Below are 243,793 nucleotides of genomic sequence, written 5' to 3' on the forward strand. Positions count from 1 at the left end.
ATTTCCTCATCCCTTCAATCGGAGAAAAAAAGGAATTGCTGCGATGGGAACGTGACTTTTGCAGGGACTGAATTACATTAGTCAGGAGCTTGTCCATCAGGAGTGTGTAAGAGTCTTTGGGGACTGGGACATTGTTTATTTTATGCTTTTGAATCGCTACAGAAGTGTTTTAGACAAGCTTTGGCCTTAAACTCAGCTTTTCAGTGACTTGACCGGGGCAGAGGTGATTGTAATCATCTTCTTAGAACACAAGTGGATTTCCTAGAAAAACAGCAGCAGAGAACACCATGACCAGATTTGCCTCATGCTCTTGGGACCATCTATTCACCTCCCAAGTCATTTAAGAAACCAAAATCCACATCCAGAAAGTGAAGAGGGACAGAAGGGTAAAATTAACAGCACCTCAAAGTGCTGGTGTCTGGTTGGATCACTTAAAAAAAAAAAGAAAATGGAGCTTACAAAGTTATAGTTACATATTATGGGATATAGAGGGTCTGTAGAGCATGTTAGTGTCCTTATTAATTCATGTTACATTTGACAAACTTCAGTGAGGTTTTGAAGAGCCAATCTACCTGTTAAAGGATTTCCTTAAAGTGAGCCTCATCCCTTTAAAAGGGGCCTGCAAGGGGGGTGGGTGTTGTATGCACATTGGAATTTCTTGGAGAGTTATAGCAAGGTCTAGTGCCTGGACCTAATCCCTGGAGAGGCTATTGATCAGGGGTGTAGCTTAAGCATCAGGATTTTTCAAATCTCTGTTGCTTTTAATGTGCAGACAGGATAGGGAAGCAATGCCTTCAAGTCATACTGCTGACACTTATACCTTTGTTTCACTGTAGAAAAAAAAAGTTTAAATGTCCATTTGGCAGAAGGTACCTAACTGAATTTACAAGATGTGAAAATATTCAAGTTAGAACAAAAGAAATAAAAAAAGATGGAGCTCCTATTTTTGTTCAAAGATTCACAGCTGTGTTGAGACCATCAGATGATGACAGCTAGGCCATTGGCTACCAGTATGAATGCCAAAGTCAACTGCAGAATGTATACCAAGCACTGAGCACATGTAAACTCGGCGCCTGTGCTTTTCTCTCATTAGTGGAGTTGAAATGAATTAAATTTCAAAAAATAAGATTACATATAGTTGTCACTAGCACAGATTGAGAATTTACTAAGTGCTTGGTACTATTCCAAATGCTTTACATGTGATAATTTAGGTAATCCTCAACATAATCTCATTTCACAAATGAGGAAGAGGAGGCACAGAGAGGGTCAGAATATTGTCCAAGATCAAACTAAGAACTGAGATTTGAACCCAGATTCCTTTTAACCCCCACACTGCACCTTACCTTTACAGCAGATTCTATGAATGAGAAGGGGGAGGGAGAAGGTAATTTGATGCCTGTTTCTTGAGACTTAAGCAGGCACCCTGTGGGCACAGCTGGAGACCCAGGGATGAGCCAGACCTCTGATTCCAGGAGCTAACAGGATTGTAAGAAGGAATAAGGCAAAGCCACAAAGAACACCACCAAGAATTAGAATAGGGCAAGTGCTGTGGCTCAGTGGTCTGAATCCTTCCTAGCATGTGAGGCCCTGGCTTTAAGCACGTACACAACAACAACAACAACAGAAAAAAAAAAAAAAAAAAAACCAGAAAGATGCTGTAAGAGAAGCACAGATGGATGGGAATAAGGGCTCCAAGGACAGGTGGAGAGAGCCTGAGGCCTTGTTTTATGGGGCAGTTGAATCACTGGGTGGGGCCCTCTCACCTCACTACTGTACATCCAGGTGTTCTTTCTTTCTCTCTCTCTCTCTCTCTCTCTCTCTCACACACACACACACACACACACACACACACACACACACACACTGAGCTAAGCTCTGGAGGGGTTCCCTGTTGGGAAAGGAATTTTCCTTTCCTTTTGCAGTTTTGTCATGTTAATACCTGCCCCTCTCCCAACCCCATCTGTACCCCTTCTCCCTTTAAGAATTCCAGTCAAATATGGAAAAAAGCCTCTCCTTTGCTGTTTTTGGCAAGTTGAGACATGCTATCACTTTGAAGAACTCTGATAAGGAAGAATAAAAGGAAAATAGTATGTTTAAATAATATTATGCAAGTATAGCGACAGTCAAATTTCCAAGTGATACTGTGATACCATGAGAGTCCTGCTTCCCCACATGTTGAAGTTTGAACATTAGAGAAGCACGCAGAGGCAAGCATATGAAGCAGGGTTTATTTAGAAAGGGGTAACATAGACTTCTCCCTCGAGGGAGAAGAGGGCCATAGCTGGTATCCTGGTATCCCAAGAGGCGAGGTGTTCTGCCCTTTTTGTATGTCCCAAGATTCCTGTGTTCTCCTACCTTTCCCCCTTATCTCTCTCCTTCCTGTGCAGGTGACTAGGCCCAGGAATGCTCAGTGGGGTGGCCAAAAGGTGGGAAACAGGTGGGCTGAAGGGGGAAGGGCAGGATGGAGCAGCCCAGGACACATTAATTAACAACCTTACAGCTCCCTGTAGGGAGGGACAATTCCTGGGACAGGTTACCTTGGCAACAGGTTGGAGCAGGGGCAGGTTCTGGATAAGATCCCTCAGGGGACAGTCTCCAACTTCCCAGACTCACTCAAAATTGTCCTCCTAGATCCGACCTGATTCTATTTACCTATCTACACTGACACCTGTCTAATTCTGGCTTCACAAGTCCCAATTTTCTTGTCCCACATCCTAATAGAAGGAACTATATGGACCAAAAAAATCTCTTTATTCTTAGATAATAACCCACTCTAGACCAAAAGGTTAGCATATTCTTGTATGTGCCATCTCTAGCTTCTCTCCCTTATGGCTCCCTTATCTGACTTGTAATAGCAATTGGCTTTTAACTCACATCCTTCTGTCCTTCTACCTACCTACCCACCCATTCATCCAACATAAATTTATTTGCAACAGTCACTGTGCTAAAAATTATATGATCAATATCTTTCTGTGCCCATTACCACCAGGAACAAGTCTGGTTCTGTTATGCTCGAATTCGGGACCCCAAAAGACCACCAGAGACCAAGATCGATGTAAACAGCAAAGAGGTGTTTATTGTGAGCTAGCTCGGTCCTCCGCATGTACACACAGCAAATGGTGACACTGAGAGGCCCAGAGCCCAGGGTTTGCAGCAGTTTTATACATTCTTTGGAGAAGGCAGGGACCCCCACATACATCATAGCATCTCTTAGCAAATCATCACACACCACGGGACAATCAAATAACAACTCTAAAACATGATTAGCACATTCACTGGCGGGAACAAGTTGGGTAGGGGTGATTGGTTACTACAAGAGGGGGATTCGTTTGAACTGATTGGTTTGAGCCAAGAAGGGTGTTCCTGCTGAACTACATGGTTTCCCAACACATTATCGACCACCATAAACCACTGGGAGGGTCATCTGGCATCCCAGGTATTTCCCTGTCTCATGCTGATTGGTGGCTGCTAGGGGGTTGCTATGGGTCTCCACCTAGCCTGACTGAGTCAGGGACACCTGGCGCAGCAGATCTCTCCTGTTATTTGTAGATAAACAACTTAGCAGAGTGGGAATGTGCCTAGGAGTGCTCTGTGGGTCTTTCCAAGGACAAAGGTGATGTCCCTTCCTTGGACAGGCTTTGCTCTGAGGTAGAGGCTGGTTTTTCAGTTCCACCTCAAGTATTAGCATCAGTGATTCTCAATTCTTCACTCCCTTTACTGCCAATGACCTTACAGTGCCTAACAGTAGAATAGAACAATTGACTGAACTTGGACATGTGATTTGCTTTGATTAAGGAAGTGTTGGCATATGTGACATAATGAAGGCTTTCATTGTTCTAGATGTTTGGCTTGTGTCCTTGTCCTTCATGAGACAAACATACCCTGGGTAGCTACTGCTCTCACAATGAAGAAATATGAAAGTATATGTGACTCTACAATCCAGAGGCAAGTTCTGCTGATTCAAGTCAAGCTCAGGAAAAGTATAGCCAATCTGCCATCATTTTTGTAGTAAACCATTGAAAATTGGGGTTTGCTTGTTCTAGAGAATTATTGTTAATAACTGACTAACATTTCCAGGACTAGACCAACCAAGCAAAAGAGCCCCTCCATATATCCCCACACCATTTTTTTTAACTACTAAAATCCTAAACTTTTTTTTCCTTTAATTTTTTTTGTTGGTCATTCAAAACATTACATAGTTCTTGATATATCATATTTCACACTTTGATTCAAGTGGGTTATGAACTCCCATTTTTACCCCGTATACAGATTGCAGAGTCACATCAGTTACACTTCCACTGATTTACATAATGACATACTCATGTCTGTTGTATTCTGCTGCCTTTCCTATCCTCTACTATCCCCCCTCCCCTCCCCTCCCCTCTTCTCTCTCTACCCCCTCTACTGTAATTCATTCCTCCCCCTTGTATTATTTTTCCCTTTCCCCTCACTTCCTCTTGTATGTAATTTTGTATAACCCTGAGGGTCTCCTTCCATTTCCATGCAATTTCCCTTCTCTCTCGCTTTCCCTCCCACCTCTCACCCCTGTTTAATGTTAATCTTCTTCTCATGCTCTTCCTCCCAACTCTGTTCTTAGTTACTCTCCTTATATCAAAGAAAACATTTGGCATTTGTTTTTTAGGGATTGGCTAGATTCACTTAGCATAATCTGTTCTAATGCCATGCATTTCCCTGCAAATTCTATGGTTTTGTCATTTTTTAATGCAGAGTAATATTCCATTGTGTATAAATGCCACATTTTTTTTATCCATTCGTCTATTGAAGGGCATCTAGGTTGGTTCCACAGCCTTGCTATTGTGAATTGTGCTGCTATGAACATCGATGTAGCAGTGTCCCTGTAGCATGCTCTTTTTAGGTCTTTAGGGAATAGACCGAGAAGGGGAATAGCTGGGTCAAATGGTGGTTCCATTCCCAGCTTTCCAGGAAATCTCCATACTGCTTTCCAAATTGGCTGCACCAATTTGCAGTCCCACCAACAATGAGCAAGTGTACCCTTTTCCCCCACATCCTCGCCAGCACTTGTTGTTGTTTGACTTCATAGTGGCTGCCAATCTTACTGGAGTGAGATGGTATCTTAGGGTGGTTTTGATTTGCATTTCTCTGACTGCTAGAGATGGTGAGCATTTTTTCATGTACTTATTGATTGATTGTATGTCCTCCTCTGAGAAGTGTCTGTTCAGGTCCTTGGCCCATTTGTTGATTGGGTGATTTGTTATCTTATTGTCTAATTTTTTGAGTTCTTTGTATACTCTGGATATTAGGGCTGTATCTGAAGTGTGAGGAGTAAAGATTTGTTCCCAGGATGTAGGCTCCCTATTTACCTCTCTTATTGTTTCTTTTGCTGAGAAAAAACTTTTTAGTTTGAGTAAGTCCCATTTGTTGATTCTAGTTATTAACTCTTGTGCTATGGGTGTCCTATTGAGGAATTTGGAGCCCGACCCCACAGTATGTAGATCGTAGCCAACTTTTTCTTCTATCAGATGCCGTGTCTCTGATTTGATATCAAGCTCCTTGATCCATTTTGAGTTAACTTTTGTGCATGGTGAGAGAAAGGGATTCAGTTTCATTTTGTTGCATATGGATTTCCAGTTTTCCCAGCACCATTTGTTGAAGATGCTATCCTTCCTCCATTGCATGCTTTTAGCCCCTTTGTCAAAAATAAGATAGTTGTAGTTTTGTGGATTGGTTTCTGTGTCCTCTATTCTGTACCATTGGTCCACCCGCCTGTTTTGGTACCAGTACCTGCTCTGCTGAAAGTCACAGGAGCAAGGAGTATCAAGAGGGAGGAAGTGCTACTCTGAAAAGAATCCATAAATTGCACATTCTACTTTAATTTCAGTCTTTTAGCTACTTGGAAGTTGTTTGCTCATTGATTGTGAGATCTAGATATAATTATTGAGTTTTTTTTTTTTTAAAGAACTTCTGACCTTTTTTTTAATATTTATTTATTTTTTCTTAGTTCTCGGTGGACACAACATCTTTGTTGGTATGTGGTGCTGAGGATCGAACCCGGGCCGCACGCATGCCAGGCGAGCGTGCTACCGCTTGAGCCACATCCCCAGCCCTAATTATTGAGTTTTAATTTCTTTCTTTCTTTTTTTTTTTTTTTTTTTTTTTTTTTTTTGGTGCTGGGGATTGAACCCAGGACCTTGTCCATGCGAGGCAAGCACTGTACCAACTCTACCTACTGAGCCATATCCCCAGCCCTATCATTGAGTTTTGAACTTTCCTTTTGCAATATTAAAATGACTAATTTACCTGCAGGTCCTACTTGGCTACCTTCCCTCATGCACCACGCCAGTGCTTGAGACTAGACACAATTCAGATTGGATTATTCAGTCTTTGCCTTTCTTAAAATATGGATGTTAATTTTTTTTTATTGATCAAAACATTACAGAGCTCATGATATATCATCTTTCATACATTAGACTCAATTGGGATTTGAACTCCCATTTTTACCCCAAATACAGATTGCAGAATCACAACTGTTACATACTCACATTATTACATAATGGCATATTAGTGACTGTTGTATTCTGCTACCTTTCCTATCTGGATGTTAATTTAAAAGGGTAGAAAGTGAATCCATTGGAAGCCATTATTACATTGGCACTAATTAGTGCCCTGAAGGGTAGGCTGCTACTGTCGCACTTTCTGGATTTGGAGCTCAGTGTGGAGCAGTACAGTAGTTGAAAAGAGGCCCTTGGGAAGAGAGGAGAGTCAATAAGTAGATACTGGATTCCCAAGCCTGGGGGATGGATTGGTGGGAGGCCACCAAAATAGATCAACATGCTAAAAACAAACAACTGATTTCATTAGTTTCACTAGAATTGGCTCTGAATGTGGCATTGAATGTGGTTTAGATTGTGTTATCAGTTGGCCGAAGATTAAACACGAAGTTATAGAGAATTTGTTATCACAGCACCATTTGTGGTGATATAATTTGAATTCTTTCACTGCCCTTGTACTTGGAAGTCTAGTGCTAGACATTTTCTGTGGCAGACACTGTTGGCTGCTTGCCCAGGAGCGCAGGCATCCACTTTCATCCTAACGAATAGAACCCTGATTTTTGCTCAGGTATCAGATAATTATGTATTTCAAGAAAGTTCAGGACACCACCCTGCTGCTTCCCAGTATGAATATTGAGAAGTCAAAGGCAATCAGAACAATTCTTCTTGCTGGTGATTGGTTTGGGAAAGAACTTGTGACACACAATTCCGGTCAATGGGACATGAAAGGAAATCTTCTGGAAAAGGGTTTTCTTTACTCAGAGACAGAAGGAGAAACTGGCCTTCCCACCTTTGTTGATGAAATTGTGGATGTAGGAGCTGCTATGTCCATATTGCAGCCATGAGGGAACAAGTATACAGACCAATGACAACATGCTGAGGATTGAAGAATAGGCAGAATCTAGATTCTGGATGATCTCGTTAAACTGTTGAATGAACTAACTCTAGAACTTCCTTGCTCTGAACTCATTCCATGAGGTGATAAATGATCTTCCTGTTGAAGTCCCTGCCACTCAAGGCACAGTATGCTTTTCTGTAGCATCGCCTGCCTGGGAACTTGTTAGAAACTCAGGATCTCAGCCTGTCCTAGACCTATTGAATCAGAATCTGCATTTTGGCAAATGCTCCAGGTGGTTCATAGCCACTTTAAAGTCTGGATCATTCTGTTTTAAGCTGTTTCTAGTTAGGTCTTCTGGTGTTGGCAACTAGAAAGCAAACTGATACCTTCTCTTACAAACTGATGGCAAAGATCTTGTTTTCATATTACCACCAAGAACAGGATGCAAGGAGAAGACAATAGTGTTTCTACTTATGCAATTCTTTTGGACCTATGAGAATAGTTCCCTGGCTCTTTGTACTGCTTTATTTCCAAATCAAGAGGAAATAACCTATAATCACACAGTGAGTGCACTTTTTTTGGCTTTAGTAGTGAAAACAGTTATTAACAGTTCTTAAGCGCATTAAAACTGCAAGCTGTATGTGATTTCTCTTGAGTGGACATTTCCAGGTAAACAAAAAATAGAAAATGAGGAACCAATAAAGGTGGGAGGCTCTAAAGTGTTTACTTGGTTTAAATCAGTAAGACATCTCAGATTTCCTTATAAATCTAGTTACTCAAGAGTAATTGTGGTGCTCATCCAGATTGCAAAGATGTTAATGACACAAAATGAAAATAATACTGTGTTGTCATAAGAACACGATTCTCTCACAGGATTGTTATTCCTGAAAAGACAACTCGAGTTTCTTGAGGTTGCCCAAATGAGGCGATTTCATAAGCAATTCTGTGTTTATACTGAGTTTAAGCAACTGTTGTAAGAGGTCACTAAGTATGATTACTTAATGATCTATCAGTAGACTCTTAACCAAACCCAATTTCAACAAACAAAAAAATCTGAAGCTTGCTTCCCCCTGCCCCAAAGGAAGCGTCACTGTTGTGTTTTGATTCTCTTTTGACAAAAGCTATTGAGAAATCTTTTAGGTTGTGCTTATGATAAAAAACAGTCATTACTGATTATTTCAAGCCTAGTGCAGTGGCTTGTTACACCTGTAATCCTAGCTATTCGGGAGGTTGAGGAAGAAGCATTGCAAGTTTGAGAACAGCCTCAGCAAGTTAGCAAGACCCTGTCTCAAAATTTAAAAAAATATAAAGGGCTGGGGATGTGGCTCAGTGGTAAAGCACTTTCCTAGCATAAATGAGGCCCTGGGTTCAATTCTTAACACCAAAAAAATGTATTTCATCACCAGTCTGCACTTCTGAAATCTCAATCATTATATTTGAAAAATAAACAGGTGAAGAAAAATTATGCTAGGGGATTAAATGTTAAGCCAATGTATTTTTAAAAAATTTTTAATTCTTTTTAGATATATATGACAGTAGAGTATATTTTGACATATTATGCATATATGGAGTATAACTTATTCTAATTAGGATCCCATTCTTGGGTTGAACATAATGTGGAGTCACAGTGGTGGTGTATTCATATACGAACTACGAAAATTATGTTCAATTCATTCTACTGTCTTTCCTATTCCCTTCCCCCCTTTTATTCCCCTTTGTCTAATCCAATGAATTTCTATTCTTCCCTACACCCCCATCCCATTATTGTATGTTAGCATCCACATATCAGAGAGACCATTTAGCCTTTGGTTTTTTTGTGGTTTATTTAAAATATTTTTTTAGTTGTTGATAGACCTTTATTTTATTTATTTATATGTGGTGCTGAGAATCAAACCCAGTGACTCTCACATGCCAGGCAAGTGCGCTACCACTGAGCCACAGCCCAGCCCCTGCAGCCTTTGGTTTTTGGGGATTGGCTTACTTCACATAGCATGATAGTCTCTAGTTCCATCCATTTACCGGCAAATGCCATAATTTCATTCTTTATGACTGAATAATATTCCATTGTGTATATATGCCACATTTTCTTTATTCATTAATCTGCTGAAGGGCACCTAGTTTGGGTCCATAGTTTAACTATTGTGAATTGAGCTGATATAAACATTATGTAGCCATGTCACTATAGTATGCTGATTTTTAAGCCCTTTGAGTATATACCAAGGAGTGGGATAGCTGGGTCAAATGGTGATTCCATTCCAAGTTTTCAGAGGAATCGCCATACTGCCTTCCAGACTGGTTGTAACAATTTGCAGTCCCACCAGCAATGTATGAGTGTACCTTTTCCCCCATATCCTCGCCATCACTTATTATTACTTGTATTCTTGATAATTGCCATTCTGACTGGAGTGAGATGAAATCTCAGTGTAGTTTTTTTGTTTGTTTATTTTGGTACTGGCAATTGAACTCAGGGGTACTTGACCACTGAGCCATATCCCCAGCCCTATTTTTTATTTTATTTAGAGGCAAGGTCTCACTGAGTTTCTTAGTGCCTCACTTTTGCTGAGGCTGGCTATGAACTCACAATCCTCCTGCCTTAGCCTCCTGAGCCGCTGGGATTGCAGGTGTGTGCCACTGCACCCAGCATCAGTGTAGTTTTAATTTGAATTTCTCTAATCACTAGAGATGTTAAACATTTTTTCATATATTTGTTGACCATTTGTATTTCTTCTTTTGTGAAGTGTCTGTTCAGTTCCTTTGCCCATTTATTGATTGGGTTATTTGGGGGTTTTTGGTGTTTTCTGAGTTCTTTATATATCCTGGAGATTATTCTATCTGAGGTGCATGCAGGTGGCAAAGATTTTCTCCCATTCTGTAGGATCTCTCTTCACATTCTTTATTGTTTCCTTTGATGTGAAAAAGCTTTTTAGTTTGATACCGTCCCATTTATTGATTATTGATTTTACTTCTTTGCTCTACGAGTCTTGTTGAGGAAGTCAGTTCCTAAGCTGACAGGATAGAGAGTTGGGCCTACATTTTCTTCTAGTAGGCACAGGGTCTCTAGTCTAATGCCTAGGTTCTTGATCCACTTTGAGTTGAGTTTGTGCAGGGTGAGAGATAAGGGTTCAATTTCATTCTGCTACATATGGATTTTCAGTTTTCCCAGCACACTTGTTGAAAAGGCTATATTTTCTCCAATGTATGTTTATGGTAACTTTGTCTAGTATGAGATAACTGTATTTATGTGGTTGTGTCTCTGTCTTCTGTTACATTGGTCATCATATCTGTTTGTTTTGATGCCAATACCATGCTGTTTTTGTTACTATAGCTCTATAGTATAATTTAACTTTTCTCGCTAAGGATTGCTTTAAGCCAATGTATTATTTAGGGATAATCCTATTTAAAATTTTAACTAAATAAATTCACACTAAAATGTCTTTTTTTAAAATTTAAGGCCTTTGGTTCTCAACTTTCACTGGCATTTTACCCTATGAAATCATTATTTTTATACTACAGAATGATAGGAAGAAAATGTGGAGATACGCTATTCTACAGTCTTCATTTACATAAATTGTACAAAGTAATGGGTTTCATTGCAACATGTATATATATATGAATAAATAATGCCTTTGTCATGGTCACCTTCCCTTCTTCCCTCTCTTGTCCTTCTTTCCCTCTTAGTCTTCTTCCCTTTCCCCTTTCTGTTCTGAGTCCCTCTTCTACTTTTAAGTCTTTTTTTTAATGTTTTCACATATGAAAGAAAACTTGATAACTTTCTATGTCTGTTTTGCTTAACATATTTTCCAGTTCCATCCATTTTGTTATAAATGACAGAATTTTATTCTTCTTTATGGTTGAATACTCCATTTTGATACAATAATATTCTATTGTGAAGAGTGCTGCAATAAACATGGATACATAGGTATCTCTTCCCTCTTATACACAAACACAGTGATATAGTTGGATCATATGGTGGTCCTATTTTAAGTTTTTTTTTTTTGAGGAACCTCCATACTGTTTTCTATAGTGGATGTACTAATTTACATTCCCACCAATAGTATATAAGGGTTTCTTTATCTCCACAGCCTTGCCAGCCTTTGTTTTTTGTTTTGTTTTGTTTTTTAATAATAGCCATTCCAGTTAGGCTGAGATGAAATCTCAAAGTAGTTTTGATTTGCATTTCCCTGGTGGCTAAAGATATTGAGCATTTTTTTCATAGTTTTATTCACCACTTATATTCTTCTTTTGAGAATGTCTGTTCTGATCATTTGCCCATTTTTTATTGATTACTTTTTCTTTTGTTATTAAGGTTTTTTGTTTTTTTTTTGTTTTTGTTTTTGTTTTTAGTATTTTATATATCCTGGGTGTTGATCCTCTGTCAGAAGAATAGCTGGCAAAGATTTGCTCCAATTCTATAGGGTGTCTCTTTTCATTCTCCTGTTTTCTCTGCTGTGCAGAAGCTTTTTTAACTTAATTCAATCCCATCTGTCAATTCTTACTCTTGTTTCCTAAGCTATAAGAATCCTATAGTTCTAGAGGATTATTTCTAAGTATAGAACCATATCATCAGCAAACAGAGAATTCAGCTTCTTCCTTTCCTTTTGTATCCCTTTTCCTTCTTTCTCTTGCATAATTTCTCTGGCTAAAATTTCTGGTACAATATTGAATAGGAGTGATGACAGCAGATACTCTTGTCTTGATCCTGATATTAGAGGAAATGCTTTCAGTTTTCCCCCATCAATATTATGTTAGCTATAGGCTTGTCATATACAGCCTTTATTATTTGGTAGGTCATATGTGTCCAAAAATTTGCTCGCTCTTCTAGATTTTCCAATTTATTAGCCTGTATTATATTGATCATTCTATACCTAATTTATTCAGCTCACATGCACAAGGCCATGGGTTCAATCCTCAGCACCACCAAAAAAAAAAAATTTATTCAGGACTTTTATCAGGAAGGAATTTGAATTTTTATCAAAGACTTTTCTGTATCTTTTGAGATGACAGTGTGATTTTTATCCTGATTCATATTTATGTGTTGTATTACATTTATTGATTTGCATATATTAAAACATCTTTGCATCCCTGGAATAAAACCAACTTGATCAGATCTTTTTAATGTGCTGTTGAGTTTGATTTGAAAGTAATTTATTGAGAATTTTTGTATCTATATTCATCAGGGATATTGGTATGTAGTCAGTCCCCCACCCACTGTTGTTATGTCCTTATCAGGTTTTGAAATCAGGATAATACTGACTTCAGAGAATGAGTTTGGAAGGCCTCCTTCCCTTCCTATTTTATGAAAGAGTTTGAGGAGAATTAGTGTTAGTTATTTTCTAAAAATCTGGTAAAATTCCACAGTAAATCCATATGGACCTGGCTTTTCTTTGTTGTGAGACCTTTTTATTAATGCTTCAATCTCACTACTTCTTTTTGATGTATTTAGGTTTTTTATATCCTCTTGGTTCAATATTGGCAGGTCATATGTGTTCATAAATTTATTGTTCATTTATTGTTCATCAATTTATTGGCTTATGGTTTTTCAAAATACTCCCTAATGATCCTTTGAATTTCAATGGTACCTATTGTCATGTCTCTTTTTTCATCTCTAATATTATTTACTTGTATATTCTTTCTTTTGGTTAATTTAAAGGTTTATAAATTTTTTTTATCTTTTCAAAGAATCAGTTCTGTTTCATTGATCCTTTTGTATTGTTCTTTTAGTCTCTATTTCTGCTTTGATTTTTATTATTTCTTCTACTGATTTGGGGTTTGGTTTTGTTTTGTTTTTCTAAGACATTGAGATGCATCATTAAGTTATTTATAATCTCTTTTTTTTTATGTACACACTCATTGCTATAAACATCTTAGTACAGCTTTTACTGTTTCCCATAGTTCTGATATGTTGTTTCCATTTTCATTTGAGTCTAGAATTTTTTAAATTTCCCCCCGATTTCTTCAGTGACCCATTGTTCTTTCAATAGTGTATTGTTCAATCTTTATGTGTTTGTATAACTTCTGTAGTTTCTCTTGCTGTTGATTTCTAGTTTAATTTCATTATGATCTGATGAGATACCAGATATTATTTCAATTATTTTAAGTTTGCTAAGACTTGCTTTTTGGCCTAATATATGATTTATTTTGGAAAATGTTCCATGTGCTGTTGTAAAGAATGTGTGTTCTGCAGTTGGATGGACTATTCTGTAAATGTATGTTAGGTCTGTTTGATTTATAGTATAATTCAACTCTCATGCTTCTTTATTGATTCTTTTTTTGGAGGGGTTCTGAATGATTTATCTGTTGGTGAGAGTGGAGTACTGAAGTCACCCACTATTATTGTATTGGGTCCTATCTTTCCCTTTAAATCCAGAAGGATTTGATTTATAAAGTTGGGTCTCCACTATTTGTTGTACATATATTTACAATCATTATATCTTCTTGATGAATTGTTCTTTTGATCAATATGAAGTGACCTTCTTTGTCTCTTCTGATTTTGGCTTAATGTCTATTTTGTGGAATGTAACTACTCCTGCTTGCTTTCAGATTCCATTTGCTTGGAACATAATTTTTCATCCTTTCATTTTCAGTCTATGTATGTCTTTGAAGGTGAGGTAAGTTTCTTGCAGGCAGCATATTGTTGGGTCTTATTTTTTAATACATCCAGCTAGTCTGTACTTCTTTCTCCTTCTTTCTTTCTTTTTTAATTTTTTTTTTTTTTATTTTTAGTGCCAGGGATTGAACCCAGGGGTACTTAACCACTAAGCCACATGTGCAGTCCTTTTTATTTTTTATTTTGAAGGGCTTCACTAAATTGCTGAAACTGGCTTTGAATTTGCATTTGAATTTAATCCTCCTACCTTGGCCTCCTAGGCTGCTGGAATTATAGGCTTCATCACCATGCCTGTACTTTTGGCAATTTAATGTGTCATGAAGAGGTTCTTTTCTTATCATGTCTATTTGGGGTTCTAAATGCCTCCTGTCCCCAGTTGTCCATGTCTTTCCCAAGATATGGGAGATCTTATGCTATTATTTTACTGAATAGGTTTGGTTTTCTATGCCCTCAACATATAACTATTCTCCCTCCAGTATGCTTATTCAGATGTTTGATCTTTTAATGGTGTCCCAGAGAGTTTATATGTTTGCTTCTTTCTTTTCTTTGTTGCTATCTAAATGTACTGTTTTAGCAGAATTGTCCTCAAAAGCTAATATGCCTTCTTCTGCTTGATCTGTTGTTAAGCTTTCAACTGAGTTTTTTAAGCTGACTTATTGAGATTTTCATTTCCAAAATTTCTATTTGATTCTTTTTCACAATCTATTGAAGTGCTCATTCATATCTTATATTGTTTTCCTTGATATATTCAGCTGTTTCTTTGTATTCTCTCACATTTTAAGCTTTTAAAAAAATTTTTTTTTTAAATCATTCTTGTAAATTCTTTATCTGGAATTTCCTCTACTTTGATCACTAAAGAGTTGTGAACTCTAAGAGGTGTCATAGTGCTTTGTTTTTTTTCATATTTTTCATGTTTCTGTTTGAGATTTGCACATCTGTCAGAATGAATATCTTTTTCACTTTTATGTGAGGTCCCTCATAGTAAGCAGCTATCTCTCTTTGATGTGTCCTGGGATATCAATTTGTTGTGTAGTATGGAATTCAATTCTAGTTGGACTTTGTAATGTAGTTTCTCAGTGGCTTCTTTGGCTGTGGTTAGTGGATTTTTACACAATGTGTACTGTGTCAGAGCTTGAGGACCTGCTTTTTCAGTAGGTCTCACATGAATAAGGTCCTCTGTTAGTTCAGTAGGTGTGGTGTAGATAGCAGAATATTTGGGGTACACTCTTTGTGGTTACTTATACAATGGGAATGGAAGCTTCCATCAGGTGTTAGGCGTTTTCTTGGGCTCTGTTGATATTAGCTCTGTTGCTTGAAAACATTTCTGTTACTAACTGTCCCAAATGTGGTTATGGGCATGACACTGGTGCAGCTTCAGTTGTTTCTAGGAGAGACAGGCGTTGGGATCACAGCTCTCCCTCTATGGCACTCACTTCCAATCAATCTTGTCAGCACTGTGCCATCTGATAGGATATAGGTATGGTCTATGCCAAGGTCCCTCATAGGCATTGTGCCCTGAATGGCTGTTATTCTCTGATGTGTTTATGGGGATGAGTGTCCAGAAGTAGGACTTTAACCCCCACCCTTCCAGCTGTGCTTGCTTGGGGATGGGTTGTCAGCTGAGAGCATTTATTTCCCCTATTCTTTAAGTTGAACTATCTACCAACTTTCAAGCAGGACTGGTTCATGGCTAGAGCAAGGACAGTTCCTTTCTGGGAACTATGTTGAGAGTGTAGCCCAGCAGCAGAGTACCTACCTATTATATAGCATGAAGTTCCTAGCTCAATCCCCAGTGCTATGAATAAGGTAGGAAGGAAGGAGAGAAGAGAGAGGAATGGAAAGGAAAGAAAACCCAAAGAAAGAAAGAAAAAAACAAATAAAAACAATAGCAACACCATCAACAACAAATAGAAAGGGGACAATACCAGAATAAAAAGTTAAAAAACAAGAAAAATAAAATAAATAAACATTTGAAAAAGTAAAAAAGATAGTAGGAAAAAAGTACAAAAGTGGGAAAATAGGAGAAAAGAAGAAAGAAAAAGTTAAAAATTAAAGAGGAAAAGGGAGAGGGAATGTAGGAGAAACGTTTTCTAAAAGGGGGAAAGAAAAAAATCAAATTTTAAAAAGAAGAGGAGCAAGACATAAAGACCACAAAACAGCAATCCAAAAAAAAAAAAAAAAAATTTCCTCCCCACTGAAGTGGTCAACTGAGCAGTCAAGAGTGGATATTGCCTGTGCCAATCAAAGCTTCTCTGTGTCGTCTTGAGCTGTGCACCCCTTGGTCAGAGCAAAGGCAGAGGGTCATTCACCTCCTTTTTTCCCTTTGTGGTGCTTGTCAGGTGACCATCAGGATTTATTTGTGGCTGGAATCAGTTTGACTCCCTCCCAACTGCTTTGCATGCTGGACAAGTTTGGGCAGAATGCAGAGCTTGCCAGGTAAAAATTTTTTCAGAGGCTGCAGTATGTCAGTAAGCCAAGGCAGAATGCAGAACTCTCCAGTTGTTCTCTCTGGAGCTTTTCATGCTGCATGCTTGGAGCGTGAGGGTAATATCAGCTCTGCTACATGACCCAGTATGCTCCCTAGGACGGTGAAATGATATGGAGTCTCAAAGGTCTGTAGTACTGGGATCAGAGAGATGGCAGAATCTGTGTAATCTGTTGCCCAGGATTCTGGTGTTCTCAGTCCTGGCTCCCAAGTGTATGTAGTCACACATGACTGCTTGTTCCACTAGGTCTCAACAACTGGCCTGCCAAACTGCCAATTCCAAAGAGAAGTGCCTTCCATTCCCTCCCTCACTGTTGTCTGGTCTCCCAAATCATAGAATTCTTAGTTTATGTCAAAACCCCACCCCTATAGCCCCACAACTTGACTGAGTCAATGTACTAATACTTCCATGGGGTTCCAGAGAGGACAATTTAGGGTCTCTTTACCTTTAGAGCAATAAGCTTAGACAATAGGGCCTTTCTCAAAATGGCTCCTAGTAATAATACCATGATAATATGCTGAGAAGTACAAAGAACTTTTCTAGATCCAGTTCACAACACAAATCCCAGGTATTCTATCTGTTTAGACTATATTTCTGCAGAGTGCTGAAGCCTGTACCAGTGGTGCTTACTGAGTCTCTTCCTCTTTTACTTCTTCCCCTCCCTGCACTCCTCTTCCATGAGATGGATGCTGTTTCACCCTTTATTCCACTTTGAAAATCTTTAGGTTTCTCCAAGTCTGTCTGTCTACTATTAAACTCCAGTATTCTCCCACAATCACCCACCTAAGTAAGCAGCTGCTCTCAAGTTATTTTAATTCTATCTCATGGGAGAAGCAAGTGAGTGCTGGGTACCTCCGATCCTCCATCTTGAATCCCCTGCCTTGTGAATATCTAGTGTTCATAAAAGCAATCAAGCGACATGATACAAACTCAAAAAAGAAAATGAGTCAATTCAAAACCTTACTCAGTCAGTATTTAATACCTTTGGAAAAGGATAGCTAAAACTAATTGGAAATAACTACTAGAATGAATATTTCCTATTAATGAAGTAAAAAAGTAATTATGCCCAATAAGTTTCGCTTGGGAGTTCATGGCTCTATTTGTACATTTGTCTTTTGTCTATCTAAAAAATCTTTTCCTCTTCACCTGCCTGCTTTTCTTTCCCCTTTAGCATCTCTGATGGATGAAATGTACCAGAAAAAGGAAAGGAAAAAGTGAGACTTATCTTTGAGTAAACTTCAAAGGGATGACTGAAAGATTTGCTTCAAAAGAGGGTGGCAAGAGATGGGTGATGTCTGTGCACTTCATATGGAACTGGCAGGTCTGTGTCCTCCTGGACTCCATTCTCAGGGGAACATAGCTCTGTTTCATCTACCAGTTTCATCTTTAATCCTCTCAGTATTCAGACAAAGGTAAGACTGAAGAGTTCCTTGTGGAATTATCAAATCTTTGTGTTGGCTATATACTGGCCATAAGGCACTGTGGGGGATGCAGGTGTACAGGATTTGTTTTTGTTTTTGTTTTTTTAAGGGTAGGGAAACAACTTTACAATCTAGGAAAGGAATGAAAACAAATTCACACTGAAGTTTTTGCCTTTTTTTTTTTCTTCCTTCCCTCAAAATATATAGCTTGAAGAAAGCTTTTGGATCATTAAGTTTACTTGCCCCTTCCCTTCTTCAGATCAACTCTCTGGACTTCAGTTTTATTAAGAGACTCACTCAAGGTGTCAGAGTTGACAAATGATGGACATAGCATCTGCATTTTTTTTTGGTTTTGGGGTTTTTTGTTTGTTTTCCCAGCAATGTTCCCTGTCTGTTCTTTAGTGTCCCTTGATAAATATCTCCTTGAAACTGATTTTTTTCCTCAAGTTTTCAGGATGCCAGACTCACTTGGCCTTCTTCCTACCTCACTGATAGCTCTTTCTCAGTCACCCTTGCTTGTTCTTTTTCAAAAATCCAAACTGTAAAGATTGGCAGGCCCCAGGTCTCCATTTTTACACTGCTTTTCCATTTGCTCTCCCTTCATTGGTGATTCCATATAAGTCATATAATTCAATTTAAATCTCATATAATTTAATTCTCATTTAATTCCATATAATTAAATTTAATTCTCATGTATATATTGATGCTATCTTGTGGAGAAGCAGGCATATACGGGGTGCTCTAATTAGCCATATTGCATTCCCTGCCTTGTGAATATCTAATATTCATAAAGGTGATCATGTTTCAGTTCAGATCTTTATATCCATCTGCCTACCCAGCATCTCTATTTGGATGTCTAAGAGGCACCTCAAGCTTAACATGCCCCCAAATTAGTTTTTTTTTCCTTTGCTCTCAAACCTGCTCTTCACAGAATCTTCCCTGATTCAATAAATGAAAACTCCGGTCTTCTAATTTTTCAAGTTACCTTTGACTCTTCTATTTCTCTTACACCCCACATCCATTACATCAGCAACTTCTGTTGGCTCTACCTTCAAAATATAGCTGAAATCTGACCATCTCTCATCACTGCTATTGGTATAATGTTGGACCAAGCCACCATCACTTCCCAACTAGATTATTGCTATAGCTTTGTAATAGGTCTCCCACTTCTACCCTTGATTTCCTTAACACAGAAGCTAGAAGACTCCTATTAAAACAGAAGCTAGATCATATCGCTCCTGTGGCTGAAAGCACTTCCATGGTTCCCCTTTCCATTTAGATTAAAAGCCAGTGTCCTCACAAGAACCCACCAAAAGCCATATACCATCTACTTCCTTGTCTCATCTCTTCCCTCACAAACTCTGACTTTGTCTCCTGTTAGTCTCTCCTCACCTGCTCTGTTCCTATACACTGACCTCCTTTTCTGCTCCTCAAATATGTCTGGCATACTCCCACCTTAGGGCCTTTGCACTTACCATTCCTTCTAGTAGGAATACTCTCCCCCTATATATCTGCACTGCTTGATTCCTACAACTCCTTCACATCTTTTCTCAAAAGTTATCCCAGCAAGACCTTTATTGACTTGCATATTTAAAACTATGAGCACTCCTCCCCCATCTTGTAATACTCTCCATTCTCATTACTTTTATTTTTCTTGATTGCAGTTATCCCATTTGACATGTTTTACAAATTTGTTTATATGTTGTTATCAAACAATTTTTGTTATCAAAACAATATTTGTTTATATATTGTTTATAATATTGCTAAATGACTATTAAAAAGCCTGAAAATCATGGCTTGAAGAATATAGATGTGAGCAGTCTAGGCCAACAGAGTATTTCTGCTCTCTCTTCCAAAGATTTGTGGTCTTTCCATTGTGTTGCTCTACTACTTCCTAGAGCATTGTTCCCATCTGCATAGTTGAAGCTGGGTCACTGCCAGGTCCAGGATCCAGCTGGCAGAAAAGAAGAGAATATGGAAGAAGCAAAAGCAACATGTGAAAGCCTAGCCCAGGAATTAGTGCTTCCATTCATATTCATTAACGAGAGCTCAGTTCCATGACCACACCTAACTAAGGGAGGCAGGGAAATATAATTTACCTGAGCATCCATTTTCCAAGGAAAATGGATTTTTAGTGGACAATATTAACATTTATCATCTGTATCCCTTCTCTCCATGCAAACAGGAGCTCTATAAGGGTGAAAATTTTTGAGTCTTATTCAGAATAGTGCCTGGCATATTAAAAGAGCTCAATAAATGTTTGTTGAATAAATGAAGGAACTGTGGCTGTGAAGACTTTTCATCTGGGGTTAACAGCAGCAAACATATCTCCCCTAAGACAACCTGGCACTGACTTTTTTTTTTTTTTTTTTGACTGTTATCTGAGAGCTCATTGGAATCCTTCCTTTGGAGAAAAGGGGACTGACTGAGTCTGCACTTTATTGCATCTCAGTCGTGAGATAGTTGCAAATTCTATATCCACTAGCATAATATAAAAGCAGTTCCACAAAGAGTTCCCTATATATTGAAAGATGACCTTGGCCATGTGAAGAGAAGGATTCTCCCAGGCAGAGGTTTTTCTGGTTCAGTAGGGAGTTCTAGGATTATGCCCTGCAGTGATTCAAGATGGCAGGAATCAGGAGATTTTTTCATCAATAAAGGGCAGTAGGTTGAAATCCTTAAATGTTCCATGTTTCCTAATAGATTTGGAAATAAGTTCCCTGTCCCTAACTGTGGGGGATACTTGCTCCAAATAGCCAGAATTAAATGAGTCCAAAGAGCCTGGACCATTAAGTGGCCCCAGAGAGCCTCCGATAGTCTGTGAACTTGAGTTCCTGTGTCTCACATTCCCTTCCTTCCCCTTGGCAGACAGAACCCTACCTCAACTCACTCCCTTCCCAGATAAAACATACTCTCACAGGGTTACCTCCAAATAGTCAAAATGTAGCTTTTAAAGACTTACCAAGTAACCCAAAGCTCCTTGTATCAAGCTCAGAGGGCCAGTGGTATTTTACCAAAGTTTCCTAGTGCAAACAGACACCTCTGATGTAAGGGTTGGCTCTGCTGGGTTCCAACAGTGAAAGAGAGGAAATAACCATGAAGCCCAGGAACAGGAAAAAAAGTTTCCTTCCTTCTGGAGAAAGAAAAAAAAATCCCAACACCATTTTCAACTTCAACGTAGCAATGGAACAAAATGAAGGCTGTGACTTTTGTGTCTTAACCATCTTTATCTAAAACGTGTACTAAAATTCTTGGTGGGTGTTATTTTAGTGCTGAATTCAAAGCCCAAAGAATTAAGCTCTAAAATTGGCTAAAGTCACTTGACACAAATAATAGTGAGGTATTTGGGTTTTAAAATTTTTTGTTTTGCTCTTCATACCTTGAAGTGCAAAGAATGAAACTACAAACCTCTCTAAGTGATTTTTATAAATATAGCCAGATTGAGGTACCATCCTACATTCAGAGAATCTGTTGCTAAGTCACAATATGTTAATGAGTTCTGGTGCAGAATCCATTTTAGTAAGAAGACCAATTGCTGTAAAGCCATGTTTGTTTTTGGAAATGATGCTAAGGTTCTTATCCATGTTCTAAAGCTTTTTTGTTTAGATCTCTTGAAACAAGGTAAATTCCCTAAAACTGTTTTAAGTCATTTATGTTTCAATTTATATGCTTCCCTTGTTGAATATTCTGGGGCACTGAATAAAAATATATTAGACAGGAAAGCAACTAAATGGAAAGAGATTTAAGACAGAGGTTTTAAAAGAAAGGGGAAATTACACACACATCCTTTAGTAGACCCATTATCTGTGGTTAATGTCTGGTTCCACCTACTTCCAAACGATTATCCTGTTCTTATGTTATGCTTGTTTGTTACCTAATAGTATCTATTATTTCTAATCTGTTTTTCAGATTTTTAAAAAACTTTTTTATACCTTTATCTTATTTATTTTTTTATGTGGTGCTGAGGATCAAACCCAGGGCCTTGCACGTGCTAGGTGAGCGCTTTACCACTGAGCCACAACCCCAGCCCCTGTTTTTCAGATTTTTTTTTAAGAGACTTATATTCTTGCATGAGAATATTGTTTCATTTGCGTTCTCCTTATGTTTGAGTTTCTTGAAGGCCCTGATTAATACTCCCCAATTTGCGGGAGCTGAAGGCGGAGCCTGCTAGGCATCCCCAGATCTAAGCAAAAGCATTTTACATCAGTTCCTCGTTTAGTTAAAAATTTAAGATTATTCTAAAAGGAAAAAATTCATGACTTCTATTGAATATCTATTAGATGTCTCTCTTTTCCTCCCTGGAAACACAATTACCATTTTTGATTTTCTAGTTTCCTTTTCACACTTCAGTTTAAATTTGGGTTGGCACAGGCTGCGTGTTAGCCACCAATGGGAAGTCAAGTCTCCATTTACACATGACAGTTGAACCATGGAGGGTGGAGTGGGGAGGCAGTAATCATGAAATGTCCAGATGTGTAAATCTATAGAAACAGAAAGTAGATTAGTCCTTACCTACAGCTTGGAGGTAGGTGTGACTACTAAGAGATAAAAGGCCTTTTTTTGGATAGATGAAATGTTCTGAAAGGAAATTGTGGTGATGATTGTACAACTCTGTGAATATACTAAAAGACATTGAATTATGTGCTTTAAATGGGTGAATTATATGGTATATGAATTATTTCTCAATAAAGCTGTTATTTTAAGAAAAGTATGAACAACAATATCAAAAAATGAAAGTGAGGGAGGCTGGGGTTGTGGCTCACTGGTAGCTCACTTGCCTGGCATGTGTGAAGCACTAGGTTTGATTCTCAGCACCACATATAAATAAATAAAATAAAGGTCTATCAACAACTTAAAAAAAAAATGAAAGCAGGCTGGGGTTGTGGCTTAGTGGTAGAGTGCTTGCCTGGCATGTGTGAGGCCCTGAGCTCAATCCTCAGCATCACATATAAACAAATAAATAAAATAAAAGATCTATTGAGAATTTAAAAATATTTTTAAAGAAATGAAAGAAGGGGCTGGGGTTGTGGCTCAGTGGTAAAGTGCTCGCCTAGCATGTGTGAGGTCCTGGGTTCAGTCCTCAGCACCACATAAAAATAAAATGAAGTAAATGAAGGTAAAATAAGATGTTTAAAAAAAAAGAAAGAAAGAAAAAGGGCTGGGGCTGTAGCTCAGTGGCAGAGTCCTTGCCTAGCATGCATGAGGCATTGGGTTTAATCCTTAGCACCACATAAAAATAAAGCAAATGAAATACAGGCATGCTGTCCATCTACAACTAAAAAAAAAAAAAAAATTAAATAAAGAAAAATGTGAATGATGACTGGCTTCACTGGCTTTAAGCAAAGCTTGGGAGTGTCAAGGCAATTCCCCCACCCCATGTACACGCACACCTATATGTGTGTCTTTCCTGTCTCCCTGCTTACCAACCAGCCTCCAAAAAGCAGGACAGATGTAGGAATCCCCTGGGATGGCCCAAATGGAAAGAACAAGCCTGCTTCAAGATCAACTGAAAATCCAAACAGGAAATTTACATCATTATTGCTTCCATTTGTGAGGAAATTCTTATTTTCCAGTCACCACACAGATTGTTTCAACACCAAAAGCAAAAGTCTGTTAGTCCCTTCAGAAACATGAGTCATAAAGTCTTACCTCATACACCTTTCGTCCATGCTTCTGCTTGAGCAAGTTTCAGTGTGTCATTGATCATTAAGGATGACTATTAGAAAGTTGAAAATATATTTTAAGTGTTAGAAGTTTGTGTATGAATGAGGAGCAATTCTACAAAGACTCCAAAAAATTTCCTAGGAGTAAAATGAAGACAAAAAGGAGGAAAAAGGATCCTACTCTTCAGTCTGAACAAAACTTCCAAAAAGTTCCAATTGCTATCTTTGGGATTCTAGTATGTTGTGGTGAGGAAGGTTAGCTGGTCTTTGGGATGCAGGAGGATTTGTTTCTAGGGAGAGGTAGTTTAAGGGGAGACTGGTGTTTAAATGTGGAACTAACATATTTGTACCTTCTTATCACTTTTATTGTAGCTTGCCTCAGGGAGAGAATGAAAACAAACCACTGAAAGTACTCAAATATTAAAAAAAAAAAAAAACAACTAACACTGGACATTTGATAACAAATTAATTTTAAAGAAATGATACTGGTATAATGATTACATTATTTGTAAGAAGTGGCATGAATTATGATTATTTTTTTAAATATTTTTTTATTTTTTAGATGTAGTTGGACACAATACCTTTATTTTATTTATTTATTTTTATGTGGTGCTGAGGATCGAACCCAGGGCCTCACCTGTGCTAGGCAAGCGCTCGGCTGCTGAGCCACAACCCCAGCCCCGAATTATGATTATTTTTAAGCAGTTTTAATTTGCATTTATTTTTAAGGCTGGGATGGAACTCAAGGCCTCTTACATGCTAAGCATATACTGTACCACTGACTATACCCAACCCTATATTTCTAAAATAGAGACCTTATCTGTGAGAGTTACATAGTGGAGTGTATATGGATAAAACAATATTATACTAAGGATTTGCTTTAAAAAAATTTAGGCAAGAAGAGAGGAGGTGGGTGTAGAGAATGAAGCAATTGGGCCACTAGTAGTTAATTATTGAATCAAGTGAGAGATCCAAAGAGGTTCATTATACTTTTCTACTTCTATAAATGTTTTCCATAATAAAAAGCTTAAACATTTCAAGAAAACAGATTTTTTAAAAAACATTTAGAACAAACACTGGGACCCATAGCCAAGGATGCTAAAAAGGAACTCAGGAGAAGTAAAACACTTTACAAAATACAATTCTATAATATTATTTGTCATAAAAGAACTACAGCCAAACATGAATGGAAATGGCACTCTATAATCAAGTTCAAGTGAACAACAGTGTTCCAATAATGTCTACCTCTGTCACCCATTTCAGAAGGGAGGTGACCCAAATAGGAAGTGGCCCAGCTGAAGCCAATTTGGGAGTAGCTGGCTGGCTGATGCAGGGCACAGCAGAGTACTGGACTGGCTTCCTCTTGGAACTGCACATGCTGCCAATCCCAGGAGTTCCCCAGCTGAGAGCAGGAAGGAGGGACTTAAGAATGGAAAAACAGCCTTTTTTTTTTTTCTTAAAAAGATGGAAATTATTCTGGTGAAATTTTGGGGGGATAAGGATAAAAATTTAAATTAAATATTTAACAACATAAATATCCTCTATCATGAAATTTTTTGTTTCTTAACATTATATTCATGTAGTTTGGCCTTGGAATTTCAACTAATATGAAATTGATCAGGATCTTCTATTTACCAGAATTTTGCTACATTCTTTGTTCAGAGAAAATTTAGACTAATAGTTAAACAGGAGGATTTATTTTTCTCAAAGAAATTCTGTACATTTTTACATTGAATTTGCACCCATGGCTTAAGTATTGTATTTGTAACTATAATCTAGGTTAGGAGTCAGCAAACTGTTTCTATAAGGAGTCAAACAGTAAATATTTTAGGCTTTGTAGGTCCAATGGTCTCATCCTCAGCTACTCAACTGCCACAGTGGTTGTGAACAATATATGAACAAATGGGCATGACTGGTAGGGAGCTGAGGTTGTGGCTTAGTGGTAGAGCACTCACCTAGGGCTTGTGAGACACTGGGTTCAATCCTCAGAACCACATAAAAATAAAATAAAGGTATTCTAAATATATATATATATATATATATATATATATAACTAAAAATATATATTAAAATATATATTTATATATAAATATAAAATATATATTTAAAAAACTAAATACAACTGAAATATATATATTTTTAAAAAACGTGGCAGGCCATATTTTCAGACCATTGTTGCTGACCCCTGATAATAAAATTTTATCAATAAAGAGGCTGTATTTAACTACTTATCATAAATTTAATGGCTTAAAACAACATAAATATATTGTCTTACAGTTCTGGACGTTGGAAATCTGAAATGGGTCTCTTGGTTAAAATTAAGGTGGCAGGAAAGCTATTTTTTTGTTTTGTTTTTTTTTTCTGGAGGGTCCAGGGAAGAATCTTTTTCTCTTTTTTCTTTGCCTTCTCCAATTTCTGTGACCTGCCAGCATTCCTTGGTTTATGGTCCCTTCCTCCATATTCAAAACTGGCAAAGGCCATCTGAATCCTTCTCATGTTACATCACTCTGACCTCTTCTGACTCACTCTCTTTCACATAGCATCAGGTCCACATAGCTTATCTCCTCATATTAGTCACCTGATTAGCAATCTTAATTCCATCTCAACGTCTGCCATGTAATGTTACATATTCATAGGTTCCAGAGATTGGAAAAACATGAAAATCTTTGAGGGGTGACATTATTCTGTCTACCACAGGGTCTCACAGGAAACACTCCATTCACTAATCACACACTGGTAAGGTTTTGCTTATTCTTGGTAGTTAGCTTATGTCATCAGCAAAGATGAGAATATATTAGCACTGGAAGAATACCACTCCTGGTTTTAAAAGCAAGACAATTAGTTCACTGTGATCCAGAGGACCAGGTGTGCATCAGCATATATCATGGTACACTGAAGAAGCTGCATAGAACATCTGAAAGCGTGGACTCCAGAGTCTAGTGATTCAGATCCCTGCTCCCACATTTATGGGGACATAGAATCCATCACCTGCTTTGTGGCATCGGTTTCCTTGTGTATCTAATGGGAATAATAGCCCTCATTATACATATTAAATGAGATAACAAGTGGGAACCAACTAACCCAATACCTAGCCCATCATTAATGCTGTTTCTGCAAAACTATGCGATTCTACTTAGAGTTGAATCATGTCCCTTTGAATATAACTGCCAAATGGAGAAGGCATGCTATGGCCTAATTTCCCTGCAAAGCAAATTCAGATTCTACCCCCACTATAGCATTATAATTGGGTCCTAATTATGAAGTCAAAAGCAACATTTAGACCACCTTAAAATAGCACTATATATAAGCACCTAGTTAATAAAAACCTTCTGGGAATGATAATACTTCAAAATATTTACTCTCAAATTACTCTGGCAGACCATTCACTAGGGACACTGCTGAGGGCTTGCCAAGAACAGCACTCGTCATATGTTAAAAATAGATGTTGGAAAGCCATTCAATAAATGCAGCAACTTTTATAGTCTTAAGAAATGGTATTAAATTGCTTTAGCCAGGGTATGGAATAAAGCTTTTTCAAATATGAAAGCAGAATTATTTTTCTCATTTTGAGAGTCAATCATCAGATGTTTTCAATAAGCAAATTTTCAACTCTTTGGTGCATCATACATGTCCTTCTGCCAGTAGAGTATTCTTAAATGTCTTCTTGGCATCTCATAATATTTTTATTTTTGCATTTTGACAGAACATTAAAAAAAGAGGGGCAAAAGTTAGTTGCCCCAGGCCATAAAAAAAGCCAACTGCAAACTAGAGAAAGGAATCCTAAGTCCCAATTGATGCCTCAACTACTAATATACTCATTTGTAGCACTGAATGAAAACAAACCATTCCCTCATAGAGAACTTCCATAATCTCAGGAGAAATATTGACATATCACATCTGAGTCATTCTTCTGTGGTCTGTCAATATCAAATTCCAAAGCCCTCCAAGTGTTCCAGATACATATCTATTTTGTATTTACCCAGAAGAGCATCTGGAATGAAAAAAAATCCTCAAATACTTAACTAATCTTAACATTAACATGATTTTTCGTGGCAGTTCATATAGAAAGGAATTATTTGCTTTGAAGAAAATTATCCTGAGGACTAATAGCTTTCTCCTTCTCCATCCCTAGGGCTTCCCATGTTTTTTGAATTCTCTACTTAGGAGTAAATCCTTAAAATGAAGCTGACTCATGTGCCCCATGATTAACTGTAACTTCTTTTCCTTTCTTCCTTCAGATCCTTTCCACAATGTGAATATTTCCTGCAGTGACCAGCCAAGATTCCTCCACCAGTCAAACTAAATGCAAGATGACCACTGTTTTTGGTAAGTGAAAGGTCTTTGAAAGCAGCTTCTAGACTTCCAGAGAACTTGGAGATAGGCTACTGTTTATTTGTCTTTTAAAAATATAAGAGCAACAAAATTAAGAAAGGTCACAAATGGGTGAAGTAGCTATTGACTACTTCACCAACCTATTTAGGTCTGCATCAACAGGTTTGGTGATTTGCTTATCAAAACTAACTTATAGGGGCTGGGGTTGTGGTTCAGCGGTAGAGCACTCACCTAGCACATACAAGGCTCTGGGTTCGATCCTCAGCACCAAATAAAAATACATAAATAAAATAAAGGTATTGTGTACAACTAAAAAATAAATATTTAAGAAAAAACAACCTTTAAAATAGTACCTAAAAGTTATGTCCCAGAAATGTTTTTAATTTAACTGGATCACACACTTAAGCCCTTGGCTAAAATAGTCACAGGCATAAAAGAAAGCATTTTTCAATGTTGTGAATATTGAAGAATTTGTACCTTTTTCATGTCACCATTGTTTTATAACAATACCATATTATTTTTTCTTTTAGCTGACATGTGTTTAGAAGTGTGCAACTAAAAAAAAACTCATATTTTTTAAATGATAAAACCTGTAGGTAGTAAGAACATAAAATGAGCCCTAGATACTTCTGATGAAGCCTTAAAGATACACATCACCTTTAGTGCATAAAGTCCATTTCTTGAAATTTATTCTAACAAAGGCACAGGAAAATGTGTACTTTTGTAGAGAGATTTATCCCAACATTACTTATAATATTAAAAACAACTCATCTAAAAATAGAGAATTGATTAAAGTATAACATAGATCCATATTACAGGATACATTAGTTATTTAAAATGTTTTAAGAGAATTTGGTTTAAAAGATTTAAGATACAGTATTGAGTTAAAAGATAAATTACAGGCTGTGTGGGGTGGCAGCTTGGGAGGCTTAGTCAGGAGGATCACAAGTTCAAAGCCAGCCTCAACAACTTAGCAAGGCCCTAAGCAACTTAGCAAGACTCTTTCTCAAAATAAAAAATAAAAAGTGCTGGGGATGTGGCTCAATGGGTAAGCACTCCTGGGTTCAAGCCCTGGTACCAAATAAATAAATAAATTACAAACAACACGTATGGTGTGATTCCAATATACATGTATCTTCCTATGTAACATCTGTGTGTATACAAAAGAGAAAAAAGAATGCAAGAATATATCCCCAATATACCAAATATAGTGATAGTGATTATTTCTGGGAATTTCTGCACTTTCCATCCTCTCTGAAATCAAAATGTATTATTCTTTTAACATCATAAAACATTTTGATATTTTTACTTCAGAAATGGGCTGTTGCTGCTTCAAAATCATCATTTTGTTTTGTTTCTTATGTTGGTCATTTATCACCTTAAATATTTATGATGTCTGGCCCTAAGTACTTGGACTTGCTAGATGCCAGGTCCTTAACAGAGTTTGAAGGCACTGGTATATTGGAGATGGTATTTAATTAAAGGCTGAATTTTATATTGCTTTCCTTCAGATCCAAAAGTTGGGGATGTCACTGTAAACTTTTACTGGAAACAAAGAAACACCTCTTAATGCTAATGCATATTTGATTGGTTTTCCCGAAAGTATAATTTCTACTCCAGCAGATCCTATTTCCATGGCTTACAGTTAGAGCAGTGATTCTCAAGGTTGACATCCCATTAGAATCTCTTGAGGGCTTTTATGAGTCCCAGACCCCATGTAGCAGATAAATGAATCAGAATCTCTGAGGATTTGATCCAGGCCTCAGAATTTTTTAATGATCCCCAGGTGATTTAAATATGTCAAGGTGAAACATCTGAGATAGAGTGACTATATTAATTTGTTGCCTAAACCAGAACACCTTTAAGAGTGAAAGGTGACACATACTTACTGATTTACTCTGGGCAACAGAGAAAGCCAGCTAAGTCCTGACTACACTGGGACATAATAGTCACTCTAGTTTGGGCTATCTGCTAATGTCACATTCTACCTTAAATTTTTAAAAGACTCATATGAAAGCTCCATAACCCTTGGAAAAATCTCAATGCTTCTGGAATCCCATGAAAATCTTTCTAATTACCTCTAATTCTAACTTCAGTTGAATTATCATTCTCTGTTCAGCCTCTTGGAGATTTTTACTCATGTCCACCCTGAGAATAACCCAAATGGGGGACCTAGGCCCTTCTCCTAGATCTCTGCCCTACTCCCTAAAATGAAACCCTTGAGGCACCTAAGAGTGACTAGATCTAGCTAGGAGCTCATCTAGAAGGACCACAGAAGAGATGGTTGAAAATATGATATTTAATGTTCTTGTTCTTTGATATGGTTTGGATACGAGGTATCCCCCAAAAGCTCATACATGAGACAATACAAGAAGGTTTAGGGGTTAAAAAAAAAAAACACCTTAACCTAATCAGTACATTAATCCGATGATATGGATTGACTAGGTAGTAACCACAGGCAGGTAGGGTGTGGTTAGGAGAAGAATCCCAAAAGCATGCTTGTGGGATTTATATTTTATTCCTGTGAGCAGAGCTCTCTCTTTGCTTCCTTGTTGCCATGTCCTGAGCTTCATTCCTCTGCCACAATCTTCTACCATGATGCTCTGCTTCACCTCAAGCCTAGAGTTATGGAATCAGCTGTCTATGGACTGAGACCTCTGAAAACATGAGCCAAATAAACTTTTCCTCCTTCTTGTCAGGTCTTTTGGTCACGGTGACCAAAACAAAAAACAAACAAACAAAAAAATGACTAAAACATTCCTGAAAAGTCCCTCAGCCATTTCTACTGCACAGGATTCCAATCTTTTTTTTTAATGTCTTTATTTTACTTTATGTGGTGCTAATGATCGAACCTAGTGCCTCACGCATACTAGGTGAGCGCTCTACCTCTAAGCCACAACCCCAGCCCAGGATTCTGATCTTTATCATATTTCCTATCTATTTCTTTTCTTTCTTCTTGAGTTCTCTGTTCACTCCTAAATGTTTATCCCTTTCTTACAGAGGGCAGTTTGCCATATTGGGGCTATAGCTATAACTTCAGGGTGTCCCTGTGCACTCAAGCTAGCTTATTAAAGCTTTCCTCAAAGACAGTTCCATCTTTCAGAAAAACTTGAATTCTAGTTGGAAAGCATATTTTTGTTCAACCCACTGCACAGATTTAGGCATCCTTTGTGTTAGAACATGCTAGGAGGGCTAGGAGTGTATCTCTGTGGTAGAGCCAGTCTGATCCCCAGTGCTTCCAGAAAAAGAAAACTAAAATGGCTGAAACCAAAACAACCAATAGTTTTAAGTGTTGACAAGACTGGAGCAACTAGAACTCTCATAGCCACTGGTGGAAGCGTAGAAAGATGCAACCATGTTGGAAACCTCTTTTTGCAGTTTCAGTAAAGTTTAACACGCATCTCTCTCTCTCATGACCCACCAATTGTACTGTTGAGCATTTACTAGAAAAAAAAAAAAAAAGTCCCCAGAAAGATTTGTACAGGAATGATCATAGCAGCCATATTCATACTAACCCCCAGTTGGAAATAGCTGTATGTATGTTAAGAGAAAAACAGATAAACAAATTAAGCTATATACATTCAGTGAAATACTACTTACATCTATAATATGGATGAATCTTACATTATGCCAAGGTTAAATAAATAAATAACTGAACTCGAGTACATTTTGTATTATAATATGTATATGAAATCTTAGAACAGACAAAAAATAATCTTATGATAGAAGTAAGAAAGTGAGGACTGGGGATGTGGCTCAAGCAGTAGCGCGCTCGCCTGGCATGCATGCGGCCCGGGTTCGATCCTCAGCACCACATACAAACAAAGATGTTGTGTCTGCTGAGAACTAAAAAATAAATATTAAAAAATTCTCTCTCTTTCCCTCTCTCTCTCTCACTCTCTCTTAAAAAAAAAAAGAAGTAAGAAAGTGAGATCAGAGAAAATTTCTGTATCTTGTGCTTGGTGGTGGTTACAGGCATGAACATAGTTAAATAAAAAACTCATCCAACAGTGCATTTATAAACTATGAATTTTATTATATGTAAATTATACTCCTGTCTCCTTATCTGTGGTTTTGCTCTCTTTATTTCAGTTATCCATGGATAGCCTTGGTCTGAAAATTATTGATGATAAATTCAAGAAATAAATAATTCATAACTTTTCAATTTCATCCCAAGCAGCATGACAAAATCTTGTGTCATCCCACTCTGTCCCTCTTGAGACCTAAATCATCCCTCTGTCCAGCATATCCATGCTGTATTCACTATCGACACCCTGGCAGTTGAAACAGAGACACTGAGTTCACAAAACTTTTTTACAGTATATTGTTATAATTGTTCTATTTCAGTATTAGTTATTGTTAAACTCTTACTATGCCTAATTTATAACTTCAACTCTAGCATAGGTATGCACATATAGGGAAAACATAGTATGTATAGGGCTCAATACTATCTGCAGTTTGGGGCATCCACTACTGGTCTTAGAAGGTATCCCCTGAAAATTGGCGGGGGGAGGGGGTACTGTATATGTCACTCTTTTGAGCAGAAAAAATATCCCACCCAAAATATAACCTGTTAGAATACATTTGGACCTTAAAGTGAGGTTTTTACAACCACAGAGTAAAATGTAGGAATTAATATTTGAGTCCTGCTGTATAATGGTTGTGCCTAAAACACTTAAAAGAATAGACTTCACCATGAATTACTAAATAATCCTAGGAACCAAATGCAACTCTACAAAATTTCTTATCAAATCCTTTTAAAAACAAGCATTTCAGGCATTTTAATGGCAGGAACTTTTAAGGAATTTTCATTTCTAGGTGGACTAATAGTTTTCCCATTAGTTTGCCTTGAAAATGATGGTAATACCCATCCAGTTTTACACAACAATGAAGAAAGTATTTCTACATAAATACTTGATGAATCTTCTATTAACAAGATTGTATTTGCCAGTTAAAGGGTTTAAGTTGGAATTTCAATCTTAAATTTACATATGACAATGATAAGCTTTCCACCAACTTGAAACAAAATAATAAATTATCCTTCAAACCACAACAAATCTTTTAATAGAATTTTATTTCAAGAATATAATAATCCAGGAAAATTCCAGATGTTCATTTTTTAAAGCCAAATGAAGAATAGAACAAGAATAATCTATAAAACAGAAGTTGCTATTTGAAGGAGAAAAACAAAGTGTTCAGGGAAAGAAAAAAATGAATTTAGGTTTTCTTAAGAGATACATGTAGAAGATGAAAGGCTTTTGAGGAGTGACTGACTCTGTTATCTCTCTATTTGTTGACTATGTGGATGTGGCCATTAGCACTTTGATTTAGTGCAAAAAGATATCCATGATTTCAAAGATTTACTTTTTACTATCATTCCATATTTATATGATATCTTTTGGAAAGAATCTCTTAAAAATTCTTTACTCGCAATTGCCAGTACTTCTCTCTCATCCATAAAAGAAAGTCTAAACTTTAAGCCTATTATTTGAAGCTCCTTCTAATCTGACCCAAAATATCTAACCTTTAACTTCTACTTTTCTGTACTTTCTCTTTGGTCCAGTCAACTCTGTTTACTTGATGACTGCAAAGTAACTTAGTGATTCTCACTTTCAAATTTTGTTCCTGAGACTATTCCTGATAGTGTGCTAAAGTAGAAAGAGCATGAATTGAGCGAATTCACCCTCCCCACACGGTTACTTATTAGCTAGTAATCCACTCATTAACCACATGGGCTTGGGTACATTTCTCAACCTTCCTTAACATCAATTTTCTTATCTGTAAACTAATAATGCTAGTACGTACCTCTATTTTGATATTTTAGTACTGTGTTTTGCATATTAAATGAGGTGGTTGATATTCCTAATATACCATACATAGTAAATATTACTTTCTTATCATGTTTCACCCTCATTTCTGTCTTGAATTTCTCTAAATCTTATCCTTCTTCAGGGTATAACTCAAGTCCTACGTCTTGAAACCAAGTCAAACTACCCTTTTGCCACTCTATTGGCCCTTGATACCATATTGCCTCACATTGCTATTTAACTTTTTACTGGAATATCTTGTCTCCTCAGTGGTCTTGTAAATTCCACAAAGGGAGGAACTATTTTTGTATGTTTTATACACCAACCCATTGGGGGTTTGTAATACATTTTAATACCCATTTCTTTATTAGGAAGGAGAACCCAAACAGAACTCAGCAGCAGGACCAGCTACATAGTGGCACAACCTGTGCAGTCACACAGGTCTCCATGTTCAGAAGGGCCCCAAGCTTGGTTTAATTCTTCACTGTCACGTCTAGAAATTCTTAATAATTTATTTACAAAGGCATTTTATTTTGTTCTGTGCCCTGCAATTAGATAGCCAGTTCTTTCTGGAAGTCTTCCCAATTTGAGAAGATAAATTTGAGTGTAGGGTAGCCAGGGTAGATAGACTAGAGTACCATAAAAGAGAAAACTACATGGAGAGACACCTCCAGAGATGTGTAGAGAGGTCTCTTTAATGCTTCAGCTAAGTGCTAGTAAGTGCATATGTGTAAAGGGACCATATAAGGCAAGAGAAAGAGCCAGAGAAGGGACAGTGTTTTAGTTAGGTATTTTGGTCACAGCAATGAAAAGCTGACAAAAATGACTTAAAAGTTTATTTGGCTCATGGTTTCAGAGGTTCAGTCCATGGTCAGCTGACTACATAGCTCTGTATGAGATGAGCCAGAACATCATGGTGGAAGGAGGCTATTTTTAGTTCATGAAGCCAGGAAGCAGAGAGAGAGAGAGCTCTGCTCACCAGGGACAAAATATAAACCCTAAAGGCATTGATTAGCTTACAGCTCTCATAACCTAATCATTTCACCTGTAAATATTCTTGCATTGTGTAAGCTTTTGGGAGATGCCTCATTAGTAAAACATAACAGAAAGGTAAAATAATCACCAGAGTTACTGTATTACTATCAAAGTTGACTTTAAAGCAAAAACTACTAGTAAATATAAAGAGGGTCTTTTTTTAATGATAATAGTCAATTCATCCAGAGTACATAACAATCCTGAATATTTGTAGACCTTACAACAGAGCTTCAAAATGCATAAAATAAAAACTTACAGAGCTGAGAGGAAAAATAGAAAAATCCACAATTATGGTGAGAAATTTCAACATACCTCCGTCAATAGTTGAGAGAACTAGTAGACATGAAATGAATAAGAATATAAAATTGAGTAACACTGTCAATCAACTTGACCTAATTGGCATTTATAAAACATTCTACTCAACAACACAGAACACACATTCTTTTCAGGTGTCTATGAAAAGATGTTTAGCAAAAAGAACCTATTCTGGCACTATTTTTAAAAGAAGGCTTTATTATTATTCACATATGATGAGGCCAACAGATTAGGAGATAGTTTATTACTCACAGATTCCAAGAGGTAGTGGCATGACATGCCACAGAGGGCAAGACAGGGAAGTGTTAGGATTGATCAGGAAACAGAAGGAGAAGGGGAAATATAGGCAAGAGCCTTCCAGAAGGAACAAATAGGTGAGGCAGGGTAAGCAGGTTTAGGACTAACCAGTTTGAATAATTTTAGTGGGCTCTGGGGCATAAGGGCTGTCTCTAGTTTTCTGGTACCTGGCCCTGGGTAATCAGGGTAGACAGAGAAAGTGGCCTGAGCGAAAGAGCTCAATAAAGGAGATATGTGTGTGTGTGTGTGGGGGGGTGTTCTAGATTGGTTGGTGTGCATATGAAAGGCACAACTTCCAGGTGAGGTGTGTTGTCCCTAGGAATTAACTAGTCCTGAGAGGAGCTGTCCCTATAGAGTCAGAAAGGACCCAAGATTTCAAAGCATCAACAATACAGAATTAAAAGACAAAATTAAGACAAGAGGCTGGGATTATAGCTCAGCAGTAGAGCGCTTGCCTCGCCCATGTGAGGCACTGGGTTCAATCCTCAGCACCACATAAAAATAAGTAAAATAGGGCTGGGGATGTGGCTCAAGCGGTAGCGCGCTCGCCTGGCATGCGTGCGGCCCGGGTTCGATCCTCAGCACCACATACCAACAAAGATGTTGTGTCCGCCGAGAACTAAAAAATAAATATTAAAAATTCTCTCTCTCTCTCTCTCTCTCTCTCTCACTCTCTCCTCTCTCACTCTCTCTTTTAAAAAAATTCTCTCTCTCTCCTCTCTCACTCTTTCTTTAAAAAAAAAAGTTTAAAAAAAAAGTAAAATAAAATAAAGTTACTGTGTTCATCTTAAAGGAAAAAAAAAAGGCCACAAAACAAATCTCAATAAAATTAACAGGATTACTATCATTCAAAGCATGTTCTCTGACTACAAAGGAATTAAATTAGAAATCAACACATCTAGAAAATCTCCAAATATTTAGAAATTAAACAATATTCTTCCATGTAACTAATGGCTAAGAGAAAAAGCATGTTAAAACATACTTTGAATTGAATGAAAATAAAAATCCAACCTATCAAAGTTTGTGGCATGCAGGCAAAACAGTTCTTGGAGAGAAATTTATAGCATTTAATGTGCATATTAGAAGATTTTCCCTTAAATGAGTTAAGTTTCTACCTCAAGGAATTATAATAAAGAGCAAAAACTAATTAAATGGCATAAAGAGAAAAATCACTTAAACTAAAAGCTATTTTTTAAACATCAATAAGATTGATAAACTTCTAGCTAGAATGACCAGGAAAAAAGAGAAAACACAAATTATTGGAACCAGGAATAATAGAATAACTACAGAATCTATAAACATGAAACAGTTAATAAGGGAATATTTAAAACAACTTTATCCAAAGAAATTAGACAACTAAGATGTAATGAGCAAACTCCTTCAAAAACCGAACTACTAAAGCTCAATCAAGAAGTAGATAGCCTGAATTTCACTATATCAATTAAAGACATTAAATTTGTAATTAAAACCCTTCCCACAAAGAAAATTTTAGGTCCAGATGGTAATAATGGGGCATTAAGTAAAATATTTTAGAAAATGAAGAAGAGAAACACTTTCTGATTTATTCTGTGAGTCCAGCATTACTCTGATACCCAAATCAGACAAATCATTACCAAAAAAGGTAACAATAGACCATTATCTCATATGAATATAGAAAAAAATTAAAATTTGAACAAGTTGAAACCAATAATATATATAAAAAGGATAAATATTGCATGAATAAGTTGTATTTATCCCAAGAAAGTAATATTGATTTAACATTTAAAAATCAAGCAATTGAGCTGGGCACTGTGGTGCACATCATCCCATCGACTTGGGAGGCTAAAGCAGGAGGACTGCAAGTTTCAGGCCAGCCTCAGTAAGTTAGTGAGACCCTGTCTTTAAAAAATAAAATATAAAAAGGACCAGGGATGTAGCTCAGTGGTAAAGTGTTCCTGGGTTTAAATCCCTAGTAGAGAGAGAGAGAGAGAGAGAGAGAGAGAGAGAGAGAGAGAGTGATTGATTGATTGATTGATTGATTGATTGATTGATTTTTACTCTTCACAGACAAAATATATACCCCAAAGACCTGACCACCTCCTTCAGCCACACCCCACCTGCCTACAGTTACCACCCAGGTAATCCATATCAGGGGATTAATACATTGATTAGGTTCAAACTCTTATAACCCAATCATTTCACCTCTAAGCTTTCTTGCTTTGTTTAACATGTACTTTTGTGGGATACCTCATATCTAAACCATAACACCATATACAAAAATTAAGTAAAAAATGTAAGAGCTAAAATTATAAAACTTATGGAAGAAAATATGATTGTAGATAAAAATTGCTTAATAGGACATTATAATCACAAAATATTTTGATTAATTGAACTTAAAATTTAAAACTGCAGCTATAAATACAAAATGGCAAGTCACAGTCTAGAAGAAAATATTTACAAAATGTATAACTGACAAGGGACTTCTATCTCCAAATATGGCCACATTCTGAGATATAACATCAGTTTGGAGGGAGTATATAATTCAACCCATAACATCACTGCATATATAATAGAACAGCTAAATTTTAAGAGAAGTGCTGGCAAGGATGCAGAGCATCAGGAATTTTCAGACTCCTAAGTGGGAATGAAAAATAGTGCAACAATTTTGGAAAACAGTTTGGTGGTTTCTTATAAAGTTAAACATACACCAAGAAAACTGCACAGAAGTTCTATTCTTAGATGCTTACCCAAAAGAAATGAAAATATATGTCTATGCAAAGAGTAGTATAGTAATGTTCTTAATACCTCCAATCTGACCCAAATGTCCCACAATAGGTGAGTGGATAGACAAATTATGTAAACAGCAACAAAGAATAAACTATTAATATAACAACATGAATGGATTTCAAACTAATTTATAACCTCAGTGAAATAATCCAGCCACATAAGATAAAATTCTAGAAAATACAAACTACTAATAGGGAAAAGAGATCAGTGGTTGTGAGTAGATAGGGTAAGGAGGGGAAATGGAGAAATCACAAAAGACCATGAGGATACATTTGTTATTTCAGTTGTGCTGATGGTTTCATGAGTGTTTATATTAAATCCATCAAATTATACTTTTGAAATATGTGCAACTTATTTGTACCCTATACTTTCAGTTAAACCAAAAATAAAGGACAGTAATTACACTAACTCTTTTTTAGAGTCCTGATAATGCAATGCTATTTACATTGTTCTAGACTATAGAAAAGGAAAAAATTAAAATTCTGTTTTGTATATAAAATTATTCCTAAAATTTGATGAATATAGCACTACATGGTATTACACACCAATCTCAATTATGTATTTTGAGACAAAAATTCTAAGTAAAATATTCACCAAACATATTCAGCAGCATATTAAACAAATTAATACTACTTGACTAAGTACAGTTTATTCAGTATTAAGGAAAATTCAATATTAGTATTAGTTGCTCACTTTACCCACATTATATTTCCTAGTACTTTTTGCATAAGTTATTCCACAATCTCAGGGGGGAAAAGCCACACTACAATAGCAAAACACACTATGTACATAAAGAGATGCTAAGGGAAAAAGAATGGCAGATGACTCTTCAATAAAATAAGATGCTCAGCCTCACTCATTATATGATATGAATTAGAATTATGCTGAAACACCATTTTTACCTGTCAGATTGGCAAAAATGTCTGCAGCTCCCTCTATTAGTGAGGATGGGAAGATAGACATCCTCGCACTTTACAGGTTTAAATGTGTATGACTTCTATGGAGGGCAAGTTAGTATGATCTATAAATGCAAATGCATATGACCATTTGACCCAGTAATCCCACTTTTGGGAACTTCACCTAAAGAATAGCAGTTCGTGCATAAAATAATTTATGTGCAGCATTATTCAAGCATTGTTTATAACAGAAAGTAAATGGAAACCATATAAGTGCCCATTGATTGCAGACTGGTTACATAAATTATGGGACAGCTGTACAATGCAGCCCATGCAGAAGTAAGACACTGAGGAGGCTCAGTACATCCTGACATGTAAAATATATATATATATATATCTCCATATATATATCCATATAAATATATATCCATATATATATCCATATAAATATATATCCATATATATATATATCCATATATATATATCCATATAAATATATATCCATATATATATCCATATAAATATATATCCATATATATATCCATATAAATATATATCCATATATATATCCATATAAATATATATCCATATATATCCATATAAATATATATCCATATATATATCCATATAAATATATATCCATATATATATCCATATAAATATATATCCATATATATATCCATATAAATATATATCCATATATATATCCATATAAATATATATCCATATATATATTCATATAAATATATATCCATATATATATCCATATAAATATATATCCATATATATATCCATATAAATATATCATCCATATATATATATATCATCCATATATATATATCATCCATATATATATATCATCCATATATATATATATCATCCATATATATATATATCATCCATATACATATATATACATATATATATATCATCCATATATATATATATATATATATATCCATATATATATCCATATATATATATATATCTCCATCCAGGATATGTTGTTAAACAATAGAGGCAAGGTGCAGAACAGTATTTGTAGATGCTACCTTTGTTTTCATAAAGATGATAATATTTGTCAGAGTGGAAACTGGATATGAGGTGGGAATGGGAAGGAGACTTCTATATAAAGGATACAAACATTCAAGAAAATATAATACCTATTCAAAAACTTAACTTAAATTTTAAAAAGGAAAAAAATTATATATGTATATATATATGTGTGTGTATATATGCGTGTGCGTGTGTGCGTGTGCATGTGTGTATGTGTGTGTGCGTGTGTGTATGCGTGCATGTGCATGCGTGCATGTGCATGTGTGCGTGTGTATGCGTGCGTGTGTGTATGCGTGCGTGTGTATGCGTGTGTGTATCTGTATGCGTGTGTATGTATATGTGTGTATATATATGCATATATATGTGTGTATATATGTATACATATATTTGTGTGTGTGTGTGTGTGTGTGTGTGTGTGTGTGTGTGTATATATAAAGCTTACCAGTGGAAATAAGAAGCTCTACCCAAATAATTACATGGTACTTTGTTTTTCAATATCAGAGTTTGAGGCTAACTCTTCACACTTAGTGTGGTAGATTTCCTCTAACATGCTTGGTCCCAGGTAGTCCCATCCCTAAGATCTGCTTCTTTTCATGCCTGGGTGCATAATCTGGGCATTTTCAGTGTTTGGGATGAGCAGTATCACTTGGGACAGCATAAAGAATGTATTGATTGATTTATTTTGCAGCCCTTCGATTGTTAAAATGCAGAGGGTACAATATTGGGAACACAGTTACTAAATTATCCAGGATGAGGTCAATGATACTCCTACACTCTGGGAGTAAGAGAAGCCCAACCATTTGCCACTGCCACCACTACCACCACCCCTGCCTTTTACCATAAAGGTGTACCCAGAGCACTAGGCGTGGGAAGGGTATGATTTCGAGCACATAGCTAGTGAGCTGGAGAGGTTCTTCCTAGCGAAGAAGAGGGTGAGGGAAATAAGCAAATGGCTTGTCAAGTTTAAGTGTCTACAAAAAGAACAACCTGACGTGTTATTCTCTAGTCTGGCATCTTCTTCCCTACCAGGCTTGGAAAGTCCATTTGGCATCACTGCAATTGGAGAAGTGGAGCTGGGAAGAGATGGCATAGTGGCATGGGGCAGGCAGAAGAGGTAGGGACCACTCTTCTGGTCCCTTGTCCCAAGAAGAATGGAAGATAGATTCCACTTATGCTTATAGGCCCAAGGGTCAGGTGATGTAGAAGGGGAGAGATGAGTGAGGGATGTTGGCTTGCTGGAAATTGTGACTCCATGGGCTCCGGGGATGTCTCCTTCAGGGAAATGTACCTGAGATCAGGCTCATACCTCAGGAACTTCACCCAACAGAGAGGGTTATTCAAAAAGGGAGAGGCAAGGGCTCATGGGGGTTGGGGATAGAAAGCAGACAAAAGTCTTTATACTTGCAAATGAACAAGACCAAGTCTGAGTGAATGAAATAAGACAGATTTAATAACTAAAAAGTCACTGAAAAGTCCTGGAATTCAACTGAGATATTAAGAGCCCATGCTACCCTGCCACAAAAGGGGAAATCAGTCAATGGAAAGAGTTACTAGAAATATAATTCTTCTTTTCATCACATTTTTATCCCATTGGAGTTGAGATTATTCACCAACCTTTTGCAATCTGGAGGTACATCAGAGTTGTGTCTGCCTGTCCTATTCAGTTGAACTTGAAATTTCACTAGTTGTTCTTTAATTGAATGATACATTGCCAGAGGTTAAAGAACCTTTTTAAAAATCAGTAAGAAGCTTATTTACTGACAGATATTATCATCTGAGTAATATTTATGATTCATGAATCAATTCTATCATTTCATAGCTTGTAAAATTCCATGATCTTCTCCAAGAGATTTAGCAGCATCTACCTGTCTAATTTTATTGTATGCCATTTATCAGGCAATTTTCTTATGTACCAAGTTTTTCACTTTAAAATTGCATCATATGTTATCTTTTTAAAAATACTTTCATGACAACCAGGAAATCAAATGTTAAGTGAAAATTCAACTGTGTGTGATATTACAAATGCAAATACCACCAAAGTAGCATTTAAATAAATAATTTCTATAGATGGCACAGATGATGACAACCATATCACAACTTTTTAGCCTAAAGACTGGCAAGTTTTCTTTAATATGAATTACAATTTTGGAACTGTTAAAGATATTTTAATGCCTCTTATTATGAACAAATTATGTTTAAGACTTCTTAAAGTGAATTCAGTGTAATTTTAAATACCTCTGTGATAAAGTTTAGGGGGTAGGTAGTAAATTTCAAATTCTGTAGGTAAATTGACTAATATTGGTTAAGATTGTGTTTAGCTTCCTATAACCTTACTATAGCAACTTATCCAATAGGGGTTTATATTTTTTTCATATTGTAGGAGTCCAGAGATTGGCAGCATAACCTACAAGCAAAATCCTAGGCTCCTTTCACTTTCAACCCTACCATCTTTAGAGTATATTTTTGCAAGCTATGCTTGTTACCCAATGGATGTGTGATGATGGCTACTCTACCATTAGCTTGAAGACTGCAGTCCAGCCAGAAAGCACCAGAAAGACAGGGAAACGGGGACAGCATCCATATCAGAAAATCAAACATATTCCCAGAAACTCCTTAGTGACATCTGCATATATTGCATCAGCTAGACTGTGTCACCTGGTCTTACTTAGCTTCAAGGGAATCTGGAAGGATATTTTTAGCTAGGCATATTGCCTTCCAGAACAAATTATGTGTCTCATAAGAGAAAACAGCCATTGGGTAGATATCTAGCAGTATCACCAAGAGGTTAAAACAAGCCAAGGATCAATCTCCTACTATCAGTTGAATGCACCAAGATTTTTCAGTGAGGGGGCACTGAGAGGAGAAAAACAAAGAGAAGTAGAGCATATTCACACAATAATATAGTTCATCCAAAATTCCACCTGTTTTTAGGTATAAAATTAGCTCCTGTGTGTCCCTGGACCACATGCAATTTGGGGTGATCACTGTGGTATTTTTGTTTCCAGTCACATAATCTTCTCATATTCACCACAGAAATGAATGATAAGATATATCTGGTGGTTCACTGTGCTACAAAAATATTTCTATAATGGTTTCTAGTGGGGTTAATTAATAATCGTCCCTGGAATAGAGTCTTAGCTGGCAATTGCTGTCACTGGATCTACCTTGTTAGAGGATCAAGGACCCAGGAATGGATCCTTTGGTCCTGCAGGTAAAGACCACAGACTTTAGCACAGTGTATATCAGATTAACTCAGTTCAGTTTTCTGGACCCCTGAAGATTGTCATTCAAGAAAACAATTTTATATCTAATGATTAAACCAAGATGGCAGACTGAACCCACGTCCAGCCTCCCGCTTCCAGTCTCAAAGCTGTTGAGATGACAAAAAAGATATATACACACAGTATTGAAAATAACATGTCACTGCTAAAAAAAAAAAAAAAAATAGGAACCCCTGAAAGACTTAGGGAAAATGGGGATTGGATAGAAAGAAGGGAAAATGGGGATTGGATAGAAAGAAGAATAAATGAGAGATTTTAGAAATGAAAATCTTAATTGTCATTTTCTGCCTGAGAGCTCCTAGTTATCCATAAGAAGTTTTGATAGAGGAAATAAAACTTGTTGTTTTGTCCTGTTCTCAGCAAGAAGCACCTTCCAAGTTATTAAGTTATAAATCACAGAGATGAAGATAAATCATATTATGTTAGAACTACTACTAAAGATTTACATTTGGAAAGGACTTTGGTCAGACCATCCTTTTAGAATTGTTAGACCAGCAGGAAAGAGGATGTTGCTTTTGTATAGTGTTAGAAAATCCTTCTTCCTAGCAAAGCAAAAATAACATGAGATTCCATGTGGTCCAAACAAGGCTTAAGCTATGACAAGTGCCAAGACATGTTGGAAGCCTTAACGAAACCACCTGACTCTTTCATACAATTTCCAGCCCTTTGATTTTTCAAGTCTTAGCTGGAAGTACTAGAAACAGAATTTATCTCAGTGTTTTTTTTAAAAAAATCGCATTCAAAAAGTTGAATCTGATCCTATAAAACAAATTAGTGTATAATGAAATAATTTAAAATTAGCTGGTATATTCATTACCTGCCCATAATATTTGGCATGATTACAATTGAAATGCAGAATCTATAAGAGAAACATGAAATGGTCAGGATTCAGAATTATCTGATTTCTTAATGAAGAACAATAGGGCATTTAGTTGGCTGAGAAACAACTGTTCCTCTGAATCACAAATTAACAATATTGGCTTAATTATGTATTTCATATTTTATTACAGTGGGAAGCCTGTCAGAGATAAGAAATCTGTATTCCAATTATAGATTTATTATTATATACCTTGTGTCTTTGGTTAAATCACTTAACCTCTCTGAACTTCGGTTTCCTCATCTGTAATATGAAGGAATTGGACTAAAATATTCTCAAAGAGTTTTTCTACCTCTAAATACTGTGGCTCCACTTTTCTTTTTCCTATGGCTTTTTTTTTTTTTTTTTAATTCCTACACTTCCTTTCTCTATTCCAGGCTTCTAGCCTACTCCTGTTGCCTCTTCCCCACTGCCCAGGGTTATTCTGGGTATCTGCCTATTGTAGGCAACAGCGCCTTTCCCAGGGACACTAGTAGAAACTTACTCTTGCATCTCCCGTTTTCTCAGAGCCATTGTAATTATAGATGTCCCTCCCTGAATAACAGTTCCTTCACCTAAAGGAGTGAAGTGATACTGAGGATTTGAGCTACTGTGGCCAGGTCAGGGTAGGGGAAAGATAAAATTCTGCTGCCTCTTCCATATGCTGCAAGAGCCTATTTATTCTTTGAGAACCAGGGCTTGTGTGCTTGCTTCTAACATGGGTCTGTCCATAAGGAGGGTCCTGGTGGGTTGAGAGACTGGAGGAAGGACATGTTTGACTTAGTTTTGAATAAAGGCAAATATAAAGCCTTTCCCAGCATGCATAAAAAGCAGTCCTTCTGTCCATTTCATATTTTAATGTATATTTATGCAAATGAGGCAGAGCATAAGTAATTGCATGTATATACATTATCATCCATTATATGCAGAATTATACATAATTTGTAGAGCTATACTTACACCCAAACAACTAAACACCCAACATATGTGATTTCTTTTTATATATTTGCCTCTGGGATTCTTCCCTAAAACCCTTGGGTGTTTGTCTAGTTCCCACTCTCAGGTTTCCTCCCTATATTGTGGGCTGTGAAGGGGGTTCGCTGGGCAGTGGAGATTCCAAGATAATAAAAGTAGAAGTTACTTCATAATCCTATATATTGTTCATCCTCCCAGTTCTCATGAGTCAGTGGGCATATTTATCCTCTAATCCTGCTTGCTACTACACCCACCCTGCATATGACCCAGACATGAGATCACAAAACTGTGAGTGACATTCACAAACTCTTCTGAAGCCCAAATCTGCTTGCTCCAAAACCTGGTTTCCCCCAGCATCTCTCTCCTAGCTGAATTGGCATGGTTGTAGCTATTTATCTATTTTTTTTTGAGATGAGTCTCACTCTATTACCCAGGATGTTCTCAAACTCACAATCTTCTTGTCTTAGCCTCCCAAGTGGCTTGGAATACTGCCACCATACCTGATCTGACTGTAGTTCTTAAACATTAAAGTCAGTGTATATTTGTTCATATGTATACATTTATACTACAGGTTAAGAGATCACATTTTTTCTTTTAACACACTTAAGTGAAAAATGTCTTCAGCATACAGCCTAAAATTTGATCTTTCCTATTTTGGGGTACCAGGATTGAACCCAGGTACCAAAAAGGCTTAGCACTTAACCACTGAGCCACATCCCCAGCCCTTTTTATTTTTTATTTTGAGACAGGGTCTCACTAAGTTGCTTAGGGCATTGCTAAATTGCTGAGGTTGACTTTGAACTTGCAATCCTCAGTCTCCCAAACCACTGGGATTATAGGTGTGTGCCACCTCCCTTAATCTTTCATTTTAACCAAAACATTATCTCTCACCTATCAATATCTTATCCCAAGTGTTATGCTAACACAAAAATACTAAGTCTGAGGAAAACCAAAGGCAAGGAAATTCTGTATCTCCCTTGGTGCTCCACCTCCCCACCCCCACCTTCGTGTCTAGACATTGCAGCAGTCTTCACAGTTTCCACCCTTTTCCCCCATAATTCATTAGCTATTGTTTGACTTGTACAATTATTAATCTGGCAATTCTGTGCAAGTTAAAACACTGGAACATGTTACTCTGCTTTGCCTGCCAAATCACACTAAAATTTGAATCAATGAAGGTGCTGAAAGATTTTTTAAACATTCATCTTGCCTTTTTTTCTGCTTTTGGGGACAGACTTCTAAAAGGGGGCCAGAGTTGCTTAAAAAGCAAATCAACAACAACAGCATGAAGTCTGCCTTCTTATGCTGCTGTTTTTCACAGTTAACTGAAATCCAGAGTTTGGGGGCGGGGAAAAAAGGGGAGTGAGGCAGAGTGTACCCACACCCTGAGATCATTACATCAGGCTGGAAAAATGAGCACCACACCCCAGGCGGTCAGATTTCTGGGGTCACTTAATCATGCTCTGTACACCTGTGCTATGAGGGCAGTGCAGCTGCAGACAAATGCTGCTAGACTATGAAGCCAATGTTCCTGTTCCCCCCTGGATCGTGCTGTTTCCAAATGTCCAAGATTAGCTTGAAAAATTTTTGCAAGGTGAAGTAAAGCAAAAGCAACAATGGATTTGCAGTGTGCTCTTCCAGGGTCAGCCTCAGGGCCACAACTTCTCTTCCATGATTCTTCAACCTCTACTCCAGCTTCCAACAGCCCACAGGATCTCAGTGTTCCATGATTGTAGTGTTCATCAGATGCCCTGAGCATACAGTGAGTTGTATCAATGAGGGTCCCTGACAGCCTCCAAATGTGCTCTCAGAGTTCAGATTCAGTCCCTAAAACTAGCACCAACTCTGTCCACACCTCTGTCTCCTGGGTTTCCTCACTTCCAGTATTCCCAGGAGACGTTACTAAGAGGTGAGAACATGAATACTCACAGGAAGCAGAAATTGATCATCCTTTCATCACAGATTTCCATGGAAACCCAGAAGAATCAGAAAGGAATTTGATTGGAGGACTTCTTTAGGTTTATAGTCTGCTTAACTTGTTGCCTGCACACTTGAGTGAGATTTAGATCTGGACTGGGAAAAGGGTATAATACACCAACCAACATCATGTTGGGCTCCAATAGCAAGAGATGAGCTTGGCTGCTGACCTTGGTTTCAAAGGATATGGTTAGTTGTGGGGTCCCTTGAGAGATGTGGTCTACTTCACAGGTAGAGGCAAAAACCTAGTATTGGGGCAGAAATCCTGGGATGGTTTGAGATTGCATTGATGATCCCAAACCTACCTTGGAAATCTCCAGAAGAATTTGTCTAATCATTCTCTCTCTGGAATATAGATAGGACAGTGGAGTTGACCTGAAACCTCTGAAAGCAATTACTGGCAGGGCCCTATTCCCCTCATTGTAATCCACTTCAGTCTTTAAGTCATTCAGGGCTGGCAAAGATGATCAAGTAGATTTGCCTTTATTGCTCAATATTCCCTTTTAGGGTCCACATCTCCCATTTTGTTTTTTCTCTTTCTTCCTTGCAGGTGCTTAATACACTCATAGGGCACCTGGATTCCATCCCTGTGGATTCCATCCCTGTGGCCCAACTAAATGAACATTGGTGCCTACCCTTTACCATTGAGTTAAACGCCATGCTTCTTTCCATGGTGGACAAGCCATTTAAATCTGGCCTATACTTATCTCTTTGGCCTCCTCCTCTCTTACTAGTTTTTCATGAGCATGTAAATATTCTATACAGAATTTTCTTTGGTATTTTTGTGGCGCCATGTCTTCCAGCCTCTGTGCCTGCTACTCCCTTTTCTGGAATACTTTTCTTTCTCCTTTTCCAAGGTCATCTTTGGGATCACCCCTCATCTTTCCTTTCCATGGAGCCTCCCTAATTGCTGTAAGGTGGTTTATATTCTTTTATAGCCATCGGTGTGCCCTTAGTCACACCACCTTATCACTGCTTGGTTGGTTGTTTATCTTCCCCACTAGACACAGAGCTCCACAGATGTAGGAAATTTGTGTGTTTGTCACCAATTAATCTAGGCACCTGAACACATTCTTACTGACATGCTTACCAGATGTAGCTGAAACCTACCATTACCCTTGGCCTGAAGTATCTTGAAAAACAATAATACCTAATAATTCAACTTTAGGACCTACAACATTACCTTCTCTGATACATCATCCTGAGAGGTAAACAAATGAATTCCATCTTAACATACCAGTTCTCAGGGCAAAAGCTCCCAGCATCGTCATCTATTTTGTCAGTGGTTATTTCTGTCTACAATAGAGAAGGCCTCATGTTAGTTGCTAAGGATACAAAGATGAGGAAAACATTATCTTTGTACCAAAAAGATCTCAAAATCTAGATAGAAACAACAACTCTAATGTGTGAGAAATCTGTAATGAATGTATGAACAAAATATTGTGGAAGCAGAGAAGAAAAGCTGCTGACTCAATTTGCAGAAATTGAAAAAGGCACCATAGCAAGTCCCTTTTGTCTTCCCGCAAACTCCTCCTCATCCTTTAAGACTAATCTGTTACCTCTTCCTTTTTCTTCTCTCTATCCTTCTGAGGCTCCTTCAGCCCTACACAAAACAAATGCAACCAGGATCTCGCAGCATGCTTCTTTTACAATGCCTATCAAGTTCCTTGAATCTCAGGAAACTTCTGAAAGTAAGACAAAGAGGGAATTGAGCCCATCAGATGCCTAATACATGTGGGCCAAGGAATCTCCTAAGAAAGAACTTAATCCCAGACATGAAGAGCTTGACCCAATGCAAAACCTTGGTCATCAGGCAGAAGAGGCCACCTAAGAGCTAAAGGAGGAAAAGCAATTCTGAGGACAGCATGATGTGTATCGTTCAGATTTTTTTAAAACCTCTAAGCTGGTGGGTGATAAGTGGAAGCCAAAAGTGCTGTTTCACTAAGAACTTGTTATAGTTTGAATATGAAGTGTCTCCTAAAGACTCATGTATTGAAGGCTTGGTCCCAAATGCAGTAATGTTCAGAGGAGGGGACTTTGGGAAGTAATTGCATCATGAAGTCTCTGATCTTATCAATGGATTAATCCAGTGAAGGATTCATAGCTGATAGCATTATTGGGAGATGGTAGAAACTGTAGAAGTTAGAACCTAGTTGGAGGGCATAAGACCTTGGGGATTACATCTTGTCTCTGTCCTCTTGCCTCCCTCTATCTCTCCCCTTCCCCCTCCCTCCCCCCTCCCTCCCCCCTTCCCTCTTCCCTCCCCCTCCCCCCTCCCCCCTTCCCTCCCTCCTTCTCCCTCCCTCCCTCCCTCTCTCTCCCTCCCTCCCAACTGCCATGCCCTTCTGCCATGATGTTCTGTTTCACCTCAGGCCCAAGGCAATGGAGCTGATCAACCACTGACTAAAACATCTGAAATTATGAGCCCAAATTAATCTTCCCTCCTTTAAGTAATTTTTCTTAGGTATTTTGGTCACAGCACTGAAAAGCTGACTAACACAGAAACTTTCAAGGATTCAAATACCAGCTGCATGCTTTGAAAGCCCTCTGAAATACTGAAACACAAAGAGGCAGCCTTCCCTTTTAACTCACTGCAGACCACAGCTTGGTGCTACAGGGTCTTTGATGAGTCTGGACTGAACCCTGGCCACCTAGCAGTGGCACCCAGAAAAGACCTCAATGCTACAGGTAGAAAGACAAACGCCCAGTGGGACAAGATAGCTCCCTGGGATAGCGCTTGCTAACTTGTGCAGCATAATGAATTACTGAATCATGAAATTAATTTGGTGGCTCATGGACAGCAGTTTTTTAATGAACTATAATAATATAAAAGAGTTCCTCACAAATAGTAAGTTTTATGTAAGTAGGCATATATGTATATGTAGGTATATGTATATACATGATATGTACAATATACATTATGTAAAATATATCCCTTCCTGTGGACTATGGTCAAAATCACAAAGTAGTAGCATAAGTAGTATCTGGTAGAAATGGTGTTGTCTTTAATAAAGATTTCCAGATTTAACCAAGTAGGGTTTGCAAAGACAAGCCGCACTATGCATTATGATAGCCACTAGTGCATGTGGCTATTTAAATTAATTAAAGTTAATAGTAAAAATTCCATTCTTAATTAGTACCAGCCACATTTCTAATGCTCAAAAAAAGGCACGTGGCTAGTAGTTTCTGCACTGGATAGTGAAGATATACAACATTTCTAATATCTCAGAAATTTCTATTGGACAGCTCTAGACTAGAAGTTCTACATAAGCAGGAGGATGCAAAAGTTATGGAAATGTGTATTTTTATTGTTATCTGGACTTCTGCCTATATCCACAGACAGATGAGGCCTGAGAAACCTCAAGAAACAATACACTACCTATTTTTCCACTCCTGTTCCAAGCCTAACTACATTGTAAGGCTTAGAGCTGGATACGTAGCTGACTCATCTTTGTTTATAAGAAAAAGTTTGGGGGACTGAAAGCAGGTGAAGAGTTCAGTTTTAGATATGTTTTAAATACACAAGAGATATCCAGGAATGGGTGCTCCTAGGCCAATGATCCTTAACCCTGGTTATGTGTCAGAAATCACTGTGGAGTTTTAAAAATATGAAGATGGGTGCTGGGGTTGTGGCTCAGTGATAGAGAGCTCACCTAGTACATGCGAGGCCCTGGGCTCAATCCTCACACCACATATAAATTAAAAAAATAAATAAAGGTATCATGTCCAACTACAGCTAAAAAATAAATATTTTTTAAAAATATGAAGATGGGGCTGGGGTATAGCTCAATGGCAGAGCACTTGCCTAGCATGTGTAAGGACCTGGGTTTCGCCCTCAGCACTACAAATTCTTTTTTTTTTTTTAATTTAAAAAACTACATAGGGCTGGGATTGTGACTCAGTGGCAGAGCACTTGCCTAGAATGTGTAAGTCACTGGGTTCGATTCTCAGCACTATGTATCAATAAATAAAATGAAGGTGCATTGACAACTAAAAAAAAAAAACTATATAAATGCATGGGCCTTGCTCTAAATCTGGTGGACCAGAATGCCCAGGGATGGGGCATGCACACTTATGTATTTTTAAAAGTTCTACAGGGTATTATGAAGTGGAGTTAAGGTTGATTTCATTATTGATGCCAAGTAGCAAAATTATAAATATAAAGCTAAATAAAGAGGTAAAGCTGCAATTTCTACCTAGAAGTCATCAACAGGGAAACTTTAGTTGAAGTAAGAAAAATTGGTGAGTTCTTTTTTTTAATATTTATTTTTTAGTTGGACACAATACCTTTGTTTTGTTTACTAATTTTTTTTTTAATGCGGTGCTGAGAATCAAACCCAGGTCATTGCACAAGCTATGCTAGTGAACTCCCACTGAGCCACAACCCCAGCCCCAAAATTGGTGAGTTCACTGATGGAGATTGAAGAGTAAGAAAAGAGAGCTAGTCTATGGCCATACCCACCCTGAACGTGCACAATCTCATCTGATTTCGGAAGCTAAGCAGGGTTGGGCCTGGTTAGTACTTGAATGGGAGAAAAGAGAGCTGAACATAAAACCTAAAATAGAAAGAAGCAAATAAATGAAGGAGACTGAGAAGCAGGGAATCGGAGAACTAAGAAGAAATATCAATAAGTGTGCTTTTCAGTATGGAAATATCTCAGAAAACTGGGAATGGATTCACCTTTTGACCCAGCTATCCCACTCCCATCTATACCCAAAGGACTTAAAATCAGCATACTATAGTGATGCAGCCACATCAATGTTGATAGAAGCTCAATTCACAATAGCTAAGCTATGGAATCAAACTAGATGCCCTTCAACAGAGGAATGGAAAAAGAAAATGTGGTACACATACACAATGGAATATTACTTAGCCTTAAAAAAGAATGAAATTATAGCATCTGCAGGTAATGGATGGAACTAGAGAATATCATGCTAAGTGAAATAAGCCAATCCCCCAAAACCAAAAGCCATATGTTTTCTCTAATAAGCAAATGCTGATCCATAGTGGGGTGGGGGCTAGGGAAGAATGAAGGTACTTTGGTTTGTGTAGAGGGAATTCAGGGGAGCGGTGAGGTTGTGGGGATGGGAAGGATGATAGAAAGATACAGACATTATTACCTTATATACATGTACAATTACACTAGTGGAGTGACTCTGAAACATGTACAGCCAGAGGAATGAGAAGTTGTGCTCCATTTGTGTACTATATGTCAAAATGCATTGTACTATAAAATAAATAAAGAAAAAAAATAAGTGTGCTCTTAGCAAGTAACAGATTACTCTAGCTCACATCAGCTTAAATAATCAGGAAATTAATTATGTTTCACACAACAAGAAGTTCACTAACATAGACTTTGTATATAGCACATCAACTTATCAAGAATAGTGATGGCTTCAATCATTCATTGTCAGGGAGAACAGAACCACTATTACTGGCTTAGACTAATTCAGGATTGTATAAATGCTGAGGTGTCAATCATGTGAATCATAACAGAAAAGAAGCAGAAATGTTAGATGTCAGAGAAGCCAAAAAGAGAAAATATGGTGGCCAGCAGAGGCAAATGCTACAGTACATAGTAGAATTGAATTATTTTTAATAAAACATATTGTTTGTTTAACCATAATTAATTAGCCTTATGCAGCTGGAACCATGTTATATAACAGTTCAAAATTCTAGCAGGTCACTCCAAGGAAAGTGATCAAGAGAAACAAAGAGGATCCTGGTGTTAAAATTTAAAAAACGAAGAGAAAGTCAAAAGCAAGGAGAAACAAAAAGAAGTTTCTTGAGTTGCTATTAACAACACAGAAGACACCCCACCACCTTACCTAGCCAAGAAAAAAATGGTTAAAATTGATTAACCAGAGAACACATATTCCAAAGATCCAGACTTCTCAGCAACTATTAACTTGTGACTTATGGCAAATTTAAAGAACTTTAGTGTCTTTTACTTAGTGTTGTCAAGGCAGCCCCATAGCTTTGAAAACTTTGGCAAAGCAATCCTTGGCCAATGGAGAAGCCATCTCTCAGAGGCCTCAGTTGGCTGTAACCCACTATGTAGATCAGTTCCTTGATGCTATTCTCAGAACAAATTTTCCAACAGATGCTAAGTTAATGAAAACACACTGAGAATTGCAAGATAATTTATTTTCCATCTGTTTTCACCTGTATTCAATTGAGAATACCAGATCATGGCCCAGGCAATATATGAAAGAGGCCAAGGGCTACTCCACCCTTATTTCATAAAGTGTCCATGATGCCAATTTTAACATTATAGCTGTAAATAACAAGACCCCAGAGTCATAAAGAGTGACCTCATTCTCTGACATACATCTGAAGCTTAAAGAAAACCAGTGTGGTGTTATGGATGTTGCTGAGCTCACCAAAACTCATGTGGCCCAGCTTCATTGCCTAAGGGCTCCTCTGTACATTCTCCCCTCCCTTCTCCATCTGGGAATTGCATAAACTGTTTCCAAGGGACCAAAATATAAGAACCATATACTAGGAGGTTTGGTTAGAAGTGAAGGAACCACATCATCTCTACTGGCATAGTCTGGTGGTTTCATTTTTGTGTTACTCAATGAGAAATTTAATAGCAAATGACTGTAGTTTAGATCTTGAATGTCCCCCAAAGGCCCATCCATGTGTTGAAAGCTTGGTCCCAGATGTGGTGCTATTGGGAGGTGGTGGAACCTTTAGGTGGTGAGGCCTGGAGGAAGGAAGTTAAATTATTGGGAATATGCTCTTGAAGGGAATGTTGGAACCCCAGCCCCTTCCTGACTGCCATGAGGTGAGCAGCTTTGCTCCACCACACATTCCCACCATGATGTGCTGCCGCCTCATAGGCCCAAAGGCAACAGGGCCAAGTGACAATAGGCTGAAACCTCTAAAATAGTAAAACTTTCCTCCTGTGATTATCTCAGGTATTTTGTCACAGTGACAAAAAGCTGACGAACACGCAAAACATTTTTGGAGTTATCAATTGAAAATTCTCCTTAAAATCCGTCATCAGTTTCCATGGCTTTTGAAATAAAGGCCAAATGCCTAACATGGCTTATGAGACTTCGCAATGTCTGTCACCCCTCCAGTGTCCTCCATGCTGCTTCCTACTTCTCATTGTCCTCTGGGTTCCTTGGCAACAGAGGCCCAGTTTCCTGTGTCTGGAATCCTCTCTACCACACACCCAGTCATCACCTAGTTTACTCTTAATAATCCTGAAGAGCTCACGTCAAATGTCACCTCCTCAGTGAAGTCTCCCCTCCCTTTCTAGATTAGATTAGGATCCTTTATTTTATCTTTTCCTACTTATCTGCATTTTTCTCCTAGAGCATCTACTCAATTGAGTTCTTTATGTTTTTCTAGAACACTCTGAATACTATGATTGTGGTAACATGCTTGTCTGATTCACTATCCTCAGCACCCAACCCAGTGCCTGGCACATAGTAACTAGTAAGTATGTTACTAAGAGAGTGACAGAATCCCTGAATGAATTGCCATTTCTTATCTCTATTTGAGCTAAAATGGAGGTGAATTCTAAATTTTGATCTGCTAGGTACTATTATAGCTCAAAAGTTTTTTCTTCTGCTACTTCTTAAATGTTTGAGAGCTAATTCACATACCATACAATGAACCCATTTAAAGCACACAATCCAATAATTTTTAGCATATTCAGAGTTGTGCAATCACCACCACAATCGACTTTAGAACATTTTCATCACCCCATAAGGAAATCCCCATACCCATCAGCAAATGTTACCCATTTTTTCCCAGCCCTAAGCAACCATTAATCTATTTTCTAATTTGGACATTTCATATAAATGGAATCATTCAATCTAAGGCCATTTGTGACTGGCTTCCTCACGTGGCATAATGTTTCAAGATTGCAGTATGCATTGATCCTTCATTTCATGTTATTGCTAAATAATATTACATTCCATGTATATATTACACTCTATCAGTTGATAGACACTTGGGTTGTTTTTGTGTTTTGCTATGATGAATAATGCTGCTATTCATACATACATGTACATTTTTTGTATGGACATAGGTTTTTAATATTATAGTAAATGCATAGATGTAAAATTCCTGAGTCTTATGGTAACTCTGTGTAATGTTTGACGAACTGCCAAATTGATTCTTTTCAAGCAGCTTCATCATTTCATGTCCTCACCAGAATTGTGGGAGTAGTTCAATTTCTCCACATCCTCACCAGCATTTGTTACGATCTGTTGTTTTTTTGTTTTTTGTTTTTGATGAGGGTACTGGGGATTTAACCCAGGGGCACTTAACCACCGAGTCACATCCCCAGCCCTTTTCAAAACTTTTTTTTTTTTTTTGGACACAGGATCTCACTAAGTTACTTAGGGCCTCTCAAGTTGCTGAGGCTTGCCTTGAACTTGTGATCCTCCTGCCTCAGCATCCCAAGCCACTGGAATATGATCTGACTCTTTTATTTTAACCATGTCAGTGGGTGTGAAATGGTATTTCATTGTAATTTTGATTTTCATTTCCTTGGTAGTTCATGTTGAGCATCTTTTCTCCATGTTCTTATTGGCTATTTGTATATCTTTTTTGGAAAGATATCTATTGAAATCCTCTTCTCATTTAAAAAATTTTTTTATTGTTGGGTTCTTTTTACATTCTATATGTGAACCCCTGAGCAGATGTTGTGAAGTGCACCTATAGTTTTAACTACACAGGAGCTGAGGCAAGAGGATCACCTGAGCCCAGGAGTTCAAGACAAGCCTGGACAATATAGTGAGAGTCCATCTCAAAAACAAAATATGAACTCCTTATCACACTTGCAAAAACTTTTTCTCCCATTCTGTGGGTTATCTTTCAGTATGTTGATGCTTCCTTGAAACACAAAAGTCTCAAATATTGGTATAATCAAATGTATCTACTTTTTATTTCATTACTTATACTTTTGGTATCATATATAAGAAACCTTTGCTCAATCCAAGGTCACAAGATTTAGTTTTTTTTTTTAAGAGTTTTATGATGGGGCTGGGGATGTGGCTCAAGCGGTAGTGCGCTCGCCTGGCATGCATGCGGCCCGGGTTCGATCCTCAGCACCACATGCAAACAAAGATGTTGTGTCCGCCAAAAACTAAAAAATAAATATTAAAATTATCTCTCTCTCATTCTCTCTCTCTCTCTCTCTCTCTCTCTAAAAAAAAAGAGTTTTATGATATTGTTTTTGTTCTATTTTGAGTAATCTGTGTGTACAGTGTGAGGAAGAGCTTCAGCTTCATTTTTTTTTTGCATGTGGGTATCCAGTTGTCTAGTCCTGTTTGCTGAAAAAAAAACCCTCTTTCTTCCATTGAGTTATTTTGTCACCCTTGTCAAAAATCAATTAATAGTAAGCATGATTTATTTCTAGACTCTCATCTTTATTCCATTGATCTGTATGTCTGTTCTTATGGTATACCAGTATCACCCTGTCCTGATTGCTGTAGTTTTTTTAGTAAGTTTTGAAATTACACAGCGCAAGTCCTCCAAGTTTATCTGTTGTTTGTCTCAGCATTCTATCTTAGTTTTTGTCTTACTTTTATTTTCTTATTCTCAATATTGGCAGCTATCTGGACCTCCTTTTTTTTTTCCTCCTGATATGGTGTGTGGTGTGGTGAATTCTTTTTTTTTTTTTTTCTTTCCTTGCTTGCTTGCTTCCATTCTTTGTGGTGCTGGGGATTGAACCCAGGGCCTTGTGCATGCAAGGGAAGCACTCTACCAACTGAGCTGTATCCCCAGCCCAAGAAAGTACACGATTTGACATATGTGGTGTGGTGAACTCTTGATCCCTTGATCCTCTTCTAACTTACCTAACATTCATTTCTCTTGAAAATTTTCAGGAGGAAAAATTGATTTGGGGATCATAGTTTCAGAGGTCTCAGTTCACAGATGGACAACTCCATTCCTTGGGACCTGAGGTGATGCAGAACATCAAGGTGGAAGGGTGTAGTAGAAGAAAGCAGGTATGGAAATGGCCATTAAGAAGCAGAGGGAGGTCTCCTCACCATGACCCACCTCCTCTCATAACCCAATCATTTCACCTCTAAACCTTCTTACATTGTTTCACACATGAGTTTTTGGCAGACACCTAATATCTAAACCATAATACCCATAAACATGAGATGTCTTTCCATTTATTTCGGCCTTAGAAAATTTCTTTCAGCACTGTTTGGTAGTTTTTAGAGTATATGTTTTGTATTCCTTTTATTAAATATATTTCTCCTATGTAGTTATTTTGAGACAGGGTCTCCCTACATTGTTTAGGGCCTCACTAAGTTGCTGAGGCTGGCCTCAAATTTGTGATCCTCTGCCTCAGCCCCCTCCCAAGTTGCTGGGACTATAGGCATGTACCACCATGCCTGGCTCTAGCTATCTTCTTTGCAGAAATAGACAAGCTGACCCTACAATTCTTATGGAGCTGCACATTACATATGGTAGTATACCCCTGTAATCTCAGCAACTTGGGAGGCTGAGGCAGGAGGATCCCAAGTTCAAAGCCATCCTCAGCAACTTTGAGAGACCCTGTAACGCAACATCTAGAAATTTATGTATTGCATTAAGTTGTCATGTTCTTTACTCCCCTCTGATCAGCATTTGTCTCTTATGACATTGACATTTTAAGAGAATTCAGACTTTTTAATTTTTTAAATAGAATGTTCCTTAGATTCAAGTTATATATTCCCAGCCAGAATACTATATAAGTGTTGTTTTGTTGGGGTTTCACATTCATTTGATGTCCATCTGACTCTCATTTATGATGTTAATTCTGATCCCCTAGTTGATGTTGCCCAATTCTATTTAGTTATTAATATCCTAAAATTTTAACATTTGTCTTTTTCCTCTGACTATATAAACTCAAGCGTTTTTGTCATTAATTTGATTGCATCTTGTGCTCATTCTTCTTGCTGCTTCTAATTAACTTACCAACCTTCAACAGCATTGTTCTGGCCTTCAATTTATTTCCTTAACTCTGACATCTTCCCCTTTAGATACATCTGTTGTTTCAGTAGTCTATCTTGACTTTTGTCTCACTGTTATTTTCTCATTCTCAGTGTTAGTGGCTACCTGGACCTTCCATTTTTTTCTGATATGACGTGGTGAATTCTTGATCCTCTTCTAACTTACCTAACATTTATTTCTCTTAGAGCTAGAGTTTGAGGTCTAAATAAGGTATTCTAAGCACTTTTCTGTACCCTGATGATATAGTCACAGGGAAAGAGGTAGAGAGTTGTGTGTCCTCTTTGTTAAGGACATGAACTCTCTTTACAAAATTTCTATCATGTTCTACACTAGGAGTTCAATTTCATACTTGAGGATATATCTTATTCCTAAAATATTGCTTGGAATTTATGCCCCCAATATTTTTATGAATCCATGGTAAATGGCACAGTTCAGATTTTATTTTTCTGTCTCTAATGAAATTCTCAGGACTTTTCCTTGGTCTTCCTAGAGTTGCTTACTTTCCTCATTGAGTCACTTCCCTCTAAATTGAGAGTACTAGTGAGAATTTGGGTTTTGATCAATTCAGTTTTTTTCTCTCCCAGTACAACTTCAGGTGACTACAGACAGAGGAGTGGGTGAAGGAATGAGGGGTGAGCAGTGGTATAGTAGTAAATGTTTTATAACTGGCTCTCAAAAATAGAAATCCCTAACATATAGGAGCTTACAATAAATACCCCCATTGTAGCCTATTTCAAGCTGCCAATGTGATGTTTGTTATTAAATGTGGTATTGGAACACACATCATTATATAACATAGCTCATTGTCATGTAGTATTTTCTCCAAATAGTTACAGTAGAAATAAATAACCTCAAGAACATAGATAATATTGAAATGACATTAAACAGTTAGAAAGTGATGATTTTTGAGAATTTACTATCTTTATTTTAAATAAATTTAAAATGAAAACTTTGGAGGTTAGGGTTTGGTAAAAGGTACCTTAGTGTACCCAAGAGCATGTGAGTTGCTCAAATATATATAATTTATTTCATATATATTAGATATAATTTTTAAAGTATTATTTATTAAATGATTTTTTACTGGATTACATTATAGATTCCAGTCAATATTTCCAATAATGCAGTTGATCTCAACCCTGTCTGGAAGTTGAAATCACCTAGGGAGCTTTTAAAAACACCAACATCAGGACCTTATTCCAAAAAATTCTGATTGAACAGGCTTAGGGTGGGACTATGCCATTGGGAGGTTTGAAAAGCTCCCCAGGTGATTCTAATTGGCAGCCAAGGTTGAAAATCCCCACCATAGGGCTGGGGATGTGGCTCAAGTGGTGGCGCGCTCGCCTGGCATGCGTGCGGCCCCGGTTCGATCCTCAGCACCACATACCAACAAAGATGTTGTGTCCGCCGAGAACTAAAAAAATAAATATTAAAAATTCTCTCTCTCTCTCTCTCTCTCTCTCTCTCTCTCTCTCTCTCTCTCTCCTCTCTCACTCTCCTCTCTCACTCTCTCTTAAAAAAAAATTTAAAAAAAGATGACCTTTATTTAAAAAAAAAAGAAAATCCCCACCATAATGTAACATTTAGCATTTTATTAATATTCTAGAGAATCTACTAAAGTGAATATATTAGCCCTCTAAGATGGTAATAAATAGGGAAATTTGTGAAGTTCCTGGAGATGTTTAAAGACAATGAGATAATAATCATAATGTTATTAAGGCTTTTTTTTGACTGGGCCTCCAAATATTTTATAATTTTTTAAAGACTTGTGCAATGACTTATGGAGCAAAAAAATATTAAATGTACTCATAGTTTGAAGTTGCATATTAAAAAATAGCATATTCTCAGTTTTTCTTTTGGAACTTCAGGATTATCTATGATGAGGACATCAGCATGTCCCTTATTCATCAGGCTGAGTGAGCCTTCTAGAATAAAATCCATGGATGTGTTTTAGTTAATATGGGAGTCAAGATTTATCATTTCAGAGCAAACTATTTCTCAGGAGCACAAATTAAAATCATAAATAGGATTGTAAGGAGAGATCTTGAAAATATTTAAACAAACAGACTTCCACAAAAGTTCTTGATTAAAAGGGAATTAATAGACTTAGTAGATATTATAATTTTCTACTCGCTGAAACTGGATTCCAAAGATCTCTTCTTCCTTTCAAATTAGATTTAATTATTAAGTGTATTTAAAATGATATAATTTTCTATGGTAATCAGGACTGTTCTGGTTACAAATAAATCTAGTTAAACTAAAGTTAAGAAAAAAAGGAATGTATTGGGTCCAATAACTGAAAAGTTCAGAGACTGACTTCAGACATGGCTGGATGTAGAGGCTCAAACAATATTATCAGAAGTTGTTCTTGTTCTTTCCATCTCTCTATTGTTTTCCTTCTAAGTAAACTCCATTCTCAAGCAGATTATCTCCTCATGGTAGCAAGATGGCTAACAGTACCTCTAAGCTTTCACACAACTAATCAGCAAACCTAGTAGAATATTCTTCCATCTCAAGAGCTCCAACAAAAATCATTGTATTGAGCCTTACTGGCTCAGATTGGCCGGGTTGTGGTCATATGCCCCTCCTTGAATTAACCCTCATATCGACACAGGTCCAATATTCTGGTCAGGCTTGGGTCACATGCCCATCCCTGGAACTGGGTTGGGGTCAACTGTACCTGAATTATATGCCTGAGGATGGGGGAGAGAGTGGTTATCCAAAGAGAGACAGCTATCAGAAAATTTGGGAATGGATGCTTATCAAGGAAAAACAGAGGTTCACCACAATTTAGAAAAATTTTAAATTTCCCTACCTCTCTTCTAACTTCCCATTTAGCTGTAACCAATGAAGCTTTATAATATGTTAGAAATCATTTTGTTTTTCAAAATTCAAACACATTATCCTATATTCCTTTGGTTTCGTGAGTGAACATCCTCTGATAAGAGTTAGGTACTAAAATAGTAAATGCCAAATGGGTTGGTCTATATGAGGCCATTTGTAAAGTTTGTTATATTTTCATTTGCCTAAACCAGAGATAAAATGCATTTGGTATGAGAAATGCAAGGTTTTATAGAATAAAGTGACACGGCTGAAAACACTGCTGTCCAAACACTCGTTAGCCACAGAAACGAAGTCGTATGTCCAAGTTTTCCCTGATTCCAAAGCAGATGTCTTGAGATTATTTTCAAACTAGGAGGAGGAACCCCCTGAATGAATGAGGATATAAACATATCCTACCTCAGAAACACCATCAGCTTCCACAGTTCTGAGGTGGGATTTTAGAAGCAAGTTAGTAACTGGTATTGAAAGAGTTCATGGTTTGTATTTTGTTAGTTCCAGTCATCATGGCAACCAACTGGCTCTACATGAAGCCTGAAGCCAGCAGACATGTAATGGAATACATTCCTCCGAGTGAGTCAAAGCCTTGTTGAAAAGGAAGCAATCACACTGTTATGGAAATAAATTATAAACTCCTATGAACTGCTCAGGATTGAAATAAGCAACTTTTTGGAATCACATTTCTCCCTCCTCCCACATATTTTTGATGATAAGTAACTTGGCAATGCTTTATTTCTGATGGGACTGCCCATCACTTCTTTGAGAAGGGGGCATGGTAATACATGGCCTGCCTGCCTCACAAGGTTTCAACGAGGATCAGATGAGAAAGTGTGTGTAAGGAAACTGTGGGAAAATGCAATGGGCTACACTAATACGGCTAATGCTGTTCATTAAGGGTCGTTAACACTCAGAAATGGAAGTTCCAGATCTGATTTTAACCCACCCCTGAGCCATTAGAGTCTACTTCCTATGACACACATACTAATATTTTGCTCATTCTAAAAGCCCAAGTGATGAAACTTCAGCTATTCCCGTGGGGCATCCTACTCTACCACAGAGCCAGAAAGTTCATGCCAATAGAATATAGTGTTTTAGAGCCTGGATTCTGGAGTCAGACAGACATGGATTCAAACACCAGCTCTCCTACTTTTTAGCTATGAGAACTTGGGCATGTTACTTCAAGTCTTTGCATTTCAGATCAAATGCAAACTGGAGGTGATGGTATCTACTTCATAGAGTTGGGAGTAATATTCAATGCAATAAAATTAATGAAAGCTCCTAGCAGTCTCTGGACTGTGGAAAGAGATAAATAAGCATTAGGTATTATTGTCATCAGCTTTATTCCCCTTGGGGCATAGCCATCTTTATTACTGATCTTTGTTGGAATTGTTTCTATCATATTAAATTCTTTTTTCTTTGATTTACTCTCTTTCTTTCAAATAGTACTTGAATGCTTTCTGCTATCTTAATATCTGAACAAATATTTTTCTGCTACCATTTGTTATCATCTCATTGATTAGAATAAAGCAATGATTCCTTAAAAAGTAGACTCTATAACAGTTAGCATTTTTAGTGAATATTGTCCAGGATTATTATTGGTATTGCTGGAGTATATGGACCCCAACTCACCATTGTATCCTTATGGGGCCTTATTGGCTTGGAAACGAGAATGTTCTTAAAATGTCAGTGGGAGAGCCCACTTCTGACAGGCTTGAAATGACTAGTAGGGGCTACTCATGACAGCCATATATTCCCTGACACCCCCACCTGGCAAGGAGCTGGGTTTGGGTGGTCCACAAAAATCTAAGTTGCATAACTTTGGCAGCAAGCTTTGTGCACTATTTAGCCATTATTTGGAAAACCTGGTTAAATTTCTGCAGCTTGGGCCTATCTGAACTCTTCATTCCAGTATTGTCAGCCTGAGTAAACCAATTTCTGCTTCTAGGAACATTCCTTTGGAGAAGAGCAGAAATTTCATCAAACTCTCAAGTGCTCTTTCAAACTGTCAAATTAATGAGGCCATTGAGCTGATTCTTCTAATAAACTCAGAACAATATTTGGAGCTGCAAATTTGTATAAGATCAGTTTTTCCAAGAAATGTAGTCTTTCCTTGGGATAATTAATCTGGAAAAATTGGCATTTCCTTCTACCTGGCCACATCTGTTTTCTCTGTTTTCTTGGAGACTGACCTTAAGATGCCTACCTCCATCTTTCTAGAAACTTCATATATTCTTTTCCAGCATTTTTGTTAAGTTTAATACCAGGCTGATTTTTCTTTGCCATAAAAGTTTTTAGTCTTTAATAGTTCATTGATTCCTCTTGGACCTGCTTCTCCAGCATAGAATAAGGCTTAACAATAGGGAGTTTTACAAGCACACCATATCCTTTAATGACAAACATGATAAGTAACACAATATCTTGACCTCTTCTTTCACCAGCAAACCTCAATAGTAGTCAATTCCCAGACAGACTTTTTCCTCCTTATTCAAAGACACCTTGAGGATCTCATATTCAAGCCAGAACTATTTTGAACAGAAAGGAGACAGAACATTTGATACCTTTGTGTCTGGTAAAATCCTTCCCAAGTAGCACTAGATTCTCTTCTTTGCAATTTCTAATGGTTAAGATGCTAATTACACTGTACTTGCCTTCCTTCCCCCTCTTGAACCTGAGACCTTTTTTTTTCTTTTGAGCTGGGCACTACTTTAATTAGAACCACAATCTGAAGGGAAAATGCTTTTGATTAGGGAGGCAATTAAAAGAAGACTCCATGTGCTCCAAAACTATTTTATTCCATCCAACCAACTAGCCTGGTTTCTATTTTGAAAAACATCGATTATGCACTGCATTTAACTTGCCATTTTCAGAATGCTCTAAACTCTAAGGCAAAATGTTTAGTGAGTGATTTATAGTGATACCAATAAACTAGGGGTACCTAACTAAATTGGAGTATGGTTTTTAAATTGCAAAGTTGGGAACATTATTTAACACCAGTTTTCCTCACTGATGAAGCTGTAATTTCATCCAGAGAAGCATTTCTTAACCTCAGCATAATTGGGCCAGATAATTCTTTGTTAGGTGATGGGTGAGGGGCTGCTCTGTACTTTGGAGATGTTTAGCAGCATCCCTGATCCCTACCCACTAGATGCCAGTAGAATTCTAATTCCAGTGTGATAGCCAAAAATGTCTCCAGACATTGCCAAATGTCCCCTGGGGGACACAACCACCCCTGGTTGAGACAGACTGCTGTATTTTCCTTGCTTTTCTGGAATGTACTATTTTGATTCTATTATTATAAAATTATTTTTCTCACTTGAGAATTTTAGAAAGACAATTAAATTTCCAAATATAGTTATGATATATAAACATTGGTCACTGGCAGGTCTCACCTCCCTACTAATAGGTCAACACGAATAGAACTTTTCATGAGGTTTTCCAAGAGTTTGCAGGGCCCCTCTGTGGCCTAGTTCACTGAGGGCCAGGGTAAAACTACTCATTAGCAAAGTGACTAATCCACAGGCCTATTAGTTGAAATAGTCAGAGAGGGGAAAAGGAGTGTAACGTTTCCTGTGTACTGTTTTCTCTTTTAAAACATAATACATAGTAGTCTAACGAGTAACTGCATCCAAGTTGGTTTTACAGATTGGCAAGTTTGATCTTTGCTGTCCAGTGTTTGCAATTGACCCCATACAGACCAGCCAACCACCCCATCCACTCCCCACCCCACACCCACCAACAGGGTACCAGACAGAAACAAATGGCACACTCAGGATAAACTAAGAGGTTATCTACTTGCAGAGCTGTTGTCAGAGTTTCGGGAAATCCCAAAGGAGAATGCAGTCCCATAGAACAAGTAATAGGAGGGACCTGGTACCAGCCCTAAGCATGGAAAGGCAAAGGAAAGAGTGGTAACCAGAACCCAGATCTGTTTCTTAAACCACACAAACCAGAAATCCATGTTGACCTAGCAAGGAAGGGACTTAGAGAATGAATAACCCAACTTCACTCTCCCCTGAACTCCAACTTCTGACTACTATTTCCTTTTCTTGGAGGGGGAGGGAACCCAGGAGTGCTTTACCACCAAGCTACATCCTGAGTCTTTTTTTATTGGTTCTTCTTAGTTATATATGACAGTAGAATCCATTTTGATATAATTATGCAAGCATGGAATACATCTTATCCTAATTAGGACCCCATTTTGTAGATGTACATGATGGTGGGATTCACTGTGGTATATTCATATATGTACTAAGTCCTTTTTATTTTTTATTATTTTTTTTTTAATTTTTGAGACAGGGTCTGGCCAAGTCGCTGAGGCTGGCCTCAAGCTTTTAATCCTTCTGCCTCAGCTTCCAAAGTCCCCGAGATTACAACTACCACAACCTCTTATTGGCCAAACCAAACCAGAAGGAAGATGAAGGAATATTATGGTTTAGATGTTAGGTGTCCCTCAAAGACTCATGTGTGAGACAATGCAAAAATATTTAGAGGAGAAATGATTGTGTTATGAGATCCTTAACCCAATTAATGACTTAATCCTCTGACAGGAATTAACTGGTAACTGCAGGCTGGTAGGGTGTGGCTGGAGGAAGTGGGTCATTGGAGGAGTGACTTTGGGGTACATACTTGGTGAGCTGCTTCCCTGTGCCACACTCTTATGCCATCATGCTCTGCCTCACCTCAGGCCCTGAAGAATGGAGCTGGCTGCCTATGAATTGAGACCTCTGAAACCATGAACCCCCAAATAAACTTCTCCTCCTCTAAAATTGCTCAGAGTAAGGAAGAGCAGCGTTTGGAAACTCTCCCCTGTAATTCCCTTCTGTTCCTTGGGGGTGAGACCAGCTGTCTTAAAGCATGATGAATTTTTTTCAAAGCTCCCTAATCCTCTCCAGAGGGTTCCATTGCTGAACCACCCAGAAACAAACCCACCTTCTACACTCGCCATTCCATTCTGTGCCTTTTTCACTAACCCACTATTCTGGTTTGTACAGGAGTTCAAAGGAAAATCATTTACCAATCTGTTTTCTCCTGACTTGGTGTTTTTAACCTCTTCAATTCCATATAATAATTTTATATAAAGCAGATCTTTTTTTCACCTTTATTGAGGTATTATTGACAAATAACATTTCACTTCACAGTGGAAGTCATGAATATTTGTAAAGTGCTTCTCAGATAGGCTTTGGGGACTAAGACTTTCAGAGTGAAAGATGGGCTAAGTGACACTTATAATTGGAGTAGGTGGAAGTCAAAGCAAGGAGTGACCACTTTCACTGCCTTATCCTGCTTCTTCAAAAAGTGTGAGCCTCATTAGCACTTGGACAAACTTAGTGTAGACTTCTGGGTTTTTGTTGGTAATGGTGGTTGGTTTTGGGGGAGTGTATTTGGCTTTTTTCTTACAAGTACACAAATTCATATTGTCCTCTAGAACAATCTTATTATCTCAAAATAATAGCACTACAAAAACATGAAACCCTGAAAAACAGAGGAATGCCACTCTGTCTCCCCACCTAAATTTGAAAAGCATCTCCCACCATTCAGAAATATCAATGACAATGTAGTTTCTGATTGACTCCTAGGAGAGTTTATAGGGTATAATTATAAACTAATTTAATAATCTTGAATAGAAAAATAAGTAATTCTCACAAAGAAAATGAATATGGGAAATTACTGTTTATCATCAAAACACAATAGAAAATAACAATTAGGGGTTGTATGAATTACTCTCCAGTTTGTATTTAAATTCACAAAGGTACTTAGTTTGTGATGGTTACATCTAGATAAGCCATTAGGGTACTTTACAAGTAAACCATTTATCTCAAAAGCATATTTGAATTTCACAACTATTGTATATACAGTAACAAGCCAAGTTTAACCAAATTCAATTAATTTAAATTTAAAAGAATGTAATTTTAAAGTGATTCAAATTTATAAGTAATCAGCTTTTAAAATAGAAGTAAACAGAAATAATTTCTGAATGTTGTATTGCTTCTATTCTCAGTATTAACCATTACATTTATATGTATGACTGATATGGACAAACAGGTAATAATGTAGCTCCTGTTTTTGCTTTGAGAAAATTAAAATCATGCTCTGAAATGACATTAAAAAAAAAGACTTGAATTCACTACCACACCTGAAGTTGACACAAAATCTGCTAACCCCCAATATTCTTCAGAATTTACTATAAATTTCTAGTTTCTGGCAGAGCTGGTAGGATGGATTTAAGGAACCAAAACACAGTTTTACATATAGGTGGACCAAGTGATTTATTATTTCAACAAATACTAATTGAGTTCCTAGTAAACACAAGAGCCTGTGTTAAATGCAAGGGATATAGTGCAAACATGACTAGAGATGTCCCAATTATTACAGTGGAAGAGATAGACAACAAGCAAATAAATGGGCAGTGTTATTCCAGGGAGTGAAAAATGCCATGATAAAAAACATGTCATGAAAGGATAGGAAGTAACTGCATGGGTGGCTTTTTTTTTTTTTTTTTTTTTTTTTTTGGACTGGGGATTGAACCCAGGGTTGCTTAGCCACTGAGCCACATCCCTAGCCCTTTTAAAAATATATATGTTTTTTATTTAGAGACACAGTCTTGCTGAATTGCTTCAGACCTTGCTAAGTTGCTGAGGCCGGCTTTGAACTCAAAATTCTCCTGCCTCAGCCTCCAGAGTCGCTGGGATTACAGGTGTGCACCACGAGCCCAGCATGGCTGTCTAAACAGTATAATCAGAAAAGGCCTCTCAGAGGAGGTGATGTTTAAGCATATATCAGAACAAAGTCAGGAAGCAAGCCACGAAAATATCTACAGGATGTTCCCAGCAGAGGAAGTGGCAAGTGCAAAGGCCCTGAGGTGATATATTTTAAAAATATAGCAAGAATGCCAATGTGGTTGGTCTAAATACAGAAGCAGAGGCAAAATCTAGATCATTCTGGGCCTTGTAGACATGGGAAGGCTTTGGAGTTTTTCCTGAGCAGGAGGAAATACTAATGGAGGATTATAAGCAGAGGAATGATATGATTTAACTTGAGCAGATCATTCTAGTGGCTCTGTGGAAAATACATGATGAAAGGGCAGGGTTTAAAGTAGAGAGACTCTAGAAATAATCTAAGCAAAAAACGATGCTAGCTGTCTACAAGGGAAAACTTGAAGCATATTGAGAAGACTTTCTTGTCCTTAAATATCTTGCCAACTACTGAATATTCAACCCAACATTAACTATAGTCACTATGCTGTGCATCAGATCTCCAGAGCTTATTAATCCTGCATAAAGGAAACTTTGTATGCTTAGACTAACATTTCCCCCACTGCCTCACCTTCCAGTCTCTGGCAACCACCATTCTACTCTTTGTTTTTATAAATTTGACTTTTTTAGATTCTTTTTCAGATTCTAGTGAGATCAGGCAGTATTTGTTTTTCTGTGCTTGGCTAGTTTCACCTAGCATAATGTCTTGGTTTTATCCATATTGTTGCAAATGACATGATTTCTTTTTTTAGGCAGAATAATAATTTGTGTGTGTGTTGTGTGTGTGTGTGTTGTGTGTCTGTCTGTGACATTTTCTTTATCCATTCATCTATGATGGACGCTCAGATGTTTCAATATCTTGGCTATTGTGAATAATGCTGCAACGAACATGGGAGTACAGATATCTCTTTGAGATTCTGATTTCACTTTCTTCAAATATGTACCAAAAAAATGGGATTGCTGGATAATATGATACTTCTATTTTTTATTTTTTTAGGAACTTTCATTCTGTTTTCTAGAATGGCTGAACCAATTTACCAACAGTGTTTAAGAGTTCTCTTTTTCCAAAATTTTTGCCAATACTTACTTTTGTCTTTTTGATAATAGCTATTCTAACAGTAGGAGGTGATATCTTCTTATGGTTTTGACTTTCATTTCCCCAATAATTGGTGATGTTGATAACCTTTTCATGTAGCCAAGGACCATTTTATGTCTTCATTGAAGAATTGTCTATTCAGGTCCTTTGCTTATTGTTTTGGTTGGGTTATTTTTCTGCTATTGAGTTGTTTGAGTTTCAAACCTCTTATCACATATATGGCTTGCAGATATTTTTTCCCATTCTGTAGTTGTCTCTTCACTCTGTTAATTATTTCCTTTTTCTGTGTAGAAGCTTTTTGGTTTATTGTAATCCCACTTGTCTATTTTTGCTTTTGTTAACTGTATTTTATGTTCATATTCAAAAAATATTGCTGAGACCAATATGAAGATTTTGTCCCTATATTTTCTTCTAGTAGTTTTATAGTTTCAGGTCTTATGTTTACTTGTTGAATCCATTTTTTTGTAGTTGTAGATGGACAGAATGCCTTTATTTTATTTATTTTTATGCGGTCATGACAATCAAACCCAGTGCCTCATGCATGCTAGCAAGGACTCTGCCACTGAGCTATAACCCCAGCCCTTATTATTTGTATTCTTGATGACTGCCATTCTGACTGGTGTGGGATGAAATCTTAGTGTATTTCCCCAATTGCTAATGATGTTGCACATTGTTTTACATATTTGTTGGCCATTTGTATCTCTTCTTGTCTTTAATTCATTTTTGCATTTATTAATTGGGTAATTGTTTTTGGTGTAAAGTTTTTTGAGATATTTATTCTAGATATTAATCCTCTGTCAGAATAGTAGCTAGCAAAGATTTTCTTCCATGCTGTAGGTTCTCTCTTCACATTCCTAATTATTTCCTTTGCTGTGCAGAAACTTTTTAATTTGATGCCATCCCAGTTGTCAACTCTTGGCATTATTTCCTGAGCTTTAGGGGGTCCTATTGAGAAAGTCATTGCCTATGGCTATATATTGGAGTGTTGACCCTACATTTTCTTCTAGGATTTGCATAGTTTCTGTTCTGATTCCTAGGTCTTTGATACATTTTGAGTTGATTTTTAGTTTTATTCCTCAACATATGAATAACTAGTTGTCCCAGAACCATTTGCTAAAAAGGCTATTTTTTTCTCCATTATATGTTTTTGGCACCTTTGTCAAGGATCAGATGACTCTACAGTCATCTGATATGTGGGTTTCTTTCTGTGACTTCTATTCTGTACCATTGGTCTATATGTCTGTTTTCATGCCAGTACCATGTAGTTTTTGTTACTATAGCTCTGTGATATAATCAGGTATTGTTATGCTTCCATCATTGCTTTTTTTGCTTTTTTGCTTTTCTTTTTCTTTTTCTTTTTTTTTTTTTTTAGTTGTTGATGGACCTTTATTTTATTTATTTGTATGTGGTGCTGAGAACCGAACCCAGTGCCTCATGCATGCTAGGCAAGCGCGTTATCACTGAACCACAACCCCAGCCCTTATTTGCTTTTCTTTGAAATTAATTTTTTTTTTAAAGAGAGAGTGAGAGAGGAGAGAGAGAGAGAGAGAGAGAGAATTTTATAATATTTATTTCTTAGTTCTCGGCAGACACAACATCTTTGTTGGTATGTGGTGCTGAGGATCGAACCCGGGCCGCACGCATGCCAGGCGAGCACGCTACCGCTTGAGCCACATCCCCAGCCCTCTTTGAAATTAATTTTAGGACTTTTTTTACCCTAGTTCTGTGAAAAATATCATTGGTATTTTGATGGGGATTGCATTGAATCTGTATATTGCTTTTGGTAGTATGGCCATTTTAACAAAATAAATTCTGCCTATCCATGAACATGGGAGGTCTTTCTATCTTCTGAGGTCTTCTTCTTTCTTCAGTGTTCTATATATCTATAGTTTTCATTATAGAAGTCTTTCATCTCACTGGTTAGATTTATTCTTAGGTTTGTTGTTGTTGTTGTTTTAATTTTTATAGACATTGATTGCCCTTTATTTTGTTCATTTATTTATATGCAGTGCTGAGACTTGAACCCAGTGCCTCACACATGCTAGCCAAGTGCTCTTCCACTGAGCTACAGCCCCAGCTCCATGTTGTTGTTGTTGTTTTAGGCTAACATGAATGGCATTGTCTTCCTGATTTCTTTCTCAGTAGATTCATTGTTGGTAAATAGGAAAGCTCTTGATTTTGTATGTTGGTTTTGTAACCTGCTACTTTGCCAGAATTATTTATTAGCTCTAGTAATCTTTTGGTGGAGTTTTTGGATCTTCTAAGTATAGGGTCATTTCCTCCGCAAACAGTGATAATGTGACTTCTTTCTGTCCTTATTTTATTTCCTTCCCTTGCCTAATTGCTCTGACTAGAATTTCTAGCACTATATTGAATAGGAGTAGGGAGAGTAGGTATCCTTATCTTGTCTCAGATTCTAAAGTTTTTCTTCATTTACCATGAGGTTGGCTTTAGTTTTTCATATATAGCCTTTATAATATTGAGGTAAGTTCCTTCTATCCTAGGGTTATTATTATGAATGGGTGCTGAATTTTGCTGAGGGCCTTCTATGCATCTATTGAGATGACTAAATGAGCTGGACGTGGTGACACACACCTGTAATCCCAGCACCTTAGGAAGCTGAGGCAGGAAGATTTTGAATTCGAAGCCAGCCTCAGCAACTTAGCAAAACCCTAACCAACTCAGCAAGACTCTGTCTCTAATAAAATATTAAAAAGGGCTGGGGATGTGGCTCAGTGGTTAAGTGACCCTGGGTTCAATCTCCAGTCCCCCCCCCCGCAAAAAAAAGGGAGAGAGATAGCTAAATGATTTTTGTCCTTAATTCTATTTATGCAATGAATTGCATTTATTGATTTATTTATATTAAACCATCCTAGTATATCAGGAATAAAACAAACTTGGTCATGGTATACAATCTTCTTATTGAACTCAATTTGCTAATGTTTTATTAAGTGTTTTAATATTTTGTAGGGTTTTGTTTTGTTTTGTTTTAGTTGTAGTTGGACACAATACCTTTATTTTATTTTTATGTGGTGCTGAGGATCAAACCCAGTGCCCTGCACATGCTAGGCAATTGTTCTACCATTGAGCCACAACCTTAGCCCCTTATTAAGTACTTTTGCATCTAACTTTATTAGGGATATTGGTTTGTAGTTTTCTTTCCTTGATGTAGCCCTATCTAATTTGGGTATGAGTGTGATGCTGGTTTCATAGAATGAATTTGGAAGTGTTTCATCTTTTTCTATTTCATGGAATAATTTGAGAGTTATTGGCATTACTTCTTCTTTAAAGGTTTGGTAGAATTCAGCTGAGAGTCCATCTGGTCCTGGGTTTTTCTTTGGCCAAAGGCTTTTTATTATTGCTTCTATCTCATTATAAATTATCAGTCTATTTGGATTTTCTATGACTTCTTGATTCAGTTTTGAAAATCATATTTGTGTAGAAATACATCAATTTCTTCTAGATTTTCCAATTTATTGGAGCATAAGTTTTCAAAATAGTCCCTAATGATCCACTGGATTTCTGTGATGTTGGTGATGATTTCTCCTTTTTCATCTCTAATTTTATTAACTTGGGTTTTTTTCTATTTTTCTTTTGGTTAGTTTTAGTGAGGGTTTTTCAACCTTGTTTATCTTTTCAAAGAACCAACTCTTTGTTTCATTGATCATTTGTATTTTTTTTCTCAAGTTTATTGATTCTTTCCTTCTACTGGTTTGGAATTAATTTGTTCTGCTTTTTCAAAGGTCTTGAGATGCATCATTAGGTAGCTTATTAGGGATCTTTCTGACTTTCTTATGTCAACATTCATAGGTATAAACTTTCCTCTTAGTACTGCCTTCATAGTGTCCCAGAGGTTCTAGTGTGTTGTATTACTATTCTCATTGGAGCCTCAGAATGTTTCAATTTCTCCCTTGATTTCTTCTATAACCCATTCATTTTTCAAAAGTATACTGTTCAATCTCCATGTGTTTATATGATTTCTGTAGTGGTTTGTCATATTGATTTCTGATTTCATTTCATCATGATCCTCTAAGATGCAAGGAATTAAAACAATTTTTTTGTATTTGCTAAGAGTTACTTTGTGGCATAAAATATGGTCTATTTTAGAGAAGATTCCATGAGCTGCTGAGAAGAAAGTGTATTTAGATATCATTGGATGAAATATTCTGTAGATGTCTGTTAAGCCCATTGGATTTATATTTTTCAAGTCCAAAGAGTCTTTACCAAGTTTACGTCTGGATGATCTATCTAACGATAAGAGAATTGTGTTGAACTTACCCAGTATTATCGTACTGGAGTCTATCTGAGGCTTCAATTTGATTAGTGTCTCTTTTATATAATTAGTTGATTCTACGTTTGCGGCATAAATATTTATTGTTATATATTCTTGTTGGATTGTTCCCTTTACCAGTATGAAGTGACCTTCTTTATATCTTTTGGTTAATTTTGGTTTGACATCTGCTTTGTCAGATATGAGAGCAGCTCCTCCTGTTTTGGGGCTCCATTCACATGGTATATCAATTTCTATCCTTTCACTTTCAATCTTTGGATGTCTTTGCCTGTAGGATGCATCTGTTACAAACATATAATTGTGTCTTGTTTCTTTTAATCTGTTCTGCCAGCCTATGTCTTTTAATTAGAGAGTTGAGATCATTTACATTCAATGTTGTTATAGAGAGATGTTTATTCATTCCTGACATTGTGATTTATTTACAGTGTTTCATTTGGTCCTATTTCTCATTTGCTTAGCTACTCTTCAAATAAGATTTGTTCATTTGTGAGTTCTGGGTTTTTTTTTTTTCCTTCTGTATGAAGTATTTCTTTAAGTTGCTGCTTGTCTTGGAAAGATTTTTATTTTGTCTTTGATTTTGAAGGATAGCTTTGCTGGATATAGTAGTCTTGGTTGACAGTTATTTTCTTTCAGGACTTGGAACACATTATTCTAAGTTCTTCTGACTTTTAGAATTGTGCTGAGAAATCAGAAGTGATTCTGATTAGCTTGCCTCTGTGACCTGACATTTTTTTTTTCCTCTTGAGGCTTTTAAAATTCTATCCTAAAAAAAAAATTAAAAAAATAAAATAAAATTCTATCCTAGTTCAGTATGTTAGGTATTCTGTGTTGTAGAGATGTTCTTTATTGAACTTTTCTATTTGGGGTTCTGTATACCTGCTATATTTGGATGTCTTTCTCATTCTGAAGGTTTAGAAATTTTTCTATTATTATTCCCCTGAAGAGGTTATCCATTCCATTAGCCTGCACTTCACAACCCTCCTCAATTCCCTTTTGATTCTTAAATTTGGTCTCTTAATGTTGTCCCAGTGTTCTTGTACATTATGGTCATGGTTACTTTTTTTTTCTTTAATGATATCTAAATATTCAAGGCTGGCCATTTTGTCTTCCAGCTCTGAAATTCTGTCTTCAGCTTGGTCTGCTCTATTAGAGAGACTTTCAGCTGAACACTTTATTTGATTGATTGTGTCTTTAGTTTCCAAGATTTCTGTTTGATTCTTTTTCAACATTTTATCTCCTTATTGATTTTCTCATTCATATCCTATACTGACTTCCTTAATTCATTAAGTTGTTTTTCAGTGTTCTCTTGGAATTCCTTGGTCATTTTTATAAAGATTCTTTTGAATTCTTTATCTGATACTTCATCCACTTCAATATCTTTGGGGTCAGGTGCTGGCAAATCATGAACTTTAGGAGGTGTTGTGTTAGCTTGTTTTTTCATATTTCTTGTACTCCTGTGTTGGGTTTTATGCACCCATTAGTAGGTATTTCTCTTCTTATGTGTGGGATTTTTTAGGGCATAGCCTTCACTTGTCAAAGTATCCTAGAGTGATCTAGAATTGAGACACACACACCCACAGGTGTGGTATCCACAGCCTTTGTGTTAATTATCTGTTTTTGCTGTGGCAGTAGATGTCAATAGGCGGGACTTAGGGGCCCACCCCTAGCCATTTCGACTTGGGGCCTGGTCATTAGTTTTGGTTTTTCTCCCTCCTATTCTTTGTATTAAAGTATAGCAGAAGATTGAGTGTCATTAATTTGTGTGTGGAGCAAAGTGTGTGTCTTTTGGTTTAGTTTATCAGCAGAGTCTCTGATCTTTGAACTTGTAGTGTCCCTGTAGATTTCCAGCACTTCACAGAATAGAGAGAAACAAACAATTGCAAAAACCAGTGCAAACAATATACAGCATTAAAATAAATACCTGGTTCATACTATGACATTTATAATGTTAATTACCACACACACAAAAAAAATAGAAATGGTGGGGTCAGCAATTGCCAACAGCAAAAACAATAGGTGACCATGAACTATATCTAGCTTCAAAGCAAACAACAGGTGTCAACTATGTCGTGCACAGCAGTAATAATTTCATCAGCACTAATGGTGGGGACAGGAATTATAGAAACCAATTAGTTTAAAAGATGGTAAAAATACAGTTAATTAAGAGAAAATGTGATAGGAAGGTAGAAAAGAGTTCACAATTTTAAAAAATGAACAGAGAATGCAGAAGAGATGTAGCAGGTAATGGTTATAAGGAAAGAGGAGGAAAAATATGAGAAACAAAGTGAAGGGAGAGAGGAAGAGAGAACAATCGAATTTGATAATAGAAGAAAAAGGAGAATGAGAAATAAGAGAACAAATGAAATCAATTCAAAATAAAACAAAAAGATAGAAACCGAAACCCCTAACCTTCAAAAGAAAAGGCAAAGAAAAATAACCACATTTTTAAAATGCTAAAAATGAGGAAAAGAAGCAAATATGTTTATGTATATATGTCCTTGAACCAATCAGCACAGTAAGAATTTATATATACACACACACACACACACACACACACAGAGAGAGAGAGAGAGAGAGAGAGAGAGAGAAAGATTCTTAACGAAAAATGAAAAATGAAGGTCTGTGTGCTCACCTGTCTTTCCTTCAATTCAGTTTCTTCTGAGCTATGCACTGAGAGGAAGAATAAGAGTGGGGTTATGTTTCTTTTTTTGTGTTGCTCTCTGAGTTGCCAGTTAGAGTGGCTTAAGACTATTTCAGTGTAAGTATTTTGTACATTTCTAGGCATTTATCCATTTCTTCTAAGTCCCCAATTTGTTGGTATATAATTGTATTGGTGGTAACATTTCCTCCCTCCCTCCCTCCCTCTGAACTGTTCTGTTCTGTAAGCTGTAATTGTGTGAACTTATATAATAACCCAAATGTGGAAAGAGGCATAACATCAATTCCTCCGTGAAAAATATGTATGTACATATTATCCTCTGTTCCTGAGGTTGCAAATGGAATTATCCAGACTGAAACAAGATGATAGATTTAGTTCTCTTGGTCTTTGGCAGCCTCTTCCTCTACCTTGTGTCCCATTAACCTACCCCTACTTGCCTCAATTTCCCAGATTCTGTCCCCCCACCCATGAGTTTTCCCCTGTTTCAGTAAATTCTATTGACCTAAGTATTTATTTCTCCTTTCCTCCTGGTAATGTTATTTTCAGCTGAGCACATGGATGCCCAAAATGAAGACAACATTTCTTAGCCTCCTTTGCAACTAAATGTGACCATATCTCTAAGTTCTGGCTAATGGGAAGTGAAAAGAAGTAATACTACAAATTTTAGGCTCCCTAAAGAGAAAGGTTATGTCCCTCCCTTTGATTTCCTTTCTACTGGCTGAATGATGAGGCAATAGTGAGCTACCTTTGACCATTTGGACCTCTGAGGTCCCAGAACAACAAAAAGAAGGAGACTAGGCCCCCAACACTGAGGCAAACTAGCCTGTTCATCATAAGAAAATATATCTTCTAGTTTGTTCTACCCTTATTTTGGAACCTTACTAGTAGCTGAATATACAACCTAACAAAATACATACTCCAGTCTCTCAGAACCAACCTAGCCCATGTTCTGTATCCTCAGGCACACTGCTGCTCATATTATAGGTTAACGTAGACCTAGGAGGCTATTTAAGGCTATTTAAGCTATTTCTATCAGCAAATTAATTTTTAAAGTTTCATATCAGTCCCCATATTCCCTCTACTTTCCCAATCTCCACATATAGGCACATTTTCCCTGAGAGAAACTTTTTATACATTTTTTTAAAATTCACCACTATCTTGATGACTGATTTTAGTCTGATTTTATCTGTATATAAATATTTACAGAAGGAGGCACAGTAAATGGTAGGGTTTAGGAGCCAAAACCTTTTTCAGATTTCTCTCTATAGCTATATATCCTATTAGAAGGGATCTGACTAATAATGGGTCAATATTATCAGTTCTTATGCTATTTGCATTTTATGAAGGAACACAACAAAATCTTCTCTGGCCAGCTTAAAAAAGAATTTATCAGAGAATACTAGGAACATTTCCCACAGTCTTTGTCCTATAACATTAAAAATTCATAAGCGTCTTCTTTAAATTAGGTAAAATGTTCTCCATTTTGCCTTTGTCTCGTGTTCCCTCGTACCTAGATTAGGGCCATGTGTTCTCCATGAATGCATTTCACAAATGATGTGTCCTTCTTACATTTGGAAGTATCACATTTGGAGGTCCATATGTTCATTTGCTTCTCACTATGAACATTAATTTTGATCACCCAGGCAGAGCATCATCAGATTTCTCTACTGTATAGTTACTGTTTTCCCCCTTTCAACAAATAAGCAGTCTTTACTGAGGTACTTGAAGACCATATAAATATCCTCTTCTAAAAGTGTTCCAGATTAAAGGAGGCTGAGAAACATGACAAATGAATGCAATTCCTGACCCTACATTGGATCTTCTCCTAGAGGTAAAAAATTTTGTAAAGGACATTTTTGGATCAATTGATAAAATTGAAACACAAGTGATAATTAAATAAAAATATCATCATTAAATTTCCTGATATTGATAACTGGACTATTGTTATGTAAAAATATCTTTTTTCTTGCAGAAAAAATATCTTTTTTCTTTTCAGACATGCACTGAACATGTCTATAAGTTTAAAGTGGTTTTCTGGTTTTTTCAATATTTTTTTAATTGTAGTTGGACACAATACCTTTGTTTTATTTATTTATTTTTATGTGGTGCTGAGGATCAAACCCAAGGCCTCACACACACTAGGCGAGCACTCTTCCGCTAAGCCACAACCTCAGCCCAGTTTAAAGTGATTTTCAAATTTAAAAAAAGTGGTTTTGAAGAAGAAAATTCATAAAAACCTAGGGAAGTGGGATTAAGGGACTCTGATTAAATACGAAGCAACCAGGACCATTGCCCAAACCATTGTTGGTCTGCTCCAACAAAGAGTCTATTGTCTATTGTGAATGATAATGCCATTAATAATTCTGTACATGTGTTCTGGTAGACATAAAAATTCATTGCTGTTAATTTTATACTAGGAGTAAAATTGCTTATAGAGTGAACATAAATTCAGCTTTTCCAAAGTGACTGCACCCATTTTACTTCCACTAACAAGATATGAGTCCTAGTTTTCTACATCTTCCCCAGTACTTAGTATTCAGTCTTCCTTTTATGTTTGAGCCATTCTGGTGGGTATGTAGTGAGCCCCACTGAGTTCTATTGGCATTTTGATATAGATTTGAAGTGCACAGTAAATAGGTCATGGCTGATGTTTCAGGGCCAACCTGAAGGCAGCTGCTTCTATGAGGAAGTGATTCCAATAACCAATGAAATGGGAATTCTTATAATATATCACCACTGGAATATGATATTGGCTGTAGGCTTATGACGTGTTTACCAAACGTGTATTTAGATTTACAAAGACCCAGGTTTGTGGTTGTTCTGATTTTTAGTTTATTTCCTCCTTTACTAGATTCAACTTGTTCCTTCTGTTTTTCTTCAGTCTTGTTTTCATTTTCTTTCTTCCAGAATTGAAAATGTACTATACCGTCTATATTTCTCCTTTTTAATATTGTCTTATATAGTCTATGAACTTGACCACATCCCAAAGAGTTTGCTCTATAACATTCTGTTCACTTAAAAAGAGACTGTTTCTACTTTGAGGTCTTTTCTAACCCAGGAATTAATGAGAAATGTGTTTTTAAGCATCCAGATGAGAAAATTTGAGGGGTGAAGATGGGGCACCATTTTCTTGTTAATATTTAATTTCATTATGTGGGAGCAGATCTTTTTCTATGTACATATCCATTCTAAATGTAAGATAGGATTTTTTTTTAAATCAGAGAATCCATGGGATGATAGAAAGACTCTAAACTCAGGAACCAGAAGCCTGAGCTCTGGGCCTGTTTCTCACATTTGGTACCCTGTAACCCTGGACTTCTTACCCTTCAGCTTCAAGATTCTCTTTTGTGTTTTAAGTTAATCTGATTTATCATATTTTCCTTCTAAACATCTTTTCAAGAAGAAATGCCTTTAACTATGTTCTTAATTCCCAGAGGTATATACTCTTTTCTGGACTGACTGCATTATTTTGAATTAGATTGGGGTCATGTCCATCTGGGTCATCAAAATTGGTTGAATAAAATCAACTCCCTTATGGCAATCAGAAGCTACAAGTTTAAATGAACATCCTATCAAACTTAACGATGCATAGTTCTAAGCTTACAGTCAACAGACGTTGGAACTATTAAGGCAAATCTCTCAAGGTTTTAGGAAGCTCCTTTGGATTTTTCTTTTTAAGGGCAACTTTATGGTGTCAACATACAGAGTAAGTATAGACTGATTTTTTTGGTGATAATTGCTACAAAACCATTTGCTCACATATCTCTAAATAAAGTCTAGTTGTTAATTTGGGACTTTGCATCTTCAAAATAGCTCCTGAAATTTTTTTTAAAGATTTCTGGGCTGAGCATGTGTATAGCTTGGTTATAGAGTGTATGTATGTTATATGCTCTATGTTATGATTAGTTTTGCCTTTTTTTTGTGCTCTTTCTTATCTGGCTTCTTTCACTTGAGTTGGTATCTATGAGATTCATCTGTTATTCAACGTCCTCTACTTCTAACTTGGATTTGACCTTGATCAAACTTAAAATAATTTGGGGCTATATTAACTTGGTTATTCATCCGAAAATGAGATATATGACAGCTACCTCTTAGAGTCTGGGGAATAATAAAATTTATAGATAGCTGAATCCATATTAGTTTTGTGATTTGATGATAATAGATGACAAATATAATTGGAACCGCAACAAAAGCAGAACTAAAGTGTCCAGGGCTTCTCTTGTCAAAATGAAAATGTTATCTCCAGAAAACTTTTCCTTTAGGTCACTGGGCATGTCCTTTGCTGATCACATCACCCCTTTTTTCTGGGAGAAAAGTCTTCACAGTTTCTCACTTGGAGTGCTATTGAGCTGAATGGAGACTATTGCCAACATTGGTCAGCTCATGGCAAAGGCGTTATTTTCCATAGATTTTGTGTGTGTGTGTGTGTGTGTGTGTGTGTGTGTGTCTGTGTGTGTGTGTGTGTTCTGTGTGGTTTGGATCTGCTGAAAGGGTCGGCTCCCCAAAGCCCCATTCATACATGTGAACCTGCTCCACCAAGCCTTGAGAAAGCCAAGCTTGATCTGAGTGGTGCCCTTGATTTCTGTCATCTGGACCTCCTCTCCAGCTGGAGGTGGAAGGATCCATGCTGGCCACGCATCTGAGACATCAAGGAGCTTAAACAGCTCCAGAAGGAATCTGCAATTCATTATGTTTCACAAATTGCTGTTAGTGCAGGACCTGCTCTTTTCGGGCGCTGGCTCAGGCACCGTGTGTGACCTTGGCAGGCTTACCTGACTGAGTTACACATCCATGGGGGGAATGGAGAACACCAGTGTCGTTTGGAAGAACCTCACTCTTTGCAGGAGATGAGAGCATCACCAGCCAGGACATTTGGCAGTAGAGTCACACCCTCCTGGGCACAATCAACTCATCTTTTAGTCATGGCAATATGGAAAGTTTGGCTGCCTGGTGAAAGGGATGGAATGAGTGTTTTTTCTTGTGCTCTGTTGAGCTGGGCTAGGCTTTTTACATAGCTGTTACACCACAGAGTAGCATCTTCCTTTAATGTTGATTTGCATTAACATCAGGTCCTGTTCTGCAGGCTGGGAGTTAGAGATGGAATGGCCTGGGGAGAATGGTCTTAAGGGTGAGTGGGTAGCCTCCCACAAACATGGTAGAGAGGCTAAGAGCCTAGACTCTGGAGTCAGCTGCCTGGGTTCAAATGCTGGCTCTACCATGTAATTGTAGTATGACTTCAGGTAAGTAGTTATTAACTCCTCTGAGCTTCATTGCCTCATTTACAATGTGGGAATTATTTTACACTAAGTCCTAGAGTTGTCATGTAGACAAAATGATATAATAAAGCGCTTAGCTTATCGTACTTTGCAATACATGCTGCTTAATGTAATAAGAATGATAGTCCAAAAATTCAAACATTAATAAGTTTTGTTATTTACTTCCATTTGGTGCACCGATATTGCCATACTAGAGGGAAATTTGAACTCGGTTATTGAGTCTTTTCCATCCCACGGCTGTGTGATTGTTTCATGGTTGTTGATCATTTTCCTACAGTGGACAAGGTCATAACTTTCATTCAAGTCCAGCAATTCTGGTGCTCCCAAGTACATTTGGGTCATGAGACTCTGAAGTTCTTATCCCTGGGATCCAGTGTCTTGCCACCCTCCTGGGACATTGGGAAGGCAGTGGGGATCATGAGGCTGCAGACTCTTCACCTCCCTCAAGGCCTCATAATAGAACATTCTATTGTATTTTATGAAGACTACAACTGGTCCCTATTAAATTCACTAGACCATGTTAAGTAAAAACAAGATGGGATATTTTGCCAGTGTTGTGATGAAATGAATTAGCTAATAAATCTGTTAGGAATTAAAATTCTGTCGTTTTCTTACACTGCCCAAGATAACTATAGTTTTGTGTGATGTGTGCAACACAGGCACAACATGGTTTTATCTGAAAGTCCTATTTTTCTTTATTTTTAAAACTTCTTTTTCAGAAAAAAATTAATACCTACAGAAAAGTTATAAGAACAACACAACAAACATTTGTACACCACTCATCTGGATTCACATATTAACATTTTGCCATATTTGCTTGTGCTCTCTGTATATACATAACTTTTAATGAACCATTGGAGAATAAGTTGTAGACACATGACCTTTTACTCTAAATACTTCAAGCATGCATTTCTTATGAACAAAGACACTCCCTTAAGAAACAATAATTATCAAGGTCAAGAAATTCAACAGTGGTAAATACAATGTTATTCTCTCTATATAATCTATATTCAAATTTTACCAATCGTCCTAATAACATTTTGTAGCAATTTTTTCTCCTTCAAGGATCACTTGCTATATTTAGTTGTTATATGGAAATCAGTGCTTATGAATGCCACTAGAATAGCACTTGATTAGAAGGTAGAAGCTTTGAGTTTAAATGACCTTTGAACCTCTCAGAACTCCAGACCCTTCATCTTGGTAATGAAGATAAATGTGCACCCCTGCATTTTCTCCCAAGGTTGCTGCAAAGGATCCAATGATGCTCTCTATCATTTCTGAATAGAAAAGCACTATGCAAATGTGCAGGACTTGCCCACACATTCATTTCCAGCTAATCTCCTAGGTCTTTATTATAAAATTTCCATTCCTGAAGGAATGGGAAGGTGTGAGGCCAAGGCCAAAAAAAAAAAGTGTCAACAGCTAAATCTGACAACTAATGTCCTCACAAAAGTCCCTTCAGAATTTTAGGAGTCTTCCTGTTTCTCAGATGTCAATTCTTTTTTGTTGTTTGTTTGTTCGTTTGTTTCATTGAGAAGGTCTAAAAGCTCTAAGAATCTGTGATCCTGTTTCTACAGTCTTCCCCTGCCCCACCCCCCCAAAAAAATTGAGGTATAAATCTCACACTGTAAAATACACAGATCTTAACAAATGTTTATCACCTTAAAAGGCTTCCTCATACCCCTTCTTACCCTAAGAGAAAGTGTTATTCTGATACGCTGTTGTATCCTTGCTTGTCTGTTCTTGAAGTGCTATAGATTCTCTTTTTTTTTTTTTTCTTAGTTGTCAATGGACCTTTATTTATTTATATGCACTGCTGAGGATCAAACCCAGTGTGTCACACGTGGTAGACAGGCACTCTACCACTGAGCCACAACCGCAGCCCTGTGTATAGATTCTTGTGTGTGACTTCTTCTCAACACTGTTGCTTAGATTCTTCCATATTATAGTATGTGGTGGTAGTCTGATTATTTTCTTGATTGCATAGTATTTCATTTGCATATTTTGCAATATTTATCCCTTTTACTGGTGATGGACACTTGTATTGTTTCCGGTTATGATGCTTTTGGTTGCAAATAAGAAAATTTATCTCCCTGAGTTTTAAAAGACACAAAGTATTTTGGCCTTAAGTATCAGGGTTCTCTAGACAAACTGAATCAATAGGATGTGTGTATATGTATGCATGTACACACATACACCTACAGATATTAAGATCTTAAGATTTACTAATGACACAAGTGCCCTGTGTACAATTGAAAACTCAATACTCCTTTGCTCAGGAAAGGTAAAGTCTAATGTTTATTCGAATCCCATAATTTAAATACTATGATGTGGAGTTAATAATAGTTAAATATTCTCTTATAAAACCAGTACATCTTAAGTTACATAAGGAGCTAATACAGGGATTCAAACAAAGGTATTTTATACACACACACTACTTACCTGGTAGTTACTGTCTCTTTAGCCACCACTGACCAAGCAAAAAGCACCAGCAGGAATCCACCTGCATATGGGTCCCTTCTGGGTGGCCTTGCCTTCAAGCATCAGATTATAAGTGTGGCTTTTGTGACAGAAGAAAAATGTGAAAATTCAAGAGCTTTTTAGTCTTCACAGATCCTCTACACAAGGCAACCAGAGAGGCGAAGAGCTGAGCTCAGCAAACACCAGCCTTTGGACCAAATCCAGCCAGCTGCTTTTTCAAAATCAAGTTTTCTTGGAACACAGCCAGACCCATTTGCTTCCATAGTAACTATGGCCACTTATGCACTATGGTGGCTGATTTTGAGTATAGAGATAGAGATCATATGGCCCCCAAGACCTATATATGCATTATCTGAACCTTTACAGAGGAAGTTCACTACTGCTCTAAAGAAACTTTAATTTGCATTTTTGGTGGGGAAACAGGCAGCATCAGGGATTGAACCAGGGCCTAATGCATGCTAGGCTTAATCTGCATTTTTAAAATAGAGATTTCATCCACACTTGTGTAATTTAAAAATACTTAAACATTTATGAGTAAAAAAAAAACCCAAAAGAAGGAAAATGAAAGTTATGCAAACATATGAAAAGATAGTAATGAACAATGATCTTCATCATTGGCTCTCTTGGGCCTTGTAGGATATTTAGTAGCAATTGTCATTTCCTTTTTTTTCTTCTTCTTCTTCTTTTCCTTTGTATATTACACATTTGTCTGTATTCTTTATATTTTTTAAAAAAAAATGTTTTAACAAAGTCATCTGGGTCTGCTTTGGTGAGGAGGTAATCTCCTGCACATTGGACATCTCTATCAGGATGTCCCACGGGAACTTGAAATGTAACTTCACTAAAACCACAGTCTCCTAGCCTCACCCCACTGCCCAGGGCCTTCTCTCCCCAACTTTATTGGTCTCCTTCCCCCAGTGGCATCATTTCAACTTTGCGTCAGTCCTTTTCACCATGCTAAACACTCTCCCACCCCGTATTCCTTTCCTGCCCCCACTCCACACTGTCACCAAAGTTAATCTAAAATGGATATCCAGCCATGTCATGCCTTGTTTAAAAATCCACCAACTGGTTCTGCATCTTTATGGAATGAAGTCCAAACTCTTGAGCATGGCAGAAAGTCCCTCATCATTTGATGCCAGCCTGTTTTTCCAACCTTACCTCTTCCATTATCCTATTCTGCCCCCTGCTCCCCCGTAAGACCTCTACTCTGCAGCTACACAGAGCTATTATGCTTTGAACCCTCCATGTCTTGTCAGCTTTCAGTGAGCCTTTGTACATGTTGCTCCCTCTTCCTGGAATGGTCTTTCCCCTCCTCCCTACCCTGTGAATTTCTGTGGTTCCTTTAATACCTAGCACAATTATCACTTCCTTATTGAACCTTCCCCAAGTACCTCGATCAGAATTGGCTCCCTATGTTGGGTTCCTCATCTGTCTATTGAGCTTTGAGCAGCTTATCAAAATTGTGCCTCTTTCATGTACATTGTTCTATTTCCAGGGCCTGGGTTAATATAAATGATCAATAAATGTTGTTGGAGGAGCAAAATAATTTCTGGGGCTGCAGTGAGGATTCAGAGCTCATGAGTCTAAGTGTGCCCACGATGGAGGACAATTAGGAACTGATACATCTGGGAATGCCAGAACCATCTGGAGAAGCACTATCAAAATCTTAGGGTCTGAAAATCCTGCCCACTCCCTCTTGCCTTGTGATAACAAGTCATGGAGGGGAGATTTTCATATTTCTTGAAATAGAACATCAGTAAGTCAAATCCACTTTTATTTTTCTAACACTGAGCAGCTCCTGTAGCACACATAGTATGAATTATCAAAAACTTATTCTTTGGGGATGGGAGAAAGGAATTAGGAAGTAAGGTAACAGGTAGGAAATCTCAACCTCTCATTCAGAGCCCTTTCCTCATACTTAATGTCCTTAGAGACTAACAGATTCTCACCTAAAGGTCATTTCCAGGTTTTTAAAAGTAAGGACTACTGACATTTCATAACTGCAATTTCTTAGAAGATTAGCACACAGTCCACATGTCTACCCTCCTGGCATTCAGAAAACTCAAATGATTCCCATCCTCTGAGGCCCATAGGGCACAGGGCAGGAAGGTGCTCTGATAAGGCATGTCAACCTGGATGAAGTTTTTTAAAGGTCACATGGAAAAAAAAGGAGGTAGAGAAACTTGAGCTTCAAGAAAGGAAAAAGAGAAACAGGAGTCTTTGCATGACATCATTTCAAATGTCTGTGTAAAAGGCCTTGAAAATAAACAGGTGCCAACCTGAATGTCTGAGTCTTAAATATACCAAATAATCGTATCAGTCAAGGCACAGGGAATAAAGGTTTTGTTTGCCAAGATTGTACAAACATTTCCAGATTCTATGGCAAGGAACTTTTCTACTTGGCTCCCATTTCTTGCTGGGTTTGCTCAATGGTTGAACCTGAGACGGAGCCAGAGAGCAGTTTCTGCAGGTCTGCCTCCTGGAACACAAAGAGGATGGAGAGGTCAATAATGAGAAGGTCAAATCCATGACCCCACGTATAAGCCCAGGGAGACCTTCATCATTGGCTTTCCTGTACCTTGTAGGATATTTAGTAGCATCTAGGACCTTGGCCACTTTTTCCCTTCAAGAAGAGACAACCCAAACTGCCTCTAGACACTTCCAAATGTTTCCTGGAGACAAAATCATTCCCAGTTGAGAACCACATTTCTCAGAGGACCTAAACTCGCAAAACATACTAGTTAATGACCACAAAATGAAATAAGATTATTCAGAATTAGTTTCAGATTTGCATGGTTTTGGTTTTCATTTTGAAGAAAACAATGTTATATCAACATTTAACCTAAAGTAATATTTACTCCAGAAGCTTCCAGAAGATGAAGCCATTTGCTCAAATGTGTAGAACAGCAAATAAGAGGTTGGAAGACACAGAAGGAAGTTTTCCCTGTTCAGTTTCTAACATGTTTAAACTCTCCAAAGCTGAAGTCAGGTCAGCCTTGGTGCATTCATTGCCCATGAGTCCTCACACTGCACAAGGAATGTGAGGTAGACGGGACCCCCAAAATAATCCATTTCAGAAATTTTTCTAAGTAACCATAATTTTTAGTGATCAATTGTGGTTTCATGTACATATAGTATTCTGATACATCAGATGCAAGAAATTCTCCAAGGGTTTTGTGATATGAGATTAGCCTGGATGTATCTATTGAGCACCTACTATATGCCCAGCAATGTTCTAAGCTCTAAGGATACTTAGGTGAACCCTATGTTCAAGATGCCTTTGAGGCTGCCAGATGCTCCAGGGAATGTCACAGTGACTAATGACAGACGACAAATGCCAAGGCTTGTACACCCATTTTTAATTTTAAGTAGGCTAACAGCCAGGAAGTAGGGCATTTTGTAACATCCTTAGGAGTCAAAGCCAAGCAACCCCAGGAGCTCCCAGCTGTGTAAGTGACACAGCCCACAGGCCAAAGCACAGCCTTTGGGGGCCAAGATCTCCAAATTCCTTTTTTAAAATCCCTAATCAGTGGCAGATGCCTACCACACCACCATTGGAGATTTCTTTTGGTTTAGATTTTTAATTCAGGATAAAATTCAAATCCCCTTCCCAAGGGCAAAATACAAGATTGTGATGGAGACAGGTCCAAAGGAGCAATGTGACCATGAGCTTCAGGCAGCTTTCCCATGTTCCTTTGGGCATTCAAACCATTTAATTCAAAAATCAAGTTCCAGAAAAGTTGTCAAAATAGTGTTTTTCGAAAACATAATCAAACCTAATTTCCAAAAATTTCTTCCTTCTTTTAAAACTGCTAAATCTTCATATATATTAATTAAATGAATTTAATCTCAAAGGCATTTAACAACATTTATTTTGGACTCAACTACATTTTCCTCTACATTTCACTCTACATGTCTCATAGCAAGATACAGAAGCCTTGGGAAAAGAGATTAAAAAAAAATCCAGTGTCTTATTCTATTCATATTTTTCTCCTCCTATTCATTTGATACTGACCTATTAGTTTTATTCTTTAATTCATTTAATATACATTTATTTAATTCCTATTATAGTAGCATCAGCTTTTGCAGTAGAGGCTGGACAAATTGAAAAAATTATTTTGTTTCTACCCAAGAGGATCTGCTACCGGTGGGAAGAATGTACAAACAAGTTATTAAAAATTCAAAGAGTAAACACTATAATCATGATAAATTCAAAGTACAGAAAAATAAATGTACAAAATTTTAATTTAGTAAGTAAATCTAATAAGTTTATCATATTAATATAATTTTTGCTTAAGTTCCTGGAAAAGAATTCCACACCAAGAAGCAAACTTTTCTTAAATTAGACTGAAACTCTCTGGAATTTTCAGACAATGCTGACTTTATCTATTTCTTATGTTGGAGTGCCATCTTGTGGCAATTTGTTGTAATTGCAGTGCCAACTTTTCTATTTCTTGTGTTATGCTTCCATCATGTGGCTCTTTTGTGTAATTGCAGGACGTTTTTTTCTATTTCTTGTGTTATAGTGCCATCCTGTGGAATTTTGGGGGTAACTGCATTTTCAAATTTCTCGTCTATTATGTTAGAGCGCCGTCCTGTGGAATTTGGAGGCAATTGCACGTTCAAGTTTCTGTTTTTTTAGAGTGCCGTCTTGTGGAATTGGAGGGTAATTGCACGTTCAAGTTTCTTTCTATTTATTATGTTAGAGCACCGTCCTGTGGAATTTGGGGGTATTTGCATAGCCAAGTTTCTATTATGTTAGAGTGCTGTCCTGTGGAATTTGGGGGTAACTGCATGTTCAAGTTTCTATTTATCCTGTTAGAGTGCCATCCTGTGGAATGTGGGGTATTTGCATAGCCTAGTTTCTTTTTTAGAGCATAGTCCTGTGGAATTTGGGGGTAATCACATGTTCAAGTTTCTATTTATTTTGTTAGAGAGCCATCCTGTGGAATTTGAGGGTATTTGCATAGCCGATTTTTTTTCTTATTTATTTATCTTGGTACCAGGGATTGAACTCGGGGTCACTCCATAACTGAGCCACATCCCCAACCTTGTTTTGTATTTTATTTAGAGACAGGGTGTCACTGAGTTGCTTAGAACCTTGCCTTTGCTGAGGCTGGCTTTGAACTTGCAATCCTCCTGTCTCAGCCTCCCAAACCACTGGGATTACAGGCATGCACCACTATGCCCAACTATCTTTCTTTTTTATGTGATAGCTCCATCCTATGGAATTTGGGGGTAATTACATGACCAAGTTTCTCTATTTCTTATGTTAGAGTGCCATCCTATGGAATTTTTTTGTGTAATTGCAGGACATAATTTTCTAATTTAGATTACCCTTAGTGCAATGTTCATATAATTGCAGAGCAAAAAAATATTATTATTTTTACTGTTAATCTGGTTATAGTACCTAAGTATAAATTTCATACAATTGTATGCAGACCTTTTTATTCTTACTCTTGTCATAATGTCTTGGGATAGAATTTTCCTGCAATTATATATGGGACTTTTTTTCCTATTATTTGAGTTAGCGTGCCACCTGGCAGTGTTCTGTAATTGCAAATCAGTTGTTTTTCCCATAACTCAAGTTCAAGTGCCACCTAGTGGAATATACCTGTAATTACATATTCCACATTCTTTTCCTACTACTCAGTTAGAATGCCATAGGGAGGATTTATCATGTAATTGCAGAACCGTTGTTTTTCCTACTACAGGTGCTTTTTGATATACAATGTAGTTTTGTCTCAGTATACCCAAAAGTTGAATATAAGTCCAAAAATGTATTTAATACCATAACCTACTGAATATCCTAGCTTAGCAAGATAGTATGCTATAGAGTACAGGTTGTTTCCCCTTGTGATTGTGTGACTTACTGAGAGCTGTGGTCAATGTCATTGCCCAGCATCGTGAGATGCATACTTCTGGCCCAGGAAAAGATCCAAATTCAAAGATTGGTTTCTACTGAGTACATATTGTTTTTACACCATTATGAAGTAAAAGGGACTTTCTGTACTCTAAAGTGTCACCTGGTGGAATCTTTCTATAATTGCAAAATGGATATATTCTCATAATACCCAGAAATTGCAGAAGAAATGTTTTTCTATTACAGTATTTACATGAGAGCATCACCTGGGGAAATTGTCCTTTATTATAAAGTACACCAGTGGTCCTCAAACTTGGCATCCAAATCACATGGAGATCTTTTTTAAAATAAAGATTGCAGGTCCCTTGTCACTGTTTCTTATTCAGGAGGATTGGGCTAGGGTCCCAGAATTTGAATTCCTAAAATGTGTCTCAGTTTATGCTGATGCTGCTCATCAGAACCACTAAGTACCCACTCCTTAAATTTTAGCTTCACGCATACTGAGGTTATTCCTGTATAATTGTTTCATTTTTGAAGAGCTATAGAGATTTTGGAAACTTTGCTTTCTGGAGTCTCTCCAAAGAACTCAAGGTACCTTTGTCTAGATGTAACAGTTGGGGGGGGGGGGGCGGTGTTTTACCAGTTTATCCACACACTCTAGTATGATGGGAACTTAGGCTGAAACTCAGGAACTCTGAGTTCTAGTCTCAGCTCTGTTACCAACTAGCTGTGTGACCTCAGACAAATTACATCCCTGGGCCTTAGATTTTTCATTGTGAACAAGAGGGCTGAACTGTCACTAAAGCCACCCCCAGCTGTACAGAGTCATGTTTCATTCTTTCAGGCCCAGGGATGTAATTTGTCTGAGGTCACACAGCTAGTAGGTGACAGAGCTGAGACTAGAACTCAGGGTTCCTGAGTTTCAGCCTAAAGTCCCATCATGCTAGACTTCTTTGTTTTTGGTAACAGGGATCAAACCCAGGGGAGTGCTTACCCTCAGTGCTTACTGAGCCACATCCCCAGCACTTTTTAAAATATTTTGTTTAGAGACAGAGTCTCACTGAATTGGGCCTCACTGAGTTGTCGAGGCTGCCTTTGAACTCACAATCTTCCTGCCTCAGCCTCTGGAGCCTCTGGGATTACAGGCGTGCCCCAACTCACCAGGCCATGCTAGGCTTTTCATAAAGCAAGTGGACAAATGGATGAACAAAAGTTGTGATTCCAATTTCCCTTCAGCCTTTCTGATCCCAAAATGAGGATGAGGCCCCAAATTCCCCCAAGCATCCATTGTAGATAATGAATGAACTTCTCTCTATGTCCCTACAGTGGAAGTCACATAATCTCTTGGGGAGAATTGAGATGATCACCATGTACATGAATTTCTGCAGTTCAAATGAGGAGTCTGGTGAGAAAGGCTGCAAAACACTCTAAAGGGCATTGGACACACAACTTTCTACTTGGAGTGCCACAAACCAACTCCAAGGTTGCAAAAATGCTACTGCCCTTAGCTTCTGTTGTGGCTGGAACCCCTGTAGGGAAGCGGGTTGGTTGCACTCAGCTATCTGCTAAAGTGAGAAACGCTTGCACACCCAGCACCCAAATGAAGCAGGAGAGTCCAAACTGGTTTCCCTCCACTTCCTCTTAGCAGCTTAGCCATCTATGTTCTAGAAAGTAATACATACCAAGCTCACTCCCTCCTGTCACTGCAGGCAGCAGCATTTGATGGCTCCATTTGACCTCCTCTCAGGCTCACCAGACACCAAGGCCAGTTCTCCCTGAAAGGGTAAAGTTTCTAAGCTGGAAAGTTTGAATTAAAATGTAAAAGATTAGGTACTATTAAGTTCCTCTGTTACACCCAGATTCCTGAGATAGTTAAGACAACGCCCTACTGGCCATTCAGCCTAGGGCCCTGTGCAGTTCATCACAGGGCCCGAACCAATCAGTTTGAATGTGTACTCAGTTTGGAAGTGACCAATCACCCCTGCCCAGCCTGTTCCCGCCAATGAATGGACTAATCATGTATCAGAGTTGTTGTTCAATTTTCCCGCGCCTCATGATGATTTGTTCTGATGTATGCAAAGCCCCCCACCCTCTCCAAAAAGTGTACTTAAGCTCTGCTTGACCTCTGCTCTGGGCTCCGGGCTGCTCTCCCTTCTTGAGTGAGCATGGAGTCCCAGCGCGCTGGAATGGATCCAATAAATCCCCCTTGCAATTGCATGAAGCTAGTCTCGTGGTCTCTTTCTCCGACGTTTCGCCTGACCCTTACATCCCAACATAGGCTCTCTCTCTTTCTTCCTTTCTCTCTCTCTCCCCCATCCTTTTTTCTTAATTCCGTTCTTCCCTCCATTTGCCTTTCTCTCTCTCTCTTCATTTTTGAGCAAACCCACAAGGATTTTTATTTTCCAAATAATTAACAGGGACAAGTCCAAGAGAACACACAAATGCTGGTGTACTCTGGCAACTTGAGACTCCAGTTCTCTCTGTAAAGGTGATACCTCTAGTATTTGCTTCCCCACATGTTGAAGTTTGAACATTAGAGAAGCACACTGAGGCAAGCATATGAAGCAGGGTTTATTTAAAAAGGGTAACATAGAGGGAGAAGGGGTCCAAGGCTGGTATCCTGGTATCCCAAGAGGCGAGGTGTTCTGCACTTTTTAATGTCCTAGGCTTCCTGTGTTCTCCTGCTTTCCCCCCTTATCTTTCTCCTTCCTGTGTACATGACTAGGCCCAGGAATGCTCAGTGGGGTGGCCAAAAGGTGGGAAACAGGTGGGCTGAAGGGGGAAGGGCAGGATGGAGCAGCCCAGGACACATTAATTAACAACCTTATAGCTCCCTGTAGGGAGGGACAATTCCTGGGACAGGTTACCTTGGCAACAGGTTGGAGCAGGGGCAGGTTCTTGATTAGGGTGGGGAAGGACTCTGAAGGAATTAACATTTCAATCCCTCAGGGGACAGTCTCCAACTTCCCTGACTCACTCAAAATTGGCCTCCCTGATCCGACCTGACTCAATTCACCTGTCTATACTGACTGCCTAATTCTGGCTTCAAAGGCGCCTGCTTAGGCTGCCGTAGACACATTTCTTTTAAAACAGATGTTTCAAGTCACCAAGAGGTGACATTAGCTTTCTCAACTGAGTGTTTTCTTCAAAGGCACTGAGGCTCATTTGGGAGGAAATGGCGTCCTGTAGGAAACCTCGCTTCCCTTTGGGGTCTTCATGGTAGCTGATCCCCCTACCCAGGAAAGGAGTCACAAGGGCCACTTTCTAAACTATGGCCGCACACTGGGCTCTACTACCTTTAGAAGGCTGACAAGTATTCAAGACAGTATGAGAACTAGACCCCAAAAGAGCCACATCGGTGTCACCTGAGAGATCCTCAGAAAGGTAGAGGCCACCCCCCAAGATCTATGAGTCAGAAACTCTGTCACACTAATAAGGCCTAGCCCTTTTTCAAAGGTAGTCCCTCCTCCCACAGTAATGACCAGATTCCCTTTAGAGAATGGTGATACCGCTGTTGACCGGTGACGAGTCCTTGCTTCCCCGATGTTGAAGAATAACACCAAAGAAGCACGCCGAGGCAAGGTCAGAGTAGAAATTAGAAGTTTATTAAAGGACAGCAGAAAAGACTTCTCCCGGAGGAAGAAGGGGACCCAAGAGGTGGAATCCGTGGAAGTGCGGTTGTTTCTCCTTTTTATAGTTTTGGGGATGGAATGTAGGTGGGAGGGGTTGGGACACAGGTGGGCCAAAGAAGTCATCTGGGCAGGAAGGACTTCATTATCATTTCTTTGGGATGGGGTATCTTTGAGTTTGTTGGGGGCTGTTCATTAACACTTCTTTGAGGTGGACTTTGGCCTAGGGCCTTTTTAGGACTTCATTAACATTCCATGAATTGTCCTGTGTTTTCCCTGAGTCATTCCCAGCATGGCCTCCATTTTAGATTTCACTCAGTATTAGACCCGATTTACCTAACTACACTGACTACCTAACTTTAAATCTGGCTTCAATGGAAGCTGGTGGCCTGGGTATATTCTGAGTGACAACAGATGGTAAAGATGGCTACGGTACACTCAAGCAGGATTTTGCCTTGAATCTTGCATAAAAGGATCATTTCCTTATCAAATTTTGGGGCCACCACACTTAAATTCAAAAACCAGTCACTAAGTGAAGCGATGCTCATACATACCACTAGGAGTCACTAGCGAGCTGGAAGAGATAAGATAATCTACCTGCACACATCAAGGTTTTTCAAAAGGCTTGGATGTGACCAAGCTACCACAGCCACCATGTAGTCGGTTGTTTGTCATAGAATTGCTTTAAGTACAAAAGCTGCAAGTGTAGACTGAATTAGGGTGTTAAATCTGTGACTCAAATACCACTAGAAGCATTTCCATTGGTGATAGGCTTTTTCCATAGTGGTAAAATAATGCCTAAAAAAGCTCAGAACAAGGGCTGGGGTTGTGGCCCAATGGTAGAGCACTTGCCTAGTATGTGTGAGGCACTGGGTTTGATCCATATGCACTGCATATAGATAAATGAATAAAATAAAGATCCATCGACATCTAAAAATATATTTTTAAAAAATTCCAGAGCAAAACACATTCTTAACATAATCTTTCTTCAGTTTTCTTTTGTATTCCCAGCAAAGGGGCCGCATCTAAGTTCAGATGGTTAAACACAGGATTTCACTGATGAATGTCCAGGAGGACATTCAAAAGGTGAGAAATGGGAGCGATTTTCTTTGCCCAGACTACATGGCCTCTCTGGCCCTGCCTATTGAATCTAAAAGTGTCCCCAATCCTTATGACAGCTAACCCCACCACCACCTGCAGAAGTGGCCATTGTGAACTAAGAGGTATGGCACTGCGGCCATTAAAAAGCTGTGGGCTGGAAGGGGTAAAGGCCAGAGAGGAGAGAAAAGAAATGCCAAGGCTCTGAGAAGGACCCCAGCAGTCCTACAGATGGGGGCCCTGGGCACACACTAGCAGGTGATCAGCTGTTGTGCCAGCTCCTACTTTTTAGCCTCTCATTTAAGTAACAATGTCCTGTACCTCCCTTTATTTAGCAGCACTTGACTGTGTCCCCAAAAAGATAGGTGTTAACCCTTAAATCTGCCAAGTGCCCAACTGATTCACTCTCAAAGCATATCTGAAAGAGAACCTTGAAGCTGAGGGGTGGGACAGCCAGTCCAGTGGTTCAGGGTACCAAACATGAAAAACAGGCCCAGAGCTTAGGCCTCGGGTTCCTGAGTTCATAGTCTTTGTATTGAAGATCCACACCAAGGCACCAAGAGGTTAAAAGATTGACATATTTATAGTTACACAATTCTAGTAGAGTGCTCATTAAGGGTCAAGCATTTAGCTTGACAAATATTAACCCATACAAGCTTCATAACAGGCCTATGAAATGAATACTGTCTTTTTTTTGTAGTTGTAGATGGACAGCATGCCTTTATTTTCTTTCTTTCTCTCTCTCTCTCTCTCTCTCTCTCTCTCTCTCTCTCTCTCTCTCTCTCTCTCCTGCCCTCTTCCCCTTATCTCTTTCCTTCCTGTGTTTGTGACTAGGCCCAGGAATGCTCAGTGGGATGGTCAAAAGGTGGGTAACAGGTGGGCTGAAGGGGGAAGGGCAGGATGGAGCAACCCAGGCCAGATTAATTAACAACCTTATAGCTCCCTGAGGTGAGGGACAATTCCTGGGCCTAGGTTGGAGCAGGGGCAAGTTCTTGATAAGGGTGGAGGAAGGGCTCTGAAGGAATTAACATTTCAATCCCTCAGGGGACAGTCTGCAGGTACTCCAGTGCCTCACTCTTGCTATGCAAGTACTCTTCCACTGAGCTACAGCTCCAGCCTATGAAGTTTAAAGATGAGGAAATGGAAACCCAGAGAGGTTAGGCAACTTGCCCAAGAACACACAGCTAGTGAGTGATTGAGCCAGGATTTGAGACAGGCAGACAAGTTCCAGAGTACCGAGGCTGGGCTGCCTCTCCATAGGTTTCCAAAGGCTACTTCTGTTTGGAGTTTGGCCCAGAAAACAATTGAGATATTGACTAGTCATTCATGGTTTGTGTGATGGTTAAACAATTAGGTCAGACAAGGATGTGCAACTTGATACAATGTGCGGTCTGTCCTAAAGCCAGCCCAGGGTGATGCAACCACTCACAAAAAGAAGGGGTCTGCCCTCCTCTTGGCAGCAACATAGAACGGGTCACAAGTGGCACTATGTCTGAAACACAGATCTGTTGGCCCCAGCATTCCATGTTTGCATTCTCTCTGGCTTGAGCACACCCATGGCGCAGTAGGGGAGGTTTTGCAACCCTTTTCCCCACATTTCTACATCGGCTAATCAAAAGGGATGATCGTTACCCAACCTCCACCCCGTGGATGACACATGCACAGGTTGTATCTTGGATTCAGAAACTTCGTGCCCTCCTGAAAACACAATGGCACTTTTCCCCATTGATTTCCTTTGGGTGGATACATGTCATCTTCCATTTTTATCGAATGCAAAGCTAATAATAAAATCCTTCTTTGGCCTCCCACTCTTCTTAGGAAAAATGTCATTAATGAGATCTAACAGGACCAGGATGACCTGCTGCCAACCTTGTACCCAATCCTCAAAATCATCTTGCTGCTCCTTGACTGGAATGTGGGTCATTCATGCCCTCCTACTATAGGCAGTCAGCAGTACTCCGCTCTCAGATCCCATCACAAAGGGCTCTTCCTTAGTGCTATGGTCTGAATGTGCCTCCCCAAAATTCATGTGTTGAAACCTGATCACCAATGTGATAGTACTAAAAGGTGAGACATAGAGGAGGTTACAAGATTAATGCCCTGATCAAAGAGATTAGAGGGAGCATCCTAGGCTCTTGTATGCCTTTCTGTTTTTCTACCGTGTGAGGACATAGAATTTGTCACTTCTACCCTTTTCACCCATTGTACCACATGAGGACACAGCAAGAAGTGCTGGCGCCTTGAACTTGGACTTCCCAGCCTCCGGACTATGAGAAATGAATGTCTCTCATTTCTAAATTACCCAGCACAGATTGAGATACTCCACTTTTCTGGACCACCCCCAGCCCCTGACTGTCCATAATACAATTGAAAAGGGTTAATTATGTTCATTACATTATGTAATTGTGCTAATTATGTATGTAGTTACTCTGTTTAATGACTGCCCCCACCTTCCCTGCCCACCAAACCACAGGCTCCACAACAGCACAACACTACAGACTCCTATCTCTCCAGAGCTTAGCTCAGAGGATGTGCTCGATACATATTGATCGACAGTTGAATGTTAATGAATTGCTTGCAACTGCCCAACCTAAGCAAGTCCTTCAGTAGCTTCCATGTGCTCTATGTAAGCAAATGCCAAAAAGTCAGAATGTGGATTTTCTTAAATCAACTTAATAGGTTAATATTGAAGATTTAATCATGGATGTCTGATATTCTACTCTTCGTTAAGAGAAATTTTCAGGGGCTGGGGATGTGGCTCAAGCGGTAGCGCGCTCGCCTGGCATGCGTGCGGCCCGGGTTCGATCCTCAGCACCACATACCAACAAAGATGTTGTGTCCGCCGAGAACTAAAAAATAAATATTAAAAATTCTCTCTCTCTCTCTCTCTCTCTCTCTCTCTCTCTCTCTCTCTCTCTCTCTCTTAAAAAAAAAAAAGAAATTTTCAAATATATACAACAGAGTACAAAGGATCCCTATGTTGGCATCACCCAGCTTTAACAGCTTATGGTCTATCTTGATGCTTCTGTATGAATCCTACAAACTACCCAAGCACTGCCACCCTTACTGCTGGGTTGCTTTAAAGTTACTCTTATATATGTGGGATCTGGGGTGTAGCTTAGTAGTAGAGCGCCTGGCACAGGTGATACCCTGGGTTTCACCCCCAGCACCACAAAAATAAAAACCAGGGACTGGGTTTGTGGCTCAGTGGTGGAGCTCTCTTCTCGCCTAGCATGAGTTCGATCCTCAGCACCACATAAATAAATCACTAAAGGTATTTTGTTCATCTCCAACTAAAAACATTTTTAAAAATTTAAAAAAGAAAACAAAAAACTTTCAGTATGTATCTGTATAAGAAGAGGAATTTAATGCCATTTGGACACTAAGAACATTTTTCATACCATCAAACATCCAGTCAGTGTTAAAATTGTCCAAATTACCTGATAAATCTGTGTTTTACATTTGCTTTGTTTGAGTCAGGATCCAACCAAGATGCACCCATTGTATTTGGTTAATAAATCTCCTTTAACATGACAGTTCCCCCTTCCTCTTTTTTTTTTTTTCCAAATCTTATCATTTGTTAATTAAAGACACAAAGTCATCTGTTCCTGTAATGTTTCCTCCATTTTTTATCATAATTATTGCATCCCTGTAAGCTGGCAGGAAACAGGGTTGAGGGGATGCTAGTCTGATCCTGAGACAAGAACATTTCACAGGATATAAAGCCACTTCATCTTCTATTGGGGCAGAAGGCACAAGTTGGATCCATGATCTTCTTAGGGGTTACAAGAGAAAATTATTAACATTCCATGATTCTTTTTTAAAAATATATATTTTTTAGTTGTTGATAGACTCTTATTTTAGTCATTTATTTATATGCAGTGCTGAGAATTGAACCCAGTGCCTCACATATGTGAGGCAAACGCTCTACCACTGAGCCAAAACCCCAGCCCCATGATTCTTTTTTTTATACTTACTAGTGGCAACTGTCCCGTAAAGAACTCTCTCTCTCTCATCAACTACTTGTTTACCTTGAAATTCAGACTGTACAGAAAAGGCAGCATTAATTCTTCATTCTTTTCCTTTAGCATTTGATTGACAGCAGAATGATGGCACACCCACTGCTTCAACCTTGCCCATGCTGACCAGTTCTAATTGGATTCTTTTTTTTTTAAAACTGTGTTTTGAAACTTTTATTTATTTATTTTATGTGGTGCTGAGGTTTCAGAATAATTGCTATTGGAATGGGCTGGTCTTTGCTGCTAGGTCTTTCTATTAGGGGAAAGACAGATGAGGACGGTGGGAACATGAGTTTAAGAGAATAATTCTATAAATTGGGCCCACTGCCAAAAAAGCAATTTACCTGCAGCCCTGCCTGGCCTAAGTGGACAGGATATGTCACATTCCTTAGCAAACTACCTGTTAACTTCAAGGAAATACAGGGGAATAAAGTTGATAAGAGGAACCCAAGTTACTTTGAAGGGAGAAATTTTGTGGCCCTTTTCACAGACCAGATCCCATAAAATAAGGATAATTCCTCCTAACAATGAAACCCATAAGAATGCATGATTGAGAATCCAATTAGAGGGCTGGAGTTGTGGCTCTGTGGTAGAGCGCTTGCCTAGTACACATGAGGTGATGGGTTCAAACCTTAGCACCACATAAAATAAATAAATAAAAGTTTCAAAAACACAGTTAAAAAAAGAATCCAATTAGAACTGGTCAGCATGGGCAAGGTTGAAGCAGTGGGTGTGCCATCATTCTGCTGTCAGTCAAATGTCAACAGGTGAACCTGGGTAGGATTTTTCTGGAAATTTCTCTGGAATCCCCAGTAAAACTAGAGTGCAGGAGGGGCACACTGTCCCTCGCCTCTCTGAGAGAACCCACTCTCTCCTTTGAGAGTGTCCCCTTTCCCTTTTCCTATTCCTTCAATAAACTCATTCCTGTTACTCTAAGCAACATGTCTGAAATTTTTCTGACTTGATCACAAGAATCCAGGTTTGGAAGGGGTGGTCTTTGTATTGCCTTCCTTTCTTGGAAGGCCCCAGCTCTGTAACATTTGGTGTTTCTGCCTACTTTTTAATGGTTATCATTGGTTATTATCTTCAGTTTCCCCAATTCTTTTCTGGTTGCTTTTTCTATTCGGCCTTTTCTGAAACTCTGTTCTCCACCTCTGATTCTTGGTGCTGTGTTCACTCTTCCTCTTCATCATCATCCTTAGATTTTATTCTTCAAATTTACGAGGTAAGAACCCAGAAGGAAATTGAAGAGGCTTGCAGCCTGCACTGTATAGGATCTACAAAAGGGCAAGTTATAAGGACAAGGGAGTTCTCATTTCTCTTCTCTGTGCTTTATTCTTAGTGGACAAACTCTCTTTAAACATTGAGCACCTGTCAGCCAATTAAACATGATTAGGAAGGCTGGCCATCTTAAGACTCAGGTCACAGGCTTATTGGGCAGGTGGGTCCAATCCCCCTTTACCCAGGTGTTGGGAATGTGGGTCCTGACTTGCTTCAGTTTCTTAGAAATTTGGTGTGTGGAACAGGGGAAGGCTTGAGACAACTGGAGGTGGCTGGCTGGAGCCACTGCCCAGTGCAGCATGAAGTTCTCATATCCTGAGTCTGACCCCGAAAGCCCTCAAGGGTACCAAATATGGACCACTCTCTGTCTGTCTCTTTCTAGTTAACTTGGCCCAATGGTGGAGGGCACCACCTAATGAATTTTGGATCCTGAGATGAAGTCTTAGTCTGATCTGAGTTCTTTCAGAAAGAGGTGACCCATTGATCCCTAGAGCGTGAGCCAAGCAATCTCTCCCTCTTCAGCAATGCTTCTATCCCATGTCTGTCCCTTCTATCAACCTCGTTAAACAGGGACTCAGTATGAGAGATTCTCAAGATGGAGATCCCCAGCTTTTAAATTAGACTCTTTTCTCTAGACTCTGACAAGATAGTTCTTGTGTACCCTCCTCATCTGGCAAGAAAAAGACCAGAAGCTCTGTCTCACTCAATTAAACTATCCCTTATGTCTCCTGGTTCAAAGAGCCAAATTATTTATATTCTCTAGTGGGGACATCACCCAGAGCACTAGTAGGCTTGCCTCCCACTTCAAATTGAGGAGCATAGTATGAAATCATGGTCCTGTGAGTATGAGTGCCCAAAAGAACAAATAAAACATGTAAGACAAATTTTAAAGGGACAACTACCTTGCAAATGTCCTCCACTAAATTAAAGAGTTATCAAGAAGTTAGTATCCTCCATTCTGAGTGAGGCCCCAGCCAGAGGTCATGGAAGGAAGAGAGGGACCACTAGAGGTTCCAGGATCAGGGAGATGTCCCCTAGCCAAAGAGACAGTTTCCTTAGTGCAGGCACCCATGTTCTGTTCTCTCTCATTTATTTAGTTTTATTCAGAGGAGAGCCTCATCCTCAAAAATGATACCAGGGGATGACCTAATTACAGTTGAGAAAAAAGAAGATGCCTGATAATTTTCTGCATCTAAACCTGGCCTGATCACCAGTTGGAAGAATAGAAAAATGGTCCCTAGAGGGAAAAACAGCTATAACAATACACCATATGAGACTGTTACAAAAGGGAGAAGAAAAAATGGTCAGAAGTGTCCTATGAGATTTTGCTTCCTGTGGCAGCTTTTCCTACTCTTTAGCTGCCTGATACCCATCTAAAAATGGAAGCCACATGAGCAGGTGTCCAAATCAGGTTGAGACCAGAGGGGGAAAAAGTGTCACTTTAAAATCCAAGCTGCTGAGGGACATAAATGACTGTTTTATCCGTTCTTTCTCTGGGATTCTGCTAAATTCCTCCCTAATACTAGAGAATAAGAGAGATAGATGGAGGGGACCTGGAAAGACCAGCTAGACTAGGTCTTAGACCTTTTAAGGATGCTTAAGAGGTCTGCATTCTGCCCTGAGATCATGCAGACATTGCCCCAAGCTGCAGGGGTCAGCCCTGCAAGGGAGCCTGATAGACCAGCTTTGTAATGGAGTGTGATGGACCCAGGAATATCAGGGGACATGCTACTTCCTGAAGTTTTCCTCTTCTTTCCAATTGGGTATAAGAAAGGAAAATGGACCCATCCCACACATACAAGTCATCTTTACCTTGAGAACATTTACCAGAGGATTTCACAGCCTCCCACATTCTTTAAATGTTTGCACTGACTCTAATCCCAAAGTATACTCTGGTCTGATAAAGATGTCCCATGTGCTCCTTTACTAGAGTAATTACAGCTGTGACTTTTTTAAAATAGAACTTCCGTGTTTTTCAGCTCATAGTTTTTTTTTTTCACAATTGAATCCTGCACACCTAAATTAATATATTTGTTTTGTTCAGTCTTGTTTTATCTAACTATACGGTTTTTTTTTTAAACCCCTCTACCTGTTTTTCCTGCTTTCTTCATTCAGAGGTCAAATTACTCAAGGGAAAGCTCAAAAATCTTTGTTTCTTATCGTTTTTCATGTAAATTGTGTGCACCTGTGTATTGTATGTGTGTCTATATACATTTCCTCGTCTATATATCACTTATGTGGTACCAAAATTGGCATATAGACAAATAAACACTCATAAATTAAATTTTACAAGAAGAAGAAGAAAAAAAAGGAATGAATCCAAATGCCTTTTAGTTCATCTAAATTGGGTAAATGGATAAGAGTACAGATGTCTTCAAAATTACTAACACACATATTTGTATAGGTGGTCAGGCAATTAACAGAGTGTTGGTTTCTATAAACATGTTTAGAGTGTAATACCCATTGCTTCTAGGATTTTTCTTCAGAAAAAAGAGATGGCTTATACTGTTAACTATACTTGTCTGATATCTTGGTTTTTACATTTAAAAATGACTAAATTATATTTGGCATAAATGGGATTAATTCTCATAAACATGTTTGTTAGAGGAGATATCTGACTAATTTTCCAATTCAAATGCTAAAATATCAACTGCTAAATATAAAATCAAGTACTCTTAATTTCTTGAATTTCAGAAGATATATTTATTTTGATTTATTAAATGTGTTTTTATAAATTGGTAAATGAAAAAAGTTTAAGATTGTTTTATTTCTGGGTCTTCACTAAAAGCAAGCTTACTAAGACTTAAAATTCTAATAAGCATAATTCTATATGCAAATAGTACAAAAAGTTTCACCTCTGTTTCAATTAAAATACTATAAAAAACAAAGTATTTTATCTTATGGGGTAATTTATCTAAATTCAGAAACTTCATAAGGATTGATTCAGAATGTAAATTTAAGAAAGAGTCAGCAACTGGACAAAATAGACATAAGAAAATTACAGGTTTGGAAATATATTTTAGTATGGAAATTAGAAGGAAAATGTATCTGGATGAGAAAGTATTTTATATGATAAAGTAAAGAAGTTATAGCATGTCTAATTAAGTTATACAAGGTTTATGGAGGATAAATCTCTAAAAGTTTGTGTGTGATTGACTATAATTAACACAATAAATTGAAGTTATTTAAGCCTTTTTTCTTAAGGTCGAATATTAATGTACTGACATAAACCAGAATTTAATTCTATATGAGTTGAAGTAACAAGGTTTTTTAAAACATTAACCTGATATCTATCAAGATAATTTCTTGTGTCTGTTAGGTTTTATTGTTTAGAGGAACTAGTCTTAAAGCAATTAGGGTTTGTACAATTCTGAATAAACAAACAACTGTCCTTTTAGATTATTATGCTACACTATGGATTCTAAGTTTTTCTTTAAAAGTTAAACTTGGGCTGGGTTTGTAGCTCAGTGGTAGAGCGCTCGCCTAGCATATGCAAGGTGCTGGGTTCGATCTTCAGCACCACATAAAAATAAACAACAACAAAAAAAAAGGTATTGTGCCCAACTATAACTAAAAAATATTTTTAAAAAAGTTAAACTTGGTTAATATAAGGACATATGTAATTGTGATGTTAACTATTGCTGGCTCTTTTTGTATATTAGATGTTTTCCTGGCCTCCAAGTATACAAGTCTTTTAAAATGTAAAGCTTAGGAGAGCACTTTATCAAGCTGGTGTTCTCCAAACTAAAGTTCTTTGTAGCAATATTTCTATATAAGTCCCTTTCAGACTTATATAGAAATAAAAAATTTAGTTGGGGATTTATTTATGCTATTTAATGTTTTGTAATTAGATAAAATAACCTGTCATCAAATAAGTGATATGTATAAAATTTTGTGTTACTCTTTACACTGAGAAGGAAATTTAAATGTATTTTTGGAAGGTAATAAGGAGAGCCTGTTTTTTTTTGTTTGTTTTTTTTTTTTAAGAGAGAGTGAGAGAGGAGGGGGGGGGAGAGAGAGAGAGAGAGAGAGAGAGAGAGAGAGAGAGAGAGAGAGAGAGAATTTTTAATATTTATTTTTTAGTTCTTGGAGGACACAACATCTTTGTTGGTATGTGGTGCTGAGGATCGAACCCGGGCCGCACGCATGCCAGGCGAGCGCGCTACCGCTTGAGCCACATCCCCAGCCCGAGCCTGGTTTATTTAAAGGTTGACAATGTGGAACATGAAAACATTTTGCCACTTTTATATAAAAAGAAGTTAGGAGCTCTCTTAGCTTTTGTTTGATTCATCTTTCAGATGTAATGTTACATTGTTGACTGATATTCATATAAACTTGGGAAAAATATATGAGAACTTTGTAAAATTGTCTTTAAGAAAGAAGCAAAGATCAGCTTCAAAAATAAAAGACTTTTTAAAAATTTGTCAAGAGGCTACCTCACCTAAGTTAAGATTCTGCCTCTTACCTTATTCCATGTTAGGATGACTCCAAAGTAGGCTAGACTTAAGTTCATTTAAAGTTAAGTTCAAAAGTTAGATTCTTGTTGTAAAGATTGCTGTGATCTTAAAATAAACAGGGGATATGATATATAACTAAGTAAAGGTTTGGGATTATAACAATTATATTTCTTGGTTCATAGCTATTATACAAACTGAATGTTTTTGCTCTTGTTAATTCCATTTTTGCATTTTCCTTGTAAATCTTATAACTGTTGTCTGTCTGTGCTTTGCAGAAGTACAACTTCTAATATAACAACTTGAGTTAATTTGATATAATAGGCCATTACTCATAGGACAGAGGATATAAGGCTGACTTCCAGTACTAATACTTATCCCAATTAAATGGAAGGGGTAAGTAACTGTAAAAATTATAGACATTAAAGTTAAAACCCAGTACTCCTACTTCAAGACTGGTGAAACTGGCCTGCTGGGTATTTAAAACCAAAACTTGGAAACCAAATTCAAGGAAGCAAAAGGGCCAAGGAAAAGGTAGCCAATATTTTGGCACTTGCTCTTTAAGGTCAGCTAGAACTCCTGTATGGGCCTTGGGCCTTGTGAACAGGAAGCCAACCAGTGTACATGCTTCAAAGAAGAGCGTCACTGGAGGGGGAAATGTCTCTGATGCTTCTAAGAGAAGCCACATGTGGTCAGCAAGACCTTGACCCATCCTGGCACATGACACCACTGGTAGAGAAAAGCTAAAGGAGCCAAGAGGCTTCATACATGTCCCCAAAAGTGACGCCCTGAGGAATCTCAACTGACTCTTAACAGTAGGTAGAAACAAAAGACAATTTTGACCAACTTGTTCTTAAACACTTGGCAGGAGAGTTATAACCAAAGCACATCTATACATGGATATTTAATAGGAAAGACTATGACTCTTTTACTTTTAATGTAACTTAATATGTATACTTGTGTCAGCCCCACCAAAAGTAAGTAAAGCTGGAGGCTATAAAGGAAGGGTTCTTAGATGGGAGTGCCTGATAACTATCACAAAAGGCTTTCAGTATCACAAGGGTTTTTTTTTATTTTTGGAGTCAACATGATACAAATCTTCCTAACCTCCTGCATAGACAAGTTTGATATGTGTTTCTCTGTTTGCTAGTATGATTATCTAGCCCCAATATTTATCCCTCATATTGGTCTAAAAGATGTGATGTGGACAGACAGATGAGGATGGTGGAAACATAAAGTTAACAGAATCATTCTATAAAATTATTTTACCACCGTGCTGACCCCCATATGCTTTCTTTGCCAAAAAGCAATTTACCCGCAGCCCTCCCTGGCCTAAGTGGACAGGATATGTCACATTCCCTAGCAAACTACCTGTTAACTTCAAGGAAATGCAGGCAGGAAATAAAGTTGATAAGAGGAACTCAAGTTACTTTGAAGGAAGAGGAATCCAAGTCTTAACTTTACCAAGAAAGCCCTAAATGACACAGATAAAGGGATCTTTACTAAACACAGAAGTAATGCCAATATAAAGGTATTTTACAAAAGTCAGATGGCATTAGGTATTTTAACTACAGCTCATGGGGACATCCGTGACATTATAAAAATTAATGTTGCGTATATGTTTCTAACAACTCTACTAGTGTTTCTAAAGCCTTAACTGGTCTCCATAACAAATCAGTAAATCAGTGGCATGTGGATCCCACCTAAATCTTTAAGGAGTTACCATCTTCATGGTTTTCAGAGACCAACCAATAATACTGATTGCTTTTGTGATAATTGTTTGCAAAAAAAAAAAAAGTGCTTTTCTGTCTTATTTATTGTTGTCTTAGCATGATCCCTCACCTATGTACACATTATCCAGTGACCCACCAACTGCCACCATGGACCTCTAGAGTGCCCTGATCCTAAATACCCATAATTTCATGCCCCACCTGATAAAGAACAAGAACTTAGTTTCTAGACATAGCCCCCTTTCAGCAGGGAGTAGCAAGGATGAGTCAGTGCCCAAATACCCTAAAAGAATTTAGAGGCCCAAAGTCCTTGAGGGGGAAATGTTAGGGGACAGACAGATGAGGACGGTGGAAACATGAAGTTAAGAGAATCATTCTATAAAATGGGCCAACTGTGCTGACTCCCACATGCTTTCTTTGTCAAAAAAACAATTTACCTGCAGCCCTGCCTGGCCTAGGTGGATAAAATATGTCCCATTCCCTAGCAAACTACCTGTTAACTTCAAGGAAATGCAGGCAGGAAATAAAGTTGAACACAATTACTTTGAAAGGAGAGATTTTGTGGCTCTTTTCACAGACCAGATCCTGGAAGGTAAGGATAGTTCCTCCTAACCATAAAAACTATACAAATCCATGCTTGATAATCCATTTAGAACCAGTCAGCATACCAAGGTGACCTAGAGTTGCCATATCAGTGGGTACTTAAAAGTCATTCTGCTGTCAATCAAATGTCAACAAGTGGATCTGGGTGGGAATCTCTAGAAACTTCCTTGGGATCCCCAATAAAACTGGAGTACAGGAGAGGCACACTGTCCCTCTCTTCTCTGAGAGGACCCGCTCTCTCCCCTTTCCCTTGTCTTATCCATAAATTCATTCCTGTTACTCTGAGTGGCATGTCTGAAATCTGAGTTGACTGCAAGAATCAGAATTTAAAGGGAGGGCTTCACGTTGCCTCAGTTTCCCAGAAGTCCCCAGCTCTATAACATTTTCAGAGGAGAGAGTTAGGATATATATATATATACACACACACACATACACACACACATATATACATACATACATATATACATATATATGTCATTATAGATATATATCACTTACCACTATAGATATGTCACTATAGATATATGTCACTATATATGTCTCTCTCCATATATATATATATATATATATATATATATATATAGTTTTTTTTTCTTCTGCAGAATGGGAGATTGAACCCAGAACCTTGTGCATGTTAGGCAAGCACTCTACCAGTGAGCTCATCTCAGCCTTGGAGATATATATTTTAAGGGGAAAATAATCAGGAGTTTATACTGGTGTTTGCAATTCAAATTCAGGACCTCTAGGCTTTAACTTCTTGCATTTCCTATTCGTGTCTCTTTTAGGCTGAAAATCCTGGTTCCTGATGACATTAACATAATCATGTATACACTTCGTGTATATGTGTATCTATGTATGTAGTCTCACATAACAATAACCCTGATAGGGCTTGGGTGGCCCTGGGTTCACTCCCTAGCACCAAAAATAATAAGAAGCAGAGCACTGATAACTGAAAACAAAGATTTTTGGGGACAGTTAGTTTGTATTGTCCTAAGGATACATCCCACTGAGGAGGCACAGTCACATTTCTGTGGTGTTAAGTAATGTGAGGTCATTCTGTGTAGGGTTATGTCAGCAACTTGATATATGATTAAACTGGTTTGTTGCATTTCATTTCCATTTTATGTTATTGTTTGTTGTGGTTATGTAAAGCATTTATATGGTTCCAAAGATGAAAAGGCCCCTAGGCATAATCCTTCCACCAGTATGGTGCCTAGCACATCAAAGACATTCACAAATACTTGCAGACTTTTATGACATGTATGTGACTGTTTTATTTTAATTCATTCACTGGAGTGATTGGAACCAGAAAACCAAATGCACGTTAAGGATCAGAATTTGCCTTGAAGTTCGGCTTGATTGAATATCTTTTTGGGTAATTTGCAAAGGAAAGGGTCAAAGGCACATTTCAGGATCTCTAATCTAAATCCGAGCTTCACCCAGAGAAGCACAATGTAAACTAGTGAGTTCTGGGGTGGGGGTGAAGCAGAGTCCTTTGTCTCCAATTTCACTCAAGATAAGGAGTCCTCTTTTCTTAAAAGACTTTCTCTTCCTCAGGTCTGTGCCTTACGCAATTCTTTCTTCATCTCCCTGGCCTCCCCTCCAGATGCAGGAAACCTTTGTGAATATTCTAGCTCGTATAACTTTACTTCTAGCCTATAGTTAATAACTACAACCTTAACCTGTTACCACCTGACACAATTTCCTAAAGCACCCTCACTTTCAAGGTTGCTTCCAAGTTTGGCTTTGCAATTTCTGCAAAGAAAGAGCACAAAGAAAATGTCTTGTTCATTATAAAAAAAAAAATGGATTCCCTTGTTTTTCCACTGCAAAATTACTATTTTAACCTTTGTAATGAATAAATTTCCTGTCAGGAGATATTTTGAGATTATGCAAATGTCTTGTTTTTTCATCATACTTTCATCCACTAATTTTAGCCTCTATCCATGTTAATTCTTGTCTGCAACAGCAACTGTGATCTTTGCCAAATGCTGATTTTCTATTTCCAGCATCTTTTTACATTAATTTTAGTTGGAATTCTGTAATGAAAAGTTATTCCTTCTTCCCAATTTATTTATTCAATTATGTTTTTCCAAAGGATTTGTAGCTGTTTATTTTATTCTAAAACCAACAACTATCTGCATTTATTTTATCTTTCAAATAATAGAGCATTGGAAAAGAGAGGGAGAAGAGAGAAAGAGAACACTGAAGGAGATTGGAACAGAAGATCTCAGAAGCGGTCCCTGCCCCTTGGCCTGTGACAGAATCCCCAAAGAGCCCTCCTCTACCCCTACTAGAGACCTAGCTTGTTGAAAACAGCATGGCTCCCTGGATGACATAGTTCACTGAGCTATTTCCCGACAGCACTTTCCATCCTGGTTTCCTGAGTGATATCATGGAAAGAGTTCCTGCCCAGTCCATGTTTGACACACGAGTGGAAAATCAACCTCTGATAATTTGAGGTTAATTGATACTACAACATAACCCAGCCTATCCTAACACATTGGTCTAAGCTCAAATGATCCACACATTTCCCTTCATTGTTTTCATTAAGTCCTATGTTTTAAATCTTTATAGCGTTTGGGTAATCACAACACAAAAATATAGGCTTCTGCTTTTTCCAAGCTTAATGCACATATCCAATCTGCTGTTGTCCACAATTCAGAGTCCCACCAAAAGAAGCAAAAGCTAACAAATTCAGAATAAGCACTAAGACTGAACTCTTGTTCCTATAATATGTGGTCAACTCGCATCATATAGCTGGGGAATTGATTTTTGGATCCTCAAGTAAACGGGGCAGCATTTTAAAACTGTCACATGATCTTTAAAAGCAAGTCAGTGGCATAACCATTTATAGAAACCAGATGTTCTGTCATTTGGCCCCATGTGGCTAACTTTCATCATCTTGTGTACTGAGTCAAGGCTGCAAAGTTGCATCACTGGCAGGACTAAGAGTACCGTAGCACTAGCCTGCACAACTACCACCCCTCAGAAGGTAGTGAAGATAGCAAGGAGAAGGTCCCGCCTCCGGGGAGCGGGCACTTTCCCACGCAGGCGCCTTCGGGTCCCCGCCGCCTCAACCGTCCGCCGCGAGGCGACCGGAGGAGCCCACAGCCCCGCCCGTTCTGGTGCTGATATTTAACGAGCGGCCTCGAGCCTTCTGGGTGGGCGGGGCAGAACGTCTGAGAGCCGTTCTGGTTGGTTCGCAGACCGGCGCGGCGCCTGACGTCGTTCGGACTCCGTCACGTCGTGTTGCGTTTAAGGCGTGGCGTCGTCTCGGGGCGCTTGAAGGAGACTTGGAGACGACCGGTTCATCCTAAGTCGTTGGAGTCGCCGCCGCCGCTGTCGCTGCTCCTGCTCCATGAGGAAGATGCTTGCGGCAGTCTCCCGCGTGTTGGCTGGCGCTGCCCAGAAGCCGGTAAGGCGGCCTGAGCGAGGCCTAGGTGGGGCCGAGACGGTGTTGGAGGAGGGTGAACTGGACCTCCAAGCGCCCGGCTGTTCGCCGTTTGGGGCCCGGCGCCGGAAGGGGGACACGAGGGGAACCGAGGACCTTTGTTTTGACTCCTTGAGGTACCTTCTGCTCCGGGCCCCGGGATGAGAGGCGTAGAGCAGGTGCCCCGCCTGCGGCGCGGGGTAGGGAGAAGGGGTACCCCTACGAGATTCTCATTCTCGTGCAGTTTGGCTGCGCCTCCTCTCCCGCTCCCCTGTCGGCCCGGCTCCGCCGGCTGAGCAGGAGGAGTGCTGGAGGATTGCCAGCCCCTGTTTACAGGACATGGAAATGGGGAGCCTAGGACTTCTGGTCGCCAGTTGACTCCACTCATTTGAAGTTTTAGTAATTTCATTGCTCTTGATCGATAGGCTGTGTAGTGCGTAATAGTAAAGAGCTTGGAATGCGGAGACTGGAGTTGTTCGGTTCGAATGTCATTTTCACCGTTTACTAACTCTTGTGACCTTAGGGAAGCACAAAAAACTTTTTTTTTCTCCCCCGACGTCCTGGCGGCTGGTTTCTTTATTTAAAAAAGAGATAATAAGAGTCTTTTCCCCATAGTGAATCTCACCAGCGGGTACATCCACAAGACTAGCATCCTAATTAGAATATGATATATTCCATGCTTGTATAATTATATCAAAGTGGATTTTACTGTCATGAATAACTAAAAAGAACGACAACAAAAGAGTACTTTCCTCGTGGGGTCATCGGGAGGATTCAAGGAATGAACCTTGCCTAAACCTTTCCGAATAGTGTCTGGCACATAGTAAGTGCCATATGTGTTGAATACAGTTGTTATTTTATGGAGTGCCCAATTTGGTATACATTTGTTAGACACATGCACTCGGCTCTGATGAGGGTTCAAACAGGGTCAGACTCTCCAAAAACAAATTTTCCTCCTTCTCTAAGTTGGAGCTTTTCTTGGCAGTTACTTGAGAGCGGTCAGGGAGAGCCCAGAGAGGAAACTGCCTTTACCCTTAAACACACAGAGGCTTAGAGTAAAAGTAGCTAACAGAAGTGATCTTAAGAGGGTAGTTGTTAAAGTTAAGACTATTTATGGCCCCAGCTTTTACATGTTCGTCATACCTAAGCTTCTAGCGTTTTGATCCTTAGGCAAAGTAAGATAGTGTTTGTTGATGTAACTGTCCCAAGCTTTGACTTGTAATTCTGGTTCTAGTAATTTCCCCAGGACTAAATGCTGCTCTGGGCCTTATGGGCAAAGATTGTCAAAATGTAGGAAGTGGGCTGCTCTAGGAATCCCATTGAGAAATGACAAAACACGATTTGATTAACCCATTAAGTCCCAGGTTTTCAGGTCTGAGATTATTTCAACAAAATTGACACAGGTGCATTACAATAGGTTAAATATCAATCTAGAGCTTATACATATTGTTAACATAATTGTTATATTTTAATATGATCTTATCATGTAGCTATATATTGCATACTGTATTTTTATAAGTGTTCCACAATTGGGCTGATGGGACAAAATGAGTTAATCGGATACTGTATTAGCATTTGAATTGTAACTGGAAGCCCACCTTCCTGTTAATGTTATGTGTGATATATTCAGTGTTTATTGATATTTTTATTGTTCTAATTAGTTATACATGACAGTAGAATGCATTTTGACACATCATACATAAATGGAGTATAACTTCTGGTTGTACATGATGTAGAATCACACCGGTCAAGTAATCATATATGTATATAGAGTAATAATGTCAGATTCATTCTACTATCCTTCCTACTTCCATACCCTCACGATAACCCCATGATAACCTTCTTAAAAGGTTTTAAGAAGTTGAATTGGAACTTCAAACTAATAAATGCTAAATTTCATACCTTTCTACAAGAGTTTCTGCTTTTAAGAAGTGTCATCCTCTTTGGGGATATCTGTTGATAGAGGGCAATACTAGTAGTAGAAGCTCAGAAATATCCTTAACTCTTTGCTGTTATATGCTTGATGGAGGTTTAGTATTCTGAAAGTAAAATTTATTGTTTCTCTTATTTGCAGGTTTTTTCTCCTAAACTTAGGGGCAAACATATGGCTTTTAGCCATATGTTTGCCCCTTTCACCCATTGTATCAGTGGTCCTGCTTATTTTTGAGATTCTTAATATTGAAAAAGGGGGATAAATTAGCTTTCTGGCAATTACAGTTTTTGCCCTTTCTGTTCTTTATTTTATGTAGCACAGTTTATCATTTTTCATTGTTTTGACTTTATGATTGAGAAAGAATTTGCTTTTTGTTACCATTGCCACCTGGTTTGATCTCTACTTTTTAAATTGTTCCCAAAACTGTAGTTCCTGTAGTTTTATCTGGAGATTTATTTTTCAATACAATAGATAGTTTTGGCTCTGAAAAATAATTTAATGACCCAAAATCCATATCTATTTCATGACTGTCAAACATCAACTTTTTTTTTGCTACCTCACCCCTCAGCTTTACTTTTTCACTAATTCCTAAATTTTCTTCATTTTGAGATATATTAATGGACTCTACCTCTGTTTAACTGAAGCATTTATTTCTAGTATTTAGAGTTTTTTGTATGTGTCATTGGCCTGTTTGTTTGTTGCTTTATCAGATAGTGGTACAGTAGTCCCTCCTTGTCTGTGTTTTTGCTTTTATTGATTTTAGTTATCTGTGGTCAACTGTAGCCTGAAAAAATATTAAACAGAAAGTTCCAAAAATAAGCAGTTCAGAAGTTTTAATCTATGTGCCCTTATGAGTAGTATGATGAAATCTCATGCAGTTCAGGATGTGAATCATCCCTTTGTTAGTCACTTAGGAGCCCTCTTGCTTATAAAATCTACTGTCTCACTGTTACAGTGCTCTATGTAGGGTTCAGTACTACCTGTGGTTTTAGGCATCTATTCTGGGTCTTGGAATGTGTAACCCCTGCAGATAAGGAGGAACTACTATATATTGACAAGTAAAAAGATGAATGGATAATAGCTTTCTGCCTCTTGGCTTGTTCATTTGGAGGTACACATAGCACATCATTCTTAACTCTTCTTACCAAAAGAAGTCCAGTGCTAGAGTTAGACTGTAAAAAACAAATGCTGTATTACATGTCAGGTGTGTGTTTTATGGGATCTGATGAATGTGCTTAAGATCTCCATAAAAAGAATGTATGCTGGTTTACATGTAAGTGTGTGAAAATGTGGTAGAAAGTGGCTGTTTAATATAGTACAGTATCTTTGAAATCTAACCTGAATGTTAGCTACCACATAGAATACTTTTGCTGTGAACAGCTCTGTTCCCTTGTAAAAGTAGGAAGAAATCATTACCCCCAAGCGGTGACAGCTACCCAAACATCAAGAAAGAAACACTGTTTTAGAGAACATTTCTCCCTTCTTGGGCCTCAGGAGGAGCCCACCCAAGATTTAGGCTGTTCAAATTATAAAACTGCTGGCTCAAGTCTATTGTTTTTAAGTCAGTGCCTAAATATATCTTTGGTTCCATCTATTTCTCACTAATGTACTCATTTCATACTTTGAATAGTGCTAATAGTTTTATTTGAAGTATAATTTTAACAGTTAACCTCCAGATGAGGATATGAGGTTATGACTTAAAATAGTATAAAGCCCACAGTCTCTTCATTTTGGCCATTAATTTCATTATATTCCCACTGTAATATTAAAAAAAAAAAAAAAAACAAAGTGATCAAATGTATGGGTTTGGTTTTTGCCATCTTTCACTTTGTCTTCAGAGAGGGGTATGATCATGTTTGATTGGCCAAAGCATGGATTTATTTTGGAAGATGAGGATTCCAGCATAGTGAATAGAATGGAAGAGAAGCCCATGAACATGTTGGGTCCCCTTATATTTCAGACTACATCCTGATAATTGATCAATGATAATAATGACTTTCTAAAATAACTGACACTAAAAAAAGTACTGATTTGTGTATTTTTGTCTTCTAGGCAAGCAGAGTGCTAGTGGCATCCCGTAATTTTGCAAATGATGCTACATTTGAAATTAAGGTAAGAGGTATTTTACTTTGTGATAAGTTTTTCCACAGATATACTCTGATATAGTTTTATACCTTCAGAACATTTTGATACTTATGTTTTTTTGACATTTTCTCCCAAATGTTCCAGAATCAAAGGCTCAGGGAAGTTGGGCAAAAATAAGAATTTATTCTTAGCAGTTTGTTGATGTTTCAGGGAAGGGAGGCTTAAATAATAAAACTTATTTCAAACTTTAGGATGTGACTCAGTAAAACATTCAAATAAGAAGGTTCTTAGATGATTCTTTGAGAATTGATTTTTCAATGTATAACTCAGTTGACGTCTAGGAGTTTTTCATAAAAAAAAAAAAAAAATCTTAGAAAAATTTCCTTCCTCCAAAGCCCCATCCCTTTGCCTCGTGTGGCTTATAGATTTAAAGAGTCAGAAATAATATAAAGCATTGATGATATGCTCCTTTGCTGGTTTTTGAGTTCAGTATTATTTGCAGCCAAGTTGGATCTTAGAATGAGTCAGCAGTGTTTGTGATATAGTAACTAGGGGATGACTGCCTTGCTCCATTTCAGAAATGTGACCTTCACCGGCTGGAAGAGGGCCCTCCTGTCACGACAGTGCTCACCAGGGAGGATGGGCTCAAATACTATAGGATGATGCAGACTGTGCGCCGAATGGAGTTAAAGGCTGATCAGCTTTATAAACAGAAAATCATTCGTGGTTTCTGTCACTTGTGTGATGGTCAGGTAAGTGGTAGGTTTCTAATAAAACCATGTTTATTTAGGTAAGGTTCCTATTTTTTGATTTTTCACTCTTTTTTTTTCTTTCAGAAGGATTTGAAGTTGGTATTTAAAATTAAAAGTAGAATACCAGAACCTGCTGTGAAGCTTAGGTTAAGCATTCATTCACATAAAACATTGCCAATTTCCTGTATGCATTAAAACATTCTGACAGGGGCTATAACTCAGTGGTAGATCACTTGTCTAGCATGTGTGAGGTACTGGGTTCTATCCTCAGTACCACATACAAAAAATAAATAAAATAAAGGTATTGTTTAAAATAAAACAAAACTTTCTGACATTGCAATCACCTGTACTGTGTATACTCCTAGGAGAAAAGGTTATTTTGTTGGTTTGTTGTTTTGTGGGTTTAGGCCAAAGGTTACAAACTCAAATGTCTATAGGGGCCAGTTAGATGGGATCAATGAATGAAAATGATTGGATATACAAAACATGGGGAATGGTGACAGACCAGGGTTGAATGGGGCAGTATGCCTGTCCAGAAGGATACCATGCTATGGTTTCAGCTAGTTGGTGCCAAATGGAAATAAGGGGCTAAGGCTTCATAGTGTTTTATTTCTCTGAGAGAAAACAAGTCTCAGTTTTCATGTTACATCCCCTCAGTATTTTAACATTCACATCTGACTTAGGATCTTTCATTGTACAGGCATATCTGTGGATTGTTTATGGCTTCTGATTAGGGCCTTACCCTCCACTGTTTTTGATGGAAAAAAAAAATCACTTTCTGTAGTTACTAATGAGTTTTAGCCCACATAACATAATGTTTCATAATATTTGGTCTAATAGAAATCTTTTTATCCAGAAATGAGTATGAAGTATCATGTTGGTTTCTTCTTCCTTTAATGCAGGAAGCCTGCTGTGTGGGCCTGGAGGCTGGCATAAATCCCACGGACCACCTCATCACAGCCTACCGGGCTCATGGTTTCACCTTTACTCGAGGCCTTTCTGTCCGAGAAATTCTTGCAGAGCTAACAGGTTTGCTATGGATTTATAGAAAGGAAGAGAATGAATTAAATTTTCAGATATTTCACCATTAAGGTGCTAACCTTTGTAAGTTAGTGCTAAAACCTTTTTGAATTTAAAATTAAAACCCCCCAAAATCCTCTGGTTTGATGTTTTGGTACATTTGTTGTCCTTGGGAGTAAACTAGCCATTTGTAAAGTCATCTAGTCCCTTAAATGAAAATTTTATAAATCGGAGTGCAGTTATCATCGTCAAGCCTGCCAGTAGAAGTAAAGCAGTCATGTGTAAAGTAAGTTGGGTTGAAGCACTCCCTGGTATACGGTATAGATTCTAGCAATCTTTAATATTCCTGTTTTCTTTGTCCCCTTGACTCTTGAACTGTTTACCAGTGTAGAAAAGTCAGGAGACACATTTTGACTGGCCAAAAAAGAAGTCCTGACTACTATACTGAACATCTGAGGGCAACTAAATGATTAGAGAACAGGTGTGATTGGAATGAATGGTCAAAGACATGGAATTAGTCTGAACTTCCTTATCAAAGGGCAGGGAGACAAGGAGGAACATGTTTACATGGAGGGACAGAGGCTTTTGGGGATTGAACTGGCCTCAGAGTAAAGACTTGGGTGTGGTTTTATGACTTTGTTTTTTCATGAGTGTGTGTTCTGCCCTTTCTAGGACGAAGAGGAGGCTGTGCTAAAGGGAAAGGAGGATCTATGCACATGTATGCCAAGAACTTCTATGGGGGCAATGGCATTGTCGGAGCTCAGGTAGTCAAAGATGAGGATTGTGTGCTTTTGTAGATATGGTCCTGGCCATGTCTTCAGGAACTTTTGACACCTCAGAGAACTTCTCTCTGAAGGATTTTAGTACTATGGGGGCTTGGTTTGCTTTTAAATCCCTATTGCTTCTTAAGTTGCCATTTGAACAGTTAATAAGTAGATTTGGATAGTGATTTAAAATTTATTCATTTTTATGTTTAACAAGTAGGCAAAGAGCCTCTAGCATAACTATCCCTTCACTTTCCTCTATATTTCAGCACATTAATTACTTCATCACATCAGCTTCACCTGCCTCTGTCTTGTCCTGGCTCCTAACACTAAAAGAGGTGGGCAGTCAGGATTTTAGGGGCCTACTAATGATCCAAAGCCAGCCTCTATCAGTAGGGAGTCCTTGCCCTCATCAGTTATTGAATGATGAAAAATTAATAGCATGCAATATACCTAATAGAGTAAGATTCTGTTACATATATTTTAAACCTATGTTTCATTTTTTAATTCTTTACGGTTAGTAGTTGAATCTTTTTTAAAATTTATTTTTTAGTTGTAGTTGAATACAGTACTTTTATTGATTTATTTTTATGTGGTGCTGAGGATCGAACCCAGGGCCTCGCACATGCTGGGCGAATGCTCTACCACTGAGCTACGACCCCAGCCCAGTAGTTGAATCTTTAGATACAGATAAGTCATTGCCTACTGGCCAAAATAGAATATGCTATATATCAGGGTGGGTGAACAGAGACAGGGTTGGGGTAGGAATAGTGTGTAGCAATAGTGTTATTTCTGTCTCAAATTCTGTCCATGAGTTAAAATTTAGAGCATTACTCCTCTCATGGATTTCTGTGGTTCCTTTCTTGGTCATCCTTAATGTTATTAGGTGCCCCTGGGAGCTGGGATTGCTCTGGCCTGCAAGTACAATGGAAAAGATGAGGTCTGTTTGACTTTATATGGCGATGGTGCTGCTAACCAGGTATGTGTCTATTAACTTTGTAACAACAATTAGTTTCGGTTCCAAAATGTTGAATGTTTAAAGTTGAATTTGTAAAGAAATAGTATATGGCTTATTGGTTAAAATAGTATTTCATATGTCAAATTAGCTCTGGGCACATTTTACCCCAAACCTTACAGGGGCACATTCTTGTGAAGGAGCTCTTCTGTGCTGTACATTAGTAGTGCTTCTCAAATGTTCTGTGGTGACGGGCTGGTATTATAGATGCTGTTTCACTCTGGTTATCCAGTGGGTTGTATAGATTAACAAAGCATAAAACTAGGTAGTTTTTACATGTTGATCTTTCCAGTGTATTCTGTACTAGTAGTGAGGCCCCAGAGAAACAAGTAATGGTATTTTCTCCCCTTAGTTGCAAGAGTATGATGCCTGCTGCTTTTCCCCACCATCCCAACACACACACTCTCTCTCTCTCTCTCTCTCTCTCTCTCTCACACACACACACACACACACACACACACTCCTTTCCCTCACCACCAGAAACTTGGTTTTAGATGATGAGGCTTTTCAGTCTTTATGAAAGCACTCTATGCCAGGCAGAGCAACAACTATTGGGATGATGATGAAGCCTAGAGAAATGAGCAAAATGAAACCATTTCAACTTTTTATAATTACTTACAGGGTCAGATATTTGAAGCTTACAATATGGCAGCATTGTGGAAATTACCTTGTATTTTCATCTGTGAGAATAACCGCTATGGAATGGGAACATCTGTTGAGAGAGCAGCAGCCAGCACTGATTACTACAAAAGAGGCGATTTTATTCCTGGGCTGAGGGTAAGGACATCTGTTTGTAGAGCCAGGGCCACATCCTCTCAGCTAGATACCCTCATGTATACTCTTGGTGATCTTAAACTTTCTTAGATATGAGCAGGTCATATAAAAGTAAAATGGGGGGCTAGAGTGCTTGCCCAGCATGTGTGAAGCCCTGGGTTCTATCCCCAGCACTCTTTAAAGAAAGAAATAGGTAAAATGGGTTTGGACAGTTAGATTTATGTTCTGTTGCTATTAACAGGTGGATGGAATGGATATCCTGTGTGTCCGAGAGGCAACAAGGTTTGCGGCTGCCTATTGTAGATCTGGGAAGGTAAGACTCCCCAATAACTTTGTCTTAGCTAAAAATTTCTAAAGTTAAGACTTCCCATGTACCTCTGGTAGCTCTCTAGGACTAGTTGGTAATTGAAGTGTATGAAGTAGAAGCAGAGTCCAGGCAGGTGAATGGAGTCCTGTGAATAGCATGGTCTTGGTAGCTCACATCCTGGGAAACATTCCACTTTTCCCCCATTTGAGGTCAGTCTTCTAGTGTTTCCTCAGTATTTCACCTCTGTCTTCCATCATGATGATCTATTTTTGTTTTGGTTAATTGCTCACCCACCCACCCATTAATTATAAGCCCCTTGAGTGACCAGATCAGGGATTGCCACAATGCCCAGCATAGGATTTTGCTTATTAAGTTTCTTCTATGCAAATAGTGCGTAATGTATCTTTCAGTGTATGGCTGTGAGAAAGAAAACAATGAAATTGGCCTAAAAAGAGGTTTAAGTACCTTAGTTGCTCTCCTTAAATCAGTGTTCCACAGCTGAGAAAGCACAGCCCTATGGTTACCTTTTAGTGGCGTGCCATGTGTATATTTGGGCAGTAGTGTAAATCATATGTGGATAGTAATGATGAAAAAGTCAGAATGGAGGGAAAGTAAACTAGGAGGGAGATGAAGTGATGAGCTAGAGGAGGACTAAGGTGAGCAGGACTAAGGTGATAGATTGACTGCAGTGGGCTGAGCAGTCCACATGAAGACTGTAAGACTAGGAGCCAGATCCTCAGGTGTGTTTCCCCATCTCTTCCAATTCCTGAGAAGACCATGTGGAGTCCAACCCTGGGTGAAAACATGGTCAGTTCATAGAATATTTTGATTTAACCTGACCAAAGCCTGACCTTGGAACTATGGGAGGGCCTAGAAATCCCCTTTATCACCCCTGGCCCAATGCACTGTGATTCCAAATGACTACAAGATGACATTACTAAAAGACTAAATGAATAAATGCCAAAATGAATCCACCCTCACTTATCAGTGTTCATAGTCTTGCCAAAGTAGGCTAGTGTAGCATGCGCAAGCTGCTTGGTGTGATGCACAGCTGGGCTAGCCAGACTCCTAGCAGAGTTGCATGCTTTAGATATCAAAGGTAATTGTTGCCTGCCAGCTTTCTGTTAAACCAGCAAAGTCTAGGTGAAGCTGGATTGGTGGCAGGTCCCTGTAAGAAACACTGCATCATAAAATGAGCAAAGTTGTTTAGGTGCAAGTGGAAATCTACTTAATGTCCATGGGCTCTATGACATGTTCAGTGATTAAAAACAAATTGTTGGCAGACTGCTTTAAGTTCTGTACCCCTAAGCTATACCCCCAGAGACCAAGTTACTGAGGCTGGCCTCAAGCTTATACAGTCCACGCTGTACCTGGCTTTCAGTTCCTATTAAACATGAGAAGGATGAAATGTGCCATAAATAATAAGAAATCCTTGACAGCTGATTTATAGAAGATTGGATGAGAATATATTGTATGCTGCAAGGGTCTCTATTTGAGGCTGTGAATTGTGGCATTACTGGTCCTGGTCCCCTTATCTTACCTAACAATTTATGGGTTCCATTTTAGGGTCCCATCCTGATGGAGCTGCAGACTTACCGTTATCATGGACACAGTATGAGTGACCCTGGAGTCAGGTATAGTCATGGGAGATCTGGGTGTGGTTTTCAAAGAGGATGGGCTTGTATTAGTGCTGCTCACATGAAATTACTTTTGTTGACATCAAGTAGTTATTTGAGTCTTAGTCTGAAAGCAGTACTACTAATAAATTGGTTCCAATATAGAAAGCATTCAGAAAGTCCCTGGATGTTAGCAAGAGCAGTAAGTTTTTTTTTTCTTTTTCTTTTTTTTTTTTTTTAAGCATATAACTAAATTGTAGAGGGAAATTGTTAGCTAAAACAGGTCTGATGGGAGAGTAATGTATTTGGAGGCATTTAGCTTATGTAGGCATTATCCCAAATTCACTCATGGCATACTGTACCTGAAGAGAATCAGGATTTGGAAATATTCTGGCTGGGAGGGAGGTGTTCAATAGGTTGAAATATCAAAAGAGCTAGGTTACATTAGGAAGGTGTGAGTTTTCCTTTTTCACTTAGTAGATATCTCATATAATTCTGCAGTCACAGACTCAACACAATTAAAAGTCAATTTAGTCAAAGTCTATTGTACAAATTAAGTGTGAAAATATACTTTGATTTTTTTTTTTAAAGGTAGAACACTTGCTTTTAGTGTTATATCTTTTTCCTATATCATAGAATCAAGAAGCAGAAAACCTGGTGTCTAAGTAATTGCTGGCCATGCTTTGTTTGGGGTTGTAAGGGAGAAAGGCAAAGTGATTGGCATTGATACCCCAACCCATGTAAAATATAATAGCCTAAAGGAGTGGGACAGGTGACACTTCTTTTGTACTCTTTTAGATCAAAGAAGCAAACCAGAACTTGGCCCCCATTGTGAGAATGCCAGAGAAGCCCTATGAGTTTCAGCATACTGTTTGCTATAGAAGATAGAAGCAGCTCTTACAGGCTGCTTTCTTGTGTTTTGGAAGTATAACTCTGCTCTTCTCACAGTAACATTAGTGTTGATGTGTCCCTTCCTCTCAGGAATGTACTCAGATTTCACCTAGCTATCTGCCCCACTGGAACTGTTCTTACACCTATCACTGTTTCTTTCCTCATACAGTTACCGCACACGAGAAGAAATTCAGGAAGTAAGAAGTAAGAGTGACCCTATAATGCTTCTTAAGGATAGAATGGTGAACAGCAATCTTGCCAGTGTTGAAGAATTAAAGGTACATTTACTCTTAGTGGTTTAAGTCTGGCTTTAAAGGTGGCTCTCTTTCCTCCCTCCCACAAAAAGTTGCCACCTCTGGGTAACCATAGAGTCTTGATTTGTTCAAGCCTGGGAAAGTGATATGACGGGAATAATTCTGAAATCTCATAGAGCTGTTCTTTATTAAGATTAGGTGGGGTGGGCAGCAAACTAAGTAGTGAAAGTATGCATTATCATAGATCATATTGGCAAAAAGCCTTTTTTTACAACTTTCCCCCGGTAGCACAGTTTGTACAGTCCCTGGATTGTTATCTTCCTGTGGAGATAAATAATTTAAAAATTTTCAAATTAGCAACTGTTGGTACTTCTAAAACTAGAAGAGTTTCATGAGCAGTGGGTTTTAAGTAGAACTCTAGGTGCTACCCAAGCTGCTGTTAATTTAAAAATTTCTTGCACTGTAATCCAATGTTTAGGAAATTGATGTTGAAGTAAGGAAAGAAATTGAGGACGCTGCCCAGTTTGCCACAGCTGATCCAGAACCACCTTTGGAGGAACTAGGCTACCACATCTACAGCAGTGATCCACCCTTTGAAGTGCGTGGTGCCAACCAGTGGATCAAGTTTAAGTCAGTCAGTTAATGGGAGACGTGTGTAATGATGGGCTGTTTGCAGCAACTAATAAGGAACAGCGTTGTCAACTTTAATAAATAGCATGTAAATTAAATTGAAGGGAGAGTAAGTGCATGCAGTTTTGTATATTGTTGTGTTAGAAGATGTTGAGTGCTTGAGTGTTTTGTGATTATTATATTATTGTATTACCTATTTCAGATCTACAAGTCTAATAGAGTTTAATCTTCTCCCAAATAGTTGTTTGGTCACTAGAAGGAAGAACACTTCCTTGTGTACCTGTTCCAACCCTGCCACCTGTTTTGGCTATGCCCTGAGAAGACGCAATTTTGGCATTGCACAGCTAAAGCCATCATTTCTTCATATTTTTTTATTATTATAACCAGGCAACAGGTGAAAGGCCACACAACTAGTTTTCTCCATTTACACATCAGTGGTTACAGTCCTATCACATTTAGGTTCTATACTAGTTAATAATGCTTACCCTACAACACCTGTCTCATTTTAAACTACCATTGTATTTAAAATAACAGAATGCTGAGTCTCTTTTTCTGAGATTCTCCTAATACTCTAGGATATCAAAACTAAAGCTCACTATTCACATTACGTACAGTTCTATATAATCTTTAAAACATTCATAAATAATAGGTTTAAAAAAATGACACAAAAAATGACAAACTTCACCAGATTCTTGAATTAATTGAACACATCTTTTTCTTGTGTAAACTGAGCAGAATTTGTGTATACATGTACAGAAGAAGCGTTAACCACAAGCAGGAGGGTATGTGCTCACTGTGTCCTCCCGGCTTAGCTGAGTGTGATTAAGCCTAGTCCTCTGTCGCTGAGGACTCCTGAGCCTGCCTTCTGTACTGGGAGACTGCGTGCCACAGCCGACAGAGGACACCACCACTGTGGAACAAAGGAGTTACCATAAGAAAGGCAAAGTTCCAACTGACAATCCCAAAACTAATCTAGGATAGGCCTATTTATGGCAAAAGATAATTCTAGTTTTTGTTTTAAGATTGGCCATCTACTCTTAAAAATGCAGTCCCATTTTAATTTAGATAATGAACAAAACCAAAAACTATTCTCTTCCTGTGTGAATATAATCCTTGAGTGCCAGCATTGCTAGGACTTGGTATTAGAAGTGTGCATAGGAGCGCTGATGGATTGGTGTAGAGGTGGCTATTTTAAATGACATGGGAATAAGACCACGGGAGGGGTTGGGTCTAGTGCACTGGTACCTCATGCCCAGCCCAAACCTGCCAAGATTTTGGAGGGAGAAGAGGTAGTATGTTTTTAAAGACACTGGAAAGGGAATGAATTTCAAGGAGGGGAAGTTACCAGTACTATTGCCTACTTATTATAAAAGGTTCTAATAAGCCGTTTTGAAGCTCTTACCGTAGTCTAAGGCATCGTAAGTCTTCCTTAGTGATATTGTTAAGAATATCAGAAAGTGTATAGTTTTCTTCAACAATCTGAAACAAAGATCAAATACATAAGAAATAAGCAGCTTTTAACAATATCATAGGAATAGTTTTTGGTTATAAATTTACCTTTTCAATTGTATTTGCATCTGTTCCTTGCAGTTGTAGCCAGTCTATAAGCTCTTTATCTGTTCCCTGCCTAGGAGGGGGTGTTAGGTTCTTTGTCATACCTGTAACAATTAAAAATTTGTTTCATTGTATATTAATTGTAATGTAACCATAAAACTCTTAAAAAGTAACTATCCATGATACAAAATGTGGTATGAAAAGATGTATTAAACCTGTGTCATTGATCTGCTCTAATATGTTTTATACAATTCCTAGTTCTTAAACTGACTTTCCAGAGAGAATTACCCTTACCTCAGCACTTTAAGTTTGTTTTCCCTGTTTAAAAAATGACCTTTCTTCAGGTGCACAGCCCTAACTACACTGAAAATCAGGTGAAATAGGTAGTAGTGTTGAGATTTTTACATAGGCTCCACACCCCAAGAGGTAGCTATAGCCAACAAAAGGAGAAAGTCAGATACACTGACATAATTTGGGCAGTAAACCACCCTTTTTAGGTTTACTTTTGACAAACTCGGTCATGTAACTACTACCACAATTGAGATACAGGTATTTCCATTACTCCACAAAGTTCTCATGTGTTCTCGCATAATCCGTCCCCTCTCCTATCCATTCTGATTTGTTTTTTGCCCCTGAAGCTCTTGTCTTTTCCAGAGAACTGTGTGAATGGAATCGGTTCTTTCACTTAGCATACTGCAAGTATCAGCAGTTCCCTTTTTATTATTGAATAGTATTCCAGAATCTACTCGAGTCCTGGTTTAATAGAAGGTAATCTCAAATTTTTTTCAAGGCTGGCTAAAATATTAGGCAGGTTTTTTTTTTGAGGGGGAAGTGGGTAATCGGGGATTGAACTCAGGGACACTAGGCCACTAAGCCACATCCTCAGTCCTATTTTGTATATTTAGAGACAGAGTCTCACTGAATTGAGTTGCTGAGGCTGCTTTGAACTTGTGATCCTCCTGTCTTAGCCCCCTGAGCCTCTGGGATTACAGGCGTGCGCCACCGTGCCCAGCTCAGCAGATTTTTAGTTTGTCTTTCTGTCTGACACACCTTAGTTAGAGTTACAGGAACAATGACTCACCATTATAATTGAATTGTAATTGAAGGTGATATAATTCTTGAGTTTTCTGTTCTAGCGTTTGCCGCAGAAGATTCTGGTACTCTCTCTCTTTTTGGACTAGGTGTTCCAAGAGTCTGGTTTAAAGAAAAGCATCATTAGCCCAGTACTATCCAATTCAACTCAAACATTTGTTTAAGAGATTGTTGGGATTATGCCTTGAAATTTTTTTTTTCAGTCAGCTCAGGGGGAAGCAGATTTGTTTCTTCAGAGTTCTTTTTTTTTTTTTTTTTTTAAAGAGAGTGAGAGGAGAGAGAGAGAGAGAGAAAGGATTTTTAATATTTTATTTTTTAGTTCTCGGCAGACACAACATCTTTGTTGGTATGTGGTGCTGAGGATCGAACCCGGGTCACACGCATGCCAGGCGAGCGCGCTACCGCTTGAGCCACATCCCCAACCCCATCTTCAGAGTTCTGTTAACCAGGTTTCAGCTTATGCAGGGGAATCTACCTTTTCTCATTGAAAGACCAGCACTTGGAGCGTGGGTACATTTTATATTATTGAAACCCTAGCCACCAAGGTATTTTAGAAGGGTGGGCCCTTTTGGAAGAAGATCCCAGAGATTCCCTCGCCCCTTCCACCATGCAATATAATACAGTGAGTAGCCAGTCGTCTATGAAGTTGCTAGTCCTTGATCTTGGACTTCAGCCTCCAGAACTGGGAGAAGTAAATTTGTTGTTTGTAAACCACCAGTTGATGGTATTTTGTAATAGCAGCCTGAACCAGACTTAGACAGTTTTGTCTCAAAGTATATCATGAACTAGAAGTTAATCTGATGTCGATCAGTACAACTAAGCCAGAAGGATTACCTGATTCCTTAAGCTTGTCTCCCTAAGATACAGTAGCTGAAAATAGGTTATCCTCCTTCTTTGGAGGGAGCTGAAGCAAGGGAACAGCTGCTGGCTGAGGAGAGCCAGAGTTCCACAGGGCAGAACTAACACTGAATATCTCTGCAGAATCCAGGACTGCATAACACTTAGTGGATTAGGTCATTTAGGCCTTAATACCACTCAGAGCTGAAGTATTGAGGCACTGAGTCACTAAATAATTCACCCAGAGTCACAGAAACTGGGCTTTTCCCATCAGGACGGTCTCCCTGGGACAAGAAAGAGTTTGGCACATCTGAGCCTCCAACTTCTGGGTCCTTTCCATGCCATCTTGGATCATATGCCTGGGAGAAGGGAAGCAGGACTGGTAGACTGGAGCCATGTTTACCTTCTTTTGTTTGCTTATGTACCTAAAACATGAGATTAGTTTTGTTTTAACTGCATGTTCTTTATGTATATTACCCATGCTGGTGAACTAGCGATATAGAACTAAGCTTTATTTGGATTAGTAAAAGTTAATCATTGATGTCTAACTCTGAGAAGTCACTGCAACAATGTGTAAACAGATGAGAACACAGGTACCCCTGGATGATTCAGTGACAAAATGGCATGGGGAGAGGCAAACACTCCTGCCCCAGCAAGGAGGAAATTTTTCTAGTGAGGAATTCCAACCCCCTACCCCTGGCCTTGCCTACATCTTTGTCAAGCAGTCTTCTTCCTACCAGAGTGAAGGAGACAATTTTAGCCCGTGCCTGGGCCTCTTCAGTGCAAAGTGTTTTCAGGCCTGTCATTGGGACAGACTAGTTATCCCCAGTCACATCACAGACCATCCTGCTACAGCTCTGCCCAATTGCTGCATGGTCAAGGCATTTGCCACAGAATGGGCAGGCTGCCCAAGAGCTGCTTTGTTAGTTAGCCATTCACATTAATGTGCTGAATGATGTTTAACCAATTCCTAAGTCTACTAAGAATAGAAAATAATGGCATGACTGAACAGTGGAGAGGAATGACCTTTGATCCCACATATAACTGAATTGGGAAAAAAAGTTTTGAAGAACACTGTTTTACTACCAATTTCATGTTTGTCATCTTAAAATTTTGCCACCACTACCATTTACTTAAGATTTCAGGTCTGTTAAAAGAAATGTCTAGAAATTAAATCTGAAATATCCTGGGGGTTTGCACAATTTTTCATCCAAAGTATATACATCCAGCACCTTCTCTCCCAATAACAGTTTGCCATAGCTGTAGATTCTAATTGTTTTAAAAGCTCATTGATTTTTGCATTTTGATTTTGATTGATGTGAATCTTCAAAATAAAGAGGAATCATTTTGTTCATTTAACAAATGCTTATGAAACACCTGTTGGATACCAGGAAGTAAACAAAATAGAGCTGGGCATTGGAGAACATTATGATGATGCCAGGGTACCCCGGTTGGGAAGGCAGTTCATTGATACCTGCCTGAGGAACGTGACAAATTACCAGGAAGACACGAGAGGGCAGACTTCCTTGGGATCAGAGTCCATCATCCATAACGAAGTGCAAACACCCCCAAACTCTGCTACTACAGATGTCTACTGAGCATGCCAGGCCATGTGCCATGCCAGGAGTCCCATCTTGGTAAAGATACAGAAAAGCGTTAAGGTACTGCTGTCTTTAGTATGGCAAAGTTCCTCATGGCCTGTGACAAGGCCCTATACTTATCTGATTCCTAATATTGAAGGAAGGCATTCTAGTTCCTCAGCTGAAACTGCACATAAAACCTTGCCCAGTTCATTGATGGTAAAGACCTGAGACCTCCTGGGTGAGGCCCCAAACAACTCAACTCATTCCAGACTGAGGGCCTGGAAGGTCATCACCTGTTGCTCTCCTGCCTGAGCTTGCTCAGCTGGAGGCTCAGGTGCTGCTGGTGGGGCTGGGCCTCCTCGGCAACAGCTGCACCAGGTCTTCTCCCTCCCGATGCCACATGTGCTTCGCTTCCGGGCAGGTCTGCTAAGGGATAGTCGTCTTCCACTTCATCTGTGTCCTTATCTACCCCTTCGGTCTCAGACGTAGGCTCAAAGTGAGCTCGGAGCTCTGTGAAATCATAGACCATGGTTATCATGGCATTTAGCTCACGTCCTGTGCCACCAAATGAGGCTACTCAAGGGGAGTGTGCTAGCTTTATAAAAGGAGAGAAGACAATTCTGTTTGGTTCCCTCCACCATAAAAATGATCCCTCCCAGTTTACACAAAGATGTAAGGAGGTTAGTCAAGGAGGCTTTACAAAGATACAACCAGGCAAATACTTGCTTAGAGCAGGAACATGGGGTTCACATGCCCCTCCTGCCAGTTGAGCATAGGCTACAGAGCATTCAGGAGAGCAGACAGAAGATGAACAGCAAAGTCCCAGAGTAAAGAGAGGAAGAGGCCAGGTCCATAGAACCCTTCTAAAGCCTCCCATTTCAGGAAGAAGTATCACAGAAGAGGAAGTGACTTTGCCATGAAGCTGCTCTAACATTTCCAGAAATAAGTCTACAACAGCCCAAAACTGGGCTGGGGGCATAGCTCAATAGCTCAGGTAGAAGCCATGCTTGATAGGAATGAGGCCTTGGGTTTGATCCCCAGCAGGGGGGGAAAAACACCCCAAATTCCTATAGCTACTAGAAGATAATTCAGAGAGAGGAAAAAGAAATGGAGCTGTTTTCTTTTCAACTATCTAGCAAGCATTTGTGAGCACACACACTGAAATGGGTACCATAGCACTGGAAGATCCCTGCCTTTTTACATGATGCATTTGTAAGTAGTCACTTTCATTACACTCAGGGGACACATAAGTAAGTACCATATGTTCTTATCATAGACTGTTCAACTTTGATGGGATCTATGACAGCATTCACTTTACTGCAGGAATGTATAAAGCCACAGGGGGAAAAAAATGATTGTTGAATGCAGAGAATAATTCTGGTCTTTGTTAAAGCCTGATGCTGACCTTGACCTCAGAGGGCACTTACCTGGGATGAGAATGGTGATCGCAGCTTGCACTGCTCTGCGGATGATGTTATCCATTGCAAACATCCAGTGGGGCCTAATTAAGTGGTTCCTCAAAATTTTATTTACCTAAAAATCACAAAAATCCAGATTTCTAGTCTGTTGTGCTTTAAGAAAGTCAAGTTCTAATTCTAATTTGCCTTTACTCTGAGACTGAGTATTGGCAATGCTGCCATGGAGCTTTGTCTGACACATTTCTTCTGAACCCAGTCTTCCTCTAGGCTGCCCTAAGTCACATTGGAGTCTAGAAGATGTGTACAGCAATGGGATTGACATCACAGGACCTCTTCATTGTTTATTCAACAAGCATGTATTGAACACCTAGGAAATGACAGATTGCACTGGGGGCTGGGGACACGAAGATGAACCAGATAGTCTCGGGCCTGAAAGAACTCATATCTGTTTGGGAAGACACATAAGCTTAAAGTCTACACCTACTTGCTGCCAGATGCCATATGCTCCTAAATCGTATTCTTATATTCTCTGTGGCCAAAGGCAATCAGCCCACTCACTCAGGTGACATTTCCTATACCTACCTACATCCTCAATGTTTAGGAGGAGCTGCTAAATTTCAGCATTCAGGTGTAAACAGATGAGAAGAAATGGGGGCTATGGGAGAAGATGGTGATTATCATGTTCTCCAGGGTCTGATGGAACACTTACAGCATCCTGAAATCCAAACAGTACCAGGTGAATCTGATTGATGGATGAGCTGTCAAAATCCAGGTCCACCTTCAACTTTGATATTGTGGATGCCATCACCCTGTGCTCTGGGGAGCGAATGAAGTCTCTCAAGATCCCGATTATTTGCTTGATATGACCAACTGAGAGATGCAACTCCTCTGAGCTCTGACCACACATACACACAAACATATGAATCATTTTCATTGAATGAGTAAGGGAAGTGGGATAGAAAATTTAAAATGTATTGTGGGAAACTAGACTGCCCATTTGCTAACAGAATTGTGGAATCCCTTGGGGAAGAAGGAGCCTTTGTTCTTAGAATTCCCTCTATATCCTTCGGGGTGGGGGGGGGGTCTTCTGGCAAGCACACATCCTCACCATTAAGTCCCACTGAATGATTCTACCTCCTGTTTGACCCCTCATCAAAAGGCCTAGTTTACAGTGTGGCAGTGACCTCTTCCTAAAAGGACCTTCCCCATCCAAAATAAAGATAGGGGGATTAGTATACTACTGCTGTGTCCTAGTTAAAAACTCAAATCTTTTCATCCATAACCATTCTCCATAAGGTGGCTGTTCTCCCAGATTCTGAGGGCAGCTTTAGCATGTCCTACAGCTGGGGGTTAACTCCACCCTAGGCCTCAAAACCAAGATGATAAGAAGCCAGAGGCTGGAAGCCCTTCAGCTTCCTGGTGTTTCTGCTGCCATGTGGCTCTTTTTCCACCAGGTGGTAGCACCACCCTGCAAATGCCTAGAAGCACTGCAGTGATCTGCAAATTCACATTTTAGCGGAGTTTTTTCTTTGTATATTCTTTTGTTTTGCTGGGGAAGGGAAGGATGTTAGGAAATACTTATGGTGCTCACTCTAACTATGCAAATGTTCCAGGCTACAGAGAGGAGTGGTTCCTGTTCAAACCTGTCCAGGGACTTGGACCCAGGTGGGATGGGATTAGATTAGCAGATGCCATTCCCAGTACCTGGGTCACACACTCCTGCAAGTTAAAAACCACCTGGTTCTGCTCTTCCCAGAGGATTTTGTACAAGATGGCACGGCGCTCACTGTCCTTGCGCAGCAGAAAGAGGCCCTGGTCCCTGTCATCTGGGGAAGAAGGTGCATTCCGGTCTTCTGAGGCTGAGCTCTCGTCTGGAACGCTGCAGACGAAACACATGTGACAATCCTGTATTTGTCCCGGAACACTATCACCAGGAAGTGTACCACCATATGCTGTGGGGGCGGGGCTAAGAGGAATACACTGCAGTCCCCAGGCTCAAGAAGAGGAAGCTGCAGGGAACAAGGCTGAAGGAGGAGGGAGGCCATGTCCCCCTCTCCCCTTTGCTTCCCCCATAGTAGCCAAGTTCACGGGGAGAAGGGGGAAAAGAAGTGGGGTTGAGGGGGGGTAGCAGAGGAAGGGAGAGGAAAGAGGGGGAGTAGAAGGGAAGGCAAGTTGAGGGAAGGGGGAGAGAATAAGGGGGTATGTGGGAGGGGAAAACAGGGAAAAATGAGGGGAAGAAGAGACAGGAGAGGGAAGTGCAGAGAAGGAAGGAAATAAGACAGTGGAACAGAGAGGGCAGGGAGTAAGCAAAGTGCTCTCCTGGCTTGTCCCCAGACATTCTGCTGCCCTGCAGGAAAGCAAAAGCTCTTCCCAGCCCTCTGGTTATGACCCAGCAAGTATTGCATCACTGAGGAACACCAGCACCCCTCACAGGACCACAACAGGGGGACAAGGGAAACGGGCAGTACCTGAGAAAATGACTGAGCTGGTGCTTGGGCACCTGTGTCCTCTCAAAAAATGTGTCAGGCTGGGCATCAGAATCTGGGGAGATGGAGCCATGCTCGCTGCTGCTACTGCCCAGAGGTTCCCCTGGTGACGGCAGGGCCAGGGCACTGGTGACAATGCGGGTTCCTTCTGTGGGGGACAGCCAGACAGGGAATGGAGAGGCTCAGAGAAGGACCAGGTGGAGGTTGAGCTTCTGGCAGCCTCTCAGACCCAGGTACCCACCTGGGGGCTTGCTAAGCCTGCACAGCTCTGACTTAGGGGGTATGAACAGTCACCTGAGACCATGGTGAGAAATGTAGGTCTGAGATGAGCCTCATCATAAACAGATGGTCTAGGGTCACATTCTATGGAGCAAGTTTAGAGTCATTCTGCCATGCCTTCTGATTCCATCCACCCCGGAGGGAAAATGGCAAATGGCTTCCTTTTCACAGGCTGCTCTTTGTCACTGCTAGTTACAGGCTACTATTCTAGAAGGTGTCACTGGGCTTTGGAGGCCTGTGGGAAAGCTACTACAGGCAAGCATCCCTAACACACCCTTTAATCAAGGCCAGGATGGCAGGCCAGGCTCCAAAGATGAAACATCAGGCTCTACACTTAGGCGAGACACAAACCCCAGACAGGTACCTCTCATTTCCCACCTTCACACATTCCCAAAAGAAAGACTTCAAGGAAGTTGGGGGAGTGGACCTTACAGTCACCCTCCAGGCTCCCTGTGCCTGTCAGGAAATGGAGGGATGTTTGCTAGATGGACTTTGACAACCTTCAAACCTACAGCACCATCCCTGCCACTCTTCACATAAATAGGCACAACATGGAAGCTCAATGCTATGGAGAGCTAGCACTCTTTGTAAGCAGCAGAGAAGCCCCAGGCCCAGGGCATCTCCCCAGCTGTAGGCCTCACCTGAGGGCTTGAAAGCAATTCGGTTCTTCTTGCCCTTGTTCACCTGCCTTAAGAAACTCTCTCTGAGTAGATCAGTGGCAGTGGCCCGTTTTTGAGGGTCAGGCTCAAAACAGAATAAGATGAAGGTTCTGGCTTCAGTTGAAAGAGCTTCTGGAATCTCAGGGTGGATCTTAAACATTCCCACCTGCATTTAAGGGAGAGGTAACCAATGTGTCAGTGAAGCCTCAGGTGATTCAGGGGAATGAATTTTCAACAGAAAGCTCCTACACCTCCATCCTATGAGGGGCTGGGAATGCCCCAAAGATGCTCAGTTCTGTCCATGCCCCTTTGCAATGCTATGTTCCTGCTCCTCCTATCCACAGGTGGTCTCTATTTCCCTATCCCTGGAGTCTCAGCTGGCCTTTTGAAGGCTGTGATATGGCTCAGTGGTAGAGTGCTTGCCTAGCATGGGTGAGGCCCTGGATTTGATCCCCAGCACTGAAAAAATAAAAACAAACAGAAATCAGCTGGCCTTTTGTGACTTTCCTTTCACCAAGAGACTGAGGTGAAAGTTCTATGTGAGGGTTTCATAGCTTAGGCCTTAAGATGTCTTGTAGTCCCTGCCCTGGTCCTCTTGGAGCCCTGAGACCACCACACAGGGAAGGAGTCCAAGATGGACAACTGTGTGGACAGAAGGGTCTGACCCTCACCGCCACACCCTCAGTCACCTGCAAAAGGACCTCTCAGAGGATCCTGCCCCAGCCAAGCTGCCACCTGGATACAACCACAGGTGTGAGTCCAGGCAAGGCCTGCAGGAGAGCCAGCCAACAGTCCACTCACAGAACTGTGAGGAATAACAAGTCACATAGTTATTAGTTACATAGCACAAGAGACTTGAGAGGGAACTGGGCCAAAGCCTGGGGCAGGAGAGCCACATTCTGAGGTTATTCAAAGGCTTCTACTATCTGTTCCCAAGAGACACCTCACCACACCTCTCAGTCCCTATGCATCCACAGCCCAGGTCCCCATCCTCCAGCTCTAAGCCATAAGCATACAAAACCTGAGGCTGCTAACCTCACAGACAAGTTGTCATCCACAGCCAAGCCAGGGCTTCCTCCCTAGGGATACAGCAGTTGAGGGAAGTGAACTGCTCCTTCATTTCATAGTTCTTGCTAGAATGGCTGTTTCAGGGCCCACTTTTGGATAGTCAACTGCTATCCTGCCAAAGGTTCCCTGTTTCTGTGACCAGAGTCAGTTCTCAGCTGTCACATCTCACTATGACATGGAAATGTTTCCGACAAACCTTGAATAACCTCTTCTTGCATAATTGTTCCCATCAGGAGTGGCTCTCTAGTTTTCTTAGGCATTGTCATCTTAAAGTTTACAGCCTTCCCTGTGTCTTTTCCAAGCCCACTCAATCCAGTGGAGGAAGCTGTTCTGTCTTCCCGATCCAAGCTCATGGCCAGCCCCTCAGCAATCCTGAGGGCTGGCTTGGGCTCCTTTCCTGCACGACATGTGGGAGCAAAGACCTGGGTGCTGCAGACCTTCTGACTTCACCTCCCAAAGGCCCTAGATGAGGTGGACACATCCTATTCTCAGGACACTGCTACTCGTGGACAGCACACCCTACCACCTTGCAAATACATCACTTATTAGAGTGCTCTGCTATGACTTAAAAGCTCCCTTAAGGGTCCACCAGGGCTACTGTAACAAAGTATCACAAACTGGGGGGCTTAAACACCAGAAATGTATTGTCTTCTAGTTCTGGAATCTGGGAGGCTGAGACCAAGGTCTCCCCCTGAGGCCAGTCTCTTAAGATGCATCACCCCACCCCCCTGCTTTCACACAGTCTTCTCTCTGTGCATGTCTGTCTTGGAGTCCAAATATCCCTTTTTAATAAGGACACCTGTCATTGCTGCTTTGGGGTCCACTCTGATACCATTTTAATGTGATTTTTTTCTGTGAAAACCCTACTTCCAAATAAGGTCATGTTCTGAGTTTCTGGGGATAAGGACTTCCATATATCATTTTGGGTGACACAATTAAACCCATAACACTCCCCTTGGGGGAAGAATAATTCCCTTTGTTTCAGACACTGCCCAGAAGTTTTTAAAATTTTTGTTGAAGAATTCTACTATCCAAGAAATGAATAACACAGTGGACATTATTTGCTCAATACTAACTTTTTTGTTGGCAACATAAAGTGACTTCATGTGTGACCCAAATAAATCAACATTTTTGCAAAGAATTTGTACAGATAATGAGCTAACCAAAAACAGGAGGCAGGAAGAAGATCCTGGGAGTTGTTCATGCCTGGGGGTGAATTAAGAAAGTCACAGCCTTTGGCTGGGTTTCTGGAGTTTTACAGAAAGTCAACAGATCAGAAAACAGACAGACATGGCTCTCCAGTGGGCACCATGTTTTTCCAAGCACCAGCTGCTATTTATTCTAAGGCCTGTGATGGAAGCTGCAGGTGAGATCTTTAACTTCACTGGGGGTCATGAATGGTCACTGATATGTTCAAGAAGGTTGCTGCTGTCTTCTAGTCCTTGTCTTCAGGGTTCTGTTAGCACTGTAGGGACCAGAAAACTTTGGTGGACTTGAGGTGTTGGCCTTGAAGCTACCTGGGCAGCTGATATAATGGAAGGAAGCTCTGAGAATCTTCTGCTGGGGCCCAGTCAGGCTGAGGAGAGCAGCCAAGGTACCCAGAGCACAGAGTGCTGCTCAGAGCCAGGTGAAGGTGCTATGCTCACCTCAGAGGACACAATCCCACACACATACTTTTGAGGTCTTTCTACCCAAGGGGCTGAGCCAGAGGGTCCAGCAATGATGCAGGCCATGACGGAGGCTGCCAAATGTAGCAGAAAAGCTACTAAAAGGCCTCTGGACATGTACTATGAAGCTATGTCAATGTACCGTAGCTTCATTATCTACAAACAATGGCCATTTGACTTTTTGAGACCCCCCACCCTTTTGGGATGAATAAAAATCTTCCATAGGGGCTGGGGATGTAGCTCAGAGGCAGAGCACTTACCTAGCATATGTGAGGCACTGGGTTCGATCCCTAGCACCACATAAAAATAAACAAAAAAAAGATAAAGACATTCTGTCCACCCACAACTAGAAAAAAATTTTTAAAACTATCTTCCATGGAAGGTCACTGTTGATAATGGACTCTCAGGGCTGGAGCCCCTTAAATGTTTCCAAAGATACTCAAGAGTCAGAAACTGCAGACCTGACCTTGGGCACACAGGGTTGTCCTGGCATCAGCTTCCTGTGGGGTCATAAGCAAGTATATCCCCTTTCAAGGTCCCACTTGCCCAGCAGTAAAACCACCACCGATATGTTAGCCTCCACACACGGAGTGGCCTTCCATTAGCCATAGAAGGTTGTTGCAGTTCTGCCTCTCCAAAATCCATTCCTTCAAAGACGCATACCACACCATGGCCTTTGAGCCTTACCCAGAGAAAGGGCAAATGCAAATGAAAAATAAGAGGCTTAATTATCCCCTTCCAACATAAAGGAAGAGGATTCTTAGAGCATTTACTTTAGAGAACTTAGAATTTTTTGTTCTTTCTCTCTTGAGATGTTTTTGTTGTTGTTATTGCTGTTGTTACTAGGGATTGAACCCAGGGGCACTTAACCACTGAGCCACATCCCCAGCCCTTTTTAATATCTTATTTAGAGACAGGGTCTCACTGAGTTGCTCAGAGCTTCACTAAGTTGCTGAGGCTGGCTCTGAACTTGTGATCCTCCTGCCTCAGCCTCCCGAGCTTCTGGGACTACAGGCACGTGCCACTGCACCTGGTGCATGTAAATCTTTTTAACAGCTAGATAAGCCTCTTGCCAGAAACATCTTTCCTAAGACTTGGGAGCCATTGCTTTGAAATGAAATCATTGAGGAAGACAGTGCCTCTATCTCCCAGTTTCTGTAGGAGGGAAGGGGGCCAACTTTGGTGGTGCCTCACTCCAAAACTACCTCCTGTCTTAAGATAAAACAGGTTTATTTTTTTTTCTCTGCAAAAAGCCAATTTCCTAACATAAAAGGTCACCTCAATTACCAGGTGAATCTAAGAGGAGCCATGTGTTGTCAAGTCCTCTCACTTGAGGTCTAGTTATTTATCTTGAGAATGTGGTTATAATGAATTTTATCTACTTAGCAATATAAAGGGGTGAGATTTCCTTCAGTCTTTGAAATCTTAGCAGATTATCTGTGATGTGCCTTGCATTCTAGTTTAATACTTATTAAATAATAAAACTGTTTTCCTTCTCTCCTTTGTGTATAAGTTTTCAAGATTGAGAAGAGATCTTGTTTTAAATTGTTTCCCCAACATCTAAACCACCCAAATGACCAAATGTGTCTTACTTTGAACATTGCTGCCTGTGGTTCACCAAGCTCATGGAATGGAGGCTTGCTGGTGGCCATCTCAATGATGGTGCAGCCCAGGGACCAGATATCAGCTGGGGCACCATACCCACGAGGTCCTTGATCAATAATCTCAGGTGCCATATACTGCAGAGTACCTATATAGAAAATAAATGCAAAAATCAGAGCACTATATTGCTTATAAATGAACTGGACCATTAGTAAAAACAAGTTTGGGGGCTTAACTGTCTCATTAATAGTGGAAGGAGCCTTGTTCTATGCATAAATAATATGGCTTCATCATTTTTTAACCCGAAACATGCAACATAGCTTCTTTCAATACTAGGCATATTGAGAGAGGATTGCTTAGTCCCTCAAAGGATAAAGGGGCCCAATTCAATTAGCATGTTTTAGCACATGCCAAATACAGGGAAACTGGAATGGGAGAAACAGCCTGATCACAAAAAGCTTCCCAGGGGAGGAGACATATATAATGGTGGTGGGAGCAGCAGCTGTGATGGTAAAATGTGCTAAGTGCTGTAACAGAGGTGTACACAGAGGACTGGAAGAATGTGGATGAAAAAGTGCTTGATTCTGTCTGGTCTGAATCAGGGAAATCTATGACTGTCAATTTCTTTCGGTCTCTGAGAGGCAAATGCCAAAATAAGATTAGACATATAAGAGATTTACTGGGGAGAAGGTCTATGAAGGATAAAGGGGAGGGCAGGATTGGCAGGGAGAGTGCCATACTACAAAGCAGGCCTGAGCCCTGGGGGAAATGGAGGGAGGAAGAATTAGGTAGAAGAGTCTCAGCACTGAGGGCTTCAGCCAGGTCACCAAGGAGAACTTGGCCATTATTTGCCCATTGGCAGAGTCCCATATTGGCTCTAGAATCTTAACCAGGTTCAGACATTGTCAAGGAGCAGCCTGGGTAAAGTGTCACCTTGCCAAGAATGTGATCCAAAGGGGCATCAGCTGGCACTGCCAATGAAGTAGGTTCCTGCTACTATGGTTGAAGAGGTGGTCAAAGGGATAGGAGGGTGTTCAGGTATAGGGAAGAACTTGAGCAAGAACATGGGTATAAAGTATAGAGTCCAGGGAACAACAAGTGATATTTCACTAGGGGCAGTGTATAGAAAGGATTAAGGAGAGCAGCAAGGGCACAGTCTAAATGGCAAGTTGTATGTTCTGAAAACTGGCTTTGGGGGCTGGGGTTGTGGCTCAGAGGTAGAGTGCTCGCCTAGCATGCATGAGGTATTGGGTTCGATACTCAGCACCAATAAAAATAAAATATTGTGTCCACCTATAACTAAAAAATAAATATTAAAAAAAGACTGGCTTTGGACTTTCTCCTGTGGTTCATGAGCTACCAGAGAGAGGTTACCCCAGGGAAGGCACTGATTGGATATGGTAGCAGGAAGACGAAGGGATTATTGAATAGAAAGATGGGGAGCAGGGAGCTCAATCAAGGGCTCTAGGAGTAAAATCTTTGGTTTTCCTTGAAATTAAGCAAGAGGAAAGGGAAAATGTGGCTGGGACATTAGCAGATGTTATAGGCTGGCAAAGAGGTTTAGAAGAAAACATCAAATTCAGAGATGACCTTAGCCAAGGTGTTACAGGAACACTAATGTCCAGAGAAATGAAAGGTCCCGTCTCAAATCATTCAACCAAAACAGGTTTCCTGAGTTTTACTCAATAAAAAGGGCTCATTTTCAGTTAAAAAAATAAAATAAAAAGTTTGAATCAAATGTATGATATGTGAAGATCATTGTAATGTTTTGAGCAACTAATAAAAAAAAATTTAAAAAAAAGTTTGAATAAGCTACTGCTATGTCCTTCTCTTAAAGATCCAATGTCTTACCAGCATTTTTCCTTCCCATGAACATTTTAAAGACTCTAGAACAGCTGTGACCAAAATAATTTTCTTTAATGATGGGGATGCTCTATTCTATGCCATCTAATATGGTAGCCATTAGCCACATATTGGCTGTGGATATGTGGCTAGTGAGGCAGAAGAAATTAATTTTAAATTGTTTTAACTTGATTTGATTTCATTTCAATTGATCTAAAGTTAAATATAAAATTAGACTGTATTAGTGAGCACAACTCATCAGTGCGACACAAATGATGGCTTTGGTCTCCAGAGCTAATAAACTGGTGGGGAAGTGTTCAGTCAGTTGCAGAGTTGAGCAAGATGGAGGTGCATCACTCTTGATGCACTATTAGGAAACCCCAGAGCCACAGGAAAGGAACTTCCGGTGATACAATATCCCCTGCAGGCAGTTGCTGCTGTGAATAACAAAGGGAGAGGTGTTGGCAGGGAATGTGCCTTCTAATGAATCCAAAATTCATTAATTAAAAAATGATTTGACACTGTGTTGTTTCTTAAGCTATCATCTCCCAGCTCTGCTCTGTGCTGCTGGGTCTGGAACTCAAAAAAAAAAAAAAAAAAAAAACCAAAACCAAACCAAAAAAAAAAAAAAAAAAACCAAAAAAACATTTCTGCTTTGCCTGAGGTTCCCTGTTAGGCTTTGCAATTAGGCAGTGCTAAAGAGATCCCAGAAGGATGGAAAGGGGACTTGTTCTTCCTTGTTGCTGAGAGGAAGCTTACTCTGGACCCTCAGGTGACTCCAGTCCCTACCTTCTTGTCACTCTATTACTTCCCAGAATCATCTTCATCTTGCCCTTCCAAGGGACTTGCTCCAGCCCAATGACACTCTCCTCAAAGTTCTAATCCTACCCTCCTATTTGCACCCCCAAGCAAAGATGGCATTGTGGGGCATCTGAATCATGCACAAATCCTGGGAAACTGGCCTGCCTTACATCTATAGGGGCTTCATATCCTTCCTAAACTCCATTTCCTCCAACGGGTGCCCCACCTCACTGTCACTGGCTCAGCACCTACACCAGGGTGGTGGTGCTGAATGCAGAAAAAAGTGTCCAGTAGACCCACAAACACTAACCCAGCCCCCTTGGAACATAAAATTTGTTAGCAGCTCCTGGACAATTGCCCAAACAGGATTTTCAAATTATCAGCAGGGAAAATACATGGCATAAGGAGATACTTTTTAAAATAATGTTATTGTGTTTTTTATACTTTTAATTTATTTTTATGTGGTGCTGAGGATCTAACCCAGTGGCTCATACATGCTAAGCAAGCACTCTACCACTGAGCTACAACTGCAGCCCAAGGTAATGCTTTTTGACAAAGGCATCAAGACATGATACAGATACCAGGACAAGGTGAGAGACTGGGGCCACAAGGTACACATTTTCTAAGGGCACCTCAGATCTCTGGGTACACAAGTCTTGGGCCTATTGCTCAGAGGCATCCCATCCAGACCAAGGGGTTCAGAGTGTTTAGAGAGGGGAGATACAATAGCAGGGTATTGAAGGCAGCCTCTTTGGAGAGAGAGCTCTCATTTCATCAATGCATCAATGGATTAATGCACTAATGGATTCATAGCTGAGTAGGAGCTGGTGGAAACTGTAGGATGTGGGACCTAATTGGAGGAAGTATATCCTTGGGGATGTGCCTTTGGGGATAATATCTTGTCCTTAACACCTTCCTCCCACTCTCTACTTCCAGACACCATAAGGGGAACAACTTTGCTATCTGGCATGACATTCTGCCTTACCGTGGGCCCAGAAATAATGGAGCCAGATGACCATGGACTGAGACCTCTGAAACCATGAGTCAAAATAAAGTCTTTCTCCTTTTAAGTTGTTTTTCTCAGGTATTTTGTCATAGCAACAAAGAGCTGACTAGCACAGTCTTTCAGATACTGTTAGAGCCTGATGTTTCAAACTTTAATATTAAAGAAGGTGCAGCCTCCCATGGTGGTGGGGGCTTCCCTAGTTGCCGGACCCAAGGGATGGTCCCTGGAGGAGACCACTTCTTCCCAACCCAAGGTCTTCAAACTACTCAGAGCTCAATACATGCACATCCCCTAGAGGTAAGGTGCACAGAGGACTGGTTCTCAAGGGAGCAAAAGTCACTTATGGCAGCAGAGACAGAGGATTGTAAAGTCTGGGAATATTGTCATTACCTCTCAACAATGGCTTGAAGAGCAGAAACCCTTAACTCTTAAAAAGTGAGGCCCATTGGTTTAGGGGTTTTGTTCGTTTCCCCCAGAGGAATCTAGTTTAAAGGCAGTCTTCCAAGACCTGAATTCCTCCATGGAAAGTTGAAAAGGGGTGGGTAGAATGTGAGGGGCAAGAGTTGGGGAGGGGCAGGGGTTAGTCAACCAAAGGCAGGCCCCTGCCCATGATGTGGAGGGTCACATTCAAGGGGATCCATCAAGAGCAATTAACAGGCAACATCACCCAGGTCCATAGCACACAAACTCAGCTTATAGCAGTACTAGTCAAGTGACAATATGTCAAGCCCCTTGCCTTGCCTTTCTGTAGCTATTGAGTGAAAAAAGAGGTGACAGAAGAGAAGCAACATTGAGTCACCTGAGCAAAGATCACTGCCTACTGCTGTAGGTGGGAGGGCAAGGGGAGAGGAGTTGGCCCTGGGAATGAGGACCAGACCATTGATGAGTATATGAGCCCACATTCTTTTTATCACTCAATTCAACCTGTTTGCTCTTTAAAGTGTCATTTGGACTCTTTGTCTTCTGAGGGTGGCTGGAAAAGTCATGGGAAAGGCCCACTGCTCTGGGCAGGATATTATGGGGCAGTGGGGGAAAAAATACAATGGCTTTTATCATGACAACCTTTGAGTCCCACAGGTTCAACACACTAGATACACACAGGAACTCAACTCTCTCAAAGGCTCCTTCCAGCTCTAATAGCCTGCAATTTCTATATGAAAATAGGTATTTCTTTTTAAATTAATAAATACTTCCAAACTTCCAAGTTTACTTGCTGTAAGCCAGATAGCGATCAAAGTACTTTATCAATATTAACACATTTAATTCTTTAAAAACCCTATAAGGTAAGTAATGTGAGCATTTCCATTTTACTTATGAAAAACCTAAGGTACACACAGGGTGGGTAACATGTCCAAGGTCTTCCAGCTAGCAAGTGGTTGAGCCAGGACTTGAACCTGCTCATCCTTGAACCAAGGACATTTATAGCCATAGACTAGAGTTCCTATTCTGAGTTCTGTCCCTAGGTATCTACTCAAGAGGGATGAAAACATAAATTCACACAAAAGCTTGCATGTGAATGATCATAGCAGCACTATTTGTGACAGTCAAAAGTAGAAACCACCCAAATGACCATTAACTGGCAAATGTGGTCCATCCACGCCATGGAATACTCTTCAGCCTGAGAGGAATGAAGGGCTGATACATGCTAGAGCATGCATGAGCCTTGAAAAATATCACACTAAGTAAAGCAGCTAGATGCTGCAAATCACATATTTTATCATTCCACATGTATGAAATAACCCAGAACGTGCAAATCAGCAAACAAAGTTGATCAGTGATGGCCTGGAGCTGCAGTGGGAACAGGGATTAATGCAAAGGGGCACAAGGATCTTCTGGGGATGGTAGAAATGTTCAAAACCTGCATTGTAGCCAGGCACAGTGCTGTACACCCGTAATCCCAATGACTCAGGAGGCTGAGGCAGGAGGATTACAAGTTTGAGGCCAGCCTCAGAAACTTAGCAAGACCCTGTCTCAAAATAAAAAATAAAAAGGGCTAGGGGTATAGGTCAGTGGTAGAGTGTCCCTGGGTTCAAAGCCAGCACTAAAAATAAACAAACAAAAAATATATTGTGATAATGGCTACATGATGTAGTAAGTTTACCAGAAACCACTGAATTGTGCATTTTAAATGGGTGCTTTTATGATATGCAAGTTATACTTCAATAAAGCTGTTAACTACCAGAACAAGAACAAGAGGGCTGCATTGTAGCTCAGTGATAGAGCACTTGCCTAGCATGCCTGAGGACCTGGGTTGGATCCCCAGTATGGGGGGGAGCCTATTCTAGTCCATTTACACCTGTGATGAGAGCCCTTGAGAGGGACACAGGAGGGGAGGGATCCAGGCCAAGAAGTTGCCTGAAGCCCTTGGTTCTCCTGCCAAGACTCAGAAGACCTCTGAGTACTATCAGGAAAAAGCTCCATCAGATCCATCCAACCCAGAGTTCTGTACCAACTAACTCAGATTTCTTTACAGAACTGCTCTGTTTTGCAAAGAGTAATTACATGCAAGGGAATTTCCTAACCAAAATGAGACCCCTTCTTTATTATCCCCCAAACACCCATGCATTATTTTGCAATGCAAAATTCATGCCTCCTCAAACCAATTACTTGGGAAATGTGATACGTGATAATGAATTATACATGTGTTTTCTTTGAGATTTTTTCTTCTCCTTAGGGATGCTAATTATGAGATAAATTGTTGGGGGGTTTTATGTTTTTGAAATTACTCCTTGTCATATCAGAGCCCCTCTTGCTATGTATTGCTAAGCTAATTGGTGGCTTCCAAAGAGGAGGATATAAGTCATTTTCAATTAGGGTAGTAAAGTGCTAAGAGAGAAAAAAGGGCCAGTCCTACATACATATTCATACACATATGATATATGTAGCATATGTATATTTGTACCAGAAACAAAAAATGAAGATTCAACATGCTCTTTCTATGGGAGATTCTGATGAAGCCCTGGTGCCATATTTTCCCATTTTGAAACTCACACACTTCCCCTTGTGTTACAACTTAAAAGTCATTTTTGAGGCATTAAAATTCCCTTTTGATGGAGAATGTGTCTCCACTGTGGGTGTCCAGCAACTAACATACAACAAGTCTCTTGTTAAAGAAAAGTCCTTCAAAGCTGAGACTTTATTCAAAATAAGGCTCAAGCTGTCCATTCTACAGCTTTGGTGACTACAGAGATAGAAAACAGCCATGACCCTTTAATTTTTTTTTTTTTTTTTTGTAATTGTAGATGGACAGCATGCCTTTGTTTATTTTTATGTGATGCTAAGGCTTGAACCCAGTGCGTCACCCATGCTAGGCAAGCGTTCTGCCACTGAGCTACAGCCCCACCCCCAGCCATGTCCCTTTTATAGCTTATTTCAGAGCTATGAGATATGAAAGCTGTTTCATAACACTATAAAGCAAGACCTTTGTGACCTTTATGTTCCTCCTTAGGAGACCATAAATCTTTATTTACTCAAAATCAGTACTTCTTTCCAAGGATCAAGGTTTGGGCTCTTGTTCCTTTAAACAGGAATTTCAAAAAGACACAGGTCACTTGTGAGTGGCATTCTACCTATTGGTCTGGTAATGTACAACTAACTGGTGATTTGAAGTTGGGGACAATACATCATGCATCTGCACTGAGAAGATACCCTTCCAATGACTATAGCTTGTGAAGAAGGTTTAACACTAAAATGGACACCATAGCCCTACTCTGCTATGCTTACCAGTAAAGGTTTCTGTGCATGGGTTCACTCCTGCGAGACGTTTAGAGGTTCCAAAATCAGAGATTTTCACCACTCCACTGTAGGTGTTTACCAGAACATTATCACCCTTCAGGAGGAGAATAGTACAAAATGCTTAAAGACAGATTTAAACAAACTGACATTTAATGGTTCAAACCTTGAAAAATGGTCTCAAAAAAAAAGCCCTCCCAACCTTCCCATGAGCAAGTCACTCAGCACATGCTGCGCTGACAGTTATCATGACTAGATATGAGCAAAATGACACTTTGTTGGTTTAGAAAAGCCTGTACCTTTATGTCTCTGTGCACTATCTGGTTTTCATGGAGATACTTAAGGCCTTCCAGGATCTGTTTGGTATAAAACTTGATAGTGGGCTCCTTCATTGGCCCCCATTTGGATCGCAAAAGAGCAGAGAGGCTTCCTAGAAATGGACACAGTAAAACATTCATAAGGATGACAAAGATTCAGTTGTAACGAGTTTAGGGAAATGTAGTGAAGTGACATCTCTAACCTGACATAAGCACTTCATACCTATACCATTGTATATTGCTAAATGCAATGAGTCTTGCCTCTCTACAGTCACAGCCAGAGAACAGACTGGAAGCAAATCAGCCTGTTGGCCAGATTAAAGTAGAGGACAAAGAAGAATCCCTTGTGATCCTTGAAATTCAGTTGGGCCAACTCTGGGATTAGCTCTGTTCAGCTATATGAAGACAGGAGAATAGTGAAATATGGCTCCTTGAACTAAAGAGGCATGATCCAATGTCATAAATGACTCAGATCCCATGACATTTGTTTGCTAGACAACCATTCTGTTTGAGTCAAAGCCAGATTTACACCTCTTGCTGTAATCAAATCAAAAGTGGACAGGTCTAGAATGAGTGGTCTTTGGAGGTGACAAGGACTAGGATTAGAGAAGGCCAGGCCTCTTTGTCCTCATTGTGAAAAGGCCCCAATGGTAGGTCACCCACCCCAATGGTAGAGGGGTAGGACCATCCTGATTAACAAGCCTTCCCCATTATTCTATTGAACACTGAACACTTAGGCCAGAAGAACCCCCCCCCCCCCCCTTCAGACTCTCTGACCACATGTCCCAGAGAAGGTGGCTTGCCTGCTGGTAAGAACAGGCTCCTGGATATCAGCCGGTCTCAACTGTGCCACTCATACAGGGGCTATGCGACCTTACTATACTTCGGTCCCCCATCTATAAAAGGGAATAAATATTTTTTTTCAAGACTGAATTTCCCTGTGTTGCCAAGGCTGGCTTTGAACTTGTGATCCACTTGTCTCAGTCTCCTGAGTAGCTGGGATTACAGACATGTGCCACTGTGTCTGCTTCCATCTCTAATTCTGTTGTTACCCTTCATCGCAAAACCTGGAACAGTAACAAATGTGAACAGCAATGGACATGTTTTTCTATTAGGCTATGAGTTACCTGAGGAAAAAGACACTGTACTGTATCCTTAACATAACCCTCAAAATTGAGCCCATTGCCTAGATCTTAATGTATAAAATTAGACTCTTAATAATAATAGACTCTTAATTTCTGGTAGAATGAATAAAGGAACAAATACAAGTTTCTAACCAAAGTTTTTACATTTGTATTCAGATAATAATTAATATTTAAAACTTTCATAAATTTTATAATTATTTCAGTGAACTTGCTGCCAGGCTCTGTTCTAGAGCTATATATGCATCATCTCATTTAACCCACCCAACAACCCACTAAGATAATGTTATTATTATTCCAATAATTATTACTACAATTATTACAGTAATTATTATATTCTAATTTTACAATTTATTTATTCTACCAAATAACTGAGGGCACAAAGTAGTAAAATAATTTGCCCAAGGCCACACAGCTTATAGATTGTTGGACCAATTCAAACTAGATAGTTGAATCCAGATCCAAGAAACTCTTTCTCCTATATTCTATTGCCTACATTTGGGGACTTTGTGGACAAAGCACTGATGTTTGATTTTGTTACTGATGTTATTTTGTAATGTCACTTTTAAAACCTGTGTTCTCTTTTCTCCAAACCACCTTTAAACTCCCTAGACTATGAAGGCCTAGAGGCAGGAGACTGCTCTCTTCATCTCTTTGTCTCCAATGCTGGCACTCAGTAGATATTCAATGAGTATTTGTGAGTTGAATAAACAAACCAGAAATAGTCTGTTTATGTGACATTTGGAAAGTCTGTATCCAACTCTTCTGAGAAACCAATGTTTTCCAACATCTACAATGTCTGTCATTTTTTTAAATGGCAGGACAATTAATGATGTCCATATTGTATTTTCAAGAGTGATTTTCAGAATTTGCCAGAATACAGCAACTACTCACCTCCAGGCACCTGCTCCATAAATATCTTGATGTAGCCATCCTCTGAAACCGAGCCCAGGTACTGGACAATATTGCGGTGCTTGAGGTATTTATGCAGGGCTATCTCCTCATGCAGAGGCTGAGAGTACCTATCATGAAAAATTTAAAAAGCCAGCATCACCTGCCAAATCCTGGGGGCTCTAGACCCTTGTGGCACCTCACCAGCATCCACCCTACTGCTGGCCATCCCTCCTTATGGAAACTTTCTCTTCCCTTCCTATAAGACTACTCAGCTTCTCATCTGTAAAATATAGGATACAGGCTGAGCATCCTTAGTCCAAAAATCCAAAATGCTTCAAAATCTGAAACTTTTTAAGTGCCAACATAATACCACAAGCAGGAAATTCCAAACATGACCTTGTGTGATGGGTCACAATCAAAACATAGAACCACTATAGTAATGTATCAAATTACCTTTAGGCTATGTGATATAAGGTGTGTACGAAATGTAAATGAATTTTGTGTTTAGACTTAGGTCACATCCCCAACAGGCCTCATGGTGTATATGCAAATATTTCAAAATCTGACAAAAATCCCAAATCTGAAACACTTCTGGCCCTAAGTTTTCCAGACAAGGAATATTTAACCTATAATAATACCAGCCATGTAGAGCTGCTGGGGACTAAGTGTGATAAGTTTCTCAGGCACCTAGTAGAATATCTGGTGTGTGGTAAGCACTCAGTGATTTCTACTGTTACTGTCACTATTGATAGGGCCTGAACTCTCAGAAATGCCTTTCTCTGTCTGCTGTGCAAGGTGGTGCTCTGAAAGATTTTGTCCTCAGCTGCCTTCTAGTCATTCTACACACTCATCCCAGACCACAACAGTAGCCACCTAATGATCAACCCAGCTTTAGGGTCTGGCCTTTTTAGTTCATCCCTCATTCTTGGGATTTGCTTAAAATGCACACTTCACCATATCACTCCCCTCCATAAATTCCAGAGACTATATTCTTTCACACGGCACACAAGGACCTTCAAAATCATGCCAGATGACACCATTTTAAAGTTTTTATCTCAAAAGTTCTCCACTGCCCCACATCTTGCATTCAAGCCATATCAGAAATTTGTTATTCTCTGAATAGATTTTGTGTATTAACATCTTTGTTTCTCCCTCAGGTAGGCCTTCTTTTCTATCAAACTCCTACTCATCCCTCAAAGACCAGCTTAAAGATGAATTATTTTCTCAGAATTGCCACAACTCACCCAGGAAAATTCACTTCTCATCTATGTCCTGAATACACTCTGTGTACCCTTCTATTATGGCACTTGTCACTTTGACTCATGGGCAAAGTATCTGCAATCCCCACTAAACTGGTAGCACCCTGGTATCAGGACAGTATCATAGTTATCTTTCAGTCTCCAGCACAAGCCCAGAAGCTGGCACACAGAAGGTATCTGATCATCATAAGTTCAGCCATAAATTCAGGGAGTTAGACAAAATGGTCTCTAAGACCCCTTTAGCTCTAAAAATCCAGGAACTGTTATGCACACAAAAAACTAGAACAAGCTGGGCACGGGTGTATGCCTGTAATCCCAGAGGCTTGGGAGGTGGAGGCAGGAGGATTGAGAGTTCAAAGACAGCCTCAGCAAAAACGGAGGCGCTAAGCAACTTAGTGAGACCCTGTCTCTAAATATAGGGCGGGGGATGTGGTTCAGTGGTTGAGTGCCCCTGAGTTTAATCCCCAGTACCAAAAAAAAAAAAAAAAAAAAATACCAAACAAAACAAAACCTAGAACTGCTAGTGCTACCACAGAAGGAGGCAGTCCATACCAGGAATTCCCCAAATCTATAAGAATGCAACAACTTATTCATCATGAGAATAAGTGACACAATACTGGATGAGGAACTCGGGGGACCTGGATCCTAGCCTTGTCTGTACACAGTCTTGGGGAATTCATTTAGTCTTCTTCAACCTGGGTTTTCAGATTGGTATAAAACGAAGAATTTGAACTAATTCATTTCAGACCTTATAATTCACATAATTATCACATGCTATCCCACTGAAAACCAACAATTGAATGGATGAATGAATGAAGGGTCTTACAGTGGGTAGAAAATCATGTTTAACCCATCCCCAATCAATAGTGATCACCCAGATAGAGAAATTTTTGCACATATCCATCAAGACCCAGTGCTGGGGACAATGCTGCAACTGTGGGCTGACATGGGATAATTATCTTCTATGCTGAATATGTAGCTTCTCTACAGAAACATTTGACAGTAAACACTGCTATGCTTTTGTTTAAGATTAGGATTAGGTAAATTCAAAAAGAAGTGAACATTTAATAAGACTAAGAAATGTCGAGAAAATAAATTAGCTGTATCGACAGTAGAAAAATAGCCTGAAATCCATGGGTCAGATTAAAGGGGAGAATGTTTAAAAAAAAAGTCTATATCACAAAAATCTGATCTTTCAACTACATTTAGTTTTCTGTAATGTCATATCCAAACAAATCATAGCTGATTTCAATTATGACAACGTAAGTTTAAAAGCACTCTTGTCAGGGCTGAGGTTGTTGTTCAGTGGTCAAGCATTTGCCTAGCATGCTCAAGTTCCTGGGTTTCATTCCTAGCATCAAAAAGAGGGAAAAAAAAAAGACCTCAGTCACACTTTTGTCACATTCTTTTTATCTGCAAATGATTATGTAAAAATGTTAAGCTTAGAGCTGGGCATGGTGGTGCATGCCTGTATTCCTAGCAACTCAGGAGGTGAGGCAAGAGGGTGGCAAATTCAAGCCAGCCTCAGTAACTTAGTGAGACCCTGTTTCAAAATAAAATTTTACAAAAGGGATTGGGGGTGTATCTGAGTATTAAGAGCATTTGCGAAACATTCATGAAGGCCTGGATCCAATCCCCAGTACCCACCCCTCAAAATGCAAAACTTTAGATGGAGTTGATGCATGCAAATGCAACTTTCTTTTAAGACATGACTCTATAATCCGCAAAGGTCTAAATGAAATTAGTCCATTGCTCAATTTATTTAGATTACGCAGAGAACAAAAGCAAATTATTTTTATTACAAGAAAATTACAAGTTTTGTGATCACATAATGCTTTTGTTCTATGCATGGTGGGCCTGGGATTTGGGGTGTTGAGATGGCAAGTACAGAATGTGGAAGGTCAGTGCCAACTTGCCTGCTGTCTTTCTCTGGGATTTCTTTGATGGCTATTCGCACTTGATTGCTCAGGTCTCGGCCAGCATACACAATCCCGTAGGTTCCTTTCCCCAAAACAACTCTCTCCCCATTTGCATCGTAGTCATACTCATACTACAGAAGGAAAACAACAGGACACACAATTTGTAGTGGAGAAGCCCCTCAGAAGCCCAAAACTTGTCCATCAGTTTTTAAAAAATTTATAAACATTATTTGATGGCTAAGCAAGTATATGTTATATACTTTTTGTTCAATAACAACTCTCAGATATTCAGTTATTTATAGCATGACCTTAGGAATCAGAATCTAAGAAAATTAAAAATATGGCTCACATATAACTTACCTGGCTCACTTTTTGGAGTTTTCCAACTATTTTAATGCTACAATTAAAACCTGCTTCTAATCATGTTAAGTACCCCAAATAGGTTCCCTATCTGCAAGTCAGAAAACAAATCTCTTTCAATAGCCCAGGAAAGAACTGACAGTCAATAAAGTTAAAATTGTCTTAATACAGAGTGCATATGCTGGGGTCCCTGCCCCTTTCAGTCATACGAATCTAGGACATACTGCAAAACCTCAATTTCCAATTAGCATTGGTATTTTGTTCTTCCAATCTTATCATCAAAAGCTGTTGCACACAGCTGCATTTGAGTTGATCCTTCTCAATTATTAAAACAAAGGTAACTACAGGCTGAGCAGGATTTAAAGCACACAGGAAGCAATGGCCATTTCTGTTGTTTTGCATGCTCCACTATGTCTACTTACAGAAGTACAGCTTATATACAAATTAGAGTGTGAGAGAGTGCGAGAGTGAGCGTGTGTGTGTGTGTGTGTGTGTGTGTGTGTCCCTTCTCATCTACCTCTACGGATGCTCACGTGGATTAACATTATTAAAGTGTCTATATCATTGTCTGATATAACTAGAAATCAGCCTGCTCCATAAAAGATTTATAACTCACACCTTTCTCTACTCCCCACATCTGTTGCCTTCAAAGCATATCACTCAGTTCATTTCTATTACAAACTTACATTCTAAGCTAATAACTCTAGTACCTGATTCAATTATTAAAACGAATTCCTTTGATATTTTCTGAAGGAAATCTCGAGGAATTCATTTCAGTCTAACTTAAAAGTATAATAAAATCTCATTAAATTGTAATTACCGGGAGAACCAGAATTAATGGCAAATCTGAATAACTGTGTAAGATTTAAACATATGTAAAGTGGTGTAGTAATTGTGGACTACAACTATGCTGTCTGAAAGAGCTTATGATGATTTTATTTTCTTAAAAATGAAAAATTGTTATATTTAACATACTGTATGCAAGTAGATATTACTCAAGTAATTTTAGACATAAATGCAAAAGTCTGCTTCCAGTGGCCTAACTTTTTCTCCTGGAATCTCATAAATATTATTAACTTACTTAGAAAAAAAACCTTTTTATAGATTGTGCTTAAAAGGAAATTTTGGTTTATTTCATAACCAAATTTTCTTAAGCATTCTGACTGAGAGGATCCCAATGGAATGAGATTTTTCTACAGAGACACATTAAACAATCTCTTAGAATCATGGATAATGATGGCTGGCTGGTTCAGAAGTATTTTTAAATACACTCAATAAAGGATTTTTACATTAAAAATTGTGACTTTTTTTTAAGCAAAGACATAGTAAAGAACTTTTCCCAAGTTCTAGGCCTTCTGTGACTCACCTCTAAGGTGTCTCCATCAGCCTCTCCTTCCAGCTCCACTGTACTGCCTGCTGCATTGGTTAGCATCTCTTTCACCAAAAAGCAAAACCTAGAACAGCAAATGTCACAAAGATGCTGCCAGTAAGGACCACTATTGTTTAACTTAGTCTCATTATATTAAGCTGTACTTAAATATAAAACAAACTTATATAATAAGTCATGGAACAATCAATCTACTCCTTGATTTGACATGGTACTCTATAGGTAGGGAGGGATAGGGAAAGCTAATTATGGGTACTAAGTTACTGTTAGATAGGAGAAAGAAGTTCTGGTGTTCTACTGTATAGTAGGATGTCTATAGATAATAATGAAGCCCTTTATTTTCTTTAAAGCTAGAAGAAAGGATTTGGAATGTTTTTATCATAAATAAATGATAATTGTTTGAGGAGATATATTCATTTACTCTGATTTGAACATTACAAAATGCATACATTATCAAAACATCACATGGTAGCCCACAAATAAATATATTTTTTATGTATCAGTTAAAAATAAAATTAGAAAAACATTTAAAAGAATTATTTTCTACATTACTTCTATCATATCCCTATAAGACTTTCCTTTTTATTCTCTTATGGTTTCCCCTATGACTCATTTGGGAGTTTCTCCACTAACTGGACATCCTTCAAATATGTCCCTGTATTTCTCTTTTAATATTTGGTTCTACAATCAGTATTGCAGAGGTGCTAAGGACAGCAAAATCAACCCCTTCCAAATTGTATACAGGCCAATTCTCAATAAGATATAAGATCTTGAACAAGGGAAGAAAATGCCATAATATTCATTGACAAAGATTAAGCCTAAGATCAACTACTACCCATGTCTTTCTCACAAATGCTGTAGAACCATATCAGCCACTTAGACTTGTGTAATAATTTATTTGCATAAAAGTGATCTTGATCCAGTAGAACATTTTTATTCATAATTCTCTCATAAGATGGTAAGGAGTGGCTGGGGTTGTGGCTCAGTGGTACAGCACTTGCCTAGCAAGTGTGAGGTCCTGGGTTCGATCCTCAGCACTACATAAAAATAAATAAATAAAATAAAGATATTTTTTTAAAAAGATGGTAAGGAGGAACAGTACATGTACTGTTCAGGAGAATTTCTGCAAGACCATAAAACATTCATTTTTATAACTAACATGTCACCTTTTCTTCTAGTATTTGAATATGGGGAAACCCAAAGTCAGGCTTCTTAGGAGACACATGCTATGTACTCACCATAATAACTAAAATTCTCAGAATTATATTTATTGTTAATTGTTGTTAAGCAACTCTCATACCTTACTTTGGGGAGTATAAATTCATGAGACCATTTTGGAAAACTAATTAATCAAAGCTAAATATAAAGCTATCCTAAAACCAAGTAATCCACTCCTAGGTATATGCCCAACAGAATTTAATATATATTTTCACCAAAAGGCATGTGTAAGAATATTCATTCAAGTTTTATTCATAAGAGCCACAACTAGAAATAATCCAAATGTTCACCAATAGGAGAACAAATAAATGGTTGTACATTCACATAATGGAACACCATGAGAAATAAAAAGAATGAACAGATACATACATCATGGCTGAATCTCATGGCTATTAAGGGAAAGAAGGGAGAAATAAAAAGAGTATAAATAAATTTATTTATTTGAAGGTCATGAATGGGCAAAACTGATGACAGAAATCAAAAATACTTATCATTGAAGGGGGTTTAATGGCTAGAAAGGGGCACAAGGCACCTTTTGGGGCACTGATATGGGAGACGGATACATGGGTGTAGATATATGTAAAAATTTATCTAACTGTATACTTAAGTGCACTTTATACACTTTACTTACTGTATATTATACCCCAATTAAAAATTATTAAAATGACAAACCAGGGAAAGGAAGAAGGAACGGAAAGGAGAAATACTGGGGAATGATACTGACCAAATTATATTGTTACATCATGTGCATATATGAATATGTAACAAGGAATCCACCCTTATATGTAATTATAATGAACCAACAAAAATATGGAAAAAGAAAAAAATGTAAGTAAATGGGAATAAAGGAGAAAAAATAATCCAAAATCAATCAATCAAGATGTGTGATCTAAAAAAAAAAAAAAGTAAAACAAAAAAGGCACTGAGTACTGAATGACAGTTATAAAGGTAAATTTTATAATAAAAGGATAACAAAACAATCTTAAAAAATAAGAATAAAGTTGAAGGACTCATTTTTCCTGATTTTACAGCTTCCTACAAAACTACACTAATCAAGAAAGTGTGGTACTTGCCAAAGGAATGATACATAGATTAGTGGAATAGAATTAAACATTTACAGCCAACTGATTTTCTAAGAGTGCCAAGACCACTTAATGGAGGACAAATAGTATGTTCAACCAATAGTACTTGGAGAATCACATATCCACAAGCAAAATAATGAAGCTGGGTCCCCTACCTCACACTATATTAAAATGGATTATCTCTAAATGTAACAACTAAAACTATAAACCTCTTGGAAGAAAATACAAAAATCATAGAACACCTTGTGTTAGGCAAAGCATTCCTAAATATGAACTAAAAGTACAACTGACAAAAGAAAAAATGATAAAATGAACTTCAAAATTAAAAACTTTTGTGCAAGTTTTTCAACAAGACAATCCACAGAATGGAATCAAGTATTTGCAAACCATATCTAAAAAGGGACTTGTATGGATTGTATATAAAAAAAAACTCTTAAAATTCAATAATTTAGAGACAAATAGCCCAATTAAAAATAGACAAAATTTGGAGAAACATGGCAAACATCACTTTTACTTGTTGACCCGAATTAACATCACCAGAAATGACACAAAGATATTGTGTATCCCCTGATATGAGGCACTGGGAAAGACACAGCATTACTTTTGTGGTATTCCTGCCCCAAATACATAACATGAATATACTGATAATCAAACAGCAAACAAATTCAAATCAAAGGACTGCAAACATATTACCTGCACTCTTTGAAAGTATTAAGAAAGACAAAGACTAATGATAGGGCTGGGGATGTGGCTCAAGCGGTAGCGTGCTCGCCTGGCATGCGTGCGGCCCGGGTTCGATCCTCAGCACCACATACCAACAAAGATGTTGTGTCCGCCAAGAACTAAAAAGTAAATATTAAAAAAATTCTCTCTCTCTCTCTCTCTCTCTCTCTCTCTCTCTCTCACTCTCTCTTAAAAAAAAAAAAAGACTAATGATAATCTCTTTTAGATGAAAGGAGAGTATACAGACATGGCAAGTAAATGTTATATGATTGTGGATTAGAATGTGGGCCAGGAAAAAGTCTTATTTTACCATAAAAGGTATTAGGGAGACAATAAATAAAACTTGAAAATGGCTTCTAGATTATAGTACCATATCAATCTTATACAGTATGATTAGGTAACTACTATAATTACATAAGTAAACATTCTCCCCCTTTTTTATTTTTAGGAAATATGCTGAAGTATTTAGAGGTAATGCAGCATTATGTCTACAACTTGCTCCTGACCAGTTCAGTAAAAAACATCATATGCATATAGAGAAAATGTAAAATAAATGTAGTAAAGGGTTACACTGGGGAATTCTGGGCAAAACATACATATAAGTAAAAGACGTGAACTTTGCCAGACGTAGTGGCACACACCTGTAATCCCAGCAACTTGGGAGTCTGAGGTAGGAGGATTGCAAGTTCAAGGCTAGCCTCAGTAACTTTGTGAGACCCTAAGCAACTTAGTGAGACCCTGTCTCAAAATAAAAAAATAAAAAAAAGGGCCAGGGATGTAGCTCAGTGGTAAACTGCCCCCTGGTTTCAACTAAAAAAAAAAAAAAAAAAAAAAAAGTGAGCTTTAAAAATTGGGCAAATGATTTGAATAGCTATTTCTTCAAAGAAGATATGTAAATGGTCCAAAAGCACAAGAAAATATACTCATATCACTAATCATTAGAGAAATGCAAATTAAAACCACAATGAGATTCTACGTCACACCCACCAGAATGGCTATAATCAAAAGCACAGACAATAACAAGCATTGGCAAGGATGTGGAGGAATTGGAACCATCATACACTACTGATGAGAATGTTAACAGGGAAACAGTCTGGCAGTTCCTCAAAAGGTTAAACACAAAATTCCCATAAGATCCAACATTTTGATATGTCCACACAAAAACTTGAATATGAATGTTCATAGAAGCAAAATTCATAATAGCCCCAAAGTGGAAGCAAACCAAATGCCTGTCAACTGATGAAGAGATAAATAAAATGTGGCATATTCATACAATTAAATATTATTCAGACACAAACAACAAAGTAATGATATATGCTACAATATCAATGAACCTTGGAAACACTATGCTAAATGGAAGAAGTCAGTCACCAAAGACCATATTTTATATGACTCAATGTAGATGAAATGTCCAAAACAGGCAAATTCACAGAGTTAGAAAGAAAGGTTGCATAGGGCTAGGGTTATGTGGGTGAGGTTGGGGAGAAAATGGGGAGTGATTGCTAATGCATACTGGGCTTCTTTTAGGGGTGATGAAAATTATAAATATACTAAATATACTAAAAATTGAGTTGTACACTTTAAATAAATGGTTGTGAGGTATGTATATTACATCTCAAAGCAGTATGATCATTTTCTGTAAATTAAAATTTCAAGAAGACAATAGAGCAAACAAACATCTTCACAGCAAAGGCCCTTCAACAATTATTTACTATCAATAGATTGCAAATAGCTAAGTCAGCTATAACTCACCTACTACACTGGTCTTCAGTGGAAAAGTAGATTTGAAAGTCATCAGAGTTATCATGGACATAAAGAAAACAACACCGTTCATCAAACTTAGATAGGCTGTAAAATTGCAAAACATAAGAATGCTTGTATGTAAGTTGTGACACCAATTTTAAACTTTTGAGAAAATCTAGTAACAGATTTTCTTTCACTTCACAAATTCCTGATTCATTAATCTTTTAACACAAACCCCACATTTTGCCTTTTATTTCTCTATGAAATTTAAATACCAGAGAACTTTATCTTGTTTGTGTTTGAGTTCGCATTTACAACTGACTTTTACCAATGTGTATCAAGAACTTCTTCTATACTCAGTGCTAAGCAGAGCAGAAAAGGGTAAAAACCATCGTCCCTTGTCCTCTAGGAGTTTAGAATCACACACACAAAGACAGGCAAGGTATTTATAAAGTCATTTACTGTGGTATCAAAGGAATTTCTAAACTTGGAAAATATCAGGACACAGTATTAGTGGTCACACAAGGTTAACAGAAATAAATACTTCATCTTAGTTCAAGAAAGGTCTTTAAATATTCTCTGGTTCATTTCCAACCCAGTGTGGATCCAACTCCACAGCACCTCAAACATAATATTCAGCTTGCCTGAACATATCCAGCAACAGAATGTCACTACACCCCATTTGCTGACAGATTTCACTGTTAGAAAGTTCATTACCCACATTGGGCCAAAGCCTCCAAAATGGCTCTCACCCTGCCAGGTGGCACTATGAAGAATCAGGCTAGATTCTCTTCCACAATTAGCTCTTCAAATAAAGCCACTTCATCTGGTCCTTTCTAAGTCAATTCCTACTGAGTACAAAACTTAGACCATTTTTCATGATATAGATGACATGATAAATAATGGGTTGAAACAGCATCAGTCCAGAGTGACTAAAAAAAAGGTACAAACAGAAGGTCCTCACCTACATATTCTTCTACAGCTTCATTACTGAGTAATATAGTTTTGAAAATCTTTAACATATTTGGGTTACACTGGGTTTTCTGGGTAATATTAACCAAATGTACTACTGTGTATTTAAATTATTTCCCTCCCTCAAAAGTGATGTAATCATTATTCCAGTTGAAGCCCTAATGTGCTCAGGACAGAATTATAGTGTGACCAGAGATAACTGGAGACTTATTTAGTGGCCTGAGGTAGTCATAGAATCAAAGAGAGGACAAAAAGTTCTAGTCCAAGTTCTTGGATTTGGTAAAAATAGTGAAGAAAATGGAATCCACTTCAGAACTATTCCCACCCTTGAAAATGCTGGCAGGGTGATAAATGCAGCAGAGATGTGTTATTGCTGCTTGGAAAAAAAACACAAATGGTCACCATTCCTGAATAAAAAAGCAAGAGCCACACTTCTCCCTGGAGTACACTACCTCACTCCCTCCCTAATAACAATATCCCTGGTTTCATTGCTCTGTCCAAGAGATCCCACCCAAGTGCTATTAGCAAATAACTCCTGGATTGATCTGAGTACTTGAATATAACTTGTTTGAGACAAGAGTTTCTTCTGCTGGATAGGAGAAAAGCCACTATAATAATCCAAGAGATTTTTACTAGCAGCACATTATGGACCTCAGGCAGGGCAACAAAATAGAAAATAGTTTATTTTGGGTTCAGTTAAAAATAAGAACATCACAACTCATGAATAAGTGGTAACCTTAAAGTGCATCAAACATTCACTATTACGTGTATTAAAATAATAGTTACATTTTCTTTTATGTTCTTACCTTATTCCTTTAATTGAAGAGGCTGCAAAATTCCATTCGTGGATTTGTTTCTGCAAGTATCAAAGACAGAAGTCCATAGCTTGTTTTTTTCCAAATTAAAAGATCAGTTTTAGTTTCATACTATAGTCAATCATCTCTACTACTTTATTTTCAATAGTGGTTAGAGTTTAGAGCAATATACTTTGCATAACTTGGAACACCTGAAATATTTTCTAATGTATTATAAAAATCTATCTGTGCTTGGAACCAACTCAGCTCCAACTTTTCATAGTTGTGTAAATGGGAAATAAACTTTTGAGAGCTGTGAAATAAACTTTTTGAGAGCTGTATCTCTAATCCAGTTTAGTGAAATACAAACTTGAAATAAATAATTTGAGATATAAATAATAAGCATACAATAAATGCATAAAAATGATCTTTCATATTCTATTAACATAGCAGGCAAACTCTAAAACAGGTTTGAGAATCATCCATCTAAGTTGAGTGTCTTGCAAAAACGTTTGGAGAAGTAAGACTATGGTAAATATTGTTCAGTGTTCATTAATCTTCATTTCCTTTTCTCCCTGGGCACACAGCTAAACAACATTTCCCATCCTCCCTTGCAGGTACATGGGGCCATGTGGCAGAGTTCTGACCAATGAGATGTGAGCAGGAGTAAGAGTACTACTTGTAGGTGTGACGCATAAAAACCTCCACAAAAATCCTCTACTTTCTCTTTCCCCAGCCACTTCAAGATGGAATGGGGACCCTTCCAACCCAGATATGACATGAGGCATAGACAAACTTTTATCAAGATGTTGAGGTTTAGGAGCTATTTGTTTTAGCATCTGGCCTATCATGACTAATAGAAAAACTGTACCAAAATGTACTTTCTTGGGAGGTAGGTACCAGGGATTGAATCCAGGGGTGTGAGCAACATCCCGAGTCTTTATTTTTACTTTTTATTTTGAGACAGGGTTTTGCTAAAATTGCTTAGGACCTTGCTTAATTGCTGAGGCTGGGCTTGAACTTGCAATCCTCAATTTCCCAAGTTGCTGACATGCACCACCCATGCTCACCTCCAAAGTGCACTTTATTATCTATTTATTTATTTTTATTAGAGCTTTATGGTCATACATAGTAGCTGGGTTCATCCCAACAACTCATTCATGCATAGAAATCAATTTCTGTTCATGACCCCCACTTTTCCTTCTCCCTTTTCCCTCCCATCCTGCTCCTCTCCCTCTTCTTCATCTAGTCTATATGCTAGACTTCTTTTCGCTCATCTATTAATTTGTATTTTATTGGTTCATTCTGTAACTTTATCCTTCCCTCCACCTTTCCTTTATTTCACTCTAGCTTCCACATATGAGAAAACCTTTTGAGTTTCTGAGTTTGGCTAATTTCACTTAGTATGATATTCTCCCTTTCTATCCATTTATGGGTAAATGTGATACTTTTGTTCTTTTTAGTGGCCAAGTAGAACTCCACTGTGTGTGTGTGTGTGTGTGTGTGTGTGTGTGTGTGTGTGATTGCAATGTCATACTCTATTCATCTATTGACAGACATCTGGATTGATACTATGCATTCGCTATTGTGAATTGTGCTGCTATAAACAATGATGTGGCTGTGTCACTATAGCATGCCAATTTTAGATCTTTGGGGAAAATACCCAGGAGTGGGATAGTTGGGTCATATGAGGGTTCCATCCCTAGTATTTTGAGAAATCTCCAAACTGCTTTCCAGAGTGGTTATACTAGTCTGTAGTCCCACCAACAATGTACAAGTGTTTTTTCTCCCCACAATCTCACCAGCATATATTGTTGTTTGTATTCTTGATCATTGCCATTCTGACTGGAGTAAGAAGAAATCAGTGTAGTTTTGATTTGCGTTTCCTGATTACTAGAGATGTTGAATATTTTTTTTTCATGTATTTATTGGCCTTTTGTGTTTCTTCTATTGAGAAGCTCCTCTTCAGTTCCTTTGTCCATTTATTGATTGGGTTATTTGCGAGGGGCATGGTAAGGTTTTTGAGTTCTTTGCATATTCTGGATATTAATCTCCTTTTGTAGGAGTAGCTGGCCAGACTTTCTCCATTCTCTAGGCTCTCTCTCCATGCTTTTAATCATTTCCTTAGCTGTGCAGAAACTTTTAGTTTAATGGCATCCCACTTATTGATTGTTGTTTTTTTTCTTGTGCTTTGAGGGGTCTTGTTAAGGAAGTCTGCGCCAGCACCTATATGATGGAGTGTTGACCCTATGTTTTCTTCTAGCAGTTTTAAGGTTTCTGGCCTAATTCTATTTTGATTTGAGTTTTGTGCAGGGTGAAAGATAGGGGTCTGATTTCATTTTTCTACATATAGCTATCCAGTTTTCCCAGCACCATTTGTTAAAAGGCAGTCTTTTCTCCAAGACATATTTTTGACATCCTTGTCAAATATCAGATGGCTATAGGTTTATGGGTTTGTCTCTGTGTCTTCTATTTTATTCCATTGGTCTTCATTTCTATTTTGGTGCCAATACCATGCTGTTTTTGTTATTACATACTCTGTAGTATGATTTCAGATCATATATTGTGAAGTCCTGCTTCACTTTTCTTGCTTAGTATTACTTTGGCTATTCTTGATCTCTTTTTATTCCAAATGAATTTAAGATTTTTTTCTAATTCGGTGAAGAATGTCATTGGTATTTTAATGGGGATTGCATTGAATCTGTATATTGCTTTTGGTATTATGGCCATTTTGACAATATTAATTCTGCCTATGCAAGAACATGAGATATCTTTCCATTTTCTAAGGTCTTCTTTATTTAATTTATTTCTTTGGTGTTCTATGATTTTTCACTGTAGAGCTCTTTTAGCTCATTGGTTAGATTAATTCCCAAGTCTTTTATTTTAAGGTTATTGTGAGTGGGATGGTTTTTCTGATTTCTTCTTTGACTGAATCACTGTTGGAGTATAGAAAAGCAATTGATTAATGGGTGTTGATCTTGTACCCTGCTACTTTGTTAAATTCATTTATAAACTCTAAAAGTCTTCTGGTCGAGTTTTTTTAGATCTTCTAGATAGAGGATCATATCATTGGAAAACAGAGATACTTTGACTTCTTCTTTTCTTCTTTCTGTACCTTTGATTTCCTTTTCTTGCCTGATTGCTCTGTCTATCGTTTCAAGGACTATATTGAATAGGAGTGGTGAAAGTGGACAGCCTTAGCTTGTTCCTGGATTTACTTGGAAATGCTTTTAGTTTTTCTCCATTTTGTTGAGAGCCACAGCCAAAGGGGCCTCAGCAAACTTCCAGCTGCCAGCAAACTTCCAGCTGCCGGCTGATGATTGGCTCACAGCAGCCCCAGCAACATCTAGCTGATTGGCTCCTCTGCGGTGATGTTCATTGGGCTGTTTCCCCGCCCTTCAGACTGCCAGCTGATGATTGGTTCACAGCGGCCCAGCAACATCTAGCTGATTGGCTCCTCTGCGGTGATGTTCATTGGGCTGTTTCCCTGCCCTTCAGACTGCCAGCTGATGATTGGCTCACAGCGGCCCCAGCAACATCTAGCTGATTGGCTCCTCCATGGAGCTGCTCATTAGGGGACTTCTTTGGCTCTGCCCACGCGACCCAGCCAATCAGCCTCAAGAGCAGGAGGATTGTGGGAGGTGGTGAGGTTTGTGTGGGGGTGAGAGGCTTGGGGAAGCCGGTGGTGGCAGTTGGGCTCTGAGGGTTTTTTCCCCGAGGAGCTGTTTTGTTTGGCGTTTGTAGTTCTAAAAATAAAGTTTGTTTCTTTTGACAAGTGGCTCCTGAATTGTGCCCAGCCAGACTGCGGCACCATTTAGTTTGATGTTGGCTTTGGGTTTGTCATAAGTGGCCCTTATGATGTTGAAGTAAGTTCCTTTGATCCCTAGTTTTTCCACCATTTTTTAACATGAATGGGTGTTGGATTTTATCAGAGGTCTTTTTTGTATCTACTGAGATAATCAGAATTAAGAACAAAAAGCACATGATTAAGTGATGAGTCACACCTATTGATTTGCATATGTTGAACCAAGCTTGCAACTCTGGAATGAAACCCATTTGATCATGGTATATTATCTTCTTGATGTGTTTTTGAATGTGGTTTGCTAATATTTTATTTAGGATTTTTGCATCTATGTTCATCAGGGATATCAGTCTATAGTTTTCTTTCCTTGAAATGTCTTTCCCTGGTTTTGGTATGGCTATATTAGCTTCATAAAAAGTATTTGGGAGTGTTCCCTCTCCTTCAACTTCATGGAATAATTTACAGAAGAACTGACACCAGTCTTTCACAAAGGTCTAGTAGAACTCAGCTGAGAAGCCATCAGGTCCAAGGCTTTTCCTTTTTAGAAAGATTTTAATTGCTGTTTCTATTTCATTACTTTATATTGGTCTGTTTCATTACTTTATATTGGATTTCTATATCTTCCTGTTCAATTTGGGCAGGTCATGTGTGTCAAGAAATTTGTCCATGTCTTCCAGACTCTCCAGTGTTTCAAAATAGGATCTGATAATCCTCAGGATTTCAGAGGGATATGTGGGATATCTCCTTTTTCATCCCTAATCTTGTTGATTTGCTTCTTCTCATTCTTTCTTTTGGTTAGTTTGGCTATGATTATGTCAATTTTATTTATCTTTTCCAAGAACCAACTCTTTGCTACATTGATCTTGTATATCATTTTCTTATTTTCATTTTCATTGATTTCAGCTCAAATCTTAATTATTTCCTGTCTTCTACTGGTTTGGGGGTTAGTTTGTTCTTCTTTTTCTAAGGCCTTAAGGTGGAACATTATCTTATTTATTTGGGATCTCTCTAATTTTTTAATGTAGATACTCAGTGATATAAATTTTCGTTAGAACTGCATTCATACTGTCCCAGAGACTTTGATATGTCTTCGTTCTTGTTCATTTCTAAGAATTTCTTGATTTCTGTTCTCATTTCTTCTTTGATCCATTCTTCACTTAATAGAGTATTTTTCAATCTCCATGCATTTATGTGGCTTTTATTATTTTGCTTGCTGTTGATTTCTAGCTTCATTCCATTATGATTTGATATGATACATGGGATTATATCAGTCTTTTTTGTATTTGCTAAGATTTGCTTCATGGCCTATATAAAAAAGTTCCAAGTGCAGCTAAGAAGAAGGTAAATTTAAGCTGTTTTGGGGTGGAATATTCTGTAGATGTCTGTTAGGTCTATTTGATTTATAGTGTTGTTTATGTTGGAGATATCTTTGTTGATTTTTTTGTTTTGATGACCTATCTATTGGTGATAAGGTTGTTTTGAAATCTCCCGGTATTATTTATTATGTTGGGGTCTATTTGGAATTTAACGTCATGGAGTATTTCTTCCATGTAATTGGGTGCATTGACATTTGGGGAATACACACACATACACACATTGAAAGAATTAAAAAAACTAATTTAAGAATATGTATATGTAAAAAAATATCTTGGTGTAGACTAGAAGGCTCCATTGAAGTAGTCAAAATATTTGACTGGAATGGGTGGTCAATATCTATCTTTAATAGTCTTATCAATTATTCTTGTATAAAGTACTGATAGAAAGAACAAGGTATGGGGGATGTTAACCCCTTCCTGTTATTGTGTGGCTGAGTTACTAGTTATAGTGGCCTAAGATTGAAGCTGTTTGATATAAGACTCAATTTCCCTTCTCACCAGCATGAGATGGGATGGGTAAGTTGTACCGTCAGTTTGCATTTTGACCCTTCTGTGCACACCCAAGGTACTGCTTCTGCAGTGCATTCTGTGAGGGGAGATCCAGCAGGTGGTGCTGGGACCTACTTGGTCTTCAGGTCTTGCCTGTCTAGGTTGAAAGATGCCTTCTTTGGAGAGACTAGGTGGACCTGCCCCTAAGCCTAGACTTTAGCTTGATTATTTCCATGGGTTTAGTTCTTGATTACTTCCCTAGAAATCCAATCATGGATCAGGGTGACCATGATTGTACTCACTTTTGCCCAGGAGTTCAGCTTTCCCAGGTGTAGTTTCTGAGTGTATTCACCTCATACCTACTCTGACTTCCAGGCCAGCATATGAGCCACCAGACACAAAGGCACCCCTTAGACCTTATAACTGAAGTCCCCCTAGGTACAGTCCACTCCAAGACAATTTCTCTTCTGTTATGCCAGACACTGCCGAGGTTCCTTGTTAGGCACCTGCCAGGACACTATGGCTTTCTCTGTGTGTGTTTTTCCTGATCCACCGAGTCCCATTCATGTCACAGTGGGCGTGCTTACCCCAAAGTGGCTCCTGGCTCCTCTTTCCCTGAGATACCACCGGTACTCACTTATTTAACACCCTAGAGTCCTTCTCAAGGACCTGCATAGTTTGCCACCCCTTGGTTCAGATAAGTTCAGGGAGGGTTTTTGATATTAGATTTCTCCACACCAAGACACCACCACACCACCTGAAACGCTGCTTCCTCTAGTCCCCCTCCTTTGCCCATGGTGGGTTGGCTCCCATAACCCTCTTTTGCCCACCTTGTTGAGAAGCTATGCATCTACTACCTTGGTCTCATGCCACAGAGCAACTTGGAAAGTCATCTCCTTTACTCTGCCATCTTCCCAGAAACTCCAAAGCACACTTAAAAAAAAAAAACCAACTTCATCCTCTTACTTTATTACCATTTCTTGCCCTTAAACTGTACAAGGTTAAGCCTTGGATGGAATGTCTAAACTCTAGTTTCAGAAAAACCATAGGCTACAATATGAATACATCACAAGTGTAAAAAAATAATATTAAACAGGAAAATCCATTTTGTTGGCCTGAGGTTGCTTAAAATTGATCCCTGGTAGTATTTACACTACAGGAATCAATAAACACTAAAAATTAGCCTCTATCCCCAGAAAGTTGGCTGTTCAACATTTACTAGCATATTACTGCCTTCCTGCTTTCAGTGAATTTCTGAATTCTTGGCTAATAAACCAGGAACTTAATCTAATTTAAAAGCAATGGTACAAGGAGTTGTATATATGTATATGTGTTCTCTTTTTATTATCCATACATAGTCTACCAGGAGAAAAAATGCAACACTATGTAGAAAATGTCATCTCACTCTAGGCAAATCTGCTTGCTTTTCACAATCCATACAATTTCAAAATTGTAAATGATGGCAAACGTTTCAAAGGATTCCTCTCAGAGAAAAAGGCAATTTATATTTCTCTCAGACAACTAGGAGCACTTATGGAAAACATTTCATCAGTCAAGGAAAACTAACATTTGCTATGTATATAATTCTTTTCCATTTCTTATTACAGACTATATGCAAAGCAAAACATTTACAACCAGTGAGATATATACCAATGGAAATTTCTATTGAGAGTCAGCAACCATTATAGGTTTCAAATGAGGTGGGCTGAGTTGGTAGAATTCCATGAAATCAAAACCATTTCAGCTTTATAAGTATAAAGAGTTACTTTAATAGCATCAGTTTTTTTCTGGAACTATTTATCTAAATATCTGGTATTTTACATCTATATAAAGAAAGAGTGAGATTACAGACCCCTATTTTAGAAATTCTCTTTTATGAGAGTGGTATCAATGATACAAAGAAAATAAGCAAGGTTGGTGTCTGGTAAAGGATTTTCTGAACTGAGAACAGGGTGCTTCATGGAGATGGCACTTAGAGGTCTGCACAAAGACAGCAGGAGCAGGGGCTACTGAGGTGTGATCACTTTGTAAAAACTCTATCAAGCTATACATTTATGATTTATGTACTTTTTGTGTGTAAGTTACACAGACCAAATATCTCTTATTTGAAATGTTTGAAACCAGAAGTGTTTTAGATTTTGCAGTTTTTCATATTTTGGAATATTTGCATAGATTTTTACTGGTTGAGCATCCCTGATCTGAAAATATGAAATCTGAAATGTTCCCAAACCTGAGACTTTCTGAACATAGATGTTAAAAAAGCTTCAGATTTTGGAGCATTTCAGGTTTTTGGATTAGGGAGGCTCAACTTCAATAACAGGTTTAAAAAAATATACCCAAAGAAGCCAGGCTTGCTGGTGCATGCTTATAATCCCAGTGACTCAGGAAAGACTGAGGCAGGAGGATCACAAGTTTGAGGCCCACCTCAGTGAGCAAGACCCTATCTCAAGACCTTATAAAAAATAAAAAAGGGCTGGGGATGCAGGTCAGTGGTAGACCACCTCTGGGTTCAATCCCTAGTATATTATAAAAAAGAGAAAAAACACCCAAAGAAGAGGCAAATTAAATAAAAGATGTGTGCATTCTTCAAATGAGATTTATCTGTATGAATGCCATATGTGCACTTTATCATAGGTTGAAAAAATATATGCTTTTTTGTACTCAGATATTTAATGTACAGAGTGCAGGATAAAAACACAAGCACATCATGCTAGCTTGTCCTCACTAATGGCTGCTGACTATTTTCAATGATAAGAAGATTAGTCTAATGTTAAATATTGGACAAGGTTATTGGCCCTCACTTGAGATATCATGAATAGATCTGATAAGGAGTTTTTAATATGAATTGAGCCTCTGCTTATTGTTTAATGTTGTAAGTTATTTGTGAAGATATTGGTTATTTTTACCTGATTACAACATTATCATTCACACTCTTGCTTCCAGGAAGAAAAATAATCCTCTTTGCCAAGTTAATGGCAGAAGTCTTTTCACACTCCATGGAAACACATGCACAGCAAATAAATCTATCTAAAGTGTTTGTCAAAGGTGCTATGTTTCTTTATTAAATGCAAAATTTATGAAAGAACAAACTGATGAAGTACTTTAGATAAAGAGACGAAAATATCACCATTACCACAAAACATCAAGCCCAGCCAGCATTTCTGTAATCTTGTGTACTATTGGTACGAGTACAAACTAGAATGGTATAATTTGATAGCAACTATCAAAGTTTTAAATACATGTACCCTTGGGTCCAGAAAGTCCAATTCTAGGAAATCTCTGCTTCTGAAATGCTTCCATGAGCATAGGATGCACACTAGCATACCATCAGAAGAGTTAAAAATCAGGGACCTAAATATGCATCAGTAAGAATGAGGTGAAATAACAGGTTCATCTAGACCACAAAATATACAATATGACATGAAACCAGGGAATATGACACTTAAAGAATCAAGATGGATCTGTGTGTGCTACCTGAAAAACTTCCCATGATGTTTGCATGAGTTTAAAAGTTACAAAGCAATAAGTATATGCTTATATGATCACACTGTAATGTAAAATGCCTTTGTGAATAAAACTCATATAATATATATTATACATATATAAGTGAGTTTAGAGAAAAGATAAGGGTTATCCAGTGAGTTTAGAGAAAAGATAAGGGTTATCCACTCAATCACTGGGGGTGGGGATGGGGATAGAAATGGAAACAAGGTCTGAGAAACATGGAGGGATTTTCTCTGCATATGCCCTATCTACTTCCTTATGATTTCACTATTTAAAAACCTGTACTTGTCATATATTTGAAAATATTACATATAAACACATATATGTCCACTTACAAACCCACATATGCTCCCCATATATGCATATACACAAAACATAAAAATGGAAAAAATCCAGGGGCTGGGGTTGTGGCTCATCGGTAGAGTACGCACCTAGCACGTGTGGGGCACTGGGTTTGATCCTTAGCACCACATAAAAATAAAATAAAGGTATTGTGTCCAATTACAATTAATACAAAATATTTAAAAATAAAAAGGGGAAAAATCTGCTTCTTTTCTTTCATCTGTGATTATACCTTCTCATACAGTTCTATATTTCAGAAGTTGAGCATGGGTGAACTATACTTTCCAACTGTAACACACACATTCTTCCTAGTTGAAAATTGAATCTTTGATTAAATAATAGAGAAGAAAAAGAACTGCTTGTGACTTTTTCCCTTACCATTTCTGTGGGTGATACATGCCATAAAGAAACTGTTCTCTCCTCAGCTTCACTGTTGATAGAAACATAAGAAGGCTGGTAGACTTTGGTTGGCTCTATCACCAGAACCTAAGATAAGAAGATTCTTGTAAGACACGTGAATCTAAAACAGGTGACCCTACCCAGAGAGGAAGTGGGAAGATTTATACTCAACAAATAGTCTTCAAAAACCAACTATGCTAAGCATGGCTTAAGGAGCCAAGGGTATAGCTGGGCTGTGATTCAATGGGGTGACAGAGCACCAGATAGGGTTATGTAACCTAACGTCATGTAGTGTCTTAAAGAGAATAAGGCAGAAAGGGGAGGGGCACTTCTTCAGACATGGCAGCCAAGAAAGGCCTGTCTGAGGAGATGACAAAAGAAAGAGGGAGGAGGTTGCAGCTTTTGAGAGAAATAAAGAAGCAGAAGGAATGGATGGCAGGTCCCAAGTCTGTAAAGGAGATGAAAAGTGAGTGACATTTTCATTGGTAAGGTGTTATTTGGTTAAGAGAGTAAAGGAGGGCTGGGGTTGTGGCTCAGTGGTAGAGCGCTCGCCTAGCACGTGCGAGGCCCTGGGTTCGATCCTCAGTACCACATAAAGATACTGTGTCCAACTACAACTAAAAAATAAATATTTTTTTAAAAAGAGAGTAAAGGAAAGGGAGGAGGAGGAGGAGGAGGAGGAGGAGGGAGAGAAAAGGGGGCAGGTGGAGAAGTGGGGAGAGAGGGAAAAAGAGAGAGTTGTGGGGGAGTAGGAATACATCTTCAAAACAAATAAAGCAATATGTTTAAGACAGCTAAACCCCAAAAAAGCTTTCACAAGTGTCCATTTCATTATGGGTTTGTACCTTTCAGATTTGAAATTTTCATAATTAAAAGAAGATTTTAAAATGTATTACACAGGAACAAAATAATTATCACAGTCCTTTCCAACAACTCCATCTTTTATTAGGCACTTAATGAAATTCTTAAAAACATGTTCACAAAATCTCATGGCATAAATATGAAACATAATTACTGAAGTGCAATTTCCAGGACACTTAGATATCTTACTTATGAACCTTTATAAATGGCTATAGAATTGAAACAAAAGCTAAAAGCAATTCTGATTTTTCAATAAAATTTTAAATATTAATCAGTGGCACTGGAGGCAAACCAAAGCTTAATAGGAGACAGTTTTAAATTCCATGTTTCTATTGTTAGGACTATATTTTTTAAGAGCAGGATTTCTCCGCCTTGGCCTTATTGATAGTTTGGGCTAGATATAAATATATTTTTTATTGTGGGGGCTGTCTTGTATATTGTAGAATGGGTAGCAACCTCCCTGGTCTCTAGCATGCTGGTGACCAGTAGAACAACCTCTTCCCCCAGGTGACAACCCAAAATGTCTCCAGACATTGCCAATGTCCCTTGAGGACATAATTACTCTAAGTTGAGAGCCATTACTTGAGAGGATATAGCCAACTTTTCCCCAGGGAGTTGATCTATCACTTGATGATTCTGCATAGGATTGGTAGTTATTCTAACATATGAAATTACAGTTTTCTTCCCTTTAGAGTATTCAATAATTAAGGTAATAATAATCCTAAGTTTCTTTTGTCTATCTTATAAAGTGAATTTAGTTCTGGGGACATAGCTCAGTGGTAGGGAACTTGCCTAGCATGTGCAAGGCCCTGGGTTCCATCCCCAGCATCAGGAAAAGAAAGGAAGGAAGGAAGGAAGACAGGAAGAAAATTGAATTTAGCATAACTTACTGGAAATCTGAGTCCATTACTAACTTCATTTGTGGCTTCAAAAATTATATCTAACCAGAAGGTGAGCCGTTCTTGCCTAGGTGAATGTTCAATAATGGGTTTCTTGAAGCGCCGAATTAATAACAAGTTCTGAACTAATGATCGCAGATACCTGGGGGGAAAAAAAATCACAAAACCCCATAAATCAGAACTGAATTCACGTGTACTCCCTTTAAGACTATCTACCCCAAAGCTTTATTTACTTAAATGCATATTCTGTCACAGTACATCATACACAATCATTTGGCAACCATATAACTAACGAAAAGCAGCCCAAACAATAGGCAAAATAAGTAAGTCCAACAAAATCATAAAACATGGCTTTTTACCAACATTGGCCTAAACCTCAATTTTAGTACATAGCATCCAAGGCATAGTGACTGGAAAGCATGCTATAACTCTTAAACAACAAAAAGCCAAAGTGTTTCAGCTATCAAGCTTTCTGGCTATTGCTGGAAATCCCCTCAAGTAAAAAAAAAAAAAAAAAAGGCAAGCAATTCTTAAGTTAAAATTACAAAATAGCAAACTTTCAAACCCATTGTCTTTTGTTTTTAATTAAACTTTTTATTTTAGATCTAGGTGGAGTTGTAAGAAATAATACAGACAGAACCCATAAATTCTTGACCCAGTTTACCTCAATGGCAACATCTTTTCCCTCCCATCCCCATTCTCCCCTTTACCACTAATAATCACTAATCTGAAACTCATTTTTTAAAAACTTAAGACTCTGACCAGGTAGATTTTGATGCTATGAAGTCTTGACTCTGCCTATACCTTTGCTGTCTTCAGGCAAAGTGAACTTTTTGAAGTATAGTGATCAGGCAGTAACATTAACTATATTTCACAAAGTACTAAATGGAGATGGTTCAGCTGAAAGCATCATAGTATTATTTTTCTCTTTGAGGATAAAGTCTGGAGCTATCCTAGAAAGGCAAGCCAGCTAGACTCCAACCAATTTGTTTGGGTACTCACCAGGCCTCAATTGTCCAAATTTTACTCATTCCAAAAAAAGATCTGGCCTTTGACTGAATACTGAGGCATTACTTCTAAATCTCTGGAGTATTCTGCCTGTTTCCCTGAAGCCTTGGGCCATGTCACACAGTTTCTGCTAAAAATATGAGTCATGGTGGAGGCCTTAGGCCACTCACTGTATGAGTTTGAATACTGGAGGGGCTGGACACTGAGGTCTTAAGATCAAGCACATGAACATTCAATGCCTACACGATTCACCTCCAATAAAAACCCTGTACATCAAGGCTCAGTAAGTTTTCCTGGCTGGATATGCTGCAAGCATGCTGTCTCTATTGCTGCTGGGAGAATTAAGCACTGTCCATATGATTCCACTGGAAGCTTGTACATGGTCTTCCCATGTGCTTTTTGCCGTTGCTGATTTAATCTATATTCTCTCATCGTAGCAAACCATAACTGAGTATAACAGCATTTCTGAGTTCTGTGAGTCCTTCTAGTGAATCAGATATTAAGAAGAGTGATGACAAAGCACAGACTGGACTTACCAGACTGGAGGTTTCAGCTTGAATAGCCTCTCTGCTGCTTGCACCGCCTTCCCGACATCATTGGCCAACATGCTGACAGTGAAGAACTGGCCAACATCCCAGTAATTGTTCATTTTCTCCAAGCTCCCTTTTCTTCCCAACAAACTATTCAGTCGAACACCTTCAGAATTTGAATTTTTAATAGTCATGAAAAAAAATCTTCCTAGTTTCGGTCACATCACACAAGCCTTTGAGCAGAGGACATGTGGACATTTTACTTTGGCTGCTGTGTCTCAGGTATGCTATCAGGTAGTAACTGATTGTTTCTTTTGAAATATATTGCTAGTTATTTGAACATAATTTTTAATGCTAAACTTGTATAACTGAAACATCAACATCTGCAATAATAAAAAGCATTACCTATTTTCCTTAGTTCCATGGAAGTTTCAAATTGTTGTCCAGCAACAATCAGCAAAACTGCAAGGTTAATTCCCGAATAAAGAGATGACTGCAGTTCAAACCCCTTGCGATACCTATAATTATAGAAGCACCAAATTCTTATTATATCATCTTATTCTATTAGAACAAAAATGTGTAGATAATGATATAAACTACCTTCTTATGAAAATATTTATTACTTTGTTATTTCATGGTTCTCTCTTTCACCTAGATGAACATGCAGCTCTCCAATGACTTTTTCAAGATGTTGTAATAGCAGTGCTATAACTTACACTAGGGAGTTTGAAATTTTTCTTCAAAAGGCTTATGTTTTTGTAATGAAAGCCATAATGATCATATAAACAGGGAAGTCACTTTAAAACAGACAAAAGAAATGTAAAGTCTATTATAATCCTATCCTCAAAAGATGACCACAATTTGATGTTAAAATCTTCTTTTTAAGCTTTGACTCCAGTTGTACATTCAATATTTTGTGATATCAAAATAGCATCAATCATAGGCTATTTTTCTGTATGCCATTTGTTTGTTTTCTTTATCACAACATGGAATTGTTTTTTCATATATAAAGTCATGATGCCAGAATCCTGGATGGTTATCAGGGCAGCAACAAAAAGGGACAGGAGGGGCAAGGATCTATCACATTAGAATAAGGAATAAGATACAAAACTAGAAATACTATTTTTATACAAAAAGTTAAGTTCCTTTTGCTGAGAAGAAACTTTTTAGTTTGAGTCCATCCCATTTATTGATTCTGGGTTTTAATTCTTGCACTATAGAAGTCTTATTAAGGAAGTTGGGGCCTAATCCAACGTGATGGAGATTAGGGCCTAATTTTTCTTCTATTAGAAGCAGAGTCTCTGGTTTAATTCCTAGGTCCTTGATCCACTTTGAGTTGAGTTTTGTGCATGGTGAGAGATAGGGGTATAATTTCATTTTGTTGCATATGGATTTCCAGTTTTCCCAGCACAAAAGAAAAAAGTTCCATTTCAACTATCTTCATTCTTTTCTCTTTGTACAAACTTTCATAGCAGATTTATTTGTAATAGTCCAAATCTTATTCTTTTCTATACATAAAAAGTTTCTTTCTTTCCCATGAGCAAGTATGACTACTATGATCAGGAAAAAAAAATATTCAATCAATGATGTAATAACACAAACATATCTTTAAGTGGCACTGTTAATACCAAGGACTTATAGTAACAAGAGAATTCATCAATAAAACATTACTTCTTAAAGGGAGAAATTATTATTTCTATCAGTTAAAATATGGCTTTATGAACTTTAGAGAATAATACAAGTAACTTCTATCAGTTAAAATATGGCTTTATGAACTTTAGAGAATAATACAAGTAACTTCAGACCAACCAGAGGACACCAAGAAAGTCCTTCCTATCCCAGTCAACAAAATTTCAACCTTTTTTGCCCCACATATCTTGGGAATTTAAAATTCCATATCCTACCAAGTTTGCCTTTTAAAAATTTTCTTTTACAATTAAATGTTATACTGAGGTGGGTGTTGTGGTGCACACCTGTGCACCCAGCTACTCAGGAGGTTGAGGAGGATTGCAAGTTCAAGGCCAGCCTCAGCAACTTAAATGATTTGGACTCCAATCAGAGGACTGCAGTCCCAGATTTGCCACTAACCATCCCTGTGATCTTTAGCCAGCCCCATGACCTTGAACCAGTCACCTATCTCCCTGGGCCACATGCTTCACATCCATACTTTAGGGTTTGGGTTAGATGATCTCCAAGGTCTTATCCAGGGCATACATGCCCTGATCAAAAGACTAAGCTGCATTTATTCCTGTACCTACCACCACTACTTTCTTAAGTAGCTGGGGAAAAAAAAATCTCCTCTGACTTTTCTGAAGGAGTTACAAGCAGTGATTTCCTGATCTGGGGGTTGAATTTTTAGCCACCAAAATGGGAACCCAGCTTACTATTTTAGCTTCCCTGCTACTCTTCTTCTGCTTACTCCTCACCATCCATAAGTGTGTCCAGCATGCTTCCTCCTTGGAGTCTTTGCCTGTGCTGTTCCCTCCACCTCACATATTTCTCCACAGTTATCTGCAAAGCCCACTCCCTCACCACCTTCATGTTTTTACTCACCTTTACTACCCGACCTATTTAAAATTACAGACTACCCTCTCAACTCTCCTTTTCTTTCCCCTGCTTAACTTTCCCCCATAGCCCTTGCCATCAGCTAACACCCCATACATTTTGCCTTATTTACTTTTCTGACTTCCCTTAACAGCAAGGTGCCTGAGGGCAGGGATTCACGTCTGTTGTGTCCACATTCCACATTTCTACCATTTAGAAAATTTCTGGCACAATGTAAGCCCTCAATAAATATTTGTTGAATAAACAAATAATGAACTGCTCACTGGGAAGATAATACCTTGACAGTGGTGGATAAGATTCTGGAAGGAAGGTTGGGGTTGTAGCTCAGTGGTAAAGCATTTGCCTAGCCTTGGTGAGGCAATGGGTTCATTCATCAGCACCACATAAAAACAAATAAATAAAGGTTAAAAAATATTCTAGAAGGGGTAGCTGGGAAGAAGTGTGTTGAGCCTTCTTCCTGCCTCATAAATGAGTGAACTTACAGGAAGTGTGTTTTCAAGAGAAAACCCTGTTTTCATGGCTTTCTCTCAGAAGAGGGAATCTGAAAATTCCCAGACCACATTCATTGCAAGGTTTTTTTTTCACTGCCAGTGGATGGACACACATATGCACATAGGGAAAAGACCTAGATGCTTGGCCTATGTGATTCTGTGCAGAGATGCATATGCTACTTACCACTCAATGGCACTGTCTCTGCTGGCAGCATCTTTGCAGTCTGAATCCAAGAAGATATCCTTGTAGATCCTCCCACACAGGCAAAACATGTCAGGAGCTGGGTGGTCACAGTTCTGCAGAACCTGGAGCATGACCTGAAGAGCTTTCTCACGGTCACCTGCACTGTTTCTCCTGAAAGATACGTAAGATCACAAACAGCCCAATCAAGACCAAGAGTATATGTGCACTCATCCTACTGGAAGATTGGAGGTGAGGATGATGTGCTTTAATAGAAAAAAGAATCAAAGTAATACTTCAGTTTTCATTTTCAAAAGCAGCAACTACTTAGGATATATATTAGTAAATCTCATATAAGTATACTTAGTTCCTACTTGATCCTATCTTCAACAAATACATTGTAAGACAAAAATAAGAGAAGAGGAAAGTGATGTAATAAACCACAGAACAATTGGCAAAGTATGAACACAGACAATGAGGAATTTTTGTTGATTTTTAGGTATGACACCTTAATCATGATTATTTTATAAAAGTGTCCTTGACTTTTAGAAAGACACACTGAAACATCTATAGGTAAAATGGTGTACCTCTAATTCATAAAAAATCCAGTGATGGAGTACAAAGAAATGGGGGTAAAGGAGAACCAAAACTAATCATGCAATGATACTTGCATAAGTGTAATAATTAAGCCTTTATTTTGTCTCTGAATTTTTCCATTTTATACCTTGGTCCTGTTTTTTTTTTTTTAAGTTGTTGACAGACCTTTATTTTATTTATTTACATGTGGTGCTGAGAATTGAACCCAGTGCCTCACACATACCAGGTAAGTGCATTACCTCCGAGCCACAGCCACAGCCTTGGTCCTGTTTTGATATATGTGATCTTCCTTCTGTTTGTCATATAGAATCTAATTTAATGAGCCTGCAAACTAGATCTCTTTTTGCATAGCCCATCTATGGTATTTAATTTTTGAAGTGCTAACAATACCAACCCAATTCAAATTTGCTAAAGCACTTAAATAACTTCTAATGTCTATGTCAAGAATATGGAAAATATTAAAATTCTAATGAGTTACAAATTTTCTATACCTGGTATAACCTCATTTGGGGATTTGAAATACACATGATTCTGCAAAAAAATGTATAACTCAAATGCTTAATTACTGATGTGAGTTCAGGTTGAGTTTTATTTTTGTTTTCTAGGTTTTTTTTTGACAAGTTATATCAAGATTTCCCTTAACATTTTTCATTAACTTGAAACTTACCCTTGTTTCTCAAATAAAAGATCTTTTTGAGTATAAACAAAACAAAAATCAAGCATCTAAAAAAATGAAAAGCAAAAAGAGATTTTCTGCTTAAAAGCTACTTTTAAGACAGGTGCTAAACAGCTAATCGCTTTAGTAGTTAATAATCAGCTTTCAGATCTGCTTATCATTTTCAGATCCCAAGGTATCCAAGAACAAACCTATAGATAAAGACTCCTGTGTTTAATCAGTCAGCAACATCTGTTTCTGGCAATAAGGTCATTTCACAATGAAGAGAAAGAAATGATGACAGTGGTCTGAACCTTGGCTGCATATTAGAATCACCTGGGGTACATCCTGGACCAAACAAATCTGAGTCTCTTATGTTGCACTCTCTAATTCAGTATGCCTGCATCACTGCTAAATCCACTGGTCAATTCTCAGTCTTTGTCCTAATTGACCTACATATGCATTTCATCTACGTGTATTTAATCAAACGGTGCAGTTAACATCTGTATAATCCCTTCTCCTAGGACTATCTTCCTTTGATTTGCAGGACCACATTTGCCTGAATTTCCTCCTTCCTTAGTTCAATTTTTTGGTTCCTGCCCATCTCTCTGATCTTTTAACATTGGAGTATTCCCAGGTACAACCTTTGGACCTTTTCTTTTATTGGTAACTGTACAGATCCCTTGGTGATATAATCCAGTGCCATGATTTTTCAAACCATCTATATTCTGATGACTTCCAGTTTTCTATCTCCAGCCCACACCTCTCCCCTATACTCCAGACTTACATACAAAAATGCCTTCTCAGCATCTCCCCTGCAGATCTAACACCTTCAACTTAACACGTACAAAATCAAACAATCATCCTACCAAAACTGCTCTTCTCACAGCCTTCTCCACCTGGTTTAGCAGGCAGTCCATTTTTCCTTTTATTCAGATCAAAAAACTTTAGAGCCATGTTTGATTTTTCCCTAACACCCTATATCCAATCAGCAGACACAGTTGGCTTTTATTTCAAACCATCTCTCAAACTGGTCCACTTCTCATGATGCCCACAATTACCACCCTGCTCCAAGCCAACATTGTTTCTTGCTTCCACCCTTACCTCTCTACAATCTAATCTCAACACAGAAGTGACTGATCCTCTCCACTATATGTCAGGTCAGGTCACTTCTCTACTCAAAACTTTCTAGTGGCTCCTATCTTAGAACACATACCATTTTTTTTTTCAATGGCTTACAAGGCTTTACAAGATCTGGCTCCCAGTTATTTCCTCCAGTCTTATTTCTCACCTCTCTTACCATCCACTTTCCCATCACCTACTCTGCCTCAGCTGCACAAGCCTCCTTACTATTCCACATACTCATCCCTCTATCTGGACTATTCTTTCCCCATATATTTACATGTCATGTTCCTTGCTGTTTTCTGATCTTCTCTCCATGTCGCTTTATAATAAATAAGGCCTTCTCTAAGCACCCAACTCAAAATTACAACCTCCCCTGCCCACCAGCCCTCCCTGTCACCCTAACCTATTTTAATAATTTTACATCTCTCCTCATTTCAGAAGGTAAGCTCCAAGAGGATAAGATTATTTTTTTGGTCTACTCTATTTATTACTGTGTGCCAGTGCAAACTGGATCTGCCACACAGTAGATGCTCAATAGATGTTTATTAAATGAATGACAAACTGAGCAGAACTAAATGTACCGATGTGGAAAGATCTCCAACTATTGATTGCTAAGTGAAAAAGAATAATAACAAAATACTTCCTATATGGTCCTATATTTTAAAAACCCTACAGTATGACACTTTTAATTGCATGTTAAGTGCATAGCAAATTGTCTGAACTGACATACATCAAACTGACAAAAGTGGTTACTTCTGGAATATGAGTGGCAGCAGAAACTAGAGTTAAGAGGAATGACTGCTTCAAGTGTTTCTTCTTCTTTTCACAAGACGATGTAAATACTCACCTATTATTTATGTAACAAAATGAACAGAATAAAACCAGAACACTTTATTTGGAATTACCTAATGCTAGATCTTGGTTATTTTTACGCCATTTACTACCCATGTGAATTTTGAGCAGGTCCCTTTCCCTTTCGGTGCCTCACCTCTTCATCTGAAAAGTAGGCTTGACTTTGCTCACCTCACAGAATTAGGGTGAGCTGCAGGTCTGCCAGAACATTGATTTGCCACTTACCATCCTGTCTTCCTGTCCACATTTTCTTATACTGTGTGTCCATAAGAGGAAGTCCATACCACAGGAACCACACTTCCAATAAACCTTCTTCCAAGCCAGTCCTGAGACTAACAAGTAAGATGTCTCACTAGATCAATCTCCTTTCTAGAACAAATTTTGTCTTGGATCACTCCCAAAAACCTTATATGAGATTCCTTCCAATTAGGATATAGGAGATATGAAATGCCTTCATTCCTGTGGTAACAATAAAAACTCAGACAATACAACAATCACACCAAGGAGAAGGAAGGAAGCCTTGAAGTACTAAATTCCAGTGCTACAAAAGTTTCCATACTTGCTTGTCATTCTGGGTACTTATGACTGGAAGAGGGAGCCTTTGATAGAAAGAGATACTTTGCAAGGACAAGGAAAAAATTATCCCATCTTTAGACAACAGCATGGGACACCATCTGAAGCATCCCTAAGCAAAAACAAATCACTTGGCCTAACAATGCTGTTTCCCCATATTCACCCCCTGTATTTTGGCAAGAAAACAACAGGGAAGGAGATGCTCAAAACCAGAAAGTCATCGCAGGCACCACCACAGCACCTGGACTGCAGGCCCTGCAAGAACTGAATCCAAAGATATCAGAAATAGCTCAAATATTGACAAGACTGAAAAGGTAGCAGAGGGACAGGAGGTTGGGGGTTGGGCTAATCACAGGTGAACTAAATCTAGTTAAAAGAGTACAGTGCTTGGGCTGGGGATGTGGCTCAAGTAGTAGCGCGCTCACCTGGCATGCGTGAGGCCTGGGTTTGATCCTCACCACCACATACAAAGATGTTGTTGTCCTCCAAAAACTAAAAAATAAATATTAAAATTCTCTCTCTCTCTCTCTCTCTCTCTCTCTCTCTCTCTCTCTCTCTCTCTCTCTCTCTTTAAAAAAAAAAAAGAGTACAGTGCAGTCTCTAAAAGAATCATTAAAAATCATATATGCTGGACTGGGATTGTGGCTCAGCAGTAGAGTGCTCGCCTAGTATGCGCACAGGGCTCTGGGTTTGATCCTCAGCACCACATAAAAAAATAAACGAATGGAATAAAGGCATTGTGTCCAACTACGACTAAAAAAAATAAAATATTAAAAAAACACATATGCTAATCACCAAGCCTGTGAAAGGGTTCCAGTACTCAGAATAGCAAAACAAAATCATACTTCAGTCTCTAGTTCTTTTAATTAAAATGTACAGACTACCATAAAATTATGAGTTGCAAAAGAAGCAAGAAACTGTGACCCAATAATCAAGATAAAAACCTTCTACTGCCAAACTCTGAAATTAACCATAACACCCAGACACTCATTATATGGGTATCTCCCAACTCTACATCACAATTTACCATTGTCTAGTGGGAGGGATGATAGATATTAAACAAGTATACACAAAAACATGAATGCTAGGAGAATGATTAATGACAGGAATATCATTTTCAGGTACAGTATTCTTTGCAATGGCCACTTCTCTCAGAAAAGGACACTAATACTAGACCCTGAATGATCACTGAAATCAGGTAAGCAATGAAGGAAAGAGTATTCCTGGCAGATGAAACAGCATATTCAAATACCTACAGATGCAAATATCTTACCACTCTTCAGACTAAAAGAAGGTGAGGGTAGTTAGAGAATGGCAAACCTGGAGGAGCAGAGTTGGGGTGGGAGTGAGGCCAGGCCACACTGAGCCATTTCTCTTCCTCTTCTGCAAAGTTTCTCAAAGGCTCTGCCTAACCAAGGACCTCCTACCCAGAAGAACTTAGAAGCTCTTCTTCAAGTTTCCTTTTATTCCAAGTGGCTTTCCAGAGCCTAGTGCCTTCCAATACACCTTCCCCTAAACATCTAAACAGCAGCTATCTCCTGATAGGCATGCACTATCCACTGGGCATCCTCACACCCCCCTCCCAAATGTATAAGACAACCAGAACATGTTCCCTGAGTCTTTCCCTATGCACCCCTGCATGCAGTTAATAATCCCCTAATGGGCTGGCCACTGGTCACAACTTCCTTTCATCTGACTTGCAGGGCAGCTATTCTCAAAACTACAAAAATAGCAATATTGTTAAAAATAATAGTGTGTCATCTGAGGTCACTCTACAGGATCTACACTAACACACTGCTAAAAGAATGGGTAACAGGTAATTAATAATAGGTACTTTCTCACCTTAGAGAAGTCCTCTGGTGATTAGCATTGATGTTTTCTTTGGATCAATGAAAGAGGCAACATTTTCCATCTGTTCTTAAAGGAGGGATCATGTGGGAATTTTCTCTATACAACGATTCTCTCAAGCTGCTCTGAGAAGCCCAATGTGTGCATAATTCAGAGAGGTACTTCTAAAAGTTTTCTGGTCAATAATATACTTAAAGAAATAAAACTTTTTAAATTTTTTTTTAGTTGTAGATGGACATAATACCTTTTTTATTTTTATGTGGCACTGAGGATCAAACCCAGTGCCTCACATATGCCTAGCATTCTATCACTGAGCTACAAGCCCAGTCTCTCTCTTTTTTTTTTTCCAGACAGAGTCAGTCTTCCTAATTTGTCCAGGTTGGTCTCAGACTCTTGGGCTCAAGTGATCCTCTTGCCTCAGCCTCTCAACTAGCTGGAACTACAGGTGCATGCTACTGCACCTGGCTTAAAACACTTTTGAATAGAGAAATATATCTCAGCAAATAAAAATCTTAGAGTAGCCAAGCAACTAAGGCATCAATACCTCTCAAAATCAGAGCCCATTAAAGCATATTGCAGATGGTTTCTGGTGTCTTCTGCTGAGCAGAACAAACCACTGTGAGAAACTAAAATGAAATTTTCCCATGGTTCTACACCAAAGAGAAAGCAGAAAGACTCAGATGTTCACCAGAAATTAGTATTTCAGGAAAAACGACTGATGAGATAAAGAAGGCATTAAAGATAAAAATGTCAACTCCAATGTTAATAGTGAAGGTAGCAGACAATGAGGGCATGCACATGCATTTTCCTGGGCACACATACTTTATGGGTATTGTGGCTCTTGCCATTCTCCAATCTCCAGAGCAGCCTGCAACCAGTGGTGGAAGGGAGTTAGCAGATAAGTCCCCAGCTTCTCCCCTTGGGTGAGACAACTGAAGCATGTTCTATAGAGTCTCCCAAGTTCCCTGAGAGAATAGTACACTTAGTTTCCCACAGAGGCAATCTGCTCCCTATCATATTCTCTACTACTTTTCTTTCACTTCCCCTTCTAAAGTGTCCTAGGATCACCTCCCAAATACAATATTTGATCCCAAATTCTTATTTCAGATGCTGCTTCTGAGCAGAACCTAGACTATGACTCTAGAAGTACACAGAAAGTTCTTAGAAAAACTCATGATAAAAATAACAATCTTAAATTGCTTTGAAATTAATTCCCTAACAACAGGAACAACAACAAAAGCAGACAGAGTCTACGTAAGGTGACAGGCAAATGATTTGAGAAAAATCTGGCATTTAGTAAGTATGGGCTTTAGGGGCTGGGGATGTAATGCAGTGGTAGAATACTTGCCTAGCATTTGTGAGGCATTGGAGCCGATCCCCAGCACCATCAAAAAATCATAAATATGCCTTCTGGTAAACCTGTGTTCTTCTGACAAATTCTTTATTGTTTAAGTTAAACATTTTTTAATACATGTGCTACTAGAAAGCATATGGAGGAGATTTTACTCTCCCTGAAATGGTGATATAGCTGAACTTATATCCACCTAACAGGACTGAGATTGCTGATAGGACAAAGGATACATTATAAAGAAAGGGGCTCAAGAAATTTGTCTATGATCATTTAACTAATAAAATACTGCTTTAAGTTACAGACTTATAGAACTTTTGAAAGGAAAGCAATATTCAAGATCATCTGGTCCAATTCTTTTTTTAATAAAAGAGGACTATAGAGTCTAGAAAAGTTAAGTGGACTGCTTAAGGCTAAGGCCATGCAGTAATTGTAGAGTTGGGCACCTAGCTCATGTTGGTCTGCTTACATAACCTTCAGTAACTCTCTCCAGTGTCTACAGAACAAAATCCAAATTTCTTACCAGTCAAGGTCTTCAACCACTGGGACTAATCTCCCTCCTCAGCCATCTGTTCTATTCTAAACCAAACCTTCATCCAGGTAAGCCCACATTGCCTTCCCATGTCATCAAACATGAATTATTAAAATACCTGGGATGGTACCAGTGATCTTGACAAAAAGCAAAGCAAAAACAAAAACCTTGAACTAATAGCCAACCTTCAACCCACCCTCCTCCTTTTCATTTCTGATCTCAGACACTTCCAAAGCCAAGCACTTTGCCCACAGATATCTGCCTAAGCAGCAAAAAAGTGGAGCTAGAACAGGGGCCACCTAACTCCCAAACCAACACATTCCCCATCACAAAAATGTCTTTCTTCATAAGTCCTTCAACACAGATATAAAAGTCTCCTCTCTATGTTCCTTAAATAAAGTATTCATTCATACTAAAACATGATTTTTCTGAATCATAAGTAAAGCATTATGTGAAACTACCTTACTGATATTTCATCTTAAATAAAATGTAAATTTCCATCCTTAAATTTAGAAGGAGGTTACAGTGTTGATTTGCTTGTCCTCAGGTCTCCAGAAATGTGTCCCAGGAAATCAGAAAGACTGTCTCCCTGATTCCTCCTGATTGATGTCTCTATTTCAAGGGCAACACAGTGACAGGAATGACTGCATGTGAAGTCTCTCAATATACACTCAAAGGCACAAGAGGCTGAATCTACAGGCAATTCTCAATAAATGTTTCCTAACAGAACTGTTTGTCCTTTTCCATTTGTTTGGAGTCCTTAGGCAGAAGGTGGGAAGGTAGCTTTCCCTAGCATCTTTTGGACTTATAGTTTGGTCTTCCAGATTCAATATGGCAACTGGAGACTTATGAATGTAACTAGCATGGAATGTTCATATGCTATTTCTTCAGAGTGCCAAGTGGAAGGCTTGACAGCAACCTACACTGGTAAGGTTTTTCCTCAGGAATTGTTAATAATTAAGAGTTTATTCTGGGGCTGGGGTTGTGGCTCAGTGGCAGCACTTGCCTCGCACATGTGAGGCACTGGGTTCAATCCTCAGCACCACATAACAAACAAAATAAAGATATTGTGTCCACGTATGACTAAAAATTTTTTTATAAAAGAGTTTATTCTGCATGTCAAAATTAATTACTAATAAATTACTGGTTTTCAAGTAATATCTAAATCTGGAAACTATAAAACTTACTATCATGAGCCTTAAAATACTAATCAAGTGAGAAACTGGTACGGCTGCTATTACTATAATTTTCTGGATGTTCAGTTGCAAAGATGAAATATGTTACAACAAAGTCTCCTGTATCTGCCCTTAATGCTCTAGGAAAAATACCTTAAGCTACCAGAGGAATATATATATATATATATATATATATATATATATATATATATATATTTTTTTTTTTTTTTTTTTTTTTTTTTTTAAAGAACATGAGAGGGGTTGTGGCTCAGTGGTAGAGCGTGTGCCTAGCATGCGTGAGGCACTGGGTTTAATCCCCAGCACCACATAAAAATAAATAAAATAAAGGTATTGTGTCCATCTAGAACTAAATAAAAATTTTTAAAAAGAACATGAGGGGCTGGGATTGTGGCTCAGTGGTAGAGCACTCGCCTAGCACGTGTGAGGCCCTGGGTTCTATCCTCAGAAACACATAAAAATAAAAAAATAAAGATTAAAAAAAAGAACATGAGAAAAACATAAAAACATAAGAAACTATGCTCTTAAATCTAATTGATAGAAAATTTGATGTCAGGTAGGGGAGAAAACTCCTCTTCAAAAGTCCTTTACTAATTGTATATTATAGTCTAGCTTTTTCAGTGTTGTATTTTCTTAGACTGGCAGAAATGTTGGCCACAACATTGTCTTAGGTTCAGACCATCATTAAAGATGACCTACCACTGGAGGTTAAGGTTCTCTTTTGGGAAACTGAAGGGCAATAAACATTTATACAGCATTTTCTATGTGCCAGGAACTGTGTTAACATTTTTTATTTTATATTCTTACTTAATTTTTAGAATCCCCCATTAATTCCCGTTATTCTCATTTATTTCACAGAAGTCCAGTCCCTGGTTTTTTTGGGTTGTCAACAGCACAGTGATTTTGAAATATTTTTCAAATCATTCTAAAGTTAAATGTTCTCTGGACAACCAAAACCCAAAATTGAAATGCTCCAAAATCTGAAACATTTTAAAGGTCTTATTGGGGAATTTCAGATTTCAAATTTTCACATTAGAGATACTCAACTGGTAAAGTCTATGCACATATTCCAAAATCTGAAAAAAACTGAAACACTTCCAGTCCCAAGCATTTTGGATAAGTGATATTCCATCTGTAATTATAACATAATAGATGTCACTATCCTATTTGATAGATGAGGAAGGTAATGCTTTGGAAACTTAAATGGCTTGGTCTTGGCAATAACACTTAAGTATACTGTATAATCTGGAATTCAAATCCAGATCTGTCTGTCTACAAAGCCTACTGCAATGATATTAATTTCCTATGTGCCTTGTAAGTTCTCTCTTTTTAAAAATATTTTTTAGTTGTTGATGGACCTCTATATTTTTTTCTATTTGTTTATATGCAATGCTAAGAATTGATCCTAGTGCCTCACACATGCTAGGAAAGCATTCTACCACTGAACTACAATCCCAGCCCCATAAGTTGTCTTTTTAAAAAAATTTTATTTATTTATTTTTAGTTGTAGACGGACACAATACCTTTATTTATTTTTTTATGTGGTGCTGAGGATTGAACCCAGTGACTCACATGTGCTAGGCAAGTGCTCTGCCACTGAGCCACAACCCCAGCCCCATAAATTGTCTCTTAAGTCATTCCAAAGGAAAAGAAATCCCCTCTCCCCACTGACATCATACTATTTTGAGTAATGGCAGCACTGTCCAAGAAAATGTAGAGCACTACAATAGTTTGAAGAGAACAAGTTGTCTTATCTATAAAAGTGTGTGTGTGTGTGTGTAATAATAATGCACATGTGTGATTATATATTTTAAATCACTCATTAACTTCAGTCACCCCTCATGAGCTCTCTCCTCCTTTACACATGGCCCTTCTGCTTACACACAAATAAGTCTATAATAAAGAAAGAAGGACAAAAAAGAAGGGAACTAACGCAGGAAGGAGAAAAAAGGGATATTATCAGGCTCAAGGAAGCCAGAGAGAAGGGATAAATCCTCTTAAAAAAGAAAATATGTACTATTGGCGGGGCTACCCACTCAGAAGATAATAAGATGGTTCATTTCTCAGAGAAATAATGTAACTGGCTTTTTGCTACCAAAAGTATATACTATTAAGTAATGGATATGACACCAAAACCACAGGAAACAAAAGTAAAAATAGATAAGTGAGACTATATCAATCTTAAAAATAAAAACTTTTTGTGCATCAGGGGATACAACCAACAAAGGGAAAAGACATCCTATGCAATGGGAGAAAATTTTTAAAACTCATGCAAGTGATCAGAATATCTAGAACATAGAACTCCTACAACTTAACAATGAAAAAACCAAATAATTTGCTTTTAAAACAGGCAAAGGACTTGAAAAGACATTTATCCAAAGATGAATATGCTAATAGCCAAGAATATGAAAAGATGCTCAACATCACTGATCATCACAGAAATATAAATTGAAACTACAATAAGCTATCATCCCATATTCATTAGGATGTTACTATAAAAATACTGGCAAGAGGGCTGTGGCTGTGGCTTAGCAGTAGCACACTTGCCTGGCATGCGCAAGACACTGGGTTTGATTCTTAGTACCACATATAAATAAAGATATATCAACAACTAAAAAAAATTTTTGAATAAATACTGGCAAGTATTTATTTTCTGTTTTTTTTTTTAATAATAGCACCCTAATGAGTATGAGATGTTATCTGGAGATATTATACACCATCTGGCCACTATGGGAAACAGTATGGATTTTCTGTAAAACATTTAAAATAGCACTAGTATATGATCCAGCAACCTACTTCTAGGCATGTATCTGAGGAATTAAAAGCAGAATCTCAAAGAGATATTTGCACACCCATGTTCATTGAAGAATTATTCATAATAGTGAGGAGATAAAGGCAATCTAGGGCTGGGGCTGGGGCTCAGTGGTAGCACACTTGCCTGGCATGTGTGAGGCACTGGGTTTGATTCTCAGCACCACATATAAATAAATAATAAAGGTCTATCAACAACTAAAAAAATTTTTTTTAAAAAGCAATCTAAATGTCCATTGGTGGATGAAAGGATAGATGTGATCTATCCATGCAACAGAATATAGTCAGCTTTAAAAACAAAGACAATTCTAATATATACTCCAACTCAGATGAACCTTAAAGGCATAATGCTAAGTCAAATAAGGCACATACAAAAGACAAATATTGTGTTACTCCACTTATCTGAGGTATCTAAAGTGGTCAAATTCAGGGACAGAAAGTAGAATGGTGGTTGTCAGCAACTTGAGGGACAGGAAAGTGGAGAATTATGTAATGGCTACAGAGTTCCAGATGTACATGATAAAAAAAAGTTCTAGAGATGTTTCACAATAATTTACATCTATTTTACACTTCTGAATGGTATGCTTAAAAATGGTTAAGATGACTAATTTTATGTTGTTTAATTTTTGCTCAGTTTCAAAGGTTCAGTCCATGGTAGGCTGACTCCATTAGTTCTGGGCTTGGGGTGAGGCAGAATATCATGGTGGAGGAAAACAGCTCAGGACACGGCAACAACCTTGTTGTTTTTCCTTCCACCATGATATTCTGCCTCACCATAGGCCCAGAGATAAGGTAGGGACTGAACCTTTGAAACCATGGGCCAAAATAAATTTTTCCTCCTCTACATTGTTCTTGTCAGGTCTTTTGGTCACAGTGACCAGAAAAAAAAAAATGACTGAAACAACATATGACTAACCAGGACACAGAAAGGGATGGGCCTAATATTTCAAGTGGAAGCCAATGGCTTATTTTGGTTGTTCTGCAGGCAAATAAAATGTAAGCTAAAGTCTGCTGGGAAGAGTGTAATTATGGCATAGAATTATTAACCTTAGCTTTAAGAATCAGTGTCTGTAGCATGCTGGGCCAAAATTAGTTCTAGTTCCAGATCTCTTACTGACCAGCTATTATATTTGGGGCCTCTACTTTTATTTCTTACTCCATCCTCTCTAAACAGAGTTAGGACTACATAATTCTGTCTAAGTCAACAGATTTTTTGGTTATCTTTGCTACTGAGAAAGCAACAACAAATTTATCTCCTTTTGTAATGTAAAACATTAAGTGCCTGGAAACAATGCACTATGTAACAGGGGGTAGATCTCATTTTTTCTACTTTGGATAAACATAGAATAAAGAATTTTATACAAATCTAGAAATGAAGATGGTGATATTGAACAGTGAAAATAAACAAAGAGACAAAAGGAGACTGGTGGCTATTGAAGAGGTGATGAACCTACACTGCCTCTTAGGGAAACTGTCCCTTCACCCAAGCAATGTTTTGGCAAGCTCAGAGGAGGAGACACAGATGCCAGCCATAGGTTCTGGAGCAAGCACAGAGACCCTCTGATGTGGGGTGGATTCAGTCACTTTCATCTATTCTCCCCCACATTTATTTCTAGGGCCCAAAGAGCATTTTCCTCTATCACTCAGTTTAACTTACTTATTCCAATAAATGCAATATACATTCAGTTTCCCCTCCAGGTGCTAAGCAATTCAGAGGTAACTTTTGCTGGAATTGGTGGTCTTGATCAAAAGATGCAGGACGGAAAATATGAGTACATGCCTTCTATTTTGCAACAGGCAAACTTTATTTTGTTTTAAATCTAAGCCTGATTCTGATATTCTCTTTTGGACCATTGTGCCTACTGATGGGATCTCTGGTCAGAATATTCTGCATGCATTAGTGTAAGTAATAAAGTCCTACCTGTAAAAGCAACAGCAAACGACAATTGCTCACAAAGGATTCCATGCCATTGAGAGGCAGTAATTTAACTGTTCAGTGGAAACCTGAAGTAGCTTTGAATGAGCTTCTGAATGCAGTGAAGTGGAAGATACCAGGAAAAGCTGGCTGGCTCAAACCAGCTTTCCCACTGACAGGGAGACCTTACCTTGTCATCTGAGTGTCAAACGTCATTCATTCCTCCCAACCTCTAGTAACTAATTCATGACAATGATTTGCTCCACTTCCTAAGAGTTAAAGGTCAACAGTAATTAAGGAAGACTCATTGTTTTTTTTACCCATGACTATTTTCCCCCTATGGGAAATGCCATAAAATTCCCCCAAACTGTACACAATGCTAAACCCTACTGAAACTATCCTGACAGATGTCCAAGTTGAATCTAAAGAAAAAAAGTGAAAAAAATCAGAACTGGATTGCCTATATCAATAAAGCAAATGTTGCAATTCTATAGAAAATTCTTAGTCTGGTGCAGGGGGTTCTCAGCATCAAGTATCCTGCCTGGCTTACAATATAGAGCTTCTGTCTAACAGAAGGCAAAGAAGGCTAGAAGGTAAAGAGAAAGATGGCTCTTTGGCATGCAGTCCTGGCCATTCAGCTTCTAAATTGGATGCACATTCATCTCAAGATCACCTCATCCTGCTACACCCACTTCTCTTAGATACCCATTTTTCCATTTCAAGCCCTATTGTTATGGTTTGCATGTGAAATTTTCCCCAAAGGCCATGTACTAAAAACTTGGTTGTCAACCTGTGGTGCTATTAGGAGGTGATATGACCTATAGAAAGCAGGGCCTAGTTGGAGGAAGCAGGTTACTGGGAGGATGTCCTTGAAGGAGATATTTTGTCTCTTAGCTCTCTGCTTCCTGGATACCATGAAGTGAGCAGTTTTGCTCCACCATGTGCTCCTCACCGTAATATTCGGACTCACCACAAGCCCACCTGTGATGAAGACAAGTGGACTGAAACAGCCAAAATAAATTTTCCCTCTTTTAAGTTGTTTTTCTCAGGTGTTTTGTCACAATGACAGAAAGCTAACTAACATATCTGTTTTACTCTTTTATTCCCTTGAGAGGATGGTAATCAATTGTTTCATTCTCTGACAACAGTTAACCTCTACTCTGTCTGGGGAAAATACATGGCAATGAATAACTTACACGGCTCTCAGTTTTTATTTAATAAGACAATTTTTATAGCACTTACAGTGTGCTAAGCTTTCTTCCAAGGACCTCATAAGTGATAACAGTTCAAGGACAAGCAAAACTAACCTATGAAGATAGAAGGTACAACAGTGGTTGACCTATAAAAGTGTGAGGGCTACTGGCAAAGAACACTAGGGACTTCTTTCTGGAGTGATGGAAATATTTTCTATTTTGATTGGGGTGTTGTTTACATGTGTGTATTCATTTGTCAGACTCATCAAATTATATACTTCAGATCTATGCATTTCACTGATCATAAATTTTGCCTTGATTTAAGAGAGAGAAGTGTGACCTCACATGTTATTACAAGGTTCAAAAAGCCATAAGCTCTTATTTTGCTAATGTCCTGCAGAAACAGCCAATGGCAGGTCAACAACCTATAGCCCAATCCAACTGCTGAGGCAAAGCAGAGCCTCTGAAACTGGGAAATCCAATACAGCAGTCCTCTAACTTAGTTTATCCTCAACCCTCATCTCGTTCACTCCCTATCGAAGATATCAGTTATGGAAGGTTGATAAGGAGGTGCCAGAACTCTCTGGCTCTCAAGATAAGTTTGAATACCCTCCCAGAGTACTCTGCTGTATGATTTGACATAATTAATTCCCAGCTCAGGCCCAGTAAGGAGTGTATCAGGGAATGGTTCTCATGATATTCACCTAATGCTGCTTCTCTTCCTATAGATTATCAACAGAGAAAGGGAGAAGGTAGAACTAAGACATTTAAGTGCATCTAGAGCCTTGTGAGGTTGAATGTGGCAAACTTCTAGTTATCCTGCAAATCCATAGTAGCCAAGTTTGGCTGGGTATATGACTACCTTGCTACAAACTACACTTACCAGCTTCCCCTGTAATTAAATGGAGTCATATGACTGAGTGCTCACCAATGGAATGTGATAGAAGTGGCATGTGTAAATTCTACTTGCTTTAAAGGAAATGACTTGCCCTGGGTTTCCTCTCCTACCTATGGAATGGAGTCGGGGTGGAACACTGAGTGGCAGTAACTTAGCTTCAACTATGCAGATAAGACCAACATTCTAGGGGATGAAAAGAGCTACAGTAGTTGGATACTAAGTGCTTCAACAACTCCTGAAGCAGGGCTGGGTGCTAGGCTGGTTCACTCTAGCCTGCCATGTGAAAGGGAAATTTCAATCTAATTTAAATTACTGCATTTGTGGCTTTTTTGTTATATAATCTTAGCTAATACCTTACCAGTGAAGTTTCTGAGGCTTATGATCTCCAGGCATGAATTTCCAAGTTTCACACTCTGCTTAGCCCAGAAGTTTGAATTCCCAAGTTCTTTCTCCTTACATACAACATCAATCCGGTCACTTAAACTAGTCATCCACAGTCTACAAGATAATATCAACTCCTTATTCACGCATGCAAAGTCCTCTCAAGACGTGGTCCCATCCTCCATCCATGGTCTCAGCTTCATCACCTGCATTTGCCACACTGCATCTTGTGTTCTAGTTTCAATGGATGTTCCCTGAAAGCACCTTGTGTATGAAGAACTCTATGGTCTGGCCAAATGGAATAATGTTTTCACCATCCCCATGAATAAGCTTCTCTAAAACCCCCAAGTAGAATGGTTTCCTCCCTCTACTATACTTCCTTATCACTTTGGACAAACTTTCATTAAACAATGTACCACCTTGAGCTATTAGGATTTTTTTACATGTCTGATCTCACAGCTAGAATACATGTTCCAAAGACTAAGTCCCTGAAGGAAGATTGTGCCTTGTCTATCTCCGTGACCTTGGCATTTAGCACATGACCTGGCTTATACTTGAATGTTAAACAAAAGAAGGAAGCAGAATTCAATAGGTAGGGTTTTGTCAAAACCCTACACAGCCAGGCATGGTAGCATACTCCTATAATCCCAGTGGCTCAAGAGGCTGAGGCAGGAGAATTGCAAGTTCAAAGTCAGCCTCAGCAACTTAGCATAGGCCCTAAGCAATTCAGTGAGACCCTGTCTGTAAATAAAATACAAAAAAGGGCTGGGCTGTGGCTCAGTAGTTAAGTGCCCTGGGTTCAATCACTGGTATGTGTGGGGGGGGGACCCTACACATACATTATCATTCTTACCGATTCATTGCAAATGCATAGTGGAATTTAATGTTATGCTGATCAGCCAAATCACATGTAGGCAGCATCTCCAGAGTTTCTACCAGCTTGACCATCGCATCATAGTCCTGTTGGCGAGAGATCTCAAGGTGAAAAAGAGAAGAAATACAGGTCTTTGTAAATTTTTCTGAATAGTGATAAACATAAGCCAGTCTCCAGATTTTAAGACAAACCTTTCCTTGCATAGAGTGTTTAGTGAAGTTACTTGTAACCTTCACTAGAACAACAAAAAAAAAAAAAAAAAAAAAAACAGAAAATAAGATAAATGAGAGAGAGGGCAGAAAAGAAATTCCTGTTACCAAAGAGGACAAAGGGATTGAGGAAAAACTGTTAAATCCAAAGGCAGAAAAAAAAGTGAGCCTAGCAACCAGGAAATGGCTACTATGTTTTCAGTGGAAAAGGATTAAAACCACCCAGAAAAGCTATTTTAAAATGAGCTAGACATACACATAAGAAAATCTACAGTTAACTTCCCATGTAAAGGGAAAAAATATCTTAGCCCTTCTTGTTTTATCATAATCAGTCAAATTAATCTAAACCAGAATATTCTTTATTGTGGGATGTTGACTTGTGCACTATAGGAAAGGCAGTAGCATTTCTGGCCTCTACTCATTAGAAGCTAGCAAAACATACATACATACATACACACACACACAGAGTTTTGACAACTAAAATGTGTTTAGATGCTATCAGATGCTTCCTGGTTGAGAACCACTGGTCTAAATGCTACATAATCATCTAGGGAAAAATTGCTACCATGTGTGTCTCAGTTGGGTCCCCTCTTAGTAGCGCTACCAGTTAACATTTTAGCCAGGCTTACAATCATTGGTATTAGCCAACTTGCTGCCAGCTATGGTTGAAGAGGAGGGTTTCCTACTAAAATCCCAAACCTGTCTTATGGCTCTGCATTTGATACTACTGGCCTAGCAAAGAGAAGACAGTAGTGGATTCCACAGATCTCTTGGCTCACATTTGAGCCCAAAGGTTAAGAAATGAAAGGATACAAAAAAAAAAAAAGAAAGAAAGAAAGTGATAATACCTGAAGGCAAGGGCAGAAGGAAACCAGAAGCCAGGAACTCAAGGGAAGAAAACCTTCAAGAAAGGTTAATCCTTGGCCATGGTGCATGCTTTAATCATTATTACAATCCCTAATGGCACCTGCTACTAAAATCAGTTAGTTGCATCTGTTCATCACTAGGGGTATGAGTTCCTTAGCAGTTGACTCTTCTTGGTCCAAGGCATAAATGGATATCTCCATTATTTAGATTTAAAGAAACATGGCCAACAACTTCCAATGTAGCTTTATAGGAGTCTGTAAGTATTGTACATTACTCCGTGTGCCACAGGAAAGGGAGGCAGACTCCCTTAGGAATGTCTCAAAGGCATTAAATTCAGAAGAGGAAATGCTGATTTTCCTCCATGGTACCACATCCCACAAGCCCCATCTTGAGAACTCTTCAATAGCTTCTGAGGCCTGTTTTAGACTAAATATTTTAAAAATGAGGAAAATGAGGCACAGAGAAATTAAATAACTTGCCCAAAGTCACACAGCAGTTAGTGAAGTCAGGATTTAGACTGAGGCTGACTGATTCCATTGTCCTTCTTATCTTCTCTGCTCTGCTATGTCCTTTAGGCCTTTGTTACTTTTCTTATTTACCACCACTCATCCAAAGGCAGAAAAAATTAAGCCTAGCAACCAGGAAATGGCTACTGTGTTTTCAGAGAATCTATATTTCAGAGAATATAGATATTTAGTCTAAAACAGACCTCAGAAGCTACTGAAGAGTTCTTGAGACAGGACTTGTGGGATGTGGTACCATGGGCTAGGGATGTGGCTCAGTGGTTGAGTGCCCCTGAGTTTAATCCCCAGTATCCCCCCTCCAAAAAATGGGGATCAACAAAATAAACCTACACCATAGGTTTGTTAAGAATAGTGAATTAATTTAGGATTAGCAAAAGGCTTGGAACTATGCATAGCATAAAGTGTATATAAACTGTTAAATTATTAATTACTTATACTAAGTAGTGCCATATATGTGGTCTCTTGTTGGAGCATTCACACCAGCCCTAATATGAAAAACCCTTCTCTAAAACTCTCACCCTGATGGATAAGCTGGATGACCTCTGACCTGGTCACAGATCCATTTATATAAAATAGCTACTTCACCATACACCTAGTAAAATAATACACCTAGTGAGAATACACCATACACCTAGTGAGAATATACTCACATGAGGAGTTCCTCATGCCAAGAGAAATTTTGCTATATGCTAGCCTCAGTTAGGCACATTTCATACCTGGATATCACGGTAGGACAGGAGTAAATTAATGATGATGTCTGATGTCAGAACTTCAATATTATCCATGCGGAGTTTGATCCGAGCCAGCTCCTTTGCCAGTTCATCACCCTGGTATTTCTCTCTGGCTTTCCGGATGTCATTCAACAAGGTTTCTTTGTAATAAACACTAGACAGGGGAACAGTAAAACCTCCAGTCATATAGATATGACTATGTGCATCCAGGACCCTCCTCCTTGGCACTCAAACAAATATGGTTCTTATTTATGTGACTGAGGCTAACACATGGAGACCTTGGCCCAGACCTGAGCCTCCTCATGCAGCAAACTAAAGACACTTCAACTTGTTATTCATATTTTGCCAAAATGAGCCAATAATGTTAACAAATAAAAACCAGCTCATTACAACCTTAAAAATGTTTTCAAAGAGGAAATATTCAAACAATATACAGAACTTTCTATACAGCTAAATCTATTTCCTCTGGTATTTTGAACCACATAGAAGGCAAGATGGTACCTTACTTGAATATTTATTTTTCCCTACCAGCAACAGATAATCACAAAGCCAAACAAAACTCCCAGAGCTATGAAATACACAGAAATTCATTTTAAAAATATTCTCATTTATTAAGTGTCCCCAGTTAGTAGTCATGAAGGTTTCACCAGTTGAAGGAGAGCTAGAAACTGGTGTCATGTCCCCAAGCAATCCAAAGGGGGTACACAGAAGCCATGCTAGGAAGCTTACAGAAAACGTTGCCTTTCAACCCCCCACACACTTCCCTTGTCTTATTTGACTACCATAATGTAAAATATAAAAATCTAATGTAAAATATAAAAATCTCCTTTATGAGGGTGTCTAGATAATAATGTGGATATGTAAGAACATTTAAAACAGTTTAAATACACACTTAATGTGCCCATAGCCTCTTACAGAGTCAATGCTAGTATCTGATACTTGGAATAAAACCTTGAAAAACAACCTAATTTGGTGTACAGAGGCCAACTTACAATGACCACAGATTGATTTAAATATTTTGCCTATTTTCCAATTAATTTTTAAACAGAGAATGAGCACTGCCAAGCAGTAATGCTGCCAACCCATTAAGAAGCTGAAATGATTTAATTGTAGAGAGAAAAATTCAGCTGTTTTTTTAAAAAGACAGTAGGATAAATCATCTTTCCTAGAGAAACAACACAAGATAGAATAAGAACAAATCATACTTATTTTGAATAATTATAAAACTATGCCATAAAAATGTGCATACATTACACAGCCTGGTCTAATGCTTATAATAAGACCTCAATTAACATTTAAAGAATGAAGTGATATCCCACAGAAAGGGTTTTGATGTAAAAATATTAGTGCAATGCTTTAATTTTTATTTCCTTATTTGTCAACTGCTATTACCCCAATGATGAGCAAATCAGCAAACTCTGCCAGTGTTTAAAATTCTGTCATTAATTGAATGAGTCATTAAACTGGGTGACAGCCATTGCCCATTTGGTAGACTATAAAGGCATGAAAGCTATTAAAGTGTTATTAGTTTGGCCTGATGGTAAAAAGTTATACTTCAGTCTTGTTTTCAAGGGTAATTCTGAAAAATAGTTTTAATAAATGAAGAAATCTAATAAGAACAGTAACTTTTTAGGTAAATAAAACACTGACTTGATTATGGTTTGGGGACTCCAGATATGTAATAATCATGCAGCCATTTCTGCCTCTGGCAACAAGGGAAGATGTTGCTAATCAATATGAACTTGGAAATGGCTTCAAAGCCCTTTATAGCACAGGACTCAAGATACTTTATAAATCTATCAGAATTGGCTCATGAGCTTAAAACTTACCTGCCATCCTGATTACAGATGTTTGCAATCACAAGTACCATTTACTGTCTCATTATTGTTAAGACCCCAGCCAACTGTGGGGTGGAATCCACTAATAGGCATTTCAAGCCCTTGGAAATTAAAACAAATCAAAAAAGTTCTTTTCCTCCCAATACGTACATACACCGAATGAGAAACAAACTTGAACCCATTTCTTGCAAAGATATGACTCATCTGGAAGATTCAAGTTAGCCGACCTCCTTGTCAGACCTGAAAATATGATATTGGGAGAACTTTCTCCCTAAACATCACTAAAATGTTTGTTTTGCAATTAGACAAAAGTTAGCAAAGTAAAACTGAATGAGGTTTGCTAGGACTGTGTCACAAAAAGTTTGCCATTTGCTTTTTGTGTTGGCATATGGTCACATATGTCTAGGTTTCCAGTCTTCTTTCCCACTAAGGTCTCTAAAAGAAAGTCTGTATCCAGAAAAGAGGCAATGGCATAGAAAAGGAGAACAAAGTATGAACTTCATGCCAATATTTCAGTAGTAACCCTCCATGGTTCAAGATGCCATGATTTGGGCCAAAACATGACATGAGGTCCTTGACATTTCATTATAAGCCAGTTCTGCCAGTCCTTTGGATTTTCATTTGTTTTGGAAGTACAAATCCTCCTCCTTGTGACACAACTTACAGGAATAAATCCTTTAAATTGGCTTCAAGCAAAACAACTGGATTGCTTGATTAAGAATAATTTTTCTGCCTTTAATTTTTAGAGTAAGAACACTGAAGGTACAGTTTCTTGAGCACTGAGACTCAAAGAAGGGAAGTGACCTTTCCCAGGCTACACAGCTAGGAATCATCTTACCAGGACTTACATTCAAACCTTTCTACCTGAGTGAGTAGTGCATAATACCTCTGATATAAATCTCAAAGAGAACATGTCACAGTACATCTCCTGAAGTCAGGAAAATATGTAGGTTCTCAAGAATATGAGAACTCAAGGTCAGAATGACCTTGCTGGGGCATTTTAAGAACCCCCATAACTAAGGGAATGTAAAATCATGCTCAGAAATGATCATGAAACAGAATCTCCAAATTGAAATAGATGGTTAAAAAAAAAAATCACTGATTTAACTTCCCTGTTTCCTAGAGGAGAAAACAGCCACAGAGAAGAGAAGGTATATGTCAATGTCACACAGGGAGTCAGGAGCAGACACAGGCCCAATTCTGACCTCCTAATTCCAGTTCTATTCTCTTTTGGCTTTACCTCAGTGACTCAGATTAGTGAGGCTGGATTCCAGGATGATTTTTAAATGATTGACCAATGCTCCTTATTCTCTGGGCATACTGGTAATTTCAAGGTGTACCACCTCTCTGAAAGGAAAGGTAAATTTTTACAAGGCTCCCAGGGCTGTTGGTGGATGGTAAGAATTACCATGAGGTCACATGGATGTCCTTGAGGAGGCTAATGAACCTGTCCACCAGGGGCATGCACAGCGGGCCCAGAATGGTATCCCAGTTGGGCTGCATGTACTCCGAGGCTCGCCTCTGGGCGTCACTCTCACAGCAAAAATAATCAGCGCATGGTGTCACAATGTAGGGGATGAAATAATAATTTCCACTAGATGCCTGGAAAAAAAAAGAAACAAAAATGATCCAGAAAGTACTTGTTGCAGAAGCACAGCTGTGACTTTGAGCAGGTAGGACCTGGTGGGATATGAAGAAAAAGATATTTCAATATGAACAACAAATTATGCAATATCACTACAAGTCTATTAGGCATAAAAAAGGAAACCTCTCAATTTCAAAAGCTCTATCATTTAAACAATAGGACAGAAATTTGGTTTCAAATGCTGAGCTGACCTGTAAATGTCTATGAATTTCACTGGCAGAAATGTTAGAGTCAGAAGTCTAAAAAAAAAAAAAAAATCAATTGATTCATTTTATGGCCCTCAAACCAGAAGGACTTGAACCCAGTGAGAACCAAGGATTACAATATGGCATATCATTTTTCTTTCAACATATATGAAAATGTATTATTTGATAATTTGATAATTTCATACAGGTGAAATTTAAACTTTCTTTAATAAAAATTTAGGTGAAGCATATATTTTTTAAAAATTGTTAATTTATATGTGGTGCTGAGAATCAAACCCAATGCCTCACATATGCCAGCCAAGTGCTCTACCACTGAGACCACAACCCCAGCTCTGGGGAAGCATATATTAATAACTATGATTAGTCTTAGAGATATTTTGAAAAGATCCACTGAAATTTTTTTTATAAAAAATTCAAATTACCTTTAATAGTAGGTAAAACAGTATACTTTTTCTATGGAATAATTATAGTTTGACTAAAAATCATAATTCTTTATAAAGCATAAACATCTTTAAATAGCATTATATCTATGCTCAATTTTTTAGCACATTTGAAGGTTGAAATATAATTCTCTAACAACACTCTTACATCATCATCAATCTTTTGCCTACACTATCATAAAATGCAACTAAGTTAAAATTTCAGACTTTTAAATCCCTGTATTTCTACATGAAGAATTTATATGATGCCAGAAATAGTTCAGTTTAAAAAATGTAAGAAGTCAGATGAATTAACGGAGGTATCTAGGTAGTTTTGACATAATATAGACAGATATATTTTTTCCTTTTCTAAGAATGGGACATAGAATAAGAACTAAATTTTCTTCTAAATTAAAAACAAATTCATTAGCTACACAGAAAACTGTCTGAATATCATGATCTCAGATCAAACAGCCCACTTTAGAAAACTTACAATATGGAGGAATTAGTTTCAATGACATGAAATATATATTTAAAAAATTTTACTTTTGAATAAGATCTGCTTAATATTTCTATCCTAATTTAAGACATAAATAATTGTATTGAAACCTCTCTCTTTTGGATGTTAGTGGGCTTCTACAGCCCTGTTATGACACATTTTGAATCCTAAAATATTTTGTTAAAAGAAATTACTGGTATTATTCCACTAAAACACATTTTTAGACCAGGTCAGCTAACTTCCTGTAAGGGCCAGATGATCAATATTTTGGCCTTTCATATCTCAGTGTCTTTTGCAACTCTTCCACTCTGCTGTTGTAGCACAAAAGCAGACTCAGACCATACACAAATACACAAGCGAGGCCATGTGTCCACAAAACTTTATATATGGACACAAATTCAAACTTCACATCTTTACATGTCCTGAAATAATCTTGTTTTTTCATATTTCCCAACCATTTAAAAGGGTAAAAAAAATAAAAATGAAAAAGTAAAAATCTATTCTTAGCTCCCAACCCATACAAAAACAGGTGATGGGTCAACATTTTAGACTAAACTTTCTTGTATTGCATTATCCCTGAAAAGAGGGTTTTCTGAGAATATTGAACCTGCTGCAAAGCAGCAGCTGGTGACCATCCCTGTGGGTACCAGCTATTGGCATTAACCCCCTCAAAATACAAATGCCAGTGTTATAAATAGAAGGCTCAAGAATTAAGGTGTGTGGGGGTGATTGCTGAGGAAGGTGGCTCAGATCTACTTCTTCATCAGCAGGAACTGCCTGTACCAAAAGAACAAAGACCCTTCCCCTCCCTGCAACACTTTTGAATTCTCAAAGAGACTCAAACTAGCCAACAAACTAGTAGGTTTGGGAAGGTTAGAGAAGTTTCTCCCTCATCCATGCCAGGAAAACCATGTTGCTAAATTAAATGCCATTTATAAATTCAGAAGTGAAAATATTTTTCTTCTATCTGAAATTGGTTAAGTCCATGGTAAAAGCCCTCCTATTTCAGATTGAGAGGGAGGAAAGAAAGGGCTGTGTTACCAACTTGAATCTAATGTATGAAATATGATATGTCAAGAGCTTTGTAATGTTGTGAACAACCAATAAAAAAATTAAAAAATAAAAAGAACTTTATAAAAAAAAAAGAAAGAAAGGGCTGTGTGGATCAGTGAGGTACAGAAGGTAAAATACCTTTGAAGAAACAATCCTAATTAAGCTGGGCTGGAGGTGTGAAAAGCTTCTCAAATTCTATCCCCAGAAAAAAACCATAACTAGTAAAACTTCTTTTTAATAAAGACATTTAAAAATGTAAAGTCTCAGCCGGGTGCGGTGGCACACAGCTCGGGAGGCTGAGGCAGGAGGATGGCAAGTTCAAAGGCAGTCTCAGCAAAAAGGGAGGCACTAAGCAACTCAGTGAGACCCTGTCTCTAAATAAAATACAAAATAGGGCTAGGGATGTGGCTCAGTGGTTGAGCTTAATCCCTGGTACCCCCTCCAAAAGATTAAGGCTGAAAAAGTGAAGATCAAACAAAGACATTTCCAGATAAACAAAATCTGAGATAAATTTATGCTAGTAGACCTATCTTACAAAAATACTAAAGGAAGTTCTTTAGAATGGAAGAAATTGAGAGTAGACAAAAAATTCTAATAAAAGTAGTTACATAGGCAATTATAAAATGCAGTATGATCATAAATTTCTTTTCCTTTCTTCTCTTAACCAACTTAAAAATTAAATGTAGAAAAGGATGTATATAATCCATATTTTGGAGTTTATAACATATAGAGAGATGTAAGCTATTTGACAATAATAATAAAAAGCATAGCACACAAGTGGGAATAAAATTGCTTTGGAATAAGGAAATGACACCAAATGGTAATTCAAATCCACAAGAACAAATGAAAAGGACAAAAAATGGTAAATAAAAAATAGATACCACACATATACTCTTACTCTCCTTCTCTCTCCCTCTCCTAATTCTCTTTCCTTTTCTTAGTTTCATTAAAATACATAATTGTGGGGCTGGAGTTGTGGCTCAATGGTAGAGCGCTCGCATAGCACATGTGAGGCCCTAGGTTCGATTCTCAGCACCACATAAAATAAATAAATAAATAAAGATTTTTTGTGGTAGTGGGGGGCCTGGGGTTGTGGCTCAGTGGTAGAGCTCGCCTAGCATGCGCAGGGCCCTGGGTTCGATCCTCAGCACCACATAAAAATAAATGAATGGAATGGAGGTGTTGTGTCCAACTACAAATAAATAAATAAATATTTTTAAAGATTTTTTTTAAAAAAGATAATTGTGGGCTGGGGATATAGCTCAGTTGACAAGAGTGTTTGCCTCACAAGCACAAGGCCCTGGGTTCAATCCCCAGCACCACACACACACAAAAGAATTATAACAAAAGTATTCATAAACATTACAAATAAATAATCATAAGCCTCTGTATGGTAGATAGGTAAATTGAAGGTGAACGATCAGATCTATTTGTAAAGAATTATTATAGCTTCAACTGTTTCCAAAACAAATGTTTCTACTGAAATCTTGTTTACATTATTCCTTTAGCAAACCTAGTCTTCCCAAACAGCACAAGAATAAACTTTGCCCCAGTCCTGCTCAAACCCTAAATAATGAGGTGTGAAAAATAGGATTTTGACAGCTATAAGATATGTGCTGTGACAAGTTGTTGTTCAAGGAGGCAGAGCAGCAGCAGCAGAGACCCTGCAGTTAGGATAGGAGGTGATCTTTGGAGCCAATTTTTAGCCATAGTTAGAGAAAAATGAGAAGAAAGAGAGGAAATGCATGAACTCTGAAACCAGCTGAGAGTTTAATAAACAGGACTGAGGAGACAGCAGGAATCTAGAGACTTGGGAAGGTAAAAATACTTCCTTTGAAAAAATCTTTCAGAAACTGTATTAAAGTTTAAGAAATCTGACAGAAAGAAATTGGAACTAATGACTACATTTTAAAAAGCAATTCATAAACTTCCAAATGAAAGCATAGGCTTTTGAGTGCAAGTACTTTTATTCTTAAAAAGAGGAAGAATGGGCCCAAACATCTCCAAATGATGAACCACATTCAAACTTTTGTTGGTGGAGAGACCAGAAACTTAAAAGAAAAACAATGATTAACATAATACATGTTCAATAGTGAACGAGGATCAGCTATTTTTAATTGTTACATTTTTAAATGAAAACATCTCAAGAATCCAGCTCATTAAAACAAATTTAACAAAGGCAGCTTAGTTTCCTACATAAAGAAGCATTAGAACCAGTGTTCTAGCCACATTAATATGTAAACTCTTATTCTAAACACTCTCCAAATATTTCTAAAAGGATGATTCTCATATAGTAAGTGAGGTCAGAGAGCAGAGTAAAAACCACTGATCTCTGACACTGTGGGGGTAGAAAGTGGAAGATACTGTAAAGTTTTGAGTTCCTAATCTAGCAATTGCAATTTTCCAGAACTAATACCATCTATAAATATCACTACCATGAACAAACCATCCTATATCATCACTAAAAAAAAGCTTAATTACATAGTCTTAAATGTTATGATATTAACTATATACACTTAACCATTCTCCTATTGCTTTACTTTTCAGTTTGATTTGAAATTTTCCTTCTAAGTACCACTAAGATGAACATCTTTGCATATAGCATCTTTGTACCATGGTGTTTTCCTAAAGATAGCTTCCCAGGAGTGAAATTACTAAAACAAGTATAAAGTTCTTGATGTGTGTGGCTTAGGTGTCATAAAAGATGAAGCAATTTATTTACACTCCCACCAGCAGAGTATGAAGACATGCCAATTTCATCACCCTCTAAACAGAACTGAGCAGTGTTTTGTTTTTTCACATATGTTAGATTAGGTGAACAAGAAAGACCCTATTAGCATTGAAATAAGAAGTCAGTCTCATCCCAACTCAAAGGATTCAGGGGGCCAAGGATTAAATCCTAGTACCACTCCAACCTAGATGTACTTATCTATCTAAATGTAGTTTTGATAACTACATTTCAACATAGTCTTCCTGTAATCCTTTGTATTTAAGCATATTCAAACATATTCTCAAAAGTAATGCATAGGCTCCTCCAGAATGAAAAAGGGATCCCACGTCCCCAAAAGGCTAAGCACTGCCTCTCAGGACTCTTTGCAGAGGCATCATATGGAACATCCCAGCTGTGGCCAAAAAATGTCAATGTTCCTTCATTGGATACACAAATAAAGCTTTCTAGTAATTCAGCATATTTCTCATCCACAAATAGCTGCCTGGATTATCCAGGACAGCTCAGGAGACCAGAGTATGTTGGAACCTCCTCTTGTCCATCAGGTTCTATCATGGCCACTAACCAAGGAGGCCAAGATGGAAACACAAACCAAGGGACCTAGTTAGAGCAGCACTTATTTTTATTTATGGCTAGTTGCTGGTGGCATAGCTGGTTAATAGCAGCGCAGGGTTTATAAATTAATTCTTTGGAGAAAATATGATATGTTAGAGTTTATTCCTGATGAACTTCATAATGAGACTTTCAGGTTGACCTTTCAGAGAACATTTTTTTATACTGATACAAACATTTAATCAGTCAACACATGGCCTCATCAGAAGAGAGGGGAAAGCATTAATGGCAGATGGACAGTGGTTTAATATCAGCCAAGATGAACTAAGTTCTGAGCACTTGCAGAAGAAAGCACATCTTGCCTGCTGGCAGGATGTGGTTCTTTGGATCTTGTAATGCAAATAAGTCACAAATCTTTAATGAAGACCAAAACTGAAAAAGCCCAGAAGACTCTGTCTAAGAAAATTTAGCAAGCTAAGGAACAAATATGGGGCAATACTTTTCACACACAAAAAATTTAAGTTTCATAAACATATCTTTGTCTAGCCAGTTAGGAGAGAAGTTTAAAAATCAGCACATATGGCCAGGCATAGTGGGGCATGCTTGTAATCTCAGCAGCTTGGGAGGCTGAGGCAGGAGGATTGCGAGTTCAAAGCCAGCCTCAGCAACAGCGAGGTGCTAAGCAACTCAATGAAACCCTGTCTCTAAATAAAACACAAAATAGGGCTGGGATGTGGCTTAGTGGTTGAGTGCCCCTGAGTTCGATCCCTAGTACCCCCAGTACCCACTCCAAAAAAAATCAGCACATATGCATGTCCAGAAAAATGTAGGTTGGTTTTTGTTTTTCATGATCAATGCAAAGAACATTCCACATTGTTACCTTTCCATATTTATCTGGTCATAGGAGGAATAAATATACAGAAGCTGTATAATGATTTCAATAGCAAAATCAGGCTACTGTACCACTTAAAAGTAAATGAAAATATCCCTGCTGGAAACCATGGAGTGCTAACTGACCTATTGCAATAGTTGATCCACTTTGTTCAAACAACTGAATGATTCTCATAACATGACAATTATTTCAAAGCTGGCACAAATCTCAGAAAGCACCCTATTGTCTCATTTTTTTTAGTTTTTAGTTGTTGGATGTTTATTTAATTAATTTATATGAGGTGCTGAGAATCAAACCCAGTGCCTCACACATGCTAGGCAAACACTCTACCACTGAGCCACAACTCCAGCCCCATTGTCTCATTTTATAGAGGAGGAATCTGAGACCCAAGAATGTTAAGCAACTGGCACACAGATGACTTAGAGCTAGACAAATCTCAGGCCTTTCCTCTCCCTTCCTAGGACTCTTGTCACTTCAACTTAATTCTGAAATGCCCTTAAATAAGCTATACAAAATTTGCAACACAAATATATGAGGGAATAGTGAATTTTAAGATATGTGAATTATATCTTAATTTAAAGAAAACAAATGGGTGTCCTGAATTCCAAGGACTTGTTCAGTTGGTAGGCAGAATTTAATATCAATAATGTGGTTCTGACATTGGTCCTGTGATATCTGATGTTACCCCTGTGATATTCAAGACGTACAGTGCAAAGTTTTTTATTTCACACCTCTAGAGTACTTCAATTTAAGAGAACAAACAGAAGCAAAAACATAGCCATGCAGGAAAAAACAAAAAGACTGTAATAGGGAATTTAAGATGAGGTAGAAATGATAGAAAATAGCCACACAAGCTAAATAAATACTCAAAGAGCAGAGATTTTTACATGATTCATCTTCTGTGGATAAAATAAAATTCTTCCTTTCCATCTCTATGGGATGAAGCCTTCCCGTTTGAAATGGAGTCTTTAATAATAAAAGTGGTAGAAAACTTGATTTTTCAACTCAGAAAACCCAAAAGACATGGAAAGAAGAAATTTAATTGACTTTTTACCAAAATGTCCCTAAACACTCTATATGTTTAATAATTTTGGAGCCCAGTTCATAGAAAACTTTAGACTTGTGGAAAGCAAGCAAGAAAGAACAGGAGAAATTCTGTTACCCTCTAACCATGTTCACAAGCCAGGAGGAAGACTTCCAGTATTGAACACAATGCCCTCAGTATTGCCAATGTGTGTTTCTCAAAGAATTTCCAATTTATTGGGATTATAAAGATAACCATTTTAATGGGAACAAGTTTCTCTTAAATCTCACCGATTTTCCAGAAAAAGAAAATCACCTAGTCCAGAGGTCAGGAACCAGATTAGTTTTTTAATAACATGGTTTTTAATAAAGTATTTTTTAATAATGTGATCCAAGCTTGGAAATTTAACATTGCTTAAAAAAAAAAACTGTGAACTCTGGCTTCAGGACATGACAAATGAAAATGTGATCTAGTGTACAATTCCAACTGTAAGTATTGGGTGGAACACCTCATTTTCTCTCAGTAAGTCTCCCGGGGACAGGGAATGCGCGTGTCCCCATGTTTCCTCTCTGGCAAGGTTAGGCAGTTTTCAGGTAATTACCAACCAATTCAACAGGAAAATATTATTCCTGTGCCTATCAGCCTTGAAGATCTATTTTTTTAGTCTTGGGGTATATATGATTTATATATTCTCCATATGAAATTCTTATGTGTGATAGATACTCAGATGTGCTACCAAGACCCCCTTTCAGGGAAGGATATATTGCCCTAGCTACTGGAAGTTCTTTAACCCCCAGTCCCTACTGTCAGCCCCTTCTGGAACTGCCTTAGTTGCAGAAAGCACCTTATCCAAGGTTACACTCTTTCTGATGATGGATGGATGCAGGGGTATAAAACCCTGGCCATCTTATCCTCACACAGGACAGCTCAGAAAGGCCAGTCAAGGTTGACTTCCTTTAGGGGTTTGCCAAGGCTGTCATTGGTCTTGCATCACAGCTCCATTTCTCCCTCTGCCCAGTGCTGTTTCATTCCCTCCCCTTGCCCAGTGTCAATCCCAAAGGCACTCCTTAATGAACCTCCTGGACCTTAAATTCAATCTCAGACTCTGCTTCAGGGGAAATCAATCTGTGAAATATGCTACAAATTCAAAACTGGTTATTCTTGCAAAGGAAAATGAAAACAAAGGAAGTTACAGAATACCTATGGACTATGTACACTAGTGGCAAACCATCAGGAAGTTCCAAGGTTTAACCAATAAAGTAGCCTCATGGTTGGCTGCATTTTCATTCTTTTGCTTTCATGAAGGTGCAACCTTGATCTGTCATTATATAAACAAGTTTTTTGAATTGTTGAAATGCTAAGATTGACTACCTTTGTTATGTCTGAAGCAAAAGCATAAAAATTGAAATGGATAAAAATACAGGAAAAGCAAAAAGTCATTTTTGTAAAGCTCTGGCTGAAAACTGAATTACATTTCAACTCAATCAAATATTGAATTATGAATTAAAATGTGATGAGTATTCACAAGATTTTTGTAACACTTTTTAATCCTGAAAAGAAAATTTAAAAAACAGTTCCATTTACAAGAGCATCCAAAGGGAAAAAATATCCAGGAATAAGTTTAAGTCAAGGAGGTGAAGACTTGTTTGCTGAAAATTATAAAAATTGTTGACAGAAATTATGGAAGATCTAAATAAATGGAAAGACAGTCCATATTCATAAATTGTAAGACTTAATATTGTTATCAATAAGCAATCTACAGATACAATGCGATCCCTGTCAATGGTGTGGGTTTTTATTATGCTGTTGCAGAAATGGAAAAGCCAATTCTTAAATTCATATGGAATTGCAGGGAGCCCAAAATGTCCCAAGAAAGGATGAAGAAGAAAAAGTTGGAGGACTCAGACTTCCCAATTTAAAAAATTACTTCAAAGCAACAGTAATCAAAACCGTGTGCCTTGTGTATAAGGCTAGACATACATATCAATGGAACAGGACTGAAAATCCAGAAATAAACCTTACATACAGGTTTAGTTGATTTCAGCAAGGGTGCCAAGACAATTCAATAGGGAAAAAGATAGCCCTCTCAAAAAAAAAAAAAAAATGGTGCTGGGACAACTGAATATCCACACGCAAAAGAATGAACTTGGACACCTATCTCATACCAGATATAAAAATGAACTCAAAATGGATCTGAGACCTAAATGGAGGTTTAACAGTTTTTAAAAAAATATAGGAGTAATCTCTTGACCTTGAGTTGGGCTAAAAGTTCTTAGACACAAAAAGGGCCTGATCCATAAAAGTAATAACTGATAACTGAATTGAGTAACTTAAGCCTCTGATAAAAAATCTTGCTTCCAGAACTCTTTCAACTCTACAGTGAGTACACAACCAATTAAAATGGGGAAAATATATGAGTAGACATTTCACCAAAGATGATCATGAATGACTAATAAGAATATTAAAAGATGCTCAACATCACTAGTCACTAGGGAAATGCAAATTAAAACTACACTAAGATATCACTTCATACTCACTAGAATGGCTATCATAAAAAGATGGACACAACCAAGTATTGATGAGGATGTAAAGAAACTGGACCTCTCAGTGCTGGTGGAAATTTAGAATAGAACAGTTCCTTTGGAATCATTTTTGCAGTTTCTTAAGAAGTCAAACATGTATAGACCATATGACCCAACAATTCCATTCTTAAGTATCTACCCAAGAAGAATGAATATGTGTGCGTCTTTATGTACACATATGTTCACAGCAGCATTATTCATAGTATCCCCAAAGTGGAAACAACCCAAAAGCCCATCACTGGGGAGAGGACCAATAAAATGTGGACTATCCATACAGTAGAATGTCATTTAGCAATAAAAAGGATAAAACTACTGATACATACTACATCATAGAAAAACTTCAAAAACATGCTAATTGAAAGAAACCAGGTGCAAAAGACCTCATATGGTATGGTTCCATTCACATGAAAAGCCCAAAAAGGTAAATCTATAAGACATAAAACAGATTAGAAGTTGTTTGGGTTTGGAGGTAGGAACAGGGATGGTCTGTAAAAAGGTATTTGAGGAGGTAATGGAAACGCTCCAAAACCAGATTATGGTAATGGCTGTGCAACCACGTACATTATTAAATAAAAGTCATTGGGGCTGGGGATGTGGCTCAAGCGGTAACGCGCTCGCCTGGCATGTATGTGGCCCGGGTTCGATCCTCAGCACCACATACAAAGATGTTGTGTCCGCCGAAAACTAAAATATATATATTAAAAATTCTCACTCTCTCTCTCATTCTTTCTTTAAAAAAACTTTTTTTTAAAGTCATTGAATTATGTGTGTTTAAAACAGGTGAATTTGTAGGTATGCAAGTTATACCTAAGTAAAGCATTTTTTTGGTACCAGGGATTGAACTCAGGGGCACTCAGCCACTGAGCCACATCCCCAGCCTTATTTTGTAAAGTTGTTGTTGTATTTTTTTTTTAAAGTGGTGCTGGGGAACGAACCCAGTGCCTCATGCATGTTAGGCAAGTGCTCTACCACTGAGCCACATCCCAGTCCTTCTGTTTTATTAAGAGACAGGGTCTCACTGAGTTGCTTAGTGGCTTGCGTTTGCTGAGACTGGCTTTGAACTGCCTCAGCCACCTGAGCTGCTGGGATTACAGGCGTGCGCCACCATGCCTGGCTGTAAAGCAGTTTTTTAAAAAAATATTTATTTAGTTGTAGATGAGCACAAAGTATCTTTATTTATTTTTATGTGGTTCTGAGGATTGAACCCAGTGCCTCACACATGAGAGGCAAGCACTTTACCACTGAGCTACAGCCTCAGCCCCAAGCAGTTTTTTTTTAAAAAAACAAAACCTGGTACATAAGAACATGAGCATCATTTGAAAAAGAGGTGAGCACAAAAGGTGATGTCATGTTTCCAAAGAGCAAAGGCACACAGAATGGCTATGGGCAGCCCAGCCTGAAGCCCTGAGATCAGCTTCCCAGCCTTTCCATCTCTGCTAAGCAACTACTTCTAGAAATGGAAATGAATGTGCCCAACCTTCTGCCAAATAAAGGTGTATTCAATGTGGCATCAGGCACATAACTCCCTAAAGACAGATCTCAAAGCACCTTGGTTTTCATATATTCACAATCACACAAATATCTGGCTACATGTTCAGGCAGTAGCATGTAAGCTGTACCCCTGACTGACAGAACTTTAAAGTTCACTCTGGCTACATTATATCTATGTGTGTTTTACCAAAATCTTTCCAAAATGATCACCAATGATTTTATCAGATTGTCTCCAGAAACGTCTGGAGTCATAAAACCCAGGCTCCCTGATTCCAGTGTTATCCCAATCCACATGCAAGAGACAACTAAGCAAACTCTCCTTAAAAGTCACCCAATTTACTTTGACATTCTGTTTTAATGTTTAATCGCCATTAACTGCAAGCTGTTCATTCTGCTGATCCAAACCATTTTTCTATTTGCCCTATTTCCACTCCATCTGGAGCGGAAAAAATAACTGTCTCCTTACTTTCAGAAAGAGGATAACATTTAAGGATAACCATTAATGGTATCTTCCAAGGTTTACATCCCTTCAGCATTTACTCTTTGGTACTATTTTCTAGCCTTCAAGTTATCTCAGGTCCCTTTCAAAATTCTTCTGAAGAGTGGTTACCAGCACTCAGGAAGGGTGTGAAAAAGGAGGAATGGAGCTTTAGAGGAAGGGTAGAAAGTATAGAGATGTAGCAGGATAGAAAGAATAACTTCCAATGTTCTATAGCACAGTAGGTAACTATAGTTGACAACTATTAATTGAATATTTCAAAATAGGTAGTACAGAGGATTTTGAATGTTCCCAACACAAAGAAATGATGCTTGAGGTTATGAACATGCCAATTACCCTGATCTGTTCATACATATTGTATACATGTATTGAAATGTCACACTGTACCCATAAAAGCATACAATTACTATGTGCCAATTAAAAATATTTTTAAAAAAATTTTTAGCTGTAGATGGACATAATACTTTTATTTTATTTATTTATTTTATGTGGTGCTGATGATCAAATCCAGTGCACCTCACGTGTGCTAGGCAAATACTCTACACCACTGAGCTACAACCCCAGCCCCCCAATTAAAAATATTTAAAAAAAATAAAAATAAAATAAAATTCTTTTGAATGCTGTAATTTTTCACACCTTCCAAGCATGATAACCAATATTGGGCACTGAATTCTAATGTAATTTAGAGACATTAGTTGTCAAATCCTGTAGAATAAATTAATTCCTAACAAACAATCAAAACACCTAGGAAGAATGGTGCCAAAGTGTGCTTAGAATTACTATGAATATTAAAGGAATTCCTGGGTATTTCAGAAGGGAGTATTTGCCAGAAGGAGAATACATAGTGGAATTATAACTGAATTCACTACATAGTATTGTAACACTAGAATTATAACACTACTTAACACTTATTATAACACTAAGTCTTTTAGAAGACAAAAATATTTCAAAGTGCAGGCCAGCCATGGTGGCGGACACCTATAATCCCAGTGACTCAGGAGGCTGATGCAGGAGGATTGTGAGTTCAAAGCCAGCATCAGCAATTTAGCAAGGCCCTAAGCAACTCAGCAAGACCCTCTCTAAACAAAATACAAAAAAGGGCTGGGGAGGGGCTGGGGATGTGGCTCAAGCGGTAGCGCGCTCGCCTGGCATGCGTGCAGCCCGGGTTCGATCCTCAGCACCACATACAGACAAAGATGTTGTGTCCGCCAAGAACTAAAAAATAAATATTAAAAAATTCTCTCTCTCTCTCTCTCTTCTCTCTTTAAAAAAAAAAAAGGCTGGGGATGTGGCTCAGTGTTTAAGCACTTCTGGGTTCAATACCCAGTACAAAAGAAAATCCAGATAGATAGAAGTATATATACACCCAACAGTAAGAAATGAAAAAAGATAGCTTCTTGCCTTCATGTAGCTCATTTTGTTTTAAGGAATAGTGTTTCATAGGCATTTCTTGCATTAAATCCAAGTTACAACTTTTTGCTTGTGCAATAAATATGGAACCACAGATGTTGAATGCTGGAAGGCATCCACAAACAAAAGGACAGAGGTCAACATTTCTCATTTTACTGATATGACCCAGACAAGGGTAGAACAACTGCCCAATGTGACTTAAGAGACGGATGCGACTCCAACTACACCTCCTGGGCCTCAAGCCCAATCTCCTTTGATTGTTCCCCCATTTCTCCATGAAGGAGGTAAAATGAAAAATCAAGATCTGGAAAGAATAGGACAGACTCCCATAAATGGAAAAACATCAGTAGGTCAATAGGACAAAACAAAATGACACATTGTCCGGTTTCTTTTCCAAGAGGAACTTGAAACCAGAACCTCTTGCCTTATTTTACAAACCAGTTTATAAATCCACATTCCAATGCTAATTGAACTACCTCACTTGCTTTGTTTCTAGAATTTCATCCTCTGGTGGGGAAGGAGGGTCCAAGTTTCCCCCTTAGGTGGGTATTTTTGTTAGGTGGAGTACTGGGGAGCCCCCCCTCCCCTGCTAGGGACCTTTTGTGAGGGGTAAAGTCATGCAAAGCTCCTACTCCCCTGCAGATGGCAACCTGGGGAGAGCTTCGCCTCCTGTGTCCTTTTCTTGGGTCCCTCTAGGAACTCCAACTAGAATAGGAAAAGTACTGAGAGACCCTTCCCTTGTAGAAGTGCTAGTAGGAGGGATGTTGAGATCCAAAGGAAAGGGACCAAGGCCCTGTCTAGAGTCTAGGTCATGGATTCTCAAATTACACCACCACAGATCTAGGGGAATAGGAAGCTTGGGGTACATACAATGGTATAGGATAACCCTGGCACAATTTCTGAGGACATAATCTTATTCAAATATTATTTATTTTATTTATTTTTTATTGGTTGTTCACAACATTACAAAGCTCTTGACATATCATATTTCATACATTAGATTGAAGTGGGTTATGAACCCCCAATTTTACCCCAAATGCAGATTGCAGAATCACGTCGGTTACACATCCACAATTTTACATAATGCCCTATTAGTAATTGTTGTATTCTGCTACCTTTCCTATCCCCTACTATCCCCCCTCCCCTCCCCTCCCATCTTCTCTCTCTACCCCATCTACTGTAATTCATTTCTCTCCTTGTTTGTTATCCCATTCCCCTCACAACCTCTTATATGTAATTTTGTATAGCAATGAGGGTCTCCCTTCATTTCCATGCAATTCCCCTTTTCTCTCCCTTTCCCTCCCATCTCATGTCTCTGTTTAATGTTACTCTTTTCTTCCTACTCTTCCTCCCTGCTCTGTTCATAGTTGCTCTCATTATATCAAAGAAGACATTTGGTATTTGTTTTTTAGGGATTGGCTAGCTTCACTAAGCATAATCTGCTCTAGTGCCATCCATTTCCCTGCAAATTCTATGATTTTGTCATTTTTTATTGCTGCATAGTACTCCATTGTGTATAGATGCCACATTTTTTTTTTTATCCATTCATCTATTGAAGGGCATCTGGGTTGGTTCCACAGTCTAGCTATTGTGAATTGTGCTGCTATGAACATCGATGTGGCAGTATCCCTGTAGCATGCTCTTTTAAGGTCTTCAGGGAATAGTCCGAGAAGGGCAATTTTTTTAGGATGGTGGTTTCTAGTTTCATTATACTATCTAAACCAACATGGCAATAAGACTAGGTAATCACAAGAACTTATAAGCTGAATCAGGAAACTTCAGTACATAATAAAGGAACAGGAAGGAGCAGAAGGAAGTAGAATTTCATCCCACTTCTTTTCAGCTTGTAGCAGGGAAATTCAGGCTTGATTCCCTTGTTAACTGGGGTATAAGTTCATGTTCCTTCATCATCAGGGAGACTTTGGTGAGGAAGTATGAGAGGTATTGACTCCAGTAAAAAGACTCTTGGTGGTCCATGGGAGTACAGGTCCAGCTCAGGATACACCTAGGTGGTTCCAAGCTCAAAGCCCTATGAAGTAATAAAGAATATACACCTGCCTGACCTTGCCTCCCGTCCCACACTTTCAAAGGGCCAAGTGGGGCCTAAGCTAACTGGTGGATTGAGGGATAGAGGGTTTCCAACTGTCCTCCTTAGAAACAACAAACACATGATTAGAAATCACCTTGCTACCTGTGAGATTTTCAGGCAAATATTTTATAAATTTACACTTATGGGCTGGGGTTGTAGCTCAGTGGCAGAGCACTCACCTGGCATGTGTGAGGCAATGGGTTTGATCCTCAGCACCATATAAAAATGAACAAATAAAATAAAGGTATTGTGTATATCTACAACTAAAAAATTATATTTTAAAAAAATTTACACTTATGAGGCTAAAAATTTGAAAATGTAATACTTACTGTGTTTTTTTGAGTTACCATATCCTGAAAAGAAAAACAAAAGATGAACATAGTTTTTCTAAACAGTTAATTTTCATAAGCATTAGTCAATGTTCCCTACATCATATAGTGCCCACCTTAAAACAAGAATTAATCATTTGAACCCCCACCATCTGCAAGCTTCAAATAGAATGAACGTCTGATAATCAAAAAATTCACATTCTATGGAAAACTAATCATGATTGTTTAGCTTTGGAAGTACTGGAGGGCATTTCTGCTTATGATGGTTTTCCCATATCAGTGACAATACTTTTGTCCAAAAGATTTATTTTACTTTTTGTAGTTGTAGGTGAACAACATGTCTTTATTTTATTTGTTTATTTTTGTGTGGTGCTAAGGATCCAACCCAGTGCCTCACATGTGCTAGGCAAATGCTCTGCCACTGAGCTAAAGCTCTAGCCCCCCAAAAGATATTTTGAGACTCATATTTGGGGCACTGAGTGCCCTGCATCCCACCTTCCCAGAGAAGAATGACAGTGACAGTAAGAAAGCACTTGGGAAACACTGTGCCATCCTGGGGTTTGAATAGATCAATGCAAAGGCTGCAGAAACACCATGGTCACCCTTCCTACAGAAAGAGTACTACTGGAAGTATTCCTGACACCCTATTAGAACTGTCTAGGCAGGTTCAAATTCATGTCCATTTTAGCCAGTTAACAACAGGATGGTTATGCAGACCTTGAGTATATATCATTTATATGCTAGAAACCAACATTTCTGCAAGAGAAAACATAATTAAATATCTTCCCTGTAAAACATGTTTTATATAATCAGAGAATCTTTTTTTTCAGCGATGGGGGTCAAACCCAGGGCCTCACACATGCTAGGCAAGCACTGTGCCACTGAGCCACATCCCTAGCCCAAGATTTCTATTTTTGATAAGAAGTTCAGATTGCTTCCTCTGGTATTAGATATAAATGACTAACTAACCATTTCCATTGTAGGAAATATTTGTCTGATTCGTTAAAAATTAAAATTTTTCAATCTCTAGCCCTGTAAAATAATTTTAAAATTATCTAGATCATAGAACTTTCCAGAGAGCTTTTCTAAAGCACAGCTGAGGAAAAATGTATTGAATTAGGAAAAAATGTTAAAATTTCATGTTTCCCATCAAAGTATAGATTAATAATCTATATACTTTCATATTTTCTAAATTCTAAGTATTCTAAATACTTCTAAGCACAGTGAAAAATCAGTAAAAGCAGCAGTTAATATCTAAATCTCTAAAGTTATTTAGGTTGGCTTATAGACTTTAAATATGTTTCTAAACTGTAGAAACTATTCTACAACATAAAGCACACTGATAAAATTTTCTTTTTTTTCACTGTCATACAAATGACTTCTTCAAATACACTATGTGCTATAACTACAGAGCACCTATCTACGTAAAATGCATGTGAGGTTTAACACATACAGATTATACATCGGAAGCAGGTGGTGTTTCTATCAAGAAATAATCTCAAACCAATATAGAACCCAGAAAAATTTGGCTAATATTAAATAACAAGAAACACATACACATACATACACACACACACACACACACACACACAGCCCAAGTATGGCATAAAATTGTCTTGTTACAGTACTGAGGGAGTTGGACACTTAAAAAGGATGTCTATAAAGGCCAATCTCTATTAACTCAAAATGGATCAGGGAACTTGATATCAAACCAGAGACTCTGCGTCTGATTGAAGAAAAAGTTGGATCCGATCTAAAGATTGTGGGGTTGGGCTCCAAATTCCTTAATAGGACACCCATAGCACAAGAGTTAACAACAAGAATCAACAAATGGGACTTAATTAAGCTTAAAAGTTTTTTCTCAGCAAGAGAAACAATAAGAGAGGTAAACAGGGAGCCTACATCCTGGGAACAAATCTTTACTCCTCACACTTCAGATAGAGCCCTAATATCCAGAGTATACAAAGAACTCAAAAAATTAGACAATAAGATAACAAATAACCCAATCAACAAATGGGCCAAGGACCTGAACAGACACCTCTCAGAGGAGGATATACAATCAATCAATAAGTACATGAAAAAATGCTCACCATCTCTAGCAGTCAGAGAAATGCAAATCAAAACCACCCTAAGATACCATTTCACTCCAGTAAGATTGGCAGCCACTATGAAGTCAAACAACAACAAGTGCTGGTGAGGATGTGGAGAAAAGGGTACACTTGTACATTGCTGGTGGGACTGCAAATTGGTGCCGCCAATTTGGAAAGCAGTTTGGAGATTCCTGGGAAAGATGGGAATGGAACCACCATTTGACCCTGCTATTGCCCTTCTTAGACTATTCCCTGCAGACCTTAAAAGAGCATGCTACAGGGATACTGCCACATCGATGTTCATAGCAGCACAATTCACAATTGCTAGACTGTGGAACCAACCCAGATGCCCCTCAGTAGATGAATGGATAAAAAAAATGTGGCATCTATACACAATGGAGTACTATGCAGCAATAAAAAATGACAAAATCATAGAATTTGCAGAGAAATGGACAGCACTAGAGCAGATTATGCTTAGTGAAGCTAGCCAATCCCTAAAATACAAGTGCCAAATGTCTTCTTTGATATAATGAGAGCAAATATGAACAGAGCAGGGAGGAAGAGTAGGAAGAAAAGAGTAACATTAATCAGTGACATGAGATGGGAGGGAAAGGGAGAGATGAGGAAAATTGCATGGAAATGAAGGGAGACCCTCATTGCTATACAAAATTACATATAAGAGGCTGGGTGGGGAATGGGAAAATAAATAAGGAGGGAGATGGATTACAGTAGATGGGGTAGAGAGAGTAAAAGGGAGGGGAGGGGAGGGGGGATAGTGGGGGATAGGAAAGGGAGCAGAGTACAACAATTACCAATAGGGCATTATGTAAAATTGTGGATGTGTAACCGATGTGACTCTGCAATCTGCATTTGGGGTAAAATTGGGAGTTCATAACCCACTTCAGTCTAATGTATGAAGTATGATATGTCAAGTGCTTTGTAACGTTGTGAACAACCAATAAAAAAAAAAAAAAAAAAAAAAAAAAGGCCAATCTCTAAACCCACTAGTTCTCATACCTGATTGCACATTTGGGAGGTTTAAAAAAGTCCCATGCCTGTGCAGCACACCCCAGAGATTGTGACGTGATTGTTTGGGGTGTGGCCTGGCTCCTGGGATATTTACAAACTCTCTGGGTAATTCTAAAGTGCAATCAAGGTTGAGAAACAGTGCTGTAAACAAACTATTAATTTTTAAATGATTTAACATAAAGCAGGATTTTCTAAGATATTCAACAATATTAGCAGAATTTTAGAATAACGCACATCAGACATTTATATTTTGCAAATATAAGCATTTAAAAATGTTCTATATGGGCTGGGACTGTAGCTCAGTGGTAAAGCACCCGCCTTGTATGTGTGAGGCACTGGGTTCGATCCTCAGCACCACGTAAATAATAAATAAAGATATTTTTCAAATGTTCTATATTATCAAAAATGTTTGTTTCAATCTTGCCAAAATACATTTCAGAAATTCTCAATATTACTGAATTGTATAGGAATACACTTGTTTTCAGTTTTGCTATGTTTTCAGATTAGAGTATAATAATAAATTAAATGCCGATTATATCTATGGTAAAATTTTCTGCTTATTTTGGTAACTGTTAAATATTTCCCTGTCATTATCCAAGTCAAGAACTAATTTTTATAACATGTAAGTTTGGATCAAATTGTCCACAAAGGGATTCAGAGTAGTGTGTTTGTGTCAATGGAAGTGAATATTTTTTGCTTTTTCTCTAATGAGCCTGGAAGTGCTCAGGTTGCCTGCAAAAGCATAATGTAGCAACGATGCTCACAGAGCAGCCAGAAATTTATATGTGTGAGGTAGAACCAGTGGTAGGAAAAAAGGTATTGCAAAAGCAATTTTTATTACTTTTCTCACATAATTCCTGTGCTATGTTACATTTCAGCTTGACATAAAATTCTGCTTTCCCAAAATGATGCACTCAGAGGAAGGTGAAAGATGTTCTTTACCTTCAGTGACAGTGCTGTGTCGGCATCGGTATCATGGTACAGGATCACATTATTGGCCATGTCAAAGCTTTCACGGACTCCAAGATGGTAGAAGAGGGAAGGCTGTCTGGAGAAGTCACTCATGTCTACAAAAGCAACATCTGAAATGAACAAGAGAGGGATGGGAGTGAGAGGACAGATGATCTGTCTACTTAATCTACTTGTTACTGATAACTAACAGGGAGCCATGGCAATTTGTATTTCTACCATTAACCTTTTAGGTAGAGTTGGGGAATGATTTGATTTCACTTAACCCATGAACTGTGGAAGAAAAGAAGTAAGAATTTTTAAAAAAACAACAAAAACCCTCTTCCTTTTTTAAAGTGATAGGAATATAGTCTCAAAATCAGCTAATGAATTTATCTTTAATGTCATTCTTATGAAATACATATCAAATATAGTTTGCCTATTTATGAAGCATATTGTATAATGAAATGAAAACCCAGGTAAGCCCAAGTCATTACATATACACTTCCCTGATCACATCTCCTCCCTCTTGCCCAGAGGAGATCTCTATCCTCATTTCTGGATTTATCATTTCCCTGCACATGTGTTTGTGTGCATACTATAGACCAAATGTTTGTGTCCCCCTCTAAATTTGTGTGTGGTAATCTAATCCCCAATGTGATAATATTTGGAGATGGTGCCTTTTGGAAGAACTCTCATGAATAGGTTTAATGTTCTTATAAGAGGCCCCAGAGAGTTGACTTGTCCCTTCTGCCATGTGAGAACACAGTGAGAAGATCCAGGCTATGAACCAGCAAGTGGGCTCTCATCAGACAGTGGATTTGATGGTACCTTGATCTTAGACTTCCCAGCCTCCAGAATTACAAGAAGTAAAATTCTGTTGTTTATAGGCCATTCAGGCTATGGTATTCAGTTATAGCAGTCTGAACAGGCTAAGACAGTATGTAAAGACATGTATGGGCATATTCTATTTATGAACTCCTAAATAATATGTTGTTCATCTTTGCATGTCTTTTGAATTTTATATAAATAGTACCTTTTGTATTTTCTTTCACTTGCTATTTATTTACTTATTTTTTATTTGTAGTTGGACACAATACTTTTTTTTTTAATTTATTTTTATGTGGTGCTGAGGATCAAACCCAGGGCCTTGCACATGCGAGGTGAATGCTCTACCTCTGAGCTACAACCCCAACCCCTTGACTTGCTATTTTTTTAAAGCAATCTTTTTAAAGGTTTAATGTGTTTCAGGATAGGTGTATTTTCTGTGTGTGGGGGGTGCTAAGGATTGAATCCAGGGCCTCATGTGTGGTAGGTGAGTACTGTATCCACTGAGCTACACTCCCAGCCCTGACTTGCTACTTTTTGATGTGATTCAACCAACTTGTTCATCTAGCTCCAGTTCCTTCAGTTTCACTTCTATATAGCTTTCCATTGAATCACAATTAGATCACAATTTTTTATCCATCCTATCTGGAGATTTTATTCATTTTTATTTTTCTATGTCCAGATGCTACAATAAACATTTCTGTGCCATAGCTCCTCATTCACATATCCATCATCAACTTGACAATATAAAATGCCTCCTAAAGTTGTGTCCTGTCATGAAAACTTATTCAAAAAGGAGCAAATTATTGTATCAATCACAAACATTTAAATTTGCTTAGTAGTATTAGACACCATTTCAAAATTTGTAATTTTTTGAGATGATGCAAGAGCTCCAAATTTCATGGGAGGTTCCCCACTATGTGCACTAGAGATACAGAAATATAATGTCCAAACTTCTGCTCACATTACTGTGACTTACAGCAAGTCAATGAAAATTCTGATGAAATGGAATAGAGGTGAGTTGTGGTGTCAAGTGTATGAGTGTGAGGAAACAAGAAGGTAGGGAGAGGGCTGGGGTTGTGGCTCAGTGGTGGAGCGCTCGCCTAGCACATGCAAGGCCCAGGGTTTGACCCTCAGCACCACATAGAAATGATTAAATAAGGGCTGGGGATGTGGCTCAAGTGGTAGCACGCTTGCCTGGCATGCGTGCAGCCCGGGTTCAATCCTCAGCACCACATACAAACAAAGATGTTGTGTCCACCGAAAACTAAAAAATAAATAAATAAATAAATTCTCTCTCCCTCTTTCTCTCTCTCTTTAAAAAAAAAAGAAATGAATAAATAAAATAAAGGTATTGTGTCCAACTACAACTGAAAAATAAATATTTAAAAAAAGAAGGTAGGTAGAAGCCACATCAGCACCAGGCTCCACAGGTTCTGCAGAGACACTGGGAGACTTGAGGCCAAGTGTCACCAATTGACACTTTTATTCTTATATATGGATTGCCTACTATATACCAGGCATTGTGCTGGGTACCAAGGATAGAAGTGTGAATGGGGCATAATCCTTTTCTTAAAAAAAAGAGTACAGTACTATGCAGGGAACTAGAAGGAAGTGCACACAGAGCTACTGTGAAGGGGGCTAAAGTGAAGGAAACTATGAGAGAGGAACTCCCAGGAGGGTGCCTAACCACTCAAGCAGGGAGAGCAGTCAGAGAAAGTCTGGAGGAAGTGATGCTGTCTGTGGCCAGAGGATCTATCTATAAGAGTTAGGAAGGTAAATGAGGGCAGAATGGAGGAATGGAAAGGGAAGGAAAGAATGCTGTAGGAAGACAAGCAAGTGCAAAAGGTCAGAGACAAGTTAGGTTGTGAATGTTAATTTCCTGGCCAGAACACCCTAGGAGATGAATCTGGGCTAGCAAGTACCAACTGGCAAAGGGGCCTTCCAAGCATGTTAAGAGGGCTGGACTCTACCTTGAGGCAGTGGAAAACAACGGTAGGTTGGTTTTTTTTTTTTTAATGGAGAACTACAAATATATATAAAAGTTGACAGAAGAGTAGGAAACCCACATAAGAGTCCCTCACCCTCAACAATTATCATCTCATGATAAGCTCTGTTATAACTCCAGTGCTATCCATATCACCCCTTTCCATATTATTTTGAAGCAAATACCAGTTACCATATCCTTTTATTCCCAAATATTTTAGGATGCATTGCTAAAATATGAGAACTCAGAGAATAAAATAGTCATAGTATCCATGCCTCACCCAAAACTATTTTTTAAATAATCAAGAGAAGTTTTAAACAGGAGACAAATCACATTCAAATTCACCCTTTAGAGGTTGTTGCTAATGATAGGACAAATGCATATGCTGAGGAAACACTTGACAAGACAGCTCGGCTAATTTATCTCAAATGGATAATTCTGCTCCCCACAGAGGTTTGCTCAGAGTCAAAAATAACACTGCAGCTGAGTAAATTAGACATTCTGCCTATATGATTGTTCCCTGGACTCCATTACCTACTCAAAATTAAAAATGAAGAATTTCATACTGATGCTATTTTAAAAGTGGCAACATAAGATACCAATTCCAAGGCCACAATGATTGCTATCTTTAGTTAATAAAGGAGAGGAAACAAAGGAAAGTGGTAGGGAAGGGCAGAGTGCAGGGTGGAAGGACAGCAGCCTCCAACTCCCATAGACTTATAGGCAGTCTGGAGCTTGGTGGAGTAGCTTTTTGCCAAGTAAATTAAGTTTTTATCTGGCAACACAAAAAACCTTCCTCTTTATAAGCCTTCTCAACATTCTATGTTGGGACCTGTAGTACTTCCAGACCTGTACTTCTAGGACCACACTACCTCCAGAAGTTCTTCTATGTCTCCACTCCAGAGGTAGTGACTTTCCAGTGCCAATTAAAATAGGTCAATGCTGCTACTTAAAATAAAAAGTCAGAACAATTCATGTTCAATAGGAAAACTGTCTCAAATTTAACAATTTTTTTGCTTGACATTTGTCACACAGGCTACTAGCATGAATTGATTTTAAGCAATTTATTTATTTATTTATTTACTTACTTACTTATTTTTATTTAATTTTTTTAGTTGTAGTTGGACACAATGTATTTATTTTTATGTGGTGTTGGGGATCAAACCCAGGGCCTCACCTGTGCTAGGCAAGCGCTCTACCGCTGAGCCACAAACCAAGCCCTATTTTAAGCAATTTATATCCAGACAATATTCAACTGGCTTGCTTTTAGAATTTCTAAGACACTAATTTAACAGTGGTCTGAATTTTTTTTAATCATATATAAAGCCTCCAGGTTTGTTTTCCTAAAGAGACTACCAATTCATTCAAAGCTTTGATGATCACAATGGTCACATGGTCTGTCATTTACTAAATCCTTCCAAACACCTCAGGTGAATTTCAAAAGCACCTCACTGAGAGGCAGGCAGGGCAAATACTGGCTTCATTTTGCAGGTGGGCAAATTAAATGCAAACTGGTTAACAGACTTGCTCAAGTTCACTCAGCTAGGACAGGACTCAAATTCACTTTTCTGACCCCAAGTCCTATTCTCCCCAGTGCATGGATAAGACTTACTGCTATCCTGACTCACTTTCTAAAATCAAGCCACTGAGGAGGAAGACAATGGATATATAGGCTAAATACTAGGCAAAATATCACAGATTAAAAGGAAGAGATAAAATTCAGATATTCATTCCCAAATATACCCTATGTTCCTAGTAGTCATTACTTTCCAGTTAATTCCCAGTGATATAGGCCAGCCTTGGCAAAGAAGCCTGCATAGTATAACCCAGCTTCCTTGATCATGAGGCAGGCATGAACACATCCCTATCTACCAAGGTTTAACACACTTTAAAATGTGATATACCATGGGGGACTACAAAAAGCCAAGTCCAGTAAAAAGTACACTTTAGCTGGAAAGCATTTAAATTTTACATTGAAGCACCCCTCAATTTATCAATTATAATCATGTCAAAACATGCTAATATAAAATAAGATCAAATATATATGGGCTTTTAGTTCATTCAAATTTGGGGGGCTTAGGGTTAGCTCAACTCACTTGCCTAGCATGCATGAGTCTCTGGATTCAAACCCCAGCACCATGAAAAAACAAAAAACAAAAAAAAAAAAAAAAAAATCAACAAAAAGTATTTTGAACACCATCTTGAACATAATTTTTGTTACATATTTTATAAGACTATAATTTTTAGTGTGGTTTATAAGTATTGGATTTCTGCAGTAAAGCATTAGTCAACAAAATGATACAATAGTGACTAGTGAATGATTTACCAGAGAAGTTCTGTAATCATACTGGTTCATGCCAATTTTTAAATATACTCCAGCTTACCCATAAGACGATCTTCCTCCCAGCAGACTAAAATAAATAAAGAATATAAATAAGACTGGTTTTGTCTAAATGTAAATAGCTGGGGTTTAGAATAAGTTTCCTACCAAAGACACTTCTAAAAAATCTGATTGGACTTAATTGCAACATTGGACATCTGAAAACTCCCTTTTAAAAAAGCTCAAATTTACTGGACAGAAGATATATTGACTAACTCCTACCATAATTTAGATCTGACTTTATCATGACTTGGGAGGAGGACCACAAGTTTGAGGCCTGTCTCAGCAACTCAGCAAGGCCCTCAACAACTCAACAAGACCCCATGTCAAAATAAAATAGATTCAGGCATGGTGACAAATGCCTATAATCCCAGTGGCTTGGGAGGCTGAAGCAGGATGATCACAAATTCAACGCCAGCCTCAGCAAAAAGTGAGGTGCTAAGCTACTCAGTGAGACCCCGTCTCTAAATAAAATACAAAATAGGACTGGGGATGTGGCTCAGTGGTCAAGTGGCCCTGAGTTCAATCCCCAGAAACAAACCAAAATTATAATAATAATAATGAAATAAAATAAAATAGAAAAAGAGTTGGGGATATGGCTCAGTGGGTTAAGCACCCCTGGGTTCAATCCCCAGTACCAAAAAAGATCTGACTTTATCCATTACTGTTCATTGCTAATACTCTTTCAAGTTAGGCCAATTGAAAGAATGCTCTATCTATCATGGTTTAGAATTTCTAAGACACTAATTTAACAGTGGTCTGGAATTTTTTTATCATTTAAATCTCATCTTCTAATCTTGTGAAAATGTGTCAACCTACCAATTCAGTGTTAAGAGGTCAGCAAATCCTTACCTAGTGCCACAATAGATGGGTAATAGTTGCTTTCACTATTGATGTTTAACTAGGAGGAGGGAGGGGAAGAGTGGGGACACCAGAAAACTATATCTGGTCCATCTTTTGCTTCCAAGTATCTATTTTTTCTTATAAGAATGACCAAAATAAATCATTTTTGTAGCTATATAGGTGTGATCAACATGTATCCACCACTAGGTTTTCCAAGAGAGACATGGCATATATAAGCAAACTATATTTACTCATTGAGGTAAATGGACTTAGTGGGCTCTTAATTTCAAACCACTCCCAGTGCAATAATTGTAAAACACAGTATTTGTATGATTTCAGGTGCTTTATCTTTCACACAAACACGTTTGTCTTTCACCCAACAACGCAGAAAAAAATGAGCTGCATTATACTGCAAGCTAGGTTGCGTTCATTGCTTTAAATGACAGCAATATTATCCATGTTGTCACACCTCCCAGATCCAACTTTGGTTCCCCAGCAGCCTTTGAACACACCACCTCAAATTTTCATCTTCATCACCCAAAGACTCCTTCTCAGGTTTCTTCAACCATTTTATAACAGGATCACTTTGCCATGCATTTCTTGGGCAAATTTTTTAATGAATTATGGTTATACAAAATATTGGTTATGCATAATTCATAAAAATGATAAATAATAAAAACTCCATTGTGTATATATACCACAATTTCTTTATCCATTTGCTTGTTGATGGGCACCTGGCTGGTTACATAGCTTGGCTATTGTGAACTGCACTGCTATAAACATTGATGTGGCTGCATGTCTACAGTATGCCAATATTAGATCTTTTGAATATATACTGAAAAGTGGGATAGCGGGGTCATATGGTAGTTCCATTCTTAGATTTTTGAGGAATCTCCTTACTGCTTTCCAGAGTGGTTGTACTGATTTGCAGTCTCATCAACAACATATTAAGTGTACCTTTTTCTCTACATTCTCACCAACACTATCTTGATCACTGCCATTCTGATTGGAGTGAGATGAAATCTCAGTATAGTTTTGATTTGCATTTCCCTGATTGCTAGAGATGTTGAACATTTTTAATATATTTATTGGCCATGTATATTTCTTCTTTTGAGGAGAGAAAGTCTCTCTGTAGTTATATTGCCCATTTATTAATCAAATTATTTGGGGGGGGTGTTAAGTTTTTTGAGTTCTTTAAATATTCTAGTTATTAATCCCCTATCTGAGGAGTAGATGGCAAAGATCTGTAGATCCCATTCAGTAGGATCTCTCCTCATGCTTTTAATTGTTTTATTTTCTGTGCAAAAGCAAAAAATGTCTTTGGCAAATTTTTGAGACAAATTTCTTATAAACCTTTTCTGACCAGCAGATAACAAGCTCTTCTTTCCACCTCTTCTTTATCTCACCTTTGAGCTACATGCAATTTTAGAGCCCAGCAGAGTTTGATGTAGTGCTACCACACACTGCAAACCATGAAAAATGTACCACTGAGTTTTTCTTTCATAGTGACAAAATTGTAGAAAAGAGTCCTTGAAAAAAAAAAAAAAAGAAAGAAAAGGGTCTTTGCTTTAAGTTGTTCTCTGTCTCATTAAAACGAACATCAGTCAACACCAGAAGACTCATGGCTTGCTTTTACATTTACTTCTCCAACAATACCCTTTTATTCTTAATGAAACCAACTGCTCCTTAAAGATCATCATAAACCAATCAAGACATTTGCATGAATGCTGATTTCACCTATTCTGTGTCCTGTGTTTCCTCATTGATGTCTGTCCCCACCAACTGTGGGGGGAACTGAGTTCATGTAGTGGTGGTGACTCATGATATGGGATATGGGGCCATCAGTTGTTGTCCTTACCCCTTCAAGTTTTCTTAAATTTTTTTCACATACCAATTTCCTTTTTCTTAGGTGGTCGTTTGACAGTGAATGTGCAAAATTTATGATTTGCATCAAGCATGCCTCAATAACCAGAGACTTTGCAGTAATTATTTACTTCTGAGAAAGCAGAAGCACTTTTGGATACAGGCGTCTCATTCTTAAGACATAAAACACATTTTAACAAACTCATCCAACAAGTTTTGAAGCTTTAGCCTTGTGAAATCCAATGCCAATCTAAGAGTCATTCTAAACATCAAAATTTGTCTTTGCTGCAAGCTCATAACAAAATATTTGATGGGATACATTGGAGGCCAATTAAGCATCTGCTATGGTTTAGATACAGTTGGCATGTGGCCCCCAAAAGGTTCATATGCTGGAGGACTGCTCTCCAGTACAGTGGTGATGAGGTAGTGAAACCTTTAAGGGGGGCACCTTAGTATAAGGTGGTTAGGTCATTGTAGCTGCTGCCCTTGAAAGGGATTAATACAATTCTGTGAGACTCCAGGTAGTTCCTGCATGAATGGGTTATTGTTTGGGGATAATAATAAGTTAGATAGTGGTAATGATTACAGAACTTTGAATATACTAAAACCCACGGAACTATACACTTTAGATGACTGGACTACATCTCAATAAAGCTGTCAAAACCAATAAGAACCAAGTACTAGAATATTCATAGCAGCACCATTCATAAGTCTCAAACTGGGACCAACTCTAATGTTCATTTACAAAAGAAACAAATTGTGGCATCCTCTTACACAATGCTATACAGAATGACACTGAACAAATTATTGTTATATTGATATTATAGAGATATCCCACAAACATAAGTGAATGAAAGGATCCAAACACTAAAATGGTATAAACTCTATTATTTCATTAATAGAAAGTATAGAAACAGGCAAAACTAACCCATGCTGCTGTAAAATCAGTATAGTGGTTGCTCTTAGCCAGGGGTAAGGCTAGAAAAGGGCAACAATCACATGCTGGGATGCTGTTGGCATCCACTTTCTTGATCTGGGTGCTAGGTATACAATGTGTTCAGTAAGTGAAAACTCAGAAGTACACTCAAGACTATATATATATGTGTGTGTGTGTGTGTGTGTGACTCAAGCGGACACCTCACAAAGGAAGACATCTGCATGTCAAAAGAGTGCATGGAAAGGTGCTCAACATCATTACTCATCAGGGAAAGGCAATTAAAACCATAATGAGAAATCTCTACCTCCTTTACTGGAAAGGCCAAAATTGAACAGATCAATAATACAAAATGTTGGTGAGGATGTAAAGCCACTGGAACTGTCACACATGGGTGCTAGGGATATAAAATGGTACAACCACTTTAAATAAAGGGACAGAGTTTCCTATATATACCTATACTTTGATCTAGCCATTCTACTCCTAGGTATTTACTCAAGAGAAATAAAAAATAGTAGTCCACAAAAAGACCTACATATAAATGTTCCTAGCGGTTTTATTTGTATTAGCTCCAAACTAGAAGCAACCCCAATGTCCATCAAATAGGAGAATGCTGAAACCAATTGTGGTATATTATTACAATGGAATAGTACTTCACATTTTAAAAAACTCAAACTATGATACCTGCGGTAATATGGATGAATCTCAAAAACATCATACTGAGCAAATAAAGCCAGGCACACTTTGTGAATACACACTGTGTGAATCTAGTTATATAAACTCTAGAAAAGGCTGATCTAATCTATAGTGATAGATGAATCATTTCTTGAGGTCAACAATAGGGGTAAAGGAAGGAATGCATCAGAGGGGACAGGAGAGAACTTTCTGGGAAGATAAAAATGTTCTGTATTGTTATGGGGTTTGGGTGACACATGGTTAATCATTTTTCAAAGTCAGATGAGATGTGTATTTCAATGTATATACATTTTGCATTAAAACACTTAAGTATAATAGTCAAGTAGGAGTGGTGAACGGGTAGAGGAAGAGAAAAGAATAACAGAATGTTAATAATTGCTGAAGCTGGGTAATTACATGCTTGAAATTTTCCATAATAAATAAAACATTTAAGAGGGAAAAACTTATCTACATCAAATGCTCCTACTTCTCACCACCTTCTCTTTCCCTCCCCTTCAATTCTGCCTGGCCCCTGGGCTGCCCTCCTGCAGACCCTGATTTCCAAATGAGCGCTACTTCCTGCCAAGGCCCACCACTCCATTCTGCTGTGCAACCACCCACCAACCCACAACCATCAACAACCAAACCCCAACAACAATCAGGCATTCCTGCCAAGTTCTGCCACACCCAATAGCTCAAAACCTGCATAAAGTATTGAGAAACATGAATTTTTCCAGGCTACTCTGTAGAAGTTCAGTCCTATCCCAGCTATTATTTGACTAAGAGTTGAATACCACCCATCTCCAAACCTGATATGTAGAAGGCTTTTAAATAATAATTTTAAAAGCTTATGGCTTTCTTGGAAAGCTGGGAATGGAACCACCATTTGACCCAGCTATTCCCCTTCTGGGTCTATTCCCTAAAGACCTAACAAGAGCATGCTACAGGGACACTGCTACATCGATGTTCATAGCAGCACAATTCACAATAGCAAGACTGTGGAACCAACCTAGATGCCCTTCAATAGACGAATGGATAAAAAAAATGTGGCATTTATACACGATGGAGTATTACTCCGCATTAAAAAATGACAAAATCATAGAATTTGGAGGGAAATGGATGGCATTAGAGCAGATTATGCTAAGTGAAGCTAGCCAATCCCTAAAAAACAAATGCCAAATGTCTTCTTTGATATAAGGAGAGTAACTAAGAACAGAGTAGGGACGAAGAGCATGAGAAGAAGATTAACATTAAACAGGGATGAGAGGTGGGAGGGAAAGGGAGAGAGAAGGGAAATTGCATGGAAATGGAAGGAGACCCTCAGGGTTATACAAAATTACATACAAGAGGAAGTGAGGGGTAAGGGAAAAATAATACAAGGGGGAGAAATGAATTACAGTAGAGGGGGTAGAGAGAGAAGAGGGGAGGGGAGGGGAGGGGAGGGGGGATAGTAGAGGATAGGAAAGGCAGCAGAATACAACAGACATGAGTATGTCAATATGTAAATCAATGGAAGTGTAACTGATGTGATTCTGCAATCTGTATACGGGGTAAAAATGGGAGTTCATAACCCACTTGAATCAAAGTGTGAAATATGATATGTCAAGAACTATGTAATGTTTTGAACAACCAACAATAAAAATAAAAATAAAAGCTTATGGCTTATATTCCAAAACTATGCCAGCTGACCGCTGAAAAGAAAACATTTTTTGCCCTAGTAACAAATAATAGCTAATAAAGTAGCGGGCAAGCCCACAAATGTCAGTTCTAAAATGTGCTCAAGGTGATCGGCAATGAATCAACTAAATGCTGCAAGTAAAATGCTTCTTTCATCAAAGTTGGCCCACGTGACTAAAAGTTGAGGAAAGTTCCCAGCTTAATGTTGTGGGAGTAGCAGTGACATGGAAAGGAAGCACCCCCCCACCCCTCCCGACCCCTGTGGTCTAGCCAGTACCTAGGTCTGGCAGAACATAGCTGAGGTCTGGATAGGGGCTCTTGCAGCCTGGTCCCTGGGAGTGAAATTATTGCTGCATACCAGGTCACTTTTTGCAGCAGGGAGGAAGAGAGCAAGAAAGCTTCTGAGTTATAATTCCCATTATATTTGTTTAAAGTAAAACCATAATCATATCATAGAAAATAACACAGTATAAAAAATGTGGACAAAAAGATAAAGAACCAGCATGTCCAGCATACACATGAAGCCAGTGTTTCATTCCGGTGTGTCCAGTAAGTTCTGTTAGTCTCTTCTATCAGACATGTACTACTGAGGAAAGTTCAGACTCAGAAACAGCATTACGACATACTTTATTTCTTAATAAAGGCATAAGTGCAGAATGCCTATGTCCTAGCCACCATTTTCAACAAGGTCACCAACAGAAACTCTATTCTGAATTTCTTTTAAGGGCATCCAATAAGTTTGGCTTCATCTCAAAAGGAGAAATCAAGTGTCATCTGAATCCACTAAAAGCCGAAGGATAAGCCAAGTATGGTGACATGCCTATAATCCTAGCCACCCTGGAGGTTAAGAGTGGAGGATCCCAAGTTCAACACCAGCCTCAGCAACTTAGTAAGGCCCTAAGCAACTTAGCAAGACCCTGTTTCAAAAATAAAATATAAAAAGGGCTGGGAATGTGGCTCAGTGGTTAAGCACCTCAGGGTTCAATCCCTGGTACAAAAAAAAAAAAAAAAAAAAAAAAAAAAAGGATAGAAAGTCCCAGGATCAAGAAAACTGTATCTGTTCCATTGAAGAGTTTGCTCTCTGGCAGAAGATCAATCATTAAATCAGTAATCATTTAACTGCAATTGTCTTATCTGCTAGGAAAGAACCCCTCAGCATGCAAAAGCTAGCAGGGAGGAGTAGAGGAGTCTGAGAAGGTTTCCTGAAGAACTCAACTGTGAATGCTGAATAGCTACTGGCCAGAGGAAGACTGCAGGGTAAAGGTGGGGGGCTTAGCTACAGTGGCTTCTAGGCAGACAACATGGATTTGAATATATCAAGACTGGCCCAGGACTGGGTGCTGTGGCACATGCCTATAATCCCAGCCACTCAGGAAACTGAGGCAGGAGGATTGCAAGTTCAAAACCAGCCTAAGGAATTTAGTGAGACCCTATCTCAAAATTTTTTAAAAGGGCTAGGATCCAGGTGTGGTGGTGGACACCTGTAATCCCAGCTGCTCAGAGGCTGAGGCAGGAAGATCGTGAGTTCAAAGCCAGCTTCAACAATTTAGCGAGGCCCTAAGCAACTCAGTGAGACCCTGTCTCCAAGTATAAAAAGGGCTGGGGATGTTGCTCAGTGGTTAAGTCCCCCTGAGTTCAATCCCTGGTATCCTACCTCCCATCCCCCAAAAAGACTAGCCCAGCTTTGAGAGACCAGTTAAAAAGCTGTTGGTAGTAACCTAGATGACAGATGATGGTAGTAGGGCACAAAGGGAAATGGGCAGATTTGAGAATCAGTTTGGAAATAATAAACCAGATTTAGCAATGAGGAAGAAGATAGAGTCAAGACTAACTCCTAGGTTTTCTTTTTCTTTCTTTTTTTTTTTCTTTTTGGTCCTAAGCATTGAACCCAGGGACACTCAACCACTGAGCCACATCCCCAGACCTTTTTATTCTTCTTACTTTGAGACAGGGTCTTACTAAGTTGCTTAGGACCTTACTAAATTGCTGAAGTTGGCTTTGAGCTTATCATCCTCCTGCCTCAGCCTCCTGAGCTGGTGTGCACCACCGTGCCTAGCAACATATCTATTTTTATAGAAAGCCAATATCACTATTGGATTAAAAACCAACAGTCACTACAGAATCATTTAATATAAAAAAGAAATTTTTACCCAGCCTCCAAAACTGATGAAACTGTGAAAGGAAATAAAATGTCTCCCCTCACAAGGCTGTTATTAACCTAATGCCTCAAGCATATCATTTGTATTTTCTTAGCCCATATGGAGGCGCTACTACAACAGTAAGGATCCGTGACATAAGATGATCCATGGCTCTCTCTTGACAAAGTATGTCTTGGCAGACAATTTTCTAGCAGTTAGGCTGGATTTTCACAACCTTATCACTATAACAAATAATCTATGTTTTAGTACACTGACAGACAAAAAGTTTCTCTCTTGTTTATGTAAAATCCAAAATGGATGTTCCTGTTGCAACTGCTGTCCTTCAAAAGGTGACCCAAGGATTTAAGCACCTTCCATCTTGTGCCACCACTGTCTTCTACATGAAGCCTCCAAGGTCACCATGCAGACCATGAAAAAGGATGGGAGAATTTGGGGAGGCCGACTACATGCAGCAACACTTTGGCCAAAAAGTGACAAACACCACTTCTACTTACATTCCATTGGTCAGAAGTAGTGGTACATCTCCCTAGCTAGGGAATGTAATGGTCATTTTAGCAGCACAAATATGTGGCAGCCACCCAGCTCTCTCCACAATTTCTTTTTTTAATTTATTCTTTTTAGATAGATATACATGACCATAGAATTATCCACCACAATTTTTATCCCCTGATTCTATACAAGCCAGCCAGAATCAAAAAAAAAAAGGGGGGGGGTATCAGCATAGAGGAAAGTCAAATGACTAATGTGCAGATTAAAGTCCTAGTCTTGGTTTTTATCTATGTTTAAAAAATGCAAGCATTACATTATAAACAGTAATACTTCACAACTTTTAAAAAATCACTGTAAAGTCAGGCACTGTGGTACACACCTGTAATCCTAGTGGCCTGGGAGGCTGAGGCAGGAGGATTACAAGTTCAAAGCCAGCCTCAGCAACTTAGCAAGGTCCTAAGCAAGTTAGTGAGACCCTGTCTCAAAATGAAGAATAAAAAGGGCTGAGGATGTGGTTCAGTGGTTAAGTGCCCCTGGGTTCAATCTCCTGTACCAACAAATAACAACAAAAATCACTGTAAGCATAATTGAAGAAAAAAATCAGAAGCAAGTCCCTGGGGTCAAGAAAGTGACATTTATAATGAGGTTCTGCTGGGCACAGTGGTACATGCCTATAATCCCAATGACTCAGAGGATGAAGCAGGAGGACTGCAAGTTTGAGGCCAACCTCAGAAATTCAGCAAGGCCCTAAGCAACTTAGTGAGACCGTGTCTCAAAAATTTTTTTTTTAATAATAAAATAAAACAAAGGACTGGGGATGTAGCTCAGCAGTAAAGCATCCCTGGGTTACATCCCCAGTACTAAAAATAATTTTTAAATAAATGAGGTTCCAAGAGGAAAGAAATGAGGCAAAGTCAGACCCAATAGGTATGGAAGATTACTTGTGCCTCAGGCAGTTATGGACAAGGCTGTTCTTGTCATTTGAGCAGTTAATAGCTAACTCAAGGAGGCTTCCAATTAGTATCTAGGTGGACGCCCTCACTTAGATTGGACATTAACCACCAAACTAACTGGAGAGTAAAGCTACATCAATAACTTGGTGGACTCCCAGGAGATAATAAATTGAATTCTACCAGTTCAGAGCTCACTTCAACATGTGCTACTATAATAAATATATTCAATTATAGCATCCAGGGGAACTAGTCTCCATGGTCAAAATGGCTGGAAAGTATGAAACCAAATCACATAGGGTTCCTCACTGCAGGATGTCTCAGTCTTATGTTCACAAGCATTGAATGCTGCTCTGGAAAATACAGACCAAACACACTGCACAAGCTGAGGTCATAACTAGGGATTCTAGTAAAATGACAAGATAGGCAAACCAAAGGCATATCCTGAAGGAGTTTGTCTTAGGAAAAGAGGGACATCCTTTGTTCTGTAATACTGGAAATAACCGGGCAATTGACACTTGAATCGACAGGTTTTACAGTTTTCAGGACTCCTTTTTGCAATGGATGATAGATACTAGATTAATCCAATCAAATATGATCTTTCTAGTAGCTAAGGACACAAAGAGATGGCTACCAGCTCTGCTAAAAGTAAATGGGATGCTCCTCAAAAAAATTAAACAGAATTATCATATGCCCTAGCAACTCCACTTGTGAGTATATACCCAAAAGAAACAAAACTAGGGATTCAAACAGATAAATGTACAACCCATATTCAAAGCAGCATTATCCACAATAATCAAAGGTAGAAGCAACCCAAATGCTCATTGATGGATAAACAATGTGTATATATATAGTGACATTATTATTTAGCCTTAAAAAGGAACTAAATTCTTTTTTAAAATATTTTGTTTTAGTTGTAGTTGGACACAAGACCTTTATTTTATTTTTATGTGGTGCTGAGGATCGAACCCAGGGCCCCACGCATGCTAGGCAAGCGCTCTACCACTGAGCTACAACCCCAGCTCAAAATAGGAACTAAATTCTAAGAACAATTCTACAAACTGGGGCTGCAGATGTGGCTCAAGCAGTAGCGCGCTCGCCTGGCATGCTTGCGGCCTGGGTTCAATCCTCAGCACCACATACAAAGATGTTGTGTCCGCCGAAAACTAAAAAATAAATATTAAAAAAAAATTTCTCTCTCTCTCTCTCTCTCTCCCCCCCTCTTTAAAAAAAATTTCTACAAACTGAAATATGGGGGAACCCTGAAGACATTATGTTAAGTGAGATAAGTCAGTCACAAAATAACAAATATTCTATGATTCCACTTATATGCAGTATCTAAAGCAGGCAAAAATTCATAAAAACAAAGTAAAATAGTGGTTACGAGGGGTTGGGGGAAACTGAATAATAGGGAGTTATTCTTTAATGGGTACAGAGTTTCAATCTGAGATGATAAAACCCAAATTGTTCAATATGCATAAGAGGATTTTCTCATACTCTCCATGATATGATAATGGCATATACATATGTTTACACATTTGTCCAAACACACAGAACATACAACACCAAGAGTATAATCTAATGTAAATTAAAGACTTGGAGTGATAATGACCTGTCAGTGTACCTGTACTACTGTGTTGGAGGATGCTGAGAGTGGAGGAGCTCATTGTGGGCGGCAGAGCAATGCAGGAGGCCATGGGAAATTTCTGTACTTTCCTCTCAATTTTACTGTGAGCCTCAGAGTTTTGTTTCCTTTTTTTTTTTAAAGAAAGAGTGAGAGAGGAGAGAGAGAGAGAGACAGAGAGAGAGAGAGAGAGAATTTTTAATATTTATTTTTTAGTTCTCGGCGGACACAACATCTTTGTTGGTATGTGGTGCTGAGGATCGAACCCGGGCCGCACGCATGCCAGGCGAGCGCGCTACCGCTTGAGCCACATCCCCAGTCCCTGTTTCTTTTTTTTTTTTTTTTTTTTGGTACCAGGGATTGAACCCAGGGATGTTTAACCACTGAGCCACATCCCAGCCCTTTTATTTATTCATCTAATTTATTTATTTATTTATTTATTTATTTATTTAATCAATCTAAATATTATCAAATATTTGAGACAGGGTCTTGCTAAGTTGCTTAGGGCCTCACTAAATTGCTAAGGCTGGTTTTGAACTCACAATCCTCCTGCCTCAGCATTCTGAGCTGCTGGGATTACAGGCATGCACCACCAAGCCTGGCTGAAAAATAAAGTCTTAAAATAGTAAGATTGCATAACATTTTAAGTGTGCCACTGAAACACACACTTTAAAAACAGTTAAATTGGTAAATTTTGTTATATATTTATACACACACACACACACACATACTGCCACGATTTTTAAAAGGTGCTGGGTAGTTTTCTTCCCCAACAGTGTCCACTTGTTCTTGCTTAGGTGCCTGTGACGTTCTTCAGCTCATTCAATCAATCCCAGACTGAACCACATATGACAGAACAAGGAGATGGAAAGATACAATCAAACTCAGCCTTGACTTGCTATGAGAACAGGAGATAAGAAGTGCTTAAGTGTCACTTCTATGACCCTTCAAAACACACCTGGGATGGCTCAATAGTTGCCCTCCCCTCCTTTTTCTAGAAAAACATTTTCTAAGGGTACCTTGGCAACGAGGAATACATTACCTCTTTGCTGTTCCACACAGTAACCACCTATGCCTATGAAACACTTAAAACGGGACTAGTCTAACTAAAGAACTATTCTATTTTATTGCATTTCAACTAATTTAAATGTAAAGAGCCACATATGGCTAGAGGTTACCAAACTGGAACCTCTAGGTAGAAGCAACCCAAATGCTAAAACCCCAGTTTAAGGATTTTATACAACAGCCAAAGTGGCAGATTTATATCTTTTTGGTGAAAATATCAAAAAGCTGTGAGGATGGGGCTAGGGTTGTGGCTCAGTGGTGGAGTGCTTGCCTAGCACGTGCAAGGTCCTGGGTTCGACTGTTCCATCCCCAACCCCACGTAGAAACACACACAATTAAACTACTATGACAGGACTGCATGCCCAGAATTTGAGGGCAAGCCCCCACTTATCTTCTCATATGCTTTTAGGTTTAAGGTAGACACTGTCACTCCGTTTTATGTGCTGCATCACATAAAAATAAATAAAATAAAGGTATTGTGCCCAACTACAACTAAAAAACAAATATTAAAAAAAAAAAAAAAAAAAGCTGTGAGGATAGAGATCAAGAAGCCAGGAATGGGGCTGGGGTTGTGGCTTAGTGGTAGAGCGCTTGCCTGACACTGGGCTCAATCCTCAGCACCACATAAAAATAAATAGGGGCTGGGGATGTGGCTCAAGCAGTAGAGCACTCACCTGGCATGCGCGGGGCGCTGGGTTCGATCCTCAGCATCACATAAAAATAAAATAAAGATGTTGTGTCCACCGAAAACTAAAAAATAAATATTAAAAAAAATTATCTCTCTCTCTCTCAAAAAATTCTCTCTCTCCTCTCTTTAAAAAAATTCTCTCTCTTAAAAAATAAATAAATAAAATAAAGGTTAAAAAAAGGAGAATGCTTTAAAAAAAAAGCCAGGAGTGGGTGTGGGTGTGGGGAGATCATCTATTTAATTCATAAACGCACTCATCACAGTTGCTACGTATCCTTTTTCAAAACTATGAAAATAATTTGGGGTTGGGGCTGTAGCTCAGTGGCAAAGCATTTGCCTAGCATGTGTGAGGCACTGGGTTTGATCCTTAGCGCCACATAAAAATAAACAAATAAAGGCATTCTGTCCATCTACAACTACAAAAAAAATTTTAAAAATAATTTGATTATAACAAGGTATTGAAAAGTGATTTATTCAAGACCAGGACAAGGTTAACCAAAAAGAGATACATGATGTAATCAAAAATTCAAGGCAATCTAGACCCCAAGCAAGCAAAGCTGATGTCCTTGTTCAGTAGCTCTGGAATTGAAAGCCTGAGATTTGATATCTGAGCCTTCACACGGAACCTGTTAGAAGGGACACTATTAGCAGGTGAAGACCTGGTACACATGCATGTGTCCACACACACAGAGTCCCACAAAAGTAAAGCCATTGCACGTAAATTTTTCAGAGTTGACACCAGCAGGCAGGAGGACAGAGTTGTGCCTAATGGCAAAAGGGACATTCAGAGAAGGGTCTGTTCAAGCTTTAACCTTGGAGCAGAATGAACAGAAGTGGAGAAAACCAAGTGGTTCTAGGTGAATGGCCTCCTGAACAACTTCTCAAAAAGATGAGGTGCTAAAAGGTATACTCAGTACAGTCAAAAATGTCACGAGTGTTTTCTCAATGGGTCCAGCTGCCACTTGTTTAAACAAGCCTGACACCCCACCCCCTTACAGTTGGGGAGGATTTGCTCCGCAGAAGAACCACATCCATGCTGCCACCAGTAAAAAGAGAATTATCTGGGCTGAGGGTGTAGCTCAGTGGTGGACTGCTTGCCTACCATGCATGAAGCCCTGGGTTCCATCCCCAACACCACACAGAAACACATACAATTAAATACTATGACAGGACTGCAAGCCCAGAATTTAAGGGCAATCCCCCACTGATCTTCTCATTCGATTTTAGGTTTAAGGTAGACACTGTTACTCTGTTTTGATCAGTGGAAAACAAGGATTCCCAGGTAATTACTATCTCACATCTAATGCTTATAAATGTCACTCAAATGCCAAAAGCTTGTCACCAAAGTTGCATCATAAAAAAAAAACAATTCAGGGGCCGGGGCTGTAGCTCAGTGGTAGAATGCTTGCCTAGCACATGTGAGGCACTGGGTTCGATCCTCAGCACCTCAGCACCGCATAAAAATAAACAAAATAGGGGTAGGGATGTGGCTCAAGCTGCTCGCATGGCATGTGCGGGGCGCTGGGTTCGATTCTCAGCACCACATAAAAATAAAATAAAGACCTTGTGTCCACCGAAAACTAAAAAATAAATTAAAAAAATAAAAAATAAACAAAATAAAAATATTGTGTTCATTTACAACTTAAAAAAATTAAAAGAAAAAAATAATTCATTGCACACCTGGAGAAATTTCTTCCAACTTGATGTACTGATTTGAAGGCTGAATTGATAGGGCACACTTACCTAGAGACCTAGTATGCCACTCCAGCAATGGAGACCTTGAACCCCTGAATGAATGCTTGTGCACTGTGGTAGAATACACCCCACCATCAGCGTGTGTTGGCGTCAGGAATTAAAATGTGCAAAAGAATACTGGAGTATTTCTAAGAGGCAAAACCACACCACTTGTAAGACACCGATTCCAGCTCTTGGCTGCGAGGTGAAATCACTGGGAAGCAAGCATTAAGCACCCCTGAGGCTTCCGTGCTGTGTTGTCACTGGCCTGGGGTGGGCATGGAGAGTTTTAACAGCTCCCCAGGTGATTCTAATGTGAATCCTGCAACTGGGACCCATGCCAGTATGGGGCATGCCAGGAGTGAGAAAAGTTGGAGAACTGGGGTTGTGGCTGCTGTGTGTGTGTGTGTGTGTGTGTGTGTGTGTGTATGTTCAGCATCATCTGGGTTACTGGCTGCTTCTTGGGTTATGGGATATTTTAAAAGACTGAAGGATAAAGGGTCTAAATGCCAGTGGCCTCTATTTTCTTATGTTTAAAAGGGCACGACACTACCTTGGTGATCTTGTCCAAAATTCAGGGAGTATGGGGAGCGGGGAGGAGAACTAAGGGTAGCGACCCAGGGAGGGAGTGCCATGGCTTCTGGGAGGATAAGGAAAGCTGGAGTGGGTTGGGGACAAAGGGGGCACCCGCCCTCACCTGCATCGTAGAAGGCATCGAGCACCGCCGTCTCCCCGAAGTCTAGCTCCCCGAAGGGCACGGAGGTGAGGTGGGCGCCCTCAGCCTCGCAGGCCCGAAGCAGGCACTGCAGCGCCCCGGCCTCAGGGCCGCCGACGGCGCCGCCTTGGGAGCTCTCGCTGCGCACGTATATTGCCCGCAGAGCCCGCGGTGGCCCGCCCCCGCTCCCGCCGCAGCTGCCAGCTGCAGCGTCCTCCGCGGCTCGGTCGGGCTCAGCCAGCCCCGTCGCGCCCTCCCCTCCAGGCGGCAACCGGCACTGGGGGGATTCGGCCGCCGCCCCGAGTGCCCCGGCCAGGGGCGTCCCGTTGCCGCTCTCCATGTGACTGCCGGCGTGCCCTTCCCCAATACCTCCTCAGAGCCAGTGGCTGGCGGCTGGGAGTCCGCTGAGGGCCACAAGTTGCAGCGTCCGCGCAGTCCCGGCACCTGCTCCTGGGACGCGGGACCCAGAGAGCAACAGGTGGCCTGGCGGCGGCCAGGTGACGCCAAAGGCCCCTCAGAGGCGGACTGAAGCTCCAGCCCAGCTGCCCCGAGCGCCCTTTGAAGGCCCGCGAGAAAGAGGCGGGGGCTGGGGACGTCAGGGCCAGCGGAGGGGGCGGCTGGGAAGGGCGACGGGGCAGGAACAAGGAGGGCGCCCCCTGCCGCCTCCCCTGAGCAGCTCCTGGAGTTGCGGAGCCAGGAATTTCAAGCCTTTTTTTTTCTTTTCTTTTTTTCCATCCCTCTAGTCTGACCACTATTAGGAGCCCCGATTACTTTTTTCTTAAACAAGTTGAAGCTTTCAAGTAGGGTAAAGACTCTTTCAAAGCACAGATTTGACGTTAATATTCAATTCCAAACTAAATACAGATGTAGTTTGAACTCAGCATTGGTGAGAGCAGATGCTTCGTTTTATCCTCAGTTGCCAAACGCATTGACAAAGCACTAGGAGGCACCAGCAACAAACCTTGTTTGTTGAAAATAGATTCTATGGAATGCTGTAAACCCCAAAGGGTCTTCACTACATCCAACCCACCATTTTAGTCGAAATGGTTAAATTGTATTTAAATCATAGAATGCACTAGACATTATCACAAGGTTTTTTGAGTGTTTTCTTCTCTATTAACAGATTTATTGACATACAATTCACATACCATACAATTCATTCATGAAGAGTGTATGATTTAATGTTTTTTTTAGTATATTCATAGAACGGTTCAGCCATCACCACAATATTAGAACATTTTAATCCCCATCAAAAAAAAAAAAGTACTCATTAGAAATTAGTCTCTACCTCCCAACCCAAACAAACCCAGCCCTAGGCAACCACAATTTACTTTGTCTCTATAGATTCGCCTCTTCTGGACATTTCATGTAAATAAACTTGTACAGGGTGTGGATATAGGTTTTTCTCAGGTATATACCTAAGAGTGGGATTTCTGGGTCACATGATAAATCTATGTTTAACCTTTGGAGAAACTGTCACTGTTTTTCAAAGTGACTGTACCATTTGACGTTCCCACCAGCAGTATAGGAGGATTCTTTCTGCATCCTCACTGCTGCTTATTGTCTATCCTTTTTATTACAACCATCCTAGTGGGTGTGAAGAGGTATAGCATTGTGCTTTGAATCTGCATTTCCCTGATGGCTAACCATGGGGAGCCTATTGTCATATGCTTATTTGCCATTTGTATAACTTCTTGGGAGCAATCCTTTGGCCAAAAGATTTATTTTTAGTATTTATTTTTTAGTTGTAGTTGGACATAATACCTTCATTTTATTTATTTATTTTTATGTGGTGCTGAGGATCGAACCCAAGGCTGCATACGTGCGAGGTGACCACTCTACCGCTGAGCCACAACCCCAACACCTTTGGCCACTTTTTAACTATGTATTTGTTTTATGATTACAGAGTGGTCAGAGTTCCCTACATATTTTGGACATGAGTCCCTTATCTGATATGTGATTGGCAAACAGTTTCTCCCATTCTGTAGATTGTCTTTGCACTTTGTTGCTGATATTCTTTGCAGCACATCACATGCAATTTTGACACAGGCAGGATGGGATTTAACTTGCAACACTTCAGATTATCTTCACATTTCAGTAATAATATAGCCCACTAGCCACCCCTAAAAGAAAGCAGAAAGTTCCTGTACAAATCCTTGAAGAAATCCTGCCTTACAACCAGCCCTAGTAGAAATCAGGAATTTCACCAGCAGCATCATTATGGGAAATAGGCTTGAAGGAAATCTGTGAGAACACATCCACCAAAGTTGGGAAAACTCACAACACTTCTAAGACTTTTTTCATGTGATGTTATAAAAGGACACATGCGTTCTTTGTAACCTTGTAATGCATAATAGTAGTAATTTTCCTAATGTGCCTGTTCATCTGAAATTACTCCAGTGACTGGCACAGCCTTTCAAAGGGCAAAGTTGCCCATTTGAAAATCACTTGCCAGTGTCTTGCTGTTATCCTCACGGCAATCTTCCTGAATTCCTCTCAGCTCTCTCTGGGGTCCTGCTGATTGAGTGAGACATGCAGGAGTTATGAATTCTGGCTTGAATAATATTTTCCTCTAAACACAAACCCTGCTGGGTAAAGAACCCAGCATTTACCCAGCTAACAAGCGCCTTCCCCTAAGTGGGCACACACAGTCCACCTTCTCATTGTCTGCAGTAATTTGCACACCTGAAGCAGGTCCTAGCACCTTCCCAAATGTCCTTCCAATTCCCCTAGTTCCTCTGAGGAGAAAATTGCAAAATGCTGAATTATTCTTTTCTGTTTAGTTCAACAATTATTCCTTTCTTACTCTTACCTTGCCCCTTCTAAGGACATGTCCTGGAAACCTCTTTACCCTAATGCTGAGGTGTCATAGAATGTTCTTCCAGATATGTAGATAAAATCTTCTCTTTGTACCTTCTTACCATGGATTCTTATTTAATCCTCTTCTGCATAGCAGCTGTATACATACTGCCCTTAGGAGTTCTCTTCTCCAGGTAATACCCCACCTCCCGGACCCTTCAATCATCACTCTGGGATAACTTTCAGGCCACTCTCCACTCTGATGATTCTCTTAAAGAAGATTCACTGTTTGTCACTATTGCTGTTTTTTAAATTAAACTTTTTTTTCAGATGATTGTAGATTCATATGTGGTTGAAATAAATCATATAGAGAGATCTAGAGTACCCTTCACCCAGTTTCAAAACCCCAATGGTAACATCTTATTAAAATACAGTACATTAGGCTGGGTGCCGTGGCACATGCCTATAATCTCTATGGCTTGGGAGGCTGAAGCAGGAGGATGGCCAATTCAAAGCCAACCTCAGCAAAAGCGAGGTGCTAAGCAACTCAGTGAGACCCTGTCTGTAAATAAAATACAAAATAGGGCTGTAGATGTGGCTCAGTGGTCCAGTGCCCCTCAGTTCAATCCCATACCTTCCCCACCCCCAAATACAGTACATTATCACAACCAGGATATTGACATTGATATGATCAAGAGAGAAAAACAGCTCTATCACTACAGGATCCCTCCTGTTGACTTTTGAGACCCAGAACCAATTTTCTCCTTACCTCCTATCCCTAACTGCTGGAAACCACTAATTTGTTCTCTGTTTCTATAATGTTGTCATTTTTAAAATGTTATGTAAATAGAATCACACAGTATGCAACATTTTGGGGATTCTGTTTCAACTCAGCATGATTCTCTTGGGTTTTACCCAAATTGTTGCATGTGTCAGTAGTTCATTCCACTGAATGGATAAACCACCGTTTCTTTATCCATTCACCATTTGAAGGATATCTGGGCTGTTTCCAGTTTGGTGTTATTATGAAATAAGTTGCTATCAACATTCATGAACACCTTCTTGTGTAATAACGAGTTTTCATTTCTCTGAGATAAATATCCAGAAGTGCAAATTCTGGATGATATGATATTTGTTCCATTTTTATGAAATTGCCAAGTTATTTTTTAGACAGCCTATTCTATTTTACATTCCCACCCACATATGCATGATCTAGTTTTTCTGCATCTTCAGTAGCATCTGGTGTTGTCACCTTTAAAAAAAAAAAGCCATTCTGATAAGTGTGTAGTGATAAGTCACTTTTTTTTTAAATAGATTTTTTTTTTTGGTTGTAGATGGACACGGACACAATACCTTTATTTTGTTTATTTTTATATTGTGCTGAGGATTGAACCCAGTGCTTTACCCATGCTAGGCAAGCGCTCTACCACTGAACTACAACCCCAGCCCTCATCATGTTTTTTGAAATGCCTCTCTTATATCTGTTTTAATAAGTTAACCTGGGGATAATCCATATGGAAACTATTCTATGGAAATACCATTGATTTGTACACAAAAGAATTGATATAGCTCTATTAGGAGGGCTGTGAAATAGTGGGAGGGCATTTCTTGGAAATGCAAATGGAGCTGGATGCAGTGGTGTACACCTGTAATCCCAGCAGCTCAGGAGGTTGAGGCAGGAGGATCCTGATTTTAAAGTCAGCCTCAGCAATTTAGCAAGGCCCCAAGCAACTCAGCAAGACCTTGTCTCTAAAATATTAAAAAGGGATGGGGATGTAGCTCAGTGGTTAAGCACTCCTATGTTCAATCCCTGGTACGAGAGAGAGAGAGAGAGAGAGAGAGAGAAAAGAAGAAGAAGAAGAAGAAGAAGAAGAAGAAGAAGAAGAAGAAGAAGAAGAAGAAAAGAGAAGGAATGCAAATGGATATTTAATCATTTAGGCAAAAAAGTCTCTAAGGTGATGAAGTTGTGAAGCCAACTTTTGAAGTTGTCATAAGAATATAATCAGCCTGCCATACACATGCCTGTAATCCCAGCAGCTGGGGAGGCTGAGGCAGGAGGATCCCAAATGCAAAACCAGCCTCAGCAACTTAGTGAGGCCCTAAGCAATTTTCTCAGCAAGACCCTGTCTCAAAATAAAAAATAAAAATAGGCTGGGAAGGGCTGGGGATATGGCTCAAGCGATAGCACGCTCGCCTGGCATGCGTGCGGCCCGGGATTGATCCTTAGCACCACATACAAAGATGTTGTGTCCGCCGATAAGTAAATAATAATTATTAAAATTCTCTCTCTCTCTCTCCCTCTCTCCCTCTCTCCCTCTCTCTCTCTCTCTCTCTCTCTCTCTCTCCTCTCTCCTCTCTCCTCTCTCTCTCAAAAAAAAAAAAAAAAAAAAAAAAAAAAAGCCATTGCCTGGGCTGGGAAAATCTCTATCATGTCGGTTTAGGCCCCAAGTTTCTTAATGAAACTCCTGTAGTGTAAGAATTAAAACCAAGAATCAATAAGTGGGATGGATTCAAACTAAAAAGCTTCTTCTTAGCAAAAGAAAAACTTAGTAAGATGAATAGAGAGCCTACAGAATGAGAGCAAATCTTTACCACACACACATCAGATAAAGACTAATCTCTAGGATATCTATAAAGTACTCAAAAACCTTAACACCAAAAAAAAAAAAAAAATGACCCAATCAATAAATGGGTCAAGGAACTGAACAGACACTTCTCAGAAGAGGATATATAATCAATCAACAAATATATGAAAAAATGTTCAACATCTCTAATAATTAGAGAAGTGCAAATCAAAACTACTCTAAGATTTCATCTCACTCCAGTTAGAATGGCACTAATTAAGAATACAAACAATAATAAGTGTTGGTGAGGATGTGGGGGGAAAGGCACACTCATACATTCCTGGTGGGACTTCACATTGGTACACCCAATCTGGAAAGCAGTATGGAGATTCCTTGAAAAACTTGGAATGGAACCACCATTTGACCCATCTATCCCACTCCTGGGTTTATACCCAAAGGACCTAAAAACAGCATACTATAGGGATACAGCCACATCAATGTTTATAGCAGCACAATTCACAATAGCTAAACTGTGGAGCCAACCTAGATGCCCTTCAGTAGATGAATGGATTAAAATATGTGTCATATATACACAATGGGATATTACTGAGCATAAAAAGAGAATAAAATCATGGCATTTGCAGGTAAATGGGTGAAGTTGGGGAATATAATGCTAAGTGAAGCAAGCCAATCCCATAAAAACAAAAGCTGAATATTTTCTTTGATATGAGGATGCAGACACATAATGGCGATTGTGGGAGGGGAACATGGGAGGAATGGAGGAACTTTAGATAGGGCAAATGGAGGAAGGGGAAGGGAGGGGACAAGGGGGTAGGAATGATGGTGGAATGAGTTAGACATCATTACCCTAAACACATGTATAAGGGCTGGGGATGTGGCTCAAGCGGTAGCACGCTCGCCTGGCATGCGTGCGGCCCGGGTTCGATCCTCAGCACCACATACCAACAAAGATGTTGTATCTGCCGAAAACTAAAAAATAAATATTAAAAAAATTCTCTCTCTCTCTCTCTCTTTAAAAAAAAACACATGTATAAGACACGAATGGTGTGAAAATATTCTGTGTACAATCAGTGTCTTGAAAAATTGTGCTCTATATGTATAATATGAAATGAATTGCATTCTGCCATCATGTATAACAAATCAGTACAAATAAAAAAAATAGGCTGGGGATGTGGTTCAGTGGTAAAGCACACCTGGGTTCAATCCCTGGTACCAAAACACAGGTGTGTGCGTGCACACACACACACACACACACACACACATAAAACCTGTGTTTTATAGCAAAAGTGGAACCACTGCTGTCAATCTACTTGGTATGTCTTTCCAGAGTATGTGATATTCAAATATGTACAGATTGTGGGAAAGCTTGGATTTTTTTTTTTTTATCTCTTCTAGATACTACTAGCCCTTTTGAGGGAGATGTAGAAGGGTGGAGACATCCAGGGCAAGATGGCAAGTGAGGAGGTTGGGTGCAGAGCCACACCAAAGTAGCATGGAAAAGGTCTTCTAATGAGGTCAACTTCCTGGTTGATCAAAGTGCTCATGGACACAAGAAAGGGACCCTATCAGACAGACACTTCCAAACTCATGCCCCTAAGTGTGTGTGGGAATCCAATAGAAAAACTAAAATAGATCCGTGGACACAGGGGACACCAATAAATAATAGTGAGGAGAGTATGGACAGGGGAGGAGATAAGGAAAGGAGGAAATTCCAGAGATCATAAAAAAGAACAAGCCAAAACTCCTCCACCAGACTCCCAGCTCTGGGGCTCCTTCTTTTGGGAGAAGTCTGTTATTGTTGTTGCTTTT

The 243,793-nt window shown here is 38.6% G+C and overlaps 2 protein-coding genes across 2 annotated transcripts; one reads left to right on the forward strand and one right to left on the reverse strand.

The window, feature by feature from the left end:
* The first annotated feature begins 109,438 nt into the window (after positions 1-109,438).
* On the forward strand, positions 109,439-123,448 carry PDHA1 (pyruvate dehydrogenase E1 subunit alpha 1). The gene is made up of 11 exons (XM_081278356.1): positions 109,439-109,601; positions 113,602-113,661; positions 114,213-114,386; positions 115,289-115,415; positions 116,079-116,170; positions 117,057-117,149; positions 117,807-117,962; positions 118,201-118,272; positions 119,833-119,900; positions 120,943-121,051; positions 121,506-123,448. Exons 1-11 carry the CDS (start codon positions 109,545-109,547, stop codon positions 121,668-121,670), a joined length of 1,173 nt encoding a protein of 390 aa, XP_081134482.1. The 5' UTR covers positions 109,439-109,544; the 3' UTR covers positions 121,671-123,448.
* On the reverse strand, positions 121,820-236,992 carry MAP3K15 (mitogen-activated protein kinase kinase kinase 15). The gene is made up of 29 exons (XM_081278355.1): positions 236,583-236,992; positions 215,984-216,123; positions 211,923-211,946; positions 195,913-196,106; positions 192,652-192,820; positions 190,315-190,421; positions 173,544-173,714; positions 170,709-170,821; positions 170,310-170,469; positions 168,757-168,907; positions 166,985-167,092; positions 157,106-157,155; positions 155,337-155,432; positions 150,541-150,628; positions 148,812-148,945; positions 145,637-145,764; positions 143,583-143,713; positions 143,275-143,380; positions 135,893-136,050; positions 131,548-131,731; positions 130,610-130,775; positions 129,846-130,020; positions 128,851-129,036; positions 128,151-128,256; positions 127,017-127,233; positions 124,293-124,405; positions 123,215-123,315; positions 123,060-123,136; positions 121,820-122,567 (listed from the first exon to the last, which is right to left on the reverse strand). The coding sequence occupies exons 1-29, from the start codon at positions 236,938-236,940 to the stop codon at positions 122,486-122,488; spliced, it is 3,993 nt and encodes a 1,330-aa protein (XP_081134481.1). The 5' UTR covers positions 236,941-236,992; the 3' UTR covers positions 121,820-122,485.
* Between the last annotated feature and the right edge of the window lie 6,801 nt (positions 236,993-243,793).

Source organism: Spermophilus citellus (genome assembly GCF_964194105.1).
Source record: "Spermophilus citellus genome assembly, chromosome: X".
In the NCBI taxonomy this organism is placed as follows: domain Eukaryota; kingdom Metazoa; phylum Chordata; class Mammalia; order Rodentia; family Sciuridae; genus Spermophilus; species Spermophilus citellus.

What these genes read in the sequence shown, in the direction of transcription:
- PDHA1 (XM_081278356.1), top strand. Translation starts at nt 109,545, where the DNA reads ATGAGGAAGATGCTTGCGGCAGTCTCCCGCGTGTTGGCTGGCGCTGCC. An exon ending in GCGATGGTGCTGCTAACCAG is followed by an intron (nt 117,150 to 117,806) that starts GTATGTGTCTAT and finishes AATTACTTACAG; the next exon opens with GGTCAGATATTTGAAGCTTA. An exon ending in CCTATTGTAGATCTGGGAAG is followed by an intron (nt 118,273 to 119,832) that starts GTAAGACTCCCC and finishes GTTCCATTTTAG; the next exon opens with GGTCCCATCCTGATGGAGCT.
- MAP3K15 (XM_081278355.1), bottom strand. Translation starts at nt 236,940, where the DNA reads ATGGAGAGCGGCAACGGGACGCCCCTGGCCGGGGCACTCGGGGCGGCG. An exon ending in CTCAGGCAGGAGAGCAACAG is followed by an intron (nt 124,406 to 127,016) that starts GTGATGACCTTC and finishes TCTTTAAACCAG; the next exon opens with ACTCTTGGAACACCTAGTCC. An exon ending in TTACGATGCCTTAGACTACG is followed by an intron (nt 122,568 to 123,059) that starts GTAAGAGCTTCA and finishes TTTGTTCCACAG; the next exon opens with TGGTGGTGTCCTCTGTCGGC.